General features: G+C 40.0%; 4 protein-coding genes and 1 pseudogene across 7 annotated transcripts; 2 read left to right on the top strand and 3 right to left on the bottom strand.

Annotated features, from left to right (window-relative positions):
• Positions 1–507: 507 nt before the first annotated feature.
• On the bottom strand, positions 508–33,515 carry AAMDC (adipogenesis associated Mth938 domain containing). Its single transcript, XM_037138561.2, has 4 exons — positions 33,417–33,515; positions 23,953–24,102; positions 3,103–3,198; positions 508–682 (listed from the first exon to the last, which is right to left on the bottom strand). The coding sequence occupies exons 2-4, from the start codon at positions 24,082–24,084 to the stop codon at positions 542–544; spliced, it is 369 nt and encodes a 122-aa protein (XP_036994456.1). The 5' UTR covers positions 24,085–24,102; positions 33,417–33,515; the 3' UTR covers positions 508–541.
• A 240-nt stretch (positions 33,516–33,755) lies between these two features.
• Positions 33,756–155,606, top strand: RSF1 (remodeling and spacing factor 1). Of its 3 annotated transcripts, none has more exons than XM_037138564.2 (17): positions 33,756–34,167; positions 73,034–73,125; positions 84,205–84,297; positions 85,666–85,871; positions 94,831–94,985; positions 115,164–116,911; positions 118,569–118,775; positions 119,648–119,722; positions 123,624–123,728; positions 124,719–124,798; positions 130,684–130,738; positions 133,902–134,011; positions 139,632–139,699; positions 141,057–141,264; positions 142,740–142,960; positions 145,402–145,590; positions 148,072–155,606. In XM_037138564.2, the coding sequence occupies exons 1-17, from the start codon at positions 33,975–33,977 to the stop codon at positions 148,638–148,640; spliced, it is 4,374 nt and encodes a 1,457-aa protein (XP_036994459.2). In that variant the 5' UTR covers positions 33,756–33,974; the 3' UTR covers positions 148,641–155,606. The 3 variants fall into 3 exon arrangements, with proteins under 3 accessions (XP_036994459.2, XP_036994458.2, XP_036994460.2); XM_037138563.2 differs by having other exon boundaries at positions 115,164–116,920; XM_037138565.2 differs by lacking the exon at positions 119,648–119,722 and having other exon boundaries at positions 33,757–34,167; positions 115,164–116,920.
• On the bottom strand, positions 133,342–133,669 carry LOC119044279 (ubiquitin-40S ribosomal protein S27a-like; annotated as a pseudogene).
• A 7,429-nt stretch (positions 155,607–163,035) lies between the features above and the next one.
• On the top strand, positions 163,036–180,293 carry CLNS1A (chloride nucleotide-sensitive channel 1A). 2 transcript variants are annotated; one of them, XM_053670752.1, is made up of 7 exons: positions 163,036–163,241; positions 165,187–165,323; positions 170,146–170,247; positions 171,193–171,300; positions 172,570–172,680; positions 177,120–177,210; positions 179,521–180,293. In XM_053670752.1, exons 1-6 carry the CDS (start codon positions 163,117–163,119, stop codon positions 177,185–177,187), a joined length of 651 nt encoding a protein of 216 aa, XP_053526727.1. In that variant the 5' UTR covers positions 163,036–163,116; the 3' UTR covers positions 177,188–177,210; positions 179,521–180,293. The 2 variants fall into 2 exon arrangements, with proteins under 2 accessions (XP_053526727.1, XP_036994462.2); XM_037138567.2 differs by having other exon boundaries at positions 172,507–172,680.
• An 8,069-nt stretch (positions 180,294–188,362) lies between these two features.
• Positions 188,363–200,506, bottom strand: AQP11 (aquaporin 11). The gene is made up of 3 exons (XM_037138568.2): positions 199,611–200,506; positions 193,732–193,848; positions 188,363–190,352 (listed from the first exon to the last, which is right to left on the bottom strand). The coding sequence occupies exons 1-3, from the start codon at positions 200,227–200,229 to the stop codon at positions 190,273–190,275; spliced, it is 816 nt and encodes a 271-aa protein (XP_036994463.1). The 5' UTR covers positions 200,230–200,506; the 3' UTR covers positions 188,363–190,272.
• Between the last annotated feature and the right edge of the window lie 43,287 nt (positions 200,507–243,793).

The following is a 243,793-nucleotide window of genomic DNA, read 5'->3' as shown; positions in this document are numbered from 1 at the left end:
GAACTAGCCCAATCACCCCTTTTCTTCTCCTGCTTTATTTTTCATCATAACAGAGTCTACTTATATTACGTATGTATTCATTTACTTGCTTATTTCCCCCACTAGAATATACACCTCGTGAGGATAAGACTTTTAATGTTTCTCTGCAGACGACAGCAGGGCCTGGCATATAAAATACTGGTTGGCCTGAGGGCTAAACATTCGAAAGCATCAACTGAAATGTGATTTTAATGTACTGAAGTTTTTCTTTGTCCTTCAAAGGAAGTTATTTTCTTTATTTTTGCCGTCATTTTGTCATACTGATCTAACACCACTTTATTAAACTTTGGTAAACGTCCATCTCCTCTCCTGGTTTTCAGCATTCCCCCTCCCCCACCAAGGACGGGGACCTTGCCTTCGCCACCCATGCACCCCTCAGCCTACCTAGCTCGGGCCTGGCAAGAGCAGCTGTTCAAAAATGCTCGGGAAGGCTGGTGTGGAGAGCGGTACGAGTGACAGTCACAGGCATTACTGCTTAGTAATTTATTCTCTTAAGGCTCCATCAGCAGGTGGAATGGAAGACCCCTCCCACCCTGACACCTTGGGCAACCAAGGCATTGTACTCCTTCACTGCCTGCTCTGTCTGGAGGACCCGCACGTCAATGCCTTGCTTCTCGAGGTACTCCAGGGTTGACGGGGGCACCTGGGAAGAAGGAAAAAGGTGAGTAAGTGGTGTGGGAAGGCCCCCAGTGTTTGCTTTCTGTCACAAGGCAAGTATACTCTACAGAACTAAACAGGGACAACCGTCACCCCTCAATCACCCAGAATGGCATGGGTCCAGAATTTGGCAGTGAGCCCCAAGCAGTGAAAAAGGCTTCTAAGAAGGAGACAGAAGTATCATGATATGTATGCATAACGGTCAGATGAAATGGAAATGGAAAGAGAATGGATTTGGAGTTAGCTTTGGATTTAAGTCCTTGCTGGCCACATGACCCTGGGTAAGTGAATTAAATTCTCTAAGCCTTTGTTTCCATGTCTGAAAATAGGGATAATAATACATGGCTCACATGGTTGGTATGAGAATTAATTTAGCTAAAGACATGTTGAATGCCTAGCATGGCGCAGCCCCCAAACTGTGTGAATGTTAAATGTTCGAGTCTGCCCAACCTGAGACTTAATTCTAACTTTGCCTTGTACCATCAAGACACCTTAAGCCAGCTATTTTAAGTCTCTCAACCGTAGTTTCCTCTCTTGTAAAATGGAGATAATAATACTTGATTCACAGGGTTGGTGTGAAGATGGAGTTAAGTAATACATTGTCTTCTTGGAAAGGCCGCTCCTGAGCACACCACTTAGAGGAGCCTCTCATAAGTCACCACTTTCTTCATAGAACTTACTATGATTTGAAACTGTCTACTTTTTCAATTATCCATGGGGGTCATGAACGTTTGTTTTTCTTGTCATCCCATGTGCCTAGAATGGTATCTAACCTGTAGAAAGTGCTGTATACATATTTGTAAGTGAACTTATACAAGATCTGTCCAGAAGGTTTTCAGCCATATAATATGAAAATTAGAGACATTTATTGAACAAGATACAAGATACAAGGACAGTGATGTCTCAGTCCCCTTCAAAGTAGCACCTTGGGACCTCACACAGTTCTCCCAGTTGCCATCAGCTGCTCTGTCATATTTTCCTGAATCTCATTAGTGGTCTGAACTCTCATCCTTTTCAAAGGTGATTTTAGTTTTTGGAAAAGCCAGAAGTTACAGGGCACCGAATCTGGACTGTAGGGGGCTGAGTCACCTGGGTGGTTTGATGTTTTGCCAAAAATCTCTGTACAAGATGTGATGCATGAGTGGGCATGTGTCGTGAGGAAGCTGCCAATCACCAGTTGCCCATAGCTGTGGCCTTCTGAATCATCTGAACAGTTTTACAGAGGAATGCTCAAGCTTAACACAAAATTTGATGCTCTACTTGCTCAGTCACTTTGAATGTGACGGCCACACAGTACACACACTCAGTGGTGTCTACTGCTCCCACTGACTAGTACAGTGAAGTCGTCATTGTTCACACATGCGCACTCCAGTCCACTCTCCTTGTCACCAGGTTGCATCGATATTGTGCACACTGTTCTCGTTATATTAACAATGGCTGGACTTTTTCTGGACAGACCTCGTATAAAAGTGTCTCAATAGTGGCAGCTATTATCAGATATTCTCAACTCTGGCTTGTCCTAATATTATTTATATATTTTAATTAGACTTGCCTCTTCAGAAAAGCACTGAAATATTTTTTTAAATGCCCAACTTTACTTTCTAAATGTTTGAACAGTTTTATAATAATGGTAGCTTTATAGTTAGGGATTATTTTAATGGGGAAAAAACTAGGTTAAAATGAAAAGTATAAATAAATAAAGGGCACCTTCATCAGTAGGGAGCTGGATTTTAGAAGATCTGTATAAAGAATGAGGTACCTCTCTATACACTTCGGTGAGAAGCTGTCCATAGTGTAATCATGTAAGTGAATAAAGTTACAGAACAGTATGTATAGTGTGACCTATTTATGTGAGAGCGGTTGTGAGTGTATGCATGTGTATCTGCATGTGTAAGTGTGTATGTATGTGTAGAGGTACAGAGAACTGGAACAGTACACACAAGTGTGGAGGCTGCGGAGGGGAAACCTTTCCTCTTCCCCCATACATTTCTGCATCAACCCTTTGTGTAAGTAAAATTAAAATAAATAAATTTTTTTCATAAAGGGGGAAACATAACTTCAATGCATCCAAGAAAAGAAAAAAAAACATTGTAAAATCTACCATAAAAATATGAAGTGCTATAAAATTCTGAAGAACTAAAGGTTGATACATGTGGAAATTCCAAGACTGGGGCTTTCTGAGAAACACTTGAAACGATGCAGGCCCAGAGCTGGGCAGAGACTGCAGAGTCTAGCCCTGGGGAGGAGAAGAGTGTGCAGCCGCTGTTTTATGCTGGGCCATCTGTCAGCTCACCAGCAAGATGAGGGTGCATGACATAAAGAGATGAACTCCCAACAAGAACATATCTCTAAAGTGCCAAGAGATCAGCCGCTGTCCCCAGGATGCTCGTGTTCACCAATACCTACCTTCAAGGCCTCACTCATCCCTCGGCCAATCACAAGGGTCTGCACACCCTTCTTGACAACTTCCTCCACATCTGCAGGCTGCACACCAGGAGAATGCTGGGTGTGGAAAGAAAAAGTATACCAGCTACCTGTTCTTTTAATCTTTCTTTGCAATTGCCATTCTTGTGGGATTCATTCATTCATCCATTCACTCACTGAAGAAATGCATATTGGCACAGAGGTTTACTCTGTGCCAAGCTTTGTTCTGGGCCCAGGAAATAACAGATGACACGGTGCTGCCCTTGAAGACCTCTAAGTCTAGTGAAAAATATGCAACAAAAGACTAAAAAGAAATTAAAATGGTTCTACAAGTGCTGCAAGAAAGTAAGTTGACGATGCTGTGAGACACAGTGGAAGGGCGCTGCACTCAGTCCTGGGGCGTGTGGAGCAGGGACTGTCCCGTGACGCGGCCCTGCTGCACCACAGCCCGGACCCGGGCTAGCTCGAAGGCTGCTTTCTGCAAACGCCCCTTAGAGACTGTGCGATCGTAATTGATAGCATAACATAACATAATTGATAACATACATCAGCACCCCTCTCTTGTCTCCTGCTACGTACTGGTTCACAACTTGTTATCCTGACCTGGTCAAGCACGTGAACGAATTTCCCATAGCAGGTAGCATTTGTGTACTGTTACCCATGACTATCTTCCCGCCCCCACCCCCCATGTCCTATATAATTCTCTGGCCCTGCCAAGGGTGCATGGATCCATTTCATCTTGCAGCTGCCCATGGCATGCCCTGTGTGTAAGTTTCCTTTAATAAACTCTATTAATTACCAGACCGGAGTGGTCAGCCTCTTTCTTCAGTCTTTCTCTGCCCTGTGCTTACAGAAGTAAATTTTCGGTCTCAGAGCTTTTCCCTGTGTGTACTAATGGGGGGGGGAGGGGCAGGCAGGTGGCCAGGGAAGGCCTCCTAGAGGAGGGAAATTTAAGCTGATATCTAAAGAACAAACAGGAATTAGCCAAGTTAAAGAAAATCAGGGAACAAGGCATTCCAAGTTCAGGGAGTAGCATGTACATTGGCTCGGAGCGAAGAAAAACCGAGAGAACTACAGGTGGTCAAGTGCGCTGGGAATGAAGTTGACAGGTGAGGGAGTAGGAAGAGATGAGGTAGAAAAAGGAAGTGGTTGGACGTCAGGCCAAAGTTTGGACCATGGAAAGATTTCATCAGGCTCCCACACTATTTCCTTTTTCTAAGACACTTTTCCACCTAGCTCCAGGAACAATTCTGTTGATGCTTTAAAACCTACCTATCACTAGGTAAAGTCTTCCCAGATCCTCCCAGGGATATTTAAGGTAACGTGTTCAATGAAGATGAATCCAACATTAAAGGATGGTGGCTTCTGAACTGCTTCCACTTCTGCAAATGGGATATGGGAGTTAATTGTTTGGGAAATACTGACCAACTACTGGGCTTTACCTGTTATGTGTCCACACAAGGATGACACTCTCGGCACTGAAGCTTGAAAAGACAAAGCCTTCTCTCTTCTTTTATTCAGTCAACAAGCGCTTACTGAGCACCCTACACCGGGCCCTGTACCAAGCACTGAGAAGCACGGAGGTGGACTAAAATCATCCTTGGAGGAGTTTTAGTCAGGTAGGGTTAGTGAACACACAGAAATAGTTTCAAAATAGTTACAAAAGGATGAGATAACTAGAGTGGAGGGTCTCAGAAACCAGACTGAGTAGCTGTGAGTGGGAACCCATCGTGGACCACGTGCTGTCTTAACTGAGTCCTGAAGTGGGAGTAGTGTGCCTTGAGGCAGCAGCTGTGCAAGGAGTGCATTCTGATCAGAGCTGACGTGGCGGTGTGGGCAAAGAGCTGCTGAGAACCGCACCTTTGACTTCACTGGTGAATTCTCTGTGGGGCATTCAGTGGACATCCTTAACATTAGCAAATCCCAGAATGATTCAACACGAAAAAATCAATGTAGTTCCCCACAGTAAAGAAGAAAAAGCATGTAATCATCTCAATTGATGCAGAACAAGCATTTAATAAAGTCCGCCATGTATTTATGATTTTAAAAAAGCTTTCAGCAAGCTAAACTAGAAGGGAAACTTCTTTAGATGAAGGACATCTAAAAAAAACCCTACAGCTGAATATCAAATATAATGCTGAAATATTAAACATTTCCCCTCAAGGACTGGACATAACGGTATCAGCTAGGCATTTATTTCCTTCTTATCTCTCGGACCCGTCCATTCCTCTCCATGTCCACTGCTGCCGCTCTGGTTTGAGATACTGTTACTTCTTGTGTGGACTACTGCAATGATTTTCTAACCGGTCTCCATAAAACCACTTCAGCCCACTCCAATGATCTGTCCTTCATCTGCAGGCAGAGGGATCTCTAAAAACACAAAATGATTTATTTCGCACCTCTGCTTAACAGCACTCGACAGCTTCTCACGGCCCTTAGAACAGATGCCAAACACTTTAACATCGACTGTAAGTGTCTAACTGCCTCTCCAGTCTCATTGCATTTCTTCATGTTCTTTACTCTTGTCAAAAAGGACTGCTGTCAGCTCTTCAACCATAGCATGTTCTCTCTCACCACTGTGAAGAGAGATGAAAAGAAAATCTACAGATTGGGAGAAAATATTTGCACATCACATATCTGACTTGTATCTAGAATATATGAAGAACTCTCAAAACACAACAATAAGAAAATACAATTTTTTAAAGATTTTTTTATTTGCTTTCAGAAGAGAAGGGAGGGAGAATGAGGGACAGAAACGTTATCAATCAGTTGCCTCTCAAATGCCCCCTACTGGGGACCTGGCCCACAACCCAGGCATGTGCCCTGACTGGGAATTGACCCTTTGGTTTGCAGGCCGGCACTCAATCCACTGAGCCACACCAGCCAGGCTGAAAACAATACAATTTTAAAAAATGAGTCAAGTATTTGAAAAGAAAAACACTTTCCCAAAGAAGATATATGGATGGTTATGAAGAACCTGATACAGTACTCTGTAAGTCCCCATAGAAACACAGACTAAATCTATACAGTGAGATACCAGATGCTGGTGAGGATACAAACAAACTGAATCTCCCGTACATAGCCAGTGGAAACATAAAATGTAGACCTATTTCTGGAGAACAGTTTGGCATTTCTCACAAAGCTGAACATCGTGACTCAGAAATTACACTCTTGGGTATGTATCTAGAGAAATGAAAACTCACATTCACACATCAAAACTGTGAGTGGATGTTCATAGCAGCTTTATTTGTAACAGTCCCACACTGAAAATAACTAAAATCTTCCTCAGCTGGCAAATGAGTAAATATGTTATATCCAAATAATGGAATACTACTCAGCAATGAAAAAAGACAATTTTTTTATACACAGGACAACATGAATGATTCTAATGTTTTATGCTAAATTGAAAAAACTGTATGATCCCACAGAAACGAATGTTCTCCAAATAATGAGAATAAAACTATATGATTCCATTAATATGACAAGTAAACGTGACATTTGTATTAGGTCATTTGGCAAAATATTAATGAGATCTACATATTAGGTAATAGTACTGTATCAGTGTATTTCCTGATTTTGATCATTGCATTGTAATTGTGTAAGACAACATCCTTGTTTGGGGGAAATATGCACAGGTATTTAGAAATATATGGGTATAATATCTACAACAGTTAAAAATTTGTATTGGCCCAGCTGGTGTGGCTCAGTGGATTGAGTGCTGGCCTGCACTCAACCCAAAGGGTTGCCAGTTCAATTCCCAGTCAGGGCACATGCCTGGATTGCAGGCCAGGTCCCCAGTAGGGGGCACTAGATAGACAACCACACACTGATATTTCCTTCTCTTTCTCCCTTCCCCCCTCTCTAAAAATAAGTAAATAAATAATCTTTAAATAAAAAAATATATATGATGATGGAAAGGGTGATAACGAAGATATGATAAAGTGTTAACATTTGGATCTGGGTAAAATGAGAATTCTTTGTTATTATTCTTGTAACTTTTCTGTAAGTCTGTGATTATTTCAAAATACACAGGAAATTTAAAAGTAGATAAAATTTAAAAAATAAAGCAGGAATGGAGCACATAGGGCCACACACTTCCTGATTAATTTAGGCAGAGAAATAAATCTTTCTCCCCGGCCTTTAGGCAAGGCCGGGGCAGAGGCGGCAGGTCTTTGCCTGCTTTCTCTCCGTCTCTCGTTCCCTGTGGGGCGAGCGACTACTGCTGACATTCTTCACTTAGTGAGTGCTGCAGCGCTGCTAACAAAGCCAGTCTCCCTCACTGGTACTCTTTTATATTCAGATGCACCTCGTCAGCATCTTCCTAAGGAAATTACACTAAGACTGCGTGAGCTTATGTTTTAGGGAATGTCACACAGGGTTCTGCGTAAGAACAATGGCGTGTCAAAGACCGAACCAAGCTGATCGACGGCAAGAGTACATCCTTATCTTGAGAGGCTGCAGAGCTGGTGCCCAGGCGTCTCGGAACAGTGTCTCTGCCTCCAGCTTTCCCAGTTCTCCACACAGATCAGAGCAGATTAGGACAGATGGCATTCTTGTTCTATGAAGTTACTTAGTTTCGTACATTTTTAAATGGCAATAACAAAAAAGGGGATATTTTTCACTTGATTACAATAATTGATCCTTAAAGAACATAAGAGGGTTGGATTAAATGCCCTGTTTCCACAGTTCTGTGATCAATTGTAGAACTACCCTGTGCCAAACAGTGATGATATGAAAAACCTAATATTTTTTTCTGGAGCTATGACCAACTTAAAAGAATTACAAATCAGGGTTGGAGAGCTTCACCTTCCTTAAGTAAATGCATTTACCTCAATTATTGAATGATTCCTTCATTTAACAAAGAACACCACCCACTTTGAGAAGCACGGTCATGCCCAGACTCTCAGAGCTCACGTGCTAATACAAGGAAACAAGGCCACAGCTAGGGGTGGGAGGAGGCGGTGGGAGAAGGGGCTGCGGAGGAGGGGGAGGAGTGAAAGGCGGTAAGAGAGTTCAAACCACAGTCGCCTGGAGATTCAGAGACTGGGGGCAGCAGTAGCCCATCAGATCTGCCGATCAGTGGATCTCAAGTGACGAATCTGGCTGCTGTGCGCTACACTGCAGGCCCAGGGTGTCACAAAGAGAGCAGTGAACGCTAACTGCCACAGGCTGTGGACGCGGGCGTTGGCGGTGATCACTCAGCCTCGTGCAGAGGCCTGACACTGAGACATCAGCGACCTGCCACCAGCTCCTCCTCTGCTGCTTCCACTCCCTCAGGGCAAACCACCAAGGCCCTCTTCCCTTACTGTCGGATTCTGTTCCTCTTTATCAGGAGGCTTTCCATCACAGGATGTGGCAAGGTTTTAAAAGTTTATTGTGTTTTCTTGGGGGAAGGCTGTTACTGGCGAGGAAAATGCCCAGCTAATAACCATTATGCCACCTAAACGCAGGGTGGCATCTTATATGACTTGCACATTTCCCTTTATTTTATACCAAATTTGAAAAGAAAACATTCCTAAATTACTCTTTCAAGGAAATGTTTCCTCCTGCCAAACTAAAGTGAGCATAAATGGCTCATAGCAATGCTGTTTTCTGGTTGTGTTGCAGATAAAAGCAGATTTTGTGAGTGATGGTTAAAGGACCTCTGGAATCTGTCCCTTGTAGACACTGCCCAAGTCACATTGTCTTTATCGCTTGCTGGAATTAACAGCCCCTTCAATGATCTTCCTGCCTCTATCAGTGCAGAAATCTAGTTTTTGGCCACAAACCACTGTGGCAATCAGTTTGGTGAAGCTTATGGCCCCCTTCTCAGGATGAAATTTTTCAAGCTTAAAATATAGAAGATTACAAAGAAAAACGATTTTATACAATAAGATTATCAAATTATTAAAAACAGGTTTGTAGAAGAGAGGGCGAGTGGAGGTGGAAAAGGGTACAGGGGGAATAAATGATGATGGAAAACAGATCAGATGTGTGGTCTAGTCCTGTGTTTCCTTATAAGTTTAGAGGAGTGGAATTGTTCCCCAAAGTCCATTAGTGGATGGATCCTCACATCTCATAGAGGCAGACTGCTAGTCCTTTCAAAATCCACTCTGCCCCTTTTCCAGCTGCCTGGCCAGACCCCACTTTCTGTTCTCCCTTGCAGCCAGGTGTGGGACACGCAACTACGCTGTAACCAATAAAAAAAAAGTCAGTGGAATCTGGGGGTTTGGCTTGGCTGGGGTTGGGGGCAAGGGTGGGGAGAAAATGCAGACAACTGTAATTGACACATTAATGAGTTTTGATTCACTATAGTTATTATCTTTATTATGCTGAAAATGTCCCCACCCAAAAAAAGTCCAATGGAATATGAGCAGAAGAAATGATGCCACATCTAGAATTGAGCCTTGAGACATTGAGCATGAGCTTTTCTCCGCTTTTGCCTTCCATTAAGTTAGAATTCTGTTATGGCTGCAATATGTTCCCCCATTCAAATGCCCCAGAAGATGGTGGAACAATACCTAGGAAAAAGATCTGGTGCAGCTGGATTAAGCTAGAGGTATTGTTACGAACTTGTCGCACACACACAGGCACACCCTTTTCTGGCTCTGTACACTGATGGGGCTTAGTAGTGACATCTCAGTAGCAGTGCGCCCACCCAATACCCAGCTCTTGCTGTCTGGATACTATTTCTTCCTAAAAGGAACCAGCCTCCTTGAATAAATGGCTGAACCCAGGAAAAATAAATCTTGTTATGATAGATAACACATTGGTATAAAGAAAAATGATGGGAACATGTCACAAGGACACTGGCTAAATTGGGGACAGTTTCAACCTCAATAGATTAAAACATTGTCTTACTCTCTTTGGGCTGCTATAACAAAATACCACAACCTGGGTAGCTTGTAAAGCAACAGAAGTTTATTTTTCACAATTCTAGAGGCTGGAAGTCCAAGGTCAAGGTTGCCAGCAGGCTGTTGGGTAAGGGCCCTCTTTGTGGTTCACAGCTGGCGCCTTCTACTGAGCCCTCACAGGGTGGAAGAGATCTTTCAGGAGTCTTTTCTGCTGTGCTGATCTCATTCATGAAGGCTCATGACTTGAGCACCTCCCAGAGGCCTCACCTTCTAATACCATCACCTTTGGGTGCTTAGGATTTCAACATATAAATTTGGGGTGGGCGACACAAATATTCAGATACAGCATATGTTAAATTAAAAAAGGAAAACATGAGCTCATCATGATAATAAAAATGGTGATAGTGTCAGAGAGAAAGCTCTTTGTCACAGAAGAAGCCCTAATGAATATAGAAGAAATGATAAAATTATTTTAAAAATCACTATTTTGCAATGACTAATAATAAATTCAGGCAAGGATCAACGGTTAATGCTGAAGACCCTGGATGAAAGAGTGATGGGAAGCAAGATCATCACAAAGTTGCAAATTACTTCTCTACAGATCAGTCATTAATTACAAATGGGATAATGCACCTTTACAATGGAGAAGTCTGGTGGATTCCAACTTAACCCTGTGATCAAATATAACCTCATCAGGCACTGAGCAAAATGACTTTATGTGCCTCTGGATATAATGCACTGAAGATGTAGCCACCTGTGTTGTCAATCAATGAAAGGAGCATTCTTGCCAAAAAATGATTAACTTGAATCTACTCAAAACGGAAAAACTCAGATAAATCTAAATTGTGAACAAATAACGGGCCCAGACACTTCAAAACTGTGCCATAAGAGAGGAAAACATGGGGCCCATGGGGCGGCCTGGTTGGTTAGAGCGTTGTCCTGGTCCACCAAGGTTTCGGGTTTGATCTCCAGTGGGGGCACACAGCAGATCGATGAATCAAGGTTTCCCTCTTCCCCCTCTTCCTCTCTCTCTCTAAAATTAATAAATACAATTTAAAAAAAAGAGATAAAATGGAGAGAACTGGGTTTAGATTAAGAGACTAAAGAAACAGGACAACAAAATTCATGTTCCTGGACTGTCCTGGCCTGGAAAGGTAAGCCAGCTATAAAAGATATTATTTTACTGGAACAACTGAATTTGACTTTGGAGAAGATGTTACTTAATATCATTTCAATGTTGAGTTTCTTACAACGTTATTCATTGTGACATGGATGTTGAGTGTAACATTGTGATTGTGGATAGCAGAATGCCTGTGTTTTAGTAGCTACATGCCAGAGTATTCAGGGTTCAAGTGTCATGATGTCTGCAACTTACTTTAAATGATCCAACAAAAATAATTATTGGGAAAGTGCCACAGAGAGATAAATAGGCAAATGTGGCAGGATGTTAATAACTGGTGAATCTAGATTGATGGTATACAAGTGTTTCTTCTATTTCTTCCTAATTTGTTAAATATGTTCCAATTTTTTCAGAGCTAAGAAAAAAGAGTGAGAGGTTCAGCACAGAAAAGTTCAGTATAGGCTGTCCATATCCACCAGGTTTAGAAGGGGACAAACGCAAAAGCAAACAGACACACAAGCAGAAAGGAACAGCGCATCCATCTTTCCTTAGGTAGCCCGGTCCTGAGTACAGGAGCCTCTAGCACGGTCAATTGTATGACTGTCTGAGAACTGGGTTCCACCTTCTACCTACTGCCTGTATATTATGTGTAAAAATAAAACCACAAAACCAACAAGTTATAAAGGATATGTTTGGAACTTGGAGGAAGTTTGAAGATAGACTATATATTAGATAATATTATTGTGTCAGTGATAATTCCTCATTTTTGATAATGGTATTGTAGCTGTGTAGAGGAATGGCCAGGTCCTTAGGAGAGAATTGCTGAAATATGTTATCTGCCATTTACTCTCAAATGATTGGAGGAGAAGTGCGTGAACATGTTGAGTGTGACCATGAGCATGTGTGTGTGTGTTTAGAGAGAACAAACAAATAGGGTAACATGTGAACAACTTGAGGACTTAGAAAAGAGGAGAATGTGTAGTTACTATATCCATACGCTCATACAGCTGTGTTGTAGGTTTAACATTTTCCAAAATTAAAAGTTGGGATAAAGCTACCACGTGTCCTTTAGTTCTCTTTGGATGGCTGCTAATTGGTTTGGCTTTCTTTAATTTTATTTACACTTGTCCAGTATCTTCTATCCTGACCCCTCCCGGCCTTACAAAAGGATACGTAAATGAGTGACCTGTGCATGTTTCCACATAGAAGGCTCTTCTCCAGTAAGACAGTTACTGCTTTAGGACAGAAATGAGGGGAGACAGCATGACAAAGTAGAAGAGACTGGGCTGTAAAGTAAGACTCAGGTTCAGAACTTGGTTCCAAAAAAACACTATTTGTGTGACCCTGGAAAGGGCCCTATTTGAGCAGTTATGTAGTCATTGTTTAACGATGGGTAGAGATTTGCATGGTGGTAGCAACGATTATTTCAAGGACACGAGTTGAAGGCAATACATTTTCTTGATATTTCCATTTTGTAATCACTATGAAACCTCCCCCTCCCCCTTTCAAATGAATGTAAAAAAGAATCACAACATTAACCTACCTCAGAGGTAATGTCACAGAAGATTTTTTTAAAGTGCATCGGATGACGTTTATAATGAAAAATTCAATGCAGCAAAAATGTATTGAACTCCTACTTTATAGGCTCTGGGCTAAATGCATAGTTCTTGCCTTAGGAAGTTCACCACTTAGTGTGGAAAACAGATAAATACATGCTCATTATAATCCAGTGATCTGAGTTAAGTGCTATAATAGAGATCGCAAGTATTACAGAAATACTGAGAAGGAAGTAAGCAGCTTATTCTCACAAGGATTATGAGAAAGTGCTTCTTAGAAGAGATAATACAAAAGCTAGGAACTGAAGGATACAGAAGATTTCAGTAGGTACGAAGGAGGGCATGTCATTCCAAGCAAGGGAAACGGGGCTAGCAAAGGCACAGAATGAAAGATCATGGCAGGTTTGGAAGGCAGGAAGTGTTTGGTATGGAATAGCCAGGTCTTCAGATGCATGTTCTGAAATACAGGAGATGAGAAGGGAAGGATAAGTTGGAACTGTATCATAAGAAAAGGCCTTGAACACTATCCTATTTAATTTGAAGCCTATGAAAAGCTATTGAGGGCCCTGGCTGGTGTGGCTCAGTGGATTGAGCGCAGGCCTGCGAACCGCAAGATCACGGTTTGATTCCCAGTTGGGGCACATGCCTGGGTTTCTGGTCGGTTCCCTGCAGGGGCCAGTTCCAGCTAGGGGAGGCACTAGAGGCAACCATACATTGGTGTTTCTCTCCCTCTCTCCTTCCCTTCTAAAGATAAATAAATAAATTTAAGAAAAAAAGAAAAGAAAAGAAAAGCTATTGAGGTTTCCTAAGCAGAACAGAGACATGATCAATGTTACCTTTTAGAAATTATAACAGAAGATGGACATGAGAAAAAGGTAGACTAAGAGGCAGGAAGACCAGGTAGGAAATCAATGCCATAGTCCAGGTGACAGAATTGAGGCAGCAGGAGGGAGTAAATCTGACAAACTTGGCTGAGGTGGAATCAACAAGTGTACTTTGTTAGACGTGGTGGGGGCGGGGAATGGATAAACACAAATTTTCTCTGCTGTTTCTCTTGTAGGTGACTGTGTGGATAGTGACAACATTAAAGGACATCAGGAACACAGGTGAGTACCTGGATGCTTGGGGGTGGGAAGTAGGGAAAAGGAAATGAAGTCAGTTTGGCCTATGTTGCGTTTGAGTTGCCTATGAACAACTCATAGGTAGAAGTCCAACGTGCACTTGACCGTTTTGACAGTTTGGGTGGTTGTTCAGCATACATTGACTCCTCCTGCTCTCTTACTGTGGGCAGCATACACTTCTATGCCCTATTGGTGTTGCTGTACCTACAGCAAGCGAAGCCTTGAAATGTACTTGCTCAGTGAGACTCATGCTTACAGCCTGCGACACCACCATGAGAAGAACAGATCCTGGAGAGCTCGGTGGTCCAGGGAGGGTTAGAGACGTAGAGAGCAGAGGCCACCCAGCCAACTCGCCACAGCTTAAATTAGAGCTGCCCCAGCTGGATCTCCAAGAATGATAAAAAATACTTATGAGTGTAAATCACTAAGACCACTGAAATTTCCAGTAGCGACAGTACTGGAAAAACTACTGTCACTAAAAAATTAAAAAACAACAACAAAAAACACACCTGACTAATACTATTGTATATTTAGAGCATAAAAGTAATTATCGGAGTATTTCTATCTGCTGATGGCATAAACAAATGTGGTGGTCCCAAGTAATAAGAATTCCCCTAAACACTCTCAGGCACTTATTTCCCTCAAGAATTGAGTATGAAGCAGCACTGATGTACAAATCAGAGTGATTCATGTCTAAGACACTTTTTTGACTGACAGATCCTGCCTCAGGTTTAGTTGTACAAATAGCACAGGATGACACCAACCCCATGCAAACTGCAGCCTAAGAGTCACACCGGTCCTCCTATTCTCACATCGGCAGACAGAGAGATCTCTTCTCTGGAGCCTTTGTCGGGGGCCTGGGCACTTTTGGGAGCCTGAGTCTGAGCTGCAGTCACAGCTTGGCCTTGGTTTTAGCCTTGGCCTTGGAGTTTGGCCAGCAGAGCCTGAAACCCTTGGTGAAGTAGGAATGAGCACATTTCCCAAGGCTGGGGTGAGCAGTGAAGGGAAGCCGACTGAGCTTGTGGCTGCTGCTCTTCGGGATCTTGAGCTTGAGCTTCTTGGATTTTATGAGGGCCTTGGCACATGTGCTCATGGCCTTGGCGTTGTTGGCTTGCATCTTCTTTAGGCCCTTCTCGTTGTACTTCTTGGCAAAGTGTGGGTTCCTTAGGAACTTGGGGCCTCTGCCCTTGAGAGATTTGTATCTTGATGCCATTCCTGTGACATTTTTGAGACTGGTTGTGCATGGTGTAGTTCTTGGACTTGACATTTGTGCACTGAAGCCCATGGCTCCTCTAAGAATCCTCTTAAAGAAGCAATTCAGTCCTTTTTATAGTAACCAAAGAAGCAGTGTGTTCATTTCTGTAGTAATAATTGGCAGAAACTAACAGTTTTGAGCATTGTATGTGTTAGGCATTATGCTATGGAACTGAGGAACAGAAGAAAATTAACCAAGTATCTACTATGTAACAGGCACTGTGGTAGATACTTAAAGAGATGAATACATTTAATATTCAAAGTAACCCCATGAAGTGCATCATTTTTCCAACACCTACCCTCGAGATTCTGATTTAGTAGGTGGGGAAAGTGAGGGAGATACAGAACATGCATTTTAAACAAACATTTTAAGTGATTCTGATGCAAGAGATCCATGAATCACACTGCAAAATAGTAATTGTAAATGAAAGAAAGGAAGTCTGATAACTACAGAATAAAAGAAAACACATCCATCCAAACAGGTAGGAGGGGCATCTTGGGACCCAGGAGTCGAAGTCACACACCAGGCCCCCCCAACCCAGGGTTCCAGGGCCAGGAAGATAAGAAACCATAACTTTTGGCTGCAAAAACCAGTAGGTGTTGAGTTGGTGGAAGAAACTGCTGGAGTTCGAAGCAGTTCCCCTTAAAGAAACCACACATAGACTGACTCAGACTCACTCCCTCTGAGCTCCAGTACCAGGATGGCAGCTTGAAAGGCACCAGTGACATACAGGGAGAAACTAAACTGTCTGGCATCAAGGTGAGAGCTGGGGGACAGTTCTCTCCCAAACAGAAAGGTGGGCAGAGGCTATTGTCCCTTTTCTGAGTCCTCCTCCCACAGAGCCACAGAGCCAGTAGGGGTTGCCATATCTGAGACTCTATCAACTTGGTAACACTGTGTGCCCCTATCTGGAGATCCCCTGAGAATCTGTCACACCCAACTTATAGGCCCATTGAAACTGTTAACCAGGACTTTTCCAGATGAATGGCTGGTCTTGGCTCATGCTTTACAACTTCCTAAATCCTATCAAACAAGCAATAGCCAGCCTCAGTAAGCCTCCAGACCCATACCTCTTGTTAGTGGCCTTAGTCCTGGCAGTAGCAACAGCCAGCCTAGATTCACAGCTTGGCTTCATCTGGGAATCTCCAAGTAGCACCATCTCAGATTGGTTTATAGCTCATCCAGGATGGCCCTGGGCAGAATACAGGTGGGGACTGACTTTGGCCTAACCCACTGAGGAAACCCCAGAGTCTGCACACCCAGTGGATACCTACAGACTATGTCAGAGCACCACTACACTGCCCCTGCACAGCTGATCCTCCACAGAGGGCAGAGGTTGGTGGTCAGTTGTCAGTGGTTACAGCCAGTCCTTGCAGCTGACTGGCCTGGGTAAATCCATCCATTAACCTACCAACAGCAATCAAGGCTCAACTACAAGAGGAGGGGATACTCAGCCCACAGAGAGGGCACACTTCTAGTACCCAGTTTGGGTGATAGGGGAGGTTGTGCCACTGAAACCTATAGGATACCTACTGCATTAGGCCTCACTACCAAGGCAGGGAGTCATAGAAGCTCTATGTAATACATGGCAACAAACAGAGAGGCTGTCAAAATGAGGAGACAAAGAAACATGGCCCATAAGAATAGATCAAAACTCCAGAAAAAAGAACTAAACAAAATGGAGATGAGAAATATATCAGATGCAGAATTCAACACGCTGGTTATAAGGATGCTCAAGGAACTTAGTGAGGACCTCAACAGCATCTAAAAAATCCAGTTAGAAAAGGATACAGTAATTGAAATAAAGAACAATTTACAGGGAAACAACAATAGAATGGATGAAGCCAAGAATTAAATCAATGATTTGGAACATAAGGAAGCAAAAAACAACCAATCAGAACGATAAGAAGAAAAAAGGAATCAAAAGAAACAAGGATAGTGTAAGCAGCTTCTGGGACAACTCAAGTGTTCCAACATTTGCATCATTCGGTACCAGAAGGAGAAGAAAAAGAAATTGGAAATCTATTTGAAAAAATAGTATAAGAAAACTTCCCTAATTTGGTGAAGGACATAGATATGCAAGTGCAGGAAGCATAGAGAGTCCCAAACAAAGTGGATGCAAAGAGACCCACTCCAAGACACATCAGGATTAAAATGCCAAAAGTTAAAGATAAAGAGAGAACCTAAAAGCAGCAAGAGAAGTTAGTTACCTACAAGAGAGCTCCCATAAGACTGTCAGCTGATTTCTCAAAAGAAACTTTGCAGGCTAGAAGGGACTGGCAAGAAATATTCAAAGACATAAAAAGCAAGAACCTATAGCCAAGATTGCTCTAACCAGCAAAGATATCATTTAGAATTGAAGGGCAGTAAAGAGCTTCCCAGACAAGAAAAACCTGGAGTGCATCATCACCAAACCATTATTATATGAAATGTTAAAGGGACTTATTTAAGAAAAAGAAGACCAAAACAATGAACAATAAAATGGCAAAAAATGCAAATCTATCAACAATTGAATCTAAAAAAACTAAGCAAATGAGAACAGAGACAGAATCATGGATACTGAGAACATTTTGATGGTTGTCAGGAAGTTGTGGGGGAATGAGTGAAGAGGTGAGGGGATTAAAAAGTACAAATAGGTACTTTTAGCCCTATTGGGGATGTAAAGTACAGTATAGGAAATGGAGTAGCCAAAGAACTTATACATGTAAGTCATGGACATGAACCATAGTGTGGGATTGCCTGAGGGAGTGGGAGGTGCTAGGTGGAGGAGGCAAATGGGGAAAATCTGAGACAACTGTAATAGCATAATAAATAAAAAAATTACCCCCAAAAGTGTCATATATTTTTAAAATTGATTCTTCGCAAACCACCTATTACTTTTACATCAACACATGACAGATAGTATTATTCTCCTTTTACAGATGATTAAACTGATGCAAAGAGAAGCTAAATAAGTTGTTTAAGGTTGTCCAGCTAAAGTGTGACAGTTCTCAGACTATGAATCAAAAATCTAGTAGATTGCTCAATCTAGATACTTTCATATAATTTCAAGATCTATATATTTTAAAAGAATTAATAATTTTCTCTACTCAACCTTGCTCCACACACAAACACATCTGTCTTTATTCTGATATAACCACTCTCAATGAATGGCACCACCATGTACCCCTTCATCCATGCATCCATCCAATGCATCCATCCATTGAATTCTCTCTCCCCTGCTAAATCTAATAAATCACCTTATCCTATCAATGCCATCTTAATAGATTTCAAATTTGTTGTCTCATTTCCATCCACACTACTCCTAACTTAACAATAACAGCTTCATTTATTGAGTGCCCATATCATATCTAGTACAGTATATTAATCCCTAGATCAACTCTATGAGGGGGATATTATTTTCTCTATTTTATAGATAAGAACTCTGAGGTTTACTAGCTTTGATCCTCTATTCTTTTGCCTCTATGCAGATGAGCTCTAGGTCAACATTTCAGCTTTCCTCTCACTTTCCCCATTCTTATCTCTCCCAGTTCTAGAATACCCACCTTGTGTATCTTGCTGACAGATGTAACTTATCAAGATAAAAACTAAACTTATGGCAACCCTTTCCAATTTTCCTATTATCATCCATGGCACCTAAACAGTTTTGTACATTTTTATCTTAAAGTTTTTAAGAGGAATTGTAAAGTAGTAGAAAGGAATGGGAAAAAAAGTTAGAATCTGACCTGAATTTACTATTTTATATCATATTTTGCTAGCTCTGTGTCTGCCCAAGTTATATAGTTCTCTGTATAAAAAATAAGGTTAAAATAAATAAATAAATAATAAGGTGAATGGTAAAATTAATAATACAATCATATGGGAAAATACAATATACAGTTTTAAATCCATTTTTAGGTAAGAATTACTCCCATGTGGCACATCACAAGTTGGTTCTTCAATATATCTTAAACCCATAGACTGGATAATCTTTGTCAGACACATCAACCTCCTATGTAAATATCTAAAGTGGCTCTATGCCTTGTCCACTGAATAAAAAGTAAACTCAGCTATGTAGGTACTCTGTCAACCATACTCTTGCAATAGTCCAATAGGGTCATTTGGTTCACAAGTATTGTGGCTTTTCATTCTTTAGCCTTATCTCATTCTGTTCCTTCTGTATCTCAATGCCTTAACTTGCCTTTTACCAATCCATCATATCCCTCCATTTAAGATCCAGGTTGTAAGCTAACAAGCAACTAGAAATGAGTCTGGATCAAAAACCAAATGCATGCAATTCAAAACCAAGTATATTTTGGGACTTTCTTTTTATGTGGGCCTGATTATATAGGTATCTATGTTTACTATGTAGACAATGTGATAGGTCATAAAACCTGAAAAGTTTCCTTAAACAAAATGCCTACAAATGCTGGATTAAAATAAACATATCATGAAGTGCACAGCTGAGCTTGCACAAAAGAATAAATACCCAGAGGCCAAAAGTGAAGAGAGAGTTTAAAATCTGAATGGTGAACTGATATTGAAGTAATACAAGGGAATTTGCCATTTTCATAGTCTTTTGAGACACTCTGAGACTAGGTCATAAGGCTTGAGCAAGGTGGAACACTGGAACAGTTGACACTCATCTGAATTATGCAACCCTTCTTTTTTAAAAAAATTATTGATTGATTTTAGAGAGAGAGGAAGGGGGAGAGAGACATACATGGATTTTTTTGTTCTAGTTATTTATGCCTTCACTGGTTGATTCTTGTGTGTGCCCTGAGTGGGGGATTAGACTTTAACTTTGGCGTATCAGGTTGATGCTCTAACAAAGTAAGCTACCCCACCAGGGTACAAAGCATTCTTCTTAAACCCACATTCAGTGAAAGGATTGATCAAAAAAATCAAACCACTGGGAAAGGGAAAGGACAAGGAAACTCATCTGCCCCAGCCTGGGCTCTGGTTGGGGGAAAAAAATGTCTCTTGAGAATGCAAAATCACAAACCTGCCTGAACAACAGTTTGGGGTTTGAATGTACACAATCAGGCTATCTTGAGATTAACTTAGAGTGCCAAATGAGGAGTAATGTACAATGCCAAGAACAAGCAAATGTAAATCTTTGTCAGATAAGTGGTAAGAAGAACAAAGTCGTACCACTGAGAATTCCCACTGATAGAGTGCTAGAGAAACTACTGTCAACATAAAGCACCAATAAGAACTAGAATTAATAAATGAGGACCTTTACAGACAAACAAAAACTGAGAGGGTTTACCAAATGATACTCTCTAAAGTAACTTATAAAGGATATTAATTTAAAAAAGGAAGACAGAAATTGATCCCAAAAGACTAACAAAAATATCAGTTTCAAATAGAAATACAGTAAGTCCTCAAATAACAGTTTCATTCAATGTCATTTTGTTATAATATAAATGAGATACTGTAGGAACTTAACTCTTGTTTATATAATTAGCCTATGATAAATCTGATTTCATTACGCATTGTTTCACTTCAAGTCACAAAACCTATGGAAACCATTAAGTGACAACTTATTGTAGAATGTGTAACTCGCCCCCAAAAGAGAAATAAAAGTATATTAAAACCTCAAAATAAACAAACAAAAAACCCAGCAAAGTGGACAACAGATGTTATCATTAATATAAAAAGTTGAACATGAAGAACAACAGGGATAGGACAGTGATAGAAAGGGCAGAAAAATGTTTGAAGAAATAGTGGCTGGAAACTTTCCAAATTTAATGATAAAACAACAATATTCACATTCATGAAGCTCAGTATATTCCAAATGATAAACTCAAAGATAGTCACAGTTAGACATTTCACAGTCAAATGTCCAAAGCTAAAGACAGAATTTTGAAAGCTGCAAGAGAGAAGAAATTTGTGAAATCCAAGGGATCTTTATAGGAGTGACAGTTGACTATTACATGCAAGGGGGCCAAGATGGAAGTGTAGGCAGAAACGCTTTGCTTCCTTGCACAACCGAAGTAGGAAAACAACCAATTTAAACACAAAGAACAACTAAAACTGTCAAAAAAACATTTATATAGAAGTCCAACAACCAAGAAATTGAAGTAACATTCAACCAGATGACAGCGCCACAATGCAGCAAAGAGGGTTGCCCAGCCCTGGTGAATACCTAAGGCCCCTAACTATGTAACAGGTATACCAAGACATAGGAATATGGCCCAAATGAAAGAACAGATCAAAACTCCAGAAAAAGAACTAAGCGACGAGGAGATAGCCAAAGTACCTGATGCAGAGTTCAAAATGCTGGTAATCAGGATGCTCACAGAATTGGTTGAACTCAGTCACAAAATGAAGGGACAAATGAAGGCCACACAAAATGAAATAAAGGAAAATATACAGGGAACCAACAGTGAATGGAAGGAAACTGGGACTCAGATCAATGATTTGGAACCAAAGGAAAAAATAAGCATCCAACTGGAACAGAATGAGGAAACAAGAATGCAAAAAAAAAATGAGGAGAAACTGAGGAGTCTCTGGGACAACTTTAAATATCCAACATAGAAATCATAGGGGTGTCAGAAGGAAAAAAGGAAGATTAAAAAATTGAAAATTTATTTGAACAAATAATTACGAAAAACTTCCCCAATTTAGTGAAGGAAGTAGACTTCTAGGAAGTCCAGGAAGCCAAGAGAGTCCCAAAGACGTTGGACTCAAGGAGGGGCACATCAAGGCACATCATCATTAGGTTACCCAAGATTAAAGATAAAGAGAGGATCTTAAAAGCAGCAAGAGGAAAGGACAGAGTTACTACCTACAAAGGAGTTCCCACAAGGCCATCAGCTGATTTCTTTCTTTTTTTTTTAAAGATTTTTATTTATTTATCTTTAGAGGGGAAGGGAAGGAGAGAGGGAGACAAACATCGATGTATGGTTGCCTTTCGTGTGTCCCCTGCTGGGAACTGGCCTGCAGGGAACCAGCCTGCAACCCAGGCATGTGCCCTGACTGGGAATCGAACTGCGACTGCCTGGTTCACAGGTCCGAGCTTAATCCACTGTGCTACACCAGCCAGGGCCAGCTGATTTCTTTAAAAAAAAAAAAATCTTACAGGCAAGAGGGGCTGGAAAGAATTTTTTGAAGTCATAAAAGGCAAGGACCTACACCTAAGATTACTCTACCTAGCAAAGCTTTCATTTACAATGGAAGGGCAGATCAAGTGCTTCTCAGATAAGGTCAAGTTCAAGGAGTTCACCACCACCAAGCCCTTATTATATGAAATGTTAAAAGGACTTACCTAAGAAAAAGAAGATCAAAAACTATAAACAATAAAATGACAATAACCCCACAATGATCAACAACTGAAGCTAAAAAACAAAAACTAAGCAAACAGCTAGAACAGGAACAGAGTTGCAGAAATAGAGATCACATTGAGAGTTATCAATGGGGACAGGGTCAGGGGAGATTGGGGGTTTAGAAAAGGTACAGGGAATAAGAAGCAGAATAAGTCCAAAATAATCTGGGGGAGGTTAAGAATAGTGTAGGAAATGGAAAAGCCAGAGAACTTATATGTATGACTCATGGACATGAACTAAGGGGGGAGGGGGCAGTACAAGGAGGAGGAGGATAAAGGGGAGAAAAAAATTGGGACAACTGTAATAGCATAATCAATAAAATATACTTTAAAATGTTTTAAAAGGACTGAAAATACATAGGAGTGACAGTTGATTTCTAATTAGTAACCAATGAGGCCAAAGACAGTGGGCTGACACAGTTCCTTTCAACATGCTGAAAGGAAAAGATGGTCTATCAAGAATTCTATACCCAGCAAAACTATCCTTACAAAACTGAAGGCATTATTATGACATGAAGAGCTGCTGCTCTTAAGTGGTAATTATTAAAAGAAAGAACAAAAATCAACCAACCACCACCAATAAAAAACAGGAAAAAAAAAGAAAATCATTCACAGTCTTTGGAAATGTTCCTAAGAGCAGACAGCAAATGAGGAAACATTTATTAAAGAATATCTATAAATATTTCATAGGAAAGGGGAGAAATTGTTGTATTTCAAGAAAGACTGCTACCTGCCTCCCCACCCCCAGATCAGTGAGGTGGAGGCTCCACTTCAAAGTGCTACAGCCACGAACATAGGGCTGTTTTTCCTCTCATTTCCCAGGTGCAAAAGTTTCTTCCTGGGAGGAACAGGACTCTATCGTATCACATCCTACTCTCAGATGTCTGTTGTGGGGCTAAGTCCCAAGTGAATGTGGCTGAGAGGTTGGTCTTCCTTATTTTCACCCAACCTCTACTTAGGAAACAGAGATACTCTGCCTTGGGCATTGCACACTGAGAATATTAGAGGAAGTGCAATAGAAGGGAAATGCAAGTTCAAACTGCAAAGAGATAACATTTCACACCCACTAAAGAGTATAATAAAAACAAAACAAAGAATAATAAGTGTTGCTGTGGAAAGACCTAGATAAATGAAAATATCATACAGTTCTAAAACCTAAAATTTAAAATGGTGCAGCTGCTTTGGAAAACAATCTGGCAGAATTAAACACAGAGTTACCATATGACCCAGCATTTCCAATTCTAGGTATATACCTAAGAGAATTGAATAATTCTGTTTATATGGAATGTCTAGAGTAAACACATCTATAGCAACAAAAAGTAGATTAGTAGTTGCCAGGGCTAGTGAAAGAGAAAGAATAGGCAGTGAGTGCTAATGGTTATAGGGTTTCTTTTGGGGTGATAGTATATTCTGTAATTAATAATGGTAACTATTGCCATGTAAATGACAGTAAAAACTCCATTGATTGCATACTTGAAGTTTAGCTTAAGGAGATGGAGGGAGGAAGGGAGGATGAGAGGGAGAAAGGGGGAGGGAGAGAGGGAGAAAGAGAGAGATGCTTCTCACTTGGTCATTATAGCTTAGGAGGTTGGAAATCATTTAGCCTTATTCAGCATCAACCAAATACTAATAGCTTACCTCAGTTCCAGTTTCTCTCCAGTCCCAAGCCCGACTTCCCCCTGGCCACACTTTGCAGTCCTTATAGGTTTTAGTTGTGCCTTGAACTTTCATTTGCCCCCATGAAAGGGAGGCAATTTCAGGGGAAGACATAAGGAACTCAACAAAAATCTGAAATTAAAAAAAATATACCAAATCAGTTATAAACTTGAAATAGCTACAAAATACAGGAGATACACTATATAAAATACATCTTAAAATACAATACGATAGACCATTGTTCTCCCATGAGAGCACCACCTCTGGCTTGCAGAGCTCTACCTGAAGGAGGAAGGGGGAAAGTAAAGAGGTCTACCATACCTGTGATTTTCAAGAATTTTAAAACATGCAATACCTGACTAGTTAGGAACACTGATCTCTTTTCTATTTGGCTGTTAAATAAAAAAATTGACAACAGCCAACACAACAACAGCCATCCAGTGTGAATGAATCAAAATTATATTTATCTTTTTGTCAGACTGGCAAAAAAAATGTTTTTTGGTGTGCCACCGCATTTTAGTAATTAGTTTATGTGTGCCATGACATGAAAAAGGTTGAGAGTCACTCCTTTACAAAGTAGACTGCAGATTGACCAGTGGCAAAGCACAGAGGAAGCAACTGGCTGCCGAAGCCGCTCATGAGTTGGCCCTCTGCTGGAGGGGTGAAGAAACCTCACCGTCCGTCTGGGGCCTGGTGCTGTGGCACTCTGTGATATCAGACGTTATCAGAAGTCCAATGAACTTATGATTCACAAACTTCCCTTCCGGAGTCTGGTGCAAGAAATTGCTCAGGATTTCAAAAGAGATCTGTGCTACCAGACAGCAGCTATTGCTGCTTTGCAGGAGGCAAGCGAGGCCTGTCTGGTTGGCCTTTTTGAACACGCCAATTTGTGTGCTACCCAGGCCAAACATATAACAATTATGCCAGAAGACATCCAGCCAGCACACTGCATACGCAGAGCGCATGCTTAAGAATCTACTAAGATGGGCAATATTTCATTCTTTAAAAAGAAATCTCTTCTCCCTATTAATTGCTAGTTCCGAACATTAGATTGTTTTTTCCCATGAAGTCAAAAGCTATCTAGGTATATATTGTAGGTGGAAAAAAGAGGACAGAAATCAGGGATTGGCAATTTTTCCATTTTCATTTGTGTGTGAAATTTTTTAAAATATAAATGCAGGGCCATAAAGCAATTCCGAATGTTTCATGAACAAATTTCATCAGCTCAGCTTTATAATAATTATATACAACCTGTTAAGTTTTTCCTGAGCAATGCCAGTGTTTGGATTTTTAACTTAAATACATTTTATTGTATATATAATATTATATACAAAATATAGTTTGCTCCAGTCCTCTATGAGTTAAGGAGCATCTTTCTCATTTATATGTTTTTTTACCTATTCTTTAGAGGTCCCAAAAGAAAACTGTTATTCTTGGCATCCTGAAACATCCAGCCTTGGAAACTAGATAGTATAATTACTTCTCAGACTCTGGAAGGAATTCTCAGGATGTTATTTTGGAGATAGAAATTAAAATATAGATATTTACTTCAGCATGATTGAGAAAGGAGACAGACAATCCTTTCCCCCAAAAAGCAACTATAAATATGGACCAAACTATTAAAAATAACCATTTGGCACTCCAGAAATAATTTTAAAGGCATAATATAAACTGAGAAGTGTTTATTCATGGCAACCACTGAATTTCAGATAAGAACAGTAAGATATCTTGTTGTTCTCGCCTGGGACCGCTCTCATGCCCCCATATTGACTCTTTTGACACAGAGGTTCAACTTGGTTGAAGCAGGGCCTGAAAAACAACTACAAAACAAACAAGCAAGCAAAATAAAAACAAAGACACTGAAATAGAGAACAGGGGGACAGTGACCAGAGGGGAGAGGGGAGGGAATTTCAGGATTTACAGGAACTAGCATAAAAGACACATGGACAACAACTAAGGGGGGTGGAAATGGGAGGGAGGTGGGGGGCATGGGGGGTGGGCTGGGATGGGAGTAAAAGACAGAATACTGTACTTGAACAACAATTAAATAAATTTTAAAAAAAGTTTTATTTCTGGACTTAGTTTAGGGTCAAGGTGGAGGAGTAGATAAACATGGCTTGCTTCATTGCATAGTCACATCAAAATACAACTAAACTATAAACTGAAGATCACTCAGAACCATCAGAAATCGAGTTGAATGGAAATCTGACAACCATAGAACTAAAGAAACCACATCAGTCCAGACTGGTAGGAGATGCGGAGATGCAGATTGGGCAGGCGAGTCCCACAAACGTGTGGTGCAGAAAAATTTGGAAGGGATATCTCAGGAATGAGTGGTCCCCACCCCACAACAGGCACTCCAGCTCAGGGTGCCAGTTTCAAGAAGATAAAACCTCATAACTTCTGGCTGTAAAAACCAGAAGGATTGGAATTGGTAAAAAAGAAACAAACAAACAAAAAAAACACTACTGGACTCCCTGGCAGTTCCTTCAAAACAGCCCAGGCTGAACTTACTCACATGCACTCCCTCTGAGCTCCAGAACCACCAGGGGAGCAGTTTGAAAGGTATCAGTGACATATGGGGAGGAACTGAAGTGTCTGGCACAAGGGTCAGAGTTGGGGGACAGCTTTCTCCCAAACAGAAAGGAGGGCAGAAGCCATGGTGCCTTTTTTTTTTTTTTTTTAAGATTTTATTTATTTATCTTTAGAGGGGAAGGGAAGGAGAGAGGGAGAGAAATAACAATATACAGTTGCCTCTTGTGTGTCCCCTGCTGGGAACTGGCCCACAACCCAGGCAAATGCCTTAACTGGGAATCGAACCGCAGTTGTTTGGTTCGCAGGCCTGCTCTCAACCCACTGAGCTATACCAGCCAGGTCACCATGGTGGCTTTTTTGAGCCTTCCCCCCTACAGAGCTACAGAACGGGCAAGGGTTGCCACACCTGAGATTCCATCAACCTGGCTTATACTGTTTGCTCCACCCTGGCTTTTACCTGAGGCGCCACCCCACCAAACTTACAGGCCAACCCCTGCCTCATACCTCTAGCTAAGCAGCCCCTGCCCTGGCACTAGCAGCAGCCAGCTTTGGATCACAGTTTGGCTCTGCCTGGGAACTTCCAAGCCCATCACAAGTAAAAGCCATCTGCAGATTGCTCTGTATCTCACACTGGGTGGCCCTGGGTAGAACATAGGGAGTGGTTGACCCTGACCTGTACTGCCTGGGAACCCCCATAGCCTTTGTACCCAGTGGACAGCTACAGGCCATATTGGAGCATCACCACCCAGCCACAGTACAGCCAAATGAATCTCCATGGAGGGTGGAGGTTGGTGATCAGTGGTCACAGCCAGTCCTTGCAGCTGACTGGCCTGGGTAAATCCCTCCCATAGACCTGCTAAGAGTAAACAAGGCTCAAATACAAGAGGAGGGTGTACTCAGCCCACACAGATGGCAGACTGTGAATATACAGCTTGGGTGATAGGGTAGGATGTGCCACCAGAGCCTACAGGCCACACTACCAAGACAGGGAGTCATAGTGGCTCTATCTGATACATAGAAACAAACACAGGGAGGCTGCCAAAATAAGGAGACAAAGAAAAATGGCCCAAATGAAAGAACAGATCAAAACTCCAGTGAAAGAACTAAACAAAATAGAGAAGAGCTGTCTACAGATGCCGAATTCAAAACACTGGTTATAAGGATGCTCAAGGAACTCAGCAGGTACTTCTACAGCATAAAAAAGAGCCAGGCAGAAATGAAGGATATTTTTATGGAAATGAACAATTTATAGGGACTCAACAGAAGAGTGGATGAAGCCCCAAACCAAGTCAATGACATGCAACATAAGAATACAAAAAACAAACAAAATCAATCAGAACTACAAGAAAAATGAATCCAAAAAAGGAGAGGACAGTGTTAGAAGCCTCTGGGACAACTTCAAGCATTCCAACTTTTGCATCATAGTGATACCAGAAGGAGAAGAGAAAGAGCAAGAAATTGGAAACATACTTGAAAAAATAATGAAAGAAAATTTCCCTAATTTGGTGAAGGAAATAGACATGAAAGTCCAGTAAGCACAGAGAGTTCCCAACTAGATGTATGTAAACAGGTCCATACCAAGACACATCATAATCAAGATGCCAAAGGTTAAAGATAAAGAGAGAATCATAAAAGAAGAGAAAAGAAGATACTTACCTACACGGAAACTCCCATAAGGCTGTCAGCCAATTTCTCAAAAGAAACTTTGCAGGCTAGAAGGGACTGGCAAGTGATATTCAGTCATGAAAAGCAGGGACCTACAGCCCATTGCTCTACCCAGCAAAGATATTCAGAATGGAAGGGCAGATAAAGGGCTTCCCAGACAAAAAACTGAAGGAGTGCATCGTCACCAAACCATTATTATATGAAATGTTAAAAAGACTTATTTAAGGAAAAGAAGATCAAAACTATGAATAATAAAATAACAATAAACATACCTATCAATGACTGAGTTAAAAAAAACAAACTAAGCAAACAAGAAGAACAGAAACAGAATCATGGACATGCAGAGCATGTTGATGGTGGCCAAATGGGAGGGGGTGTGAAGGAAAAGGGTGAAGAGGTGAGGGTGTTAAGAAGAACAAATAGGTAGTAACAGAGTAGCCATGGGGATGTAAAGTACAGTATAGGAAATGGAGTAGCCAAAGAACCTACACATGACCCACGGACATGAACAGAGGTGGGGGGATTCCCTGAAGGAAGTGAGGGGTGCTGGAGAGGGGGTCAAAGGAGGAAAAATTGGGATAAGTGTAACAGCACAATCAATAAAATATTTAAAAAAAGAGAGATTAGTTCAAGGCAGTGGCTCACGCAGTTATGTGAGCTGATCTGTCCAAAATATGTAGGGCAGGCCAGTAGGCCTGCTAAATCTTGGGCAGAAGTCACTATTGCAGTATTGATGTTACTTTTTCTTCCTTACGAAATCCTCAATTTTGCTTTCAAGGCCTTAACTGATTGGGTGAGGCCTACCAAAAATAGTGAGAATAGTCTCCTTTATTTAAAAGTCTACTGGCCCTGGCCAGTGGCAGTGCCGCTGGTGCAGCATTGCTCTGTAAACTGGAAGGTGTGGGTTAGTCCTGGTGAGAGCACAAGCCTCGGTGGTGGGTTTGTTCCCTGGTTCGGGTGCCAGTACAAGAGGCAACCAGCTGAGACTTCTCTCTCACACAGATGTCTGTCTCTCTCTCTATGTCCCTTCCTTCTCCTCTCTCTAAAAATCAATAAGCATGTTCTTGAGTGAGGATAAAAAAAAAGTCAGCAGATTGTAGATGTTAACTGCATCTATACAACGCTTTCATAGCAACACCTAGATTAGTGTTTGAATAGCTGGGTACTGTAACTCAGCCAACTTGACACATAAAACTGACCATCACAGTCCACCCCTTGTCAATTTGACACCTATAAATGTTTCTCTAAACCATATTTAATCTTTAAATAAAGACAATAACAACGTGATACTACTGCTTAACATTAATAACCACTAATACATTTCCATAGCTTCATCTCCTAAATATCCATTTTTAAAGTATATATGTAACAAAGAACATAAACACACTGTTTTAGGTGCTGTGAGAGGAAGATACAAATTTATAGGACGTGATTCCTGTTCTTGAGGAGCTGCTATCACACTAGAGCGGAGAAGACATGTCCAGATACTTATAATGTAATTTTTAAAAGGTAACCTTTTAAATACAAGGCAACTTTTGAGAAGTGGTATAAAGAAAATATAATAAATTCTTATGAATGTTGAGAAAGACTTCTGTATAGTCTCCTAGAGTCCCTATAACAAAATACCGTAAACTGGGTGGCTTAATTTATCTTCTCACAGTTTGGAGGCTGAAGTCCAAGATCAAAGTGCCAGCAGAGACCTCCCTTCCTGGATTGCAGGTGGATTTTTTTTTGGCTTTCTTTTCCTATGACCATTTCTCTGTGCAAAAGTATGTGCATGAGCACTCTTGATGTCTTTTTTAGGGGATCATGGCCTCACTTAACCTTACTACCTCCATTTCTCCTTAAAGGCCCTGTCTTCAAATATAGGCATATTGGGTTTGGGCCTTCAATTTATGAACTTTGGAGAGACACATTTCAGTCCATCGCAGCTATCCATGGCAGTACTGTACAGTCTTGATTAATGTAGCTTAGTACTACTTTGAAAACCAGGAAATGGCCCTGGCTGCTGTGCCTCAGTGGATTGAGTGCCAGCCTGGGAACCAAAGGGTCACTGGTTTGATTTCCAGCCAGGGCACATGCCTGGGTTGTAGGCCAGGTCCCCTGCAGGGGGCATGTGAGAGGCAACCACACATTGATGTTTCTCTCCCTCTCTTACTCCATCCCTTCCTCTCTTACTCCAGGAAGTGTAAGATCACTTACACTTCAACTTTGTATTTTATTTTGAATTTTATCCTCACCCAAGAACATGTTTATTGATTTTAGAGAGAGGCGAGCAAAGGAAGAGAAGGAGAGAAATATTGATGTGAGAAAGAAACATTGATCAGAACATTGATCAGGTGCCTCTCCTCTGCGCTCCCACCAGGACCGAACCTGCAGCCTAGGCAAGTGTCTTTACTGGGACCTGAATGCATGACCTTTCAGTTTATGGGACTACGCTCCAACTAAGTGAGCCACACTGGCTAGGGCAAGTTTGTTTTTTTAAAAACACTGTTTAGGATAATCTGGGTCCCTTCAATTCCCATATTAATATTAGGATTAATTTGTTAATTTCTACAAAAAACCAACTGCAGTTCTGAAGGGGATTACACTAAATCTTTAGATAAATTTCAGAAATATTGTCCTTTTCTTTCAAAAGTAAGTTGTCCAAACCATGAATATGGGATATCTTTCCATTAAGACTTTTTAAATTTCCTTTAACAGTATTGCAAAATTGTTAAGTCTTGTATTTAAAAAATTATTCCTGAATATTTTATTCTTTTTGAGGGTATTGTAAATAAAATTATTTTATTTTATTTTATTTTGGACTTATTGCTAGTGTACAAAAATACACTTGATTTTTGAGCATTTATCTGGTAGCCTGTAAACTTGCCTACTAGTTTATTAGTTTTAATACTTTTTTGGTGAATTTGTTAGAATTTTCTAAATATAAGATTATGCTATTAATGATAGCATAGAAGTTGTTTCATTTCTTCCATGCCAGAGGAGATGGTGTTATGGTCATGTGTTGTGTAATTTCTTTTCAAGAAAAGACTTAGTGAAGATAGGAGCTAAACCTTGCTTTATAGTAAAATATCTCTTGCCTTTTAGGTAGATACAACTTTTTGATGTCCAAGGACTTTGTTCCTATGCCAGTCTGGATTAACAAAGACAGAAACTCTAACCTTGTTTATCAGTCCCCTTGGAATAACACTGTGATCACTGAGAAAACTATAGTATAAAGACTTTGTTTGTTTGTTTTTTAAAGAATCTTATTTTATTACCCCATGGATTAGTAGGTGAGGTGCTAGAGAAGCTGAAAGCTAAGAAATAGAAAAGAAGGAGGTAGAGAGTAAGGTTCATATAATAAAATAATTGTCTTTACTTTGAAGAGTTTTTCCATCAAAATTTCTTAGCAAAGACATGACTTAATATTGTGAACCTTCGTTTTATTTAAGATCAATTAGGTAACAATTTTATGAAGGATTTTTTGTGTCTTGCTGCAAAATTGTTAAAAATGAGTTCTGGGTCTTGGCTGAATATCTAAGTTGGTGGAATCCCAATATTCCAAGGTTGCAGTTCCACCACAGTTTGGGGCACATACAAGAATCAACCAAGCCCTGGGTGGTATAGCTGAGTGGGTTGAGCTCGGGCCTGCAAACCAAAGGGTCGCCAGTTCAATTCCCAGTCAGGGCACATACCTGAGTTTTCGAGCCAGGGGGTGTGCAAGAGACAACCACACATTGATATTTCTCTCCCTCTCTTTCTCCTTTCCTTCCCCCCTCTCTAAAAATAAATAAATAAAATCTTTTAAAAAAATCAACCAAATGAATGCACAAATAAGTGGAACAACAAGTTGGTATTTCTCTGTCCCTTCTCCCCTGAAAATCAATCAATAAAAGTTTTTAAAATGGTTCAGCATTTTAAAATTGATTTAAGAGGGAGAAACACTGACTTGTTCACTTATTTATACATTCATTGGTTGATTCTTGTAATGTGCTCTGACCTGTGGGACAGAAGCCACAACCTTGGGTATTGGGACAATGCTACCCACCTAGGGCCTGAATCAGCTTTTTCTAAAACTGGGCTTTAGATCCCCAGGTTTTGGGATATATGAGTAACATAAAATTTTCCATTTTAACTATTTTTATGTGTATAAATCAATGGCATGAAGTACATTTACACTGCTGTATAGGCTTTAATTTCTTATATCAGTATTTTTTAACTGAAATTTTCAAAAGCATTTGATATGTTTCAAAAGAATCCCCCCCCCTTTTAGAAAGGGTGTATATATTAGGACTCAGTATTCTAGGTAATAAATCCCTCTAACATTTTTTTTCTCTCTTGGTAAATTAGTATTCTTTCTTAATGAGAATGATATAAACCATGACGGTTTTCCCTTTTTTACCTAGAAATGCAGAACAAAACTCAATGTTTAATTGTGGTAAGCATTTTTTTATGTTCCCAATACATAGGTACTATTATCACCCCCACGTCACCGCGGTTCAAAGAGGTGAAGGATATTCCCCAACGTTATGAAGTGGTTGTTTTAGGATTCAAGTCTGGCCGAATCGAAAGCTTAGGCTCCTAACCATAAGGCACATTGCATCTCAAGCTGTTCATTCCATTTTGCATTATTGACGGTTTTCAGAGATTCTGTGTGGGAGAACGCTCATTGCTGCCTCCGCCGAAGTGGAACCCTGTTCTCTATCAAACTCTTTGCTCTTTCACCAAATCTATCAAGTCCTGCCCTCTTAGTAACTGAGTCATAGCCCACCCTCCGACCTTGGTCCCCCATAGAATCTATCCCCTCAGACCTGGTGCCTCAACAGGTCCCCTCTCCCTTACACCCTGGCAACCACAGCAGAAACCAGTCCTCTCACACCTTGGTGCTCAGCAGAGGCTGGTCCTTTCAGACTCTGATCTCCTGGCAGGGCCCTAACCCCTTTGACCGGTGATCCCCGCAGAGTCTTTGTTCCTTCAAGCCCTCGTCCCCTGGAGCCCTCAGACCCTGTTTTCTAGAAAGCAAAGTTGCGACTTTTGCACCCCAGCGGGCAGCAAACTCCCACAGACTTCTTCTTACACAGGTGCCATCCCAACCCCTAATTAAGGGCACCGCTCTACCTTTCTCCTTTTCAACCTGCTCCCACAATCATGTTTTCATCCCCCTCCAGTTCTCTTTTTTTTCTGCTTCTGATTCACCCTCCTTAACTTCCCTCACCACCTCTTGGCCCTGTTTCAGTTCTCGGAGTCCCCAGCAAACTCACCCAAAGCACTCTCCGCAAGGAGTTACGATCCTAAACCGCTCCGTGTTTTACTTCTCACCTCAGCTGGGTCTGGCTCTCTGGCCGAGGTGCTCCCCCCCCCACCCCGACCATTCGCCCCGCCCAGAGCAAGCCTTTCCACTGTTATAGTCCGAAGCCCCGCCCTCTCAGGGCCTATTGGTCCTCGTTCCCCAAAAGTCCCGCCCCCAACTTCCAGATTGCCTCCCAGCCCGGCTTTCCTTGTTTTCATTCCTTGTGTCACACGAGGCAGTGGCGAACGCAAAGTGGGAGGGGCGAAGTACTGGGAGGGGAAGGGGGCGGGAAGAGGGAGGAAAGTGAAAGGCACAGAACGTCTCTCTTTCCCCCATCTGACTCGGTTCTCTACTGCTCCCGGCCGCCGTTGTATTGTGGGATCGCGGCGCCTTGCCCGAGAAGCTCGAATCCGGCAGAGGAGTCCACTAGCTAGCGCCTCCTGTCGTCTGCAAAGCTGCCTTGCCATTCCTCGGCACCCCAGCTCCCCCCCACCCCCGAATCGCCTCCTCCTCCATCCTCCAGTTCAAAATGGCGGCGGCGGCGGCAGCGGCAGCGGCAGCGGCGATGGCTTCTCAGGGCTGCCCGGGTTCGTGCCCCAACTTCGCTGTGGTGTGCTCCTTCTTAGAGCGCTACGGGCCGCTGCTCGATCTGCCTGAGTTGCCGTTCCCTGAGCTGGAGCGGGTGCTGCAGGCGCCGCCGCGGGACGTCGGCAACGGAGAAGGTATGCGAGGGGCCCGAACGCCCGGCGGGAAGCGGCCCTTGCACGCTTCTTTTTTCAGCTCTTCATAGACGCTTCGGGCCTCCGAGGCTCTTTTTCCCCCTTGGGGTGCATCTGCGCCCGGCCAGTCTACTCTGCCCTGTGTCCTCGGGTGTTGGGCAGTGGGGAGGCGGGGCGGAGGCCCCCTAGGGCCACTCGTCCAGGCGCTGAACGGAGGTGGGGGCGTCGTGGGTTAGGTGTGGGCTGGGGGCGGGGAGGGGTCATTGTGCTGATCCGCAGCCCCTGGGACTGCTACCCGGCGGCAGGGGCTGGTTCCCCACCCTGTATCCCTCTCGGTGGCGGGGGAAGGGGAGAGCAGGTTCCGGCCAGCTTTGCGCTTTTCTCCTCCTCCTCTCCCTTCGTTTGCTATCCCTCCCCTCCTCCCACCATCCTCTCGACCATCTCGGGGGAGGCTGGTCTCATCTTCTTGGGGCGTCCCCTTTCTGTCCACCTGGGTGGGCGGGGGCCAGCGGACACTTAAGCTCTCCCTCCCTCTAGTGGAAACTCCCCGGAGAGTGTCGGCTCTCGCCCCTCTTTGCTTCTCCTGGGGGGCCAGTTTAACCCCCAATACTCCTTCCTCTGACTACGGAGATTTGCTCCTCCCCCGTGGGAGGAGGGGTCCTTCTCCATTCTCGGTTTGGGGGTCTAAGTCGGTTCACCTCCACTTAGGAGCGTAGAGGGTTAATTTCTCCTCCCCCATAGTTTTTCTCTACCTCTCCCCCACCACACCCCCGCATAGAAAAGCATCTCCCCACTTTTCCAGTCCCTTCCCCCTTCATCTTGGCAGCAAGGCTTAGGGGAAGAAGAAGTCGCCCTCCCATTTGCAGGGTGGGGTGGGGTGGGGTGGTTAGTATGTAGGCTGGAGGAGGGGCTCAGACGGAGGGGGAAACAGTTGAAGAGGTGCTTGTTGCTCATGTTTCTCTCTGGTGCCGCTGGTCTATTATTGGTGTTCGCAAGTGGTGCTCCTTCCACATAAGGCCACCGCGCGGGTGCAGGGCGCATGCTCTACCCGGCCCCATTGAAACTTCCTGCTGCTGCTGGTTCTTTTCGCTGGAGCATCTCTGCGCTGCGCCTGCTGCCTCCAGCACTCACACTGAGCGCTGACATTCACTCCCTATTTATTTCCGATCCATGCCTTTCTTTTTCTGGCATATTTCTGCCCTTAGAGAAGGGTTTTTTGCTGAACTCTGATCATTGTCTTTATCTGGGAACAGCCCTTGGCTGGAGAAGAAACGTTTTCCAAATAGGTCTTTTTTCTTCATTCTTTTTTTTTCCCCCCGTATTGGATGGCAAAGTGGACTGGGTATTGTACAAAAAAGCTGTTTCTTTTCGTTCTTCATTTCTCCATGGAAATGAAGTTTCTCTTAACTGTGTATTTTCACTGCTAGGAAGGGCGTAAGTGTCAGGTTCTTAAAATGTTACCTATAGAGAAAATGATGTTATGATTACCAGAGACCCAAATTAATAGAGTAGTTATAGTGCAGACCTCTGTCTTTTCTTACCTGCCCAAATCTCTACCCTTAAACTGGCACATAAAAGGCTAATTTTTCATATAGTATAAAATACGAGGATGATTAATATATTATATAGACATTATATAAACTTCTTGCAGAAGTTCTTAAAAAATTAAGTTCCCCAATATAATAATTTTCATTATCAAATTATATTTGCATTCAGTTTTTAAGGAAATAGTCATTGTGAAGTCAAATGCCTTAGTAAGTTGCTGTTAGGGTACCTTGGGAAATGATAATAATCTTATCAGAGAGGAATGTGGGAATTTGAGGAAAAGGATTGCTGATAGGTAAGTTATTTTTGGAATTTACTTGGACCAAACTGAAAAGTGGGTATAGACTTTCTGTGATGGTGTGGTATTTTGGATGGTATACAAGATTGCTTGTCCCTCCGTTCCTTTTAAGTATTTTGACCACTGCATTTTTCTTATGTTAATAAAAATAAAAGATATCAGAGTCAATTTAATACTTCATGTTACCTTTCTATCTAGAGTTGAATAAAGTAAAAAATGGGAAATAATATGGGCTGAAATATTGTACAAGTTGGCTCAGCCACTGCATTATCATTATTATAGTTAAAACTATAATAATCTTGTCATAAGGTGACCCAAGAATGAAAACTATTATTATTTTTAAAGATTTTATTTATTTATTTTTAGAGAGGGGAAGGGAGGTAGAAAGAGAGGGAGAGAAATATCAATGTGTGGTTGCCTCTCACAGGCCCCCCCTGGGGACGTGGCCCACAACCCAGGCATGTGCCCTGATTGGGAATCGAACTGTTGACCCTTTGGTTTGCAGCCCACACTCAATTCACTGAGCTACTCCAGCCAGGGCTCAATAATAATTATTAATATTACACAGTTCAGGATATGTGGCAAATGAAAAGTTTGCAGGTGAAATACTGTTAACTGTACAGGGCAAAGATTTTCATTTTCAGGTCTTCGATGATGGTTAAGCCACTTGAAATAGCTGATAAAATAATACTGGTCCAACTAGCAAGATTTGAGCTGAGGCTTTTGGGAAGGAGTTGTGGTGTACTAGGAAGAATTAAAGTATATGAGTTTTAGTGTTGAGCTCTGTATTATATAAGTTGTAGTGTAAATTACTTAATTACTGTGGGCCTCAGTTTCTTCTGTAAATTGAGATATCAGGATCAAATGAAATGTTTCAAAAATCCTTTCATAAACCCAGTATTTACAGATATTCTTATGTTACAAATTTTATTACAGAAATTTGTGGGAAGACCCAAGAGTGTATTTGGAATCGAAATGATAAATTTCTAGCATGTGAGAGAAGGGTTTGAACAGATATATTGAGCTATTATGCTCTTGATGAAAAGTTTTTGTTATTAACAAATGAGTTTTGCTCTATATAAATTTAAGTATTTTTAAAGACAGCTTTTAATGCTATTTAAAGAGGCCTAGTTTATAAAATTTTTCTTTCCTAGTGTGGTTGTGCCTTGAAAGGTGATGTTTAACATACACGTCCTTCTGGTTGCCAGCTCAGTACTTTTTACCTAGTCTTTTATTGTGGTGTGTCAGTGTTACAGCATCCTTTGGAGGAGATTATAGTTCACTGTATTGCCCCTATTTAAGCAGTTCAAGATCTTTCCCCTAACTACTTGTTTATGTTTTAACTTGACATTGTGGTTTTCACCTTAGAATGTTTCTTTCACTCCCACAGAGTTGATTATTAAATTTGGTTTTACCAACTACTTGTTCAGTTTTAATGATATTATAATAGCTGCCATTTATTGAGCATTTACTGTGTGCAGACATCTCATTGTTCCTTACAACTATTACCTGGGGTTGCTCTATTATTCTTATGTGGCAGGCATAGAAGCTAAGGTTCGAGAGATTGATTCAGCTGCTGTTGCCCAATATTATATAGTTACTGGTAGAATTTGATTTCCAACCCAGATCTGTCTCCAAACCACAAAATTATGTAATACTGTGCTATAGGACCATGTCTCCCAGACTTCATCAAGGCACCACAGGGTATTGCTACCAATTCTCAGAGGTTAGTTTAAATTTTTGAGGGAGATAGAGCAGTATTTGACATCTCTTGGTTGCCAGGTGAACTACTAGCTTGAGAGAGTTCATTGGTTCAGAATTAGATTATGCTACATTCCTTCCAGTGACATATCTTTGTGAGTTTTGTGGGTTTCTGTGATAAAGCACAAATACTGCCTGAAAATTATTGTGGAACAGGAAATAAGAAGTGTCCAGTCTGATTCCAGGGTTTGAGAGGTTTGTGTAGTGCCCAGCTGTAATACACGTTCTATAAGTAGTAATTGTGGTTATTTAAGAATGAATGTTCTTGTCAGCTGAGATAGGTTTGTTTTTCAAGTAGCTACTAATAGTTTCATAAGTGGAACTGTTATTTCTTGGACTAGGGTTGCTATGAAAGAAAACATTACTAAAGTGCTGAGGGTACCAGGAGCCTAGAAAGCTTGAGAACCTTTCTAGAGGTTCTGTGCGTTAGATAGTGCTCTAGAGACTATCTGCGTTTTAGGGCTAGAAGGAAAGGACTTGTGCATCTATTTTGCTTTTATTTTGCAGAGACAAAAACCGAGGTGCGCTGATTAATTTCAAGTGTATACAGCTAGCTGGCCATTGGTGTTACTTAGATTGTTACTTGAAATGTTTACTTATATGCTGAAATTATCAGCAAAAAATATAGTCGTCTTGTTGATACTTGTTGGACTAGGAAATGGTCCAACATGGTGTGTTGGACCAAATGGTGTGTCATCTGAAAGTGCTGTTTTTAAGCTGTTAATTAATTATTTTAAGCTTCTTACCTGAGGATATGTTTTTATTGACTTTACAGAAAGAGAGAGACATTGAGAGGAAGGGAGAAACAGTGATATGAGTTTGATTGGGGACGGTTGCCTTTAGTATACACCCCTGACTGGAAATTGAACCCTCAACCTTTTGGTGTGTGGGACAAGACTACAACCAACTGAGCTACCTGGCCAGGGCTGAAGGTGTTGTTATATCCCCCCTCCCTCACAGTCTACTTTCACCCTCCAAATTCTGTGCTCTCTCCAGACTCCTCAGCTTCCTCTTGACCGGAGGTGGATGACCAGGAGATGAGGACACAAATAAAAGTGGTCACTGACTTTGTGGGGTTACCAACTCTCAAGGCTCCCAAGCATCTGTCCTCTCCTGTAGGCGACATTCTTTTGAAGAGGAAAATAGGCTTTTTCATTCTTTAAAGATGGTATTTGTATGATATTGTTAGAGACATTACTTACATCTAATAACAGTGTATTAACGTATGTATGGATAATGTGTTATGATTCCAATAGTTTATACTGTGGCTGACTGAGTTATTTGTATAGTGTTAAAGAACTTGAGTCATTGGGTATTTTTTTATTTGGTTTTCTTTTTAAGATTTCATTTTTTAAAAAGCAACTTTAGGTTTGATTTCTTTTTTCATTTATTAATAATTTGGGGTTTAACTCTCAGAGCCAAAATGTCAAGTATAAAATAATATGGCTTTTTATATTTAACACTATTTGTGGCTGTAACTTAGGTTCTTCCTTACTGCTGCTAATTGAATTGTGTGACAGTAGTTTTTAGGAGCATTAAAGTAAAAAGGTGATTTTGTCATAAGGGGAACCGCCATCTGTTGCTCCGTGTACCAGGCACACGAGCAGGGGGTTGTGTGGATCTACAGACATAGACCACGGGTGGAAGCATCGATGGACGCAGTACCTGGTTTGGTGGGAACAGACCAGTTATGACCCTTCCACCTCGGATACATAAATGTTCTTTAAACATTTATGAGATGGAAAGAAAATGTATTTCTTCCATCCTTTTTGTTATATAATAGAATTGAGGTAATCAAAAGTTACTGAGATTTGGAGGGAGGTTGCTGGCATTGTCCCAGGATTAGAGCTAACAGGGACAGAAGGGTTTTTCTGGCTAAATTGGGCCTGTTAATGCAAACTGACTGACTTGTTTTTTAATTAATAAAACATTTGCCTTGAAGTTTATGTTAAATTCTCAGCTGTTAAGAAAGGTGAGCATTTATTAGCTAATTTAATACTTAATATGTGTATTAAGTATCTTCTATATGCAAGTACAATAAACCTTGTGGGGATTGTTTTTTAAAAAATAGGTGAAACACGGGCCCTTTCAAGGACTTTCTAACTTAGTAAGAAGCAGGTAAATTGAGAGCTTGTAACTATCACCAAAAACTAGTATTTTTTTCTGGGACTTTATTAAGTGAATTCTAATCTATAAATTAATAAACTAAAATGATCTCTATGGCAGTTTTTTGGTGAGGTGTACAATCACATGCAGTGTGGAAATGTAAGAGCAGTCAATACCCAAAGTACATTTTAACCTGAAGCTTGTATTCAAGGAAGGTCTTCATGTGTGTTGTTGACTTTAAGAAGATTTCTTTGGCTATCTAACTGATGAGTATAGTGTTAATATGTGCCCAGGTGGTTTTTGTTGTTTTTCTGTTTTGCTGTGTGGTAGATCCCATTACAGAGGGTACCAGGGTATTTGTTATCTATTTTCTTTTTATGTTAGAATTTTTATAGAATTAACTATTGCTTGAGAGTGTAATCTGGGCCTTCATTTAAAAAAAAAAAAGATTTGTTCTTTCAACAATGTTAATTGATTACCTTCTATGTGCCAGACATGCTTAGCTTATGTTCATGGATTCATTAATGAGCAAAATAGATAAGATTCTGGCCCTTATAGAGCTCAAAGTTTAGCAGCAAAGATAGACAGTGAAGCAGTAAGGGTTTCTGTTTGTTTTAATTCTCATATGAGCAAGTATAACGTGTACTTGGTAATGGTATATACGTTAGTGAACTTTGTTTTATAAATTGTTTAGCTTTGTATTGTTTTGTAATTTATTTAGTTCCATAGTCTATCTATATGCTTTCCCCCTGTATTTGTACATGTTCGTCTTAATCCTTTTCTGGAATGTAGACTTAATGATATTTATTTTTTCTTTGGTTTTTCTTAACATTCTTTCCACTTTTTGTTTTCTATGCTAATTATGTATTTCTTTGATAATCACACACAGAAAAAAAAAAGCAGTCTCCTAAAAAGTGAAATGGAGAAGGTGATCAAAAGATACAAACTTTGTTATAAAATAAATCATGGGGATATAACCTATAATAGGGTGACTGTAATTCATTATACTGTATTATATGTTTAGAAGTTGTTGAGCCCTGGCTGGTGTGGCTCAGTGGGTTGAGTGTTGGCCTGCGAACCAAAGGGTGGCTAGTTCAGTTCCTGGTCAAGGCACATGCTGGGTTGTGGACCAGGTCCCCCAGTAGGGGGCTCATGAGACGCAACCAGACATTGATATTTCTCTCCCTCTCTTTCTCCCTTCCCCTTTCTCTAAAAGTAAATAGGTAAAATCTTTTCTTAAAAAAGTTGTTGAAACATCTGCTGTGTCTGTGGAGGATCCACTGTCTTTGTCACTGCTTCACCAATAAACTTTTTCACTTTAAACTCCTAAAAAAAGAAAGAGTTGTTAAGAGAGTAGATCTTAAGTTCTCATCACAAGAAAAAATTTGTAATTGTATATGGTGATGTATGTTAACTAGATTTATTGTGGTAGTCACTTTGCAATGTATACAAATTTTGAAAATAATATTAATTTTTATGTTAATGTTAATGTCAGTTATATCTCAGAAAAAAAGAAAAGTAGTCTTCTAGCCATGGCTGGTGTGGCTCAGTGGTGGGAAGTCATCCTGCACACCAGAAAGGTTGCAGGTTCAATTCCCACACTGGGCATATGCCTAGGTCATGGGTTTCATCTTGGGTCCAGCCACCTGTAGGAGCCAATCAATTAATGTTTTTCTTTCACATTGATATTTCTCTCTCCCCTCCTCTTTCTATGAAAGCAATGAAAAAATGCCCTCGGGTGAGGATAAAAAATGTTTTTTAAGTAGTTTTCTAAAAGGCCTTATAGAAGGAAAATTTGAGTTGCTGCTTTTATTTACTTTTAATCCTGACTTACCTTTTACAATGAATATTACAGTCATCCACCAGCTCATCCAAATCAGTAGCTAAGAAGCCATCCTACACCTTAACCTCTGACATACCTTCTACTTTGTTTGGAGTCGTGAGTGTCACATTATCCTCTTTTTTATTCAACCTCACTTTTCTATTGCCATTGCTGCTGCTTTAGTCTTGTGGAACTGCTTGCAGATCTCTGAAGAAATGAAAGGTTGTTTCACATCTTTGTGCCTTTTCCTCATCCTCCTGTCTGAGTTCTCTCCTTATCTTCCTTCCCTTGCCTGCTCCTTGCATTGCTATCCATCATTAATCCGCCCTTTAAGCATCAAGTGCTCTGTGTATTTTTCCCCTGCTTCTTCTGTCTCTCAAATTAAATTGACCAGTTCTGCTTCCTCACCCCTTATGCACTGCCCCATGTAGATTTTATATCACAGTGCACATAACACTTTTTGTACTTACTGTCTAGCCTACGAGACTGTAAACTCCTTGAGGGCAGGCACAAATGTTTATGAGGTGAATAGTTTTTTTTTTCCCCCCTGATTTGGTCCTGTAATTATAGGACCAAGCTCTGTTTAAAACTTCATTTCAGAATTAAATCTTAGAAACTTACAAAGATTTGCCCAACATAAGCGAATGACATTCTATCTGTGGTTAAAAGTAATTGATGTGTTGGTTAGTGCTATTCTTTGCATTAACAAATTCTGTGTCACATTTCATTAGAAGTAATGCTGTATTTAGTAAGTAATACTGTATTAGAAGTAATGAGTGCATGTAATTGGAAGTGAAAACAGAGTCTGTGATAGTCTAACTGCAGCAGTGGGCAGATTACAGCCTGTGGGCTAAATCTGGCCCATGGCCTGTTTCAGTAAATAAAATTTTGTTGCTGCAGTCATGTTAATTTGTTTACATATTGTTTATGGTTGCTTTTACACTAAAGTGGCAGAGTTGAGTGATTGTGGCAAAGAATTTGTAGGTTTAGTGTGTGAAACCTAAAGTATTTATTATCTGGTCTTTTACTCTAGAAAAAAAAATGACTGATTCCTGTTTTAGTGAAAAGATGTTTATCAGATGGTTATATTTGTGTTTTTGAACCAGAATATACAAATTAAGTGCGTAAAATGTCCTGTGAATGCAGATAATTGAGCAGTAGTTTCCTCAATATTTATGCAGCTTTACATATAACTAACTCTTACTAATACTCCTCTTTTTTTAGGTAAGGTTAATCTAAAAGCTTTTCTGTTAATAGGGTGATGATGTAGCGTTCAACTAATTTCTTGCACTCAAGGATAGCCATGGCTTCTACTGCCTAATTGTCATAAGGCAAGGCTGGCATGGGCAGTTGTGATAGAGATTGGCAGTAGGGTAAGGAACGTAATAATTGCTGTTATACTGGCCTCAAAGTCTCATCTAAGATTTCATTTGGAGGTAGAGTCCCCAGGTATTGGTGAAGATAATGTTGGTTGTGGGGTGCTGCCATGTACTCAGATGACAAAGATATGTTGATTGAAAGTAAAACTTAAGAGATTGATAGAGGTTATGGAACAGAGGGTTGGGGAGAACATTCTAGAGATTAGCTTACTTACACATGTCACCGGTGTATGTGCCTTGAACATCAGTCATTGTTTTATAGGGAGAGTGCAGTGTTGGTTAGGAAGCTTTGGCACTTGGAATGATGCATATCGGAATTTATTTTGCATCTCACTTGGCTCTGCAAATATATCTAATTGCCATTTCCTCAGTGTTTCAATTTTAAAAGCCCTTTAGGGAAAAAAGTTAGAATGAGTTTTCTAAATTGTAACTTGCTTTTGGTGTTTGGAGTTTTGGGTATAGCAAGACTGTAACACTTTAAAGAACTTTGTCTAATCAGAAATATATAATGGAGCTTAATTTATATTCCCACTAAAGTGTTTCCAAGCTTTACTTTTTTAAAAGGATTTTATTTATTTATTTTTAGAGGGGAAGGGAGGGAGGAAGAGAGGGAGAGAAACATCAATGTGTGGTTGCTCCTCACATTCCCTCTGCTGGGGAAGTAGCCCTCAACCCAGGCATGTGTCTTGACTTGGAGTCCAACTGGCTACCTCTTGGTTTGCACGCAGGCCAGCACTCGGTCCACTGAGCCATACCAGCCAGAGCCTGAACTTTACTTTATTAGAACCACAAAGGAGCCATCTCCAGTAGTGCTCACTTGGGCCAGCATTTGAATCCAGATGTTCCATAGCATTCCTCATTTTAAAGAATAATTTTTTTTATTTTAATTTTTGATCTTGGTGAAGGGGAGAGAAAGACAGGAGGAAAACATTGATTGGCTGCCTTCCCTACGTGCCCCATCCTGGACCAAACCTGCAGCCCAGGCAGGTGACCTGACTGGAGTCTGGAGTCAGACTGGCCGCCTTTTGGTTGCAGGACGACGCCCAACCAACTGAGCCACACCAGTTGGGGTTGGAGATTTTTTTGTTCCGTAAATTTTGACTGATCAGCTGGTTTGTCCTTGTCGTTCTTTTTATCTTCATGGCCTTTTTGTTTTTATAGCCCACTTTTATGCCTGTTTGGCTTGATTTGCCATGATAACTATGTTTTACTCTTTTTCTTTCCTATTTTCCCATATCTTGGGACTCCTTTTTCAACCTTATCTTGTCAATTTTATCGCCTCCATTCCCATCTTTGATAGAAACAAAGAACATTATGGAAATGCAAAAATGAGGGACTTCGGAGTATACGATGCTTTACCATAATTTTACAGGTTAAATACTTTTAGTAACAATGTTGTATTGTTTAGAGCTTACTGTTGAGCCAGATTCTATACTAAAGTCTTTTTACCAAGATTATTTAATCCTCAAAACCAGTGTTACTGTTACTATTTTTACTTTATAAAGAAACTGAGTCTTAGAGAGAGGTAATTAATTTGTCTGAAGTTACACAGTGTTAAAGAATCAGAGAAAAATCTAATACAAAGATAGTTTATAGTGCTGTGAGAGTTTAAAACTGGGTGAATCAGTCTCGAAAACCCTTGTCTTAACTGCTGTATTACCACCTCAGCTATGCTTCGTATGATTGACATGTGCACGATTCAACCAGTTTTAAACTCCCATAGCACTGTAAACTATCTTTGTACTAGCAGATTTTTCTCCAGTTCTTTAGTTCATGGTCTTGGTCCGAACATTTAGGCTCCTGAGTCTTTTCTACTCATTTATGCTTGCTTTCTTTAAAGAGTTCTAATTGTATTAGTATGAGCGTTATTTTAAAAGGCACACATTTGTAATGGGATACTGAGATATGTGTATACCAGAAGTAAAGAAAAACAAGTTCATGTTTGAATGCCTTGAATGTGAATCTTGACCTGCTCTTCAGTGCTTAGACTTGGAAATAATTCTGTTCTTGAATCTTATTAAAGTAAGACTCTATCTATCACCTGTAGTTGTAAAGTTTTGTGCAGTATGTCATCAAAAGCCCCCAGGGTTCATTCCCCTATTGTTATGACTTCCATTTACCCTAGTAGAAAAGTGGTCTTGTTTTTTCCTTCTTGCTCAGTCATTTTCAACCTTTATTACAATCGAGTGGTTTAATTAGCTATTTCTGGGTATACATTAGACTCACCTTTGGGAATCCTTTTGAAAAATACTGATGCCTGGGCCTTACCACATTTTAAGAGATCAGAATATTTGGAGATTGTGGCCCTGGCATGAGCGATTTCCTTTTTTTTTTTGCTTTTATTTAAGGGCAATTATCCATAACGGATTTTAAATCTTGCTGAAAGCAGCCACATCCATAGACTGCGCAGAGTCCTCAGAAGCAGTGATCGTTCATATGTGTTCCAGCTTTATTGCCTTCAACTACACACTGTATTTGAGGTTTTTTGATTCCATACCGGAGCCAGTTTAGAAAAGCCCCAGACCAAGTTTGAATGCTCCCAACACACTTCTGTAATTTTGCACATCCAACTCGTCATCCCAGTAAGACGGAAGACTTGGCAACAAGTACGTGTTTTTTGACTTCTTCAACTCACACAGTTTAAGGCATTCTTCTCTTAGCTCCCTCGCTTCTTTGCTTTCTTCCTCATCAGATACAAAGAGACCAATGTCAATGTCTGTTTGTACTCTCTCTCACTCTACTTCCAGTGGTGTCTTCCACACTAGCAGGGCCATACTTGCCCAAAGCTTTCTTCACTTCTGGCAGGTTGGCCTGTTCTTTTCGTAAGACTTCATGTCAAGATTATACCAACAGGGGGATAATACCAGTGAGCAGGTGGTGGGCCATAGACTACTTCAGATGTTGCCTTATCTGCTTGTAATGGCACATACCCCTCAATTTAGCTCTTGTCTGCCAAGTAGCTGTTGAGCACCTGGTAGCTGGTGTACTTTTCATGTCTCCAAAATCATGGCTTTGGCTGACCCAGGAAGTGGGACAGCAGTAGAGGAAAGAGGAGTGCAGGTAGTTGGCGCCAAGTACTAAAGTGGGGGGAAGGGGACTTTGGGAATTTTGTTGTGTAGCCAGGAATGTCTGTTCTCACCTATTTGTCCTGGTACTTTAATTTTTGTCTCGATGTCTGTTTTGTTTTGGTACCAGTATAGCTACTCCAGCTGTCTTTTGGTTACTGCTTTTCATGGTACACATATCTTTTTCCATTCTTTTAATCTCCTTGTGTCTTTGATTCTAAAGTGTGTCTCTTACAGACAGCATATATTTATATCATGTTTACATGGCCATGTTTGCATGCTAGTTATGCAAACAATTATATAGAAGTATAACTATTTTGAGAAAATAAAAGAGCAAGTACCTGACTTCTCCCAGAGCACATCATAGCATCACTGTAGTTGTTGTGGAGATTTAAATGGTTGATTAGGAGTTGGAGAAGCATTCCAGCTGGAGAACAGCATAGGGAAAAGGCATAGAAGTGTGGTGCATTCTGGATTGTACAGGCAGTTGTTAACGTTAGGCATTAGATTTCTAAAAGATTTGTGATTGAGGAACTTTAGACTGTGAGAAAATTAGATTGGGGTATGTAAGTTATAAATGCCTTGAAGTATTTCTTTAAAGTTAAAAAAAGTGTATTACATCAAGGCCACATATCAGTGACTGTAAGTTTCGTAAAGAATTTCTTTTGCCTTATTTTACTTTGAACCTAGCATAGTACGTAGCATATTGTAGGCAGTCAAATGTAGTTGAATGAAGAAATGTCACATTTCATTATTACAGTATTCATAGTAATAATGAATACTTAATGTATATTTTACTGTATTTTCACCCTTTACTTGCAGGAGATTGGATATTGCTGATAAAGATGGTACATACTACTGAATCCCCTCCCTCCCTCCACTTGTTTTTCTTCCTCCTCTTCTCTCTCCCTTCCATCCTCAGGTGTTGCTTCCCAGGTCCTGTCCGTCTTGGGTATTATAATAGTAATCTTTCAGTTCCTTTCTTGGATTCTGTGGTTATACCATGTCTTAACTGCATGTCAAACCATATGTGTTAATCTCTGTTTTTTAAGTTTATTACTTTTTATCAGTTCAAGTTTCTCTGAGTTGTTTCTATATCATCTCTGCCAGGTGTGACCTGAAATTTTTATTTCTGAAACTAAAATTTTTTGAGTTGTTGGAAAAGCAGAGTGGTCAGCTTGGAAGTAAGGAAATCATCTAGAGATTGTTATAATACTGTTGTGAGACACGAATTGGGGCAGTGGCTGTGGGAAGTGAGAAGGGAGGTTAGATCTGAGGTTTTGTAGGAGAATTGACAAGGACATAATGACTGGATTGATGTCAAGGGTCTGTGAGTAAGAAGAGTGCAGTGTGATTCCCAGGCTGCTGGCTTAGAGAGTGGGTAGTTAATGGTTACATTTATTGTGGAAAGAAATTGTCACAAAGGCCCAGGGTTTATGGAGGAAGAGTGTGATTTTCTATTTTTAAAAATTCAGAATTACTATTCACATATATGAGCACTATTTGAAGACCTAGCTGTGTTATTTTTATAACTTACTGAATGCTTACTTTGAATAAACAGATTATGGCAATATATCTTACTCGACAGCTTTTTGTTTTGTGAGTTATTTAAGTTACTGTATATGTTAAATATATATTTCATCTATTTTGTTAAGGGTGGTTTTTTTATGATGTGTTATTTTTGTACTTAAGATAATTTATTAAATTGTCTTGGCATTGGTGTTCAGTTATATTCTCTCATAGGTAAAGCTTTTAAATTGAGGTATTCTGTCATTTTTATTTGTAAAACATTTTGTTGTAATTTTAGAGATTGCTTTATTCTGGGTAAAGATTTGCTCGTTGTTGGATATTCTTTCTGTCCCCCCATCCCTACAAAGTAAGGAATGAAACTTCCAATACATTGAAATGCTGTTCTAAAATGAGACCCAGATAGTTAGATGTACTGTGTGGATTCAGAGTATTACATAGATGGGGAGCAGGTGAGTAAACGTGTGTCGTTTATGTGGATTGGTATTTACTAAGTAGTTCTTGATTAACTTGAAAGATTCTCTAGCAGAAATGTTTATTTGAGTTGAATTCCATATTAGGGGTGACTGTTTCTCTAACTGTTACAAGTACCACTAGACACTATGTAGTAACTCAAACCCGTAATGGTACTTGAGTTATAATTAAAGTCTGATCTCAGGACATTTAATTATTGAAGGATAGTTCCATCATCTTGAAAGACAAAATGTTACCACTTAACATATTTCTTTAGCTAGAATTATTAATAAAGTAAATAATCTCTCTACAACGAAATTAATATTGGGAGGTTTTTTCCATTTTTCTCTTTCACAGTTGTGCTCTTTCACTGGAGCATGATTAATTGCTTTAATATGAGAATCTTAATAGTCTCTTTCTCTGCCCCTTAATGCCACACCTAACCTGCCATGTTTTAACTACTCGAGATTTTTAGTTTTATATTATCCTTCATTTATTTTAATGTTTCTGGACAGTTGTTTAAATTTTTGATTCCCACATTTATCCTCTGAGATTAATCCTTTTGCTCTGTTACATGTTTTTCAAATATAATTTGTAGGTGGCGAACTTTTGAGTTCTTGCATGTCCTAAAATAGATTTCTCTTCCCTCTGTTCTGAGTGCCCGTTCAGATTGAATGCAGTTTTCCAGTGTTCAAATAACTTTCCTCCAGAACTTTGATGCTGCTGCCCTTTTATCTTCTAGCATCCGCTATTGTTGGTGAGAAATCTGTCGGTCTGATTTTTATTCCTTTATAAGTGAGTTTCTTTTCTTTCCTGAAAGATTTTTAAGATTTTTAAAATCCTTATAGCTCTGAACATTTTAAGGATGTGTCTTTTTTTTTTTTTTTTTTTTCAGTAACCTTGCTTTTACACTTTTTTTTTTTTTTAAGATTTTATTTATTTATCTTTAGAGGGGAAGGGAAGGAGAGAGGGAGAGAAACATCAATGTATGGTTGCCTCTGCTGGGGACACGTAATGTATTGTGTGTCCCCTGCCAGGAACTGGCCTGCAACCCAAGCATGTGCCCTGACTGACTGGGAATCGAACTGCGATCCTCTGGTTCTCAGGCCCACGCTCAATCCACTGAGCTATACCAGCCAGGGCTTTGCTTTTACTCTTTTTAAAATATTAAAATCACAGATTTGTTTAGAGCCCTCCATGTTATTCCTGTCCTGATTCTCTTTGCTCCATTCCCACAGGCACCCACTGTCCTAAATTTTCGAGTTTATTCCCACAAACACTTTAATACTGAGTATATATTTTTGTATCCATAAACAATACATGCTATGGATTGATAGTCTTTAAAACTTTATATGTAAATGATATTCTTTTGTACTCATTCCTCTACAACTTCCTTATTTTTTCCTGTCAACACTGATTTTGAAATATATCCCTGTTGGTGCATGTTATTTTAGTTATTCACTTGAACTACCATATAAGTACCCTGTTACATGAAAATACTGTAATTTTTTTTAATTTTGATTTTTAGGTTTATATGTTGTGCTATTAAGAGTAATGCTGCAGCTTTGTCTAGAGGCAGATTTGCTGGACCAAAGGGTATATAAAGTTTTGTTTTAGCCAGTTTGCTCTTAGCTTTATCAATTTATATGCTGCCAGCAGTGTATGAGGTTTCCCATTTATCTAGATAATCAGCACTTGGTATTGTCAGACTTTTATGTTCTTGATAATATGGTTGTGAATTTTTTTATTGTTAGAATGATAAGATTGAACATTTTTTCATGTTTTCAGCTATTTCATTTTTTCTTCTATAAATCATCTTTTTTATAATAGCCTTCCCCATTTTTCTTTGTGGTTATCTGTTTTGATTGATTTATAGCAATTCTTTATTTTGATGTCCATGATTTGTCATTTTTATTTGCAATGTAAATATCTCAGTTTTGACTCCAGCAGCCTGGAGATCCCGTAAGTTTTAATGGTACAGTGACTGAGTCATATGCCAGCTGCAAATTTCCATGACCCATTTCAAGTCTGATAATTTGCTGGAATAACTCACAAAACTCAGAAAAGTGCTTTATTTACAATTATGGTAAGGATACAATTTAGGACCAGCCAGATAAATAGATAACACAAAATCTGGGAGGATGCCAGTGTAGAGCTGCTGTGTTCTTTCTCTGTGGAATCAGGGCACGTCACCCTCCCAGCACATCAGTGTGTTCACCAGTCTGGAACCTCCATTTACCTTAGGTGTAGCAGGGGCTTTTTGGAGTTCAGCCAGTGATTGAACTTAATCTCCAGTCCCTTTCCCCTCCATGAAGGTGGGGCTGATATCACGTGACTTGGAGCCCCAGCTGTCTTATCATATGATTGGTCTTTCTGACATGACTAGTGCCTTTTTAGGTAGTTCATACATAACAAAAACAGATCCATTTATAATTTATTGTTCTTTAAATTCATATGATCTGCTCACATATGTATGTCTTTAATTTTGTTTTAAAAATTAAGAATTCTATCTCTGTCCATGATGGAGTGATAAAGAGTCTACCTTCTTGGCACAAACAGCTTGTAAGCTGGATTAAAATATACAAACCATCGCTTTAAGATATTGTACCATAAAGAGGGAGAGGAGAAGTAAAGGAGATAAGCTCTGTAACTACTGTGGCTTCCTTTCTGGGAGCAACTGTGGTACTGCAGGATCAGAGGGTCCTAATGAGAGCCGTTAAACCTTACTCTATTGAGGAGGCAAAGATTGGGTTTTAGAAAGGGTTAGGCAGCAAGAAGTTGCAATGGCCAGGTTGTGAAAATAAAGGACCTATGCAGACAAAAGAACTTCAAGGTCCCCTTGAGTCTGTTGAATACAAAGTCATGAATGCATGAAGTGAAACTCCATAATGCCAGGCAGTGAACATCAGGGAATTATTCACAGAATATTTCTGAGCTTATGCAGGAGATATTTAACTCTGACCAGACAGTGAATGAAGGGTCCTTTGGAGTTCCCAAGGCATTTAGTGAAGAACCCAGTGGATTTGTTATTTTTAAAGACAGAAAAGTCTTCAGAGGTATCAAATGGATCTGTAAATAACTGACTACCAAAACAAAGCCCAAATCTTTATGGGATGATCTCATACACTCAATCACCATAGTGTAACATAGATATGTTTCAGCATCCAAGGAGAAATTTCTAGACATGCCAAGAAGCAGGTCCTCTGTAACCCATAATCAGGGTTGAGAAATGACAGGTGATGCAGCTAGCAGACAAAGTTGTTAAAATAGCCAGTCTATTTAGTGTGTTTAAAGAAAAATATGAACCTAATGAGTAGACAAATGGAAGATACAAAAACAAACCGAATGAAACTTTTTAAGGATGAAAAATAACAGTGTCTGAATTTTTTTTTTAAAGTGAAAAGGCTTTAACAACAGATTGGACAGTGCAGAAGAACAGACTGGTGAACTTGAAGATACAGCAGTAGCCTTTATCTTATAACGAAGCAGAGAAAGAGAACTGAAAACAATCACATGATTCACTGGTCTGTGGAACAATACCAAGCAGGTTTAATAAAAGTGTAGTTGACATCCTAAAAGGAGGATAGAGCCAAAAATATTGTAAGAAATCATGGCAGAAAAGTTTCCAGATTTGATAAAGTGATAAATTAGCAGATTCATTAATCTCAACAAACACAAAGCAGGACAAACATAAAATACCAAGACATAAACAATTCCTAAGAACTAGGTTAAAGAAATAACTTTGAAGGCAACCAAAGAAAAGGACATGTGAGTATTACATACAGAGAAATAGTGGAGACTTCTTGTCAGAAACTGTGCAAACTAGGAGATAATGAAGCATTTTAAAAGTACTGAATGAAAAGAACTGTTATATGCATTCAAGAAAATGTCCTTGGAAAATGCGAGTGAAATAAAAACCTCTTCAGACAAATAAAACCAGAGAATTTGTTACTAGCTAGCTGACATACTATAAGAGTTATCTTTAGATGGAAGGAAAATGGATCAAATGGTAGCCTGGATCTAGACAAAGATGAAGAGTGCAAGCAAAGATATGTACATAAATAATACTTTGTAAGTTTTTATAACATATGTAAAAGTAAAATGTATGACAACCCTAGTATAAAGGATAAAAGCAGGGAAGAGGATGAGTACAGTATTGTTAAGGGTAAAAAGTGTTCACATGTAATGTGAAGTGGGAGAATATCATTTGATGGTAGAGTGTATTGAGTTAAAAATGCATATTATAAAACCCAGAGCAACAACTAAACATTAAAATAAAGAAGTATGCCTGACCCTGGTTGGGCGGTTTAGTTGGTTAAAACATCATCCCTGATACTCCAGAGTTGTGAGTTCAGTATCTGGTGAGGGCTCACACAACAAGCAACCAGTGAGTACATAAAAAGTGGAACAATAAATCTCTTTCTCTCTTCCCCTCCTCCTTCCTCTCTCTCTCAAACCATTTTTTGAAAAGAGAGAAGTATACCTAATTAGCCAATAGTGGATATTAAATGAATGCTAATGTATGCTTGTTTAATCCAAAGGAAGGCAAGAACTAATGGAAGAAAGGAACAAACAAATACTGAAAACAAGGGATGTGATTATAGATTAAAATTCGGTAATATCAACAATTGCATTAAATATAAATGATTTTAATCAAGTTATGCTTTAAAAATGATTATGTCAAACTTGCTCATAAATGTTTAATAACAGCTTTATTTAAACTAGAAATAACCCAAACATTTTTCAGATAATAGGACAATCAAATATATTTATTCAGTGGGTTACTAGTCACATTAAAAAGGAGTAGACTGCTGATAAATGCAAAACATGGGTAAATCTCAAAATATTATGTTGAGTGAAAAAAGCCAGACAAAACGAGCATGTACTATATGATTCCATTTATATGAAACTCTAGAAAAAATAAATCCATAGGGACAAAAGGCACATCAGCGGTTGTTTGAGGCTGGGGCTAGGGGGGCCAACTGGAAAGGGTGTTACAAGTCATGATCTCTTCTGTTTTGCTTATTTTTCTGCTTAGTTTGTTCTCTTCTATGTTAGGAAGCTCGCTCACTCATGGAAGCCAGTTTACTGTTGGCCATTTGTAAATTGATACCATGGGTCATAGTTGATTGAGGGATAAATGTACCTTGTCAGAACAGATGTTCTCATTTACATGTTTCCTTTAGTGGTTTTCGATATGTGTTGTGTTTTCTTAAGTATGGGTAGAAAACATGTATTATTGTTTATGTGTTAGGAGAAATCCATGTTTGTTTATGAAAAAGTTGTGATTTTTTTTTTTAGTCTAAATCATCCATTCATTGAACAACTCTCCCAAATTTATATGTGGTAGGCACTGTCCTAGGTGCTGAAGATACAGGTCTGTTTAATGTGGGATATAGGTGATCGAACAAACATATATGATACAGTATAATGCACTGGTGGCAGACACAAGGCCCGCAGGCTGAATCGGCCTCCACCTTATTTTATCTGGCCTGGCACCTTGTTTCTATCTGGCGGCAGAGCTGAGCTCCTTGCCCCTAGTTAAGGAGTAGTTACATTTATACAGTCCTAAAATTACATTTGGCCCTTTGAAGGCAACCACGAGGCTGATGTGGCTTCCAGTGAAAATGAGTTTGACACCCATGGTGTAATGCATAAGTAGAATCATTTTAGGACACCCCGCAGAGGCACTTAATCCTGGTAAAAGAATTATATAAAAGAATAAAGGAATGCTTTCCTAAGGAGCAACAACCAAACAAATCAGGATGAGTAAGTAGGGTTGAAGATAGAGGAAACTGCAGGAACTAGGGTCTAAAGGTTGTGAATAAACAGCATGTAATGTTTGGGAAGTTCAAGAAGTCCAGTGTAGTGAATTTGTTGAGCCATTAAACCAAAACTAGAAACTCATTACTCTATACTTCCTGTTATATGAGAAAAAGTAACCCCTTATTTGTGAAGCCACTCTGGTAACTAAGGTTTTCCATTACTTGAACATATCCATAACCAACAGAATAAGGCAGTATATTTAATTTGAAGCAAAGCAATGGACAAAATAATTTGAAAGTAAAAGAAATGAAGCCCTAAAATAGAATAAACTTTTGAAGAGAAGGCAGAAGTATAGGGTCTACAAAGGAATTTTAAAAGAAAGAGGAAAAATAGAAAATCACAGGATGGCTAGGTTTTAAGGAAGAAGCGGTTACCATTGTCACATGCTGCCAAATTAAGACTCATCCATGTACTGTAATTAATGGATGTCAGATTTGGTGAGTCTGGAACAAATGGATAAAAAAGGAAAAAGGGGACTTCTGGCCAAGATAGAGGTATAAGTAGATATACTTTGCCTCTGCATAAAATGAAAAGAAGGACAACAAGCTTAAGAACAAAAAACCAGAACTGTCAGAAAATTGAACTGTATGCATGTCTGACAACCAAAGATTAAAGAAGAAACATCCAGAATGTTAGGAGGGGTGGAGACTGGCAGCCTGGGTGGAAAGGACATGTGGCAAGGTGGTAACTAGAAGACTGGGTAGGCGAGACGGCTGTTGGCAGACTGGGCTGTCCCACATTTGCATGCTGAAAATTGGGAGGAATAACTGGGGAGCGAGATACACCACACAGCCCATGGTTGCAGTGTGGGGATATAACGCTTCAAAACCTCTGGCTGTGAAATTTTGTCAGGGTTGTGGTGGCAGGAGAAACACCCAGAATCACAGGAGAGTTTGTTGGAGAGACCCACAGGGTCCTAGAACGTACACAACCCCCCTACCTAGCAGGGCCCAATTTGCTTGTGGGTAGCAGTGGGAGTGACTGAAAACTTCCAAGAGCCAAACAAGCAGCATTGCCCCCTCTCTGACCCCGCCCCTGCAAACAGCACTACAATGAAGTGACTGGAGTTGCCCCACCCTGGAGAATACCTAAGGCTCCGCCCCTTACAACATAACAGCTGTGCTGAGATGAAAATATATGGCCCAAATGAAAGAACATATCAAAGCTCCAAAAATTAAGCAGTGAAGAGATAGTCCACTTACCAGATGCAGACTTCAGAATACTGGTAATCAGGATGCTCGCAGAAATGGTTGACTATGGTCACAAAATGGAGGGAAAAGTGAAGGCTATGCAAAGTGAAATGAAGAGAAATGTATAGGGAACCAAAAGAGAAGGGAAGGCATCCAGGACTCAAATCAACAATTTCGACCAGAAGGAATAAAGAAGCATTCAACCAGAACAGAATGAAGAGACAATAATTCAAAAAACTGAGGAAACAATAATTCAAAATAATTGAAACAGTAATTCAAAAAATCTCTGAGTTCCAACATCCGAATCATAGGGATGCCAGAAGGAGAAGAGGAACAGCAAGAAACTGAAAACTTACTTGAAAAACTAATGAAGGAGAATTTTCCAAATCTTTGGTAAAGGAAATGGATTTACAGGAAGTTCAGGAAGTCCAGAGAGTCCCAAAGAAGTTGGACCCAAAGAGGAACACATCAAGGCACATCATCATTAAGTTCCCCAAGATGAAAGATAAGGAGAGAATCTTAAAAGCAGCAAGAGAAAAGGAGACAGTCAACTACAAAGCAGTTCCCACCAGACTGTCAGCTGATTTCTCAAAAAGAAACCTTACAGGCAAAAGGCTGGAAAGAAGTATTCAAAGCCATGGAAAGCAAGGACCTACCACTAGATTACTCTGTCTGGCCAAGAGATCATTTAGAATGGAAGGGCAGATAAAGTGCTTCCCCAGATAAGGTCAAATTCAAGGAGTTCATCACACCAACCCCTTAACTGTATGCAAAGTTAAAGGGACTTATCTAAGAGGAAGAAGATCAAAGGTATGAACAGTAAAATGACAACAGATTCACAACTATCAACAAGTGAATCTAAAACAAAACCAAAAATGAACTAAGCAAGTAATACAACAGGAGCAGAAACCACAGAAATGGAGATCACATGGAGGGTTATCACGGTTGGGGGGGAGAATGGGAGAAAAGGTATGGGGAATGAGAAGCATAAATGGGAGGTACCAAATAGGCAGGGGGAGGTTACAAAATACTATAGGGCCCTGGCTGGTGGGGCTCAGTGGACTGACTGAGCACTGTCCTGGGAACCGAAGGATCTCCAGTTCAATTCCCAGTGAGGGCACCTGCCTGGGTTGTGGGCCAGGTCCCCAGTGGGGGGCTAGTGAGAGGCAACCACACATTGATGTTTTTTTCTCCCTGTCTTTCTCCCTCCCTTCCCCTCTGTCTAAAAATAAATAAAATCTTAAAAAAGAAAAATAGTATAGGAAAAATGGAGAAGCCGAAGAACGTATATGTGTAACTTATGGACATGAACTAAGGTGGGAGATGCTGTGGGAGATGGGGTACAGGGAGGAGGGGATCAAGGAGAGCTAGAAATGGGACAACTGTAATAGCATAATCAATGCAATATACTTTTGTGAAAGGAAAAGAAAAAGGACTCATTAACATGTACAATAGTGTGGTGATTGAGGGGGTGGGAGTTATTAGGGGACTAAATTGTAATGGTAAAGAATACAAAAAAAAATGGAGACTGAGAGCATAGAAGTTTTTTCAGGAGGGGAGAGAAGGGGAGCAGTGTGTATTAGTTAGTGGGGACTTTCAGCATGAAGGCCCAACTTGATTTTCAAAGGAAAATCACAAGTACCTTACTTTACTTATATTTTTGTTTGAGGCCATTAGCAGTTTAAAAAAATCCAAGGAAAGTCATACACATAAATGGAAATACATGTAAATGGAAACACTTGTAAATTTCACATTTGTGGCTTTACAAAGGACACAGTCTTAGCAAACCGCTCCTTCTACGAACATTTGTTTTTCTTAAAATATAGAAGCTTAAGCCAGCAGTTGTCTTAGTTTCAATTTGGTTAGGTTTTATGCACACAGGAATTAAGTATCGAGGTGATGGTGCTTCCTCTCCAACAATGATGCAGAAAGGGATGGGAACGTTTTTCAACATAACTGAACAGTTGGTGGAATACTTCCAACAATTACCTTAATGAAATAATTAAGATCTCAGACATGCTGAACCTGTAGAATTTGTAGGGAGGAAGGGTTCTTTAAGCTGGGATGTTTGTATGACTTTTGGGTTGACTGTAAACTCTTTGCACATATTTTCTTAAGTTTATGTTTTCTTAAAAGATCTGTAGCTTTCATTCAAACACTTAACAGGTTGTTTTATGTTGGAATCCCCAAGAAGCAGAGACCCTGACATAAAAATGTGAGTGCAGGTAGTTTATTTATACAGTGATACCTGGCGACACTGTTGTTAGGAGGGGGGAATGAGACTCAGAAGAGGGAAAAATCACGTTACTTCATAGGCAGCTGGGCTGTTGAATCTGAGAGACAGTGTACATCATATCTTAGATTTCTCCCAGCCAGGGGGTAAAGGACTGCTGTCAATTACTGGTTGAAGGCTACTTTCAGGAACAGTTAACTCTCCTGTCCTAAAGTCAGAAGAAACCCTCACCCAAAGATGTGCACGTGCACTTGTGTGCTGGCTTGTACTGGTTTGTACTGAGGGGTAAGGGTGAGCTGCTGCCAGCATCTGCTACAGAGGCAACAATAAACTATGATTTCCTTTCTTGGTTGGTGAAAGATACTTAAAAATTGTTTACGTGATTGGAAATTCTGTTACAATAAAGAATTATTAACTTCTAAGTGGTAATAATACTATCATGGTTCTTTTTTTTCAACAGTTGATTTTTTAAAAAGATTTTATTATTATTTTTTATCTTTAGAGGGGAAGGAAAGAAGAGAGGGAGAGAAACATCAATGTATGGTTGCCTCTTGTGCATCCCTTGCTGGGAACAGGCCTGCAACCCAGGCATGTGCCCTGACTGGAAATCAAACCGCGATCTCCTGGTTCGCAGGCCCGTGCTCAGTCTACTGAACTACACCAGCCGGGGTCTATCACGGTTATTTTTAAGAGTTTTTATCCCTTAGAGAAACACAGCGAAATATTTAGGGATGATATCTGGATTTGCTTTAAAATAACATTGGGGTAGACAAAGTCCTCATGGTCATATATGGATTATTGTTGGAGTGGAGTGATGTAGAGAGTGTACTAGTCTCTCTGTTTTGGTTCCTGCTCCCCCCAACATTTTCACAATAAAGGATCCAGGAAAGTTTTTGTTTTTGTTTTTGTTTTTTTTAAGGTTTACTATTGTACTTAAAGAAGTTCAGGGTGGTATGAATGGTTAAATGACCTAAACAATATAAGACTCCCAGAAACATGTCTTTTGACTTAAGTTCTATTTAGAGTTAACAAATGTTCACACAAACAGATCTCCTTTTGATCAAAGTCTTCTGGCCAAACCTATTTTAAGTTGGTTGTGTTTTGCTGGTGTTTCAGTTGAACAAACTTAACAATCACTGTTTTATTTAGACACCCTGGTTGGCTTATTGATTGTTTTTTTAGCAGTCAGCCAGCTGGCTCCCAAATAAGGTGTCAGCATTTTGCTTTAAATAAGACATGATCACCATCTGGTGGTGAATAACAGTAACTTTGGTCCGTGTGTTGCTTTATGGTTTATAAAGTGTTTCATATACATTTCTCATTTGTTGAAATAACTGTAACATTATAATGCATCCATTTGTTATTTGTGTCAAAATTTTAGAAAACTGTTAAGATGTTACTTATCTAGTTGTTTTTTGCTTGGCAAATAAATGTTGATTGAAATTGAACCAATCACTACCAGGGAATAAAGACAATATAAATTTCATAACTTAAATTAAAAATGGAGGTTTTTAAGTTCACAATTCTGCAAACTTGTCTTTAAAACTAACACCAAACTGATCTAATGCCTAAACTCATGGTTTTGAATCATAAAGGTGTCAAAATAAGGGACATTCAAATCTGTAGAGAATTTTTGGTGAGCTTATTTGAGCCAAACTGTTGACAGTTACCAGGAAGCAAAATCTCAATGGATTGAGAAATACTCAGACATTACAGTCAAAAAGAAGAGGTCAAAGGGGTTACAAGAAATCCATTGGTGATAGAATACGGAGGCAGGAGGAGGCAAAGTAGGGAAACCTCTGGGGTTGGATGAAAGACCCTGATAGACACATACTTTTATATATACAGGTGGGTGTAGGAGAGTTAGCAATGAACTTGATAACAGTAACACTGAAGGGACAATTACTATCTCCCCCTGAGGAGGTGCCTGTGCTTTGAGGGGTTCAGAAAAAGGAAATTTGACATTCTAAAGTTGTGTAGCCTTGTAGAAGCAAAAAGACAACAGACAGGCTCAGCTGAGTTAAGATTGACCTTTGTTAGGGAAAAATGCCTGCCTAGGATATGGCTACCTGCCATGAACTGCTTTTAGTTAGAAAGTTTTAATTTCAGACCATCCTATGGGGTTAGCTCAGGTGTCTTGAGTTTTAAGGCCACCACACAGGCCTCCCCTGAGCTTGTCAGGTTCGTATGTGGCACTTTTTCTTCCACAAAAACATATTTTAGTGTACTGTTTACAATTTTAAATACAGTGATGTCCACCTTTATCTGCAAGGGATATATATGTTCCAAGAACTCTAGTGAATGTTCTCGGGATAGTACCAAACCCTATTATACTATATTTTTTCCTATACATACATACTCTGATAAGGTTAATTTGTAAGTTAAGCACCAAAGAGATTGACAGTAATAACTAAAATTGAAATAGAATAATTATAACAAAAGAAGTTATTATAAAAGCTATATAAAAATTGTAATAAGCTAAGGTGAATGTGGTCCCCCTCAATATCTTTCTTTACCATCCTCACCCCTGCGATGATGTGAGATGGTGCAGTGCCCTTGTGGTGAAATGAAGTGACGGGCATACACTGGACAGAGAATCATGTTGGGGCAGGATGGAGTGGGGCGATGAGAGATTTCATCATGCTGCTGGAAAGGCATGCAGTTTAAAACTTTCAAATTATTTCTGAGATAAGTGGGTGTGGGGGAACCTATTGGGCTACGTGGATTGTACATGATGAAGATAAAAGCCTGGCACTTAAAGGTCTGGTGTTAGAAATCACTATAGATAGGTATTTCTTTAGTTAAACATATAGCTTCATTATTAATCCTATATACAGATGTCCATTAGGAACATTCGTCTCTTCCATCCCTCCCCTGAAAAGGAAGGAGAAGGAGAATAAAACCCTGCCAGTAAGTTGTCTTGGGTATTTACTGATCTCACAGTGAACTGAAACCTAAAGCCACTTTCGCCGTCTTTTTCACCTCATGTTTTTCACCGTTTTCCTGCCTGCTACTAGTTCATGTAATTTCTCTTTCACATTTGCAGGAACTCTTTTTTTTCTAGCTACCTACAGATTTTTTTCCTCACCCCCCCCCTCCACATCTCTTTCTCCTTATTGTCTTGATGTGCCAAGCGCTCTGAACCTGGTGATGAAAAAGGCAGGTGGTTCTGTCCCTAATATTCATGGAGAGAGGAGGAAGAGGAGATAGATGATAGATATTGACGAAGTCAGACTATAAAGATAACTAATGAAAGGACAAAACCAGGGCCATTTGCTGTTGTGGCACCATTTGCCTAGCAGGCCTGTGAGCTTGTTAAACATGATGGCATTTTACTCTTCTGAGCTAATGTCCTCAGGACTGGAAATTACTGGAAAGCCAAGAGCAGGTCTAACTGCCTCCCACAGCCACAGGCAAAAGATAACTTTGGAGCAAACTGCAACTAATGCAAAACCACCCCAAACCTCCTGTTACACCTCCCCCAACAGCCCAGGGGCCACAGGACAGCAACCCCCCCCCCATCCTTTTAAATTCAGTTATAATCCAGTAAAGTAAAAACCCCACCCCTCAGGACTTTCCCTCTCATGGGAAAGTAAAATAAAAACTTTGCTATCTGTAGTTTTTTCTCGTTGTGAATTCTTTTACAGCTCAAGTCACTGACCACCATAACAATTAAAAGACCATATGACGTCAAAGAGGCTGGCCTTTTTTTCTTTCTATTTTTTTTCTGTGTATCCTCAGTTTTTGTTTTCTCCTAATTATTAGCATTTAGGATAAACTTAAAACTAATGTTTCAGCTAATGTGCTTGACTTTCTGCTTTATTTAATTACTAAAATTGCAAGATAATTTTATGCATTAATTTGTTTAGCATGGATGAAATTGGTTCTTAAGGGGTAGCTGGACAATTTACAGCTTGGCTTAGGTTTCCATAGGATACAGCCTCTTTCTTCAGTTTGAGCACTTTCTAAGGTAGGGTTTCACATTTTATGTAACAGTGCTTGCTTTTGCCATCTAAAGCACAGTATTTCTCAACCTTTTTTTTCATGGTCATAGCCCTAAAGAGAAAATTTTAATTTAAAATTTTAAATTAAAATTTTCTCTCTAGTAAGAGAAATAAAATACTAGGAGTAAGATTTTGTGAGAAAGCATTAAGATGTGGAAAACCATAAACCGTTATCTGAGATTTTTTTTGCCTTACTCAAGGACCAGTTTTTGCCTCCTTGGAGCCGAAAGCAATTTGGAAATGGAGTGACTTTTTCAAAAGTTTTAAGTATGAGAATGGACGGGAGAATAGTGCTGATGGTTGAACAATGTTGTGAATGTAATTAATGCCACTGAAATGTACACTTACAATGGTTTTTAAAAATTTTATATTGTGTGCTTTATCACAACTAAAATTAATTGTTAACATCATTGATTTGTATACTTTAAATGGTGAAGCATATGTTATGAGAATTACGTTTCAACAAAGCTGTTGTGGAAATGAATGAAAATGGATTGGGAGGAGTAGTAATAGTGTTTCTGTTGCTAAGGTGCCTATTAGCTGGATACATTTTAGAAATGGATACTGTCTCACAGTACATAGGCAAGATCAAAACTCAGATACAGAGTTGTACAGAAAGGGTGGTTGTAAGTTAGGTCTTCTGAACTATTCCTCTATCATTTTGATATTTAAAGAAACATTGGAAAGAACCCTGGATTAGTAGAGGTTGCCAGGTCTGGGCTCTTGATGGCCTCTATGTCATCTTGGGCAGTTCACATCATACCTCAGTTGCTAAGTTTTCCAGTATATCAGAGAATTAGATTCAGGCTTTTAGTTTTAAAAAATTCTGATATCCTGTGATTAACTGTTGTTATTAGGAGGCAAATGAATACCTCATTCAATATGTAGACATAAAATATTGACACTTAAAGAGATGGAGGACTTGGATCATCTATTACAACTCCATTTATGGATGAGAATATTGAGGTTTGCACCTTTTTGTCCTGTCTAATGTTTTTCATAATACACATACCATCTTGCTGCATAATGAGGTTCTGGTCAACGACAAACTGAATATATGACAGTAGTCCTATAAAGTTATGATGAGACTGAAAAATTCCTGTCGCCTAGTAATGTAGCTGTCATACAGTGCAACTCAATACACAAATATCACTGTGTTATAGTTGCCTATGGCATTTAGTGCAGTAACATGCTGTACATGTTTGTTGCTTAGGATCTATAGGGGAAAGGGATTTGTTACTCCAAATTATACCTATTTGGCATAAGGATTATTTTAGGCTGGTTAATTTTAACGGACCACAGACGTAGGAGAAGTTCTGAAAACCAAATAGAAGTTACACTTTGTAAAATAAATTTATGTTTAGAAGGAAAATGTCCATTTGTAGTGGTGTCTCCCTCACTATACCTGAGAGACGGGATGGCCTTATTTCTGCAGTCTTATCAGTGCAGATGGTCAAGACTTAAATCTTTGTAACAACCTTACCATCGTTTACTGTGCTTTTCCAGGTAACCTCTCTTAATTAAGACTCCCTCCTCCCTCAACATCTTTTTAGCTGAAGATGGTATTTTAAGTGGTGGGTTCATCCAGTTTGCAGAGTTACTCTCATTTTCCTGTGTCTTTTTCATGTGTACGTGATGTATCATGTGTTTAAACTTGTGTTTAAAACTTGTGACTTTTTTCTCCCTTTAATCTGTCTTATTGCAAGGATGTTCTAGCCAAGAACCCAAAAAGCTAGAGGGCAAATTGTTTTTCTTCCCCTACAGAGCAGTCTTTTTTTTTAAAAGTATATTGCATTGATTATGCTATTACAGTTGTCCCATTTCTAGCTCTCCTTTATTCCCCTCCTCCCTGTACCCCATCTCCCACAGCATCTCCCACCTTAGTTCATGTCCATAAGTTACACATATACGTTCTTCGGCTTCTCCATTTGTCCTATACTATTTTTCTTTTTTAAGATTTTATTTATTTTTAGACAGAAGGGAAGGGAGGGAGAAGGACAGGGAGAAAAAAACATCAATGTGTGGTTGCCTCTCACTGGGGACCTGGCCCACAACCCAGGCAGGTGCCCTCACTGGGAATTGAACTGGAGATCCTTCGGTTCCCAGGACAGTGCTCAGTCAGTCCACTGAGCCCCACCAGCCAGGGCCCTATAGTATTTTGTAACCTCCCCCTGCCTATTTGGTACCTCCCATTTATGCTTCTCATTCCCCATACCTTTTCTCCCATTCTCCCCCCCAACCGTGATAACCCTCCATGTGATCTCCATTTCTGTGGTTTCTGCTCCTGTTGTATTACTTGCTTAGTTCATTTTTGGTTTTGTTTTAGATTCACTTGTTGATAGTTGTGAATCTGTTGTCATTTTACTGTTCATACCTTTGATCTTCTTCCTCTTAGATAAGTCCCTTTAACTTTGCATACAGTTAAGGGGTTGGTGTGATGAACTCCTTGAGTTTGACCTTATCTGGGGAAGCACTTTATCTGCCCTTCCATTCTAAATGATCTCTTGGCCAGACAGAGTAATCTAGTGGTAGGTCCTTGCTTTCCATGGCTTTGAATACTTCTTTCCAGCCTTTTGCCTGTAAGGTTTCTTTTTGAGAAATCAGCTGACAGTCTGGTGGGAACTGCTTTGTAGTTGACTGTCTCCTTTTCTCTTGCTGCTTTTAAGATTCTCTCCTTATCTTTCATCTTGGGGAACTTAATGATGATGTGCCTTGATGTGTTCCTCTTTGGGTCCAACTTCTTTGGGACTCTCTGGACTTCCTGAACTTCCTGTAAATCCATTTCCTTTACCAAAGATTTGGAAAATTCTCCTTCATTAGTTTTTCAAGTAAGTTTTCAGTTTCTTGCTGTTCCTCTTCTCCTTCTGGCATCCCTATGATTCGGATGTTGGAACTCAGAGATTTTTTGAATTAGTTTCAATTATTTTGAATTATTGTTTCCTCAGTTTTTTGAATTATTGTCTCTTCATTCTGTTCTGGTTGAATGCTTCTTTATTCCTTCTGGTCGAAATTGTTGATTTGAGTCCTGGATGCCTTCCCTTCTCTTTTGGTTCCCTATACATTTCTCTTCATTTCACTTTGCATAGCCTTCACTTTTCCCTCCATTTTGTGACCATAGTCAACCATTTCTGTGAGCATTCTGATTTGAACTGTGCATCTCACAGGTTGGCTATCTCTCCCTCATTTAGTTCTTTTTCTGGGGTTTTGATATGCTTTCATTTTGGCCATATATTTTCATCTCAGCACAGCTGTTAATGTTGTAAGGGGTGGAGCCTTAGGTATTCTCCAGGGTGGGGCAACCCCAGTTGCTTTGTTGTGGTGCCGTTTGTGCAGGAGGGGTCAGAGAGGGAGCAGTGCTGCTTGTTTGGCTCTTGGCAGTTTTCAGTCACTTCTGCTGCTACCCACAAGCAAATTAGGCCCTTCTGGTGCTGATTCCCGGGTGGGTAGATTTGTATATATTTCAGGACCCTTGGGTCTCTCCATCAAGTTCTCGTATGAGACTGGGAGTCTCTCCCACTGCCACAACCCCCACAAGTTTTTACAGCCAGAGGTTTTTGATGCTGTCTTTTCCTGCGTTGGAACCCTGAATTGTGTGGTCTGTTTTACCCTGCAGTTGTTCCTCCTGGTGTATACACGTGAAAAATGTGAGGCTGCCAGCAACCATCTTGCCCACCTGGTCCTCTAGCCACCACCTTGCCAAGTGTCCTTTCTGACCTGGCTGCCCTTTAGAATAGTAGTCTTGAGTCATTTCTTGGTTTTTCAGAAAATATTAGGATGATCGATTAAATGAACTATTTGAAGATAAGGTATATAAATGCATAATAATTATTTTAAGGATCAAGTGGACTGTGGAACCATTTTCATTATTGATAAAACTGCCTCCCACAGCAGAATTTGTAAAAACTTGGCTGTAAATAAAAGCTTATTATAAACTTATCTTCAAATCACTGTATCTAAAATCAATGCTCTTTTATCAGTGACTCACTTAAAATCAACTTTTTTTAAAAAAAATAAAGCTAGGATAGCAATACTTATATCAGACAAAGTAGACTTTTTTAAAAAAGATTTTTCTTATTTTTATTATTTATCTTTAGAGGGGAAGGGAAGGAGAGAAATATCAATGTATGGTTGCCTCTCGTGAGTCCCCTGCCGGGAACTGGCCTGCAACCCAGGCATGTGCCCTGACTGGGAATTGAACCGCGATTGTGTGGTTCATAGGCCCGCGCTTAATCCACTGAGCTACACCAGCCAGGGCTAAAATCAACTTTTTTTTAGTGTATCTTCTCTTATAAGCATAGAGCAAGTTTAAGTAAAAGACTTCATTAAGAAATGACAAGAATCAGATCATTTAGTTATGACCTGTAAATTTCTACTATTTAAAAAGAATTGTGAATAACAAGACTGAGATTGCAGAAGCCAGCAGTATTCTTGAGGTTTGATACTGGAAAGTTGCTTAGAAAAATGTCAAAATATAGAACATCTTTGGGTGATTGGATCAGCAACGTAGCCGGCAATTCCACCTCTTTCTGCTGCTTCATACCCACATCATTTGCCAGGTACTTCATGAATTCAAAAAGCCTCTGACTTTTTCTTCTACTTCAGAATCTTTCACCTCCTAAGGCCTTATTAAACAGGCCTATTAAAGGTTATGTATCAGATCTGTCATGTGAAAAGGTAGAGATCTTAGTTCATTTGGGATCAAACCTGTATTTTTCACAGTGACACAAAGTTGGTTAATAGATAGTTTTTTAGAAGGATGTTAACAGTTGCCTAATGTTCTGGAAATGAAACTACGTATTTAGAAAATATTTCAGGTAATAAGTGAATTTGAAGATTCTCTGTATATTTTAGAAAATGAGCTTGTGTTTTAAAAATATGACACATATCCAAAACCATAGCCACTTGCCCTGTGTGACTACTGAAGTACTACTCTAAATTAATTAAAAATAAATAAAATTAAATGTTTAGTTCCTCAGTTTTATTAGCTACATATCAAGCGCTCAGTAGTCACATATAACTAGTAGCTAAAATAGTACTACATTGGAAAGTGAATATACAGAATATTTCCATTTCATATAATGGTCTATTGAATATACAGCATTGCTTTTAGAAGTACAGTGAGCTTTCTGTATCTGCAGGTTCTGCATCTGGGATTCAACCAACTGCTGATGGAAAAAAAAAATTTTTAATGTTAATTGTTGCTGATATGTACTATGCTGATATGTACTATTAGGCCTACAGTGGTTGAGTTTGTGCTGAGCCTCATGTACAGGCTTTTTATTGTCATTATTTTCTAAATAACATGGTGTAACAACTATTTACTTGGCATTTGCATTGTATTGGGTATTATAAGTAATGTAGAGATGATACAAAGTATAGAGGAGGGTATGCATAAGTTATATGCAAATACAATGCCATGTCATATAACAGATTTGAGCATCTGTGGATGTTGGTATCCTGGGAATCCTCCATCTAATGGTCTGTGGATACTAAGGGATGGCTGTGCAAAGTATGGAAATTTTAATATTTTCAATTTAACTATAATTTAACTATAATGTTGATTTACTTTAACTATAATGTTGATTAACTTTTCTATTGACATTTTTGCCCATTTATTATTAATTGACAAAATATCGAGAGCTGCTAGTGTCCATAAAGGTTATCAGCTTACCAGTTCTATTCATAACTACAAGTATAATAAACTGAGTGTTAACTAGATAATAGTATGATAAATATTTCACAATATATACAAATACTGAATTATTATGTCATACACTTGAAGTTAATATAATGTAATATATCAATTATATCTCAAAAACATGTAAGTAAAACTGTGGATTATAAATTTTGTTTTAAGTATTCTAACTATGATTGATGCAGTACTGTAGCCACTAGCCATATGTGGCTCTTGCTCACTTGAAATATGGCTGGTGTGAATTGAGATGTGCTATTAGTGTAAATTGCACAATATATTTTGAATGCTTAGTACAAAAAAAGCATGTAAAATGGATGAAAAGGGTCCAAAGTTATAAACTCCCACATATGAAATAACAAGTCATGCTGATTAAATGTACAGCGTGGTGACTACAGGTATATTGTATTGCACATCTGAGAGTTGCTAAGAGAATAGATTTTAAAAGCTCTTATCACAGGAGAAAAAATTTTTGTAATTATTTAAGGTGGCAGATGTTAATTTTACTCATTGTGGTGATCATCTGTGTGCATACACATATCAAATCATTTCAATTAAAAATAAATTTTTTAAAATAGGTAAAAAATATAAAATTTTAGATACGGATCATATATTGAAATAATACATAGTGTTAAGTAAAACACATTATTATTAAAATTAATTTTGACTTCTTTTGCTTTCATGAGAGAACTACTAGAAAATTTGAAGTCACATGGCTCATTTTCTATTGGACAGTGCTCTGCAAGAGCTAGTGCTCTAACACACAAATGAAGTAATGCATAATCAATCCATCACTACGTGCCAGAATCAACAATGGCTATATTTGTAAAGTGGGATGAAAGATATTTGTGGCATGTATTTTGACCTTGGATTTTTAAAAATTGTTGCCATTGTATCAACTTTTTTGTGATTTCATGTATCTTTATGATATGGAGGACATGCACAAACAATGCAGAGCTTTTAGGCAACTCCTAAATGAGTGATACAGACAGCATCAATACATACTATGGGCATTCCAAGGACAAAACTGTTTCTGGAATTATTGGAAAACTATCTCATAGACTAGCAATTTTTATTTAGAAATTGAAAGATGTGTATGTTTCAAACTGGCAGAAAACAGTAAGCTGGAGAGCTTGAATAAAGCTGAGCTAGGTAATGAACTGGGTATGCTTAGTGGTGGATAGTGTTTAGACCAGAATGATTTGAATCAAGGATTTCAGTGTAGAAATGAGAGAGGATTGGAGAGTTAGATTGATAACTGAATTTTGGGACTCTGAGGCAATGGGGGGAAAATCTGGATGAGTTTATATAGGTATTTAGGGGCCATAAAAATATTTGTGAACTGGGAAGAGACATGAAAGTATTTTTGGAGGATTGGTTTTATTACAGGAGATTGTCCATAACTATTTTTCTAAAGTGAGATGGTCCAGTGGTACCCTAGAGAAATTGGGGGAAATAAGGAACAGGCTTGAGATGTAGGAAGGTAGAATGCTTAAGACTTTAGTGTTTGGGGAAAAGTGAAAAGAAGAAATCAAAACTGATTAACAACAAAAATAAAAATAAAAGTGTTTAGCTGTATATAATGTTCTGCAGTTTAGAAACTGAGTTAGCTAGTGCAGCCCTTTATTACAGATGAGGAATTTGAGATTCAGTGTTCAGAGAACTTGACCACAATCATAGTCTCCTTGTATTAAGTGCTAGAGTTAAGGATTGTGCCCAGTGTTTTACTTACTAGTGTATTATCTTTGGCATCTACTTCGTTTTCCAGGCTAGTGCCTCAGGTTTTCTTGACTCTATCACTAGGTTTTATTATTTGTTTCCTAAACATTTTCTCAGATCTGCCCACTTCTCTCTGTACCGCCTGTACCTAAATTCAAGTGACTCATCTTTCTTGATTGATAATTTTCCTGAATTTACATCTAATTTGTGTCCTGTACCCCACCATCTAAAACAAGCAAATAAAAGCAGTTTCTTTTCCTAAAATTCGTTCATTGAGATCTATCTAAGTCATAAAGCATTCTCTTGCCTATATCTTTAAACAAAATGTAAACTACTTAGTGTAGCTTTAAGGCTCTTCATGACCATGTCCTTTTTATGTGTTCATGCCTCTAGTTCACGATCGCTTTGTTTTTCAGTTTTTTTGCATCTGCAGTTAACTTTGTAAGCAATATCCTTCCCCTTTTCTCCACTCACCTCCTCAATCCCATACTTCAGGTCTTGGCTTAGTATAATTGTCTGTTTACTGGTCTATAGCCACCCCTCCTGACTCCTGCCCTTAACCTCCAACTCACCCATGGTCTTACCCCAGAAGGCTAATTACATATGTAGGCCTAAGAAGTCTATTGTTGATTAATAATAGTCAACCCACAGAATTTTTTGGAATAGCTGTGTTTTTATACTTAAAGGTCATTTCAACTTCCAAGTAGCTTCAGTGGAGAATAAAGAGTCTGAAAGGATAACTGAAAGAAACTAGTCCATCATTTCCCCAACTGTACTTCAGAGCACGTGTATCCTACAAGATATTGTGTTTTAACCAAAATGTTATTTTTAAATATATTTTATTGATTATGCTATTACAGTTGTCCTATTTCCCCCCTTTCATTCCCCTCCATTCTGCACACCCCCTTCCACCCACATTCCTCCCCCTTTAGTTCATGTCCATGTGTCATACTTATAAGATCTTTAGCTTCTACATTTCCCATACTATTTTTGCCCTCCCCCTGTCTATTTTCTACCTACCATTTATGCTACTTATTCTCTGTACCTTTCCCCTCTCTCTCTCCCTCCCACTCTCGTGTTGTTAACCCTCCATGTGATCTCCATTTCTGTGGTTGTGTTCTTGTTCTAGTTTGCTTAGTATGCTTTTGTTTTGTTCTAGGTGTGGTTGTTAATAACTGTGAGTTTGCTGTCTTTTTACTGTCCGTGTTTTTTATCTTCTTTTTCTTAGATAAGTCCCTTTAACATTTCATATAATAAGGGCTTGGTAATGATGAACTCCTTGAATTTGACCTCATCTGATAAGCACTTTATCTGCCCTTTCCTTCTAAATGAAAGCTTTGCTGGATAGAGCACTCTTGGATGTAGGTCCTTGCCTTTCATGACTTGGAATACTTCTTTCCAGCCCCTTCTTGCCTGTAAGGTCTCTTTTGAGAAATCAGCTGACAGTCTGATGGGAACTCCTCTGTAGGTGACTGTCCCCTTATCTCTTGGTGCTTCTAGGATTCTCTTCTTCATTTTAATCTTGGGTAATGTAATTATGATGTGCCTTGGTGTATTCCTTCTTGGGTCCATGTTCTTTGGGACTCTCTGAGCTTCCTGGATTTCCTGGAAGTCTAGTTCCTTTGCCAGGTTGGGGAAGTTCTCCTTTATTATTTGTTCAAGTAAGTTTTCCATTTGTTGCTCTTCCTCTTCCCCTTCTGGTACCCCTATAATTGGGATGTTGGAACATTTAAAGATGTCCTGGAGGTTCCTAAGCCTCTCCTCATTTTTTGAATTCTTGTTTCTTCATTCTTTTCTGTTTGGTTGTTTCTTCCTTCTGGTCTATTCCATTGATATGAGTCCCAGTTTCCTTCCCATCACTATTGGTTCCCTGTACATTTTCCTTTATTTCACCTAGCGTAGCCTTCATTTTTTAAATCTAATTTATGACCAAATTCAACCAATTCTGTGAGCATCCTTATCACGATGTTTTGAACTGTGCATCTGATAGGCTGGCTATCTCTTGGTTGCTTAGTTGTATTTGCTCTGGAACTTCGATGGGTTCTTTTGTTTGGGCCTTTTTTTTTTTGTCTTGACACATCTGGTATATAGTGGGGGGCAGAGCCTTAGGTGTTCACCACGGCAGGGCAACCCAGTTGCTGTGTTGTGATGCTGTATGTGGGGGAGGGGTCGGAGAGGGAACACTGCTGCCTGCTTCACTCTGCTGGATTTTAGTACCTTCTGCTGCTTCCCACAAGCAAATTGGGCCTTTGTGGTGCTGATTCCCATGGGTGGGCTTATGTACTTTCTAGGACCCTGTGGGTCTCTCCACTGAACTCGCCTGTGAGGCTGCGATTTTCTCCCATTACCTCAACCCCCACAGATGTTTTCAATCAGTGGTTTGAGGCTTTATTTCCCTGTGTAGGAGCCCTGGGTTGCGCCCAGTTGTTTCTCCCAGTTTATCTGCTCCTGAATATGGGACTGCCCAGTCCACGAGCTGCTGCCTGGTCTACTCTGCCCCCTGCAGCCTTGTGCATCCTGCTCCACTATCTGCCACTGCCTCACTGGGTCCGCCAGCTGCTGCCTTGCCACCAGTTTTCTCTGCCGGGCTGCCTGTCTCCGCCCCTCCTGTGGGTCTGGATGAATGTGTCTTTAACTCCTTGGTTGTTGGACTTCCTTATAGTTCAGTTTTCTGTCAGTACTGGTTGTTTTTTGTTTTTAAATTGTTATTGTCCTTCTTTTGGTTGTGCGAGGAGACACAGTGTCCACCTACACCTCCATCTTGGCTGGAAGTCCTAATCCCCCAAAATGTTCTATGATCAGATACATTAGGAAGTGCTGCAAATTTTGTCCCTATCTTGAATACTCACAGTGCTCATAGAAACAATCCAGAAAAGCTCTTAAGTTTTGAGATCAGAAAAAGGTTTTTTTAATCTAGTATTTTCAGGTATTCGATTGTGGAACCTTGTAGACAGTGTAAGTATGGTATCTCTTAGGTTACTAACAATATTTGGTATTTGGGAAATGTTAAACTGGACTGGAATGTATGTGTATGTCTTTCATTTCTCATAGGTCTAACTAATACAATTAAACAATATAATCAGATCATGCCCAGGGGATATTTCGAGAACTCTAGTTGTTTATAGTTAGAAGAGAGAATCTGAGGGAAAATACAGCAATCTTTAAATATTTTAAGATTTCAACAGAAGAAGAAAGTATGAGACAGTAAGAGCAAGAACCAGGGAGAAAGGGAGATTTTGATTTTTGTGTAAGGTAACTTTCTAATAATAAGAACTTTGGAAGGTAAGTAAATTTTTCATTCTTGAAGGTTGTCAAGAATCTTTAAGGATGGCATAGAGTTTAGCATGGTACATAAGGGATGGATTGGATGAGTAGTTTTCTGAAAGTTTGAAAACTGTTAGACTATTTCTGAGCTATCTATCAACTTGGAATATATGTTCCTTGATTCCTTTTTATTTTATTTTATTGATTCTAGAGAGAGGGGGAAGGAGGAAGAAAGAGAGGGAGGAAAACATTGATATGGAAGAAACATTAATCGGATACATCTTGCATGTGCCCAGACTGGGTACTGAACCCACAACCTGGGCAAGTGCCTTTACCAGGTTTCTAACCCGTGACTGTTCAGTTTGCAGGATGCCCAAGCAACTGAACCACACTATAGCCAGGGTTGTTCCTTGATTTCTTTTTAATTCTGTGAATTTATGTTGGTCTGCAGTCTTAATAAAGAAACCAAATATGTGTTATGGGAAATGAACTATAAAGTTAACTATTTTTACTTGATGGGTTTTTTTTTTTTTAATAGACTTATTTCTTAGGGCAGTTTTGGCTGCATAGGGCAACTTTAAAATTGAACACGAAGTACAGAGTTCCCATCTACCCTCCTCCTCTCACATGTACAACTTCCCCCACTATCCATGCCCTGCACCTCAGTGATAACATTGTTACAATCAGTGAACCTACACTGACACTTCAAGGCTCACCCAAAAGACTATGGTCTACATTGCAGTTCTTTCCTACTTGATGGTGTTTTGAAAGAAAATGGGATTATACCTACTTACCTTTAAGTAGTTTTTAGTTGTTTCTTGCCTTAGTTTAGTCTTTTCTGATTCAGAGTTATAAAAGACAGTTAAAATCAGCATTTTCTTTTGAAAAATTACTCGGTGTTGGGGAATAGTTCTTTCCATAATTTTCATGTTTATAGATTTTTTATTTTGCTGGCTAACAGTATTTTTTTTTAATTCCTTTTAAGTACCAAAAGAATTGGTGGAGCTCCATTTGAAGTTGATGAGGAAGATTGGCAAATCTGTTACAGCAGACAGATGGGAAAAATATTTGATCAAGGTAAATATTTGTAAATTGCTTTCTCTATTACTGAAATATTACTCTACCTAGCATAAGTTTATGGTATGCATTATAATAATCTTAACTTTTAAAATGGTCCACTAAAAGTTGCAAAATATGACTTAGAAATTCATATGATTACTCTCAGTATGGATTCTCTTTTGCAGGTACTAAGCGGTAGTCTTGAGTTCTAAAGTTAGATTTCAGAGGTATTATGTCTCCTTTGTGCCTAATACTGTGCTTAGTAGTTTTCATGTCTTCTCTCATTTAATCCTTAAAATCATCCTGATCAAATCAAGTGAGTTACAGATCAGGCCCAAGAAAGTCTTCATTTCCTTGAGATCACACAGAATATGTAGACGGCCAGAATTTGCCATTACTTAAAAGTTAAAATTTCCAAAGAAATAGGAGGCCCTTCTAAGTTACCAAGTAGGCCAAACCTATTCTTAATGAGAACAACCTAAGTAATCAGAAAATGGTTACTTTAGGTTAAATTCTATTAAAGGCAAGACCATTCAGGAAAAATTAACCTGGAATTTCATCCAAACTTTAAGAACCACAGTTTTTGGAAGCCTTAAGCTCATGTATATGCTTATATTCATGATGTCATCTGGGGGTACTTTGAAATCTGGAACATAGCAGGATATCAAGTTATATTTTTAGGTGATTGAAAAATCATGTAATTTACTTGACTTTAAAAAAGTATATATGCTTATGTATACATGTATTTTCATATCTGCTTTTTTTGGGTTGGGGGAATGTATATGATTCCAGAGTGCCGTGCAAAGAGGAAACGAGTTGCTCATTTTTATTATAAAAATCATATTTGCTCATCTAATTATCTTTGCTGTATAATACACCACTCCAAATTAAGTGGAGTGGTGTAAAACAATAATTATTGTTTTATGTCATAAAACAATAATTATTTTAGTCAGCTCACTGATTCTCTGGGTCAGGAATTTAGAAAGGTCTTTTTCACTGTATTATGTTGGTTGAACCAGTCATAATTGTCCCCAGATTCAATAAGGAGAAATACCCTAAACTCTCATTGGTAGTAACGCCCTATTTTTTATATAACAACTGATTTTTATTGTATTTTTTTCATTACCATTTATTCTCTTTATACCCCCTCCTATTTCCACCTACCCTTCTCCTCCTACACTACTTGTGTCTTTGAAAAAACTCAAATATTTCAATATTTTTGTGCAAGTGCGTAGCATTGCAAAGATGGCTCAGCATTTCAAAAATTTATTGCTATGGGATTTTCTAAAATCCTGGTTAACTAATGTTTAATTATCTGAAACATATTAAACTGAATGATAGTTGAAGAACTTTTTAACAATTTGAAGTGCTTTTTAAAATACTAATGAAGGTGCTGTTTTGCCTTTAACAAAATACTTATTAATGATTAAGAATCAGGGTCCTGGAACTTGGAAAGAGGTGGTAGAAATTCAGGACAGAGATTTTTACATTTCTAAAGGATGCAGTCCCTTGTGAATAGATCTTTTTATTAAAGTAGGTTTGTTTTTTTTCCGTTTCCTTAGAATGGAGGTAGAAATATCCTGTATAACAATTTCACTTCTACTTTAACAAACTTTAGGGCCATGGCTAAAGTTTCACCATTTGTATCTTAGTTTTTTGTAAAATGTGAGAAATGGAATAAGGTGATTTTACAAACCCCTTCAGTTACATGGTCATAACAAAAGGTTCTGGCTCTTTTTTTTTTTTTTTTTAATTGAGATACATTCATCCTTTGAAAGTATACAATTTGGTGGGGTATACAAAAAAGTATACAAAAAAACTAGCATGTTTTTAAGGTTTATTCATGTTGTGTCATGTATGAGAACTTGTTTTTTTATGCCTGAATAATATTCCATTGTATGTATGGATAATACCACATTTACCCACTTAACAGTTTATAATATTTGGCTTGTTTTCATATTTTAGCTATTGCGAATAGTGCTGCTGTGAACATTTATTACAGGTTTTTGATAGACGTGTGGCTTCATTTCTTTTGAGTATGTATCTAGAGCATAATTGCTGGGTTATCTGATAATTCTATGTTTAACTCTCTGAGAAACCGCCAGGATGTTTTTCCAAGCAGCTGCACTATTTAATGTTTCTATTAGGAATATATGAGTTCCAATTCATCCACATTCCTCCTCACCAACACTTCCTGTGTGTTATTAATTATTTGGTTTTAACTGTGCAGGTGGATGTGAAGTGTTACCTAGTACATTCTGGACTCTCTTATATATCCCTTACCAGGTATATGTTTGCAAGCAATTTCTCCCATTTTGTATGGTGACTTTGCACTTTCTATGTAATGTCCTCTGGTGCGTGAAAGTTTTAATTTTGATGAAGTCCAGTTTGTTTTTTTCTTTCATGGTTAGTGCTTTGGCATCATATATAAGAAGCCATTGCCCAACCCAAGGTCATGAAGATTTAATCCTCTATTTTGTTCTAAGAGTATTATAATTTTAGCTTTTACATTTAGATCTATGATGCATTTTAAGTTAATTTTTGTATATACTGTGAGATCAGGGTCCAACTACATTTTTTTGCATGTGGATATCCAGTCATTTGTTCCCATTTGTTGGTAAGACTCTTTCCCCATTGTATTGCCTTGAATCTTTGTAGAAAGTCAGTTAACTATAAATGTGAGGGTTTATTTCTGAAGTCTTTATTCTGTTGACTTATATGTCATTCTTTATGCCAGTACTATACTCCCTTATTACTGTAGCTTTGTGGTAAATGTTGAAATTGTTAATCCTTTTCAAGTTTGTTTTGGTCATTCCATATCACTTGCATTTCCTTATGTGTTTTTTGAGGATCAGTGTGTCAATTTCTGCAAAAATTCCAGCCAAGATTGAGATAGGGATTGTATATTTATATATAGATCAAGTTGGGGAATATTGACTTCTTAACAAAAGTGAGTCTTCTGACCCATGAAAACAAATTGTCTGTTAAAGTATTTAGGTCTTTAATTCCTTTCAAAAAGGATTTGTAGTTTTCTGAATCCAGTCATCATGTACTTCTTTTGTTCAGTTAATTCCTTAGTATTTTATTGTTTTGGTGCTATTGTAAATGGAATTGGTTTCTTAATTTCATTTTCAGATCATTCATCTCCAGTGTATAGAAACACCACCGATTTTTGTATATTGATTTTGTTTGTGTTGTGCAACTTTGCTGAACTCATTACTCCAAATTTCTTGTGTGTGGATTTTTAATACTGTATGTACAAGAATATGTCACCTGCAAATAGAGTCTTACTCCCCATTTTCCAATCTGGATGCTCTCATTTCTTTTTCTTGCACAATTACTGTAACTAGGTGTTCTTGGTATACTGATGAATAGAAATGGTGGGAGCAGACTTCCTCATGATCCTGATCCTGGGGGAAAATTTTCAGTCTCTAACATTGAGTGTGACATTAGCCAAGGGGTTTTATAGAAACCCTTGATCAGATGGAGGAAATTCTCCTTTCCTACTTTGAGTATTTTTGTTATGATACTACGGGATTTTGCCAGATGTTTTTCTCTGCATCTATTGATAATAGTGCGGTTTTTGTATTTTATTATTATGGTGTATTACATTGATTGATTTTTATTATGTTGAAACTTGGATTCCTACAAGTGAAACCCTCTCGGTTATGGTCCATAATCTTTTCTATATGCTGTTAGATTTGGTTTGTTGATTTTTGAGGTTTTTTTGTTCCCATATTCATAAGGGATATTTGCTGTTTTACTTGTTTTCTTTTTTGAGATGTCTTTGTCCAGTTTTGGTATTTGGGTAAATATTTGGCCTCATAGAATGAATTGAGAAATGTTTCCTCCTCTTTTCATTTTTTTTGCCAGTGTTTGTGAAGTATTAGTGTTAATTTTTTAAACATTTAATAGAATTTAGCGGTGAAGCCTTCTGGGCTTGGGCTTTTTCTTTTTTTTCTTTTGATTAGATTTATTGGGGTGACATTGGCTAATAAATTATGTAGATTTCAAGTGTTCAGTTCTATAATGCATCATCTGTATATTGTATTTTGTATTTACCACCCAAAGTCAAATCTTCTGTCACTGTGAATTTGATGTCCTTTACCCTTTATTATCTTCCCTCCACCCCCTTCCCCTCTGGTAACCACCATACTGTTGTTGTTTGTTTGTTCATTTATTGCCTTCAGTTTTCTATCCCACATATGAGTGAGAGCATATTGTTCTTGACATTTTCATCTGATATATGTAGGTTAGCATGATATTTTCAAGATCCATCCATGTTGTCGCAAGTGGAAGTATTTAATATTTTCTTATGGCTGAGTAGTATTGCATTGTATATGTACTACATCCTTTTTTAAAGTATATTTTATTGATGATGCCATTATAGTTGTCCCATTCCCCGCCTCCATTCCCCTCCACCCTGCACACCCATTCCCACTCACATTCCCCCCCTAGTTCATGTCCATGTGTCATAAGTTCTTTAGCTTCTCCATTTCCCACACTACTCTTGCCTTCCCCCTGTCTATTTTCTCCCCACAGTCTATGCTACTTATTCTCTGTGTACTACATCTTCTTTGTCCAATCATCTGTCAAAAGACACTTTGGTTGTCTCCATGTCTTGGCTACTGTGAATAGTGCTGCAGTGAACATCAGTGCATATATCTTTGCAAATAAATGTTATCAAGATTTTGGGGTAGACACCCAGAAGAGAGATTGCTGGGTCATATGGTAACTATTACTAATTTTTTGAGGACCGGCCATTCTGTTTTTTATAGTGGTTGTACTAGTTTACATTCCCACCAGTTGTGAATGACAGTTCCATTTTCTCCACAACCTCTCCCACACTTGCTATTATTTGTCTTGTTAATAATAGCCATTCTAATAGGTGTGAAGTGGTATGTCATCATAGTTTTGATTTGCATTTTCATAATAGCTAGTGGGATTGAGCATCTTTATGTACATCTGTTTGCCATTTGTATGTCTTCTTGGGAGAAGTGTCTGTTGAGGTCCTCTGCCCATTTTTTTAATTGGATTGTTTGTTTGGTGTTGAGTTGTTATGAGTTCTTCCTATATTTTTTATTTTAACACCTTCTCAGAGCTGTTGTTGCAAATATCATCCCCCATTTGGTTGGTTGTCTTTTTGTTTGGTTGGTGATTTCTTTTGCTGTGCAAAAGCTTTTTAGTTTGATATAGTTCCATTTATTTAATTTTGCCTTTACTTCCCATGCCTCTAAGGTCAAATTAATAAAATGCTCTCTAAGACCATGGTCAATAAGTTTAGTACCTGTGTTTTCTTCTATGTAATTTATTGTTTCAGGTCTTATATTTAGGTGTTTGGTCCATTTTGAGTTAATTTTTGTGTATGGACACAGATAGTAGTCTAGTTGGCTAAGAATCCACAGCTGCTAAAGTTAGCCGATTTTCATCCACCTATTTAGTAAACATTTTGTGATGCTCTGTAAGGGACTTGGTAAGGTATTGCAGGAAATATATGAGACACATGTTGATGAGTCTGGAGTACAGAGAAGAAAGAAAACCACAGAAGGCACACAAGTAAAAATGCCAAGTAGAATGCCAGTGCTTTAACTGCAGCTTGGTTTCAGGATAAAGCAGTTTCGGGGGGTATGCAAATAGACTTAAAATTTTCTCATCTTTTCAATGTTTGTGGTAAAGCTTATGACTGGTAAAAGTTAAGTATTGATCTCTTTCTTTCCTTCCTTCTAAAGAATAATGCTTAGGAAAAGAATGTGAAATATCCAAGTAGACCAAAATGGTATGGTAGGAACTATTCAACATGAAAGCATTCTTAGAGAAATGGGTGTGACTCAGCTCTGTGGAAGGCATTTAGAAAAGCCGATACAGGTTAAAGGGTAGCAGAAGTTTGACCTTTATGGTCTTTGCTCCTTGGTGTTACATTCATGCATATGTTATATGGCTAGAGAGGCTTTATAGTTGTAATTAAATTTATAAGTCAGTTGACCTTAAGATAGGGATATTATTCTGAATTATTCAAATGAACCCAATGTAAATTATATGAGCCCTTAAAAGCAGAAGGAGGTAGGCAGAAGTCAGAGATACTTCAAGTATTAGAAGGACTCACCACACTAGCCAGCTTGAAAGTGGAGGGTCATATGGAAAACATCAGAAGGAAATGAATTCCACCAACAATCTGAATAAGTTTGGAAGTGGGTTTTAGCCCTTTCAAATCCTTGCGAGACTGTATAGGACTTCTGACCCACAGAAACTGTGAGACAGTAAATGGGTATTGTTTTAATATGCTAAATTTGTAGTATTTTATTGCAAAGCAATAGAAAACTAATACAGATTTATTTTGTTAATGAGAGATTTATAATTTGATGGAAAAAACTCACCAATGATGAGCAGTTTCCAAAAATTCCTTGCCATTTTCATCAGAATGTGCTGTTTGTAAAAATATAAATCGAATCATGGAGTTCTCAAGATCACTGCATTTAATTATTTACTCTAAACCTAACCTGATGTTAACCATTAAACAAATTTATTTATTGGTACTAGATGAGATATGTAATGAGTTAGAGCCTTTTGGTGTTAGAAAACTTGGGCTCCATTCGTGGGTCTTTAGTCATGTTGATCTCAGGAAACTTTATCTCCCTTGTTTGAACCCAAGTTGATTCATCTGTAAAACTGACAAAACACTATCTTATCAAATGGAGAAATTAACATTCATTTTGCAGAATTGTGAGAATTCAATGAAATAATGTATGAAATTCACTCCAAATAGCATCCGACATATTGGCTTCAAGAGTAAAAAGTATTACTGAAGATACTGTTGAAGTTTACATTATTACCTAATTTTTAAGGCACATAAAATATACTATTAAGATAATTTATTTAATAGAGGCTACCACACCACAGGACTTTATCATCTCTCGCCTGAACATTCACCTTCTAATTGGTCTCCCAGCTTTCAATATATACTCTTCTACTGCCTTCTTTTAAACACACAGTTTTAAAAGTGACATCACTTTCAGAATTATTTGGTGGTTCTCTTTCACTTAAAAATCTAAACTCTGTCATAGCATTCAGTGTTCTTACTAATTGAGTCTCTTCTCTTCAGCCATATCTAATGACATTTTCTCCTGTGTACCCTGCTGATACTCTGTGCCACTCATAGAACACGCTGTCTTTCATTCTGCAGAGTTTTTGTACATGCTGTTAATCTTCTGCCTGGAATGCCTTCCTACCAACTTGTTTTCCTGGCAAACTTATTTATCTTTTAGATCTCAGCTGAAGTATTATTTTCTCCTTGAGGCCTTCTCCTAGGAAGATGTTCCTTCATGGATTTATGTATAACACCACTAAAGAAACTTGAATACAGTTTTTATATTGAGTGTTCACTGTGTACCAGGTCCTGTGTTTAATTCTTATATAGCTCACCTTTGAAATAGTTACTATTCTCATTTTTTGCAGAAGGAAATTGATTTTGACAAACTAAATAACTTGTCTATCCTCACATTGCTAGAAATGGCAGAACCAGCATTCAAGCCCAGACTTTGTGAATCCAATGCTTTGAAATAGCACTTGTGTTGCCCCTTACATTTGCCTTTTCTATAGGTTGTAAGCATCTTGAGTGCCTTTTTAAAATCCTTTAGGCATTGTTATTAGATGAAATAATTAATCATTCAGAGGTGTCTAACCGGTGGGTAGTGTGCAGCCAAGGATGGCTGTGAATGTGGCCCAATAAAAAATCTTAAATTTACTTAAAACCATTATTTGCTCATGAGTTCTCGTTACTATTTGTGTATTTAATGTGTGGCCCAGGACAACTCTTATGGTGTGGTCCAGAGACACCAAAACTTTGGACACCCCTGGTTACTTTTCTTTCACTTGCCTGTTAATAAGCTTATCTCTGTATTTACTTCTTAGTTGTACTCATTAGCTATATTAGCTAGTTTTCTTTTTTAAAAAAATTATATTTTGTTGATTATGCCATTACAGTTGTTCCATTTCACCCCCTTCATTCCCCTCCACTCTGCACACCCCCTCCCTCCCCCCCTTTAGTTTGTCCATGTGTCACAAGTTCTTTAGATTCTATATTTCCCCTACTATTCTTGCCCTCCCCCTATTTTCTACTTACCATCTATGCTACTTATTCTCTGTACCTTCTCTCCCCTTCTCCTCCTCCCACTCCCCTGTTGCTAACCCTCCATGTGATCTTCATTTCTATGGTTCCACTCCTGATCTAGCTGTCCTCTTAGTTTGCTTTTGGTTTAGGTGTGGTTGTTAATAACTGTGAATTTGGTGTCCTTTCACTGTTCATCTTTTTTATCTTCTTTTTCTTAGGTAAGTCCTTTTAGCATTTCATATAATAAGGGCTGGGTGATGATAAACTCCTTGAATTTGACCTTATCTGAGAAGCGCTTTATCTGCCCTTCTATTCTAAATGAAAGCTTTGCTGGATAGAGCAACCTTGGTTGTAGGTTTTTGGATTTCATGACTTGGAATACCTCTTTCCAGCCCCTTCTTGCCTGTAAGGTCTCTTTTGAGAAATCCATTGACAGTCTGATGGGAACTACTTTGTAGGTGACTGTCCCCTTATCTCTTGCTGTTTCTAGGATTCTCTCCTTCATTTTAATCTTGGCTAATGTAATTATGATGTGCCTTGGTGTGTTCCTTCTTGGGTCCATGTTCTTTGGGACTCTCTGAGCTTCCTGGATTTCCTGGAAGTCTATTTCCTTTGCCACATTGGGGAAGTTCTTGTTTATTATTTGTTCAAATAAGGTTTCCACTTGTTGCTCTTCCTCTTCCCCTTCTGGTACCCCTATAATTCAGATGTTGGAACATTTAAAGATGTCCTAGAGGTTCCTAAGCCTCTCCTCATTTTTTGAATTCTTGTTTTTTCATTTTCTTATGTTTGGTCATTTTTTTCCTCCTTCTGGTCCACTCCCTTGATTTGAGACCCAGTTTCCTTTCCATCACTATTGGTTTCCTGTGCATTTCCCTTCATTTCATTTAGTTTAGCCTTCATTTGTTCTTCTAATTTGTGACTAAAATCAAGCAGTTCCACTGTTTTGAACTGTGCATCTGATAGGTTGGCTGTCTCTTGGTTGCTTAGGATTGTCTCTGGGACTTTGAGCTGTTCTTCTTGAGCCATAATGTTTTGGTCTGTTTGTGCCTGTTACATGTGAGGGGCGGAGCCTTAGGTGTTTTGTATTTGCTGTATGTCTCATATTGTGTCACAGACACAGCCTTTGACCTGTCAGTGCTCCACCATAAAGTTGTTCTTGGCTTAGATTTGGAAAGATCTCGCGGAAAGATCTGACTCAGGAGTCTCAGCAACTTTGAGCAAGGCACTTAGTTGTCTAATAAATGCCTCAAGCTCGTTAGGTACAAAACAGATCTCTTGTTAACTCCCTTCTCTCGGTTATTTTTTTAATACTATAGTCAAAATGCTTTTATTTTTTCCTTTTGTGCAAGCCAAGGTAATTAGGTGTCCCCTTTGGGTTTTCTTTCCAGTCACCCTCCATCAGCATCTGTTCTGTCAAAAGTCCTGATGATTCTACTTCCAAAATAAAACTGCCTACTCCTTTCTGTTCTCCTGCCAGCATATAGTTCATACCGTCATTATCTCTTACCTTAAAACTGGTTTTTTAGTTTCGATTAGTTCTCCTCAATCCAATTTTTACACAGCAGCCATTTTTGAAACATAAATCATAAATTCCTGCATTTAAAATCTTTCATTAGCCTCCCATCATATTTGAAATAAAATTTCAATTCTTTACCCTGGCCTGTATAATTTGGCCCTTGGTTACCTTTTTAACCTTATCTGCTGCTACTTTCCTCATTATATCTACTTCATTTACACTGACTAATCTTTATTGTTTTTCTAATATGCCAAACCTAAAGGCTTTTTTGCTAGGTTGTGTCTTCTGCCTGGAGTAGTAACATTACTACTTCAGACACTCTTGTGGCTCATTTCTGTGTTCTGTCTCAGCTTTTTGTGTCAAATGCCAACTTTTAAAATGAGGTTTTCCCTCAGCACCCAATGCAAAATAGCACTCAAATTATCACATTATTTTATTTTCAACATAGTATTTGTCTCTACTTGAAATGTTTAAATGTTTACCTGTTGGACACCTCTCTGAACGTAAGCTTCACAATGGCAGGTTGTCTGTCTTCCCCCACACTAGCTCCTGCCGTAGGGTAAGCACTCAGTAAATATTTGTGAACTCACTGGATAAATAAATCTCTAAATTCCATGTTTCTCACTTGTAAAATAAAAATTTCTATCCAAATGATATCCAAGGACTCCCCCTGTCAAAGATAAATAAAGCCAGACACTAAGGCGACCAAGACAGATTTTATTGAAGTGGCTAGCTACTTTATGTCATTTTTCTCATGCATAGTTCATAGCCTTTAATTAAGATCAGTGTTATTCTTGCTCCTCTTTTATTGCTGAAGAAACTGGGTCGCAGAGGTGATAGAACCCATGCATTTCTCCTGAGTTCCCCCCTCCCCCTCCAGTCACTGAGTACAGGGGTTACCCAGATCTCCTTTCCTGAGCTGGTTAGGTGGCTCTGCTTTCTAAGTTTATAAACTCTGCTAAGTTTATGCTGTATGACGGAAGGTCTCGAATGCCACAGAGTGACACCTTTACTCATAAATAAGAGAACATTAAGATAGAGAATTGTTTGATTTAAAATATATTTAAAATTTGGCATGTTTTTTAATACACTTATCTTGTCACCATAGAGATGACTACTCTATTGTGCTTGACCTCTAGGAACTTCCAGTCCATATGGAGAGTGGGAATCGATAATAAAAAGGATTGTCTCTGCAATTACTTGCATTTGGGAGAATGTACTATAAAAATGTGTATAAAATTTTCGAGAGCAGAGGAGAGATCTGCAGAGATCAGTACTTAAATTCAGTCAGCAGTCAATAATAAACACTTCTGGTATATTTCAGTAGTATGCATTTTAGGGTAGAATTGGATTAGATTGTTACAAACTTTTTTCTTTATAAATATATTCTCAAGAACAGTTAGTGTAATTATACAACAAAATTATCTATATAAATAAAACTATGTATTAAGACACTAACTTTCTCTAACAGATATGTCAAGAATTTAATAGCACCTGGGCATGGGAAATGGAGAAGAAAGGCTATCTTGAAATGAGTGTTGAATGCAAATTAGCACTGCTAAAGGTAATAAGTTTATTATTTGTTACAATTATTTTAATTAAAAAATTCACTTTTGACTCTTGGTTGAGTTGGGAAAATAACTGGAAAGTAGACATTTCTATTGTTATTGAGAAATGATAGATTTTCTTATCTTTTTGATGACAGAACAGTCTACTCTTTATTTATTTATTATTTTATTTTTTATTGACTTTAGAGAGCGAGAGAAGGGGGGAGAGAAAGAAACATCGATTTGTTATTCTGTTTATTTATGCATTCATTGGTTGCTTGTTTTATGTGCCCTGACTGACCGGAGATCAAACCACAACCTTGGTGTATGGGGACAGTGTGCTATCCAACTGAGCTACCTGACCAGGGGAGAAACGGTCCATTCTTTAAATTACTGCTTTTGATTGTGTTTTAATATACAGATAACTAAATTTAATGATCTGTGCTTATAGGAACTGCGGTAGAATGGGCAGTTTCCTCAAATTAATTTTATTCATCATTTTCAGCTTTCATAGTCATTGCTAACACATACTGCATACTGTGCTTAATCTGATTTACTAAATTAGCCATTTGATAGTTTTCAGATGACTAGGGGCATGTCACATAAGCAAAGCAACTAGATTAGAATAAGGTCTCCTCAAAGTAGATTTATTTTCAAATGTGAGTTTCCTTTTTTCTTCCTACCCATTTCAGAGTGTTGGCCCTACTGTAAGCAAGGTGGCCAGCGTAATGAAGGACAAACATACTTTTCACAGAAGAGAGACTACTGGGCTAGATAACACAGGCAAAGACAGAGACTGGTAGGAACTTCAAGTATTATTTGCCTGGGCAGAGAGGCTCAGGGAAGAAAACTGACTTTCTCCCCTAATCATATGTAGAAATGTATAACAAAAAGTCCATTCAGTTCCTCATTTAGTCATGTGGATATCTTTTTATTAAGATAGTTCTCTAGAAATAGCTATCAGTGAGACTACATTTCTTGAAAACCGCATATATCTCAGGCTTTCAAAAACAGGTAAACATTTTGAGAATACTGTTCGTTAAAAAACTTAGAATCATTGAAAATTTTATGTGATGAGACAATCTGGGTGACTTACTACAGACTCACTACTTTTGAAATATAACTTGAGTTTTGTGTTATTGGCTGTGTGAAACCTGTAAATTTATGTAATACTAAAATAAAATGTTAACTTAAAATTTATCTTTTTAAATTGGTTGTTCTAAGCAGGTTGTAAAATGGGGGAGGATAGTGGAAGATTAATAAATTGTATGTGTTCTCTTTGCTTCTGTTCCTGAATCAGTTCTGTGGTTGAACATATCACACTTACTATAATGGAGGAACATTTATGGTGGGGTATTTTAAGCGATGCTCTGACTATTTTCCAGTACCTCTGTGAGTGTCAGTTTGATGACAATCTCAAATTCAAGAATATTATTAATGAGGAAGATGCTGATACCATGCGTCTGCAGCCAATTGGCCGAGACAAAGATGGCCTCATGTACTGGTACCAGCTGGATCAAGATCACAATGTCAGAATGTACATAGAAGAACAAGATGATCAAGATGGCTCATCATGGAAATGCATTGTCAGGTATCCTGTATTAGAATCTTTTTACATTTACTTGTATTTTGCTTACTGTGATTTCCTCTACTTAGATATGATCTCTGAGGCCGATGCAGTTCTATTTTTGTGGGGTTGGGAGATTTCTAGGACCTAGCCCAGCACAATACCCATAACAGGCACTTAATTCTTTATTTGTCAGATAAATAAATACATTAAGCAATGTGGTCCATATCAGAATATATATTTTGTACTTCAGGAAGTCACAATCTAACAAGTAATCATTGATAATATGTACTTTGTCTAAAAACCCATTGTTAGACAGAAATATTTAAAAAAATCATTTGGTTCTCATTTAGATAGTAGTTTTCTATTAGGACTTTCTGTTTATTCCTAATTATTTTAACTTGGTCAGTTCATCTTGATGCTTTAGTATATTTAGTTTTACTGTGTGTGTATTTTTTTTTACTGGAGTTCTAAAGAAATCTCTGGAATGTTGTAATTATTTGTTATAATCTTTTTAAAAAATCTTAAGTTTCTTCTTTGTATTAACAGATTTATTTGAATGGAAACATTTAATGTAAAACCTTGAAATATAACTTAAAAAATCAACAAATGACAGAGGCTGTTATTCAGAATCTTTGTGTCTCTGATATTCTGTTTTACAACTTATATAGAATTTCTTTCATTATTAATACAGTTTTTATTAATTTAGAAAGTATCAGGATTTATAACTAAAGTAGGGAGAATTAATAGATATGTAACAATTGGCTTATGAAATACTGTTGTTTTTAACCCATCTCTATTTTCTTATTTGGAATTTAGCAGATTTTTATTTAGTGATAAATGAAAATTTATTTATTTATTTAGAATTCAGTGATTATTTACTAAAGTTTTGAAGCAACAACCCATAGAAATTTAGAATATTTGTTTGGGTCATGGAAGCTCAACTTTCATTCCTAAGAATAAAAGTGAATTTAATGAACTCATGGGTGACTGTTTATAAGCACCCTTTTTTTTCATATTATAATATGGTACTCATGTGGTTAATTTACTAAATGGAAATAAACAAAACAGTCCTCAAATAAAATTTGCTCATCATCTCTCACTGTGAATAAACTGAGTGAGGTTCTGTTCATGATGTTTTACCGCCAGTTCTGTTATTTCCTATATCAAATACACAAATATCCTTGCATATTTGTTTAAGAGATACTTTTTCATACTTTGTAGATGATGAAAATATGACAAAAATAATTATTATTGATTAGTCATACATGCCAAAATATCTCGTACACTGTTTTAAGTATATTGTACCCTAATGCATGATGTGAGAGAAAGAGCATAGATTTTAGAATTAACAAGCATGTTTGAATATGTGCTGTGTTTCTCTGTTTACCTTTGGTAGGTCGATGACTTACTGGTAGTTTTTCTATACTCTTTTCCTGCACTTTAAAGTGAGGGTGATAACACTTCCCCAATATACATGTTGTGAGAAATATATGAGAAATTATACTAGCACTATATAGCTAATGATCAGTAAAAATCTGTATCATTTCTCCCAATCTTATTAACTATTGGCATTTCTTACATTTCTAACTCCAAAATTGAAATACTTTTTTCATAGAAGAAATATTCATCAGCAAAAAAGAGGAAAGGGCAAAATTCCATTGATATGTCTTTTACCTCTTCTCGTCCTTGATCGTTCTTCCAGGTTTTATTCCCTGTCTGCCTTTTTTAAAAAAATCATCTTTCCATGTACAAAAAATCTGTTATGATAAACATAAAATGGTACAGGTGGCATTTGTTCAGAAGCAAATGCTTATATAGAATATTGGAACGCACTTTTGTCATGTTAACAATCACAAATTTCTTTTGGAGAACTTGGTGCCAAGTTACTTAGCCTTTTTGTAGAACATTTATGAACATGTGAATTCCTGTAGGCAACATGCCCAGCAACTTTTCCCAGTTATGTAGCATTATTTAAAGCCAAATTCTAAACATCTGCTTGTCACGCTAATGTTTTTCTTATTTCATTAAACTAATAAATTTATATTGTGAATATAAATTTGTATAATAGGGGTTATACAAATCCCTATTATACAAATAGGGGAAAATTCTGTATCTTCCTGTGAGTTTCCCCTATTATACAAATAGGTGAAAATTCTGTATCTTCCTGTCAGTTTGCTGTGAACATAAAACTACTCTAAAAAAAGTCTTAAAACATTTATTAAACAGCCATTTCCATTTCTATCTCTTGTAAAATTTATAATATAAATATATATGCGGTGGATAGATTAGGAAGTATTCACGATAAGTAATGGTATTTTAAGGGTAAATACAATTTAGTTAATTGTGTCTGCCTGGTATAGCTCAGTGGATTGAGCACAGGACTGCGAACCAGAGGATCAAGGTTCAATTCCCAGTCAGGGCACATGCCTGGGTTGTAGGCCAGTTCCCAGAAGGGGACACACAAGAGGCAACCATACATTGATATTTCTCTCCCTCTCTCCTTCCATTCCCCTTTAAAGATAAATAAATAAATAAATAAATAAATAAATCTTTTTTAAAAACTAGCAAAAAAAATTTAGTTACTTGCAAAAGAGTAAAACTAGCCAAATTTCACTGAACCATATGAAATTGACAGTATTTGTTTATGATGTTTAACCTTTAAAAATGGTAATTTTGTATGGGTTTTTTTTTTCCCTTTCAGTTTTATTTTGTATTACTTTCAGATGTACTTCTCTTAGTGGTTAGACAATCATCTAAAGTCCCCTTGATATTTCCCAAGTGGCACCATACATAGTTATTGTAGTTTTGTTATAGTTTAAGTAAGTGTCTAATAGGTTTCAAAACCGAAAATATTTAAGCTGTATCCAGTGTCCAGTTATTCTACTTAATGTTCAAATAATAATTGCCATGGAAGAGTAGTATTTATTACAGCTATTTCATCTCTATTTTAGGTCTAAATGAAAGTACAGAAAAGTATTTTTTATATCTGATCAAATAACATTGTAAAAGTGATAATTAATGTACACCAAAGCTATATCAAGAGAATTCTTTTATTAAGAATAAAAAAGATAAGGAAAAATTGTGAACACCACAAAGTGGTAGTATATGGTTATTAATATTAATTATGAGAGAATTTTAGCAAATCTTAGATCAGACTCTATTAGGCGATTCTTCAAGGTTAGAGAGCATCTCCTAAAGTGCTTTTATGTGGAGTCTGCTAAGGAAGATGAAATTGTACGCAGACTGTCTCACTGTTACTTTATAGACAGAAACCTAAGGCTAATATTCACATGAAAAAGTATTATTCATCAGAAAATTCTCAATTTTTATCATAATGAGATTTTAGAGGAGGAAAACTTTTCCTTTTTCCCTCCTGGGTTCTCTGGATGGTCTAATAATTAAGTTCACATAAGACATGAGTAGAAGGGGGGCACATTTAACCTTTTTGTTTACCAGACCCCAAGTATGAGATATGAGGCTCAAAAAAGTAACCAAATCAAGGAAGTTTTATGTTTTAGAGAAAGAAACAATATACTTGTGAACAGCTGACAAGACAAAGAAGTTTGGGCCCGAGGTGGTGAATCAGTGAGGAAGTAACTAGGCTTCTTTCCACAGCCTCTGCCGCCTGGATTCCCTCCCTGGTGATAAGGACCCTTTGTGTGGGCAAGGAACCTTCATTCACATGGGAGGTTTATTTCTTCCTTTCAGGGGCACACAGCACTGTCAGAGTGTTGTTCTGGCACCAGCTATTTCTCGTGTCATTTTAATTTAAAATAATTTTCCAAAATGATACATTTGGAGGTGGTATATTCTCTTCCTTTCCAAGATACCACGCTACCTCCACTAGAATAAGTAAAACAAAAATAACTTACAACACCAAATGTTAGTAAGAATGTGGATTAACCTGAACTCTCTTACCTTGCTGATAGGTATGTTAAAAGGTATAACCAGCCCTGGCTGGTGTAGCTCAGTGGATTGAGCACGGGCCTGTGAACCGAAGGATGGCGGTTCGATTCCCAGTCAGGGCACATGCCTGGGTTGCAGGCCAGTTCCCAGTGGGGGACGCATGAGGGGCAACCATACATTGATATTTCTGTCCTTCCCTTCTCCTCTGAAGATAAATAAATAAAATAAATAAAAAACCATATGTATAAAAGGTATAACCACTTTAGGTGACAGTTTGGCAGATTCTTCATGTGTTAAACTGTTACTGCATAACCCAGCCTTAGAGAAGTGGAAATGTATTTACAAAAAGTCTTCTGTAACAGTATTCATAGCTTCTTTATTTATAATAGATTTCATACATGTATTGCTACTAAGCAGTAAAAAGAAATGACCTAGGATGCCTGCAACTACAGGTATTTGTCTCAAAGGCATTATGCTTCATGAAAGAAGCTCAAAAGTTCACATTGTTTGATTCCATTTATTATCATTTTGGAATTAGCTAAACTGATCTCATTTCTTCTTTTTGTGGAGGTGAGGGACTGAGTAGGACAGAACAGGAGGGAATTTTCTGTTCTGGTAGTAATATTCCTTATCTTGATAGAGATATGTATTACATGGGTATATGCATTTGTCAAAACTGCATTTGATGAACTAAATGCTTAATATACATTCATTTCGAAGTATGTAGATTATACTTCAAAAATACTTTTTAAGTTTGTAATTGACATTTAAAAAAAACCAAATTCTAAAGAGTGTAATTTTCATATACTTATAATTATAAACACTGTCAAGACATTTCTAGACTTCTGCGAAGATGGAGGTGTAGGTGGAAACATTGTGCCTTCTAGCACAACCAAGTTTAAAGACAACAAAGTTTTAGTAATAAAAAAAGGCAGCCAAAATACAGAAAATTGAACTATACTGAAGTCTGACAACAACAAACTGGTGGAGCCAGAGGCTGGCGGAGCGGGGTTGCGCAGGAAAACTCGACCAGACCAACCCAGGCGCAAGGGTGGTGGTTGGTGGATCCCAGGCGTGGGGTTGTGACGGGTCAGACCCAGTGAGGGCGCAAGGCGGATGGCTGACCGCAGTCACACATTCGCTGCAGGTAAATCAGCGAAGGAGAGAGCAGAGCATTGAGACAGACCATGCAAGCCCCAGCGGCAGGAAGCAGCAGAGGGGACCTCCGTTGCCCCTCTTGGACCCCACCCCCACATATAGCATCACAACCCAGCGACCTGGGTGGCCCCGCCCTGGTGAACGCCTACGGCTCCTCTGCTCATATGTAACAGGCGCGAACAGATCAAAACATGGCTCAAGAAGAACTCAAGCCCCAGAACCCATAACTCTAAGTGACCAAGAAAACTTTCAGATGCACAGTTAAAAACACTGGTGATCAGGATGCTCACAGAACTGATTGGTTTTAGTTACAAATTAGAGGAACAAGTGAAGGCTAAAGTAATTGAAATGCAGGGAAATGCACAGGAAACCAATAGTGATGGAAAGGAAACTGGGACTCAAATCAAGGTAGTGGACCAGAACAGAAGAAAATGAAAAAACAAGAATTCAAAAAAATGAGGAGAGGCTTAGGACCTTCCAGGACATCTTTAAACACATGAACTTTGTGAACACTGTGCTATCTGAAGGAAGATATCTGCACTGTGCTATCTGTATGCATGAACCATATTTTTAAAATACAGTTCAGTAATTTTTAGGATATTCACAAAGTTGTATGGCCATCACCACCATAACTCCGGGATATTTTTCTCACCCCACAAAGAAACACTAGCAGTTGTTCCTCATTCTCCTGTTTCCAGCCCACGGCAGCCACTAGCCTACTTTTTGTTTCTGTAATTGGCCTATTCCAGATGTTTCATATGTATAGTTTCATACAACATGTGATCTCTGTGTCTGGCTTCTTTCAGATAGCACAGTGTTTTCAGCATTCATGTGTTTACTAAGAATCAGTACTTCATTCCTTTTTGTAGGTACATAATAGTCCCTTGGATGGATATACTGCATTTGTTAATTCATACTACCCTTGTCTTTGAAAGAGTAATTTGAGTTAGCCAGGGGGAACACATTCCAGGCTGAGAGAACAGAAGTGCATACTCCTGACATAATGGAGCATGGTACTTTGGAGGGGTGTAACTGTTTTTAATATGTCTTAGTGAAGAAATGTTTTAAGAGAAAAGAGCACAATGGAGGAAGGGAGGGAAAAGCAACACTAGTTTTTAGAGTCAGTAGTCTACTCTAAAACTTCCTATGGATAATTGTAAAAAGATTCATATAATTTGCATATATGTGCATTTATAAAAATTCCTTGACTGGTTCAAATTTATGACTTTTTAAAAATATTTTTTAGAGAGGGAAAGAGAGAGCAACAGTGATCAGTTGCCTCTTGTACGTGCCCTGACAGGGTACTGAATCCATAACTTACACATGTTCCCTGACTGGGAATCAAACCAGCAACCCTTCACTTTTCAGGATGATACCCAACTCAGCCACACTGATCAGGACCAAATTTAAGACTTTTAAAAAGCTACGTTGCATAGTAAGTGTAATTGTCATGTTAAAATAGGCAAAATCCAGCCCTGTCTGGTATGGCTCAGTAGATTGAGCGCGGGCTGGGAACCAGGGAGTTGCCAGTTTGATTCCCAGTCAGGGCACATGCCTCTGTTGCAGGCCAGGTCCCCAGTGGGGGCCACATGACAGGCAACCACACATTGAAGTTTCTTTCCCTTTCTCCCTGCTTTCTCCTATCTCTAAAAGTAAATTAATAAAATCTTTTTAAAAAAGGCAAAATCCAAATGGATGGATTTTGTGTTCATATAATAATGACTGCATTAGGCTTGTATTTTAATACAGTAGTCAGGTTAAAAGCCTTTTAGGAAGTTCTTAATAAATATTTCTGCTAACTTTATTGCTTAGAGTAGTGGAAATAATTCACCTGGATTTTCTAGCAATATTGGTTTTCTTCTAATGTTTGGAAGCTTTTTGAAATAGGTATTGTGAAAAACTTCAATATATTCTGCATTTCCCAGCATGAGTGAAAAAATAATAGGTTTGGGCACTTACTACATATGAAATTCTCAATGAAATATGAGAAGTAATAACATTAAGTGGCTAGAGCCTCAGGTTAGAAGCAGGTTAGTATAATAAAGTTGAGGTAGGAACATTGCCAAAAATAAATTTATTTTGTGTAATTAGGTTTTAATCTTTTTGTATAGTGGACGAATTACAGACAGGACCTTCAAGAGCATTTAATCTGACCTTCTAGTATTAGAGAATTAAAATTCTAAACTGTTCATTTTATTAGGTATACTGATATTTATATTATGTATGAATCTGAGTGTTTAGTCCCATACACAAGGGCAAAATGGTTGCCATTTTAATTTCTGGAGCATGTCCATCAGTGCAAATTTCATTAACTTTCCTTAGAAAACCAATTTAATAATACTCGAGGGAATCCAGTCTTATTTTATAGATAAGGAAGCTGAGGCCTAGTGGAAGGTAGATAGATAGATGACCTGCCTAGGGGCACATAGCCATCTAGTTAGGAACAGGGATTTTATTCATTTATTAAACATTTGTTAGAGCCTACCTCGTGGGTCAGTGCCCCTCCTCTCAAGCAGTAGAGTTTAGCTGGAATGAAGGTGGAAAGGGATGGGAAGGACCAGGGTGTGTGTGTTTCACGACAGGTACAAAAACAGGTGATTTCATCTTAGTAGTAATTGTACAGAATTAGAAGTGTATACAGAATCCTTTGAGAACACAGATGGGAAGCTCATGGTACTGATTAATTAATTTAGTGGCAGAAAAAGAACTAAGTTTTCCAACTCTTTGTCCAGGGTTTCTTTTTTATCTTCACTATTGCACGCTGCCAATTTGAACAGGAAAAATACCCAACTGAGTTTTCTTGTTTGTAATTGTCATTAAGTTGAACATAGCACACCTCCAGTTTTGGTAGTAAAAATAGAGAATATGGCCCTGGCTGGTATGGCTCAGTGGATTGAACCAGTAGCTTGCAAACCAAAAGGTCACCTGTTCTGTTCTTAATCAAGGTGCATGCCTGGGTTTTGGGCCAGATCCCCGGTGGGGGGCAGATGAGAGGCAGCCACACACTGATGTTTCTCTTCTTCTTTCTCCCTTCTCTTCTCTAAGAATAAAGAAAATTCTTTTAAGATATTTAAGAAATAGAGAATATGTAGGTTAGAGTCTTATTTGGGATTTTCTTGTATTTTTGATTCAAAATGAATTCCGTTGCTGTGGTTGTAACTATAATTAATAAAACAACATCAGTAACCTAAATTCTTAGTTTTTTCAAAATGTGTTATTACAGCTGACTCTCTGCCATAATTACTCAGAAAGCCCTGGATCATAATTCCGTAACAATATCAAATGTTGTTGTCTCTTTAGGTGGAAAAGAGTTCTTATTTCCAGTGAATCAAGAACTTGAATCATTCTTTAAAAAAAATGACACTACAGCCCTGGCTGGTATAGCTCAGTGGATTGAGTGCGGCCTGGGAACCAGACAATCGAGGTTCGATTCCCAGTCAGGACACATACTGGGGTTGCAGGCCGGTTCCCTGCAGGCCAGTTCCCAGCAGGGGACGCACGAAAGGCAACCATACCTTGATGTTGCTCCTCCTCTCTCCTTCCCTTTCCCTCTAAAGATAAATAAATAAAAATCTTTAAAAAAAAATGACACTTCAAGCAAGTTTTACATTGATTTTGTACTCCTTAGAGATTGCATAGTACTTTTAAAATTACCAAACTTTTTGTTGTTTAATTTGTTCCTAATTAATTCTTTTCAGCCAGACCTTTATATTGCCATTCTAATCAATACAGAGAATAGTGTAAGATTCCTCTTTGGAGAATAGTATATTTAAATACATTTGCATTTCTATACTTATTTTAAAATTCAGAATGAATTCAGTTTAGCTGTACCAGTGTTTCAGTTATTCTTTTTAAATTTTAATTTCTATTATTATTCTGAGAGCTCTTATGATGTCTTTTTTTTCCCCTTGTTTAGAAATCGAAACGAGTTAGCTGAGACCCTTGCACTCCTGAAAGCACAGATCGATCCCGTGCTATTGAAAAGCTCCAGCCAGCAAGACAACTCTTCCCGGGAAAGTCCCAGCTTAGAGGAAGAAGAGACTAAAAAGGAGGAAGAAACACCTAAACAAGGTTTTTTTTGTGTGTTTTGTTTTGTAATTTCTCTTCTTCACTCCTCTTCACGACTATTTAAATGGGAATTTTCTCAATTTGAAAATTTGTTGGGCTTCCTGTAAAACTGTGACAGAACAGGGGTCCCTCCCAAGGACGGTATACTAATAATACCTACTGGGCTCATATGTCTGCCATCAGAAGGAAGACATCTCTCAATGCCAGAGATTTGTGAAAGGGAAAGGAAAGGTTTATTCTAAGCTATACAGACTTAAAGTAGTGACCGATGTCCCCATAAAAATATCAAAGTCCTTTAGGATACCCACAGACGCCCGCAGAGCTTCCATTTCCCCCTGCCCTAATTCGGGGTACCTTATCTCAGGAAAAGAAGCACACGTCCGTGTTTCCAGTCAGCTGTGTCATCATCCAGGCAGGCTCTCCAATTAATCCAAAGCCACGTGGCACCTTCTCATGGCCTACTGGCAAGAGTTCTTTCATCCTTCTTCCAGGCAAAGTCTCTCCTGCTTTTCCACGCCCCTCGGCCAAAGGGAGCATCTCCAAGCCACACGGGCCTCTTTTACCAGAGCTGCAGGATCCTGCACTCTGCCAAAAGCACGTGGTTTTCTTCTGCACCTGGCAGCGGGTTTCCCCATTCTGGCAGCTGAGTGGTACTCCTTCACATGGATGCAGGGATTACCACTCTGGCAAAACCGCATGGCTCTCTCTTTCACCTGGGCAAGAGGGGGTCCTCATTCCGCCAAAACCGCGTGGCTCTCCCTTCAATGGCTGCTGCGTCTGAGTTTAAATCCCAGCCATGATCTTCCTCTGCAGTTCCATTTCCGACTCCTCCCACAATCGGCTACACCCACCAGGCCTCCCATATCCTCCCAGCTTTACTGGGCTACCATAGTGAGTCTGGGCAGGTATGGCCCCAATTGGCTTAGAGCCAATTGTCTTCAAGTTCTCACACAGGCGCTGTAAGGAGGGCTGGGGAGTTGCCTCTCAGTCACATCTTGAGTGGAAGCCACTCCCTTCTCCCTGGCTCAAGGCATGGCCACAGCTATTTAACATATCTGTGAAACCAGTTAAAGGTTATAGATGTGTTAAATGACCATTCTAGAGGTTATTTGCAAAACTGTAGCTATGCAAAACAACTCAATGGCCCTGCTCCATGTATCCCATCCCCCCAGCTCAGACTTGCGGGGGTGAGGACATCCCATATTTTTAAATATTTCCTGGACACCCTGAGTTCTGGGCTCCATTGCAAATTCTTTGGGGGGGGCCCTAGCTGCACCCTCCTACAGTATTGCTGGATCATATGGGAATTCTATTTTTAATTTTTTGAGAATCCACCATGTCATTTTTATAGCCTCTGTACAATTTACATTCCTACCCATTCCTTATTTGTGCTTTTGTTTGTTTGTTGAAATTTTTATAGTAGCCATTCTAGTGGTATTGGGGTTTCTCCAGTGGGGATTTTTTTTTTTTTTTGGTTTTATCTAACAAACTCTTTAGGTCTACAATGATTATAATTATTAAACCTGATTTTCTGACTGACTTTCTAATTCAGTTAACTAAGTAGATCAAATCCTAACCTTTCCAGAAGACAGAACCAAGTCTTAAAACCAATTGAAATTTTATCTAGCATTGTTACAGAAAACAACTCAGCCGCTTTCGGGTGTACGGAGTGGAAGTTTGTTTTCACGCGCGAGGACCCAGAGGAGTCAGTCTCCAAATTCTGGGCCCCAATCAGTGGGGAGTAATGGCTTATATAGAGTGAGGGGGGCAGTCTGTCACTTGAACCCTTACTTCTGGTGAGAAAGCAGGAAGCAGCTTACAGAAGCAAGAAAGCGGAACTGCTGATAGGAGTTAATACGAATTTCTTTGTTCTTACTCCTCAGTTACTTAGTTACTTGCTCTCCCTAATCCTGTTGACTCACCAGCTAGCTCCCCTCCTGGGCAGGCTACTACAGCATCTTTTTAGTTAATACTTTTTGATGGATCGCATACCTTAAATGGCAGGGGAAGGAAGTTGCTCTCCCTATCATGCTTCCTTCCTTTGCTTTGAGTTTATTTCTACTGTTTGGATGAGAACCTGAAAGCAGTATGTTTTTACCTTATTTGCTGCTTTGAGAAAACTGTTCATATTATCATCCACTAGCTGTAAGTGTTGTAGACGATCAGTGGGTAAATACACACTCTCGGAGTCCAGAACCGAATTGATAAAAATTTTAATGGCCAAAGATTTTTCCTGAACAGGGGCGAACTTCCCCAACTGTGACCGGAGTCACGTAGCTACTCAGAGCTACAAAATGGAAGTCGCGCCTGGCTTACAGACTGCTGGGTATTTATATTTTCTAGCAAGCAAGCAAAGGCATACAGAAGCAGAGGTGGCGGTTAGCTATTGGCTTATTTAAAAACGGCGAGGGTCCCTGATTGGTGGGTGCTGCTGCTGGCGGGCACTTTCTGGCGGGCCCGGGTTAGTTACCTTATTTGGCTAGAATTTTAAACCCAATTGTTCCCAGATGTTTGTTCATTACCCGGTTCCAGGAACTGCAGATTTAGGGTTGGGTAATGCCCTAGCTGTAATTTTCCTAGCTGGGTATAACACTCCTCCCTTTTCTGTGGGGAGGTGGTCAAACCATTGACTCATCTTCTTGGGGTAAGATGGTGTAGGGTTGGGATAGGACCATTAGCTTGACAGCATCTATTCTGTCTTTGCTGAACCCAAACACTTTGTTTAATATTATGGGTCCTATTGTTAAAATTAATATTACTGTTAGTAAAGGCCCTAGCAAGGGGAGTAAGAGAGGGAGGAAACCATGTAGGCTTTGGTACACATACCCATTCGGGCTGGCTGACTCGTGTGGAGGTTCTAGAATAGGCTAGGTAAGCTACAGTGGCTCCACAATCCGTGGTCCGTGTATAGGAGGAGGGTATGGCATAGTCAGTACGAGTTCCTCCTCTACACTCACAGGGTGGTCCAAAAAGGGCTGCGTGGAGGTCCTTGGGGCTAGCTTGGAATCCTCCACGGGTTAGGGGCAGAGTTACTACAAGCAGGAAAAGTCTTACTGTTTGAGAAATTTCAGTCTTAGTGGTTGCTCGGGATCTTTGCTGATCCGCCATGTTCCTTGGTGGTCCTCCGGGGGCTGGGCTGGCTTCGTGTGTGATAGGTGAATCCAGTAGGGCTTCTCTGCTATTCGTACTGCAGAGAGGGTGCTGAGCAGGACCTGGAAGGGGCCAGTCCACCTCGGCTCTAGGCTTCCCCGGCGATGGTTAAGGACCCAGATCCATTGTCCCGGTTCAGGTGGAACTGGCCATCGGGTTGTCTCAGCTGGAGGCTGGTGACGTAGGACTCGTATCTCCTGTCGCACCTGTTGCAAAGTCTGGAGGGACTTAAGGAAGTTATGATTTGTGCTGGCTATTTCTTCACTGGAAAGTTTGGGGATAATGGGGCCAGGTTGTCCAAACATTATCTCATAAGGGGTCCAGGATCCAGTATAAGGGGTGCATCTCACTCTAAAAAGGGCGAAAGGGGGTAGCTCTACCCAGCTGTCGCCGGTCTCCTCTTTTAGTTTTATTATGGTTTCCTTTAGAGTTCTATTCATCCTTTCTACTTGGCCTGAGCTCTGAGGCCTATATTGCAACCAATCACTCACAGGCATAGGCAGGTCATAGGCATACACTCTATGAAAACAGAGAACACACAGGTTAATTCACACAACAATCCCCAAACCAGTCTCTGCGCCTCTGAGACTGTCTTTTGGGAAGACATTCCATTGCAAGATCCTTTCCACCGGTAAATTGTACATCTTCGGTAACATCACAAACCTGGTTTCAACTTTCAAATGAAAACAAACTTTCAAGACAATTAGCTGCGCCATTCTGATGTCCAATACTGAGCATTGTGATTTTCCTTGAATTATAATTTTTCTCCTTAAGATCACCCTCATTGTTATTTACAGGGACTACTTTGGGTCCCGCTTTTGATTTTGACTGTTCATTTGCATAAACACACCAAGAGCAGCCTGGATCACGGATGATCCCTAAGTCTACTTTGCAGGAACTGACACAGGGAACCTTCAGATTGACTTCTCAGTTCGCCCCTCAGGGCACAAAAGCAGAGCCACACACCTGCCATCTGGCTTTGCTGGTACCAGTTGTTTTACTCAAGTCTTTGAGCCTCTATTGTGTCTACAGGTTCCTTTTTAGCCATCTTTCAGGAAAGCAACTTTCGTTCCTTCCCTAGAAATACTGGCATGAACCGCACAATCAACTAAAGTACCAGGCTTTTCTTGTGGGCTTTCGCTAGCTTCACAGGTCAATCTCAGTTCCTCAGGGTTTTCTGGTAACGACCAGAACCCATACATGCCTCCTTCAGGCGTGACATTCCAGTCAAAGTCCTGGTTAACAAAACCACTATTAAAGACTGGTCTTATTGGTTTTATGCAAAGAAACCTTATGTCATCACTCATCCTTTAGAATGCCAAATTCTGAAGGGTTCAGGTAGGGAGAAAAATACAAAGCATAATGGAAAATCTTTTTCCCTTCTGATATCCACTAAGATTGCATTTCCATGCTTTATACCTTCCATTACTAACTTCACATAATTCCTTTCCAAAACTTTTGCAAACTTCTACAACCTTTTACACACCCTCTTCTATCTTCACAGCTTCTCACAGCCTTTCAGCAACATTCAAAAAACTTCTACAACCTTTTATACACTTCTTCATTTCTATATCTTATACTTTCTTTTGTTCACTTTTTTACAGAGTATGAAGTTTCAACCTTTTTTGGAATCTTTAATTTCTTTTTCAGAGCAGATACAGAGCAAAATCCGAAACATAGAGTTCCGAATCAATACACAGGTAGAGGCATTCTCCTGCACCAATGATTCCACTGGTGCCTCGCGGAGACATGCTCCTTCAGGCCCGGTCTCATGGCAGAGACATGCTGCTTTGCCTCAGGCTGAAGCACTCATCAGCCCTAAATGACCCTTCCTGGGTCCCAGGTGGCAAAGGCATTCTCCCCAACTGGTTACAGGTGACCTTCCCTAGGTCTTACAATACAGGTATGGAGACATGCTCCTTCCCCGCTTCGTTTCCTTTTCACCTTTCCAGGAGTGATTAGGCGGCTGATGCCCTCAAGAACACAGAGAAATCCTCAGAGACTGGGAAAATTCTGAAGCCTCACTCTCTCGCACCTGAGGGGGTCAGTCTGCCACGGATAATTATCGTCCCATCTTGGAATTGGGGCGGGAGACCTCGGTGATCTCCCAGAGTCCTAGGGCTACTAAAAGAGTTGTTAAGCCTAGAGGGAACACATATAATTTTAGACACAATTTCTGGACAAACAACAAAAGGCGCCCACACAGACACAAATCCTTTCACGCAACCACAATATCGCTGCACAACGTGGCGCGAAAACCGAAACCAATTGCGACCCAGTCACGGGAGCCTAGCTCCGATTCCTGAGAGTGTCCTCTCCTTGGGAATCCCCCGGGGGGACTGCCGGTAGCGTCCCACCTACCCCCTCGGGGCTCAAGAGGTCTAGACCGTTTCCAAGATCGGGGTACCCCACTCAGTTCTGCCAAAACTTACCGGGCCCGGCGGTTGATGGTCTTCCGAGTGTATGTAGATCCCTGACGAGCCCCCAAATGTTGATCGGTGGGTAAATACACACTCTCGGAGTCCGGAACCGAATTGATAAAAATTTTAATGGCCAAAGATTTTCCTGCGCAGGGGCGAACTTCCCCAACTGTGACCGGAGTCACGTAGCTACTCAGAGCTACAAAATGGAAGTCGCACCTGGCTTACAGACTACTGGGTATTTATATTTTCTAGCAAGCAAGCAAAGGCATACAGAAGCAGAGGTGGCGGTTAGCTATTGGCTTATTTAAAAACGGCGAGGGTCCCTGATTGGTGGGTGCTGCTGCTGGCGGGCACTTTCTGGCGGGCCCGGGTTAGTTACCTTATTTGGCTAGAATTTTAAACCCAATTGTTCCCGGATGTTTGTTCATTACCCTGTTCCAGGAACTGCAGATTTAGGGTTGGGTAATGCCCTAGCTGTAATTTTCCTAGCTGGGTATAACATAAGCATTACCTGAAAACAAGTAATTATACCCTGTAGTGTATGGTACAATGTTTCTACATACTAAGTATTGCTTTTAGCAAAAATCCTAATTCTTGTTCTCCTTAGGCCAGTGTTTATAGGATTCGGTATCTGTGGTGGTTTTATTTGTAAGCCTTATTTCTGATTTGAAAAATTGTTTTCTATGTGTTAAAATTTAATTGTTAGGCTATTTTAGTAAAGCTTAGTTTAAAGTAGTCTAAGTTCCCTATTGAATTTCTAGACTTTTTTTTAATGTGTATTCTTTTTTTAAAATTTTTATTTTATTGATTATGCCATTACAGTTATTCTATTCCCCCCTTCATTCCCCTCCACCCTGCACCCCCCACCCCTACCATTCCTCCCCTTTAGTTTATGACCATGTGTCTCAAAGTTCTTTAGATTATATATTTCCCATGCTGCCCTTCCCCTATCTATTTTCTACCTACTGTCTATGCTACTTATTTTCTGTACCTTCTCCCCCCTTCTCTTCCCTCTCCCCTGTTGCTAACCCTCCATGTGATCTTCATTTCTTTGGTTCTGCTCCTTGTCTAGCTGTCCTTTTAGCTTGCTTTTGTTTTAGATGTGGTTGTTAATAACTGCGCTTGCTGTCCTTTCACTGTTCGTCTTTTTTATCTTCTTTTTCTTAGGCAAGTCCCTTTAACATTTCATATAGTAAGGGCTTGGTGATGATGAACTCCTTGAACTTGATCTTATCTGAGAAGCACTTTATCTGCCCTTCTATTCTAAATGAAAGCTTTGCTGGATAGAGCCATCTTGGATGTAGGTCTTTGGATTTCATGACTTGGAATACCTCTTTCCAGCCCCTTCTTGCCTGTAAGGTCTCTTTTGAGAAATCAGCTGACAGTCTGATGGGAACTCCTTTGTAGGTGACTGTCCCCTTATCTCTTGCTGCTTCTAGGATTCTCTCCTTCATTTTAGTCTTGGGTAATATAATGATGATGTGCCTTGGTGTGTTCCTTCTTGGGTCCAAGTTCTTTGGGACTCTCTGAGCTTCCTGGATTTCCTGGAAGTCTATTTCCTTTGCCAGATTGGGGAAGTTCTCCTTTATTATTTGTTCAAATAAGTTTTCCACTGGTGTCTATTCCTTTTCCCCTTCTGGTATCCCTATAATTCAGATGTTGGAGCGTTTAAAGATGTCCTGGAGGTTCCTAAGTCTCTCCTCATTTTTTTGAATTCTTGCTTCTTCATTCTTTTCTGTTTGGTCATTTTTATCCTCCTTCCGGTCCACTCCTTTGATTTGAGTCCCAGTTTCCTTTCCATTACTATTGGTTTCCTGTGCATTTCCATTCATTTCAATTAGTTTAGCTTTCATATGTTCCTCTAATTTGTGACTAAAATCAATGAGTTCTGTGAGCATCCTGATCACCACTGTTTTGAACTGTGCATCTGAAAGTTTTGCTATTTCTTCATCCCTTAGATTTATGGGCTCTGGGGCTTTGAGATCTTCCTGATCCATTTTTGGTGTGTTTGCGCCCATTAAGTATGAGGAGCAGAGCCTTAGGGGCGGGGCAGGGCCTCCAGTGCTGGGTTGCTGGGTTGTGATGCTGTATGTGGTGGTGGGGTCAGAGTGGGGAAATGGCGTCCCCCTCTCCTGCTTCCCACTGCTGGGTGAGGAGCAAAGCCTGAGGTGTTTACCAGGGTAGGGTCACTCAGTTCGCTGGGTTGTGACGCTGTATGTGGGGGTGGGGTCAGAGCCAAGAAATGGCGGCCTTCTCTGCTGTGTCCAGTCGCTGGGACCTGTTAGGTCCCTTCTCACTGCCCACTCCCTCGCTGGTCTGTCTGCGCAGGAATGCGCCAGCGTAGTCAACCTGCTGCCCTTCACCCTGGTGGGATCTGCCAGTCGCTCACTGGGTTGGCCCTTTGCAACCCCTCGCTTGGGATCCGTGTCCTTTTGAGTCCGTCTGACCAAGGTTTCCTGTGCTACCTGGCTCTGCCAGCTGCTGGTTTCACCCCTCTTACTGGTCAGGCTGAAGAATTTGTTGTAATCGGACTTCTGAGAAGTTCAATTTTCTGTGTTCTGGATGTGTTTTCTGTTGCTAATATTTAGTTGTCTCTAAACTTGGTTGCGTGAGAAAGCATGGCGTCTCCACCTATGCCTTTATCTTGGCGGAAGTCGAATTTCTAGACTTTTTAAATTAGCGCTTCTTAAGGATTACTTCTGAGTTTAGACTCAGTAATATTTGTTCATTTGGTCATTTAATTTGGTTATTCCTGTATTTGTTTATTCTCATACATAATTAAAGTTAAAGTCAGAGAGAATATAAATTGGAAAAAGGGGAAGACAATAGAAATTTAAGAGGCAATTATTCTTATTAGGTGAACTTCAGTTTCACACTGATCTTGAAGGGAGACTCATCGTGTAATTTAGCTTAAATTACAAAGAAAAGCAAAATGAACAATTTCCTCAGTAAAGCTTTTCTGAGTATTTAATTCTAAAATTTCACTGTAGAGTGTTACAGTGGAGGAAGGGAAATTTCAACAATAAAAGCAGGTAATGTTTAGTGGGTACATTCTCTTTCTCTGCAGCCCGCTGAATGTTGCACATGCCTTTTTGTTTAATCCTCATAGCTCTTGGAGGTGACTACTCTTACTATTTCAATTTTACAGATGAAGGAATTGGGCAGTTTATAAATTCTAATTCTTAAAGATAATAAAGTGTAAGAGCGTAGATTTTGAACCCCCATCTTCGTAATGTCCGTGTGCTTTATCTAGAGTGATCTACAACTGCACTTGACAAATTTTGATAGGCTTCCTGTTACAAGTAACACTGATTTGCCATTTTAATAAGGACCTGCATGATGCTGATGCTGGTCAGAGGACCACAGATAGAGTAGCAAGGTTGTAGAGATTGTCTCCCCCTAAGCTTGGAAACAAGCACAGCTGTTTCATACAGCTATTTCTGAAAACACTCCTCACTTAATGTGGGGGTTGTATTTCTCAGTACAAGTAAAGGAAAGTCTGTGGGGGGGGGACGTCTCTTCAAAAAGTATAGGAGGAGAAGGAAGACATTCAATTTTTTTTTGTTTTTCCTCTTTGCTTTTAAATAGTGTTTATTTTGTTTCTTTTACTCCAAAAGCAAAATCTTTCTTATTCATTCATTCAACAAATACTTAATGCACCTAATATGTGCCAAATGTGACTTTAGGCATGGGAGTTCACTTTAAACAAAGCAGATTAAAATTTTTGCTTTTGTGAAGCCTACACTAGGGTGGTTGAAAAAAAAAACTAACGTTGTCAATAGTCATAAAAAGTGTTGTCATATAATCTTCGCAACCTTTTATTGGGTAATACATTGCTGTTTCCTTCTTTCAGGTGAGAGAAGTGAGACAAGGAGAGGTTTAAGTAACTTCTCCGGGGATAGCCTGTTACTGACACACCCAGTGTTCAAACCTGGGCAGTCTCTTGTCCTTCTCTGGAGTCTGGGCACTTTCGATGCTGTGCTCACACATTGTTTGAAGGAATAGGCATTTTTATTCAGCCCCCCAAAGCCCTACCTATTTCTTACTCTATCCTCTCAGGTGTGGTTATTGTGTTCTGTTCCATAGGAAAACCAAATAAATGTGATTCTGGTTTGTCATTTTTATTACTCTCACATATATACAAATATTGCTTATCGGTGGGGAGCTTGAAAGCTGCGAACAGTGTTAGAAAATATCCAGTGTATTAGAATAGTACGGCAAAACATGACAAAAGTATGAATGGCTATTTTGAAATCACACAAGGACAAATAGAAACTGGAGAAAGAATAAAATAGCCACCTTATTCTTACAGTTAAAGTAGATTTTTCTTTAATGATTAAATGGCCATGCTTTACCTAACCTTAGGAGATAAAAAGGGATGACTCAGCTCATACCAAAAGATTGTATTTTGTATGGCATTCCAAGGAGAAATGTATTATCTATAAAAGTGCTCCCCACCAATGACATTATGTGGCTTAAAAAGTTCACTAAAAAGTAAAATCGACTTTCTTTCAAAGACTTGCCTTCTGAAAAAGTCTGAATTTCCTAAACTAGCATCAGAATCTCATAGACTGTCTCCAGTCTCTTTGTCTAGTCTTCCCTCCTACTGTTTCCTTACATGACCACTGGCTCCAGATGAGCTGGAGACCTCATTTACGCCATTTGTCTTGGGCATTCCTTCTGAGTCTTAATCATGCAGTTACAGCCCTGAAGCCCTGTCCTTCACTGTGGTAATTCTAGGGCCATATAGAATCCCATCTTGACCCCTTTTCTAAGTTCCACTAGCAGTTCATTAAGGACTATTTTTATTCCACTCATATAGGGTCAGTCGTACTACCAAGCTTGAAGCTCTCAAATACTTCTTGAATTATTAGACTATAGTAGATTTTGAAGTTGAGTATTAAGTGTAATTTAAGCCCTTCTCTGTCTAAGATATAGGATATCATCTCTAGTGGTACTCTACCTGTAAGTTACTGTGCTTATAGAACATGAAATTTAATGTATGTTTTCACTCCAGCATTAGATAGTATATTCTAATTTAGAAGGGACTTTAAATTTAAGAGGGACTTTTAAGGGGGAAAAGAAAATTGGGGAAAATTCTAACCTTTTAGTTTTATTATGCTAATTAGAAAAAGACCTGTCTTTTGTTAATTTTTACAGTCATACACTTTTCTACATTAAGAATGAGAAAAGAGTACCATTTGAGAATCTCTAGTAAAGAATAGAAATTGTATATATACTGGCAGCTTGAAACTTAATTTAACCTGCAAACATATTTATTTCAGTCTGTACAGTGCTTCTTTGTGTAAAAAAAAATGAAATTCCCCACTTTCATTCAGTGGTTTTTAGTATGTTCACAGTATTGTAAAACTATAACCACTGTCTGATTCCAGACCATCTTCATCACCCCACAAGGAAACCCTGTAACAGTTAAGTAGTCACTTGCTGTATTTGCTACCCCTGTCCCCAGAAAGCCCCTCATCTACTTTCATTGTAAATTTGCCTATTTTGAATGTTTTGTGTAAATGGAATTATATAATGTATGGCCTTTGTGTCTGGCTCCTTTTACTGGGTATAATGTTGTCGGGGGTTAGCCATGTTGTAGGGTGTGTCAGTTCTTCATTCCTTTCTATGACCAAATCATATCCCATTATTTTGTTTATCCATTCACGAATTGAAAGGCATTTGATTTGTTTCCACATTTAGGCTGTTAGGAATAGTGCTTCTGTGATCACTCATGTATGAAATTTTGTGGGAGCAGGTATGTTTTCACATGTGTATTTTTTAATTTGAATTTCCCGTCAACATTAAAAATTAAAAGAGGAGTTGGTGACTGTGGACCATACTTCTCTGTGTCAGCAGTGGTCTGTACCTGAGTAATGGCTGACCCTCTGTGTGGGCCTCACGCTCCTGTGTTTGCTCTAGTTCTCTCTCGTGTCCCCTAAAGTTGGCCTTAGTCCTCGGTTGCTTGGCCTAGTACTTAAATTTTGTTTTTCTCATATAGTTAAAGTGGAAAAAATTTACTGTGTTCATATTTATATCAAATATTTAAAAACCAAATAGTAGACCAAGAAAACTGGAAGGGGGCTGATTTTTTGCAGAAGTGTAGAATATTCCTATAGTTATAATAAGTAAAGTAACCTATAGATGAGCCTTTTGTGGCCATTATAGCTTATCTGATATAAAGCTTAAATTTAACATGGCAAAATAATATAACTTAATGTAGTGTATTAGTCTGTTCTGTCTGTCATAACAAAGTACCAGATTTTGGGGCTTAAAGAACAAATTTACACGGGCATGCGAATCAAAGGGCTGCCAGTTTGATTCCCAGTCAGGGCACATGCCCGGGTTGCTGGCCAAGTCAGGTCCCCAGCAAGGGGTGCATGAGCGGCAACTGCACATTGATGTTTCTCTCCCTCTTTCACCCTCCCTTCCCCTCTGTCTAAAATAAATAAATAAATGAATTTTTTAAAGAACAAATTTATTTTCTCACAGTTCCAGATGGAGCCTGCAGACTCAGATTCTGGCAAGGGCTTTCTTCCTGGTGTGTCGATGGCCACCTTCTTTCTGTGTCCTCACACAGCCTCTTCTGTTTGAATGTGTGGAAGGACAGTAATCTGCTCTTTCTTTCTCTTTGTTTAATTATTTACTTATTTTTCAATTTCTTTTAATTTTTAAGAGAAGGGAGAGGGAGAGAAACATGTATTGGTTGTCATTCATATGCACCCTGACCGGGAACTAAACCCACTACCCAGGCCTATGTCCTGACCAGGAATCCAGTCGATGACCTTTTGCTTTGTGGGACAACGCCCAACCAACTGAGCCACACTGCTCAGGGCTCTTCCTCTTCTTATAAGGGTACCAGCCCTATTCGGATTAAGGCTCTGTCCTTCTGGCCTCATTTAACCACAATTACGTGTCTGTAAAGACCCAGTCTCCAAGTATCATCACATTAAAAATTGGAGCTTTAACATGAATTTGGGGGTGGGGCATATCAAGTTCATATTTGTAGTAGTATGAAATAAACCATAGTAAGGAGTATGACGGATAATGGGGAAAGATACCTGATGGAGAGATTGGTAGGGAAAGGGTGAGAACTGAAATTTCAAGGAAATTAGTTTTTGAATGCTATGATGAGCAGTTACGTATTCTTAAGAAAAAATATTACATGTGTATTAAAACCTTTTTTTTAGCTGGTGAGTTTGAGCTCCATGAAGAAAGTTTATTAAACTAGAATGAACATTTGCATATGAAAGTATAATTGGAAATACTCCGATTACTAGGAACAAGTGGGACAAGTTAAGTCATTTGTTATATTTTCTATTGTAGCTGATGAAAGCACAGATATTAAGGGTATTTCCCATAATGAATTTTTAGTTTGTAGGTTGAGATTTTTATTTTAAGGATGAGAGTTAATTTGGATATGGATCTTTAATGAGCCAATTTTAGGAAATACTTTTTTTGTGTATTGAAGAAAAGTCTTTTTTTTCCTATGAATTTAACTTTTTATTTATTTATTTTTTAATATATTTTATTGATTATGCCATTACAGTTGTTCTATTCCCCCCTTCATTCCCCTCTACCCTGCAACCCCACCCCCACCATTCCCCCCCCTTTAGTTTATGACCATGTGTCTCAAGTTCTTTAGATTCTATATTTCCCACACTATTCTTGCCCTCCCCCTATTTTCTACCTAACGCCTATACTACTTATTTTCTGTACCTTCTCCCCCCTTCTCCTCCTCCCACTCCCCTGTTGTTAACCCTCCATGAGATCTTCATTTCTATGGTTCCTCTCCTGATCTAGCTGTCCTCTTAGTTTGCTTTTGTTTTAGGTGTGGTTGTTAATAACTGTGAATTTGCTGTCCTTTCACTGTTCATGTTTTTTTAACTTCTTTTTCTTAGATAAGTCCTTTTAACATTTCATATAATAAGGGCTTGGTGATGATGAACTCCTTGAATTTGATCTTATCTGAGAAGCACTTTATCTGCCCTTCTATTCTAAATGAAAGCTTTGCTGGATAGATTAATCTTGGATGTAGATCTTTGGATTTCATGAGTTGGAATACTTCTTTCCAGCCCCTTCTTGCCTATAAGGTCTCTTTTGAGAAATCACATCATAATTACATTAGCCAAGATTAAAATGAAGGAGAGAATCCTAGAAGCAGCAAGAGATAAGGGGACAGTCACCTACAAAGGAGTTCCTATCAGGCTGTCAACTGAAGAAAAGTCTTAAATGTAAATGTTGACAGGTCATACTTAGTAACCTAAATAGGATCCTCCTGTGGCCATTTTGAGCATAATATCTGATAAAAAGCTTAAATTCTAAGTGATGACTTTTCTAACTACAAAAACGTTTGTTATCGAGGTTTTGTTTGTATTAAAAAGTTAAACATGTCCCCACCTGGTGTGGTTCAGTGGATTGAGTGCAGGCTGTGAAGCAAAGGGTTGTTAGTTCTGTTCCCAGCCAGGGCACATGCCGGGTCCCCAGTTGGGGCCATGTGAGACGCAACCACACATTGATGTTTTCCCCCCTCTCTTTCTCCCTTCCTTTATCTGTCTCTAAAAATAAATAAATAAAATCTTTTTTTAAAAAGTTAAATCTGTCATAGTCATGGAACTGGATAAGCTTAGCCCTTAGTCATGGTTTGGTGTCAGGAAGGGGTGGGTGATGGGCTATAACTTTTCAGTGTAATTCAGGGGAAAATCCATACCTCGTCAATAAATATTTTTCCCAAGACTCAGTTTATTAGGTTGGCAATACCAGTTGAAACACTTTTGATATTGCAATATTATAGGTGGATTTATTTTTTCAATGAAATTGGTTTAATAGGAAATGAAGTGGATAAGGAATATCTTTTCCTGATCTACAGCTTTTCTACACTGCACTTGGCATCCAGAAGGGGATATGATGGCCTTAATTCTGAAATAGGTTCTCTGACTTCAAACTGAAGATGGAACTAATTAATATTGTTTAGTTTGCCTTAAGTAATATCGATGGAGTGGAGTGAAAGATACAGGATAAATTACTAAAACAAAGTTTACTCATATAGTACTGAAGACTAAATAATAATGCCATTCAATTACAAAAATTGTGTAACCCTCCTGAGAGTCGATGCCCTGTGTACGAGACCGTTCTTCAGCATCCTGTCAGTGCTGGACAGTGCCTGCGTTGTGAAGCGCTGCTTTCTGCCATGCAGTGCACAGTGTACACACTGCCCTCCGTGTTGCGTACAGCAGTGCCAAGTACCAGATCCTGTGTTGTGATAGTGGCCAAAAATAAAAATGTTTTTCTGATCCAAATCAAAGGAATAATGAAGTATGAAATAACATATAAAAATTATGTAGGCTTTTTCTATTTGGAATGTAATGACTTAAATAACAAATATAAAGGACAAAAAATGCATTGAAGTGTGCATTTCTTTTATTTTTACGTCATGAACAGTAGGACACAGATCACAGTGCTGCTTATGTGAAAGATTTGTGCTAATTGGGGAGAGAAGGAGGGAGGAAAGTAAGAAAGAGAGGAAAAGCAAAGCAAAGGAAATCTTATGATTAGGGAAAATGTTGAATTGTGATTTCTGACTGAGTTTATTGAGGCTTGACTCGGAAGGAGAAAACTGAAGTTATCTATGTTTTGGGAAAGTGGAGCTACATGGTTTGCCAGTCTGCACATCCCCTCATTAAAGGAACATGTTGACGGCAAAACTGAAGACTGTAGACAGTATCTGAAACTCAGGTCCTAAAGGAGCTGTGGGGCAGTGCGCCTTAGGAATTCTCAGATCGCTCCACCTGGCGCTCACTTCCAGGACAGAACACATTCGAAAACCAGGATTTTCAGTGTGGGAAAAGGAAATAAGGTGTAATACGGAAAAGGTTAAGGAAACACTGAAATAGTATTCTTTTTGGTGGGGGGGAGCGATCAGTTATTCCTTTGTATTTACATTCTTCTGTGAAATGTAGATGCTGATTTAGTGAATCAGTGTTTGAGAAAAGACCCTCTTAAGTGATATATACTATCTCATATAAACACTAATTATTTTTCCCAAGTCTGGATTTCCTGGACATCATGTCACTCACAATTAAGCCCGTCTTTCATTTCTGCCATTTGAAGGCTGGTCTACTTCTAACCTGAATCGGAGAATATGGACAGAACCCACTGGAATTGATCCAAAACACTTGAGAGTGTTTTATTTCAAACTCTGATCTTTATCATATGATAAGAAAATTCTACCAGTTTGCTCCTGACAGTCTCTACTATGGGAAAGATTGGTGTCAGGTGTCCTCTGAAACAAAGTGTCTTTCATCTAGACCCAAAGGTAGATATAAAATTTAAAGAATAAGCGGGTCCAGGGCTGTGCATAGCACCTGGGCCGAGCTATCAGCTGGGTTATTAAGGATGAGACTGCTGGAAAGACCCAAGCAGGAAGGACAGAACAGAGGCAGTTTTTTTCTACAGCATGATGGAGATGGATGACTTCACAACTCCTAGCCACCTCATCACCCACACTTCACCCTAGGAATCACTTGTGCCATCAGGCTAGCTGAGGCTTATGGGCTTGTAGCTGTTCACAGTCTTCCCAGGGTTTCAGCTTGGGGCCAGGGATCACTGCCATTTACGGATGGGCTATTGAGGGGGTGTCCTGGGAGGGATGGTCTTGCTGTGTATTCTCCAGCTCCCATATGGATTTGTCAGATGCTTTTCAAAGACAGCATACCCCAGGACATCCTTGGGCACATCTTCTAGCAGGGGTGTCCAGCCTGCAGCCCTCAGGCTGCGTGAATGCCTGTGGATGCCTATGAATGCAAACCAACACAAAATTGTGAATTTAGTTAAAACCCTTTTTTTGCTCATCATTTTTTGTCAGTGTTTGTGTATTTAATGTGTGGCCCAAGACAACTATTCTTCCAGTGTGGCCCAGAGATACCAAACAGTTGGACAACCCTTCTAGTCTATGTATCAGTCTGCTTAACTTGTCATAGGTGGCTAAAGTTGGAAATTAGTTTTCCATTGCCAGGCTGTGAAGTTGGTCATGGTATGAGTTTAGACAAAGGTTAGCTTCACTGAAGATAGCATGTTCTGTCTCCTTTCTGATTTGTGTTTGGGTTCATAAATAGGAGGTGTGAAGCATTTTTTGCTTCTCACTGGAACTGCAGCTATGAACTGAGTCACCGAGCCTGGCTGTCAAGACCACCATCCTAAAGCCCTGGCTGACCAAAACAACTCCTTGGCATGGGGGCAGCCATTTTGTCTGAAATAGTATTCTGAACTCATGAGTTATTTTTATTTAAAAATATATGCGTGTATTTTCTAGCTCTGTCCACCAAATAGACTTGGAGACAGTGGCAAAGCAGTATGCATCCTTAGTGTCCAGGTTGTGATCTTGAAGTATAGTATCCCACTGAACTAAACCAAGGCTTCTTGGAAAAGTGGCTGATTCCAACGCTAGGACATAAGGAACCAAGAAACATTTGCCTTTCAGGTAGTATGGACACCATCAGAGTCACATTGAAAAGACTCAAGAGCCAACTAAAAGAGGTTTCCACTGCCAAATATAGGACAATTCGAGCATTAACAAGGATAATAAGTGTGTAATGGGTTAAAACACCTTGATCATGTCTTAAATCCATGATTTTATTATGGTATTTAAAAGGAAAACTGGTTACGTAACATTTGAAGTATGCCGTTGGGACTGAATTATTATTTTGAAAACTTATATGAAAGAAAAAGATTAAGCATTCACCCCACCTTTTCTGTATGAAATGTACTACTCTATGGCAAAACAATAAATTAGTATAGTTTGTTTTTATAGAACTTATTCCAACAAATTACTAATACAGGAATGATGGAATGGGAATATCGTCAGTTTGTATCCCTAATAAAAAGTTTTAGGGCAAGTACTCTCCAGAACAAAGTCAAAGTTTTGTTAGTAGGAAAAAAGAAGGGCTATACAATGTCCTTCACTATTAGCTTATGCAGAGCATTCATTGTCTCACTACACAGTGATTCTGGTGGGGATGGTTGGGAAAGCACATAGTAGGCGATCAAGAAATATTTGTCAAGTGAATGGATGATGAATTGGCTTTAAAAACCTGTAGTAGATAACAGTCCTCTTGAATTACCTCAAGTTTATCAGGTGCTGTTGCTGCTGCATTGTGATTTTTGAAGTTTACTTTTTCTTGAGTTTTGTCACATCAAACTTTATATCTCAAACTCATTTGCATCCTCTTTAATAGTTTTCTTTTGACAAAAAAACTTGAGGGAAACACTTGCATGAGAGAATGACCTTTTTCACAGCTACGATTGTGTGTAAAGTTTCACTTGATTGAGAGAAACATGAGTTAGTAAGGGAACTTAGTCCAGCTGCTTTCTGTAGATGAAGAAATGAGGATTACAGAGTTGGGGACATGCTTATAGACCACTGGCTGCATTAAGATTAGTAAGCTTGGAGGTCTTGATTCTAATGTTACTTCTCATTTTATTTGGCCATGTTGTTGTTACTCAAATCAAAATCAGTCTACACTGAAGAAACTTTCTCATTTATCACCACCAAATAAAAACATAGGTGTCATTTTTTTAATTGGATCTATTTGCACCTAGTGTTATGTAAATTTAAGGTATACATCATGTTACTTTGACATGCACACAATAATGAGGTTGCCAATATGACATTATTTATTACATTACATATTTATAGTACAGTATTTGTTATGTCATTTTTACCTTGGGTCATAGTCTTAATGAAATCCTGCATTACTTTCTGAACCAAAATATACAGAAGAAATGATGTTCAGTAAACTCGAAGCATTAGGCTGGAGTTGTTTTTACAAATGGTAATTTATATTTTAATTGTTAACTGAGATGTTCATTTAATCATATTATCTGATACAGAAACCAATATCAATGAACAGGAATTTACTAAGCCTACTTTATCAGTGGGAAAGGGAAGACGTAAAAGTAGATTACTGTGATGTCTTTAATTTTATTAGTGGTGTGTATAAATCACTAACAATGTAAAGAGAGAGGAGCAATACTTATACTCTAATCCCAGGTTCTGAATGGTTCTCAGTGGTTCTTGAATTTTTTTTTTGCAACGTGATTAAACATAAAAGAAATGATGGTTTATAATAAAAATTCACTCTTTAAAGGGACAGTGAATTCTTACTGCATAAAACATGTCCTACTTCATCTTCTATCAATTCTATTTTATTCCCATGAAATATGTAACTTCTATCAACTTGGCAAGCAACTGTTCAGAATTTTTGGTAAAACTTCATTTAGAATTGAGGCTCTTCAGCTAGCAGGATAGGGTAAGATGATGGGAACTGTAAGAAAAATTAGTGTTAAATAAATTCTGAAAACACCACGCTGAGCACAAGCGTATATGCAGTCTTGTCGTTCCATTTACAGATAGGACAGTCACTACGTTGGGCTTTGGTTTGATTCGTACTGTTAGGTACACCATTGGACATATGTAGCCAATAAGGTTAAAAGAATTGATAGATAAACCTAATAGTTTATTTGTAAAATATTTACTCTTGAAATGTTAATACCTGCATTTGATCAAGTAAATTGTAATAAAACCACTTTGGGAAATGTTATATATTATATAATTAAGTTAATTTTTGGAAAAGCATTTAAATACATACGAAAGTACTAATGTTTAGTGGAAAAAATGGCAGCACGATTACAACTTTGTCAAAAATACACAAGAGTGGAAGGGAGTAACCTAAAATAATGATTGTCTCTGTGTATTAAGTTTATGGACATTATTTTCTGGACAGAATCCTGTTACTTTTATAATCTGAATAAAATACACATTTCCCCCCTGCCTATTCATGTTACCTCAATTAAATGAAGTGCTCTGTGACTTGCAAAGAAGAACAATTGTCAGTTTTTCCAAACAAATATGATCTTTTGGAAATGTTTAGTTGCATATATTTGAGCTTGACTGTATTATTTGAGCTGTATAAATATTTGCATTCCATTAGGAACACTGAAGCTAAAAATGTAAAGCGGAAATCTGAGTCTTTCTGCGGGAACTGGCCAGCAGCCCAGGCATGTGCCCTGACTGGGGATCAAACCGTGACCCTTTGGTTCATAGGCCCGCACTCAATCCACTGAGCTATACCAGCCAGGGCTGAAATCTGAGTCTTTCTGAATAATACTTTTATAATAAGGAGTTATGTCTCAAGAGTCTGGTAATTTTCTTCACTGTCAGATTTGATTTTTATTTTTCTAAGATTTTATTTATTGACTGTTTGGGAGAGTGGAAGGAAGGGAGAGAGAGAGGGACAGAAACAGCAGTGTACTGGAGATAGATTGATTGGTTGCTTCTTGCAAGCCCCCAACTGGGTACCTGACCCACAACCCAGGCCTGTGCCTGACTGGGTATTGAACCAGTGACGCTTTGGCTCACAGGCCTGCACTCAATCCACTGAGCCACACCAGCCAGTGCATCAGATTTGATTTTTTTATTATTAAATGTCCACTGACAAAAGTCACCTTTTTAAAGAGAGAAACTTCAAATGGAAATATATATGTTAAACCTTTTATATTTTATATATCTTGAATGCTTAGATTCATGTGAACTTCTTCTGATTTTCAGAGGAACAGAAGGAAAATGAAAAGCGGAAAAGTGAAGAGCAGGCAGTAGATTCAGAAAATCGTTCTACACCCAATTCCCTGGAAGAAACTACCGTGAAAATAGAAAAAGAAGATGAAAAGGAACTTGTAAAACTGCCAGTAATAGTAAAGCTGGAAAAGCCTTTGCTGGAAAGTGAAGAAAAAAAGATTATCAAAGAAGAAAGTGATTCCTTCAAGGAAAACGTCAAGCCCATTAAAGCTGAAGTGAAGGAATGTAGAGCAGACCCTAAAGATACCAAGGGTAGCGTGGAGAAGCTTGAGCCGGAGAGGCTAGAGTTTGGTGTCAGTGTGAAATCTCAAGAAATTACTGAGAAGTCCTCCGAAGAAACTGAGAAACTTAAAAATGACCAGCAGGCCAAGATACCACTGAAAAAACGAGAAATTAAACTGAGTGATGATTTTGACAGTCCAATCAAAGGACCTTTGTGTAAATCAGTTACTCCAACAAAAGAGTTTTTGAAAGATGAAATAAAACAGGAGGAAGAGACTTATAAAAGGATTTCTGCAATCACTACTTTGGGTCATGAAGGGAAACAGCTGGTAAATGGAGAAGTTACTGATGAAAAGCTAACTCCAAATTTTAAGACAGAACAAATGGAGACAAAGTTTTATGATACCAAGGAGGACAGCTGCAGCCCCTCCAAGGATAAAAGTGTCATGATGGAGGGAAATGGAGCAGAGTCCTTAAGTTCTGTCATAACCAGTATAAAAATAGCTGATCTTGAGAAAGGAGTGGTCCCTTTAGGGAAAGATGGAGAAAGTTCAATAGCAGATTTAGAAATCCAGAATCAAAAAGAGCAGGGAGAGGAAACTGATCCTCTAGAAATGGAGACCTCTCTTGAGGCTGCTGAAATGGCAAAGGATCTCTCTTTACAAACTGCTTTATCTACTGCCGAATCCCATACCATGAAGGTTGAAGAGAAATCTCCCAAAAGTAAGAAAGATAAGCACCCACCAGTCCTAGAATGTCTTGAAAAGTTAGAGAAGTCCAAAAAGACTATTTTTGATAAGGACACACAAAGATTGAGTCCAATACCAGAGGAGGTTCCAAAGAATACTCTAGAATCAGAGAAGCCAGGCTCTCCTGAGGCAGTTGAAACTTCCTCACCGTCTAACTTGATTGGCCATTGTGAGAAACCAGCCTCAGAGAAAGAAGTGGTAGAGCGTCAGAGCACAAGTTCCACCGAAGGTCAGTCTGCGGAACAAACAGACCGAGAACTTTTAAAAGAGGATTCTGAACCCATGAAGGTAGAAGTGGTTAACCCGGACAATGCCCAGACTCCTGGCACAGAGGACTCTTCTGAGACCAAAGGCTCTATGCCAAAAAGCAAATTTAAATATAAGTTGGTTCCCGAAGAAGAAACCACTGCTCCAGGAAACACGGAGATAACTTCTGAAAGGCAGAAAGAGGGCATCAAATTAACAATTAGGATATCCAGCCGGAAGAAGTCAGATTCTCCTCCCAAAATTCTAGAACCAGAAATCAACCAAGAGAAGTCAGAAAAGGAAGAAGAGAAAACAAATGTGGTTCGTACTTTAAGGAGGTCTCCAAGAATATCTAGACCCACAGCGAAAGTGGCTGAGATCAGAGATCAGAAAGCTGATAAAAAAAGAGGGGAAGAAGATGAAGTGGAAGAAGAATCAGCAGCTTTGCAAAAAACAGACAAAAAGGAAAACTTGAAAAAAATCGACAAAGATACAAATTTTAAAGTAAGCAAGGTAAAATTTCTTTTACTCTGAGTTTTATTTTTTATTAGAAATGTATTTGTTTCTGTATGTGTACTGGCTGTATTTGTTGTCTTGGCTTTTGGCCAAAACAAGTCATTCAAAGATAACTTTTAAAAAACAAACAAACATCTTTCTGTATTTGAAATGTCTTTTCTCAGTAGCTATCCCCAGATACTTCAGTTTGGACTGTATAATCCCATCATCTTTTAAACTTTCTCTGTTATGAGCAGTAAAGGAATATATGCTCTTTGTAAAGTATTCAAATAATACCCAACCAGTAGGATTAAAAAGTGAAAATTTCCTATAAGCACTATTAAGGTGGTTTTTCAGTATTTTTCTATACATCTATGTACATGTTTGTAAATATTTATTCAGTCACTTAAAAAGAAATTGAATCAAATATGTTCTTTTTTTCTCTTAGTTCTTAACAGTGTGTCTCTGAACTCTTCTATGTCAGTAGGAGAGTCTACCTTTTGGTTATTGGCCACATAGTATTCCATAGTGTGGATGTACCTCAGTTTATTTGACTACTCCCTTATTGATTGACATTTAGGTTGTTTCCAATTTTTCACTATTACAGGCAATGCTGCTTTGAAGATCATTTTGGACATGAGTGAGTATTTCTTTAGAATAGACTCCTAGAATTGGAATTGTTGGGTCAAGGGGCATGTGTATTTTAAGTTTTGATAGCTGCTGACACATTTCCAAAAATGGCCCCATTATGTACCTTCTCATTACATGTATGAGAGTGCCTGTATTCCCCAATTTTAAATAGTAGTCTAAGAGGCCAGAATTTATTTCTGATGACCTTCTTATTTTAAGAAAAATCTGGTAAAATTCTTTGGCTAGTCTGTGGGGGTTTGTTGTAATTAAAAGTGCTGCTTTTGTTTTGAATTCATTTGAATGATCAGATTATTCCTCATTGTAAGTGATTCTTTATTCCCTGGAATACTGAATTTTTAATTCTTTAAAAAAAACTTTCCCTTCTGTTAGAATTATTTTGTTCTTTGATGAGGACTTACACTGTAGGAATTAATTAAAATATTAATTAAAAAATTGTGCAACCAGGCAATAAAAAGGAGTTTACATCATTATAAAATTACTCTCTGAATAATATATTTTTTGTTTGTCACGATTTTTGTATGCATTTCTGACCCATTAAAATTTTTATATTTACTTCTAATATATGGGAATTTAAAATTTTGTATAACAAAATGTAAGCACATAGTCAGTGCTCTCTTATAGAGCCTTTAAAGTGTGCATGGCCTTTGACCCAGAATTCTCTTCGAGGAATTTATCCTAAGCACTGAGGTGTGTGTGTAAAAGTTTATATTTATAGTAATACAATTGGTTATTGAAGTGAACAAATGGGAAACCACCTAAATGTCTGGTTAGTACAGGATTCGGTAAATGCAACTATGTGATGGTGTATTATACAGTCTTTACAGTGATATTGGGAGAACATTTTATGACTAGGGAAAATATAAAACAGTGTTTATTAAAATACCTGCCAAAATAGAAAAATAATAAAAATATATGGCAAAATTAAACAGGTACATTTATAAAGAAGCTATAATAATTTCCCATTTCTTTTTACATTCTTATACCAAATTATCTCAATTTTTTTATTTTATACAAGGTAAAAACCAAAGGCAAAGCTCGATGGACTGGTTCTCGAACACGTGGCAGGTGGAAGTATTCCAGCAATGATGAAAGTGAAGCGTCTGACAGTGAAAAAACATCTGCAGCTTCAGAAGAGGAGGAAGAAAAGGAGAGTGAAGGAGCCGTCCTAGCAGATGATGATGAACCATGCAAAAAATGTGGCCTTCCAAACCATCCTGAGCTAGTACGTAATATTCACATTACTGCTTGCTGTGGTTTTCCAAAGAAGCCTTGCTCTTCTGGGTTTGCTCATGATTTGAAATTTTTAATGGTGCAGAGCTTGTGTGTGCAAAATAACCTTTATTTCTGTTTTTCAAATAACCTAATTCTGGGGAAGTCAGTTTCCTGCTTTCATTCTACCTGGCTAGATGCTGGTATTTCTTTTTGTAAGTAAGTATATACTCCTAATCTCTCCTCACAATATAGGAATTATTCAAATATTTCTGTTCTGTTCTTTTAAATTTTTATTCTTTCCCTTTAAGTTAACTTACAATAGTATTTCTAAAGTGCCAGCTTTAAATAAGTAAGGCCTAAAGGACTTACTGCCTTTCTATAACAACATGTAAGTCAAGTAGTTAACCTGGTAGGACCTTGTATTTTAGGAAATAGATAGTTCTAAAAAAACTTTAAGAGTATAAGTTATAGACCAGATTTATTCAGAAGAATAGTAACAGATTGACATAGAACTTACCCAGGAAGTACATTCTTCAGAGGTAAGGTAAATCAGGAAAGCAAGTTCCTAACACAGGTAGGTAGATGGATAGATATAGATATAGATGTGTGTGTGTGTGTGTGTGTGTGTGTGTGTGTTTCTGCAGTTCATAATTGCTTTCTAAAGAGCCTATTGAAGAAACACTCCCGTTATGCCCAATTTTATCTGACTATTCTGTTCTTTTGAATACATTTGACTTTAAAGGCAGGCTCCAACTATTAAGTAGAAAGAATGCAAAGAAAGATGCTTCTACATGGGTAGAATTGGTGGATCAGAAAAGTTTCAGATCCTTTAAAGTTGGGAAAATTCATATGAAGTGGTTCTCCAAGGCTCTTTTTTCCTAGAAAGCAGTATGGTGTGATGGGAAAAGCATGGACCAGACAGACTTGGCAGCAGATCCTGCTTCCACCACTTACCAGGTGCTCTCTTCTCTGTATCTTAATGTCTTCATTGTAAAGGGGAAATTAAACTGTTAAACATAGTTCTTAGGTTTGCTTTTAATGTTATGTAAAGTTGCCTAGTACATGTATTATGTGCTGGATTAAAGTTTTTTGTGATTTACTTTTTTTTTTTTTTAAGTTAAACTCATATCTGGGAACTAAGTCAGTGGAGTTTATCATATTCCTCTAGTTCCAGGGGGTTCAAAAGATATAACTTAGAACTAGATAATGATGTAACACTGAGAAACGTAGATGCTGAAATTGTGCTGAAAAGACCCTTGAAAGCATTTTTATATCATCAGATTGAGAGTTAGGTCAAGATTTTTGTGAAGAGAAAGGACCAAAAAAAGATAGACAGTGGTCTTTTTTACCATCTAAATCAAGTACAAACCAACACTTGTACTCTTTCCCTGCCATTTCCCTATACACTAAGAGAGTGCATTTTACTGAGGCATCAGTAGATGTCAATGACAAGGGGGGGGTGAGGAAATTAAAAGTAAAACAAGGTGAGCAGAAACGACATTAAAGAGATAGTTACACCTTGGCACACATGCAGAATTTTTATTTAGTTATATAAATAACTGCTCTAAAAATCCCATTGCTGGGTACAGTGCCAAAGAGAAATATCATTGGAAACTAGAGATCTTAAATAGTGAATTTCTTTTTGTTTTTAGGATTTTATTTATTTTTAGCAAGGGGAAGGGAGGAGAAAGACAGGGAGAGAAACATCAATGTGTGGTTGCCTCTTGTATGCCCCCTACTGGGGACCTGGCCCACAACCCTGGCATGTGCCCTGACTGGTAATTGAACTGGCGACCCTTTGGTTCACAGGCCGGGGCTCAATCCACTGAGCCACATCCACCAGGGCTAAATAGTGGATTTCTTGTGCCATGTGTTTAAGGATAATCCTCAAATCAAAATATCAAGTAACTATTGTGTGGTAAGGGAAATGGTAGGGAAATGATCCTGAAATAGAAAACCATGGTCCCTGTCCTCATTGAGCTTACAGCAGAAAAGCAATAAATTCATAGATGAGCATAGAACTCTGGGATTTTCCAGATGTTTTTGTTAAGGTACATGGATCATTAGCTGAAGATTGGAAATCTTATATAGTAATATTTATTTTAATGGGGCTTTACCTTTATTGAGTAATAGAGATAATTATTGTAGAAATACATTGATTTCTAAAAGTTTACTTTTAATTTTGTATTTGAAATTTAGATTGTGCTTTACCATAGAAACAATGTGATAAATGGAATCTGGTGCCCAGGTTTGTCTACATATGCCTATGTAATCAAATAATCAGTCAGCCCTGTAACTGAACTACTGAATTCTGAGTATCGGCAGTAAATGGTTGTATAAGAAGGGGGAGGGTACTTTTTCCGTTTCAAATCAATGCACGTGTGTGTGCACATTCTATGCTCTTCCACCCATCATGGTATGTATTAGCAATTTAGAAATTATATATGCTAGGTTTGAACAGGTGAATGAAGTTCAGGTAATATGAACCAGCTTTCTCACTGTCAGAGTAAGAAGTTACGAATAAGCAAGGCTGTAGGCTAGAATGAACCTTGTGATGCTGGATTAGAGCCGGAGATAATAGTATAAACTCATACTGTATTTAATATTGACACAAGTGCAAATGGATTGCTATACCTACATATATTTCCCACCTCTGTCCTCTTCAACAGTTTAGAGGCGGTGAGCATTCAGCATCTAAGTCTTGGTTTCTGAATACCACTCTCCATTGAAGGAACCAGGGCTTCTGGGAGAAATGGCTGATTCTTAGGCTTTGGCAGGGAAAGTAAAAGATATGTTTGGAGTATCCTATAGTGCTAGAAAGTAAGGAAGTGCTCTAAAAAAAGAAAAAGGATGCAAATGAATTCTATGGACATAGTCAACCTAGAAGGGCTCCTAGTGTGTCCATGCCTAGAACAATTGGGGTTTTTTTCATACCTGGAACAATCTGAATTTGACAAGTAATAGTTTTATATTATAACCCAAAGAATAAAATAAATATTCACTTGTTTATCCTGATATAAATAAATGTGAATAAACAAATGTGTGATAAGGGACATATTTTCTTATACAGAAGAATTCCAAATAACAATGTAGAAAGCATGAGGGAAATAGAGTCACCATTAGAACACCACAGTAATAAATACTACAAGCAAGATCCATTATTATTTATATATATAATACTAATTAATATAAATTAAAATTATTTATAAATTATAACTTATTTTTCTAAATAAGTGCTAAATCTAGTGGTTGAACCTTTAAGTAAAGAGACAGTATATTTGTATAGCTTCAATGTATTTCCCCCTAAATATTAATTACTATGGCAGTTTTACTTTATATTTACAAATATATAAATCTTTGATTCTCCTTTCTCCAGACAGTGGAGCTTAATTTCCCTCCCCTTGAGTGTAGGCTGGACTTACCACTTCTAATGAAAATAGAGTATGGAACGTGAAAATTCGTAACGTTAAAGTGGTAAAAACAGAAAAGATACTACTGCAACCAAGTTATCAAGGTTAATTTCATCAGTAGTAAGTGATATTGGTATTATGTACCCCAGATACGGAATGGTGATTAGGGCACTTTACCTTTATGGGATTCTTCTCCAAAATCCATGACTTCATTCTAATCAAGAGAAGGCACCAGAGGAACCCCAAGTTAAAGTGCAGTCCACGTAATCTCTGACTAGTGCCTTTCGAAACAGTCATGCACAGTATTACAGGTTAGAGGAGCATAAGGAGACGTGATTAAATGCATGGATTGGCTCCCAAAACCAAAAAAAGATATTAGTGGAAAAGCTGGTGAAATCTGAATAAAGTCTGTTGTTGAGTTAATAATACTGTACAGATATTAATTTCTTATTTTTGGTGAATGTACCATGGTTATGTATGATGTTAACATTAATGGAAGATGAGTAAAGAGTGTATGGGAACTCTGTACTATCTTTGCAACTGTTCTGTAAATCTAAAAAATTTTAAAAATAAAATGATTTTTTTCTGTAAAAAAGTACTTTTTTACAGTAAAAAAGTACTTTTTTTCAGTACCCCCAGGTACTGGGGACCTGGCCTGGCCTGTAACCCAGGCATGTGCTCTGACTGGGGATAGAACCAGTGACCCTTGGGTTCTCAGGCTGGCACTCAATCCACTGAGCCACACCAGGCAAGGCAGTTCCCTTCCCCTCTTATGGCGGTTTCTTCAATATTTGAATTTACCTGATAAAAGGAACCATGAATGATTGTTATAGATTGGTAATTGAATTGCTATTAAAAGTGGAAATTATTTGTATTTTTAAAATCCTGTGTGTGGTAGGATAGTTTGTGATACTTGAGCTGTAAAACTTTGTTATAAAAAAATTTATTGGTAAAGCCCTCATGGCACACTAGAAAAGGATTGTGATTACTTTGGAAAGGACTTGCTATTTTTCACTTAATTTTGTAGTTTAACATTTTCTTAGTGTTTCATTTCATAATTTTTAAAAAGATTTTATTTATTTTTAGAGGGGAAGGAAGGAGAGAGGGAGAGAAACATCAATCAATGTGTGGTTGCCTCTCATGCGTCCCCTGATGGGAACTGGCCTGCAACCCAGGCATGTGCCCTGACTGGGAATCGAACCACGATCCTTTGCTTCACAGGCCTGTGCTCAATCCACTGAGCTACACCAGTCAGGGCTCATTTCATAATTTTTAAATAGCATATTAGATCCCTAATATCATAGCTTTTTAATTATACTTTATGCAAGTAAAGCACATATTTCTTAGTATGGTACTAACAAATACTGAAATGTCTTAAAATATTTTAATTCGAGTCATTGAATTTCAACCACAGAGCTAGGTTGATACTAATACCCAGTTTCTTTCAGATTCTTCTGTGCGACTCCTGTGACAGTGGGTACCACACGGCCTGCCTCCGACCCCCGCTGATGATCATCCCCGATGGAGAGTGGTTCTGCCCACCTTGCCAGCATGTAGGACCCAGTACACCTCTGTTTGCCCAGTCTTTGGTTTTATATTCAAATTAGTAGTACTTCGTGGCAGCTACTAACCATTTTAAATCTTTAAAACTATCTGTAAATGTGGTCTACCTCTTGTTTAAATTTGTGTGAAATTACAGACTGTTGAAATGGTTACCCTTTATTATTATCACTTAAGTCTTCTCTTATTATTTTTTAATGCAATTCTCAGAAGAACTAAGTTTTGTAAAAAAAACTTTTGGTTTAAAAATGATGGGCTGTGTTGCGTTACTCAGTGAAGTAAACTTCTGTGGCTTAGCATAGCATTATCAGTTACATTCTTCTCTATTTTGACTCAGTAACCATGTGACATGATTTTGTAAGTTTTTTTACTTTCTCTTTTTTAAAACTAGTGATTTCACACTATTATACTTTATGGTACATAAAACCCTCTCCCTTAAAAATGTCTTGGGATTTTTAAAAATTGTAATCATTGTCATGCATACATGTTGAACCAAATGTTATTTTTTTTTAAGATTTTATTTATCTCTAGAGGGGAAGGAAAGGAGAGAGGGAGAGAAATATCAATGTGTGGTTGCCTCTCACACATCCCCTACCGGGAACTGGCCTGCAACCCAGGCATGTGCCCTGAGTGAGAATCAAACTGCGATCCTTTGGTTCACAGGCCTGCGCTCAGTCCTCTGAGCTACACCAGCCAGGGCCCAAATGCTATTTTAAACATTGATTCTGCCAACAAGATAGGCATGGGATGTATTTTCTGGCAGGGTTCTAAGTTTCTCTAATATGTACATCACTTTAAAGATACTGTGATCACCTTCAATTCAATGCAAGTTGAGGCAACACTTGAATGAAATACAAGGAACATTTCAGTGTTCACTCACTGTATAGCCCCTTATCAGCTCATAGCATGGTATCCATGTGCTAATATGCAAGTGATGACTGTGGAAAGGTGTTAAAATAGTATTCATGTTTTGGCTGTTTCAGAAACTACTGTGTGAGAAATTAGAGGAACAATTGCAAGATTTAGATGTTGCCTTAAAGAAGAAGGAGCGTGCTGAACGAAGGTATTGTGATATGTGTGCTAATATTTTACTTGGGAATTGGATGGCAGAGCTGTCTTAGAGTGTAGATTGGTGTGTCTATCTGAAGGGGGGATCAGCAAACTATGACCTGTGGGCTGAAGCTGGCCTGCTTCTCATTTTTGTGCTGCTTGCTACTTAAGGATGTTTTTATTGTTTTTAAATGATTGGGAAAAGATCAAAACAACAATCATATTTCATGACACATGAAAATTATATATTCAGATTTCATTGTCCTTAAAGTTTTATTAGAACACTGCCACACTCACTTGTTATATACTGTCTGTGGCTTCTTTTGTCCTATGGCAGCAGCATTTAGTAATTAAACCAGGGACCTTATGACCCACCAAGCCTAATTTACTATCTGTCCTTGTATAGGAAAACTTTGCCAATCCCTTATCTAAAATATTTATCAGAACCTTCTCTGAATGAATACTGGTTCAAGTATTGTGGGGGGATAATATACCTAAGTATGGAGTGAGTACAAGAAAACTGTAAGAACCAATGTACAATTTAGTTGCCCATGTCATATCTTTGGGTGGGCAGAAACCACACAAGTGCATAAAGTGACATAAAATGCTGAACTGTGTCCCACTGACTATAAAAGAAGCCTCCGTCTTCAGTGTGCCACTGCAGCGCGGTCTAAAGCAATTGAGAAGGCTTCTTGGAGGAGATAAAATTGGAGTTGAGCCTAGTCTTTAAAAGGAGGCTTAGAATCAAGACAGCATATTTATATTTATATTTATATTTATATTTATATTTATATTTATATTTATATTTATATTTATATTTACTTGTACTTCTTTGATTAATCTATTGTGAAACATACATTTATACTTATTATGTACCAAACTGAAGAGAAAAGATGAGTAAGACAAAGCTCCCGCTTACTTGGAGGTCACCCTCTATCGGAACACAGATGTAGGAGCCAGTGATACAATTAAGTGGTCAAGTTGAGTTCTGTTCAGAGCAGTATAAGAACATTGTGAAGGGAATTTGAGTTCTAGGGATTGGACTTATCAGGGATGTCCTTGGAAGCTAACTTGGGGTTATACAGGTGGGCGTGCAGAGAAAGGACATTTTAGGTTAAGAGCACAAATATGAGCAAAAACAGTGTAAAAGTGAGAGCATAAAAGTGGCAGAATGAATCTCTAAATGCAGATTGAGGCCAAATTGTGAACAGCATTGCATACCTTGTTATGGAATTCAAATTATTTTTTATAGGCGATGGGGAAGTCATGAAAGGAGGGATATGTTTAATCAGATTTTTAAAAATTTTTGAAGGACTTTATTTATTTTTAGATAGGGGGAGGGAGAGAGAAAGAGAGGGAGAGAAACATCAATGTGTGGTTACCTCCCATATGCCGCCAACTGGGGGACCTGGCCCATAACCCAGGCCTGTGCCCTGACCGGGAATCAAACCATCAACTTTTTGTTTGCAGGCCAGTGCTCAGTCCACTGAGCCACACCAACCAGGGCCATAATCAGATATTTATTTCAGGAAAAATATCCTGGTAATAGTAAAAAGAAGGAATTAGAGTTGAGGCTTTTGCAGTAGAGTCTACAAGAGCCAATGAGTCCTGTAATAGGGCAGTTGTGATAGTGAAGTGGAGGTGTTAATGAGAAGTTGTAGATATTAATCAGGACTTGGTGCTCATTTGTACAAAGCACGAAATAATCTAAGCAGTGTTTGCTTATTGGCCTTATTATCTTCATTTGCTGCTATGTTACCTTTACCAGCTATCACATAGTTTTCCCCCACCAAGTTTAGCTTGTTGGGCTATTCCACAATCTCTCCACTTTATAATGAAGGAGAATCTTAAAATGGGTTCAGCCTCCAATCCTGTTTTTTTCTTAACTACTCAGTTTTGCCTTATATAATGGATGGTACTTAATTTAAAGGCAAAGTTAATCTCAAATATTGAATTGAAGATGAAAGTGCTTATTCATTTTTTTAAAATCCATTGTCTAAATACATTTGTATTTAGAAACTGTGTAATAGTCCTGTATAAAATTATTAGGCCTGTCGTGATGTGCAGAGTTGCTCCTGTTTTTTATTTTTCACACTGGAAAAGATCTATGTGCAGGTGCTTCAAATTAAGTCATAATTGAAAATCAGATTGTCCCTGTGCCTTAGTCTTTCAGAAGTCTGCCTGTCCTGAGAAATGAGCCGTGCTCTCATGTTCTGAAGCTAATTTGACTCAGCAATGATGATAACTAATAGTTTACTCTTTTAGAGCTTGGAAGAAAATGTACTCTCTCCAAAAGGCAAGAATGTTGTACAATGCAACATATAGATCATGTATCATAGAAATGTACACTTGAAACCTATTTGATCTTATTAACCAAGTCACCCCAGTAAATTTAATTTTTAAAAATAGGTACAGCAAAGAACCTCAGACTCTTTATCTTAAAGTTAATTGTTAGGGATTATATAAATTAACACCAGTTACTTGCATTTATCAAAATTTTCATTTAAACTTGGAGTTGCACACAGTTGCATAAATTGTTTAAAAAACTGATATGCAAATGAGAGAACCTTGTAATTATGCTGGAGGGGAAAGATGACTGAGAGGATGATGGAACCGTTTATGTTGCTAAAGTGATTTAGAAAAGTGCCTGAATAGTTCAGTGTGGCCTTGTAACTCTGCCAGAGTCAGATTCTAAGACTTGGCTTGTCCGAATTTATATTTTGTCTTTTTCCCTGTCCTGCCTGCTTCCTGCAGTGCACAGAAGTAGGTCAGTCAAGAATGTGGAACCTGGAATAAGCTACCAAATTAAAAGTGAAAAAAATAAGCAATAGGGAAAAAAAGGCAAGAATTTCAACCACTAAGAATTTGTTTACTACTCCAGTTATATCTGCTTATTCTTTGGAGGCCTGTGATGCTATACCTTTTAGATGTGGCCATGTTGCTACAATTAAGAAATACTTTTAATTTTAGAAACTATGTTAAATGTGCCATAGCATTTGTTTGAACTATTGGTCTCCTTATTTACTAGTTCATTTGCTTTTTCTTTTACTCTTGGTAATCATTTTTACTGAAATGTCATTCTTTATGAGGACAAGCATAATTGTGGCTTTAGATCACATACTAAACCCTATGAAATTGGATCACAGAAAGCAGAGCAAAGTTATTGTTACATAGGGAGATCAACCTGGCATAAAGGCCAGTTAACTGCATTGTTGCTGTTTGTTAATTCTCCCCAATAATGTGGTTAACAAAGCTTTCATTATTTATAGCTCCTGTGATGCTTGTATATATGTGAATCTTAGGAGCAGTATATACCAAAATACATATGATTTTAAAGTAAATAACATATTAACTATTAAATTCCAGGTGGCTTCATCTGTTTTTGAAAGTGAGCATTTTTATTTATATTTTTTAAACTATCTTTTCAAAAACTAATTTCTGTGGCACTCATCCTAGCAACTAAGAGCCTTGCATACTCTCTTGCTCAAGTTCTGACTTACCCATGAAGCCTTCCCTGTGAATTTCAGCTAGTCCTGTTTTTGCCTTTCATACTTCTGTTCAGTTTGTATGGTGAGTTGTGAATTTGGGAGAGGAGCCTGTGGTAATTTCGATATCAACAAAACTTTTGTTTCTTTGAAATGAAACTATGAGGTTTTTTGTCATAGAAAAAGAGCATCTTCCCCCTATTCATGCCTTTATATATTTATCCAACACTTACCGAGCAGCTCCTTTGTACCAGGCAATATAATCAACATGAAGTATATTATGTGGTCTCTACCTTAAAGGGCTCTGTGTAGTTCGGTGGAAAAGAAGGATGTCTCAATGAGTAATTAGTGACTAGCAGCACTATCCACAGAGATGGAGCTGTGATGCTCTGTGAAATTGGATGTTTCCGAAGTCCATTGAACTGATTCATAAATGTCCCTTTCAGAACTTGGGGCCAGAAATTATTTGGGAATTCAAATAGTTCTGTACTTCCAGAGTACTATTACTAGTGCTTTGCTAGTAGAGAGTTGGCTTTAATCAGGGTTGGAATTTTCCAGGTAATATAACAGAGGGAAGGAGAGAAAGAGACAAGGAATTGAAAGTGTATACAAAGGAGTATTTATAATGATGGACCATGGAGTCTGAGCCAGGTAAGGGGGAAAGCAAGGACACGAAGGGAGTGATGGACAGTGAAAAGAGGGTAGGCTCAATGGATAGAGGGCCTCCTGGAGTGAGGGAGTTGTTGAAATCAGTGTACAAGAGGGAGTGAGCTGGAAAGTGAGCCAGTAGAAGTCAGAGAATAGGATTCCTGAAATGGAAATTTTAGCAGGAAATTTATAGGTAATGCTGAAGTCTGAGCCCCATGTGACCACTGAGCAGGCGTTGAAATGGAGTGGTGGAAAATGTATCTTTCTGTAAGATTACTAAGCAAAAAAAGGCCGTGATGAGAAATCATACTTGCCTCCAAGATTCTACTCAAGTTTATAAAGCCTTCCTAAATTTCTCAGCTCTTTTTCAGAATCTCTTTTGCATGTTTCCATTGTACTTGTTCATGATGGACAACAGTCAGCTGTTAATAATGTTGAGGGCAAGAACTGTGTCTTACCTTTGTATTTACAAGCCTGACAAAATATGACCTCATATGAATATGACTTTCTTGCCATTGAGTTAAGGAGAGAAATAATGGTCACATGGAAGTAGAGATTTTTGAGGTGTAAAGAAGGAAACTGGTATCACAATAAACTTGGTTAGTGTAAGCACAGACATGTCAGACATATATAATAACAGAGAGAGCTCAAGTTCTGACTTACCCATGAAGCCTTCCCTGTGAATTTCAGCTAGTCCTGTTTTTGCCTTTCATACTTCTGTTCAGTTCAGTGTATACTGGCATGTATGTAAGAGCTCAGCTGTCCTTGGTGAATCAAATTAACTTGGGAAGAAATGGAGAAAAAACACCAGCTGTATATAGAAATTTGTTATGTAAAATTTGTTCATCGATATCAACAAAACTTTTGTTTCTTTGAAATGAAACTATGAGGTTTTTTGTCATTAGTCTTCTAAATCCACGTGAAGATATCCTTAGGCCAATTAGTATTTTTAGGCCAGTTAAGAAAGCATCCTAGGGTACAGGTCCATGTGGCTGTATTGCTTTTTGTCTTCACTGTCAGCATGGAGTGAATGGTCTTGATGTCATTCACTGGGACCTTGATGCGGTTCTGTTATATACAGTTATTTTTTATAGTGATGATTACTATCATGAGATTATAGCTGTGTATACACAGATATAGTATTAGTAAAAACTTCTGGCATGACAAAGATCTACTTTATTCAGTCACAGTTGGCTGTTTGTCTAATCATTTTATCAGTGAGTTACAGCATGACTCTTCATGAGGTTTCATTGTCTATTTCAGTTACAGGTTTTATTTCACTTTTTCTAAAATAGTTGCTTTTAACTGTGGTTGACATAAAATATATTAGTTTCAGGTGTACAAGATAGTGATTCAACATTTATATACCTTACAAAGTGATCACTATGGTGTCTAAAATAAATGTAATAACCATCAGTCAGCATACATAATTATGACAATGTTATAGACTCTCTTCCCTATGCTGTACACCCCCTGACTTGTTCCATAACTGTGAGTTTGTGCTTCTGAATCCCCTTCCCCTTTTCTACTGAACCTCCCACCCCATTGCCTCTGTGTAGGTCACTTCTAAAAGCTAGAATTTTCATCCTTTAAGAAGTTTTGTGCCTCCCACAGATACCAGTACTATTAAGTTTTACAGATAACATAGCCTCTGCTGTTACCATAAAATCATAATGTTAGTATTCTCTGTGTTGTATTGTTTCCATAAGTTTTATTTTTAACAAATCTCATTTTGTTTGTCTACTTGTTTTTCACTTTTTTAAAGGAAAGAACGCTTGGTGTATGTGGGTATCAGTATCGAAAACATCATTCCTCCGCAAGTAAGTTTCTCATTTATAGTAAAAAGATGAGATTGCCATAATTGTTCTAAAATTTATTACACTTTATATGATGTGAATAGTTTTAAATAAATAGTATACCTATTTTATTAAAAATGAAATTTAAGGACCTTAAAGAAATCACTCATAAGCCCTCATGATTAAAATTATGTACATGCAGGTATAGCTCCAAAACGTAATATTATATTCAAACCAAATTTATAGCTCACCTGTGTGGAGTTTGGTGGGGTTTAATTTTAATCCTAAGTTGGATACATTTTTTTTTAGCTTCTTTATCTGCTGTTTATGCTAAGTGTCAAAATAAATGGTTCAGGGAGATCTGATTTTTAATTCTATTGTTTTGTGGTTATCAGAACCTTCTATTGGTGTTCATACATTTTGGCGTTTTTGAAGAGTTTTCCTTGTTTTTCACTTATTAGCCTAATGTATAATTAAGAAGTATTCATGAGTGAAAGTGCATGTAATGTGGATTTTATTTGAAATGAAGAAATTTTCTTAGTTCCATACACAGTTTCATTCAGTTTTAATTAAATTGCACGCTTGTCTTGGTGAGTTCTATTACTTCAGCATCATGCACTTTTCTATTTTTTTAAATATATTTTATTGATTATGCCATTACAGTTGTCCCATTTCCCCCTTTCATTCCCCTCCACCCTGCATACCCTCTCCCACCCACATTCCCCCTCTTTAGTTCATGTCCATGTGTCATAAATTCTTTAGCTTCTGCATTTCCCACACTACTCTTGCCCTCCCCCTATTTTCTCCCCATCATCTATGCTACTTATTCTCTGTACCTTCCCCCCCTTCTCCTCCTCCCACTCCCCTGTTGCTAGCCCTCCATGTGATCTCTATTTCTGTAGTTCTGTTCCTGTTGTAGTTGTTTGCTTAGTTTGCTTTTGCTTTTGTTTTAGGTGCGGTTGTTGATAACTGTGAGTTTGCTGTCATTTTATTGTACATGTTTTTTATTTTCTTTTTCTTAGATAAGTCCCTTTAACATTTCATATAATAAGGGCTTGGTGATGAATTCCTTTAACTTAACTTTATCAGGGAAGCACTTTATCTGCCCTTCCATTCTGAATGAAAGCTTTGCTGGATAGAGCAATCTTGGATGTAGGTCTTTGGATTTCATGACTTGGAATACTTTCCAGCCCCTTCTTGCCTGTAAGGTCTCTTTTGAGAAGTCAGCTGACAGTGTGATGGGAAGTCCTTTGTAGGTGACTGTCCTCTTAATCTCTTGCTGCTTCTAGGATTCTCTCCTTCATTTTAGTCTTGGGTAATATAATGATGATGTTCCTTGGTGTGTTCCTCCTTGGGTCCAACTTCTTTGGGACTCTGAGCTTCCTGGGCCTTCCGAAAGTCTGTTTCCTTTGCCAGGTTGGGGAAGTTCTTCTTTATTATTTGTTCAGATAAGTTTTCCACTTGTTGCTCTTACTCTTCCCCTTCTGGTACCCCTATAATTCAGATGTTGGAACGTTTAAAGATATCCTGGAGGATTCTAAGCCTCTCCTCATTTTTTTGAATTCTTGTTGCTTCCTTCTTTTGTGTTTGGTTGATAGCTTCTTCCTTCTTGTCCACTCCATTGATTTGAGTCCCCATTTTCTTTCCATCACTATTGGTGCCCTGTGCATTTTTCTTCATTTCATTTAGTGTAGCCTTCATTTTTTTCATCTAATTTGTGACCAAAATCAACCAGTTGTATGAGCATCCTGATCACCAGTTTTTTGAATTGTGCATCTGATAGGTTGGCTATGTCTCCCTTGCTTAGTTGTATTTGCTGTTGAGCTTTGATCTGTTCTTTTGTTTGGGCCTTTTTTTTTTTTTTTTTGTCTTCTCACACCTCTTATGTATGAGGGGTGGAGCCTTAGGTGCTTACCAGGGCAGGGCAACCCAGTTGCTGGATTGTGACACTGTATGTGGGGGCAGCGTCAGAGAGGGAGCAGTGGCGCTTGTTCCGCTCTCTCTCAGATTTCCGTCCCCTCTGCCTCTTCCCACAAGCAAACTGGGCCCTTCTAGTGCTGGTTTCTGGGTGTGTGGGCTTGTATACATTCTAGGACCCTGTGGGTCTCTCCAACGAACTCTCCTGTGAGAGTGGGAGCCTCTCCTGGCACCTCAACCCCCCAAGGTTTTTTTAATCCATGCTTTTAGGCTTTGTTTCCCGTCACCGGGGCCCTGGATTATGCGGTCTGTCTCAGTGCCTGTTTTTTGCCTTGTTTATCTGCGTGTGAATGTGTGTCCCCGGTCAGCCAGTTGCCTTGTACGCCTTACTGGGTTTGCTTGTTTCCTCCCTGTGCCCGGGTCCACTAACCATCACCTTTCCCTGCCGGGACCCCTTTCGCTGGCCGTGGTCTCCACCCTTCTTAACGGTCTGGCTGAATGGTTAGTTGCTGTCGGACTTCGGTACAGTTCAATTTTCTGTCGTTTTGGTTGTGTTTTTGTTTCTAAATCTTTGTTGTTTTTAAATTTCGTTGTGTGAGGAGGTACAGAGTTTCCACCTATGCCTCCATCTTGGCTGGAAGTCCCAGCATCACGCCCTTTTCTAAATCCATTATTTCATTTCTTCAGCTTATGTATTGAAGTTTTTGTTTTTATTTCATGTCTTTTATTAACCCATATACAATTACTTGTCTTCTGGTTTGTTGAAGCAATAGAACAGACAACATTTGCCACAATAATGTCTGTCAAAGTGCTGGCCATAAAAACACCACATTCATCTAAAGGGCACTCCTGACGAAGGCGACTGATTTTGCCATTCTCATCCACTTTGTAGTATTTCAGGACAGCCAGCTTAACCTTCTTTCTCTTATGCTGATTCTTCTTGGGAGTGCTGTAAGACTTTTTCCTTTTCTTAGCACCACCATGAACTCTCAACACAAGATGAAGAGTGGACTCCTTTTGAATATTGTAGTTAGATAAAAGAGGTCATTATAAACTCACAAAAACCTAACAATTTTAATATAGAAGTGTTTGGAGCATCGATATTTTTTAATCTATACATAGTGTTGCCATGTTTATTCAGTTGGTGGGGATCATCTTTTTCATGTCTTTCACATATGCTGCCTAGAAGGACAATAGAAAGTATTAATTCCAAGGAATTATTTTCTGTCCTGAGTAATAACATGTATTAATTATCATATTTTAAAATCAGGAGCCAGATTTTTCTGAAGATCATGAAGAAAAGAAAAAAGATTCAAAAAAGTCCAAAGCAAACTTGCTTGAAAGAAGATCAACAAGAACACGAAAATGTATAAGTTACAGGTATGAAGTATGTGGAAATAGTTACAATGAAAGTATAAAGTGTTTTTTTAATTAATACACAACCATTATATGCTTTTCCATCATAGTGATCATTATATATAGTGGTTTTATATATATTTCTTACCTCCTGTCTTTAGAACCAGAATTTGAGAGCAACAAGCATGAATGCTCTTTTCCAAATGCTACTTCGCTCATGTCCTCCTTCACTGGATAACATACTTTCCCAGATTTCTGTAGCACTTGGTATAAGGATTGATGCCTTTAACAAGACACATGAAACACTGTGTACTCTGCTCTGTGGTTGGCTTTTCCCCATTTTCCCTTACTCAGCATTAGCGACATTGTCTTCTTTCAGTCCCTTTGCACATACTGTTTTCTCTGCCTAGAATTTCCCTCCCATTTTTACTCATTCTCTTGATCAACTCCCTCTATTATATGTCTCTTAGCAACAAGTTGTCCTTGAAATCACTTAGCATAATTGCAGTTATTATGTTTTTAATTATTTAATTAAAACTTCTACTAGACTTGTAACTTGAAACTAAGGACTATATCTGTTCTATACATCCTTATATTTTACAGTGAACATAGTACTGACAAATAGTAAGTGTTCTATAAATGCCTATTGAAAGAATCAATAATTGAATGAAAAACTATAATCTGGTTTACAGTCTTGCACCAGAAAGGGAGGGAGGGGGAGGTGGAGGGACAGAGAGACAGGTATTTTTGCACAGTCATGCTTTTAGTAGCTAAACCTAGACTAAAACCTTATCTTCTGATTGTTGACTAGTCTAGTATAATTCCACTAAACCTCCCTTATTTAAGACCTTTTATTGGCTCTGGTTGGTGTGGTTCACTGGATTGAGTACCAGCTTGCAAACTGAAAGGTCACGGGTTCAATTGCTGGTCAGGGCACATGCCTGGGTTGTAGGCCAGGTCCCCTGGTTGGAGACGTGAGAGAGGCAGCTAATCAGTGTTTGTCTCACACATTGATGTTTCTCTTTGTCTCTCTCCCTCTCTTCCCATCTTTATAAATAAATAAAAATATTTTATTTCAATATTTGCCATCTGAAATATAATAAATATTCCCATCTAAAAATACATAAAATCTTTAAAAGAAAAAAAAACACCTTTTATTTGACCTCTGGTTTATATAGACAACACCAAAACAGTCTCTTAACTTGAATAACAAAGTCAGTTAATAAAATGTTAGTTCTTTATTTCTTAAAATAAAGAACTTTGAACTTGCTTGTTTATAAACTTTAATCAGTGGCCATGGAAGAGCTCTCTGTATACAGTTTGCTGCTGTTGTTATTATTAAAACTTTATACAATGCAGTAGAACCAGTAAGAAGGAAATCTGTAATATATATTGGAGCAGGGTCCCTCTTAATTCTTTACTTTAAAAATTTTTGAAAAATTAAAAGTACTTATAACCGATGAAGCTGTAGCCTACTGATAAAACATATGAGTGTAAAGTCAGTCCTGCTATAAGAATACATACATTTATAAAAATATCCATGCTGTGTAAAATCACACAATAAAATCCATAGGGATTATGGTAAATATGACCACACACTCAAAAACTTCATTAGTGACACATTTAAGAGGATGATAGGAATGTAATAAAAATCAGTATCATTTGACACATGATAAATGGTTAAGAAATAATATAAACACTTCATGTGACTTTTTTTAAAGGTTTGTGCCAGTTTGAAGACTACTGTTTTTTTTGTTGTTGTTTGTTTGTTTTTAGATTTTATTTATTTATCTTTAGAGAGGAAAGGAAGGAGAGAAGGAGAGAAATATTAATGTATGGTTACCTCTCGTGAGCCCCCTGCTGGGAACAGGCCTGCAACCCAGGCATGTGCCCTGACTAGGAATCGAACTGTGATCGTGTGGTTCGTAGGCCCACACTCAATCCACTGAGCTACACCAGCCAGGGCTTGTATGTGATATATTTTTGTTTGAAAAAAAGCCTTGAAGTTTGTCTATGGAAGTGAGGAGAGATGCTGTTTGTAAATTATGGGTAGTGGTAGACAACTGTTATTTGAAATCATCCAGAACTCCAAAAGCAAGTGGCTGTAACTTCCATGGCTCATGATAAGCTGAGGTAACTGATAGATGTTTACGGTGTGTGTTTGGTGTGTTCCTAATCAGTTAGGTACCGATTTTTATGTTAACCTAGTGTTTCTTACAAATGAAATTACTCATAAGCAAGGACGAATTACATGTTATATTTGAATTATTTTGTATTATATCAGTCACATTGGAACAAATTTACATTTTCAGAACAAGCATTATATCAGAATTGTATTGACTGTCAATCCTGATGTAATATTGTGGTTGTTAAAAGAAACAGATTTGGCCACGGTTGTTGTGGCTTAATGGATTGAGTGGCATCCTGAGAACTTAAAGTCACTGGTCTGATTCTTAGTTGGGACACATGCCTGGGTTGCAGGCCAGGTCCCCAGTAGGGAACATGCAAGAGGCAACCACACATTAATGTTTCTTTCCTTTTTCTCCCTCCCTTCCCCCTCTCTAAAAATAAATAAATAAAATCTTTTTAAAAAGAGAGAGACATTTGTTTTATTAGCATTTCCTCTTGGCTGTATACCCAGAAATGGGATTACTGGATCATATGGTAGTGTTGTTTGTTTGTTTCATTTTGTTTTGTTGAGGAATTTCCATGCTGTTTTCCATGGCAGCTGTACCATCCTACATTCCCACCAGTAATATACAGGGTTTCCAGGTTCTACACACCTTTGTCAACACTTGTTGGCTTTTCATGTGGGTTTTTGTTTTTTTGTTTGTTTTATCTTTTTACTTTCTTTCCTTTTATTTTTTATTTTACTTCTATTTTATTATGTTATTACAGTTGTTCCATTTCCCCCTTCACTCCCCTATACCCTGCACACCCCCTCCCACCTACATTCCCCCACTTTAGTTCATGTCCCTGTGTCATAAGTGCTTTAGCTTCTGCATTTCCCACACTACTCTTGCCCTCCCCCTCTCTATTTTCTGCCTACCATCTATGTTATTTATTCTCTGTACCTTTTCCCCTCTCTCTTCCTCCCACTCCTGTTGCTAACCCTCCATGTGATCTCCATTTCTGTGGTTCTGTTCCTGGTATAGTTTGCTTAGTTTGTTTTTGGTTTTGTTTTAGGTGTGGTTGTTAATAATTGTGAGTTTGCTGTCATTTTACTCTACATGTTTTTTATCTTCTTTTTTTAGACAAACTGTCCCTTTAACATTTCATAAAATAAGAGCTTGGTGATGATGAACTCCTTTAACTTAACCTTATCAGGGAAGCACTTTATCTGGCTATTCTAAATGAAAGCTTTGCTAGACAGAGCAATCTTAGATGTAGGTCCTTGCCTTTCATGACTTGGAATACTTCTTTCCAGCTCCTTCTTCCCTATGAGGTCTCTTTTGGGAAATCAGCTGACAGCCTTAGGAGAACTCCTTTTAGGTAACTGTCCCCTTTTCTCTTGCTGCTTCTAGGATTCTCTCCTTCATTTTAGTCTTGGGTAATGTAATTATGATGTGTCTTGGTGTGTTCCTCCTTGGGTCCAACTTCTTTGGCACTCTCTAAGTTTTCTGGACTTCCTGGAAGTCTATTGCCTTTGCCAGATTGGGGAAGTTCTCCTTTATTATTTGTTCAAGTAACTTTTCCACTTGTTGCTCTTCCTCTTCTCTTTCTGGTATCCCTATAATCTGGATGTTGAAACATTTAAAGATGTCCTGGAGGTTCCTAAGCCTGTCCTTATTTTTCTGAATTCTTGTTTCTTCATTTCCTTGTGGTTGAATGTTTCTTCATTCTGGTCCACACCGTTGATTTGAGTTCTCTTCTTGTCATTGTTCGTTCCCTGTATATTTTCCTTTATTTCACTTAGTGTAGCCTTCATTTTTTTCTCTAATTTGCTAACAAATTCATCCTGTTCTCTAGGCATCCTGATCACCATGTTTTGAACTATATATCTGATAGGTTGGCCATTTCTTTGTCATTTAGTTGTATATTTTCTGGAGCTTTGATCTGTTCTTTCATTTGGGCCTTTTTTTTTTTTGTCTTGATGTACCTGTTACGTAGTTAGGGGCGGAGCCTTAGGTGTTGCCCAGGGTGGGGCAATATATGTCACTGCTACGTGACGTTGTATGTAGGGCAGGGGTCCAAGAGGGAACAATGGTGTTTGCTCTGCTCTCTGCTGGATTTCAGTCACTTCCCCCACTGCCTACAACAGACTGGGCACGATTCTCATGTGGGTCGGCTTGTGTACATTCTAGGACCCTGTGGGTCTTTCTGATGAACTCGCCTGTGAGGCTGGGAGTTTCTCCCTCTGCCTCAACTCCCACAGGTGTTTTCAGTGAGTCGTTTGAGGCTTTATTTCCCTGAGCTGGGGCTCTGGACCGAGCGGTCTGTCTTGCTCCCCAATAATTTCTCCCTGTGTATCTGTGCATGAAGTTGGGACCGCTGGCTCCATCAGCTGCTGCCTTTCACACCCCGTTCCCCAGTCTGCCACCTGGCGCACCCCGGTCTGCTAGCTCCCGCCTTGCCTTGAGTCCTCTTCTCCCCGCTGCCTGTTCCCGCCCTCCTAATGGTCCGGATGAATGTGTCTTCTTTAACTCCTTGGTTGTCGGACTTTCATACAGTTCGATTTTGTCAGTTCTGGTTGTTTTTTTTGTTCTTAAGTTGTTGTTGTCCTTTTGGTTGTGCGGGGAAGCACAGTGTGTCTACCTATGCCTCCATCCTCAGTGGAAATCCAGAATTGAATTTTTATTTTAATTAACTACATATAAAGAGTGAAATATGGGTAGTAATTACTGTATTTACCATAGTTTTAGGCAAGTCACTTTATCTTTGTGGCTGCCTCAGTTCTAAAGTGAAAGGAATTTTGTAAATGATAAAGTCTGAGAAATCATTTAGTTTTTATCCTTTAAGTTGAGGTGAACAGCCCTTATGAGATAAAGTACATTTACTTAGTTCTAAAATTCTTACCATCTGTAAGAATTTTACATAACCTTCATACTTAGTATTATTTTTGGGACACCAGTTTTGTTATCTTACTTTACCATGTGATTTGTGTAACTAGGGAATGGCAAACTATGGCCTATGGGCCGAATCCAGTCACTGTCAGTTTTAATATAACCTGTGACTTGTAAGTGGTTTTTACATTTATAAAAGGTTGAAAAAAGAACCAAAATAAGAAAATTCTATGAAAATAACATGAAATTCAAACCTATGTCTGTAAGTCTTAGACCACAGCTACGCTCATTTCCTTGTATTGTCTGTGACTCCTTTTGTACCGCAGTGGCTGCCTCGGTCAGTTATAGCAGTGACTGTATGGTCTACAGTACCTGGCAGATTTACTCTCTGGCCTTTTACAAAAATATTTACTGATGCCTGGTATAGATGATCTTTGCAAATAAAAAACTATTTATTTATTAGGTGCTATTTTACAAAAGAAATGGAGGCTAATATGAGCGAGGGGATATAGTCCAAGTCACACCATCCCAGGGTGGAAGAGAGCAGTGAGTTTCACATTCTGACAGTTTTCACTCCGGAGGCAACACTCCTGACCCTTGTGCCAGGACAGGTTGTAATGTGATTGTTGTCTATATTTTAGATTTGATGAGTTTGATGAAGCAATCGATGAAGCTATAGAAGATGATATCAAAGAGGCTGATGGAGGAGGTATGTGTTTATCATTCTCTTTCGGTCCCTAAAATAACTCAAATGCCCTGATTAGAGCAGTGGGTTTTTTTTTTCTCCCCGTTGTTTGTCATGATCACTGCTGATGGTAACAGTCTGAGATTCAAAATAATGTGTGGACAGTGTCAAGTATGTAGACTCAGATCTTACTAATTACTTTAAAAGAATTTGGTTTTATTACCTGATTTAAAATAGAAATGCTCCGCAGTACATAAAAATTTTACTTCTGCTTCCAAATAGAAAACCCAGTGAAACTTGGCTATTTTTCTATTTTTTGGATCAGTACTGCTATAATGTATCAAAAATTATGGATAATTGGACTCTGCATGATTTCTATAAATTGACTTTTTAAAAATTAGTTTTCATACTTTTTAATACATGGCATTAATAGAGAATTATTTGAAGGTAATTTAAGAGCTATATACAGTTACCAGTACTGCAGTGGGGAGCACTGTGGTGTCCATTTGGTTATTATGAGAACTCTGGGAAGCATTTACAGTAAGTAGGCCTTTAGTAGTGGAACTGAAGAGGTCACTAGCTTTTTCAGACAGGTGTGCCTTTCTTATATCTTTGCTGCTGAATTCTCACTATTTCAGTCCTGCAAACATAGGTTCTTTTTGTTTGTTTTTCAAAACATGGATTGGCTTCTTTCTAAAGCCATGTCTAAAAGACAACTTTCAAGAAGAGATTTCTTGAGTTACTGCTAATAGGTATGAGGTTTATTTTTTAGGTCATGAAAGTGTTTTGAAATTAGTTGTGATTGTTGCAGAATTTTGTGACTATACTAAAATACCCTGAGTTATACACTTAAAAAAGGGTGAATATTATGACGTATGAATTACATCAAAATGTAAAACAAAAAAATGTTCTATAGAAGGTGAACTTCCATTTAGTAGGACAAATGAATGCCAAAACTCTCTTGATAAGAGCTCTATCAGCTGCAGTCATGAAAAAACTGCATGCTTGTAGGAAGAAAATCAAATAAAGAGCCGCTAAGCACAAATAGGAACAGCCTGGCCCTGGCTGGTGTGGCTCAGAGCATCTCAATCTGGCCTGCAAACCAAAAGGTTGCTGGTTTGATTCCCAGTCAGGGCACATGCCTGGGTTGTGGGCCAGGTCCCCAGTGGGGGATGCGTGAGAGGCAACTACACATTGATGTTTATCTTTCTCTCTTTCTCCCTCCCTTCCCCTCTGTCTAAAAAGAGATAAAGAAAATCTTTTTAAAAATTTTTAAAGAAAGAATAGTCTGCAGATATTAAAGGGAAGCTTTTAGTAAACATATAGTTGCATGTCTTTCTTATTTCCTCTCTTTCCTTTAACCCTCAACCCCTGAATTTAGGAGTTGGTCGGGGAAAAGATATCTCTACCATCACGGGTCACCGTGGGAAAGACATCTCTACTATCCTGGATGAAGAAAGAAAAGAAAATAAACGACCCCAGAGGGCTGCAGCTGCTCGCCGGAAGAAACGCCGGCGATTAAATGATCTGGACAGTGACAGCAACCTGGATGAAGAAGAGAGTGAGGATGAATTCAAGATCAGCGATGGGTACGTGGTCTGCCGGTAGACCTCAGTCCCTTAGTTACAGGTTTCCACAGTGCTAGCACAGAAGCTGGCTGTGCTCTGATGGGGCTTTTGTTTTTCACACACTTAGACAGTCTCTTCTTATTTTCAGGATATTTAAAGCAGATTTCAGAATGCTTATCTTGGTTCTTTTTTAGGTTAAAGTAGTTTTATGGTTGTTTGTTTAATATTCAAAATGCATTAGCTGCAATTGAGCATTCATTTTTTATGTACCTCTGTGCCACCTTCTGCCAGCGTATTCATGAGAGGTTGCCAGTTAAATATGAGAAATAGGCAAGTACAAATAATTAGATACTGTTCTCTGGTGACCCTCAGAGGTTCGAGCTGAGGTAAGCGATTTACTGCGGAGTATCAGGAAAGTTTTCTCTGTGGAGTAGCCATTGAAACAATAATCCAGAGTTGTCCTCAGATTGCCAGTGGAAGACAAACTTTTATACCACAAAAAAGTCACTTCGTGTGATTGCTACTGAAATACAGTTAAGGCATAGTTAGGGTACAGAAGAGAGTCAGATTGATCCAGGGAGGTCAGAGTGGAAATATACAGTTCGATGAAATTTGAAGAATGAATAATTGGCTGGATTGACAAGTTTGGAATTAGAAGCAGGATGAGGAAAGAAGTTCCTGAGACTTACATAGGTTAAGGCATAAACCACCGTGTAATAGTTGGGAAACTCCCGATGTAGCAAAATACGGGAAAGAAGTAGAGAGTGCCCTGCAGGAAATGTGACCAAGACATAAAGAGGACACAGATGATGGAGTCTTTTGTATGTCGTGCACAGGAATTTGTACTCCAGCCTAAAGGTGATGAAAACCCATTGAAGGGTTTTAAACACTAGAATAATAATGAGGTTGACATTTCAGAAACCTTCATCCTGGTATTTATTTGGAGGATACACTGAAAGGAAATGATTTAGAGGTGAGAGACTACTTGGAGCACTGCTATAGTTCAGGTGAGAATAGTTCAGGTAGGAGATGACTTTAGATACTAAGTTTAAGGGGTGCACTGGAGGAATTAATAAATGATTAGATGTGAGAAATGAAAAGGGGGAAATTAAGATAAATACCAGATTTTTGATTTGAGTTTCTGGATGGGTGATAGGTTCCAGTACCAGGCTAGGGAACTGAAGTGCAAGGTAAGTTAGGAAATACTGAGTTTACCTTTGGACATGTGGATTTAAGGTACACGAGGAACATCTCAAAAGCTCAAGCAATTTATATATAAAGTCATCGTCAATTCATCTTTATATAACGCTTCCTAAGAAAATGAGAGGTAGCAAATAATTTCTTCATGTTAGGAAAGTTGATACCATTATTCAGATACTACATTAAACAGTATTTAATGATTCACTGGACTTGTTAGAACTTAAACTCAGAACTCTCAAAAATGGGTTCACAGTTTTAAGTGTGCCATCCTGATTCATCTGCTTTCTCTTGGACAGCTCTCAAGATGAGTTTGTTGTATCTGATGAAAATCCAGATGAAAGTGAAGAAGACCCGCCATCTAATGATGACAGTGACGCTGACTTCTGTAGCCGAAGACTGAGGCGACATCCCTCCCGGCCAATGAGGCAAAGCAGGCGATTGCGGAGAAAAACCCCAAAGAAAAAGTATTCTGATGACGATGAGGAGGAGGAGTCTGAGGAGAATAGTAGAGATTCTGGTAAAAATAATTTGTATCTACATCACACCACCTTAATAAACTCTTGTGATTTCAGGAACTAAGAGTTCGTAAAATTCCATTCAGTTATAGCATAAGCCTTCTGGTAAAACTGAATTCTATTATGATTCAGCAGTAACTAAAATTTTTGCATAAAATACATTCTAAGAAAATACGTATGGATGGATAGGTTAACTTCATACTAAATTCACTTTAGGATTGTGATGATCTTTTTAGTGCCAAATGTTTTCATACCTAGACTTATCTTCATAGTGTTTCTTGGGGGTAATTATCATAAGTGGAGAACATTTTTCTCAGATGTCTAGCTATTGATCTGAGAGAAGAATCATCAATTATCTCTAATGTTTAGATCACAGTCGGTGACTCATTAATTTTTATGAATTAGCATTTATTAATGTTATGGCATATGCTTATCATTATTAATGATAAATTGGGGGACAGTAACCAGAAGAACAGACATTAGTGCTCTGTGGAGTTGGCAGGTAGGTGGCTCTCATGTTACTGAGGAAGTGGCACAGGCAGGAGTGTTACGTCTTTGACTCTTGCTAGGCTTAAGGAGCTTTTATTTTGTTAATCTTTTTTTCCGAACTTTTTTGGTAAATGGAAAACATCATACCCTTTTATCAGTGATTATTTCCTATGAACAGGACATTCTCTTTTTTTAAGATTTATTTATTTATCTTTAGAGGGGAAGGGAAGGAGAGAGGGAGAGAAATACCAATGTATGGTTGCCTCTCATGTGTTCCCTGCTGGGAACTGGCCTGCAACCCAGGCACGTGCCCTGACTGGGAATCGAACCGCAATCCTTTGGTTCGCAGGCCTGAACTCAATCCACTGAGCTACACCAGCCAGGGCCTGGACATTTTCTTATATAACCACAGTCCAGTTATCAAAACTTAAATTGGTGTAATACTATTATAATAGTACATATTCAGGTTTCATCAGGTGTCTCAATACTGTCCTTTATTTCAATATTTTTCCTTAGTCTAGGATCCAGTCCAAGAATACATATTTTACTCATTCATTTCTCTTTAAGTATCCTTTAATCTGGAATATTCTTCAAACTTTGTCTTCATTGTCCTTGACATTTTTGAAGAACACACATTAGTTGTTTTATAAAATGTCTCTCAATTTGGGTTTTCTGTTTCTTTGTGATTAGATTCAGATCATACATTTTGGCAGGAATATTACAGAGCTAATACATATACTCCAGGACTCTTATTTTTTCCTTTGTAATTAATAAGTAAATTGTAGGAAGATAATTTGAGATAATGTAAATCTCCTGTTCCTTAACAGATGTTTCGCCCAATAGGTTGTTTTTTTTTTTTTTTTTTAATTCCTCACCCAAGGATATGTTTGATTTTAAAGAGGGAGGGAGGGAGGAAGGAAGGGGAGATCGAGAGGGGTGGGGGCCGCGGGACAGGAGAAACACCCAGCACCTACCTCCCACACATACCCTGACCAGGGACCGGGCCCGCCACCTTTCAGTGCACAGGGCGGTCCTCCAAGCCACCGAGCCACCTACTGTTTTAACATTTGTTGATAATTTCTAATTTCATTATCCTTTTATGTTTATTATTTGTATTCTATATAAATATATAGGAGGAAGTATTTTCCCATTTCCCCTATATATTTATTTTCTTTATATCAGAATGTACTTGTGGATTCTTATTTTAGTCTGTGGATATAACATGTTACCATTACTAGTTAGGCTTAGTTTGTCCCAGATTTGGATAATGGGAACATCTTCAAACTGTTAGCTAGCCATTCTGAAGTGTTTGAAGTCCATTAGAGAACCAGGGTGGATGTGATAATTCAGTAGTTTGTTAGCACTCCTAAAAAACTGTTTGCACAGCGCCATTGTCAGACTCCGACTTATTGATCAGAGGTGACAAGAAGAGTAGTATTTAGCAATGCTTTGAGGCTTTAGCCCTGTGTATTTAGCATATTTTAATTCCTCGTGGAAAAAGCCAAAAATGTAACTCCGATTTTGTACTTCTTTGAGACAGGCTCCTTACTCTTTCTCTGGTTAGGGAGCTGAACCTCTGTGGCCCATTGTGAAGCTGGAACGGTGGCTGTGCAGCCTCACACATAGGGTTAGCTGGTTATCGTGAGGCGGGAAGAGCAGTTGCGGCCGCTGTGCGGCTGACTGGGCAGCAGCTCTCAGCTGAATGAGTTAAGGGCTTTATAAAACAGCTTTTCATCTTGGGGGCTGATTGCTGATAAGACACATTTGTGAAGGTTGGCATAAAAGCCCTAAAGATTTACTGATTATTAAAAAGAAAATAAGGGACTTAAGAGTTACTATTCACTTAAAAATTGTTATGAATGAACTCTGCTCAGTAGCTTTACACTTCCTTAACATTTCTATTAATGGACTTAAATTTTGCACATGACTTCTTTTCACTCCTTTTTTCTGATAGAAAGTGATTTTAGTGATGACTTGAGTGATGATTATGTAGAAACTCGGCGAAGGCGGTCAAGGAGGAACCAGAAAAGACAAATTAACTACAAAGAAGATTCAGAGAGTGACGGCTCCCAGAAGAGTTTACGACGTGGTAAAGAAATCCGACGGGTTCACAAGCGTAGGCTTTCCAGCTCAGACAGTGAAGGTAAGGAATAGATTTCCAACTTACCAAAGTTCGAAAAAGGCAGAAGTAGAAGTTAGTAAAGTAAGAGGATTGTGACTTTATACCATTTCTAAGAAATTCAGAATAACCACTAATATTTCTGAGACAAAACCTATTATTTTATTGCCTGGTCACTATTGTACTTTAAGTAAATGATACTTTATAATTTATAAATGAAAATTTTTAAGGTCTCCATTGTAATAATTAAAATTTTCATTGAAACTAGAAAAGCCTCAGAAAATTGAAACCTGAGCAAGATTTTTTCTGCTCCCATACTACTTATGGCCCTCATTTTGAAATAATTTCCTTCAATTTGATGACCTGAAAAGCTGAAATTGTAACTGTTTCTTTTCACCTTGAGAGTAAGCAGCTATTTCGTTTCTTAACAGCTGTAGCTGCATCCCTTACTAGAAGTTTAGGAAAAGCTCGAAAATAGGAGTTTGGGGTGTCTGTTTAGTCTTTGTCATTGTTCCAGAACTCTTCCCAAGTTCATTTAAAATGATTCTAATCTTCACCTTTTTTTTTTCTTTTGTGTATGTAATTCTCCATTGTTTATGTTTTAAAGATTTGCTTTCATAGATCTTTGTCGATTTGAGCCTATGCCATTGGTGGGGGGGGGTGTTGGAGAGGGACGGCCAAAGAAGGAAGGTGAACATCTGGTTGAGTGTATGTTATCTTTGTGTGTCATTAAAAACAAACAAATTCATTAGTTCAACTATTAAAAACAAATGCTTGTTGAACTGTTCACTTTTCTAGGCACTGGGAGTGGAGAAAAGAGCCATGAACATGTAATTCCCCCATGTAACTCTTAGGGGGGAGAAAGACAACAAACAAGTAACCAGAATATATGATATATTAGGTGGAGATAAATGCTGTAGGAAAAAAAGGGGGGAGATCGTTGGGTTGGGAGAGTAGTTGGAATCTCAGATTGGATACTACTGGAATATCTCACTAAGAAGACATTTGAGTAAAGACCTGAAGGGAATGTGGGGGGGGGGTGTCATGCAGATAACTAAAAGAGTAATATAGGCAGATAAAGCCACAACATGAAGGTCTTGAGTCAAATTTGTACCTGGCACGTTTGGAGAATAGAAAGGAGACCAGATCGTAGGAGAAAGTGTGAGGGGAAGAAAACTATAAGATGATGCAGGGAGATAACAGGGCCCAGATCATATAAAAAAGTAGCAGCAAACTACAGCCCACTTGTTTGTGTAAATAAAGATTTTGTAAATTGAGTTACATGTAACGTAGTTCCATGTCCGTGTTCTTACATATAATCTGTACTGCTTTCCCACAAAGTTGAGTAGTTGTAATAGAGACTGCTCTTTACAAAAATATTTTGCCCAACCCCTAATGGGTGCTGGTGCTATTCAGCCGAGCTTTTTGCAATGATGGAAACGTTCTGCATCTGTGCTGTTCAAAATAGTAGCCATTGGTATTCTATGACTGTTGCACTTGAAAGGTGGCCAGTGTAACCGATGGACTGAATTTTTTGTTTTTATCTAATTTTAGTTAATTTAAGTTTAAAATAGCCACATGTGATTACTGGCTACCATTATTGGGTAGTGCAGTAGGCCATTGTATATAGACTTTGGGTTTTATTCGGTGTGAGATGAGAAATAATTGGAGGGTTTTGAGCAAAGGAGTGATATAATCTGACTTAGGTTTTTGTGTATGGTAGCTGTGGTACACACAAGTTGAAAGGAGCAAGGTCTGAATCTAGGAGGTCAGGTGGGAGGCCACTGAAGTAGACCAGGTGAGAGATGATGTCAGGTAGGAAGACTAGTGCATTAGCAGTAAAGGGATGAAAAAGTCAAATCATAGGGTACTTGGAAGGTAGACCCAAACGATTTACTGTCTGTTGGGTTAGATGGGAGAAGGAGAAGAGTCAAGGATGACTGAGCGATTGGAAGAATAGAGTTGCCAGTAACTAAAATGGTGGAAACCAGAACAGCACAAGTTTGAGATGGGGGTTCAGGAGCTCCAGTAACACATTGGGTTTGAGGTATCTGTTTAGGAATTCAATCATAGATCTCAAGTAAGCAATTTGTTACACGAGTCTGGAATTTAGGGGTTACCTAAAACAAATGTGAGAAGTACCAGCATATAGATGTTATGCCACGTCATGAGAGACTAGGTGAGATCACCTAGTTGTAAGTATAGGCAAGAGAATATGTAAGGACTAGCAAGGACATGTAACAACATGGGGTGAGAGCACAGTGTTTTAGATGTCCTGCATTAGTCAAGATTTCTCCATGACATTTCATTCTGCTCTTTCTAAAGTCATAGGTATATCATGAATCATAATGGGCACTGTTATGAGACTATGGGAAAGAAAAATCAAGCCAATTATTGAAGGGAAGTATGTGTATACAGGCAAGGCTGAAAGCAGACATGTGAATGTGGGGAGGGAAAGGAGAATTACTGAAATTTGTTTATGGTTAAATGTGCTGTTTGTTTTAGAGAGCTATATGTCTAAGAACTCTGAAGATGAGGAGCTAACTAAAGACTCAAAGCAGTCAGTTCGAAAACGGGGTCGAAGCACAGATGAGTACTCAGAAGCAGATGAGGAGGAAGAGGAAGGCAAACCATCCCGAAAACGGCTACACCGGATTGAGACAGACGAAGAGGAGAGTTGTGACAATGTTCATGGAGAGGCAGGTCAGCCTGCTCGTGACAGCCAGCCCAGGGTCCTACCCTCAGAGCAGGAGAGTACCAAGAAGCCCTATCGGATAGACAGTGATGAGGAAGAGGACTTTGAAAATGTAGGCAAGGTGGGGAGCCCATTGGACTATAGCTTAGTGGACTTACCTTCCACCAATGGACAGAGTCCTGGCAAAGCCATTGAGAACTTGATTGGCAAATCAGCTGAGAAGCCTCAGACCCCTAAGGACAACAGCACGGCGAGTGCAAGCCTGGCCCCCAATGGGACAAGTGGTGGGCAGGAGGCAGGGGCACCAGAAGAGGAGGAAGATGAGCTTTTGAGAGTGACTGACCTTGTCGATTATGTCTGTAACAGTGAACAGTTATAAGACTTTTTTCCATTTTTGTGCTAATTTATTCCACGGTAGCTCTCACACCAGCGGGCCAGTTATTAAAAGCGGTTTTATTTTTCCTAGAAAACTCCACTACAGAATGGCTTTTTAGAAGAAAAATTTCAACAAACCCTAAAGTCTTTCTGTGAAGTGACCAGTTTTGAACTTTCAAGATAAATAATTGCTGTAAATTCCTTTTCACTTTCTTTTTCCAAGTTCATGGTCCTTGGTAATTTCATTCATGGAAAAGAAATCTTATTATAATAACAACAAAGATTTGTATATTTTTGACTTTATATTTCCTGAGCTGTCCTGACTTTGTGAAAAAGGGTGGATAAGAATGCATTCCGAATCTGCAAGGGCCCAAAACAGAATTAGGGGTGGGAGAAAGCACTTGTGCTTTAGCTTTTTCATATTAAATATATATTATATTTAAACATTTGTGGCATAGATGATGATTAACAGACTGTTTAAAAGGTCAAGTCTGTGTTGTTGCAGTTTGATAATTGTAGATAACATCAAACGTAAGTCATTTAGTAACAGCATTCATGAAATCAACTTGTTTACTATTGGAGATAACCACACTTGATAAAGAAGAGACCGAGAAAATACCATCGTTTAAGAAAAACTAACCTAAGTTTGTTATAGTGGAGTATCTTGTTTTAAAAAAAAAAAATCATCTGAAAAGCATTTGTATAGTAAAATGTATAATGAAGCTTTGACAACCAGATTGTGCTAGCAACAGATTTTTTTAAAACAGCTTTATGCAATGGTGGTGAGGTGGCCTCTAATACACTATCATGGAGAGTTATTAGTGACGTGAGTGTGGTCTTTTTTAAGGCCCAGGTAGACTGTAAACTTTGCCTATAGTGGAACGTCTTCTGGCCACTTATTTAAATATATGAAATACCATTTTGAAACAAATACATCTATACATAACATACATGAAGAGATATTAGGCTGACAGTGGTATTTTAGCACATTTGAAGAAGGGGAAAGGATTTTCAGGTGAATTTTAACTGGTCTATTCTTGCCCTTAGTATCTACTTCAAATTGAAGTCTACAAACAAAGCAGTTCCTTTGGGAGGTTTTGAGTTTGAGTTTTAGCGTGTGTGTGTGTGTGTGTGTGTGTGTGTGTGTGTGTGTGTGTGTGTGTGTGTGTGTTGAAATTTCTTATCTGCCTGGATATATTAGCAGGGTTTGAATGTAGTTTTGGCCTTTGGCCATTAGACTTCTATTAAAATTCATTAACAGTCACATGACCAACAGTTGATTGAAAACCGCCAATGTACTTTAATAGGCATGACATCCATTTCAAACATCTCAAAACTTAAAAAAAAAAAGTAAGCCCTTTGTTTCAAGAAAAGGGGTTTGTAACTAAATATCTAACATGTAATTGACACTAAAATGCGAACTTTGTCTTAGTTTCTGTTACAGCTGTAAAATTTCAGGCAGAGCCATAAATAACATTGTACAAAGTGTAGCACTTGTGATTAAATTTTGCCTGTCAAATTCTGAAACCTTCAGCCATTACTTCTGTGAATACTTTTGCCCTGGGATTTGGGTTTTTTCTGTTCCAGTGTTGTCTGTTGCCGGCAATGGACACACCATATCTGCTGCTGGCCCAAGGAACTTCATTTATTTTTCTTTCCAAATTAAGCATTGTATGTGCTAGTCAGTGTATAGTAAAGCACTTCTCTTTTTTATTATTAAAAAGCTGGCATTAGACTTGCATTATAAATACCTCTCTAGAAACTTTATACTCCTTTTTTTCCTTCCTCAACAGGTGTTGCCCTTAAATCTTATCTTATTGGCCTTGAAAGTTTATAGCTGTTGTTTTCAGTTATTGGTTCTTTTGTTTGTTTTGTTTCACTTTAGTTCTGTAGTACCTGCCGATTAATATTTTTGCTTTGATTCTAGCAATGTATATGTATCTGTATAAAAATAAAATAATGAAAGCAGCCTAAAATTAGGGTGCACAAATAGCATGTGGTTCCAAGTAAATTGTGATTTTTATTTTGAGACAATGTTCCACTGGAAGGGAGGGGAAGGGCTTACATTCATAGACAGTAGAGCACAGCGCTATGTAAGGAGCCACATTCATTTACAGGCCTCCTTTCTAGCTAGGTTCGTTTTCATTTATTTGAAAATCTGTAAAGAATGTTAGCTTTTCAAAACTAAAACAGGCTGGCAAGAGAAGGATTCCTACTAGTGCAAGGTAAGTGGTCAGAATGTGCCAGTAGCCTGGCCTGTGTCCAGTCTCCCTCCACTATTTTAGTCCTAAAGCTGGTAAAGCCACTACTGCGTGGAAACTCCCTTGTACCCTGTTTCTACCTCTGGACACACCAGCTCCTGCTTCTACCTATTCTGTTTAGTTAAGAAAATGATAAAAAGTATTAAGTGGGTAGATTATTTCTTTTACAGGATGCCTAATGTGAATAAGGAGTTCTTTTTATTCTTCTGCTACAGAGAGCAAAAGGTAATTTTTATCATTGTGAAGACTGAGTATTCCATTTCGCAAATGTCCCATTGATATGGGTGATGATACCACTTTTGCTGCCTGTTACTTAACAAACTTGAATTAAGTGTTTGTGAAGTTGATAGTGAGTATATCCCTTCTATCCTTACATTCTGATTATACCAGTTATGTTTCATTTACAAAAATGTAAGTCAAGCAACTGATACTTATAAATTACTATGATCATGCAGGTAGATTAATTATGGGTGATTAAATGAACAGTTCAAAACAACTCTGCTACCTGATGTTTCGATTCAGTCCCTGAAAGAATCGGTTCACTGAAATATTAACTCCGAACATACTTTGAAGAAGTTTTTTAAATTGGGAAAAAGTAAACATACTATTTCCAAAAATATAATTCAGTCATTAGGAACTGGAAGTGCATAGGAAAGCAGCAATTCACATAGAGTTTAGAACACTTTGTGTCCTTGTTAATAGAGAACTAACCGTGGATTTAGGTTCCCAGTAGCTGCTGTAGTGTAATAGAGCCCTTTAATACTTTAAACCTTTTTTGAAATACAATTTTGGTTCCTGGTATAAAACTCAACAGTGTATAGTAAATGTGTTGAGGGGAGATGTAGTTTAGTGCTCACTATTTAGTTTGCAATTTCTGTAAAGGTTTGAAAACAAGCTAAATTGTCACGAAGCAGAAGCTTTGAATTAAATTATATGAAAAAAATCTGAAAGTACATGTTTGGTTTTTCAGACTTCTGCTGATAAAATAGTGTTCAGTGCAAAACAGTTTCCATTGTTGGTACATTACTAGAGAATGATGGCAGGAATATTTTCAAGAAGACACTTGATAGATTGAGATTTGGTTTCCTTGACACATCTTTTTCCAGTTGGTCGGGGCTTCAAATTCAGAGAATAAAGAGCTTCATTTAGAATAAATTCATGTCTACTGAATATCGTTTTATAAGTGTGATCTGCCAAAGAACCAAGGACTTCAAATGCTGAAGAAGTTGTTGGAAAAGGTTTTTTAAACAAATTAATTTTAAAAGGCTATTATAAACTTGTTACAATTTTTCAGTTGATAGGACCCACCCCTTAATGTGCACTTAGATGTTTAATTGTTATTTAGAGATAAAATTGGAAAATGTTAATCTATTTTTAGGTGGGATTGATAGAATTTCTTTTATCATGAAGATTGTCTTTTTAGCTTATGTTTTATGAGGTTGTGAGATGTTCACCATTCGCTAGTTTGTACTACCGTACGACCAGAAGGAACCAGTGAATCTGCAAATTTCATACACAAAAACGTGGTGAACTATGTCCTTCAGCAACACAGTGCAGGCCCATGATTCATGGCATTGCCTCACAGCTATAGATACGTTCTTTGATGGAATGAATACACACACACATATGTATATATAAACATGTATACATACTTTAGCTGTTAGGATTAAAACGAATCCTTTGAAATCATTAATTGACATAAGTATCAGATAATATTGTAACTGATAGGAGATTATAAACATTTAATTGCAGAAAGTCTAGAGAAAAATAGTGAAGGGTCCTCTTGGTTTGACATTCTAAAAGTACAGTCCTAGTTCTCTCAAAAAGTGAGAATGCCAAAATTGCAGATTACTGCTGTAATCTACCTGGTTCTCTGCTTAATGTATTATTAAACTTACTTAGAATAAAATCCATTCCTATTTCAGCCACCATTCCCAGTGTGTACCTATAAGCCTACCTTGGAAGTAGCAAGCTAACTGCTGATTTCTTCCTTATTTTTACACCCATCCTGAAAGACAAAGCATTTTTCTATCAGTGTATTTAAACTGGGCCTATTGTGTTACGTGTACTTTGTTTTCAAAATTTTCACTTCAACTTAAATGATCATTTGACATTTTTTGAGTGCCAGGAATTGCTAAGTAACTGTAATGTGTTGAAGATGGGATTATTCCCAAGCAAGCAAAGAGTCGTTAAAAGCCAAAATGTAATGTGCTTGGTATATGACCACTTCAGATTGTACACGCAACACTTTTTTTATTTATAAACCCTCTCAGAAATTGGTAAGAATAGGACCCCGTTAGTGGATTTTTCCCCTTATTTTGGTCATGTGAGCTCTGTTTGTTTCCATTTTATATTTATACCGTTTTGCTCTGGGAAATGCTGCAAACCCAATTCTGGCAAGTTGTAGTGATTTCATTTAGTGAAGATGCTGTTTTTATTTTAATAACTTTTAAGATGTCTATTCTATGCATAAGTTATATGAGAGGGCATAACAAATTATTAGATGTGTAGAGATTTCTTATGCTCTTTAGGCATTTTTAATAAGAAAAACATTTTTAAAGGAACTACATTTGTGGTTTTTTGCCAAACTGGTACAAGCTAGAAAATGCACTAAGGACTGAGTGACCCACCTTGTTCATTTTGCCACTGGATAATGTAAGTTAAGAATGGAATTGTTAACCCTAAGTATATGTTTTCTTAACTTTCATCAGTTTCTAAAGAAATCTAATTTAAGTGTTTGGGGTTTTATTTGACCTGTATTTATTGAGTTCTGGTCATAGACCGGGAGCCGCGTGTCAAATGCTTATGGATAGCCAGAACACAGTCATTGGGAAGCATAATGGCTCAAGACCTTCTGAATCGTTTAACTTATTTTGTATGTTGCAAAAAAAAAAAGTTTATTTTGCTTGAGAGTCACATTTTTTATAACTGTACAGCTTTTAAGGGATGAGAAGTGGGAAAATACCCTAAAATAGGATGTAGATTTTTACAACTGTGTTTATGCTAGAACACCTACAGGTGCATTATGTAATTAAACCTAAGATTGTTTTAAAAAAAAACAATTGTGCCATGGTCTTTTTCATTCTCCTGCCCTTTAGCAAAGTTGGTGCATATTAATACTGTTCTGTGGACAAGCTTTGAAATTAGGCAAATAATCCTTGTTGCCAAAGCTTTAAGATCATTGCATGAAAATTATACACACACATGGACACAAACATACAGAGATCTAGTTTATGTTAATGTAAATGGATTTTTCAACTTCCGAACAGCTATGATAGCCCAAATTTTGGCAGTTAAGAGCATACTCTTAGTGTGTGATTTTTGTGATGCCTAACTAGGTTATTCTCAGTGTTGGTCTGGTGTTTTGTTCTCTTATCCAAGTAGCTTCTTGATGATGGATCTGCATTGTAGCTTCTTGCTCAGACCTACCGAGAGGTTTTATATATGCCCTGAAAGGGAGTGTCCAGTGATGGGGCTGGGGGTGGGTAGGACAGAGTTTGGTTTCTTTCAAATTTGTAAAAGAAATGAAAAATCAGAATTGCTCAGTTTGGTTCTTTTTATTCAGTAGACTTGATTCCACAGGAATATTTACTGGAAGCATGGCGGGAAGGGATAGTAAGATGCTTCAAATTCCAATTCCCTCATTTGATAAAAAAAAAAAAAATGTGATGTCTTGTAGAGCTGCCGATTCTAGCAGTGTTAGGCATATTTTACCATAAGTTACACTAAGATACCTTTGTTCAAATGCCAGTGGGGTGTTTTCTTTTTGTTGTTGTTTTTTGCCATCTCATAATTTTACCTTTCTAATATCTTAGCTTTGTAGCACAAGCATATTAAATTCATCTAAGTGTGTCATAATTTCTATCCAAACTACCTTTATCTTCAGCTAATGTGGGATGTCAGTTTCTTGGCTATCCTCATTTGATGAGAGGTACAGTCTGGGAATCATGAATTTCCAGGTGAAGAATACAAATTCCAGATAAGAATTTGTAAATAATATGTTAGATTTTCATTTTGTTTTTAAAGTAATAGCTGGAATTCAGGGAGTGTTTGATCAGAATGCCTCTTGGATTTTCAAGCATGCTTATATGAAATGCTTTATTTTCTTATGCATAAAGCAAATTATTCCTGGAATAGGTTCTCAGAATGCTTTATTTTGTTGCTAGATGAGAGCTAAAGCAGAAGCTCCAAGATTAACAAAACTGTTGAGGTAATCAGGATCTATGTGCTATTATTAATCAAATAGAGGAAGCTGAAGTGCTCTCTACCACATATATCGTATTGCATGTGTGTGGGGGGTGGGAGGGAAAGAGATCTGAAAACTGGAAATGTGATTCCAATAATGCACAAAGTAAATTTTGTGCATGGGAAATATGGGAATTCCTGGTAGCTTAAAGCTTCAGGGGCTAACTGCAGTGTATGAACACCTAGTGTGTTAGAATTGCAGTGCTTAGTTGTTTAAATATATTCCTTGTAAGTGACAACCAAAATATGTTGTGGCTCGTGCCAATATTTTTGTTAATGAAATGTTCAATGTCTCGCTACAGTCCGATCAGAACTCTTGGTGTTATAAGCTAGGCCTAAAGCTATTTTATAGCTGTTGGCCTAATTGTACAATATAAATTTTTCTTTCAAAATGTTTTATTGACTACTTCTGTCATTTCCTTCACTTAATATATGTCAATTGTCATAATAAAAAATTTAAATGATTTGATGTATTTAGCATGATGTGTTTACACACTTAGTTTATTTTAAACTTTATGGGCCATGGAAAACTAAGAATTTCCAGTAACAGTTAATGAAGGTAGAAAACTTTTTATCACCCCAGAAACAAATGCAGTGTTTTCTTATTATCTAGAAAGTAAATTTGCAAGTGCGTCAATTTCCCCAAAATAATTTTTAAGAGTATTAGCCAAGTAGGTGAATTACAGGTATTAGAAAGCTATTCTTGCCCTGGCTGGTGTGGCTCAGTGGATTGAGTGCCAGACTGTGAAGTAAAGGGTCACTGGTTTGATTCCCAGTCAGAGCACATCCCTGGGATGCAGGCCTGGTCCTCAGTGGCAGGCATGTGAGGGGCAACCAACGTTGATGTTTCTCTCCCTTTCTTTCTCCCTTCCCCTTTCTCTAGAAATAAATTAGTAATATATATATATTATTTATTTATTTATTTATTTATTTATTTATTTTTTGAGAAAAGCTCTTCTTGATTTCTGTCTTTAGCCTCTGGAGAACTGACACATTAAAGAGGCCTTGGGCTTGTTCTGTGCCCCCATGGGAGCACAGAACTAGACCAGCGGGCAGAAGCCTTAGGAAAAACCTTTCTATTTATTCTACAGAACTTTTTTACAGTTCTCTAATGACTTGAGAGTGAAGTCTCACCAGTAGGGGACTTTTTTGGACTTAGACTGAAGTGCCATTTGGGAGGAGAATAGATCAACGCATTCAGAGAGGAGTTGGACCAGATGACTTCAAGGGGCCCTACCAAGCTGAGTGTGATTCTCATCTACAAATGACTTGATAGATTTTCTTGACTCTTAGAATATAGTCAGATTCACACAGCAAAGTTATTTTTTACAAACTAGTGGCGTTCATCTCTTTGCAATTCTAATTTAAAAATATTAACCAGGTAAAGAACTTAGTGAATCAGAATTTCACTTACTGATCCACACTGGCAAGAAATGACCAGCCGCAGATTCAGGGTGATCCAGAAGGCAGGGCTGGAATTTTACTGGGAGGTGCTATACGGAGAATCTGGACAGTGCCAGAGAGCACAAGGATGAAAGGTAAGGACCCACAACCAGGAAGAGTACATGCGAGGGGGAGGTAAGGTAGTGGGCAGTCCTTGGGGTGACTCCTCTCCAACACAGCCACTTTTCAATAATCCGATGAGCTTAGGCAATGGTTTCCAAAATGGAAGTACCTGTAAATTTTATTTAAAAGCCTTTCTTCTTGATTTTTTTAAGTTGGAATATAATTCACATACCCTAAAATTCACCATTTTTTAAAGTGTCCAGTGGTTTTCTGTACATTCACAAGGTTGTCATCACCTCCAAAAGAAACCCCCAATTACCAGCACCGTTCCTGTGCTCCCTCCAGCCCTTGGCAACCACTAACCTACTTTCTGTCTGTAAGGATTTGTCTATTCTGGACATTTCATACATGTGAAATCATGTAACAGGTGGCCTTTTGTGTCTGACTTTGGTTTAGCATGTTTTCATAATTTTATTCATGTTTTAGCATGAATCTGTACTTCATTCCTTTTTATGGATAAAATTCTACTACATGGATATACCACTTTTTTTTTTTTTAAATCCCCAACTGGGGACATTTTTTCACTGCCTTCAGAGAGAGAAGGGAGAGAAATTGTAACGTGAGACAGAAGCATAGAAGCATAGATTGGTTGCCTCCCACGTGTACTCAGCCCAGAAATCAAACCCACAACCTTTCAGTTATAGGAGGCCACTCCAACCAAGCCACATGGGCCAGGGCTGGATATACTATACCACATCTTGTTTACTCATTCATCAGCTGATGGATATTTGAATTGTTTCCACTCCTGGGCTATTACGAATAATAAACATTTGTATACAAATTCTCAAGTGGATATGTTTTCAATTCTCTTAAGTATGTACCTAGGAATGGAACTGCTAGATCGTATGGTAGCTGTTTCAAGGAACTGCTGTACTATTTTACACAGCGTCTGAATCTTTTTACATTTCCATAGCAATGTATAAGTCTTCCATTTTCTCCACATTAATAACATTTACTATCATCAGTCTTTTTATTAGACCATCCTAGTGGAATAAAGTGCTTTTTCATTGCGCTTTCAATTTGCATTTCTCTGATAATTAATGAAGTTGACTATCTTTCCATGTGCTTTTTGGCCACCTGTGTATCTTCTTTTCAGAAATATCTTTAAAATCCTTTGTACGTTTTAAATTGGGTTATGTTTTTTTATTGTTGAGTTGAAAGAATCCTTTATATAGTCTGGATACTAGACCCTTAGCAAATACATAATTTGTAAACATTTCTCTGATTCTGCAGGTTATCTTCTTATTTTCTTAATGGTGTTCTCTGAATCACAAAGGTTTTTAATTTTGAAGGTGTCCGGTTTGTTTTTTTTTGCTTGCTTGTGCTTTTTTCCCTTTAATCCTCACCTGAAGACATGTTCTTTAGTGAGAGAACAGAGAGAGAGAGACATCAGTTGGATGCCTCCTGCATGCACCTCGATGGGGATCACACCTGCAGCCCTTTGGTATAAGGGACGACGCTCCAACCAACCCAGGACCCAGCCAGGGCTCTTTGTTCACGCTTTAGATGTCATATGGGGAAACCATTACCTAATTCATTGCCACAAAAATGTGTGTTTTATGTTTCTTTCTAACAGTTTTATAGGTTTAACTCTTAAATTTAGGTCTTTGACATATTCTAAGTCATTTTTGTGTGTGGTGTGAAGCAGAGACCCAAAGTCATTCTTTTGCATGTGGCTCCCCAGTTGTGCCAGCATTTATTGAAAATACTGTTCTTTCTTCCCTTTGAATTATCTTGGGACCCTTGTTAAAAATCAGTTGACCAGAAATGTATTGGTTTACTTCTGGACTCTCAAATTGATTCCACTAGTCGATACATCTGTCTTTATGCCAGTACTACAGTCTTGATTACTGTAGCTTTGAAGTAAGTTTTGAAATCAGAAAGTGGGTTCTCCAGCTTGCCTCTTAAAAAAATAAAGATTATTTTGACTATTCTGGGGACCTTGAATTTTCATATGAAATTTAGGTTCAGTTTGTCAATTTCTGTGAAAAGGCTATTGGAATTTAGATAGCTATTGCTTTTAATATGTAAGTGATTTGGGGGGAAATACTGGATTCTTAACAACAACAAGTCTTCCAATCAATGAACATGAGATGTTTTTCCTTTCATTTTAGGTATTCTTTAATTTTTTTCAAGAATGTTATGTAGTTTTCTTTTGGTAACTAGTTTATTCATTTTAATGGTATTGTAAATGGAATTGTTTTTCTTAATCTCATTTTTTGGTTGTTTACTGCTAGTGTATAGAAATACAACTAATATTTTTACTTAGGAATAAACTTAACCAAAGACATAAAAGACTTGTGCACTGAAAACTACCAAGTGTTGCTGGAAGTAATTAAAGAAATCGCAAATAAGTGCAAAGACATTTCATGTTCATGGATCTGAAGACTTAATATTGTTAAAATGTCAACACTAAAATTTGTTTTTTGGGGAAATGGAAAAATGAATCCTAATATTCATATGGAACCACAAGAAAACCTAAATAGCCAAAACACACTTGGAAAAGGAAAGTAAAGTTAGAGGATTCCCATTTCCTGATTTCAGACCTTACTGCAAAGCTACGGTAGTCAAAGCGGTGTAGTAAAAAGACATGTAGCATGAATACAGTCACATAGACCAATGGTGTAAAATACACAAGTGACTTTTGACAATGGGGAAAAGAATCTCTTCAACAAATGGTACTGGGAAAACTAGATATCCATGTGCAAAAGTATAATACTGGACCCTTACATAATATCATAGACAAAAAATTGATGCAATTGGATCAAAGACCTAAATGAAAGACTTGCAACTATAAACACTTTAGAAGAAAACAGAAAAAAAGTTTCATGACATTGGATTTAGCAATGATTTCTTGGATACAACACCAAAAGCACAGGCGACAAAAGAAAAGGATAAGTCTTACTATTGTACATCAAAATGAAAAACTTCTGTGCAAAGACACAATCAACAGAGTGAAAAAGCAACCCCCATGGAATGGGAGAAAATCTATGTATGTTCATCGGATATGAGGTGAATATCCAGAATATATAAGGAACTTCCACAACTCAGTAATAAACCATCTGATTTTACATTTCTTCAATGATATACAAATGGCCAAAAACCAATTAAAATGGCTTAACATTACTAATCATTGGGGAAATCAAAATCAAATGGGGTATCACCTCATACCCATTATGATAGATACTATGAAAAAAATTAGCAAGCGCTGGAGAGGATGTACAAAATGGGGATCGTTGTGCACAGTTGGTGAGGATGTAAAATGGTGCAGCCACTATGGAAAAGTTTGGTGCTTCCTCAAAAAATTTAAAATTGAAATACCAAGTGGTCCAGCAACCTCAATTTGGGTATATACACCAAATAATTGAAAGCATAATATCAAAGGAATGTGGGTGGATTCCTTAAGATTTTATTAATACAGCATGATGTCACCCGTAAATAGATAAGATTTATTTCTCTTTCTTGCCTAATTGCCTGGCTCTAACCTCTAACGCAATATTGAATAGAAATGTCCAGAATGGACATCCTTGTCTTCTTCCTGATCTTAGCAGGAAAGCAATCTTATGATTTAGTACAATATTAGCTGACAGTATTTCATAGATTTTTAAAAATCAGGTTGAGGAAGCTGCCTTCCAGTAGATAAAATTTTTGTATCTATTAGGATCAGATCATGTGGTTTTCTTGCTTTATTAGTATGGTATATTTTGAACCAACCTTCCATTTCCGGGATAAATCCCATTTGGTCATTGTGTTGGAGAGCCCCAAGACCACTGCCAAAATCAATGATTCATTAGGACTCACAGGACTCAGCACATAGTACTACTCACAGTTAAAATTTACTGTGAAAGGGTACAAAGTGAAAACAGCAAAGGGAAATGACATGTACAAAGTCCAGAGGTAACTGGGCACAGGCTTCCAAGGGTCTTTTTTTCTTTATCTTTTTTAAAAAGATTTTTATTTTATTTATTTTTAGAGAGGGAAAAGGGGGGAGATAGGGAAAGAAACATTGATGTGTGGTTGTCTCTCGAATGGCCCTTACTGGGAACCTGGCCTGAAACCCAGGCATGACTGGGAATTGAACCTGTGACCCTTTGGTTCACAGGCTGACACTCAATCCACTGAGCCACACCAGCAGGACCCAAGGGTCTTTTCCCAGTCGACTTACACAGGATGCACTTAATTTCCTCAGCAACGAGTTGACACCTGTAAAATGTTACCTCCCTTGGAAGTTTATTAGAGACTCCATGCCGTGTTTTACTGGGAGCTGACCACAAAGGAGCCATCTTGTGTAGCACATACCAAAACTCCAAATCCCCAGAAGGAAAGCAGGTGTTTAGCATAAACCACATGGTTTGCCCAAACAACTTAGGCACAATGAGCCACCCAGATACAGTGGTGGGAATCTTCTCGAAATCAAAGTTCCCAGGCAGTAAGTAGTAAAGGGCCAACTCTATCAGCAGGCCTTTCAAAGGATAAGCATTGTCATCTCTACTATGATAACTTCTGCACAGCCCATCCCTGTGGGCCCTTGGCCTTTCCAAAAAAATTATTCTCAGCAAAACTGTATATAGCGAGGTGAGTGCAAACTGTAATTTCGACTTCCATTATCTGTTATACAGGTTGTAGCCATTTATTTCCCTGTGTTGTTTGGGGGATTCTGTTTCTGAGCAAAGCATTGGCTGTTTTACTAAATAGCCAACCACGTATGGATATCCTAGAAAACCTTCAAACTAGCATTTCCCATATTCAATTTGTTAGCTACTTTCAAAGACTAGCCCTCCCCCCGGAATTCTCCATCTTGGAAAAATGAGTCAGCTCTCCATCACGTCGGCTGAAAATTAAGGAATAATCCTCGACTTCCTCTCTCTTCTTCAGCCATCCTGATCTTCACCATCAACACCCTCTTTCCTCCAATTTCTTTCCAGACTGAGGATTTTACCTTTGGGTAACTTTAGAACCTGTCCCTGTTTCCATCCTTGCTGCTACTCCCTCACCTGTAGACTATGGCAACAACTTCTAATATTCTGCCTGAGCAGAGTGTCCCTTCTCCAGTCTCACTACCAACAAACTAATCTCAGTTTTAAAATTTTACATTCTTGCCCTATCTGGTGTGGCTCAGTTGGTTGGAGGTTGTCCCATAAAGGAGAGGTTGTAGGTTCCATTCCGGTCAGGGCGCTTACCTAGGTCGCAAGTTCATTCTAGGATTCTTCCATCGGGCATGAACAGGAGGCAACCAATTGATGGTTCTCTCCCTCGATGTTTCTCTCTCTCTCTCCCTTCCTCTCTCTCTAAAGCAATGAAAAAAAAGGTAACATTCTTCCAACTATTCAGAAGATAGAAATAAAACTGCGGCATCCTATCCACCAGCCACAATAGAGCAAGAGCATAGGCATAATCATACTGACTTTACAGGCAAGGAGGTGACCTGGAGAGACTGACCGACTTTCTGATTTTAGGAATTTTTAAATCCAATTCCACTAGGAATTGAATTCAATTCCACTAGATCTATCATGGGTGAACGGTTGCTCTTGCATTTAATGCCTCAGGCCTCGCCTCTGTAAAACTTTATCAATAACTTTTTTCAAATGGTTATAAAAAGGAAGAAATAATACCGATAGAGAGCCTAGACCAGTACCTGGCGCACAACACCAATAAGAGCTACTAGTAGTATCAATAACAGCTACTATTAAGATCGCTTAAGGGCTTTTTTAAAAAAATTTCTTACACTTAGGGTTTTTATTGCTCTTATTACTTTACTCTTAAGTGCCTAACGAAGAAATACAGCCCCATCTCTTCACAGACATATCCAGCTCTTTACCAAGCGTTCATTACCTCTTTGGGTTCGTTTGCCTGCTTAAGACTTAGGGATGCATGGCTCGTGCACTAGGGCGACGTCAGGACCCAGACTGATGTATGGGGCAAGGCAGTTGAGATGTGAACTGGCCGGGAGTAGGCGGGTTCCAGGGAGAAGAGCCTTGGACCCAGTTAGGAGACCTCTGACCTCTAGATCAGTGTGGTCTCTACCTCCTGTGCATCCTCAGATCAGGGACTCTGCGTTTCAGGCTTCCGTTTCCCTTTTGTAGAAAAAGGAATTTATAATTCCGTCACAGGGGTGCTGTGACGTAGGCTATGGGGCACACCCCTCGGTTATTCCAAACCTGGAGCTTTAGAAATGACGAAGGAGAAAGGAACAAGGAACCACGTGAAAACTCGGCCAAGCCTCAAGCCCCAAGCCTCTGAAAACTAGCTCTGGAACGCCTCAACTGTTTTTGTGGTGGGTTCAGATTCCGGGGCAAACTAAATTGCTCTTCCGGGGTAATTGCCATCGCTTCCGGGGCGGGACGCGGCACGCCGAAATTTTGCTGGGTGTCGTCTGTCTAGATTTCTGTCTCGGCCCTCGCTACTGTAATGAGCTTCCTCAAAAGTTTCTCGCCACCTGGGTCGGCTGAGGGGCTTCGGCAGCAGCAGCCAGATACCGAGGCTGTGCTCAATGGGAAAGGCCTCGGCACCGGCACTCTTTACATCGCTGAGAGGTAGGGTCCCCGTTCCCGGGTGCTGCCTCTGCGCGCCGCCCGGTACAGAAGAGCGGGGACAGACTGCGACCTCCGGGGCTGCTGGGAGCGGGCGCGCGTGCTCGGTGTCGCCTCGGGAAATGCGTGTTTTGGGAAAGGGACTCGATTGTTCTTGTGTCTTCTCTGCCGCCTTCTCCGGAGCGTTCCTTTGTCCCTTCTTTAGATGGAGTTTTCACTGATTATGCTTTTTACTCGCGTGTTTACTGGAGGTCTGGTGCGTGCGTAGCCCTTAACTAAACGTCTCCTTGTGAGGTTTTGAGTTTTCAGACCTTGAGCTAGACTCATCGATGAGTCTTACCTGCCTTTTTCGATGCACTGGTGCGGGAGATCTTGCGCTAGGCAGGTTATGCAGGTTTAGAGGAGAGTGTGGAGGATTTTGAAGTTGGGTTAATAAGCACTGAAGATTATTTTATGTAGGTATGGGTTGGACCTGAAGGACCTGATTCTTCATTTCCCGTTTCTGACTTCCATTTCCATTCCTAAAGGAAAAGCTCTTTTATCAGGTCCCCTGGAGCATTTTCACAGACAGAGAGACATGTCCTAAATATTGCGGTTGTAGAACAGGTCTCTATTTCCTTGACGAATGGCTCCATTCATCATCAGGCCAATAATGACACATTGAATCCTTATTGCCCTTCAAATCTCTCTGACTTTTCCCTCTGCTGCATCACTTTGTGCTACAACCAGAGAAAATTTTCTGCTTTTAAGACTCGTGTGATTACATTGACAGGTAATCTATAATAATCTATATTTATCGTAACCTTAATGACATACACAAACTCTCATTTGCTGGGTAACATAACGTTCACAGTCTTGACTACCAGGAATGACATCAAGGGGGCAAAGTTCTGTCTACTACGGAGGATACAAAAAAGGTAGAGAACCCTTGGTTTACAGCAGCAATTTTCAACTGTTGTGCTGTGAGAAATTTAAAAATATGCAATATCTGCCCTGGCTGGTGTGGCTCAGTGGATTGAGTGCTGGCCTCAATCCACTAAACTAAAGGGTCACTGGTTTGATTCCCAGTCAGGGCACATGCCTGGGTTGCAGGCCAGGTCCCCAGTGGAGGGCACATGAGAGGTAGCCTATCAATGCCTCTTTCTCACCTGGATGCTTCTTCTCTCTCTCTCTCTCTCTCTCTCTCTCTCTCTCTCTCTCTCTCTCTGTCTCTCTCGCCCTTCCTCTCTCTCTAAAAAATAAATAAAATCTTTTTTTTAAAAAAAGCTGCAGAATAAATGAAAGTCTTAGTGTGATAATTATTTTTTAACTCATGGTAAGTATGATTATAGTCATTTCATGTATATGTCATTTAATGTAGATCAGTGGAGAAATGAGTGATTCCCAAGTATTTATTGCATACTTACATGCTGAGCACTATTCTAGTGGTTTTGAAGAATGTTAAATAAAGAATATGACAGTTTCTCCTGTCACGTAGCTCACTTTCTGTCAGGGTGCATATCAGACTCATTGTTAAATGCTAAATGTTATATTACTGAGCATAATTGCAATTTAGAAAAAGAAGAAATGATTATGGATTCGAGTAATTGGAGGGGAGGCTCAAGGAGGAGCTGGGATTTAACCAGTTGAAGAGGATTTGCGAAAGCAGAGAAGGTGCCTAAAGACTTTCCAAATAAGAGTAAGCATAAATGGCATAGAAACACATGTGAATTAAGAAAAATTACATTTCAAATCTATTTGAATTTTTAGCTGGTGAGAAAAGAGACCGTAATAGGATTTGTCTTAAATTCACTTCCTGCTGCTGAATTTTCTGATTTTAGGAATATTTCTAAGCAGTAAGCTTGAGATTATTCATACAATTTATAATTATGCAGAACCTTTATAAACTTTAGGAAGTTAAGTTAGGGTTTAATTGCTTGAACTGATCTACTTAAAATGTATTTTCCAGCCGCCTGTCTTGGTTAGATGGCTCTGGACTGGGGTTCTCCCTGGAGTACCCCACCATTAGTCTGCATGCAGTGTCAAGGGACCTACACGCCTACCCACGGGAGCATCTGTATGTTATGGTGAACGCCAAATTTGGAGGTATGTGTGGTAGTTTCATCTTGAGCTGACTTTGGTAGCTTATTATTATGTTAAAAAGCAATCTTCGATCATAATTTAATATTCAGCTGTTGACTTATTTTGGGTAGTAGTTTATTGAGCAAAATTTCAGCACAATAAAATAATTGAGACACTCCTTTTTGTTTTCTATATATTTGCACTTAGAACTTTTCCATCATCATGGGTCTATATTTCTAATTATTTCTTTTGAGTATAATTGTTTATTTTCTTTCTCCTTGTAAAGGCATTTATATTTGGCACCCTTTCAAGCTCAGATCAGTCAGTCTATTTTGCTTCCAAAAGTTTGGGATAGAATCTGATTTGTTTTGTCTTGTTATCATTGGAAAATGATGTTGCCCTCCCTCTCCCTTCACTTTGCAGTGACATTTTGATTGTCATGACTGGAGTGGGGAGGAGGTGCTACAGGCATCTAGTAGTTAGAGGCCAGGGTTGCTACCAGGCATCCTACAATGCAAAGGACTGTCTTCCACAACAGAGAATTACCTGGTTCAAACGTCAGTAGTGCCAAGGTTGAGAAACCATGGAAAAGATTTACAGGTTTTACTGTGGAGGTGACTGTTAAGATTCATAAAAATCTAGTGAGGTTGATGAAAGATGAGTAAGAAAGATAAAAAATCCATTTTTTAAGTTGTTGACTGTGGGTTGTAAGAATTACAAATGAGAAACAAGTTAGGCACACTGTAAAAAACTAAAGTTGATAAACTATGTTTTGTTAGTTTAATATGTTCATCTTTTGTAGAAGTACTGAACTTTGGGGTTGAAGGGATATGTTACACCTTAAACTTTTCCTTTTTAAATAATGGGTTCTTTTCTTTGAATGTGTGTAAGAGACAACAATCCTATAAGTTTCCCTGTTGAACTATTGCTTCTTTAGTTGGGGGTTTTAACATAATTTCAGATATAAGGTGACCATTTATGTTCATTAGGACACTAATGGTTTTTAGGGCTTTTGGCAAGTTCTGCTTCATCAAGCGCTGATGTCTGATTCAGCCATCTGGAAATACTGTTATACAATTTCAGACTCTTGTCATTGGAAAGGGTCCAAAGGTAGATAAAAATCTAGTTGAGTTAAATGAGAGGGTAAGGAAAAGTAAAAGCCTTTGACCTTGAGTTTTAGTAAGACTTCCGAATAAGGTATGGGACACAAAGTTTACTTTTCATCTAAGTAAATGCAACTATAATTTCATAACTAAGAGTACTACGTCATGTTTAGTTTAAAGCATTTTATTCGTTCATAGAAATGCAAAACCTTAGGGGCGGGTACCCTTCTGAATCAGTTCCCAGTGCTGATGTGAAATGCCCATAAATAGTGTAGAGCACTGTCACCGCACAGAGGTAAAAAATAAGGATAGAGGGGTAGGGTTCAAATAAACCTAGGTTGAATAAGACTAGATAAAAAGAAAAGCACACTGAATAAGAAGTCTGCCATTAACTTGGTAGGCGAGTCATTTTCATTTCTCTGCACTCCAGTTTCATCCAGAAACATTAAGGGATTATAGTAGTCTTTAGTTCTTAAACCATATTGGAAACACCTGGTGCACTTGTTAAAAATGTAAATGCTGGAAGTCCCAAACTAGGAAGTAAGGAATCAGTAGGTTTGGGGTAGGTATTTTATACATTTGCTCTATAATATTATTTTCCTGAAATTGGTGGGATTATGATTAATCCTTTCTAACTGAAACAAACAGGATTTTTCTGTCTTACTTGGATTACATTCATTTCAGTGAATCTCCAGTTTTTTTTCTGGAACTCTTCTCCTAAGTTACACGTACTTAAATCCTGTTATCCCAAATTTTGTTCCTTTCATCCTGATTCTCCAAGCTCCAGACTTCTTTCTTTTTGGTTTCCCTCCATAAACCTCTTTAAAATGAACCATCAGCTTATTGTTAACATTATATTATTTTTAAAATTTTTTATATCAATTTGAGGGAAAGAGAAACATCTACTCATTGTTCACTTATTTATGCACCATTTATTGGTTGCTTCTTGAACGTGGAATTGAACCCACAAACTTGGGGTGTCGGGATGGTGCTCTAATCAACTGAGTTACCTGGCCAGAGTGACATTAGATTATTTTTTAAATAACTGAAAATTCATTCCCATTGTTGAAAATTTAGAAAGGTTTTAAAAGACAAAGGCTAGCAGCCACTGCTGCGATCTAGGATGAGATGGTGAGTGTTGGTCACGATCGTTATTTTTTTCTTCAATGGCAGAGACACTGTATTACATGTCTGTTTATTGCCCTAAGATAGATTCCTAAGGATACATACAAAAGAAACTTATTTCCTAGGAGGGAACTGGAGTGGTAGGGACTCACTCTTTCCTTTGACTAGACTCAGTTATTTTTATACCAGCATGTATTAGTTTTATAAGTTAAAAATGATGTTCATTCAATTATAGAATAGTAGTTACAGTATATTGTTTTTTAAAATGCATTGAAACTGTTTGGTAATACTGTAAGATATTCAACTATTTAGAATTATTTAATATCTATATCTTGTATTGTTTTAATTTGTTTTGGAGGACATGTATATTGTATTGAACAATATAATAACAGAAACACAGCAGAAAAAGTCCTATTAAGTTAGTTATTTAAAACTGTTAATAGTGGCCATTTAAAATTTTTCCCATTTTTTTTGCCCTGGCTGGTGTGGCTCAGTGGATTCAGCACTGGCCTGCGAACTGAGAGGTTGCCGGTTCAATTCCCAGTCAGGGAACATGCCCGGATTGCATGCAGGCCAGGTCCCCAGTGCAGGGTGTGTGAGAGGCAACCAATTGATACATCTCTCACACATCAGTGTTTCTCTCCGTCTTTCTCCTTTCCTTCTCTCCTCCTCTCTCTAAAAATAAATAAATAAAATGTTCTTAAAAAATACAAAATGTCCCTTTTTTGCTTAACCATTTTTTTCATTCTACACTGAGCTTGTATGACTTACAAAAATAAAAGTTAAAAAAATTTTACTGGTTCTCTCTGTACAGTTGATTCCTGTGAGTAGAATTGTTGCATTAAAAGTAATGAACATTTAAAAAATATATTTTGTTTATTTATTTTTAGAGAGAGGGGAAGGGAAAGAGAAAGAGTGGGAGAAAAACATCAATGCGTGGCTGCCTCTCATGGGTCCCTTGCTGGGAACTGGCCTGCAACCCAGGCATGTGCCCTGACCGGGAACCAAACTGGCAACGCCCTGCTTCACAGGCCTGTGCTCAGTCCACTGAGCCACACCAGCCAGGGCACATTTTTAAAGCTCTTAATTTACTCGTATGTTGTAAACTAGCTTTCCAAAAAGTTTGTCAGTTTACACTTTGAATACTAGTATATAAGAATACCTTTCTGCCTTATTTTCATTTGCAAGGAGATTATTAGTTTTCAAAATGTTTTAATGTTTTGGGAGTCTATTTAAGTATTTTGTTGACTTTTTTCCTAATGAAGCAATTCAAACATTGAAAAGTGCAGAGTAATAAAACATTTTTACTATTTAATGTCCAGCATAAATTAAAACATTTTTTAAATTTTTATTTTTCAGTTACAGTTGATATTCAGCATTATTTTGTTGTAGTTTCAGATGTACCACATAGTGGTTGGATGATTATATTTTTAAATCTGTTTTGATACATATAAATCGCATTTGTTCATTTTTAACTACTATCTATAGAACTTAGTATGATCAGGTTGTATCTATTTTCCCTTTTTTTTTTTTGGTCAGTATATCTTTTAAGTCTGTTTTTGTTTGTTTTTTTTTAGTTTTATTTACTTATTTTTAGAGAGAGGGGAAGGATGAGAGAGAGGCAGTCAGTGTGCGGTTGCCTCTTGTGCACCCCCACTGGGGACTTGGCCTGCAACCCAGGCCTGTGCCCAGACAAAGAATCGAACCCAGTGAACCTTTGGTTTGTGGGTGGCACTCAATCCACTGAGCCACACCAGCCAGGGCTGATCAGTTGTTTTCATACTGTCACTAGAACATACAGTACATCAATAACCATTTATATACATACTCCTTGTGTACATAGTAGGTTCTTACATGAGGAATTGCTGGGTAGTAGCATCTCCAGAATGGTTGTAGCAGAGTTTCCGCTTCTGCCAGCAACATGTGCATATTCTTTTTATAGAGCATTCATATTTTTTCTTGCTTACAGACTTTTTAAATTTATCTGTTGGGTCAGTTAACTTTTGTGGGCCTTAGTTTCTCATCTGTGAATTGGTGGTGGTGGCCCTGGCTGGTGTAGCTCAGTAGATTGAGCATGGGCCTATGAACCAAAGGGTCGCTGGTTCAATTTCCAGTCAGGGCACATGCCTGGGTTGCAGGCCAGGTCCCCAGTGAGGGCCTGTGAGAGGCAACCACACATTGATGTTTCTCTCCTTCTCTTTCTCCTTCCCTTCCCCTCTCTAAAAATAAATAAATAAAATCTTTTTGAAAAAAAGCTGTTGGTGATGAATCACATCAGTGGTTTCTAAACTGCTTGTACCCTTGGTTTTACAGTGAAAGGCGAAAGAAGCAGCGTTGGAAGTGTGCTTCCTGGAGGCCTCGCTGTGCGGGTTTCCTCCCCCCTCCGTGACCCTGGGGGTGCTTAGAGGCCCTGGGGCCCAGTGAGGCCCAGTGGGACCGGACCAGAGAGGCTGTCCGGGGCAGGGGCGGGTAGCTCTACAGTGACCATGTTTTTGTACTTTGAAGTAAAAATTGAATTGTAATATTTAGTTATATCAATAAGCATTCTTTAAGAAATTCTTTTAGGCTTTTTTTTCCAAACAAATAACATGAAAAAGTTACTTTTATTCCCTTTCTAGAAGAGTCAAAAGAATCTGTTGCTGATGAAGAAGAGGAAGACAGTGATGATGATGTTGAACCTATTGCTGAATTTAGATTTGTACCTAGTGATAAATCGGCATGTGAGTGTTCTATAGAATTCATTCTTTTCCCTTTAGGTACCAGGTATTCCCCCTATTGACACAAACACTTTTTATTTTGAGAGTGCATTTATTAAAACTGGGAACAGTGAAACAAGGAAGGACTTAGGATAGAAGAAGCAACAAGAGAGCCTGGGTGGGGCTGTTTGGGATCCTGAGAAGTTAGAAATCGGGGCCCTTAGAGGTAGGCTTGGGGTTCGCCTGGCGCGAGCCGCCACTGCCCACTGCTCCCCTGGTTGCCAGTCTCATGGGGACCCTTAGAGTTTAGTAGGCGCACGCCTGTGGGGGAAGAAGAGGAGGGTGGGGATGGTGTGGGCGTGCTCCCAGGAGTGAGAGCATGACACACACACTTGTACTTTTATTCTCATTGCCTCCATTCTTGTGCTTATTCTTTGTTTTAGCATCTGTACTCTTATGAGGACAAGACACCTATTAATATCAAAGATTGTGAATGTATAGTAGACACCATGTTGCTTGGTGTGCTTTGTGAAAAGTAACCATCCTAGAGGGTTGCTTTTATTGACTCGATGCCGCTGACTGTGAACTTCACCAGATAGAGGGCAGAGGAGTCACAGGGGCTCCAAAGTGGAGGCGGTCAGGCTGACTGGACCGAGCCCTGCTAGCTGCGGGGGCTCCACTCTGCACTGGCAGTCTGACCAGGACGCTCTGAATCTTTTTCTCAGAAAATCCAGCATGAAGAGATCTCAGTAATATCTTGAAATGATCTTACTGTTCATGACTTGTTCTTGCCATCAGGCACTTTTCAAGATTGATTCTCCTTGGAATTTGCCAGGTTTTGTGAATATTGCGACCCTAGTATACCTCTGTTTGCCTATTATATTTATTTGTACTGAGGGTTATTTGATTAAATTTTGTTGCACATTGGCCAGAAGGAAATATTAATTGTAATTTAATTTCCTTGTGCAGTGGAGGCAATGTTCACTGCGATGTGCGAATGCCAGGCTTTGCATCCAGATCCTGAGGATGAGGACTCAGATGACTACGATGGAGAAGAATACGACGTAGAAGCACACGGTTAGTGAAACGGGTTGTTTGAAAGTGTTTTTGTGTGTTTCATTTTAAGCATTTATTTGTACTAAGGGGCTAGGATTATAGATTTTTATACCTCTAATACGTACCATATAGTATGATTATTAATAAAAGTAAGGGGCATAATTCATGTCTAAGCCAAATTGGAAAAATGTTCCAAATTGACTTTCCAAGCTTGACGGTAAACAGTAGAGATTATTGGGGTGGTGCAGAGTAAATGGATAGAAATAAATAGAAGGAATGAAAATCATAGATAGGAAAGTGGGCAGTCAGGACAGTCTTTTTAAGTTGATGTAGCTGCTACCAGGGAACAAGCCTTCTCCTTTTATCACTTAAAACCTGTATTATCTACAGCTTTATTTAACATTCCTTTGGGTAGCTCACTGCTACAGTTACTTCTTTTTTCTAGACCTTGTTTATCCAAGAGTATTTCCCTTTGCTTCCCCAGAATAGAGTGCAGGCGTTAGCTTAGTGTGGAGTCTTGCAACCCGAGGTGCCTGCTGTTCTCGTCTCTTCCCCGCGGTCTCCTCCGCAGCAGCCTGGCTGTCCAAAGCCCTTTCTTCCATAAGTGTCCACTTCTTGGCCTGAGACAAGCTCATTTCTGGCAGTTTCCTTTATATATTTAAGTACATTCTCAGCTGAGATTTTTGGATGATTCTTTTTAAAAAAAATCTTTATAATTTTTTATAACGAGCATGTATTTTATTGTTTTTTGTTTTTTTAAGTATTGATTTGAGAGAGACTGGGGATCAAGCCTGCAACCTTGGCATAGAAGGTTGGTGCTTTAACCAGCTGAGCTACCTGGCACGGGAGCATGTATTTTAAGAGGATAAAGCCTTCAGTACTAACTTGCAGTCAGTTAATTGTCACTCGTTAATTTACAAGGTGTAAATTTCCACCTTGGAGTAATATAAAACCCCCTGGCCTCTGGAACACCCTCTTTTCCTTCTAGTCCCTGGATGTTTGATTCTTTGGAAGTTGCTGTTTACTGACTATCGGTTGGAACCCCTTCTCATCCTAGAGGGGAGGGACGTTGTCTTCACAGATGGCCCGTATATGTGTGTTAAATGAATGTTGAAAAGTCTTTTCCTAGAAGCTTTTTTCCCACTGTACCTTATCTTCAGTAGATGTATTAATGAGTATCCATTTTTTTCATCACTGTGTTAGCTTAAAAGTTTTTTATTTGTTTAGAACAAGGGCAGGGGGACATCCCTACCTTTTACACCTATGAAGAAGGATTATCCCATTTAACAGCCGAAGGCCAGGCCACACTGGAGAGACTGGAAGGGATGCTTTCCCAGTCTGTGGGCAGCCAGTACAACATGGCCGGCGTCCGGACGGAAGACTCAGTAAGAGATTACGAAGGTAAGCATCCTTCTTCCTCTTCAGTGTGAGCAGTGAGAGGTTCACCTCGGCAACAAGGGAAATGGATAGGCTCTTTTGGAAACTAAGAGAAATCCTAGAATTAACTCTTTATGGTATAGGAAGCAAACGTAGAATTACACAGAATGGGAATCCTTGTGTAAATTTAACTTCTTTTCCTCACTACAAAAATAGTCTGTGTTCACAGTTAACTTTTTTTAAATGGGCATAGGCAAAGAAGAAATGAAAGATCGAGTATAATTCTGAAGGAGATTTTTTTTTAAGGAAGGACATTTCTTTTTTTTTTCCTAAGATTTATTTTATTTATCTTTAGAGGGGAAGAGAAGGAGAGAGGGAGAGAAACATCAATGTGTGGTTGCCTTTCGTGCATCCTCTGCTGGGAACTGGCCTGCAACCCAGGCATGTGCCCTGACTGGGAATTGAACCGTGATCCTTTGTTTCGCAGGCCCACGCTCAATCCACTGAGCTACACCAGCCAGGACAGATAGTATTTGATTTAAAGGGCTAGGCAGCATTCAAGAAACTCGGGTTCTCTTTTTGGTGACAAACATCTGGACCTTGAACAAGTGGTTTTAAATATATGTGTTTCAGTTGTCTCATATTTGGAAGCTTCTTTGTAAATATTTTCCCTGTTAGACTGGTTCCCTTTTCTAAGAATCCTGATTCAATTAGATTCTTGAAGTATTCTCTGATTCAGTCTTTGCCATTTGGTCCCATATCTAGTCCAGTACTGAGTTCTGTGGACTTTTCCTTTAAGTGGCTTTTAGATCTCCTTGTCATAATAACTGCTGCTATCCTCCAAACACAGGCCCTTTTTCTTCTCATCCTGGATTTATAGTAGTAAGTTTTTGCCTTCATCTCCCTTCCTCCAGCTCACTGTGCCATATTAATCCTCTGAGGACACTGTGTCGCCCTTATATAGAGATGTCTCCTCATGTGGCCTGCCACTCACCACATAAAGTTCAGACTCTTCACTCTGACCCTGAAGAGACAACCCTGTCCTTGCCCCAGTCGTCTCCAGTCTCGTTCCTCCTGCTCTGTAAAACGTTTGGGTGGTTGGTTCTGTTATGTGCCGGCTCCTGGTTGAAACACATGACAAATATCTACTCATTTAATCTTTTCAAGAACCCTCTGTGATGGATGCTATTATGATCCTCATTTTTAAAAAGATTTTATTTATTTATTTTTAAAGAGAGGGAAGGGTAACTGAGAAAGAGGAAGAAACGTCCATATGTTTCTCTCATGCTCCCTCCACTGGGGAGCTGACCTGCGATCCAGGCGTGTGCCCTGACTGGGAATTGAACTGGTAACCCTTTGGTTTGCAGGCCAGCATTCAATCCACTGAGTCACACCAGCCAGGGCTGATCTCCAATTTCAAATAAAGAAACTCAGGCACAGAAAGACCTCACAGTTTCTTTCATGTCAAATAGCTAATAAGTGGTGAGAGGATTGAATGAGCTAATGTGGCAAAATAATGTACCAGGAACTGTTACAAGCTCTTCTTACATCTTTATATGTATTTAATACATGTTAATATTTTATGTTGCTACAGAATTTTAACTCTTGTAATTTTAGTGATGCAAAGTATTCTTAAAAAGAGTTACTATCATTTTCTTTTATTGGTACATTTAAGTTTCTCATAATGCCCTGATCAACATCTCCATACACACAGTATATTGACCTAGGGGTCTTAAAGTTCTGGGGTTTTAAAAATTTGTTTATTGACCTTAGAGAGAGAGAAGAGGGGGGGAGAGAGAAATATTGATCTGAGAGAGAAATGTTGATTGGTTGCTTCCCATACCGTGGATTAAACATGTAACCTAGGCAGATACCCTGATTAGGGATTGAACCTGCAACCTTTTGGTGTACAGGACGATGCTCCAACTAACTGAGCCACACTGGCCAGGGCTGGGATACTTTAATTTAGAAAAGTTAGGCTTTGGGTCAGTGTTATTCCTTGCGTCTCCTCTCCATATTAAGTCTTAGCCAGAGAGCCTCTACTGTAGACTTCAGGGTAAGATGGCTCAGGTGATTTCTTGTGCACTACCAAACTCTTAGCTGAAAGATCACAAGATGCTACTTTTTTTTTTTTTACGTTGATTGACTGGAGAATGTCCTTGACCATTGAAAAGCCTTCATCATTGAAAAGTTTGGTTTTTAAAAATTGTAACATTTCTTGTTTAATGCTTTGTAGCAAACGATTTTAAGGTTTCAAACATTTTGCTACAGTGAGATTTTTTTGGAACTTTTATTCCTAAGCCTTACTAACATATTGAGAATTGCCTGTTTATGAAACTTCTTCAGTCTGTTATACCATTCCCCACCTTTTAAACTCCTGAGTACCCACATCACTGTTTTTGCTATTTGTTTAGTTTGACCTGTGCATTTTATCTTAAAAAGATTTTAAAAAATTATATGTATTTAGGGTGTGTAACATGAAGTTTTGAGATACATGCATAGTGAAATGACTGCCATCACCAAGTATCAAATTTCATCTTTGTAGTTACCTGTGTGTGTGTGGGGGGGGTGTGTGTGTGGGTGGTGGGAACACCTGAGATCTGTGTCAGTACGTTTCGGTCTTTTTGCTGTTTAAGCAAACCTGCAATCCACTAGTGGCGCTTCATTGCTTCCTGTGTTTGTGTTACAAGGTATGTATTCAGCTACTCAGCCGATTATGGAGAATGTGGTGCTGCTCAGGAGAAAGGAGTTGTATCTTTGTATCAGTTTAGTGGTGAGAAGAGTAGATTAACGTTCTGGGGTCCTGGACCAAGTGCAGAGAATAAAGCATTGCTCGAGAGAGATGAGGTTTCTATCTTTTGTCAGTTTTAGTGGAGAGAAAAATAACTTACTGTGGCTACAGCATGGAGATACAGGGGGGCTTGAGTGTCTGTGGAGTCAGGCTGGCCCCTTCACCCAGCTGGGATAGTCGGGAGGGGGTCGAGCTTCATGGACTAAGCGACATCTAAGCCAGGGTCTGAAAGATGAATAAAAGTGACCCTGGTGAAGAGGGATCGCATACAAGTTGGGGAGAGAGGCAGGGAAAGGGATCAGCCATGTGCAAAGGTGCAGGAGACCATTCAGCTTTGGGAACTGAAAGTAGTTCATTATGCCTGAAACTCTGAGTGTGAAGGGCAGTTTTAGCAACAGATAAAGTGGGTAGTGAATGTGGCCGTATCTTAAAGGCACTTAACATTGTGTTAAAGAATTTCAGCGTTACACTTAGGTCAGCGGGAAGCCACGAGAGTTTTAGTTTGACTAGTGTTTCTCTGCTTAGACATGGGAGTTTCATTGGAGAGGGAAGTACTGGGGGAAAGAAGAGAAACCCTGTTAAGTAACTTAAGTTTTATGTTAGATGAGAGAGAGCGGACTAAATTAGATGGTGGCGGTGATTGTCAAAGGACTTAACAGGTTTGGGAGACATTTAAGAGATAGCAGCAGAAGGTATCAATGATAACAGAAGTTAGCAACGCGGTGGGGCTTTCTGAATTGGGCAGGTAAGAGGTATCCTTGAGCAAGACAGGAAAGAGAAGCATTTTCTATGTGGAAAGATGGTGAGTTAATCTTAATAGGTGTTACATGTGTCCTGCCGGATGTCCTGATGTTGTGCTGCCAAGGGGCGGCAGGCAGAAGCCAGTTCGTGGTGGGTTGGAGAGTTGAGGGGTAAATGGGAGCTGAGGAAGTGGACAAGCAGGCGTAGACAGCTTTTCTTTTCTTGTCCTAACAGCTTCCCCCTTTTACAATGAGATGAGCTAGCCCTGGCCAGTGTGGCTCAGTTGTTTAGAGCATTATACCTTAACTGAAAGATTGATTACAGGCTGGATTCCAGGTCGGGGCACATAACTAGGTTGCAGGTTCAATCCCCAGCCCAGGTGTGTGTGGGAGGCAACTGGTCAATGCTTCTCTCTCATATTGATGCTTCACTCTCTAAAAGCAATGAAAACAAGTCCTTGGATGAGGATAAAAAAGAAAAATTAGGTGAGCTAAACAGGAAAAGCAAGATACTTGCTTTGTGTTGTCTTAACTCCCGAATTACGGCATAGCTCCGTGAGGATAGGACTTCGTACCTTAAAAAAAGGGGGGCCCTGACTGGTGTGGCTCACCCTGCTGAGTGCCAGCCGCAGCAGGCTGAGGGTTGAGTCCTACTTCATTTGCAAGTTCCTTCGTAATACTGTTTTAATGTTGAAGTTGAGGAGTTAAGAAGTGAATGTATTTAGACACATTTTACCTTGGCTTAAATCCACAGGTGGCATTTTTCTCTCTTAGTCTGTTCATTGATACTTGAATTTTCAAAAGAAAAAGAAATGGCAGCTCTTACCAACAGGGGGCATTAGCTTCCTTCTGGTCAGAGCACAAGCTGAATCTGTAGGTGTCTGAAGTGCTGTGTGACTAGTGCTAGCTCAGTGGTTCGTTTTTTCCTTCAGACGGGATGGAGGTAGATTCTGCACCCACAGTCGCGGGGCAGTTTGAGGATGCAGATGTCGATCACTGAAAGTGACTTCATGCTGCTTTGAGGTAAGTTGTTTGTTTTTTCCCTTGTCACTGAACATGAAAATCCTGTCAAATAATTAATTTTTACTTTTGTAATTCAGGAGAACTGTTTAAATTTAGAAATTTGAAAAAATGTCAGTTTCCATTTCTGACATCATTGAAAATTACATGTTTTTTTTCTCTCTCTCTCTAAGAAATCAAGGTTTACAAACATGGTGATGTTCAGGTTAATTGACGTTTACTGAGCACTTACCACATGCCAGGCCCTGAGAGTACATGCAGGAACAAGACACAGCCCTTGTCAGTGAACTGAGAAGGACGCCATCCTTCTCAGAAATGGAGCGCTCCCTGTTTGGCCCGGGTGGGAGCTGCAAAGCCTCACATCCTGTCCCAGTCTGCTCTTGAGTCACCTTTTCCCATTTGTGACGTTTGAAATCTTAACAGGTTCATCAGAATCCACAAAGCAGAGATTTGCTACCACTCACTGCTATTCAAATTAGGGAGGAAGTAGAAGTAATTACAAACTTAGTTTAAGCCTTTAATCATAATCTCGTGTCTGTTTATTTACTTCCAGAAATAATGGCCCACCAAGGTCCTGGTCACCTTACTGTTCTAGGCTGATTTTCCAAAGCAGAACACATCTGTGTACAATTGTCCAAAAGCTATCGTCTCCCAAGTTGCTTCATACCCCTTCTGAGTGACCTAAGAGCCACTGCCAATTTTCTCTCCTCTGACCTTTTCTTGAGCTTTGCCTGCAGTTTGTCCCTGACTATTTATTTGCTGCGTATTACTCTGAGAAACCAGTTGTCCTTGCCAGCTTGAATATCTCGACTGTATGTTAGATAATAACTAAATGTTATGTAACTAGTTTATATCATGCAGAGCCAAGACTAGTAATCTAATCAGCCATTCTTTATAAGCTGTAAGATTTTTACACTGTTAAATTACTATCCTCTCTCTCCTCTGTAATGTCCTCCTACCTCTGACCTCATAGCATTTTCTTGAATACCAGCTTTCTTCCGGTCTTTGAAATGCTACTTATATCCAGGACCTTTATTTTATTAAAGCAGATGGCGGTAGCATGACAAGATTTAGAAACTTGGCTTCACTCCTCTACCACTGTTTCACATCTAAATGGGTTGTGAGACCCGTTATTGCAAATTCCATTTACCTACCAGATCACTGCCAGTATTAATATAACATTGTTTCTTATACTAACTGAATTATTCTCTGCTTTTCATGTCAGGTGCTGCCTTTCGAGCTAGCAGGAAATCATCTTTTAGAGTTCTGTGATTTATATCTCTTTAAATACTTCATTTTTACTTCTACAACATTTACTTCTGTCATTGATACAGTCTAAAATTTGCAGTATCTCCTCGGCACTTAGCTAAAAAAGTTATGTTCACGTTGCTGGGGTCCTCCTAACCTTAATGTTCGGATCTCGTAGTTCCAGATGCCAGTACTTCCATATTTCATTTCATGGGAAGTCTTTTGGGTCAAGCTTAAGTTTTCTTCCCTTATTTCTTAGATTTTATTTATCATGTTCTTATGGCAGGTTGTTTTTTCAGTTCAGTAATACTTATTTTGTATCTTTTATTGAAACTGGAGAACAGATATTTTGTGATCTTCTGGCTCTCACATATTTCTTTCTAAAAAATAGACTATTTGGAGAACACCAACCTCTCTATTTACAAAAACCATGAGAAACTCCTCTGGTCGGTCACTGCTGGTTACACAAATGGGGTCGTGACTGCAGTTCCCTGGCGGGAATTCTTAGGGTTCTTTGTGATGTAATTTTCTGGTGAAATAACCATAAAATAGGCACAGACTTTGTTTTCTATTCATTTTATGCTACAGCTGAAGTGGAGAGATACTTTATTCATAAAGTTTATAAAAGTTCTTCATCTGGATAATTGACCTGAATTCCAAACAATGTCCGTAAATTTTTAATCATTTAAAATTTTATTTGCCTATAAGGAGTGAACAAGGATTAATTAGAGTGTTTGTGTAATGATTAAGAATTTCAAGGTAATGGAACTAGGACCTCGCAACGCATGAGATCAGGTGAAGGGTAAGGCACAGCAAGATAGAATCACAGCTCTGCCAAGTAACAACTCTGTGTCTCTGGACAAGATGTCTAATAACTAAACTCCTCTAATCCTCAGTTTCCTCGTCTGAAAATGGGGATGATAATAACTGCCTGGCAGGATTGTTGCAAAAACTGAGATAGAATAATATCTGAGTCTGGTGGTATTCTTGACTAGAGAGTGAAAAAAGAATAGCGACTATTACTATTATTATTATTACAAACACTGTAAACCTTTTGTTTTTCAGATTCTGCTCATAACGGTAGGAGAGAACTTGGTGCCTTTTTCACTGTGGAGTGGGTGTTGATGAAAGTATTTTTCCTTTTTCAAAACTTACCTGATGAACCAGTTCTTTCTTGAGACAAACTGTACTGAGACAAGTTGTCACCAGCAGAAGAAAATATGACCTTTATTCACAAAGGTGAATTAACTTGACCAAGAGGGTATTTGTAGTTTATCATTTGTCCCCAAACTTTCTGTGTCTGGGCACCCTCTGAGCAGGCCTGTAGTCCCTGCCGTCAGCGAATGCGTCTTCCGTGACCTAGCGGGGCCACCTGGGGCGAAGGCACAGGCACTTGCAGCTGCTGGTAGACTGGCTGCGAGAGGGGCTGAATCTGAGACAAACCCCTGTAGGGCCTGACGTAACCCTACCCTGAAAAAGACAGACAGGGTCTCAGAGGGGCCCTGGCCTGTGCTCACTCTCCACGGGGGTGAGGCTGCTTTACTGATTTGGGACCCAGACTAATGCGTGGAGGCATCTTGAGGGAGCCGCTTTGGAAACATCCCAGCCACACATGCTAACGCAAGTGCTGCTTCTGACTAGGTTTTGGTCCTTTCACCGTGTTTTATCAGTCTGTTCTGTTATAACCTCTTAGGTTATATCCTTTAATTTCTAGACTCTTATTTCAGTTTCTGCAACAGAATGCGTGAAATTGGGATGAAGTCCTGAAAGTATTGTACTTCAGATGACAATTGTTTTGTCTTTGTAATAGCTTAACAAATAAATCTAGGTTTTCTATATTATCATACTCTTTCTTCACTAAAACCATCAATATTTTTAAAAATTAATGTTGGCAAAAAGTGAGAATATTGTCAGTCTTATCTTTGACTTATTGAGAACATGAACATGGAATGAGTAAGAAAATGTATCATTGGAGTGGCTGGCACACACCTATTAGGACAAGGATTTAATGCATTTTGAGGAATGTCTGCTTCTTCCACCTGGATTAGGAGTAATTTTTTACAGCATACTTAACCACTCTCAATTCTCAGTTTATATGTAGAGATCTGTGCTCGAACTTCAATACTATTACATTACCTTAAAAATAAGGTTAGAAAAGCTCTTCAGAATTGCTTGGCTAATTAGTGACTAAACTTGATCACCACTAAGCCCAGTGTTCTTTTCAGCACTGTCCCTTGGTTTCCCTCAGCCTGCATGGTAGACTAAGAAAAAAGTAGTTTTCCTTTTTCTAACCTTCTGAGAGATACTGAATTTGTTATAATAGGCAAGTAAAAGAGCCACTTGGAATAGACACTAAAATTTACTGTGACCTTTGTACAGGCCACTGTCCTGGGTTCTTTATATACACTGTGCACGTAATATTTATAACTGTATATGGGGTATAAGTGCTGCTGTTGTTCTACTTTAGAGAAGGGAAAGTAGTTGCAGAGAGAGAGTAATGCTTCACGTCACAGAGATGGTGGTCTGTGATTTTTAAGCCTTATCATCTACCAGCAGCTGAAAGGAAGCAAATCTCTTTACTGCTGGGTTTTCACAGTTAAAATTTCAGTGGACAGCACAGGAAGTTCCTAAATTTCTCTGCTGCAAATCCAGCAGCACTCATTCTGCCCTAGACATTGATCTCTTCCAGTAAGCAGGCAGGGTGTTCTCGGAGGCTGATCTTAGAATTTCTACTTGAGTTTCTTTTTAAAGTCATGCTTACAGACTTGTAATCTGAAGTTTCAGTGAAACATAAAGTTCTCTGGTAACATATCAACAGAATGTCAAGATATGTTTCCTGTAGGCACTGCTGTGGTCAGCCTGGTATTGCGGATAATGTACTCAGCTAAGATGCAGGAGGCCAAGCATCTCCTGGCTTGGCAGGCAGGATACTTAACCTCTCAGGACCTGTTCCCGCATCTGTAGAACATGGGGCCTGGAGTAATTGGCCTTCAGAGGTTCAGCTTTTACCTTCCGTAATAGTGTCAGTTGCAGCCATAGTTCTTGAGAAAATATGAGAAGATGGGAAAAAGATTAGCTCAGACTCAAAAAGTGAAATTCATAATGATCAGCAAGCCAACATATCTTGATTCTATTTGAGCTTAATTTTAGCATTGCTGGAGCTGTTTTATTTCTTTTCTTTTTTAAATTTATTTATCTTTAGAAGGGAAGGGAAGGAGAGAAGGAGAGAAATATCAATGTATGGTTGCTTCTGGTGCATCCCCTGCTGGGAACTGGCCCCTGCTGGGAACTGGCCTGCAACCCAGGCATGTGCCCTGACGGGGAATCGAACTGCGATCATCTGGTTCGCAGGCCCGCACTCAATCCACTGAGCTACGTCAGCCAGGTTTATTTCTTGATGTAGAGAAAATTTAAAGAAAGGCACAGACATTTTCCACCCATAACATGAGCCATCTAAAATATCCCTAAAGGCTAGGGCTAGTGGCCATCTGTTCTTGATTCTATCGTTTTAAAATGTGTTCATTAAGATACAATCCCAGTGGGTTTCCTCCTCTCTCAGCTCAGTTTGTCAGATAGTGATACTTTTCCAATAAGTTTGTTTAAATCTTTGTAGGTGATGTATTTTGAGATTTTGTTAGGCTCTTTGCCAGTATTGAAGAGAAATTAAGCACAGGTGATCATAATACAGAGTTCTTTTATAAAAAAAAAAAAAGGCAAGTGTGGTTATTCATCGTTCAAAGAGATGTTTAGGTAGCATTTGGCTTGTCTGCAGGATTTCAGGTGGTGGCACTACTGTATAGCTAATTCTCATGCAAATCCTATTTTTAAAGTATTTGCAGAATGGGTGAACCTACATCTGGTTCCCATCTTCTGTAGCTAATATATAGTAATTGAATTCTAAGCCACTCCCTTAGGAGGATTCTAATAGAATTATTGTCATCGCACACCAAAGAAGCTGAAACAAATATTTTTTTGTTGTTGTTTTTATCCTCATCCGAGGATACACTTATTGATTTTAAAGGGAGGGAGAGAAACATCAAGGTGAGAGAGAGACATAACTGGTTGCCTTTTGTATGTGCCCTGACCCAGGGACTGAACCTGCAACCCAGGCATGTGTCCTTACCAGGAATCAAACCTGTGATCTTTTGGTTTGCAGGCCAATAATCCAACCAAATGAACCACACTGACCGGGGTGCAGAAACATTTTTGCTAGCCTCTCACTCTGCTCATGTATACATAAGACCAAGAAGTAATTTAGGGGAGTTCATAATTATATGAGAAGACAGAAAACCTTTCAGGAGAGCAGTCAACATAGATTTTGTTCAGTTTTTTTAACATTTATTTTTTTAAATATAATTTTAGGAAGATAAAGAAAATAGAGATATAATCTAAGGATAAGAAGGCTAAATAAAAGTGTACACAGGCCTCTGTCAAATGGGGCTGGGTGAAAAAGGTGAAGGGATTAAGCAGAGAAAACCCTCAGACACAGGACAGCCTGGTGACAGCGAGAGGGAGGGTGGGGTGGGGAGGTGGAGGAGAGTAAAGGGGAATAAATGGTGATGGAAGGAGACTTGGCTGGGGCGGTGAACACACAGTACGATGTGTAGGTAATGAATTACAAAACCGTGCACCTGAAACAATTTCATTGATGTCGCCCCAATAAATGGAGTTAAAATGTAAATGGGCTCATTCTTTTATTATTTTGAAGATCATAGGAATCACTCACTAACACACTCAGTCCGACAGCAGCAGAGGAATCGTAGCATCTGGTATAGCCCACCTGTACTAGGAACGGGTCAGTGAACGTTAGTTATTATCAGTAGTAGTAACTATTCTTCATAACGAAAAGAAGACGTCACAGTACCGTTAACTCACCTCGTAGATTGTATCTGAGATGGCTGAAATTTTAAAGTCCACTGAGCAATTAAAATAGATGTGATGAAATCTGCATTTTCCCCACAGGACCTCCAGGGCCTCACTGCAGGCCTCTCCTGCTCACTGCAGACCTCCTGCACACAGGTCCCATGTACTGGAGCATCTAAGCCTCCAGGCGTGCAGCAGGGTGGAAAAGGAGGAAGCAGTGGCTGTGTCGGGCATCTCGGTAACAGCAGCAAATAGCTGATAGAATTATGAAGACAAGCAAATACACATTCCCCAAATACAGCAGGCTAGGCCTTTATAGTGTATGCTGCGAATATGAGGGTAGTGGAGCATTTATGTTCATAAAAGTATGGCCAAAGTTATCAGTCCGAATTCTGGTTGTAAATCAAATCTGGTTAATTTCAGCAGAAAAAAAATATATTAGAAGCCTATCTGGTAGCTCACAAATGGACTGGAAAGCTGAACTAAACGGGCTCCTACAAAGATTAGCAACTAGGAGTGGTTTACATAAGATGTTATGATTCCTCTGTTGCTGTTAAACATTTCTTCATTGTCCCCATGTCTCTGAATCACCACAAAGTCCTGGTTGGCGCCATGTCTGGCCCCTCAGCTTCTGTAGTGGGAGGGCGGTGCCCCTGCCCAGATTCTCAAATAGGAAGGACAGCTGTCTTTTGAAATCCCAGATCTTAAAAAAGAACTTTATTAAATTGGATCTGTATATAATAAAAGTTAAGAAAGGTTTTAATAAAAACTGAAGGACACATTGTCAAAATTTAAAATGCACATGTTCTTTGACTTAGGAAATCCACTTAGAGGAATTTATTCTATAGATAAATTTGCACATTAAGAAAAGATATATGCAAGGATATTAATTGCAATTTTATTTATAAAAGCAAAAGACTGAAAACATTGTCAATGTTATAACAATGTTATAATAAGGCATGGGTCAATTTACATTACCTCTGTACAATGGAAAGCTATCCCTTAAAAACAATTAGGTGCCACTACTAAATAAGCTCTAAGATACAGTAAATGAAAAAAAAAATCAAGATGCAAAGATAGAAGATCTGGGGCTGGAGGTTACAGTGGGGATTGTCTGTATCATGTGCTTGTGAACACTTAAAACAGCTCTGGAAGAACTTAAGAGAATAAAGTTGTTTCTGGGGGAAGTGGGAGAGGGGGAGGAGGGAGATAGTTCTTTTCTCCCTTCTGTGGGTTGAGTTGTATCTCCCCCAAAAGATGTTGAAGTCCTAACCCCAGCACCTCAGAATGTGACCTTATTTGGAAATAAGGTCTTTACAGAGGTAGTCAAATTAAAATGAAATTATTGGGATGGTCCCTAATCCAAGGTGGCTGGTGTCCTTATAAGAAGGGAGAATTTGGAAGTGGGCGAATGGGAACAGAGCAGAGGCCCTGGGAAGGTGGAAGATTGTAGATAGAAATCGGTCAATGAGCCAAGGAATGCCTGACGCCACCAGACGCTAGGAGAGAGGCCTGGGACAGGTCTGGGACTTTTCGAGGGAGCCCGGGCCTGCTGATGCCTTGGTCTTGAACTTCTGGCCTCTAGACCTGCGAGACAATACTAACTTCTGTGTGCTAAACCACCCAGTCTGTGGTATTTTGTTATGGCTGCACTAGAAAACTAGTACTTCCCCAGTGGTTTCTCTCTTTTTTTTTACCTGAGGAATAGGAAACTGGGCTGTATATATCATAAGAGTGTCGAAGAATTGAAAAAATTAAAATTATTGTTTAAATGCAAAACTGCAGCTAAGTCAGGTAAAGGAAAAGTTTATCATTATCTATTTTTATATGTTCTGAAGTATTTTTGGCATTAAATGAAATGCATGCCCATATATTCACACGCAGTAAGGAAATAAAATTACAGAAATACAACTGAAGCTGCCTTTTTGTGTTGCCCCAATCCCAGTCTCTTCCTCTTCAGAGGTCACCACTAGCCCAAATTTGGTATTTGTCATAAATTTGGTTTGTATTTTTGCCACACGTATGTATCCTATAAACCCATGGGATTGGGTTCCATGTTTTTAAACTTCTATTGGTTGATTCCTTCTGTTTTTTTGAGAGTTTTATCCAAGCTGGTACAGGCTGCTCCACAGCACAGCACATCCGTCCTCCAAATGGGCGTTTTAAGGCTCCCATTATTCATGATTAAAGCAATGCTGCGGTGAACATCTCATGTGCATCTTGTGCACAGGTGTGCATTTGTCTTTCATAATAGCTTACATTCATCATGCCTATGATAAAAGTATGTTTCCCACCTTGGCTGGTATGGCTCTGGATTGAGCACCAGCTTGCGAACCAAAGGGGCACCAGTTCAACTTCCAGTCAGGGCACATGCCTGCGTTGCAAGCCAGGTGCCCAGTAGGGGGTGCATGAGAGGCAACCGCACATTGATGTTTCTCTCCCTCTCTTTCTCCCTGCCTTCCTCTGTCTAAAAATAAATAAATAAAATCTTTTTTAAAAAGTATGTTTCCCTTCAGGACCACAAACATTTATCTCTGCTAATCCCAGAAACAAAAATGTCATTAAAAATGCTTATGCTTTAGTTTTGCTAGATTTTGCTCACCTGGTCCCTGAAAATTTTGTGGCGGTTTACACTTCCACCATTAGGGAATAAGAGTCATTGCTTCTTTATATCCTCACCAGCTTTTGCTGTTTCCAGACATCTTAATGTCTGCCAATCTGATGAATATGAAGAGAGCATTTCATTGTGATTATAGTTTCCATGTTCCTAGTGAGATTGAACACCATCCTGCTTTGTACAGTTGACTTTTTAAAGTAGTTCTTAATCTTACTGGTCTTCCTTTATACTATATTGTGGATACTAATCGCCTAGTTTGTGACCTGTTTCATTTTATTTGATGTCTTGTAGAAGCATGAAGTTTAATAATGTCATCATATGTATCAGTCTGTCTTTGCTTTTTCTGTTTAATTCAGAAATCACTCATTTCATGATCTCCATGGTCATAATGATCTTCAAGAGGAGAAACTTGACTTTTGAACTGTTAACACGTACACATGTCTGTTAACTAATGGGATTAACGTTTGGGCATTTGAAGTTTGCTTGATTTTTAATCTTTTAAAGGTGATTTTGCAGTTTGAGACTTGCCACCTTTGGTGGTAAAAGGGTGGCCCAGAGGCTAGAGTAAGCGTGGACTTCAGGACAACCGTGAGTGTGGTGGCGAGGGTATGTCGAGGAGCCTGACTAGCTGCTGTGGGAGGAAATCGTGAAGGAGTGGGGAGTGCTGTGTTTTTGCATTGGTAGGGGGCTTTTAGTTCATTTTGAGTGCCTGTTATTTGCTGGTGGGTATACACATTAACAAGGAGCAGTCCTTGCTCAAAGTGTTCAAGCTAGGAAGCAGGCAATTTTAGAGTATTAAGTGCTGTAATGGGGGTGGTATTACGGGAGCCATTGCAGGTTCCTGTGCAGGGGACTGAAGTGGTAGATCAGGAAACAAGTCTGGGCACCTTGAGTGTGTAGAATGTCAAGGAGGAAGACTGAAGGCAAAGAGACTCGTTGAGAAGCTACTACAGCAAATAGAAGCCTAGAATCCAGGACTTATATTGTAGTTGTAGTAAAACTACAGAATAATGATCTGAACATGTGCTAAAGCTAAAAAATATTTCCACCATAAGTTGTGGAATCTTGTACACTTTCAGAAGCAAGGAAAATTACTCATTATATATGACGATTTAAAGGGTAATTATTCTAGCTTTAGCATTCAAGTACAGTTTTGATACAGCATGTTTTCTATTTAATTGATTTTGGAGAGATAGGAAGAGAGAGATCGATTTGTTCCAGTTATGTATTCATTGGCTGATTCTTCTTTGTGCCCTGACTGGGGATTGAACCCACAACCTTAGCGTATTGGGATGATGCACTAACCAACTGAGCTTCCTGTCCAGGGCCTGCTACAGAATGTTTTTAAATAATGTGAACTAGCTCACAAACAATTGCTAAATAGGGCTGTGGTGTCTTTATAACCCAGAAATCCCACTGGTTCATATGCAGTTTTTCCCAACACATTAATAATTTGTACCACCAATTATCTACAGTTTTATAAGTTAACTGGAAGAATACATGCTTTCTGTCTGAAACAGGAAGCTGTGGCATGACTTGATTGTTGTAATAGGGTCACTCAGGCAATAGAAACAAAGTTATTGAAGAAATCTGGGCAAGAGTAAGTGGATGGTTGGGACCAAACTATGCTAGCAGGCCGGAATGAAAGGTGTGAGAGCCTGTCTCCCTCAAGAGACACATACACACAAGGACACATGCACAAGAGTGTTTGTTGGAGTACTGCTTTCATAGTGAGTAACGAGAGTACCCATCAATAGAATGGGTAAGCCGTGCAGTCTGAATTAATAACTGCATGTACAGTATCAACTTACGGTATTAGACAACCAAGGGGAAATATGGCTAAGCCGTCTGACTGTGATGAAGAAATAGAGGAACAAGGAAGTTCAGATTGTATGCTAGTGTGTAATTTAAGCTGCTTAAGGAGAAGAGAATACGTGAGAGAAGTGAAAAAGAGGTAGTGTCAGCAGACAAAAGTCCCCTGGGGGTTAAGGACTCCTTGGTAAGAGTGTCCTTGAGCTGGAAAGGGGGGTTAGTGTTGGACAGTTGGAGTGTTTGAGATCATAGAAGAGTCTGAGTTTCTGGTAATGACAGGTTCAAGGTTATGACCAAAGTTGTAGCTGAGACAATAGAAAAAATTATTGAGTCTTTCAGTTCAGCCGACATACTGAGAGGCCAAGACCCTGGAAGCATCATCTGCACGGGTATTAGAATCACCGAGAACTGGGACTGGGGTAGTGTTGCAGAGGCTGAGAGGGAGACGGGAACTGAGTTCCCATAAAAACGGGGAGTGGAGGGGACTATCGAGTCGGTAACTGCAACCAGAAGTACCCAGGTCGCCGACGCCACGGTCTGAGGGCATGTTTTTAATAGGGAGCAGAAGAGGATGGGGGGCAGCAGCAACGAGGAGAAAGGAACCATTCCCAGTGGGACCAGAGGTGTGGTAGAGAAAATGCTGCGGTTCAGGAAAAGCAGTGTCATCAGTGCCACCAGTTCAAATTCTGACAAGCGTAGTTTAGAGAGCTGGGTGTTTTCACAAACTGATACTCATTTTTCTTAAGCCACAGAGTCCTCATGATAGAGACATGCATTTTTAAAAAGTCTAAGAAAAACAGCCATGATACAGGTGAAATGAGAGTGGCAAAGGGACTGTTTTATTTTAGTTTTTTTAAAAATATTTATTTTTTAGAGAAAGGGGAAGGGATGGAGAAAAAGGCAGAGAACATCGATGTGAGAGAAACATTGATAGTTTGCCTCTTGCTCACACCCGACAGGGAGCCAAACCCACAACCCGGGCACGTGCCCTGCAGGAATCCAACCAGTGACCTTTCACTTTGCTGGATGACACCCAACTGACCGAGCCACGCAGGCCAGGGCCAAAGGGACCACTTTAAAGGGAACAACTACTTTCTGTTGTTCCCATGGCAGAATTTAGGCCTACTATTGCTAGATCTTTTGATATTTTGCAAGAGAAACTGGATTTTTATGGTAAAAAGACTTAAAATACTAGCTTTCTATGTTTTAAACGTGTCAGAGACTGCATTCAGCCACTGTCACAATTTCAGGAACTCTGCTTCTAGAACAGGAGCTGCCTCGGTGTGCACTGGGAGTCCACGACCTGCACACTGGCGCGCTGCCTGTCGGGTGGCCTGGGCGGTTCAGGCTGCAGGAGCAAAGACAGGAACTATCTAGAAGCTGATCGCCAAGCTGCACTTAAATTACCTGGCAATTTATCACTTGCTTAATTGATTATTACTCAAACAGATTTTATTTCACCCCCTATTTTTTTTACTTCAATTCTAATCCTGATAATGGAATTGCCCTTGGAGAGAAACACACCTAACTCATGGCCTGGACTTTTAATAAAGCAGACCTCGTACAATAAAGGAGGGCTCTAGTAGAGGAAAATTCAAAGGTTCTTTAAGCCTTAAAAAAAAAAAAAAAAGCTAATTCCTAAACAAATTTTAACGTTACAAAGTATCTAATGTTTCTTCAAAGTCTTCAGTTTCCCTTTAGTCATACTGATGATGGGGAACCTGCACCGAAGTAGGAGTCCTCAAGAGGGTATTTGGCTACATTTGACCTTGGGCAGGGCAGCAGCCCCCCTAGATTTAGTTTCCTTATTTGTAGAACAGATTAAAAATACATGCCCCACCTACTTTGATTAGGATCAAATAAGAGTGTGAAAAGCTTACCCCCTCAAATTGTGTGGGTGCTTTGTTTGATTATAGCCTAATAAAGAGGAACAGCTTGCCTAAAGCTAGGGAGTCTCTTTGCTTAAACAAAATATTTTAGATTAGAATATATTTAAAATGTAGGAAAACCCTTGAGTGTGAATAGATATATAATCTACTTCCAAAGCAACTTTCCTACTGAGAGGCGACACCAGGTATCAGGTGTGAGGTGCTGGCTGGAAAGAGGCCTCTCCGCGGCTCTGTGAGCACATGGTGCTGTGCACTTAGTTAAAGATCCTGTTCACTCAAGAGACGCTGGATACACACGCTCCTCCTTTGGGCCTGCCATCACCTTCCTTTCCCTTCTCAGCCTGTACTCACTTTTTTCCCCATCAAAATGAACGATTATCACTTGAGATTTATATTTAATGTAGTGGGTCTTTTCTAGCAGCATTTAATACACACTTGAAAGAAGTCATAACTGAGAAACACAGAGTACCTTGTTGCACAGTAAATTTTTAAGTCCCAGTGAGGAGAGCTAAGGTAGCTTCCTCCAAGGAAGCTGGCGCTGACGACTCCAGTGCAGCCAGTGTGTTGACTGTGAGGTGACACAGTCTCTGTGGCCAGCTGACTGTCCTGCCATTTAGTCCGAGTCCTTGGGAATAGTTATTCCTTTTTATTAGTCGTATGGTTGTTATGCAGCCATGGAAGGAAAAAGCTGAACAACAAAATCATGGACAATATACCTGAAAGATAAATATAAGATAAAATTAGTGACGTCAGTTCTACATGGAATGTAGGTATTTTCTAAATCTAATATTCTCACATTATTTTCCTTCAACCTAGAATCCTTAAACACTGTATGTACTTGGTAAAACCAGTAAGATTCAAACATTTATTTAAAGGATAAACAAGCTGGAATAGTTGGAGTCCCAGCTCTGGCTCTAGTCCAGGCCTGCTGAGTGAGCAAGGCTCCGGTCACCCTTTGCTCTTCTTTAGAATGGCACCCCACCCCCTCGGATGCCCGGGTGGGAGGGCGTCCTGGGAGAATACAACAGTTGAAAGCACGCCTGGGTTTTCACTTGTAATGCTCAAAAAAGAACAATATGTTAGATTACTTTACGTCTTCTCATTTTTTTCTATCAACTTTAACCATTAATAATTTTTTAAATTATATCAAGCAAAATATCTAAAATAGAATTTTGGTTAATGCTGAAATTTTAAAACCTAAGTATGTAAAAAAAAAATCACATATTAGTAAGTCTTCATTTTGAGGTCACACCAGACAAATGTGGCATTTGGTTCTGGCTGAGTTGTCACTGGGAACCAGGGAAGTGTCGAGTGGGCCATGGGGCCCAAATCCCTGTCTTGAAGGGAGGTCTCCAGAAGTCTCCAGTAGTTATCGTATTTATCTTAACGTCCTTGGGTTTAAAGTTCTAGGTCAGTTTAAACTAGAATTAAGAATGAGTTTTTGTCGCGTGCGGGTTTGATATTTACTCTTGTTTGGTAACAACACGAAACTTTAAGGTTTAACTAGCATTTGGATAGCTTAACATTTTAAAAAGATGAATCTGTTTGCAGTCAAAGGCTTGAAATGAAAAAAAAGTCAGAAACCATCTCTGTTAACTGATCCACCAAATTTGACATTTTCTTTATGAAGTCAGAGCTAGAAAATAAGACATTACATTTCCAACTTTTTCCTAAAATGGAACTTCCATTTCATCTGAGCATATGTGATTTGCTAATTTTCATTCTGTAAAATGTTAGAGAGACTTTTATATATGGTGTTACAGTCACATTTATAACATTTTAAATTAATTTTGGGGAGATGGCAGGGGGCATTAAAGGGATTACAGCGTCCGCTATGCAGAGAGACAAAAACGAGCAGGGTCTGTGCTTTCGGAGGACAGCCTGCCCCCTGCATGGTGAGGAGAGGAAGGGAGATGGGTCTGCAGGGGCCTGTCTGTCTCCTCCCTCCGCGTGCTGCCAGAGGAGGAGGTTTTAACGGGGCTTTGTTTGCTCTGACCCGCCCTTTCGGTGACTCTGGTAAAAATAAGACTTCTTAAATTTCCCGTCCTTCTTAGAGTTTAAGTGTGATCTTATTTCATTTGAGGCCATTTTGTTTTTCCCGTGGGAAGGTAACTTCAATGTATGCCACAATTCACAGTAAGCTGGAATTAAACATCTCGGAACTGCCATTGAGTCACAAGTCTTTTTTCCACATATGTGGAAGGATTCCTGTACTATCTTTCATGAGTCTCTTGGAAAAATGCAGGAACATGCCTCTTTAAAACAAAACTACAACAGGAATTTTATGTTGAATGTACTTAGAAAAAAACTAGGAGGTTTTTAGGCCAACTAAGAATCTTTACATGCTTGTTTTCAACAAGCTAAGTAGGGCCATACCAGTTACAAAAAAAGTTGACCTCAATTCCAGTTTTAAAAGATTCCCTAAACAGGAAGCAAATGGGGTGGATAAAAGTATATTTGTTTTTTGTTTGTTGGTAATGGCCATCAGTGGTCGTACTTCTGGACTAAACTGACATGATGAGAATACAGTCTGTTCTCCCTCCCTGCTGCAGTCTCGTCTGTTACTTTCTAAAGGGGTTACAGATGATGGCTTCTTTCTTATCTGTCATGAGATTTTTTTCCAGAATATTCTTTAGGAAGAAGTTACTAAGTGATAGGGCTTGAGAATGTGTTTAAAGTAAAATGTCATGGTCCTTTTACAGAGAATGAATGCCTTTACTTCTGATTTCTTATAAAATTCTTCTGGAAAGTCCTACTTTTTAATATTCTTTCAAGTAATGGGAGAAATAATTCCTTATTATCATGGCCTGTTGTTAATATTGTAGTTGGAACACTAACAAATATGTATATAATGTTAATAATATATGTTTGATTTTGAATAAGACATTTTTTTCATATGGAAACTATCCCTGGACCTGTCCAATTAGTGACCTTTTTAACTTCACTGACTGCAGTGACAGTTTTAACTATTAAATTCAAATAGACAAAATTTATCTTTAAAGTAGTTGTTATTGTAAAACACGAGCAACCCGTTGAACTAAAAAAAGGCACCATTATTAGCCTTTTAAAATGCACGTGTTCTCCGATAGTCTCCATATTTGCACCTGGTATATCACTGTTGCACATATTAGATACTAACTGGAGGAGTGGGAGTGAATGGCCTGAGCACAAAGCGTGACAGCTGTTCAAGCTGGTACATCATGGTTCCCTTCCATACATGCCCTTTAAAAAAACCAGGAATGAGCAACAAGCATCAAAAGGCTAACTGTGGACAAAAAGGATGAAGTAGTAGAAAGCCAGGCATCCTCATATTCATTCATTTGTAGTTTTGAATTGTAGTCGGACTTAAAACAAGTGACTAAACAGAATCAAGAAATGCCGATAACTTATATAAAGAAATGCAAATTATGGCAACAGTCACCGTCATACCTCGGCCCTCAGCGTCTGTACCCATCACATTTTGACGAGAAAAGAGTGTCACAGTACTTGCTAAAACTTGGGTGAGTCACCACACTGCCTTCAAGAGAAAGTGCTTCATAGTTGGGGGCTCATCGGTCCCAGCACGGTCCCAGAACTAATGAACGACGAGCACCGAGGTACCACTGCATTTTTTTAAACTTCTTGTGTTATTTGGCCCATCCCAAGAGAAGCAATAATGAATCTTACAGATTTTAAAACTATGCTCATTACCAGTATTCACTGCTTTTTGAGATGCTTTTCTGCAAAAGGAGTCAAATGAACTAAAAAGTAGTTTAGATGGATCTCACAAATGTGAAAAAACGAATTCCTTTAACAAAATAAATTTTAGTGTAATTAATTACTCTTCACTTCTTTTGCCCTCATATCTGAGAGTTTTTGAGAGTGTTACCATACTTGGAACTGACTGTCCTCAACTAGACAATTTCGCTTCTTTGAAGATAAAAACAGCTTTAAAGGATACTGCACAAGATAAACTCATTTCAGCACGCTAACTAGCTTTCTCATCTGCTCTTTGTGAGCACTCTGACCTTAGAAACTGACGAGTCACAGTGACATTCCACATCATGTTTCAAAATAAACTGGTCTTTCAATCATCTGAAATGAAAACGTGCTTACCTACAGAAGGAGCCAGCCAGTATACTATAAAAAATTGGAGGAAGGCTTCATCGAAACACTTGAAATGCAGTGAAAGTGCCAAAGCTGGATTAAATATAGCTCCCGTCAGACTTCCTCCTGTAATACATTTTAAGCAGAGGGATATCAAACCATGTATCTTACATTCTCTGGTAATCGAAAATAAAGGGGTTAGTCATCCCTGGGTATCCAGGTGGGGTTGGTTCCTGGACCCCCACAAACTCCACAGTTGTTCGAGTCCCTTATATAAATGGCATAGTAATTGTGCATAACATATATGTGTGTGTTATGTATAACATATATACACACACACATAGTCACATCCTTCTATGTACTTTAAATCAGGGGTGTCCAACCTTTTGGCATCTCTGGGCCACATTGGAAGCAAGAGTTATCTTGGGCGTCTCTTAGGCCACACATTAAACACACAAACACTAACGAAAACTAATTAGCAAAAAAACAGTTTTAAGTAAATTACGATTTTATGTTGGGCTGCATTCATAGCCATCCTGGGCCACATGCAGCCCATGGGTCATGGGTTGGACACCCCTGCTTTAAATCATCTCGGGATTACTTGTAACACCTAATACAATGTAGATGCTAGGTAAGTAATTGTTTATTGTTTGGGGAATAATGACAAGATAAAATGTCAGTACAGATACCACCAGCATGAGGCCTAGCTACTACAGTGCACGTCAGCAACAGCGTGACCATTTTTAAGAGTATTTTGATTGCCCTGGCCAAGTAGCTCAGCTGGCTGGAGCGTTGCCCTGATTATACTCCTGGGTTGAGTGTTTGAGCCCCAGTCAGGGCACATACGAGAATCAGCCGATGAGAGCCTAACTGGAGTGGAACAACAACAAGAACAGTTTTGATCCAGGGAAGCTCGACCCCATGGACTTGGAGTCCATGGACCCAGAACCTGCGGGGCTCCAAATGCAGGGTCAACTGTGTTCTTATTCTTTGACCTTTCTTTGCAGACTCCCCTGGCATATTATAGAGTATAAAAATAGATTATAGATTACAACATGTCCAGTGCAAAAAAAAATACAAAGGATATTAAGAATGTTAGTCTACTGCTTTTCCTGTATGTTATTGTAAAATGCACATTCATAGTGAATCTGCCCTATTGTTTCTATAAAGTTTTATGAAATAGAGATTTGGCTGCCCTTGACACTGATCAATTCAAGTGAATGAATAATAAAAATAAAATGAAAATGCATTTAAAAATGGATGCAACACCCCAGGTTCCTCTGGACCAAAGCATTATTATTGGCTCCCCTTTGACTTGTCAAGAAAGCCCTGAAGAAGTAACTGAATGCTATGGAAGTGATACCTCAGTAAAGTGGTTTCAAAATTTGTTCTACAAGGATGTGACTGAGTAGCCATGACCGATAAGCGTAAATTCTCATTGTTGGCTACTTTTCGGTATCCATGGTCTAGCTCTGTGCTCGGGGTGTCTCTGACATGGGACTCGGGTTAATAGTTCTGGCTAAACAGGAAGAAAGAAAAGGTCGAGGAGGACAGACTGCCTGTCCAGCCAGAGCTGCAGCTCAGCTTTTCAAAACACACCCTAAAATCATCCCTGAGATAGTGACATTTCTGGTGGTCCTTCCGTCATGTGGAGGCTGGGCGCACACATCTGCCCCTGACTCAGCCACAGAGAGGGAGCCCAGGATCTTTGCAGATTTTATATTGACATATATCAAGCCATGTTAATTGTCTTCATAAACTGCAGCAACGTAAAACTGGCAATTAAGTGATCTTTTCCTAAGATTTCACACCTGACAGGCTGAAAACATTGAACTTGTGTTGACATGAAAATGCTGAGCAATGAGCCAAGTTTAGTTCCCACGCAGTGTGGGTGGAAAGATAAGAACTCACACAAACCTTTACAATATAATGTAATATGTGTTATGATAATATAATTAGTGAGTAATAAAAGTACTGAATATACTGAATCATTGCCCTCATAATTAATTTACTTTGGTATTCCAAAGCCAAACACTTCTGACATGTCAAGAACACTATCCATCAGTCTTGTGCCGTCCTAAAATGTAAACTACTTCAATCCCTTTATCCTGGAGCCCTCACATCACCAGTTCTGCTCAGTGTGACTTGGTGGAAGCTGCCTCTCCTACCAAGAGGTAGATTCTCTCTCTCCTCTCTTGAATGTAGACTGGCTTCGTGACTTGCGTGGACAGAATGCAGAAGTGATGCTATGTGAATTCTGAATATGAGTGATGCTGTGTGAGTTCCAAGTTCAAGCCTCAGTCAACCCACTGGCCCTCACTTTTGCTTAGAACAGTGCCGTGACTGTGTAAGCACGCTGGTCGTGAGGCCACATGAAGAACTGAGGCACCTGGGATGATAGCTGGTGGGTACCAACTGCCCACCACATGATGGCGGCCACCTGGGCTCTTCCAGCCCCACCAACTGACCAGCTATGTGGTCTCAGAAATTTTCTATCTAACCTTCAGAATCATGAAAAAATAAATTATTGTCATTTTAAGATTGGGGGTGGTTTGTTACAGAGCAATAGTTAATAGATATAGAAATCCATATCAGAAGCAGCTTCTGTGTTCATGAAGCCCAAAACATTTGCTATTGGCATTGACTTTGACATTTTAGACTGAATAAGTCTGTGTTGTAGGAGCTGTTCTATGTACTGTACAATGTTTACCAGCATCTCTGGCCATAACCCACTAGATGCCAGTAGCACATCCATTCCCCTCCCCGGCCCCGCCCCCACCTTTGTAACAACAAAAATGTCTCCAGACATTGCCAGATGTTCCCTGGGGAAAAAATTGTCTCCTATTGAAAACTACTGTGCTGTAGACACACTGCTGCTTGTGTACAAGTAGACATGCCTGTACACAGGGTCTAATTACAGTAGCAAAGAACTGGGGAAAACCTGTAGGCCCATTCATAAGACTACAGGTGAGTAAGTTAGTTTATTATTACTCTGGAATACCATTCAATATTTTGAAATAATGAGAGAAATCTCTTCACTAACATAGATTTCCAAGATAGATCATTCAACAACCACTACCAAAAAAAGCAAACCACAGAAAGTAAGGTACAAAACTCTTTATGTTAACACAAACACACATAATGGTTTCTACAGGGTCTTACCCACATGTATAATCAGTGCACATTTAAAAAGGTTCGAAAGGACACACATGCGTGCAGGAGGACTGCCTCGCAGAGGAGGGGAGGCGGGGAAGGAGAGGGGACAAAGTCACTTTTAGTCTCCCTGGTAGGGTTTCAGTTTTTTACAGACAGAACACATGTATTACTTGTGTAATTAAACATGATTTAAAAGTAAGAATCACACACCAGACACAGGACTAACAGAAAACGCCTTTGGAAAACAAGTTACTATTTATTGACATTTGAAGGGGAGCAGACAAAAACACATGTTGAAGAACAGGCATCTACGGGGAGGCCCAGCCCACTGACTGCGAAGAGTCTTTAGAGGCCAGTGTGAACTGAGAGAAGTCACACAGTGAAAGACTAAGTCCCACATTGGGCAATTTGAGGCACTAACGTCTCTCGGTACTCTAAAGGGTCAAATTTTCCAACAGAATGACTCTCCTAACATCACATAGGACTCATGTAAAAGCGAGAATGTCAATCAACTGATTTATAGTGGAAGCTATCCCTTTCCGGAAAGCAATCAGAATATTTGTACCAAGCACTAAGCTAAGACCTTGAATACACTACTGTGTTCTTCATGATAGAACAGATGGTATTACTCTTCATTTTACTGGTGAGGAAACTGGAGCCCAAATTAAGTGTCTGTCCTAAGGACACACACAGTCCACCTCCAAACCTGTTCTCCTAACCATTCTATTATAACTGGTATAATAAAAGACAAGACATTTTGGACCTCTGTTTGAATCTGGTTTTCATCTCTAAATTGGCACCTATTTCATATGGTTATGGTATGAAAAATGAAAACATGTAAAGGATTTAATTCCCCTCTTCTTTGACAAATAATTTTACCTATATGCTTCATAATTGAGAAGCATACAAAAACATTAAACATTCACTCATTACTGAATGAAGTAATGAAACAAAAATGCCACGATTTCTTAAAAAATGTATTATGCTTATTTTGAAAGTCTGTAGACATTAAATATATATTATTTCTTCCTGTGTAATTTTGGAAAGTGAATGGATATTTGCTAATTCATTCACTCATTCTACAAATCCTTACTGAGTATTTATTTTGTACCAGGTAACACTGTGCAAAGTTGTGGTTCTATGTTATCATGAATAAAACAATTTTAATCTCTTTACTCAAAAAGCTTACTGTCTGGTTGAGGAAGACAGGCTTATATCAGAAAACAAGTGTATCAAATTCTACAAAGGAAATGAACAGCGTTCTGTACCAAAGGCAACTTACTTAGGTGTGTAAAATAATATACTTTTTCAGTATCAGATTAATTAAAAAATGAATATACTTCTCTTTTACACTGTTCATTGAGCTAAATTCTCCCATACTTAAGTTCAGGAAGATTTGCTGGAAATTTGCATGAGTCATTTTATAGCTCTACTATGTTAATCCCAGCTTTCTTTTCTTTTCTTTTTTTAATTTGGGAAGCCAATACACAAGTGGCAATGCCATCACTGGCCTCCATGTGAACTTTGAAGTGCAAGTGCTAAACCAGTAAATGCACAATCAGACACTTGGTCACTGGTCACCCAAAGCACCTGTGGCGACATTGCTGGACAGTCATGTCCTATACTCTTGAAATATATCATCAGTTATTTTGTTGTGACCCGTGTTGGTGGCTTCTGAGTACTCCCAAGTGTGCCCCAGCTGCTGCATAATTTTTTTGTGAGGGATGATCCTGTTCATATACCGGGAATGGTCCTGCTCTTGCCAAAATCTAAAACCTAGAACTTTGATAAGCAACTATTCACCAGCCCCTCAAATGTGCGTATGTCCTGCCCCCCTGCCTAAGCCACTCATTCCACCCACGGCCACAGAAAGAACGGCACCAGCTCCAGAGAAACAGGTGGAAAAGCCTTTCATTTTCACCCGGGAGTCCTTACCTTAAGGGTTGCTTCTACTCCTAGTTTCACTTTGAATGGGCAGAAGATAAACTTTTACTACAGATTTCCTGGCCTCCAAACGTTTTATAATTCACATATAACCTTAATGGAGATATTTTGCTGTAATCTTTTATAATGACACTTTTCATTATTAAATTTGTTTTTGTATCTGGGATTTCATCATAGCACAGAGGCTGTAAGAAATCAACAGGTTTCTCAAGAGTTATTTGTTTTTTAAAAGCATCTTTAATTTCAAGAAAGTTTTAATTTTAAAACACTTCTTTCTTGATAGGTCACTTAAAAGTGCCTTTATTACTCAAGATGAATTATTAAGGAAATAAAAATGACTTCAAGTAATTTTCAGGAAAACAACTAAGAAATAGAACTACATAATTTCTACTCGCCACTCACGACTGACCGATCAGGTCAGTACCGTTTTTCAGTGAGTGTCGGAAAGGATCTTTGCTAGGCTGGCTTGAGGAAAGAGGTAGCTGAAAGGTTATCTTCCTCTCTGCCATTAAAACTACCCCTTTGTGGGCTATTTGAACCCTTGGTATTATCTCAGAACATCTTAGTTTCTGCACAGAAGTGGCTTCTTTTTCTGGGTATTCAAAACAGCACTGAATGGAGGATCTTTATGTCCACCTGTCCTTAAAAAACTGGATGTTTAGAATAACGGTAATACTAATATTGACATCACAGAGGTTCAGGGATGTCAAACATATCTTTGTAAAGAACTTAGAGCCTCAGGTCAGAGAGGCTCCGGAGGTACCAAGTGTTTTGCGGGAGAAACAAACCTGCATAGACCAAAAAGGTGATCAGTGCTGCCAGCAGGTGGATACGAAGCTTGTTTCGGACCTCCTGGAAGTGCAGCAAAGCGCTGTGGAAGATAAAGGAGCAGATGGCCTCTATGACGACGGCTTTGGGCAAATCGACGTGGATGGGATTCCTGCAAGTGAAGCTCCTCTCGCTGACGTGATACCTGGTCAGTCCCAGGCTCCACAGGGCGCTCATAGAGTACCTGCTGCCCAGGGCACCAGTCAGCTGAGCCAACAGCCTTATCGCCCCTGTCTCGGGGGACATGTCCCCCAGCATCATCTGCATCATCACACCGCACGGGTTGCTTGAGGTGCCCACCAGGGTCAGGCCATGCACCAAGGAGAAGAAATAGACTAGCGTCAGCGGCCAGGTGGGATGCGCGGGTTCCTGCTCGCTCAGCACTTGCAGCTCATGGGTGCAGCAGCAGAGCTGGAAGGTGGCCAGAAACTCCAAGACAAAAGTGTGGGCCGTGGGTCTGTGCATATGCCGCCGGAGGACCACGCGAGCCAGCGCCACGAACAGCACGGTCGACAGCATCAACCCCAGCGAGGTGCAGGTGTCCTGCACCTCGGGCCAGAGCCCCCGCGGCGCCGTCATGGCTTCGTCCCCTGAAAGCCTAGCTGCCCGGTCCGCTGGGCAGCGGGCGGTCTGGGGCTGGAGTCCCAAGTCCGCAGCCCCGCCCTCGCCCCAGGCCCCGGGGCGGGCGCACTCCGGCGAGCGGGGCCCCAGGCGTCACCCAGGAGGGCTCCTCCCCCTCCCCGGGTTCCGCGCGGAGGTGTCGGGACTGGAGCCGAAAGGAGGGGAGGGGAGGAGGGGGCAGGAGGGCGGCGCGCGAAGCTCAGCGGGGGCGCAGGCGGAGGGGCCACCCGTCAGGCCGCACCCACGCGCACGCACCCCGGGCCCGGCTCGCGGCGTCTGGAAGCTGCGAGCCCGGCGGGGAGCGGAGCGCGCTGCGCCCGGAGGCCACGGCGCATGCGCTGGCGGCCGTCGCGCCCCGGCCGGGCGCTCGCCTGGGGAGCCGGGGGTTCGGGGCCAAGCCCGGGCGGGTTCGTCCTGCGCTGGTGGAAAGGTGAACGGACACTGCACTCGGACAGTGGCTTTGAAGCCAGGAAACTGAGGGTTTTCCTCCCTGGTCCTATAACTATAAAACCGTTAAGCTGGAAAGTCACCTAAAGACCATCTTGGCCAACCACCTCGTTTTTTAGTAACGGTGCTACTGGGAAGACGGGAGGCGACGGAGCTGCGGCCGCGGGGTGAAGGGGCAGCGGGAGTGGCGGGCGCGCCCGGGTTTGACCGGTGCGGATACGGCGGCGTGCAGCTTGGTCTCCTTGCTCATCCAGTCAGCTTTCGTCCCGGGCTGTGGGTCCCGCACGGGAGGTGTCCGAGGTGTCCGGTAACCGCGGCCGGAGGCGGGGAGAGGGCGGGCCTGGCGGCCCGGGTCCGGTTTCGGCGGCGCTCGGGGCGGCGGCGGGCGAGCGCGTCACGGGGGCGGGGGTCGTGCGCCGCCGCTGCGGAGGAAGGGCCCCGGCTCAGCCGTGGGAGTCGAGGGCGGGGAGCGGCTCGTTGCTGGAGGAGACGCCACCCGAGAAGACGGGAGGACTCATCCTGGAACCCAGTTTAAGGGAGTCCCACGTTCCTGCTGCCTGACCGGTCCAGGGAAGGGAGGAGGGTCGAGGTCAGAGGCGGGCGTTCCCCCCGGGCCCGCCCCGCACAGGAATCCCGGAAAGAGCTCGCTATTTCTAACCCCTGGTTCCAGAGTCTGGTCCTGGAGACGCCTGTCAGTCTTTGATGGAGAGTCTAAGTCACGCCTATTCCCCCGACCTCCCCAGGAAAGGCGCCCTCTGCAGGGGGCTTCTCTGGCAAAAACTCGAGCCTCAGTCCGAATTCCTCTGGTTAATTAGCGTATCTGAGGCAGGAGTTCCTAACCTGGAGGCCAAAAGAGAAATACAGGCTAGAATTTAAGATAGAGAGCACTTCACTATTACAGATATATTTAATACCACTAAACTGTACGCTTAAAAATGGTTAAGATAGTAACTTATGTGTGTTTTACTACAATTTAAAAAGCTTTTTAAAGGCACGAGCTATCAAGCTAAGCAAAGACATAGATAAATCTTAAATATATAGTTAATTAAAGGAGTGAAGTCTAAGAGACTACACACGATACAAGATTCTATCTATAGGACAATCTGGAAGAGGGAACTATAGTGGCAGAAAATAGATTAGCAGGAAGTCCATGGAGGAGAAGCGTTAGATAGACTAAGCACAGAGGGTACTATAGGTCGGTGAAACCATTTTGCCTAATACTAATGGTGGAGTATGCATTTGGACTATGCATTGGTCCAAACCCATAAGACCTTAATGTATGCAAACTTAAAAAATTATTTTGCGGAATCCCAAAATGGAATAAAAACTGGGACAAAATAATATACCATATAAACGTGTGAAACCACCTCATGGAAAGGGGTGGGGGGAAATGCTGACCTAAGCAACTTGGAAATGATTGGAGTCTGTAAAACTAAGTGCAAGAGGAACTGTGCACTAGTTGAAAACTTGTGTATCCACAGGGGAAAAGGCTGGAATGAGCCACGTGGTAGTGAGTTGGAGAGATCATTATGACCTCATGTTTAGCTTAATATGATACAGATAGTTACATACAGAAATATTTATAGACATGTATGTGTGTGCATATGCACGAGGTCTGTCCAGAAGGTATCCAGCCATGTAATATGGGAAATAGAGACATTTATTGAAGAAGGTACACCATATAGTAACACCAAACATAGGACAATGATACCTCAGTCCCCTTCAAAGCAGGTGCCTACAGACCTCACACAGTTCTCCCAATCACCATCAGCTGTCCTGTTGTATTTTCCTGAATCTCATCGATGGTCTGAAATCTCTTCCCTTTCAAAGGTGATTTTATTTTTTTGAAAAGGCAGAAGTCTCTGAGCACCAAATCTGGGCTGAGGGGGTCTGAGTCACCTGTGTGACTTGATGTTTTGCCAAAAACTCTGCACAAGACATGATATATGAGCAGGTTTGTTCTCGTGAGTCTGCCACTCACCAGTTGCCCAAAGCTGTGGCCTTCTGAATCATCTGAACAGTTTCCGTGGAGGAATGTTCAAGCTTAAAGCAAAATTTGATGCAGGTGCATTGTTCTACTCACTCAGTCATTTGGGATGTGACAGGCACACAGTGCACATGCTCACTCAATGCATCTACTGCCCCCACTGACTAGTACAGTAAAGTCGTCATTGTTCACACATGCACATTCCAGTCCACTCTCCTTGGCTACCAGGTTACATCGATGTTGTGCACACTGTTCTTGTTATATTAACAATGGCTGGACTTTTTCCAGACAGATCTCGCGTGGGTTAGTATACACACATATATTTCCTTACTCTGTCAGCTGAGAGAGTTTAGGAGGCAGGGCATACTGGTGGCAATGAGCACACCCAGGGCAGATCTTGGTTTCCAACACCATTCTCCAATAAGAGGAGCCAGGGCTGCTTGGGGAAATGGCTGCTTCAGGGACTGGGACAGGAGATATGCAAGGCGAGCCTGGTGCATCTTGTAGTGCTAGAAAGTCATAGAAAAAGAAAATTTTAGAGGGCTGCACCCAGTGCTGACCTTTATTATATGTCCATAGCGATGAATAGATACTACCCCTTTGCTTTTGTTGCTTAAACTATTGGGAAAGACAGGATAATATTAAATAATTTTTATTTATTACGCATATTAAAATGGGGTAATAGTGTGCTTTCATCCCTGAAACTACGGTTTTTAATCTTTTAGGGGGTAGTCATAGACCTTTTAAATTCGATCATCATGGACCTTTATCTTAGAAAACAAACATACCCCCCCAAACTTGCCAATCGCCCTGGCCAGTGAGGCTTAGTTGGTTGGAGTGTCGTCCCATAACTGAAAGGTTGTGGGTTTGATTCCTGGTCGGGCCACACCTAGGTTCACCATTCAATCCCCTGCGGGGGCACAGCTGCATGCGATCTGGGTCTGGGCGCATGCAGGAGGCAACCAGTCGATGCTTCTCTCCCTCTCTCTCTAAAAGCGATGCAAAACAATGTCCTTGGGTGAGTATTTTGAAAAACAAAAACCAAAAAAACTTGCCAATAACTTCAAGCCCTTCCCTGAACTCTGGATTTAGAATTCCTATCACAAATGGTAAACATCAAAATCGAATGAAACCTGAAGAAGCAGAAATTCTAAGATGTATGAGGAAGGTAGATTAAGTGCTAAGGAGAAGCAGTGGCAAAAATGAAAGATAAATTTCTGTAGCTTTATCTTACGTGTGTTATCACCAGCTCAGTTGCATAATAATTAATGTTTCCAGGAATAATCCGTAACTGAGGACCCTGTGCCCCACCAGGTGAACTTTGCCCTCCCCAGGAGAACACTGTGAGAAGCTGCCAACTCATTCACCTTTGGTCTTAGTGCAGTAGGAGTGTGATGTGTGGTAAGAGTGCTATAAATTAAAACTAAACAGGGGAAAGGGGATGGAAAGTTACAGGGGTTTTGTGTTTGTGCTATTTTATATAGTTGTATAGAATGTCAGAGAAGCCTTCTCTGATAAGGTGACATTTGAGTGGAAATCTGTAGAAGCAGCGGAGGAAACCATGTGGATGGATACCCGGGGGGGCATTTCAGGCTGGGGAGCAGCAAAAGGGAGGAGCAGGGCAGAGTCAGGTGGGAAGTGCTGGGGAGTGAGGTCAAAAGTGGGAGTTGAGACGCGTGTGCCTGTGTCCGGTCCCCCAGGGTCGGCGTGAAAGGGTCAGGGAAAAGGGATAAGCAGAATTTGAGGGTACCAGCCCCTGACAGGATCATGGAATATTGTTAGAAATGGAGGAAATGCTGTTAGAAGTGGGAAAAGGGCTCAGGGAAGCCCAAGGGGAGACATTCCGCGTTGTTTGTCCATGACAGCACCGATTCTGGAGTGGAGGGGTGGTGGTGAGCTGTACTGGGCAAGGTGGCGAGGCTCCCAGCCCTCACCTGCTGAAGGGTAGGGCTTAAGTGTGCGACCATGTGTGTAACCAAGTGATGTGCGTATATGTGTGCGTGTGAGAGAGCGGGTGGGGTCGGGCGCAGCTGGGGCCCTGAAATAACAACGGGGAAGCTCTGAGGAAAGTGAGTGGAAAACAAGACTGGGATAGATTAGGTGGGAAGAACTTAAAAAGGGCAAAAGATCAGGGAAGAAGAGGCAATGAGGAACTGTTTGTCAAATGGCCACTGTTGGCCCAGATTTTTATATATATACAATTTTAATCCTCGCCCAGGGATATGTTTATTGATTTGCAAGAGAGACACACACATCGATTTAAGAAGTATCAGTTGGTTGCCTTCTATAGGTGCCCTGACATGGGATGGAACCTGCCACCTTTTGGTGTTCGAGACAATGCTCCAACAACTGAGCAACCTGGCCAGAGCTACATATATATGTATTTTAATTTAGTTTTCAAAGTAATACTGAGAAATGGGTGTTATTGTCTCCATTTCATAGATAGGAAAATAGCTTGACAAAGCTGATACACTACTAGTAACTAGCAGAAGAGGTCAGCGCCATCCTTTTGTCTTCAGTTCCCACCTATTTTCTTATGTTGCTGTGTTGACTTATTTATAATTCTGTATAAGGAGGGTCAAAATGATGGATGGTGCAGGTAGGCAGACAGCAGAAGGCGGGCACAGTGGCAGGCTGGTTAGAAGTTTTGAATGCTGGGCTGGCCTCACTGTCAGATCACAGACCTGGCCTTACAAAGAAGTGCCACAAGATGGCAGCATCTCCCCCAGTTTGTTTGAAGTGGGGGACGCATTCTCCGTGGCCAACTGCTGCCACACAAAAATATTGAATAAAAAGTAATGTATCCACCATAATTCATATTTAGAAACTGATCCATCTAAACCAGAAATGCTTGTTGAGAAAGAGTAAAAGCCCCCAAGTTCACAGAAATACACCTATTCACAGGCACCAGGAGCTTGACATTTGCCTCCAAATAAGCAGGATTAGCTCCCCCGCCCCAAACATTCCCAATTCTGTGTGGGAGTTACATGAAACATTCACAGTAGTGGTCAAAGGTCCATTTGGCAGGTCGGAGACATCTGTGTTAAAAGTCAAGCTCTGAAACTTAGCTGCATGGTATAGGACAGATGAAGATCTTTCTAAACTCGTTTATTCATCTGTAAAATTCCTACTCCTTAGGTTTATTGTTCATATTAAGTAGTACACAAGTGAAGTGCCTGACGCTTACCAATCAATAAATAGTAGCCACTATATAGTAATTATTCATATATTAGTTATTTATTGCGGTTTTCCTCTGTCTTCCTAATGTGAGAACTGTAAGATACGTTAGAAATTATTGAGTCTAATGGTTCTCAATCTTGGGTGTACTTTGGAATTGGTTGGGAAGCTTTAAAAAAATTGCTGTCTGTAAGCTAGAGACATCACATTTCCTGATTTCAAAGCATATTACAAACCTATGGTAATTAAAGCAGTATGGTACTGGAAATACCATATGGAACGAGACAGATAGCTGCAAAGCAAACTCGTGCGCGTACAGCCAACTGATCTTCAGCAAAGGTGCCAGGATATGCAGTGTGGAAAGGACAGTCTCTTCAGTAAATGGCAGTGGGAAAACTGGACAGCCACATGCAAAAGGATGAAATTGGATCTATATCTTGCACTGTGCACAACAGTGAACCCAAAATGAGTTAAAGACTTAAATGTAAGACCTGAAACTGCTAGAAGAAAATGTAGGGGAGAAGCTTTTTGACATTGATCTTGACAATGATTCCTTGGCTATGACTTCAAAAGCAGAGACCACAAAAGCAAAAATAAGGTGGGATACATCAAATTTAAAAGATTCTGAAACATGAACAACAAAAAGAATGAAATGGGAGAAAACATTTACAAGTCATTATCCTATAGAGTTAATATTCAAAACACACAAGAGACTCCTATGAGTTGATAGCAAAGAATAGAAATAGATAAAAACAGAAACAACAATTAAAAATGAGCAAAGGACCTGAAAAAATATTTCTCCAGAGATTTACTTAGGCCACCAGATATGTGAAAAGATGAAATTCAACATCAGAGGATCACCAAGGAAATGCAAACCAAAACCACAAAAGATATCAGCTCACAGCTGTTAGAATGACCACTACAAAAACAAACAAACAAACAAACAGAGGATAAGTGCTGGTGAGGCCGTGGAGAAATGGGAACCCTCGGGCATCGTTGGTGACAGTGTGACATGATTCAGCTGCTGTGGAAAACAGTATGGAGGTTCCTCAAAGAATCAAAAGTAGAACTACCATGTGATCCAGCAACTGCACTTCGGGGTATATACCCAAAAGACTTGAAAACAAGGTCTTGAAAAAATATTTGCATTTCTATGTTTTTTGCAGCATTAGTAACCATAGCCAGAATATAGAAACAACTGAAATGTCCATCAATGAATAGACCAAGAAAATGGGGTATATGTTGGGAACCGTCCTGCCTGGTTTCAAGAGCTGTAACCCCTCCATGGCTAAGGCTGAATGAGCGACTTTCGGACCATAAGCCACTAAGGGGACAAAGCTTTTCTCCCTGGCAGGAGTGCTGCTTCTGTTCCTTCATCCATAACTGGCCCCCAATGCTTGATGAGTTAGCCAATGACAGGTAAGATTCCCCAAGGGGGGAACGACCTAAGACAGGCATGATCACGTGGAGGCCCCAGGGAAGGACTTGGGGGGCTATGGAGAAAGGTGATGATGGACCCTCACTCCTCAGCTTTGACAAAGCCTGAGTCCTCATTCTGTCTGTGAGAAGTCTCCTAAATCCCTTGGCTATCTGCCTCTTCTGCCTGACTTAAGCCTGAAACAATGACAGAGGGTGGTGCAGCCCTGTGCTGGAAAGAGCAGGCTCCTTGGGATATCAAGTCTAAGAAAGGATATGTAAAATCCTGTGAAGCCTGCTTTGCTAAGAATGCTCTTAATTAAATGATAAAGGTCCGAGCAGGAAATGAGTTTGTTTCCCAAAGTTTTGTAGCCCTTTAGCTGATAGACCTTGATTCAGAATAGGACCTCATGGTTCTTTATATGCTACCTACTGTTTGATCCTTACTGCCTGACAATGATTACTAAGTTGTACCTGTACTCCTGCACAAAAAAACAATAAAAACCTGTCTGGGCAAAGGTCAGCCCGCTGAGAGAATGGCCAGGTCACTCTGAGGCTCTCCCCCCTTGAGGGAGTAGCTGTGCTGTCCCTTTTCCTCCACAGGACTCGGTAGTCCATGTGGATTTGTCTCATATCTCATCCATGACGCCGCAGGTACCACAAGCCGGTGTCCGAGTCAGGTATATGCACACACAACGGAATATTATTCAGCCTCAAACAGGAGGCAATCCTACCACTTGTGGTAAATGGATGAACCCAGAGGACGTTATATTATGTGAAATAAGCCAGTATGGGGAGGACAGATGCTGTATGATTCTCTTTCTATTGGGGTATTTAAAATAGTCAAAGTCACAGGGGCAGAGAGTCGAAGGGTGGTTGCCAGAGGCCGGTGGGGAGGAGAAACGGGAGTTCTTCAGTGGGCACCGAGTTTCCGTTATGCTGGATGAGTGAATTCTAAAGGTCCGTTGTACGAATAGTGCCTATAATTAACAGCACGGTATTTTTATTTATTTATCTTTTAAGTGTGCTATCTGGAGTTGCAGCCTAGGAGTTCTGACTTAAGTGGTCTAGGGTGCAGCATGCTCATGAGAAGTTTTGAAAACTAGATGATTCCAACATGCGGCCAAGTTACAGAAATACTTCTCTAGACCAACATCCTCACTGTACAGATGGGAAAGAGGGGCCCAGACAAGTAGAAGTGACCACGACAAAGTGAGGTAAAGAACTCAAACTGATCCCCGACCCCCGCTCCTGGGCTCCCCCTGGCACACAACACTGCCTCGGCTCACTTCCTCTGCTTCCACACAGACACTCCGCCTTGGTCAGATCGGTTGGTGTCACGCCCCCGGAACACCCCAGGGTCGCCTCTGTGTCACATCCGCAGCCATGCATACGAGCTGCCATGGGAGTGAGTGGCGTGTGCCAAACACCGAGCAAGCCAAATTGTGTGTGTTGTCTTTGATCCACGCAAGCTTTCAAGGAAGGCATGAGTATGCCTATTGGAACAGGAGGAGGCTGATGTCCTTAATTAGAACACTGTTTCTGATTTTATGTGAAACTCTGCTTCCTTGTAGCTTGTACCTGTTCTACAAGGAAAGTAAGGTCCAAAGACCTTAAGGGACTTAGCCGAAGTCACAGTTCATGCGGAGAAGCCAGAATTGGATGCAGCTCTGCTGGACTCCAAAGCCCACGCTACACTTCCTGCCACCTGGCCCTTCCCCACCTTACCTTCTGGGGTTATTTCTTCATCAGGAGCCAGTTCTAGTTTCACTCCCTCACCAAAAGCCCTTTCACCCACACCACGGGGATCTTTATTTACCCAACACACTCTTCGCCCAGATTGGCCGTTCAGCAGGGTCTACCTCTCGTGGTAATTTATTTCATCATGTGTATGACCTGTTTCCTTGTCCCTGAGTCTGGGGAGGGGGGGGAGCTTCCTCTCACCACGTTTCTGTCCTGGTCCTGTAGCCGTGTCAAGATACAGTGATGTTGGAAGACCCTAATACTTAGCCTCTTGTGAGACTCCTCCCCTGGGAATCTGTGGAGAAGGGAAAACCTATCAGCCCTGGTAACGCTGAGTTTGGGTTGGGTAGGAACGGAGCTTTCTCAGACTGAGATTTGCAGTAATATTTACAAGGAGGCCTGTAGGGGTCAGTAGGAAGCCTAGTTGGAGAGCGCAAGAATCTCAAAATCAAAATCTCAGACTGAAAGGGGTTTTTCTCATTTCAGCTGTCAGCCTAAATCGAGAATAACCTCTCCAGCAGAGCGGCACCCATAGCAACACTCCTCCCAACCCAGACGCAGCCACAGTTCCACAGCTTAATTAGAACACTGTTCCTGATTTTGTGTGGAACTGTCTCCTTGTAGCTTGCACCTATTCTACAACGAAACTAAGTGGAAACAGCCCAGGATCTGCACAGGGCCCAGGCGTGTGGGAGGTCTGTCACCTTGGGGTCAGGCCTTCCACACAAGGTTGATTGCTCTCAGATGTTGCTGATGCCAATGGGCCGCCCCCTCCTCTGGGCTGTCCTCCTTTCTGGTCTCAGCATTGCCTGCCCTCAGAGCATCAGGGAAGGAAAGAAACAAGCAGCACACCTTTGGCAGAGGGCTGTGCTTTCAGACCCACGGGGACCGAGAGGGTGACTCTTTCTAGCAGAATCTGTAGACCTGGAGTGTTTGTGTCTTGCTCAGAGAAGCCTCTTTTTCACTTCTGTTCTTCTCAAGGGTTTGTCCCCACTACCCTGTTCCTCGCTTAGCCAAACTCACTTTCTCTGCTTGAAGAATGTAGAGGGATTGCCACTGTACTTTATGCTACCAGCTGTGTTCTTTAGAAATATATAGAAGAAACCCAGCGAGTCTTCTGCTAGGGATCTGAACACAGAGATTAAGCCATCCATCCATCCATCCATCTGCTGAACATATATCTTTACTGGGAGCCCACTACATGCCAATAAGCCAGTAAGTGGCAAGTGGTATTATTAATAACTCAGTGATTAACTCAGTCACAGGTAGGTCCACTTTTAAGTGGTGGGTTTCTGAGATAGGAATGGAGGGATCATGAGAACTGCCTGTCAGGCGGGGTGTTAGAGGCTTGTTTCACAGGCCTTGTATTGAAGGTCTTACCACCCTCTAATGAGGTGGGTTCTCTGCATCTGCATTCTGCAAAGCAGGGAGCTAAGGCTGAGAATTTAAATAACTTGACCGACGACCCACAGCTGGTAAGTGGTGGCACTGGAGGCCAGATACGGAGCTCCCGAGTGCAGGCCCACCCCCTGGGGGGCCTCACTGGGCATCCCTAGAACAGCTAGGTGCAGGGACATCATGGTCCCTCATGCCATGTGTCTGAAGGGAATACTAATTAAGTTTTCTTCTCAAGCTATCAAACCTAAGCCCCTCATTTCCTGTTCTTTTTTATTAAGTTTACAAGTGATTGCTCTCTCGTTTCCTAGAGAAGTCAAATTTCCTGCCAATGCTTTTCCAACTAAATTTTTTAAAATACCAATAATTACTTTATTTTTTAATATATTTTATTGATTATGCCATGAGAGTTGTTCTATTCCCCCCTCATTCCCCTCCACCGTACACACCCTCCCCCACCATTCCCCCCTTTATTTATTTTTTCCCTTTTAAATTGATTTTTTATTGATTATGCTGTTACAGTTGTTCTATTCCCCCCTTCATTCCCCTCCACCCTACCCCCCGTCCCCACCATTACCCCCCCTTTAGTTTATGACCATGTGTCTCAAGTTCTTTAGATTCTATATTTCCCATACTATTCTTGCCCCCCCATCTATTTTCTATCTACTGTCTATGCTACTTATTTCTGTACCTTCTTCACCCTTCTCCTCCTCCCACTCCCCTGTTGCTAACCCTCCTTGAGATCTTCATTTCTATGTTTCCACTCCTGATCTAGCTGTCCTTTTAGTTTGCTTTCGTTTTAGGTGTGGTTGTTAATAACTGTGAGTTTGCTGTCCTTTCACTGTTCATATTTTTTAAACTTCTTTTTCTTAGATAAGTCCCTTTAACATTTCATATAATAAGGGCTTGGTGATGATGAACTCCTTGAATTTGATCTTATCTGAGAAGCACTTTATCTGTCCTTCCATTCTAAATGAAAGCTTTGCTGGATAGAGCAGTCTTGGTTGTAGGTCTTTGGATTTCATGACTTGGAATATCTCTTTCCAGCCCCTTCTTGCCTGTAAGGTCTCTTTTGAGAAATCTGCTGACAGTCTGATGGGGATTCCTTTGTAGGTGACTGTCCCCTTAGCTCTTGCTGCTTCTAGGATTCTCTCCTTCATTTTAATCTTGGCTAATGTAATGATGATGTGCCTTGGTGTGTTTCTTCTTGGATCCAAGTTCTTTGGGACTCTCTGAGCTTCCTGGATTTCCTGGAAGTCTATTTCCTTTGCCAGATTGGGGAAATTCTCCTTTATTATTTGTTCAAATAAGTTTTCCACTGGTGACTGTTGCTTTCCCCCTTCCGGCACTCCTATAATTCAGATGTTGGAGCGTAAAGATGTCCTGGAGGTTCCTAAGCCTGTCCTCATTTTTTTGAATTCTTGCTTCTTGACTCTTTTCTGTTTGGCCATTATTTGCTTTCTTCTGGTCCACTCCATTGATTTGAGTCCCAGTTTCCTTTTCATTGCTATTGATTTCCTGTGTAATTCCATTCATTTCAATTAGTTTCGCCTTCATATGTTTGTCTAATTTGTGGCTATAATCAACCAGTTCTGTGAGGATCCTGATCACCAGTGTTTTAAACTGTGCGTCTGAGAGTTTTGCTATTTCTTCATTGCTTATATTTATAGGCTCTGGGGCTTTGAGATCTTCTTGAGCCATTTTTGTTCTGTTCATGCCCGTTAAGTCTGAGGAGCGGAGCCTTGGACTCCCAGGTCGCTGGTTTGTGACTCTGTATGTGGAGGCGGGGTCAGAGCAGGGAAATGGCGGCCCCCTCTGCTGTTTGGGGCGGGGGGGGGGGGGTTAGAGCAGGGAAATGGCAGTTCCCTGCGCTGCTGATTGCCACTGGGGCTGCTGGATCTGGTCCAATAGCCCACTCCCTCGCTTGTCTATCCACACACGAATGCGCGACCACAGTCAACCCGCAGCCCTGCTCCCTCGCTGTTTCCCCGGGATTGCTTGCTGAGTGCCCACCAGGTCCAACCTGCGCCTGGATTCCGCGCGCCTGAGTCCGTCTGACCGAGTTTTCCTGTGCTACCCCGCTCTGCCAGCTGCTGATTTCGCCCATCTTACCGGTCAGGCTGAAGAATTTGTTGTTAACAGACTTCCGAAAAGTTCAATTTTCTGTGTTCTGGCTGTGTTTTCTGTTGCTATTATTAAGTTGTCTCTAAACTTGGTTGTGTGAGGAAGCACAGCGTCTCCACCTATGCCTCCATCTTGGCGGAAGTTGCCCCCCCCTTTAGTTTATGACTATGTGTCTCAAGTTCTTTAGATTCTATATTTCCCACACTATTCTTGCCCTCCCCCTATCTATTTTCTCTCCACTATCTATGCTACTTATTTTCTGTACCTTCTCCCCCCTTCCCCTCCTCCCACTCCCCTGTTGCTAACCCTCCATGTGATCTTCATTTCTATGATTCTGCTCCTGATCTAGCTGTCCTCTTAGTTTGCTTTTGTTTTAGGTGTGGTTGTTAATAACTGTGAGTTTGCTGTCCTTTCACTGTTCATCTTTTTAATCTTCTTTTTCTTAGATAAGACCCTTTAACATTTCATATAATAAGGGCTTGGTGATGATGAACTCCTTGAATTTGATCTTATCTGAGAAGCACTTTATCTGTCCTTCCATTCTAAATGAAAGCTTTGCTGGATAGAGTAATCTTGGTTGTAGGTCTTTGGATTTCATGACTTGGAATACCTCTTTCCAGCCCCTTCTTGCCTGTAAGGTCTCTTTTGAGAAATCTGCTGACAGTCTGATGGGGACTCCTTTGTAGGTGACTGTCCCCTTAGCTCTTGCTGCTTCTAGGATTCTCTCCTTCATTTTAATCTTGGCTAATGTAATGATGATGTGCCTCGGTGTGTTTCTTCTTGGGTCCAACTTCTTTGGGACTCTCTGAGCTTCCTGGATTTCCTGGAAGTCTATTTCCTTTGCCAGATTAGGGAAATTCTCCTTTATTATTTGTTCAAATAAGTTTTCCACTGGTGACTGTTGCTTTCCCCCTTCTGGTACTCCTATAATTCGGATGTTGGAGCGTTTAAAGATGTCCTGGAGGTTCCTAAGCCTGTCCTCATTTTTTTGAATTCTTGTTTCTACATTCTTTTCTGTTTGGTCATTTTTTTTCCCCCTCTTTCTGGTCCACTCCTTTAATTTGAGTCCCAGTTTCCTTTCCATTACTATTGGTTTCCAGTGTAATTCCATTCATTTCAATTAGTTTAGCCTTCATATGTTCTTCTAATTTGTGACTAAAATCAACCAGTTCTGTGAGCATCCTGATGACCAGTGTTTTGAACTGTGCATCTGAAAGATTTGCTATTTCTTCATTGCTTAGATTTATAGGCTCTGGGGCTCTAAGTTCTTCTTGAGCCATGTTTTGATCTGTTTGTGCCTGTTAGGTATGAGGAGTGGAGCCTTATTTGTTCACCAGGGTGGGGCCACCCAGGTTGCTGGTTTGTGATGCTGTATGTGGGGGCAGGTTCAGAGACGGACAGTGGCGGTCCCCTCTGCCACTTCCTGCCACTGGGGCCTGCATGGTATCACTGCTCCCTCCTTCACCTGTTTATCTGCGGGCAAATGTGTGACCCTGGTCAGCCCTCAGTGAGTCCGCTGCCCCACACCCTCAGTGGGTCTGCCCACTTCTCCACACCTGGGATCTGCCTATGGCTGCCACGAGCCTGGGTTGAGCACCTGGGTCTGTGGGGTGGATCTTTCCTGCCCGACCCCACTCTGCTGCTGGCTCTGCCTCTCTTAGCAGTTTGGCTGAAGGGTTCGTTGTTGTCAGACTTCCGTGAAGTTCAATTTTCTGTGGTTTTGGCTGCATTTTTGTTGCTAAAACTTTGTTGTTTTTAAACTTGGTTGTGGGAGGAGGCACAGTGCTTCCACCTACACCTCCATCTTGGCGGAAGTCCTCCACTCTAAATTTGAACACATGACACAGCATGTAAAAATCAATAGCAGTCATTCGGTATTCATTGGCTTGTTTTTCTTTAGAATTAGTTCTTAGATTGAATTTATTTTATTTGATAAATTGCTGTGATAACATCCAAGAAAGATTTTGGGAAATGAAAAATTATCACAAACCTCATACCCTAAAACAACTATTTTCATTCTAATCCATACCCATAGGTACATATTTTTAACTATAAATTCTTTTTTAATATATTTTATTGATTATGCCATTACAGTTGTCCCATTTCCCCCCTTCATTCTCCTCTATCCTGTGCACCCCCTCCCACTCACATTCCCCCACTTTAGTTCATGTCCATGTGTCATAAGTTCTTCAGCTTCTACATTTCCCATACTATTCTTTCCCTCCCCTTGTCTATTTTCTCCCCACCATCTATGCTATTTATTCTCTGTACCTTTTCCCCCCTCTCTCCTCCTCCCACTCCCCTGTTGCTAACCCTCCATGTGATCTCCATTTCTGTGGTTCTGTTTCTGTTCTAGTTGTTTGCTTAGTTTGCTTTTGTTTTTGTTTTAGGTGTGGTTGTTAATAACTGTGAGCTTGCTGTCATTTTACTATACGTGCTTTTAATCTATTTTTCCTTGGATAAGTCCCTTTAACATTTCATATAATAAGGGCTTGGTGATGATGAACTCCTTTAACTTGAACTTATCTGAGAAGCACTTTATCTGCCCTTCCATTCTAAATGAAAGCTTTGCTGGAGAGAGCAATCTTGGGTGGAGGTCCTTGTCTTTCATGACTTGGAATACTTCTTTCCAGCCCCTTCTTGCCTGCAAGGTCTCTTTTGAGAAATCCGCTGACAGTCTGATGGGACTCCTTTGTAGGTGACTGTCCCCTTAGCTCTTGCTGCTTCTAGGATTCTCTCCTTCATTTGAATCTTGGCTAATGTAATGATGATGTGCCTTGGTGTGTTTCTTCTTGGGTCCAACTTCTTTGGGACTCTCTGAGCTTCCTGGATTTTCTGGAAGTCTATTTCCTTTGCCAGATTGGGGAAGTTCTTCTTTATTATTTGTTCAAATAAGTTTTCCACTTGTTGCTCTTCCTCTTCCCCTTCTGGTACCCCTATAATTTGGATATGGGAACGTTTAAAGATGTCCTGGAAGTTCCTAAGCCTCTCCTCATTTTTTTGAATTCTTGTTTCTTCCTTATTTTGTGTTTGGTTGTTTCTTTCTTCCTTCTGTTCTACTTCATTGATCTGAGTCCCAGTTTCCTTCCCATCACTATTGGTTCCCTGTGCATTTTCCTTCATTTCACTTAGTGTAGCCTTCATTTTTTCCTCTAATTTGCAACCAAAATCAACCAGTTCTGTGAGCATCCTGATCACCAGTGCTTTGAACTCTGCACCTGATAGGTTGGCTATTTCTTTGTCACTTTAAAAGTATTGGCTTTGGGGCTTTGATCTGTTGTTTAATTTGAGCCTTTTTTTTTTTTTGTCTGGTTATGCCCCTTGAGTAGTAAGGGGTGGAGCCTTAGGTGTTCACCAGGGCGGGGTGACCCAGTCTCTGGGTTGTGATGCTGTACGTGGGGGCAGGGTCAGAGAGGGAACAATGGCACTTGATCTGCTCTCTCTCAAATTTCAGTCTCTTCTGCCGCTTCCCATAAACAAACTGGGCTGTTCTGGTGCTGGTTCCCAGGTGGGTGGGCTTGTGTACATTCTAGGACCCTGTGGGTCTCTCCAACGAACTCTCCTGTGAGGCTGGGAGTCTCTCCCTGTGCCTCAACCCCCACAAGTGTTTTTCAATAGGTGCTTTTAGGCTTTATATCCCAGCATGGGAGCGGGGAGGGACATCTGGGTTGCATCGTCTGTCTTGCTGCCTGTTTTCGCCTGAGCGGTTTGTCTGAGCGCGAATGTGTGACTTCGGTCTGCTGGCTGCCTTGAGCACCTCACTGGGTCTGCTAGCTGCTGTCTGTGCACCTGGGTCTGTCAATGACTGCTTTTTCCTGCCGTGATCCCTCCCCGTTGGCTGCCGACTCTGACCCTCTTATTGGTCTGGATGAATGGTGTTGAACTTCCATAGAGTTCAATTTTCTGTCTTTGGTTGTTTTATCGTTTCTAAATTTTTGTTGTCCTTAATTTTGGTTGTGGGAGGAGGCACAGTACTTCCACCTATGCCTCCATCTTGGCTGGAAGTCTAATAGTAAATTCTTAATCAAGGTAAACTCTTATAATTTCAAGTATTTTATATTTTAATTTTTTTACTCAATATCATTTAAGGATCATTTACCCATGTTTCTACATATTTTTCCTAATGATTACATTTAACAGCTGCTTAATAATCTATCAATTTTCATTATGTTTTAAGGCCTGTAGAGGCTAGGTTAAGGAATTACTGACACATGTTTCTCTCTCATTTATTACTGAATCTGCTTAAGCATGGCTTTACCTCTTTTTTAGCATTCACTTGATGTGTTACAACCTCAAGAGGACAGGGAAATATTTCTCTAATAAGCAGGACTTTTCATTTTTGTTAGATGTTTTCTTTTTCTTTTTTGGTCTAAATTGGTTTTCAAATATTGGTATCTCAGGATAATGGCTGTGAGTTTAATCTATATTTGTTCCTTCTCATCTCCTTATTGTTCTGATCTGGGCTTCCTCTGGCTGACGCCCTCCATTGAAGCATCTAAAAACCTGTTCAAACTTCAGTTAGTTATTAACTGGGCTTTGCTTTGTGGACACAGGTTCTTTTTGGTAACTTGTGTTACCTGGTAGGCTGCTTCTTGTTCTTTCTAACAGCAAGTCAGTCGATGGGGACACTGTTCGTGTATGTTTGTGTGTGTGTGCGTGTGTGTGTGTTCACATGTATAATCTCAACTTCTTCTCTTCCTGCAAGCTCATTTTCTTCAGCCTGATGGGTGCCAGAGCCAGCAGGAGAGAGGAACTGGGCTGTGACCGAGGTTAGAGGTTTTCGTGGCCAATGCTATAGGGTCCCGTTGATCTCCAAGGCTTGTGCTTAGGAGTATTCCCAGACCCAGAAGGGATGGGGGAGCTATAATGCCACTCTTTTTATTTTAAAAAAAAATTGGTTTTAGCCCTGGCTGGCATGGCTCAGTGGATTGAGCGCAGGCCTGTGAACCAAAGGATCGCGGTCGATTCCCAGTCAGGGCACGTACCCGGGTTGCAGGCCAGTTCCCAGTGGGGGACACACGGGAGGCAACCATACAGTGATATTTCCTTCTCTCCTTCTCTTCCCCTCTAAAGATAAAATGAATTAAAAATCTTTAAAAATTTGGTTTTAGAGAAAGAGGAAGGGCACAAAAGAGAGAGAGAGAGAGAGACATCAATTTCTTGTTCCACTTATTTATGCATCTGTTGGTTGATTCTTTTTTTAAAATTTACTTATTGTTCAAGTACAGTTTTCTGTAAGGTTGATTCTTGAATGTGCCCTGACTGGGGATCCAACCCGCAACTTTGGCGTAGACGTCCTAACCAGCTGAGCTACCTGGCCAGGGCAATGCCATTCTTCTCATGGTCCCAGAGGGGCCGGGCCTGTCTAGTTCTGCTTCCTGATCTGCAGGTGAATTTCCTCTTGGTTTTAGCTAGGTGTTTAGATAGGAGAGAAGAACATAAAACACTGGATATGTTCATGCAAATATGCGGTCTGTCCAGGAGGTATCCAGCCATGCAATATGAAAAGTGGAGACATTTATTGAAAAAGATACAAGACACAAGAAACATCGTACCTAGGACAACGATGCCTCAGTCCCCTTCAAAGTAGGCACCTTGGGACCTCATAGAGTTCTCCCAATGGCCATCAGCTGCCTCATCATATTTTCCTGAATCTCATTGATAGTGTGAAATCTCTTGCTTTTCAAAGGTGATTTTAGTTTTGGGAAAAGCCAGAAGTCGCAGGATGCCAAATCTGAACTGGTGGGGATCTGAGTCACCTGGGTGATTTGATTTTTTTGCCAAAAAACTCTGCATGGGATGTGATTCATGAATGGACATGTTGTGATGAAGCTGCCGATTACCAGTTGCCCATAGCTGCAGCCTTGTGAATGATCAAAATAGTTTCCATGGAGGAATGTTTAAGCTTAATGAAAGATTTGATGTACATTTGTTGTTCTACTCACTCAGTCCTCTTGAATGTGACAGCCACACAGTACACATGCTCACTCAATGGTGTCTACCACCCCACTGACTAGTACAGTGAAGTCATCACTGTTCACCATGCGCATTCAGTCCACACTCCTTGGCTGTTGTTGTTATAGTAACAATAACTGGACCTTTTCTGGACTGACCTCATATGCTTCATCAAAATAGAAGAAATATTAAGAAATTTCAAATAATGATAAATGTTTCCTTTTATGTTAAAATAAACAATATTCTAATCTGGGCTGATACATGCTGAGTGCTTCACCCAAAACGAACTTCAGTAGGCTGTTGATATCTATGGGTTCAACATTCAAGGTTTTGACCACGCCTGAGTAAGTCTGTCATGTATCATTCTGCTGAGACCTAAATTTGGATCCTGTGCGCTAGTACATGGGATGTAAAAGCAAGTCACTTGGTATGTTAGCCCAGCTGATGGCCCATCATTCACATCCTGTGATGGCTTTGTAGCTCTCTGTCAGCCTTACGTATGCATTTTATGGGGCAAATATATGACATGATGGTATATGAGTATTTGAGGGTTCTCAAAGTTTTGGGATATATCCCTCAAAACTGTCAAGGTTCAGCATTCTACAGTTACTTATTTCCTGCCTCTGTGTCTTTGATTTTATTCTTGTAATCTACCTATCCCTCCCCCACAGCCAACTGCTAAAATTACGTTTATCAAATGTATTGTCTCTCTGGATAGTTTTCCCTGATTATTTTCTAGTAACATAATTTCTCCTTGCTTTGATCATCTTAGAATTTTATTTGTACCTTTTCTGGGTACAAATATAATTTGTACTTGCTAAATTTTATATGACCTTATATAATAATGATGTGTGTGCTTCACTGTACTTCTGCCTTTGAAATTATATTATCTTCAGGGTCCATCTGGGTCCTATTCATCTGAGAAGCCTTCCCTGCCCAGCAATCGCCCTGTTTCACAAAGCCCAGGGCATTGGCCTCCACATGACAGGGGCCAAGAGATTTTTTTAAAATAAATTTTTAATTAATTTATTTTTAGACAGAGGTGAAGGGAGGGAGATGGAGAGGGAGAAAAAGATCAGTGTGCGGTTGCCTCTTGTGTGTTCCCTACTGGGGACCTGGCCCGCAACCCAGGCATGTGCCTTGATTGGGAATCAAACCACGGACCTTTCATTTCACAGTCTGGCTCTCAGTCCACTGAGCCACACTAGCCAGGGCCTGTGCAGCTTCTATGGTGCCCTATCTGGTTCATTGATAGCAGCTCCAGAAGGAAGATTTTGTGCTCTGTGACGAGGCATTTGGTCCTCACTGAGAGTAGAGCAAGGTGTTGCAGGCTGGAGGGTGTGCAGGTCATGCTAGTCTGGGGCTTTGGTTCTGGCTGCAGGGAGTTCAGCAGAGACAGCTGAGGTCCAGGAGGTGAGCGGTGCCTTTCAAAAGGAGGAAGCAGTCGAGGGGAATAAGGCTGTGAGCCTTACACAGCACAATCAGATACCACCCTCATCTTTCTACAACGCTGCTTGGTGGAGGTCCTCAAGGAGAGCTTGACAAATCAGAGGATACTTCCTAGTCTTTATTTTGCTGAGCACTTTGCTCCATTTGACACTATTGATGGCTCTCTCCTCAAAACTCTATCCTCCTCTTGTTTTCCTGATGGACAGAATAGGGTCTGTTCCTACTCAGTGTCTTCTTAGATATACTGAAACGCACTCCTGCCGTGCCTGCTTCCCTCCTTATATCCTTAATATTCATACACATATATATGTCTTTATATCCTTAATAATCCTCAGTATATAGATGGTACTGTTATAATAACGAAGAGTTGGAAACAACCTACATGTCCAAAAATAGGGGATACATGCAGCCAATTCAAAAAAGGTGGAAGAAGAATATTTAGGAACAAAAAATATTTATAGAAAGATATTTAAAATAACAAATAATATAAATACAGCCAGTAGGTGGAAAGAAGTTGTTAGTTTGACAACTGGGCACTAGCACTCAGCTAGAGAGAGATGGTTTTGATTTAGCAGAATAACTTAGAATCTATTTGTAGTTTGGAGCAAAGCAAAAGGAGCACTGAATTACCTGGTGCAAAGGGAGTAGGAACTGGAAATGAGTGCTTTGTAGTTCACAACTATAGGAGTTTAAATTTGGAAAATGAAGAAGATGGAGAGAGAGGGAGGGAGGCTGCACACCTGAAGAAATGGCCAATGAGACTTTTCCAATGGTGAGAACAACCAATAGACTCTTCGAAGAACTTCTCTATCCTCAGTTTCAAGTTGTTCTCCAGTTTCTTTCTTTCTTTCTTTTTTTTCTCATCTTCAATACAGGCTGTTTTTTCTCTTGCCCTCAGATCTTGCCAAAAAACTTTGCTAACCCCCACCTTGTTGAGGTCATATTTGGTGGGGGAGAAGAGTCTGGGGGAGTATAGAAGGGACAGGGCGCCCGGGAGGTCAAGGCAGAAAAGCAGAGCTGGAGTGACCAAAAGAAACACACTCCCGTCCCTTCCCCACCTCCAAACATGTCCCTGAAAACCTCTGAGACACTGGTAGGGACTTGAGTTTCATGCCATTTCTAGGGTAAGGGTTTGAACAGAATTCTTTTATATAGCAGAAGTTGGGGAGACTTCAGAAGGTTGAAGGACCCTGTCAAGTACTTGAGGGACAGGAGTGAGGAAGCTCAGAAAACTGTTCAGGATACACAGCATCCTAAAGTTACTATGCTACTAAGGGTACAAGCAATGTTTCTTTTCCTCTTTTGCTCTCTGGGCTTTAATTCTTAAGTGAATCTACATCACCTGTGTTATTTCAGAAAGAAAAATGAACTGAGGGAGTAGGTAATCCGTAGGCAGGAAGCTGATTGCTGGTTGCCAGGGGCTAGGAGAGGGGGGCCTGGGGAGGGACTCCTTAACTGGCGTGGGTTTCCTTTTGGGGTGATGAAAATGTTTTAGAACTAACTCTTTGCGCCACCCTGGTGCCCGTGGAGGCCTGCAGGCAGTAGGACTTCTATGAGGACAAATGGGTCTGGAAGGCTATGGTCCCAGGCCATTTTTGCTGGCTGTAAGGTGGGGTCTGCAGAGCTCTTCTTAAAATCGAAAGTGATTATACTTGGGACAAAACAGGATTCTGTCTTAGGCAAGAGATGCGCTTCTGTGTACAGCACAAAGCACAGCGCAGTGACTCCTGGTGGCAAACCGAGCAAACCAGAGTCCCGTGGGGAAAGATAACTTGTCCTCATGGAAACAGTGGATGGTTCGTGTCAAATGACAAAGCAACCTTCCTGCTAAGGCCAGTGGACACAGAATCCGTGTAATGCTGCACCTCTCGCAGATTTAAACTTATTTAAAAATAAATAAGTAAAATGGAAAAAAATAAAATGTTTTAGAACTAGGTAGAGGCAGTGGTTATACAACATTGTAAATGCACTAAATGCCACTGAATTGTTCATGTTAAAACGATCTTTCTCATGTTATGTGAATTTCACCTCAATAGAAAAAACTAAAGACAGCCCTGGCTAGTGTGGCTCAGTGGATTGATCCCTGGCCTGTGACCCAAAGGGTCACTGGTTCGATTCCCAGTCAGGGCACATGCCTGGGTTGTGGGCCAGGTCCCCAGGAGGAGGTGCACAAGAGACAACCACACATTGATGTGTCTCTCCCTCTCATTCTTCCTTCTCTCCCCTCTCTAGATTTTTAAAATAAATAAAATCTTAAAGAAAAAAACAGAAGACAAATCTACTGAGAAAAAATTGTGTACAACATAAATTAGAGTCTGTCACTCTTCTGCTTAAAACCCTCAGGAACATCCTAACTGCTTACCCTGGAGACAAGGCCCTTCGTGTCCTGTCCTGGCAGCAGCTCCCCCACAGCCTCCCCTCCCGGTAAACCTTACTCTCCAGCCATACAAAGCCATGCGCAGCGCTCTGAAAGGGCCTATTCTTTCCTGCCTCCCTGCCTTTGTGTGGGTTCTCTTCTCCTGGAAGGCCCTTCCCCTGGTTACTTTCCACTCATCCTTCCCGACTCCACTGAACACCTCCCTCTTGGAGCAGCTTTCCCCGATTTCATAGTCTGGGGGTTCCTCTTTCCTGTACCCCAAGAACCTTCTGGCCTTTCCTCTGTTTTATCAGTATGGGTGATTATGAAACCTTAGGGAACAGGACCTGGGCCTGCCTTCTTAGGCTCAGAGCCTGGTCCAGGACAGAAGCCATGGTGAAAATGAAATGAATAAAAGCAGACTTACAATCACTGAAAGTGACTGTAACCTTTTCTCATGTAAAAGGTAGTTACTCTGGACATGAAGTTGAAAGTGAGTCAGACATGTTTAAGTGGCTTACTATGGTATTTATAATGGAAGAATGGGCAATCTTTTCTTTTTTTCTTCTTTGTATGAATTATTTAGGAATTGAAACCAAAATTAAATTCTGAATAATAGGTTAATGAAAATGTCAATCCAAGTAGCAAAATAGTTTCACATGAGCCTTGAGGGTTGTAGAATATTGATGGTCTTAAGAAAATAAGGCTAAAAACTCAATTACTCTTGCAAAAAAAATCACAATGGGTAATAAATGAAATAAGATCTTTGTTTTGGTATCTTGTCCCAAAACTAAAATATAGTATTCTATCTTAAGATAGTGTTGAAAATACCTATCCTACAGGATTTTAAATGAAGCTACATCCCTAATGAAATAATGGATCTGTGCAAAAATTATCAATGGCTGCCAAAGCTCTCAGGTGAAAGGTTGATGAGGGACTTCATATGGATGCACCAGGCTGGCAACCCCCAAACCTCCTGTCCAACCTCAGTGTTACTAAAAGCGGAAGAGCCAGACATTAACTGCCTCCTAATAAGATTTAGTAGGAAGTGGACATCACCCTTTAAGAAATAGTCTATCCGAAAGAATTGAAACTGAATTTAACAAACCCCTAACTATCAGATTGTAAAAAAAAAGAAAGAGAATCATGTTAAATGGCACCATAGGGATAGAAGAAACCAAGTCCAGAAGATGGAAAATTCTCTAAGACAAATGACTAAATTTTTTAAATAAATAAGTCATATAAAGAAAAAGGTAGGTGGAAACTATAGACTCAAGGAGACAGAGATTTAAGACATAAAATTTGAATAAACTTAAAAATATATTTTGGAGACAATCTGTGAAAATTAACATAGATTGGATATTAATAATATTAAAGAATTATTGTTGGCAATGATATGTGATAATGGTATTTAGCATACCATTATGTTTTTTTAAAGTTCTTATTTTCAGAGATTGAAATATTTATGATAAAATGATATGATGTTTTAAGTCGGCATTATAATGCTTTTTTAAAAGTGTGTGTTGGAGGTAGAGAAAACAATGGCACAGAACATTAGTAACAGTTGACTCTGGGCAATAATGGACAAATGGATTCATCATGTTATTTCTTCCCCTTGTATGTTTCAAAATTTCTGTAGTAAAAAGTTTTAAAGGATAAACCTAACATTAGGCAGCCATGTCCAGTGTTGGTAAGTTCATCTATAAGCCAGGACCATGTCATAGGAGATGGCATTGTTGAAATAATGGGAAGATATTGGGCCTTGGAGTCAGAAAGACCTGGGTTTGAATCCCAGCTCTGCTACTTACAAGCCCTGTTACTATGGGCACGTTACTTACTTTTCAGAATCTGTTATGTTATCTGTAAACAGAAATAATATTTACCTTATTCAGAAGTTTGGAGGAATAAGTAGGATAATGTCCATCACATGCCCAGCAAAGAATAAATACTGTATAAATGTTAACTGCCTTATTCTAATCCAGTTATTTTCTTTGTTTTAGTTTTTTAGCAGATTGAAAAAAAGATTTTCTTTATTTATTTTTAGACAGAGGGGAAGGGAAGGAAAAAGAGAGAGAGAGAGAGAAACATCAATGTGTGGTTGCCTCTTGTGCCCTGACTGAGAATCAAACTGGCAACCCTTTGGTTCACAGGCAGGCACCCAGTCCACTAAGCCACCCCGGCCAGGGCTTATTTTCTTAATTTTTAAAAATAAATTTAAATAGCCCTAGCTGGAGTGGCTCTGTGGATTGAGTGAGTGCCAGCCTGTGAACCAAAGGGTTGCCAGTTGATTCCTGGTCAGGGCACATGCCTGGGTTACGGGCTGTGTCCCCAGTGGGGGACGTGTGAGAGACAACCACTCATTGATATTTCTCTTCCTCTCTGTTTCTTTCCCTTCCCCTCTCTCTAAAAATAAATAAATGAAACCTTAAAAAAATAAAGCTGACATCCTATCTTAAGATAAATAAATAAATAAATTTAAATAATACCAAAGTATATGAAGTAAAAACCCAAATCCCCCTGATTTCACTCTCCAGAGGGAGGAACCACTGTTAACAGTTTGCTGTTGTAATAGAACAAAATAATCCGTCTTTCGCACCCCATCTCACTCCAGCCTGCCCAGTTCCTGTAACAGGTGGGGTAGTGAATTTCCTGTCTTGCACATAGATATGCTAATCATTGAAGGAATCTAAGCTGTAGCCTAGGATTACTGAAACTACCTCCTGGCCTGAGGCAATGCCCCAAGGAGATAAGGAAGGCGGGTTTATCGAAAGATTTATAGGAACCTTGTGACTGAGACTCCAGCAAGGAAGTATGTTGATCAAATCAAAGAGGCTTCATCATCTCCCTTGGACCCTTGCTGACACCCAGGTGTCAGAGGTCATCAATCACCTCCTGACCTCAAACCTTTGCCTTTCCCTCTCTTCTCCTGGCGTAAAGGAAACCTGAATTCTGTACCTTCCTCAGGATGGTCCTTTAGGATGCTAGTCTGCAATCTTCTGAGCTTGCTGGCTTTCTGAACAAGTCACTTCCTTGTCCCAATTACTTGTCACTCAACTTATTGGCTGTTGTGCAGTGAGCAGTTCGAGCTGTCTCTTGATTATATTTATGAATATATGCTTCCATATATATGGTGTGGTATTTTTTGTGGTTCTTTTTAAAGCCAAAATGTTGCATTTTGTTCTGCAATCTATGTTTTCTACATTCTAATACACAGTGTTTCTCTTTTTGTCAGTTCATGTGGCTCTTTACATGTGATTCAATAAGTAATGCCATTTATATGCTTTGCTCCTAGGTTGACCTTTTCTGTGAGCCAGAACCCCACAGCAGAAATGTTAGGTCAAAGGGTGTGCATCCTGATAACACTGTAAAATGATTCTACTGCCCCTCTGCAAGTTACTGAGTTATTTTCACATCAAGAACTCAATGTTATCTATTTCCTATACATTTCGAAGTTGCAAGCTGAGGGACTGTCCTTTCTGCTACCACTTCACCAGGCACTGAAACTGTTTCGGAGAATAAAGGTGTTTGATGAGCAAAAACCAGCCTCATGGAAAATAGTCGGGCTCCGTTCTGCTATCTGTTCTTGTTAGAGGATAATGTGCTGCGTGCTGTTTTCAAGGCCGAATGCACTGGTGGATTGGATGAAGCAAATGGGAGTCCTAGTTTTCTCTGTGAAAAGCCAGTGAAGATTGTGAGGCAGGATTCTGAAAAAAGTGGGGAATGAAACCTCTCAAAAGAGGTCCCAGCGGAGGGAGGCTTTGAAAAGGTGGATGAGGCAAAAAAGGGAAAGGAAATTCAGCTTCCATTCCCTGGGGAGTTCAAGATCTCACTTTTCCCTCCTGCTGTTCTAGTGACTTTTAACGAGGACAATTCCAGAGAAGGATGGTTTCAAAAAGAGAAATCCAAATGGAATCCGGCCCGTCCTTACTTATGTAAGAGCACCTGCCATGGGGTGTACAATAGTCCCAGGCAGAACGCCTAAGAAAGATTACTTTGTAAGCCACTTTTGTGCTGTGGGGAGGTCCACAATTGTCCTTTGTCCATGCAGCCCTCCTGTTGTCCCGCAGTGGAGTGGTTGGTCCAGACCACTGCAGTAAGGCTTGGGCAAGAAGAAATTATTCCATTGTCTTTTAGAAATTAGATCAATGAGGGTGATGTCATGCGTGACGTACGGCATTCCTTGGGTCCCGGTTGTTCCGGACCCAGGAGAGTCTGCGCAGCCCCACTGCCGCATCTGTTTCTCTGGGGCCAGAGGCAGCAGGGCAGGCAGGAGGCGGCCTGGGTGGAATGAGACTCCACCGGAGTCTCAAAATCCTGACTTTCTTTTTTGTTGTTGAAGAAAAATCAACATTTTGTTCAGTGATTTCTGAAACAATGCATGTAAAAACAATAAATAAATATCCTGGTCTCTCTTAGACTTAGGGATAGGTTTTAATTAAATCCAGGTTGCTAGCTCAATAATATACAGGAAACATTTCATTGTATTTGACCTCTGAAACCCTTCTTCCTTCTCCTCTCTTCTTCTCCTTTTTCCTTCCTTCCTTCCTTCCTTCTTTCCTTCCTTCCCTGGGTGGAAGTCTTCTGCTTATCCACTAATAAGCTGACCACAGCGAATGGCCATAAACATAAATAAACATAAAATAAATGATATATTGATTTTTCTTTGGTAAGTAACTTTAATTTTTTTGACAAAAAATGTGCCAGGTACTGTTCCAGGTGTTGAGGCTAAAGCAGAACAAAACAAAAATCCTTGCTCATGGGTTTATAAGTTGGGGGGGACGCTTCATTCATTCATCCGCTCATTTATTCAACTAGCATTTATTTATCTTCTAATATGACTCAGGCCTTAAGCCACTTACTATGCCCAGGAATTTTACTTCTGCCCTCAGAGTCTAGTGGGAGAGACAAGACATGTCCCCTTTCCTCCCCGGCTGTCCTCCAGGTAAAGAGTGTAGGAGGGGGTGCCTTGTTCAGCTGAGTGGTTCAGAGGAGTCTCCTGAGAGAAGGTGACAAGATGAGGGTGGATGAATGAACTGATGAGGGAGACAGGCAATGCAGGTAGTAATGAGACAGAGCCTGGTATAAGGTCTGGATCAGGTGAGATGGATGAATGCTGTTGAATGAATGAATGAAATGTCCCTAGGAGAACACACACTCCGTGAGCCTCGTTCGTGAGCCTTGTCCTGGGAACTGCAAGTCCTTCGCTGTGGCTGGAGTTTAGAGTGTGTGGGCACAGGGCAGGGGTGGGTGGGGGGCTCTCTTGAGAGGGAGGCGGGGCCTGGATGTGAGATAGGCCTGGCTAAGGAGCTTTGTCCTGATGACAGAAAATTTGTGGATCACTTTAAATAGCAATGTGACATGGTCCGATTATCTTATTCTTTTCTGAATAAAAGTGTATTTGTGATATTGCAGAAATGATATATATTTATTTTAGATGACTCTTGAGGTCCTTTTTGTAGGAGCAATGGTTTCATTGTGCTATTTCTGTTACTGACACATTCCTCATCTCTTTCTGTATCACAGTGTAAGATCCTTCCTCTCTCGTTGCACCTGACACACACGAGGCTCTCAGTAAAGATTCGCTGTTGTTGAAATTCCAAGGACACAGGTGAGGTGTGGCCAGCTCAGGAAAGGCGGTGATCTGGCCCAAATGTGCCGCTCTGAGAAATGGGAGCTCACTGCCCACCTGGGAATATTTAACAATTCCCGCTGTCATGCCATTGCCGCTACAGTTGTTTTATCTCTATTTTTTTTGCTTTTTATGATGAAAAAATTAAAATATTAATGTGTGTAAAAGTAGAAAGGATGGTATAATGAACCCTCATGTAACCATCCCCCAACTTCAATGACTACAGTGACAACTCAGAGCCCATCATATCTCATTTGCATTCTGCCTTCTCCCCCTGAGCTGCATTATTTCAAGGAAAACCCAGACATATTATCATTTTGTATGTATCTCTCAAAGATAAGAACTTGTTTAAACACATACCCATAATTATTGCCCCTAACAACATAAAAAATGATTCTTTACTCTCCTCAAATGTCAGTATTCAAATTCCAATTGTCTCATTTTTTAAAAATTTTGGCTTATTTGAGTCATGATCTATACAGAGTCCACATTTGTGCTGGGCTGATACTTCCTTTCATGTCTCCTTTGATCAACTGGCTCCCCCTTTTCTTCTTTTATTTCTTGCTTGGCTTGCTGTTTATTTAACTGGGCCTTTAACAGAATGGAGAAGTTGAAAACAGCACCTTAAGGGTGCCATTTTTCTTCATGATCACCTTCACAGGTTTTTTTTTAACTTCTGATAATTTGGAAGGTGAAGAGTTGTATCTCATTATTGCAAAAAGACTCTTTTAATGGGTGGAGCATATCTAATGCGTTCTGCTTATTTCCAGCCATATATTAGCCTGGCATCGGGATATGTATGATCATACCACACACCAGAATGAATTCCAGGTGGAGGAAAGGGTTAAGTGAAAATAAATGAAACCATAGAAACTAAAAGAATATATATTGAACATGTATTTGGGAAGATATTTGAATAAAAGATGTTATTTAAACATCTTCCCAGATACATGGGAAGAAAAGCAATGGAAGATATTACAGAGGAAGATGTCAATAGATCATAATGTAAGCTAAATTAAAACTTCTTGGTTAATGCACACAGAATGAAAGGACAAATGATAGACTGGGGAGGAGAAGTGGTTGCCACCCGTGAGTGTTCATGGGTGAGTCGCCTCAGTGCACAGGGCCTGGGCCAGCCTGCCGCTGGGTCCAGATGGGCTCACTCGCAAGATGATCCCAAGTTTCAGTTCTTTAGAGCCCATCTTCTTGATGAGCTGGAAGTGTGTTTTCTTCCTCGGGACCTCCTGCCCCAATTATTCACTTGAGAAGCCTTAGCAGTGTGGGTGCGATTTTACATTGGGTCCCTTCATTCTGTCTGTTGGTCCCACTGTCCTTCCGCTCTGTTGGGCCAGTGCTGACCTTATCCCCACATCCAACATCTGGCCCTCTGCTTCCCCTCTAATGATCAGGAAAATCCTCTCTATTTCTTCTGTCTGACTCTATTCCAAGGGGTTTCCTTTAGAAGAGCTGCTGGGCCCCTGACGACCCAGTTGTTCTCATCACGCCACAGTCCCTTCTGTCCGAGAACTCACAGGCACTCTTAGGATGCAGGGAGAAGGAAGGATGGGCAAATCAGAGGATGATTAGGCCCTGGTACCTAAAATTATAACCACTCTGACTCCCAGGGTCTGCTGCATAAACTATTTCCTGGCTGCAAGTGACAGAAGCTGATGCAAATAGATTAAACAGAAGAAGGATTTATTCAGAGAACATTGGGTAGCTCAGAATTGTTGGGAAGGCTGGAGGAAACAAAGTTGAGGCTAAGTTTCCAAGAAAATTACTCCAAATATTGTAGCACAAACAGCCTAATGAGAAAACTGGGGCTGTTGCACCAGCACCGCGACTCTGTGCTGCCAGGAGCTCAGTTTGATCGCAGCCACCTGACGAACGAAGGCACCGGTGCCACTTCTGCACTGGGAACTCAACCTCAGACCACCCAGTCCCCAAACCATGTGACTCAGCTACCACCCTCACCAGCAAAGGAAGAGCGCTATGCAACCTCTTCCTTCTCATGACCCTCTTCTTCACCACAATCTCACACAAATGCACCTTTTGGAAGAGTGCAAGTCACATGCTTGAGTCCTAGCTGCAAGGGAGGGGGTGATAGGAATGAGTATTCTTTCTGCTAACTTGGCAGGACTCAGAAAGGGACAATTCTCCTATCTTCAGAAGGGCGTTCAAAGCTACTGGGTACTCTCCAACCAGGACAAATGTCCACCAGAATGAACGATTGAAGCTGAGTATGGCGGGGGTGGTTTCTTTTAGATAAGGTGGCATTACAACTAAAGATTAAAATAGGAAATGATATATCATAAGCATAGGACTATTCATGGAAGCGTTATTTTAATAGCAAAAGATTGGAACCTATCTAAATGTACAGTGATAGAGTTTTGGGTTTTTTTTTTAAAAGGACATTTTTCTCATTGTTTGTTCAGAGAGAGAGGAAGGGAGAGAGAGAAACATCCACACGAGAGAGAAGCATTGATTGCTTGCCTCCCGTACAGGCCCCGGGACCAGGGATCCTACAAGTCCAACCCGAGGGCGTCACATGCCCGCACCCCGATGGGGAATCCAACCCTCATCCGAAAACGGGGCAACGCTCTGATCCACTGAGCCACACTGGCCCGGCCAGTCGTGCGGTTTCTGTTCACCGAGAGAACCGTGGCGTGTCAGTACGCTCGGGGGAGACAATGGGCCTGATGGCGAGGGAGGGGGAGTGGTCTGCAGAATAGGCGTGAGTGAAAGAAACAAGTGGAGGGTGATATGTATGTAGTAACTGTCTTTTCTGTAATAAAGGGTAAAGATATATATATATATATATATATATATATATATAGTTCGACCATAACAACTGTCGTTTTTGCTGGTAACATGGTTAATTATTGACAATTCATATAATTCAATGTAGGGTGGACGAGAGAAGGATGAAAAAGAGGCTTCTCTGAATACATGTGTTACATATTCTTTAAAAATGTTTTAAATAGTTTATTCTTATTGTATTTTTGACATTGGAATTATATAAATGTATTTATACATTCAAAAAAGTAAATTTAACTTAAAATTCCTAGGAGTTGAATATAAACTAAGAACAATGAGCCTGGTTATGTCAAGTTAATGAGGTGGATGCACAAAGAAGACAATTATTTCAAGCGATTTTATAATATAGTATATTTGCTGTACAAAATATATACAGTGGAATATATTTTAAGGAAATGTAGGTGCAAAGAAAGCTGCAAAGAGATCTAACATTTTATTCAATAGTTATATTGCTAATAGAAGATTTTATGTTAGTAGTTTTAAACTACTTTATATAGTATAGCATAAAGTAATAAGTAATTATGTTAATGATATTAGGAACCAAGATTTTCAGTATAATAGAAATATAAAATCAAAGGCATTAACATGAATAAATTTTAATATAAATTTGAATTTAAGCCCTGGCCAGTGTGGCTCAATTGATTGGAGCATTGTCCCATAAGCCAAAAGGTCGCGGGTTCTATTCCTAGCCCAGGCACATGCCTAGGTTATGGGTTCGGTACCCGGTCGGGGTTTGTACTAGGAGCAATTGATCTTGTTTGTCATATCAATGTATTTCTCCTTCTCTCTCTCCCTCCCTTTCCCTCTCTCTAAAATCAATAGATGTGTCCTCAGGTGAGGATTAAAAAAGAAAAAAAAAGAATTTAAAATATCAGTATAAACTCATGATCTTTTTCTTTTAAAAAACATAACCTAGCCCTGACCAGCATGGCTCAGTGGGTTGGGCTCCCACTGCAAATCGAAGGGTCACCAGTTTGATTCCCAGTCAGGGCACATGACAGGGTTACAGGTTTGGTCCCTGGGGTGGGGGGCGGGGGTGTTTGAGAGACATCCGGTCAGTGGATGTTTCTCTTGAGCACTGATATTCCTCTCCCTCTCTTTCTGCCCCCCTCCCCGTTTCCCCTTCTCTAAAAATAAATAAATATATCCTAGTCCTGTACTTTGCAGAAAGGACTAGAAGTATTTAAACTACGAGCAGTGAGCAACCTGTAGTGTCTAGACTGTGGTCCCTAAGTGAAAGTCCCCACTGAACGGACCAGGACTCCCTGAATGGCCAGTTCCAAGTGTAGGGCCGTATATGTGCAACGTGGGGTTGCAATATCTTGCTGAGCAAAAAACGACAAATTTATCAAAGACTGATGAGTTGTATCAAAAGAGAACTCAAGAAACCAACATGAAGAGAAATTCCAATTGGCCCAAAATAGGATAATTTAATTATCTAGAAAAGTAGTGATTGAATTGACTGAAATACATAGAATACTCATATATAAAAGCCTAATGAGTTCACGAGGGAGGAGGAACTCCCACATAAATGGACATACTCATTGGATGCCATTGGCTGTAACCAGATCAAAATCCTTGCTTTGAAAACTGGGAATTTAAGGGAATTAAGTGTTATTATTCTGCCTTTCTAATTCAATCTACATTTCAGTGTGACCAAATACCTCTAATTAATGAGAAAAAGTTTCTTACGAACGATTCCCAGCTAATGAATGTGGAAGGAAATGACAGAATTAGAAAAACCGCTTTGCAACCCTAATGATATAATTGATGAAGGCAAAGCTCAATGAAGGACGAAGGCTTTAGATGAAAGGCTGATGGGAGACTTTACAATGGAGAGTTCTAGGGGACACCACCAGACCTGCTGACAAAACTTAACACACTAAGAGTGAAATACCCAGACAAATGTGTTATTGAGATGCCCCCTTATGGGAAAAGAAAAGAATCTGCATCATAAAGCTTTTAAAACTAACCTCCAGTTTACATGAAATGTAGGCGGTAGAGGCTCAGGTTTGATTCCACAAGGACGTAAATGGATAGATCCAGAATACAGGATATTCTACAGAACAACTAAACTATTTACTCAAAAAGTCAGTGGCATGAGGGGAGGGGTGGGGCAAGATGGGTATAGACTGTTCTAGACCTCAAAATACTCAAAAAAACATCATCAAATGCAGTGCGTGGACCTCATCTGGATCCTGATTCTAATGAACCAGTGATTAAAAAAAAAAAAGATATTTCTTTAGAGATCAGGGGACTTGGAAAATAGTCTAAAAATTAGAGAATATTAGGGAATTGTTACTTTTGTTAGGTGCGTTACTAGCAGTGTGGTTTTGTAAGAAAATACAGGCGTAGCTTGTCTTACTGTGGTTTGCTTTATTGTGCTTCACGGGTGTTGCGTTTTTTACAAACTGAAGGCAAGATCCGCCTCCGGCATAAATGGACATTGTGGCTTCCTCTATGGCGACACTTGCTCCGCAGTGGTCTGGAACCAGACCCACGGCACCTCCGAGGTGTGTCTGCATTCACCAGTTCTAGAGATGCAGAACGAAGCACCTAGAGAGCAAATAATAAGAGGTCTGGGAGTTGCGTTAAAATACTTCCACAGAAAAAAGGAGAGGGCTAGTTGAAGCAAGTGTGGCAAAATCCTGAGAGTTGTTGGACATGGGTGATGGGTGTTTGTTATACTATTTTTTCTAACTTTTGCTTATTTGAAGTTTTTGCTTAATAGCAAAGATAGTACAGACAAGCAAAATAGAGATTTTCTGGACAATTCAGCCTGATCCTTGTATATCAGTGGAGTAAAACAATGGAGAAAGTAATTATGCAACAGACTACCTTGCTGTTCTTTAGTTGTCAGGTCACACTATGAGGTGAAGGCACATCTGATGTCAGTGATCACACCTGGGGAGATGTGACCAGGGTGGAAGGAGGGGCAGTTGGTGGGGGGAACACTTCTCTCTCACTCGTCTTTTTTGCTAACACCTGAGGTGGTGCCTCAGCAAATCCAAGCAAGGTAGAGAGCTGTTTGCAATGTTTTTTTTTTTGCATCCCCCAAATGCTAATCATTCTCAGTGTCTTTGCTGACTCACCAGGGATTAATTTTTGGTCCTGTGAGTAGATCTCAAGATTGAAATGAAACTTAGGAGAGTTTAACAAGCATGTTGGTCTACCCAGATCACCCCTCAATCCCGATGCAGGTGTTTTGGGGATCTGGGCACTTGCGGGTGCACGACACACTCTGAGTTCTCGGCTTCATTCAGGACAGAAATCAAAGACAAGCCAGCATAGAGTTTAAAGTGAAAATGAATTTATTAGTGAAGCAGTGAGATGGAAAATGGGCTACTCTGCAGACACAAATCCCCCTTTGGCAGAATTTGCTTCCTTTACTGAAGTTTATTCAGTGGGGTGGTTGGAGAATTCAGTAAGGGGAGGAATGTTCAGAATCATCCTGCGAAGGGGTGGAGACTTCTCAGAAGAGCCCTGTCAGCCATGTTCTGTCCTTCCATGGGCTCTGTTTCCAGCCCCGGAAGCACGGTTGTGTCGTTCAGCAAGCTGATGTCACGATGAGTGTATAAGGAGGCCAGGTGTTACCATTAGGTGAAATTGCCATCTTGGATGGAGCTGGTTTCTGTCAGTGTCTTTAAAAAGATGTATTTATTTTAGAGAGGGGAAGGGAAGAGAAGAGGGAGAGAAGCATCAATGTGTGGTTACCTCTTCCACGCCCCCCCCCCACTAGGGACCTGGCCTACAGCCCAGGCATGTGCCCTGACTGGGAATATGAACCAGTGACCCTTTGGTTTGCAGACCAGGACTCAGTCCACTGAGCCACACCAGCCAGGGCTGGTCTCTGTCAGTTTTAAACCATAAATCCAGTGGGGTGGGGGTAATGGTCTTCCTTCGTGACAGCGACTGTAGCTTTTATTGGTTGCAGCTGTTCTGCCAACCCCCCCCATCTCAATCCCACCTCTCCTGACACTTCCTCCCTGCTTGCTCTGTGTGGGCTTAGATTATATTGGATTTGAGGAAAGGCCACCGTGAAGGGGTTGAAATCTGGAATAATTACTTAGATTAAGATATTTTTCTTAAAAACCTATTGAAATCTGAGGCTGAGCCCCAGATTCTTCTAGTCCGGCACTGTGTAGGAATAGTGAGGTTAACAGCTATCTTTGGCCTATGTTAGGGCATCTAGCGGTTTTGCCTGCCTCCTTATAACAGAATATTCTCTTTTTCCTCCTCCTTATAACAGAATATTCTTTCCTTTGGGGAAATCTGTATGTTTGCATAGGGCTGCTCCTTCCCTCCCATGCGGGGTGGGCAGACCTAGCCAGAAAGATACCCCATTTCATTGACCACAGAAGTTAACACACAGATGGGCACCTTGGCTCTTGCTTGGCACATGAAATTCCAGCCAGAATTTCTCAGCCATGTCTTTGGGAGAAAAAGCCCTTTATTGATCTGAGTTGATTAAGTGACTGGCTATGAGGCTTGAGCTGCTGATGGCTATCTCTCCCCCTTCAAGTGCAGAGAGCCAACAAAAGGAGCACTGGAAACAATGAAAAACTAAGCCCTCCTTAAATTACTTGAGCCTCTGGTTCTAACCGTGGTCGAAGCAAGATTAGATCATTTAAATGTGAGCAACAATAAACCGCCTTTCTCCCCCCCACCCTTAGTTTGAATTGGGTTAGTGTCATTTGCAGGGAAGGTGTTGCTTGCATGGCATCATTTATTCCATTACCATTTATTAAGCTGTTGCAGTGACTCAGATACCGAGGGGAGACAGAAAGGAAAGACAGCCCTTGTTTCAGGGTGTTTGCAGGGAAAGAGACAGTCACAACACTGGAATCAGAGAACAGATGATACGTGTAGTGCTTAATATGTTCCAAGCACTACTCTAAACAGTTACAAATACTAAGCTATTTAATTCTTACAGTGACCCTTTGAGATAGTTTCTGTTTCTTTTTCCACTTTAGAGGTAAGGAAAAGGAGGCACAGAGGAATTAGGGTGATTTGCCAAGTTTACTCCATTCAGAAGTAAAAGACTGGGGTTCAGACCCAGGTAGCCTGGCGTTCACCATCACGTTCTAGGACTTCATTATACCTGAGGGTCAACGTGGGAGTCACCCTGAGGATAATCAATAATAATAATGGCTGCTGTCGATCGAATGCTTACTCTGTGCCCAGCCCTGTGCTAGGTGCATTTCTGCCTCAACACATTAAATCTTTGCAAGGATTTAATGAAGCAAAGCTTATTTATTGTGTAGTTGAGGGAACTGAGCCTCAGAGAGGTTAAATGACTTGCCCAGATCACACGGATAACAAGCAACAAAGCATGAATTTGGATCCATCATATGTACCTCCAAGGCCTTTGCTCTTTCTGTCATATGTCTCTCTAGGACCTCACCTTCCAGCTTTCCACTAGAGATGTAGCATGTCTAGGATGCTTAGTTCTGGCTGGCAGAGACTGGGGACTGGAGTCAGCTCTGGGAGTCCCCTGACACCAGAGAGGATGGCGTATTTGGCTCATGGCAGTGCTCTTGGAATTTGTGTATGCTCTGCAATCTGACATGCCTGAGAATGTATCTGTAGTAGTGGGCGAGAGACTAAGAAACTCACTGTAAGCGTCCCTTTGGGAGGATGAAAAGGATTTTATTTATTTATTTTTGTGGCAGCCACTCGAATGTTGAAGGAGGAGAAACGTTCTTTTGTTCTATGTCCCATCTTTGAGCCAGACCTGTGAATAAGAAGTCTCTTTGGTAAGGTATATGTCAGGTATCTTGAGGACACAGTGCAGATTTAATCGGAAACCCAGGCAGTAGAAAGCCGTACCGGGGTTGGAAGATTTTCTCTGATCCGTAAGGGCATCCTTGTCTAGTGAAGCCATGCCCAACACGAGAGAAGCTCTTAATGTCGCTCCAGGTAACCAGCTCACGGGGTTAACTGGTGCTCTCCATTCCTTCTGGAAAATTTATTGGCTAAGGCACACCTGTGTGCTTCTGCACCCCAACAATTACTGAGTGTTGACAAAGGTTTTTTATATAGATTAATTCATTAAATCCTTAGAACAACACCATTTTACAAGTGAGAAAAATGTGGCATGAGGAAGTTAACTCAGCACCAATTAAATTAGATGCTTACAAGGAGTCAGTGATGTATGCTAACTCCCCAATTTTTGCCAGGCACACATGGTGCGATTAAATTAAAGGGCACAATAAATCTGTGAAATATGAGTGTCAAAAGTTGAGCTACTATTTCCATAAAAACTAAGTTGAATGTTTTGAAAAGACTCGGGAAAGGTGAATTAGTACAAAAGAAATCGTACTGAATTAGGTATGAGCAACAGCATGCTCTTTCCTGCTGCCTCCCAGTAGACGGGCTTTTCTCGGATCTCTCCTCTTCCAAATGCATCCTCCAGAAGTACCTGCTCTGAGAAGTCTTCTCCAGCAGCCTGAGTTTTACCAGTTCCGCTACTCTTTAGCGGAAAGCTGCTTAATCTCTTGGACGCTTAGAGTCTGCATCTGTAAAAGGGAAAGATCGCCTGCCCTGCAGGACTGTTGCAGAGATTGAGTTGGTTGGTGTTCACGAGGCTCTCCGGCCCATAGTGCGCACTCAGCAAAGGGCAGTAATTACCGTGCACTAGGTAATTACCTCTGCGAGTAGCTGTGGCAACAGGGGGGTGAGACGCGATGTCACTGCCCCCAGGGGCGCAGACTGGCACGTGACTGCCTGCCTCTGGCTCCTCTGCTTGCCCTGTAGGGAGTTGAAGCAGATGTTCACAAACGTACATGGGACCTTTTCTAGATGTTTTTAGATACCGACCATTATGTCATCCGAGTTCTCAGCAGCTGAATAACTCATCCTGAAGGCCTGCAGTGCGTCAGCACCGAGTCTCTCCAAATACAACGTTCTTACAGAGTCACAAGATGGTTCCTTCAAAGGTCCGAAGACACCATAAGAATTGCTTCATCCGGAAGAGGTTTTTGATTCATGAAGGCCACATGCAGCAGACTGGCGGGGTTCAGAATCACGGCTCTGCCATTCACGGGCTGTTGGACCCCAGGAAAGTTACATAGTGACACTGAGTATCAATCTCCTCATCGGAAAAGTGGGGGTAATAATTTTCATTTCATAGGAGAGTTAACAGGCGGATGAGGTGAAGTGTGAGGTATCCAGCACTGTATTTGACACATAGTCAGTACCTAGTAGGTGTTCATTTCCTAGCGGGTGAGTCTAAGCAAGCAGGCATGCGGAGGGCTCACACCTCCCCAGCAGCTAAGGAAGCAAGCCGGCCTGCCTTCCATGCTTCCTCTGCGCCTCATCACAGCGCCTCTCATCCAGACAGCGCGCTGGTCTGACCCTGCACCTGGGCTCTTCTCAGTCGGCCAGGAGAAGTGACTAATGAGAAAGTTCTTCCTTCATTAGGTAACTTGGAGGGTTGTCTTGAGTGAGGTAATTAGCCTCTGGGAGCCTCAGTTTCCTTAATTATAACACGCAGACACAAGTGTCCGCCTTGCAAAAATAGCAAAAGGAAGAGAAATAACGAGAAGCATCAAAGACAGCACTGACGCTCACAGGTGCTCAACGACCTGTAGCTACTAGAAGTTGGTCGATTGATTGATAATGTTGATTAAAGCAGGGAACCTTAAAAAAAAGAGAGATCAAACTGTTCCTCCCTCACCAGGCCCTATCAGCAGCACTGAGGTCATCAAACCTGTTCATTTCACCCCTAACAGCAGCTCGCATCCCCACTCACAGTCTCAAGTGGGCATGAGTCATCCACCTACAGGGGCCAGAAATACCGCTCCGGACATAAGGTTTGGTCTGCAGCTTTGCAGGTTTTCCTGCTTGCAGAGAACAGATAAATGGCCACAGGCTGTGGTAGGGGAAGAGAGTGGGGGCGGCACTCGCCACGGACCACAGAAGAGGAAGATGTGGAGCGTCTGAGGTGGGGGGTTGAAAGGAGGAGAGGGAACCGTGAAGTAGGAACTGCTTTGGTGACCAGCTGTCCCTCATGCTGCTGTCTGGAGTGGACCATCCACTGCCTGCGGGACTGGGCTGCCCCCAAGCATCTGATTTAGAAGGAGGTTTTTTTGCCCTGTGGGCCTGGATGAGCTTTCCTTCTCTACTGGACCCTTTACACATAAGCAGCATTGAGTCTCATAAGCCCCAGAACAAAGGACAAAGGGATGTGGCCTCCTGAAGGGGTTATGGTGCCCTGAAGGGAAATCCTTACCCTGTCGTCAGAGGGAGACTGGACAGAACCGGTTAGACCCTGCCTTGCTTTGGGATACAGGTGAAACACCCCACCTTGTTAGACATATTGCAAATGGCACACTCTAGACCGAGGGCCCTCCCTGGGTTTCTCAGTCAAACTGGAGACTTCTCCCACTCTGAACTGGGACCATAGAGTCAGGTCAAATTTCATCTGCCAAATTACTAATTACAATCACGAATATTGCCATCAAATGAACACGTCTGGTTTGGTTGTTCTTGCAGCTTATAATTAGACTTTGTTGTCAGGGGGACAAAAAACACTTGAAAGCAGCTGTTCCAGTGCTATTCAGGTCTGTGACTGACCCAGTTTTAAAAAATCAGAAATGTGGCACTGGTCATTTGTCACGACTCTGCACCTGGTTCACACTCTTGTAAGATGAGCTTCAAGAAGTGTTTTCTGAGCTGTGAGCCTGTGGAAGAGGAAGGGCCTTGTGGCCGAGAGCATTGATCAGCCCTCAAACAATATTCCAGAGGCATAGCTCTCGCTGAGATTTAGCCGGACATGCTGAAAGGAAGATGGCAAAACAGACCTCTTCGAAGGGCGACCCTAGAAAGCAATGGGCGTGAGAGGCAAATAATTCTGCAGTTTTGCTTGTGCCGGTGCTCTTGGCGTTTTTTGCCACCACTACCCTTACGACGACAGTGAGCCATAGAGCGAAACCTTAACCAATCCTCTCCTTCCATCTCTGTGCAGGACCTTCCCCACAGCCCTGCAAGAAAGTTGGTGGTTTATTAACGGACACTATCAGACTGTACTACAAGGCCATAATAATCAAAATAATAATCATTAGCAAAAACGGAATGAGATAGGACTGTCATCTGAGTCCAGTTTGTTTTGTTTTTTTTTAATTTCTAAATGCGACGGCTGCTCCTGTGCCCGCTCATTCCACAGCACAGTGTTTAGGCTCCCAAATATACTCTCACCCTGGAACCCTGCACAGCCCCGCTCCCCTCATTCTCAAGCATGTGTGCACAAAGACAACCAGAAATGTAAACTAACGGGAAAAAATAATGATACTGGAGGAGGCTGAGATAACTCGGGGGAACAAACCAAAAAACTAAACAAACAAATTCAAAAGAATAATCTAATTAGTATCTTCTTAGAAGATGGTGCAGTCACCAAATAAGAACTGGTTGCAATGCTAAATGAAAACTCAGAGTACAAGAGAGAGGCTTTCCCAAAGTTGACAGCAGTCCTGACGACCTATGGTGTTGCTAATAGTGATGCGTGGAGCAGAAAGAAACTTTTCTACACTGTCAACTACAAAGAATGAATTTTGACCAACCATGGAGACAAATTATCTTTCTATTCTCTCTACTGAGAAAGGTATTACAAAATCATTCTCCTATGAAGAGACTATCTAAAAGTAAACAGCTAAAGTTTATAGGAAAAAAATGTGTATAGAAGTGTGTTAAGCAGTTAATTAATAAAACTTTGCATTTCCCCGGCCATCAGCTTTTTATTTTTATTTTTTAATTGAATTTGTTGGGCTGACATTGGTTAACAAAATTACACAGGTTTCAGGTGCACAATTCTACAACACATCACCTGTACATTGTATTGTGTGTTCACCAAAGTCAAGTCTCCTTCCGCCCCCATTTGCCCCCCATCGCCCCTTTACCCTCTTCTACCTCCCCCCCGCCTTCCCTCCTGTAATCACCACACTGTCACCTGTGTCTGAGTTTTTCTTTGCTTAATCCCTTCACCTTTTTCACCCAGCCCCAACCCCCTTTCCCTCTGACAGCTGCCTGTGTACACTTTTATTTAGTCTTCTTTTTTCTTTGCATATATCTGTGCAGTTTTCCCAACAAAATTTATTGAATAGGCTAGCTATACCCCAAGGTATGTTCTGCTTCCTTTGTCAGATATTAATTGACTATAAAGGCATGGATTTCTTTCTGCGCTCTCTGTTCTGTTCCATTGATCTGTGTGTCTGTTTTTATGCCAGTACCATGCTGTTTTGATTATTATGGCCTTGTAGTACAGTTTGAGATCAGGTAGTGTGATTCTTCCAATTTTTATTCTTTTTTTCTTAAGTCTGCTGTAGCTATTTGGGGTCTTTCTGTTCCATATAAATTTTTGGAATATTTTTTCTAGTTCCATGAAGTATGCCATTGATATCTTGATAGGAATTACATTGGCTCTATAGATTGTTTTGGGTAGTATGGCCATTTTGATTATGTTAATTCTTCCTCCCCATGAACACGATATATGCTTCCACTTATTTGTATCTTTTTCAGTGTCTTATCATTTTCCAAGTATAGGTCTTTTACTGGTTAAATGTAATCCGAGTTAATTTTTCAAGCAATTGTGAATGGAATTGTTTTCTTAGTTTTCCCTTTCCAATAGTTCACTACTAGTATAAAAATACAACTGATTTCTAGATATTATTTCATATCCTGGTACTTTACTGAGTTCATTGATCAGTTTCTGATCAGTCCTCGTGGAAGTTTGGAGGGCTCTCTGGGGTTCTCTGTGTACAGCATCCCGTCATCTGCTGGAACGATTCTTTATTGTGATTGGATGGGAGTTAACTGACACAGACAGATGCAGAAAGTCATCATCACACAGTACCCTTAAGATGGTTGCACCTTGAATTACTTTTTACCTCAACAAAAAAAATTAGTGAAAGATTTATGGCATTGATGTTAAAGAGAAAAAGAAGAATCTGAGAAGGTGTGTTTTGTAAGCTGGAAAGCACTGTTCAAACCCTGGTTGCTTTTGTTATTCATCAAGCTTGCCTTAAAAATCTGAGATGGTCTTTGACAGGTCCTCTTCTGTTAGTTTCCCCCTCTCTGGCTGCTCCTCAGTCTCTCTGGGATTCGGTTGCCTTTCTCTGCCTGCCTTTCAAGTGTTAGTGTCCACAGAGTCCTGGCCCATAACTCTCTACATGCTGTTGGCCATCTCTGTGGCTCCGGCTCCCTCCTCGAGACCCATACTCATCCATTCAACAACTGCTCACTGGGTGTCTTTTTTAAAATTATTATTACATAAGCTAAGATAGGGGGCGGGATTTATTTGCCCCCAGCTCCTTGCCCTCAAGCACACAGCCATCTGCAGGGCTGCATGGGCCTGGCCTTGGAGCAATGAGGCAAGAACCTTGCCCTGCTGGACTGCTGCTCCTCTAGAAGACTGCTGAGTTTGGCATTTTTTTTCCTTTCAACATATTTCTTCTGAACTTTCTTTGATCGTGTTCTATTTAAAATCTCTTCCTCCTCGGGAGTCAGCTTGGCCCATCACTGCAGCCACAGCTCCTATGGTGTGCTGTCGGTGGGCACAAGGCAGTTCCTTACTAGGGTCGCGGTACAGACGAGGTTGCTGTTGGGTGCATTGCAGACAACAGCAGTGATCCTTGTTCTGCACGTACAGCACTCTGAGCCCCTGGAGCAGTTGCCCACGACCGGCCTCAGGGCGCGGTACTTCTTGTTGCCTCCCTGCACTTGGACTGTGTGTCTGTGGTGGGGGTCAGTCCCGCCTCGGCAGCAGGGAGTCCCAGCTCATGTAGTCACTCCCTGTGGTAGGGCTTTCTGTGGCCCCCAGTCTTGCTGCATTCATCCCAGCTGTCCTAAGAGAGGCCCTTGGCTTGGCACCACCTGGAAAGAGCCGAGTGTCTTCTTACACCAGTGGGCACTGGGACACCTCAGTGAGTGAAACAAAGCTCCATGCCTTCATGGAGCTTGCATCTCTCTCCCTGGATGTACCTAAGGCTCAGCCAGTCTCGAATCATCTCACTGTCTGTACCCTTGATTCTCCCTGCTCCCAAGCCTGTTCCTCCCACATGTCCCCCCCACATGTCCCCCGTCTCTGTGAGAGCATGGCTACTCTCTCAGAAACCTGGACAGCATCCCTGACCTCTCTCCACTACATCACCGCAGGCTGACCTTTCTGGGGCCTGAGTCTCTCAAAACCCTCCACTGTCTGTATTTCCTGCCCCATCTCATCCTTTCTCTTACTTACTAGCTGGTGTCTCTGCCTCCAGGCCTGTTCTTGCCTATACTTCTCCACACAGCAGCTAGAATGGTGATAAAATGCAAATCGGAAATGGCCGCTTTCTGCCTAAACCTGTCCAGTGGCCCTGCCAGATGAAAGTCTAAATTTCTTTCCTCATGTCCACGGCTGTCAGGTGATAAGCATAACTGCTGAGACTGGGGTTCACATCCCAACTTACTCGTGTGACCTTGGGCAAGTGTTTAACCCTCTCTGTGCCTTGCTATAAAATGGGAATGATAACAGAACTGACCTCACGGAGCCGCTGGGGAGATTAAGTTTGTTCCTGCACCCAGAGCACTAAGGGCAGCGCCTCACCCTCCCAGTGTGCTCAAGGCCTGGTTTCCTCTCACAGGGCTGACGTAATGTGTTTTTTTTTTTAATTTTTTTATTGATTATGCTGTTACAGTTGTTCTATTCCCCCTTTCATTCCCCTCCACCCTACCCCCCCATCCCCACCATTACCCCCCCCTTTAGTTTATAACCATGTGTCTCAAGTCCTTTAGATTCTATATTTCCCATGCTATTCTTGCCCCCCCCCCCCATCTATTTTCTATCTACTGTCTATGCTACTTATTTTCTGTTTAAGTCAGTTAAAACACCTAAGAGGCTTCCCAGGGCACCTCCCCCATCTTAAATGCTGTTATGTCAACAATGCTACCTCTCCAGCCTCACTTCTTGCCCTTCCTCCACACAAACCTGTGGAATAGGCTGTGCTTCTCTCTTGCACCTCCAGGCTGTGGCACTGGGCTTTCTCCCTTCCTA

The sequence above is a fragment of the Artibeus jamaicensis genome, unplaced genomic scaffold, assembly GCF_021234435.1.
Source record: "Artibeus jamaicensis isolate MK-2021 breed Jamaican fruit bat unplaced genomic scaffold, CSHL_Jam_final contig_64, whole genome shotgun sequence".
Lineage (NCBI taxonomy): Eukaryota > Metazoa > Chordata > Mammalia > Chiroptera > Phyllostomidae > Artibeus > Artibeus jamaicensis.
Note: the sequence above shows the minus strand (reverse complement) of the source record. Positions and strands in the feature narration are given on the sequence as shown.

Coding starts and splice junctions, on each gene's coding strand:
- RSF1 (XM_037138563.2), top strand. CDS start 33,975: ATGGCGGCGGCGGCGGCAGCGGCAGCGGCAGCGGCGATGGCTTCTCAG. Junction 116,921..118,568: donor CAAATTTTAAAGTAAGCAAG/GTAAAATTTCTT, acceptor ATTTTATACAAG/GTAAAAACCAAAGGCAAAGC. Junction 139,700..141,056: donor CAAAGAGGCTGATGGAGGAG/GTATGTGTTTAT, acceptor CCCTGAATTTAG/GAGTTGGTCGGGGAAAAGAT.
- CLNS1A (XM_037138567.2), top strand. CDS start 163,117: ATGAGCTTCCTCAAAAGTTTCTCGCCACCTGGGTCGGCTGAGGGGCTT. Junction 163,242..165,186: donor ACTCTTTACATCGCTGAGAG/GTAGGGTCCCCG, acceptor TGTATTTTCCAG/CCGCCTGTCTTGGTTAGATG. Junction 165,324..170,145: donor GGTGAACGCCAAATTTGGAG/GTATGTGTGGTA, acceptor TTCCCTTTCTAG/AAGAGTCAAAAGAATCTGTT.
- AQP11 (XM_037138568.2), bottom strand. CDS start 200,229: ATGACGGCGCCGCGGGGGCTCTGGCCCGAGGTGCAGGACACCTGCACC. Junction 193,849..199,610: donor CACCTTTTTGGTCTATGCAG/GTTTGTTTCTCC, acceptor AATGTATTACAG/GAGGAAGTCTGACGGGAGCT. Junction 190,353..193,731: donor CTGGCTGGCTCCTTCTGTAG/GTAAGCACGTTT, acceptor TTTATCTTTCAG/GTATATTGTCCATGATTTTG.
- AAMDC (XM_037138561.2), bottom strand. CDS start 24,084: ATGTCTTCCCCTGAAATTGCCTCCCTTTCATGGGGGCAAATGAAAGTT. Junction 3,199..23,952: donor GGAGAGAAACTGGAACTGAG/GTAAGCTATTAG, acceptor TTCCACACCCAG/CATTCTCCTGGTGTGCAGCC. Junction 683..3,102: donor GGATGAGTGAGGCCTTGAAG/GTAGGTATTGGT, acceptor CCTTCTTCCCAG/GTGCCCCCGTCAACCCTGGA.